The following is a 288,358-nucleotide window of genomic DNA, read 5'->3' as shown; positions in this document are numbered from 1 at the left end:
CAAGGTCAGATCCATTTTCGAATTAAACAATTGAATCGTTAAATATTATGTAATAAGCAGTTTTTGAGCAGACCTTCAAATACCAATATTACATCGAAATGTTTTTTTTTCAAAAGGTGTCTAATGGGGATATGGGCATTGATATGGTATCATCGGAGAACCCGTTTTCACAGAATGCCCTGGAGTCAAGTGATTGCTTTATCTTGGACAATGGCCCCAATGGCAGGATCTTTGTCTGGAAAGGTATTGGTTTCTTCTCAGCAGCTGGTCTCTATGACTTCTTTTGACTGTAAAACCCCAAGCTTTAATGTTCCCTTAGATTAGACACTACTTTTGAATACTGTTGTGCCTGGAAGTCACTTAGTTCTTCTGCCTTTGCAGTTTAATCATGAGTTTATTTGGAATAAAAACAGGTAAGGACGCTAACAAAGAGGAGAGAAGTGCAGTGATGAGTGCTGCCGAACAGTTTATCACAAAGATGGGCTACCCGAAACACACCCAGATCCAGATCCTACCTGAGAATGGGGAGACCCCTCTGTTCAAGCAGTTCTTCAAAATCTGGTGTGACGCGGACCATACAGTGGGGTTGGGAACCGCCTACGTGTCCAACAAAATCGCCAAGATCAAGAAGGTGCCCTTCGATGCTTCCACTCTCCATCACTCGGATGCCATGGCGGCTCAGCATGGGATGGTGGACGAGGGGAATGGAGAGAAGCAGGTTAGGAAAACATTTTTTCCCGGGGACACTGGGGTTTCCTGAGTAAACACCATATAGTACGATGGTAGTTAACCTTAAATATTGTGTTTCAAGGTTTAGGATAGTCGTGTCCTCAGAAAAGGGATACTTACAGCCCCTAAGGGTTACCACTGTGGGCCTGCACACCCACCAAAAAGGTGTCACAATCTCACAAACAAGCCTTGAGGAAAAGAACTGCAAGGGGTGTTACCTTTTTTCCATTCATGGACGACTACTAGTAAGAGCTGTGTTTACTTGTTAACCTCCATAGATCTGGCGTATTGAGGGAGCTGACAAGGTGCCTGTGGAGCCCTCCACTTACGGACGATTCTATGGGGGAGACAGCTACATCATCCTCTACAACTACCAGCATGGAGGCCGTAACGGACAGGTCATCTACATATGGTAAAGACAATGGAGATTATCCTTCTGGAAGCTTTATGTGTTATTACATAGTCTTACAGCAAAAACTGCTATTGTCCTTCTATCGTTACTGTATCTTCATCATTTATGTGGACCAGGGCTTTTGTTACATACTGCATCAAACACATCTAAACCAACTATATACTGTATGATATAACCTAAGCATAAATGTATGTGAATAGCACTTGAAAAGTACTCCTTTTTCACAGGCAAGGAGTGGATTCTAGCCAGGATGAAATTGGTGCCTCGGCCATCTTGGCTGCTCAGCTGGATGACGAGTTGGGAGGAGGGGCAGTACAGGTGACTGGATCGTTTGATTTGTCGCTGTCTGGCCCCGATAATACAGTCCAGATAATTTTTTATCAAGATGCACTAGATTACAGAATTGAACAATATTAGTCAGTTGTTTTGTCTGCAGACGCTGAATATATATGAATACGTTTCCATGGTCATGGATTGTTATAATATTTTTTCACCTTGTCACGGTTTTCATGTGGTGAAGGAGAGTCGGACCAAACTGCAGCGTGTATATTGCGATCCATGTTTAATCACACAACGTAAACACAAACACTACAAAACAATAAACGAAACGAAAACCGAAAACAGCCTATACTTGTGTCAACCAACACAGCACAAGGACATCAAGACACTCAGGACAATCACCCACAATACAACCAAAGAATATGGCTGCCTAAATATGGTTCCCAATCAGAGACAACGATAACCACCTGCCTCTGATTGAGAACCACTTCAGACAGCCATAGACTAACCTAGAACACCCCACTAAGCTACAATCCCACTATCTACACACCACATACAAAAACCCATGTCACACCCTGGCCTGACCCAATACATGAAGAAAAACACAAAATACTACGACCAGGGCATGACACACCTTTTATTTAACCAGGTAGGCCAGTTGAGAACAAGTTCTCATTTACAACTGCGACCTGGCCAAGATAAAGCAAAGCAGTGCGACAAAAACAAGAACACAGAGTTACACATGAGATTAACAAACTTACAGTCAAAAACACAAAAGAAAAATCTATGTATAGTGTGTGCAAATGTAGTAAGGCAATAAATAGGCCAATGTGGCAAAAATAATTACAATTAAGCATTAACACTGAAGCGATAGATGTGCAGTTGATGATGTGCAAGTAGAGATACTGGGGTGCAAAAGAGCAAAAATATATAAATAACAAAATGGGGATGAGGTAGTTGGGTGTGCTATTTACAGATGTGTACAGGTACAGTATACCTGTGTACAGGTACAGTGATCGGTAAGCTGCTCTGACAGCTGATGCTTAAATTTAGTGAGGGAGATATAAGTCTCCAGCTTCAGAGATTTTTGCAATTCGTTCCAGTCATTGGCAGCAGAGAACTGGAAGGAAAGGCGGCCAAAGGAGGTGTTGGCTTTGGGGATGACCAGTGAAATATACCTGCTGGAGCACGTGTGACGGGTGGGTATTGCTATGGTGCCCAGTGAGCTGAGATAAGGCGGGGCTTTACGTGGCAAAGACTTAGATGACCTGGAGCCAGTGGGTTTGGCGACGAATATGTAGCGAAGGCCAGCCAACGATAGCATACAGGTCGCAGTGGTGGGTAGTATATGGGGCTTTGGTGACAAAATGGATGGCACTGTGATAGACTACATCCAATTTGCTGAGTAGAGTGTTGGAGGCTATTTTGTAAATTACATCGCTGAAGTCAAGGATCGGTAGGATAGTCCGTTTTACGAGGATATGTTTGGCAGCATGAGTGAAGGAGACCTTGTTGTGAAATAGGAAGCTGACTCTAAATGTAATTTTGGATTGGAGATGCTTAATGTAGGTCTGGAAGGAGAGATTAGTCTAACCAGACACCTAGGTATTTGTAATTGTCCACATATTCTAAGTCAGAACCGTCCAGAGTAGTGATGCTAGGCGAGCGGGCAGGTGCGGGCAGCAATCAGTTGAAGAGCATGCATTTAGTTTTACTAGCATTATACTAGCTTATTGGGCCTCCCGGGTGGCGCAGTGGTTAAGGGCTGTGCCACCAGAGACTCTGGGTTCGCGCCCAGGCTCTGTCGTAACCGGCCCGTGGGGTGACGCACAAATGGCATAGTGTCGTCCGGGTTAGGGATGGTTTGGCCGGTAGGGATATCCTTGTCTCATCGCGCACCAGGAACTCCTGTGGCGGGCCGGGCACAGTGCGCGCTAACCAAGGTTTCAAGGGGCACGTGTTTCCTCCGACACATTGGTGCGGCTGGCTTCCGGGTTGGATGCGCGCTGTGTTAGGAAGCAGTGCGGCTTGGTTGGGTTGTGTATCGGAGGACGCATGACTTTCAAACTTCATCTCTCCTGAGCCCGTACGGGAGTTGTAGCGATGAGACAAGATAGTAGCTACTAACAATTGGATACCACAAAATTGGGGAGAAAGGGTCAAATAAAATAAAAAAATGCTTACTGAAATTCTCGATTATCGTAGATTTATCGGTGGTGACTGTATATCTTCAGCCTCAGACAGCTGGGGAAATCCCTTTTAAAGAACAACCAGGCTTCCTCTACTGACAGGTTGAGGTCAATATCCTTCCAGGATACCCGGGCCAGGTCGATTAGAAAGGCCTGCTCGCTGAAGTGTTTTAGGGAGCGTTTGACAGTGATGAGGGGTGGTCGTTTGAGTGCGGGCCCATTACGGACACATGCAATGAGGCAGTGATCACTGAGATCCTGGTTGAAGACAGCAGAGGTGTATTTTGAGGGCAAGTTGGTCAGGATGATATCTATGAGGGTGCCCATGTTTACGGATTTAGGGTTGTACCTGGTAGGCTCATTGATAATTTTTGTGAGATTGAGGGCATCTAGCTTAGATTGTAGGACGGACGGGGTGCTAAATATATCCCAGTTTAGGTCACCTAACAGTACAAACTCTGAAGATAGATGGGTGCCAATCAATTCAATAATGGTGTCCAATGCACAGCTGGGGGCTGAGGGGGGTCTATAACAAACGGCAACAGTGAGAGAATTATTTCAGGAAAGGTGGAATTTTAAAAGTAGAAGGTCGAACTGTTTGGGCACAGACCTTGACAGTATGACAGAACTCTGTAGGCTATCTTTGCAGTAGATTGCATTTCTGCCCCTTTTGCGGTTCTATCTTGACGGAGAATGTCGTAGCTGGGGTGGCCTGCCTAAGCCAGGATTCAGACACGGATATCAACAGGGTCAGAGCATTGGTCCGTAAAATGAAATGAAATGAGGGAAGGTTAGGTTTAAAGCTAGGTTTCTGACTCACTCTATGATTTTCTATCGGTTTCTACCGTGATGAAGGTGCGGGTGATCCAGGGTAAGGAGCCTGCCCACCTCATGAGTCTTTTCGGGGGGCAGCCGATGGTAGTGCACCAGGGTGGTACCTCCAGAGAGGGTGGCCAGGCCCAGGCTGCAGACACACAGCTGTTCCAGGTGCGGTCCAACCCTGCTGGCTGCACACGTGCCATAGAGGTGAGTAACAGGAGATGGAAGGTGAGGTGGGAAGAGCTCAACAAAGGATGTTTTGTAGGTTCACCTATTTGGTTACTCTTGGGGTGTATTCACTAGGATCCAAACGGAAGCAAACAAGCCGAAACTACACTAATACACCCCAGTAGGTAGTTGAGTAGCCAGCTAATGTGATGTATGGTTGGTTTCTTGGTGAAGATGACTACAGTCCCTTTGCCATGGCAGAACTGTAGTTAGTACCTCCAGTGTACAGTATTTTCACTGCCTCCTCTCTTCCTCTCTCCACTCAAGGTTGATGCTGCTGCCTCAAATCTGAACTCCAACGATGTCTTTGTGCTGGTGACCCCGGCATCCTCCTTCATATGGGTGGGAAAGGGGACAAGTGACAGTGAGAAACATGGAGCTCAAAAGCTAAGTGACCGTCTAGGGGTCTCAGCCTCAGAGCTGGCCGAGGGTGAAGAAGCAGGTACGTTCCCTGTCAGCAGTCGAATTCACAGGGAAATGGTGTTTAGCAAATAGTCACAGAATGTTACTGATTATGAGGATACAAGACTAAGCTTATCCATCAGCTCCATCTTCTTCCAGATCCACAATTGTATGTATGTGTTTGTGTGTCAAGAGGACTTTTGGGATGCTCTGGGAGGCAAAGCAGACTACCGTACCTCAGCCAGACTGAAAAACAAAATGGACGTTCATCCACCACGCCTGTTTGCCTGCTCCAACAAAACTGGCCAGTTCGTTGTGAGTCTGCCCTGTTATAACTGTAGTATAGCACTTTTCTTCATTCCTGTTTTCATGTTTGACATGAATTGAATATCCATTTGGACAAATTCAGTTTCCTCTGCTAATGAAATAGCCTTTGATCCACATTTTATACATAAGTGTGGGAAACCATTTCCATGTCCTCCTGAATGTGCAGTGACCTGGCCTGTTGTCAAAATGCCACAATACTATTTCCACAGATTGAAGAGGTGCCTGGGGAGATGACACAAGAAGACCTGGCCCCAGATGATGTCATGCTCTTGGACACCTGGGAACAGGTGACTAGTAGAGGGATTGTCAAGGTGCAGCCAGAGCCACGTTCAGTAGCCGAACATTGTAGAAATGCCATGAAAAGAACCAAAGTGATTTCTTATTCCACGTGAGGGGCTTGTTTGTTCTACATAGCATATTTAGATCTGAACGTTCAGAAACGTTGCATCCTGCTGAACGTGTCTAACTCTGTTTTTGCTAATAATGCACCCCTGTTGATGCGCTATTTTCCATGTACCCATCAGATCTTTGTTTGGATCGGAGGTGAAGCTCATGAGGAGGAGAAGACAGAGGGTATTGCCTCAGGTAAGCAATGGTGGGTTTAAAATAAGATCGCATAATTACCTGATAAAAGTGCTGACGGGAACTTAAATGTGCCGATTCATTAAATGTACTGTTCTCTTTCCTCACTGCTCCTGCCATGTGGTCAGCTGTTCGTTACATAGAGACAGACCCTACCAAGCGGGACAGCAGTACACCCATAGTGAAGTTAAAGCAAGGTCATGAGCCTCCTACGTTCACTGGCTGGTTCTTGGGCTGGGACCATGGGTACTGGAGCAGTGATCCCCTTGAAAGGGCCATGGCTGGTCTGCATGTCTGAACCACTCCAGGGTGAGGTTTCCCCTAGTGGCAACTTCACCCAAAGCCTTTACTTGACTCATTTGTGCAACTAGCTAGGTATCCCCATTCCTTTCAACTGTTAGACTGCCGATGGATAATGTCTTCACACTATTGCGGTTTCTTGAAGAGGGAATCATAATGTAATTTCCTTACACACTCAATACTGTTAGCCCATGTTTCTTTAGCAGTACATTACATGTGTAATAAATGAGACATGGGTTTCTTTGCTTCTGTTCCATGCCCTGTTGAGCAGAGTTCAGATACTCCTGTTTGAGAATCTTGTGCAGACTGGGTTTCCATTACGACCCCAAGGGTATGTCATGTCTATCAAACATGCTGACAGTGGACAGAAACAGAAAAGCTTCAACAAAGCACAACTGGAAGCAGTCAAATACATTTTATTGTTATGTGAATGTATGATGCTCAACACCAGTTGTCAGCTCTTAATTAATTGTAGTCAATCGCTAAGAGGCTTTGGTTTAGTGATTTTCATAAACATGGGTGAAGACCGGCCAATCAAGACAGAGCAACTAGAAGCCATTTATTCTCAAAAGAAAAGGGACTATAAAAATGTCCCCTCAGTCAGATTTTTCAAACACACAATACAAAACAATTACACAGCTGGTCACCGGATTATTCACCATATCACCCCCCTCAAAATGCATTACATCAAAGTAATCGTTATGGGGTGATGACATTGTAATGTCTTACAGAAAACCAAACTAACATTTAATTACAACTAAGTTGATCGTCATTAACCACAATGAAAGAGCGGGCACACAGCTACCCCCACAGGGAACACGTGCTTTGTTTTTAACTGTTCTGAACCTCGCTGTAGTAGTCGCTGTCCTCATTATCAAAGATCTCAGAGAGGAGAAAGAGCTCTTGAGGATCGTTTCTGGACACCATCTCTCCTGAGTTTATCAGAACTCGGAGGCGCTCTTCAAAACCGGGGAGAACTCTACTGTTGAGGAAGTCGATGATCTCTGAAAAGAAAATACACAAATTAAATATGTAAATGGTTCCAGCAAACCATGTGCGTGCCAAACGGCACTCTAGTCCCTATATAGTGTGCCATTTTTGACCATGGTCAAAATGAGTGCACTTTATAGGGAATAAGTGTAACTTGGGACTATATCAAAGCTCTCTTCCCCAAAGTATTATTATATTGAAATAGTACAGTCAAGGGGGACATAGCAACATTTCCTCTCCCTTTATTTCTGGAGTGGCAGGTAGCCTAGTGGTTAGAGCAAGGTAAAAATCTGTCGTTCTGCCCCTGAACAAGGCAGTTAACCCACTGTTCCTAGGCCACCATTGAAAATAATAATTTGTTAACTGACTTGCCTAGTTAAATAAAGGTAAAACACTAGACAATGTCGTCACTGATCATAGTGATTCACACTTATCAATACTAACAAAATGCTAAAAACCCAGAGATAGAGTGGTCTAAGCCGCTGCCTCGGGCTCCCAGGTACTGTGTACTACTGCTGTGAGCCTGGGTTCGAACCTGACCCGCTCTTTCTGTCCTCTCCACTGCCCTTCCCTGTAAAATAAGAGGATAGTGTTTATGACAGTAGCGTACACCTACCACAGAAGGACATGCTCTGCCACATCGGAACGCTGGCTACCTTTAACCTGTAGTAGTGTGTCTGAATGTAGCGCGGCGTGACATCCCTTAAATGAAATACATACAAATGTTAGCACATAGCACTGCATTACAACACACGTACATCACACTGACATGCACTGTTGAATTCCACACTCCTAGAAGATGGAAAACATTTGTAAAGGGTTTGTCATGCATTGATCTCAGTGTTGTATTCAGAGACTTAGACAATCCTAAAAGTGAATGCCAACCCAATACAAATCTCCCCCGGTGAAAATGTCACCTTTTATAAACACAACAAGGTCATCCATGACACATTGTCTAAAACAACAATCTGTGTTTAATAACAACCTCTTACCCAATTGTGTAAGCAATTTCTTCCCAGTCGATATCTGCAGCATCTTCTATCTGCATTGCATTCAACCTTGAAGGTCAAAAATGACATGGATAAAAATTCACCATGCAACAGTTTCACATGCAGATATCAGGACCAAATGTCTACCCTTTGTCCTGTGTATCAGAACACTTCAGAAAGGTCCAAGTCAACGACACTAGACTGGGCTAATAAATCCTAAAACAAAGTAGCAAAAAAACAGATTCACCATCGCATAGATTGAATGGAAATGAACAGACTTACGCTTTGATCAAATCCACTTTGCCCTGTAAGGATTGTGTGCCGCCACTGAATACCGGTTGTCCACATGCCATTTTGTTCTTCAAAACAGTCAACCTGGAAAAACAAAACCAAAGACAGTCTAAAAAGTCAGACACAAGTTCTGAATCTAAATGTTTGTGTAAACAATTCAATGGGAATTGTTTATTTTGTAACACGACTCCTCAAACCCCCTGCCCACCATTTTAATCGACACTGAGACCAGTGGCGCGTTTCAACCGCCTGGCACACATCTGCCCAGGGGATGTTGTTGTACAGATGGTCTTTCCTGACGGTGGCTGGTCCACTGCCAGGCTCTGCCTGTCCCACCAGGTGCTTCCGCACAGCTTCCATTAGTCTTTTCAGTTCTTCCTCAGTCCACGCACCTCTGTTTGCAGCTGAGGAATACACACCAAACAAAGCGGGAGCATTGCCCCACGTCAAACAACACGAACAACCATTTCCCCAAAAGATAAGTGGAGCAGGATGTCCGGCAAGGATGTCAGAGTCAATATATTAAAGCTGTAATCTGTACTTGGTGGAACTGACACATTTGTTTGGGATATTACAACAACAACAACAAAGAAGTTACTTGAAACACACCACAATTTATCTCCTTGGGCCATCACTGCACGTGTGATACCATCACTGCATGTGTGATACCATCATTGCATGTGTGATACCATCATTGCATGTGTGATAACATCATTGCATGTGTGATACCATCATTGCATGTGTGATACCATCATTGCATGTGTGATACCATCACTGCATGTGTGATACCATCACTGCATGTGTGATACCATCACTGCACGTGTGATACCATCATTGCATGTGTGATACCATCATTGCACGTGTGATACCATCATTGCATGTGTGATACCATCATTGCACGTGTGATACCATCATTGCACGTGTGATAGAACTGCAGGGATATGTACTGTGATACAGAAAATGTGCCACGATACTGGATATTCCTCTCTTCCACTTCATCAACAAAAACTAAGGTGGTGGGGTGAACAATTCCCAACGACTTACATATTTGAGCGAAACGTTTCTCCAGGGACGATTCGCTTCGGCCAGTCAACTGCGAGATCTTCGCCCACTTGTTGCCGTGCAACGTCTGCAGTTTTTTCAATGAGTGAAGCTCTTCTTTGGTGAACCTTCGGTAAGGAAATAATCATTCAAAGTGCCTCAATGTGTCTGCAAATATTAGCAAACCATGAAGTGGTTCATATTAGAACAAGAGCACAGTGGTGAACACTAAAGAAAATGTAAATTCAATATTACAATACTTTCGTACACTGTATTTAGAGGCAACATAACGTAAACCGGGATAGCTGTTTATGACCGTGAGGGTCATTTCCTTATAGTAACTAGCCCCGTCTTACCTGCCCTTGTAGTTGCTGCCATCAAACATTTTCCTCCCACGAATATAGACTTGATGCCAAGGCCTGGGTATTCCTTCACCTGGAACAACAGGTTAGGACGAGGTGAGTTCAATTTTCTGGGAAATTCCTAAGCATATTTCTTTGACCACTGTAGACAATGCTGAAGAACAGGGATGTGATGTGGATAAAAACCGGCTGTGTCAGAAGGCTCTCTAATCGAATTAACCTGGCTACAAGACAACACACCTATTCTTTCATGGAATCTGTGCTGCCTCTTCAATTTCTTGATATTTTCTTCTTCCTCTTTGAAGCGCTGTGGATGGAAGAGCTCGGAGCCACTCTGAATCCCAGTGAGAGACAGGAAGTCGTAGACATTACTCCTGAGTCGTTTGTTCTCCTGCGCATTGAATCTTCCACTTCGCAGGGAAAGGCCTGGGAACAACAGAAGACTCCACATGGGCTTAACTGGTCTAAAATGATAAAACATATGATAATACTTTCAGTCTCATCTCTAAACACAGTAACATCTTACATATCATTGCTACAATGTTACATAACGGCGTGATAAACACTCAAAAATATTGAACCATGAGTGACTGAAGAATAAGCTTACCTTGTCTTCGGAATTCCTTGAATCGATCAAGATCATACTTTATCATCTTATGGATCTCGTCAACCGACTTTGACTCAACGTTGGGAATGAACTCTTTGAGATCCTTCAGAGCCTGCCAGTCGTCCACACTGTAGCATAGTGAGGGGAGAAAATTCCTAATTATATTCTGGTACACTGCATTCACAAAATGTCTGGTTTTCACCAGCAAATGCCTCTGGGCGACTCCACAGTAACAAAGTGATATGGGGACTAATTTGACTTTGACATTTTTAAACAAAAACCAATGATTGCAAAGTTAAAGTTCTGCAGAAAATTGTACAAAAGCACATTTAGTTGAACAACAGTGCAGATTCAAAGTTTGGTAACAGAATGAGGGTTCGTGCAGCTGGTGCACTCATTCTGTAACCAATCTTTGCCTCTGCACTGTTCAACAAGTAGCTTAAATGAGTGTTTCGTAAAATGTTCAGTGGAAATGGTTAAACGTCATCATTGTGCCAAGATTTGTATGGTTCGTTTAACTTCGCAAACATTGTTTTTTTGTTGGGCATACATTAAAATGAAAAATCAGAGTCTCAGCATCACTCTTATTGTGGAATTGCCCTACTGTCAATGGTTGTGTTCACTTAGCAAATCACTCTTTCAAAATACGCTAGATTCACACTTCAATACAAGTGAACCAGGTTTCCATCTACTCACCTTAGAGTTTCTTCCTTTAGGCAGGGGTTGTTGTGTTGGGTCCCTGTCTCAACAATGACTGAATGGGCGCCCTCCTCTGTCTCACCGTTTGTTCCAGCATCATGAGCCCTGTTGTCATTTTGAACAGCTAAATCCAAAACATCTGCTGCAGAGTGGACACTGTCCATTCCCTTGTCTGACTCTCTGCGTTGTTTTTTCTTTCTCCCGCTGCCCTCCACAGCTGTAGACCCTCCATCTGTTTTCGACCTCTTTGACTTTAATTTTCTTTCAGTTTCTTCTTTTATACCTGGAAGGTCTGCTTTATCTGGACAATCATTCAGTTCACTCTCTCTGTGTTTTTTCTTATTTTGTTTCCTCTTCTCTTTTACGTTCTCCGCTGCCTCAGTTACCATACGTTCACCACTCTTGACCGTTTCAGTGTGCAGTTCTATGATTTCTGGATCCTCTGCTGTTCTTGAAACTGTCAGACAGCTTTCCCCTCCCTCCTCAAGTTCTGTTTGTCTGTTCTTGTGCTTCTTCTTACTCTTTCTGGCCGCATCTGGTGCAGTTACAGCTGAAACGTCTACCTCAGCCTTTGAGAGGACACTGTCTATCACCCGTTCTGGCTCAATGTCATTATGTTTTCTCTTCTTCTTCCGGCTATTCATATTCTTCTCATCAGCAGTCACTCCCTCCGCTCCCACCTGTTGTGTTTGAAGATTCTTTGACTTTTTCTTTGTTTTCCCACCAGTTTGTTCCTCGGGATCTGGTACCTCCATTTCACTGTGAACAACATTTAGCTGCTTCTCTCGCTTTCCATTTTTGAGTTTCTTCCTCTCCTTCTCCACCACGGTCACTGTTTGCTCTTTATGTTTAGGTTCTTCACCCCTTTTCTCTACTGTCAAATGGTGACCATCCTTTTGATTATGCTCAATTGGCAGTTCTTCTGATCCCTGTTCAGATAGTGCTTTAGTCTTTTTCTTCTTCTTTTTGTTTTTTTTGCATCCCTCGACTGTATCAGGTGCCACTGATGAGATTAATTCAGGAGTGTCTTCAAATAGAAGAGGGGATATTCGAGACATCTCAAACAACATGGAATTCTCAAGTGCCCCTTTTTTGGTGGATGTTGGAGTCCCTAGCATGGTGGCTGTAGCATATCCTATTTTCTCAATCTGTAAGAGAAAGACCACATTAATGTTTTCCCTCCTTTCCTAAATGTGACAGCATGGATAGTCATGACCGCTAGCAGCTACGTAACGTTAACTAGTTACCATAATTCGAATAGCAAAATACGTGCATAAAAACACAAGTTGACTTTTTCGTACATAAGCCCACAAGTGTGATCAATGTCGGAATAAATAGATAGCTACTATAGTTAGCTGGCTAGCGGCTACATAACATGTGATATATCATCCAAATAGTCGAGCTAGCTAGTAGGCTACGTAAATCAAATATGATAAAACTCGCAAAGAAAAACAAATGCACCTGGTTGGACACGTGTGGAAAGTGGAACCTTGGCGACCAAAGCGACATAGCCGGAAATGTACATATCTTCTTCGGCATTGTCAAGTTAACAATTTGTGTGTGTGTGACTGTGACAAAAGCTAGCTACTGCCACTCTGTGGTGGTGGATGTACTATTGAAATATAACATTTTGAACGAATTTGGAACCTCTAACCCTGGCAATTTGACTGGTAAACTCCACTCGCAGTGCCTGCCTGCCTGCCTGCCTGCCTGCCTGCCTGCCTGCCTGCCTGCCTGCCTGCCTGCCTGCCTGCCTGCCTGCCTTGCCTGCCTGCCTGCCTGGTATTCTGATCAGGAGCCCCCATCTGCATTCCCAACCATTATGATTTGTAGGTCGAGATTAGTATTCCCGCTATGCAGTGGTGGAAAAAGTACCCAATTGTCACACTTGAGTAAAAGTATAGATACCTTAATACTAAGTCACTCAAGTAAAAGTGAAAGTAAAAGTCTGAAATTATTTGGTTTTAAATACACTTAAGTATCAACAGTAAATGTCATTTATAAAATATACTTAAGTATCAAAAGTAAAAGTAAAATTATAAATAATTTAAAATTCCTTATGCAAAGCAGATGGCACAATTTCCTTTTTTTAAATTTACGATTAGCCAGGGGCACACTCCAACATTCAGATATTATTTACAAAATATATATTTGTGTTAGCGTGTCATTCAGACCAGAGGTAGTAGGGATGAGCACGTGTTCTCTTGTTAAACTTCAGCATTTGACAATTTTCCTGTCCTGTGAAGCATTAAACATGTACAGAGTACTTTTGGTTGTCAGGGAAAGTGTATGGAGTAAAATATTTCCTTTAGGAATGTAGTGAAGTAAAAGTTGTCAAAAATAAAAATATTAAAGTAAAGTACAGATATCAACAAAAAAAAAACGACTTACTTAGTACAGCGATGAGTGTTGTGTGTTAAATTAAAGAGTGATTTTAAACAGATTTTGGTATGCTATTTCTATATGCCTAAATCAGGTCTAACTCATTATAATAGCCTATATTTTTGTTCTAAAGTAAATGTAGGTATGCTTTACAGTATTAGTCTACACAGCCTGAGATTGGTTTTGAATGATTTGATAATAATAATCCATACCACAGCGCAAGGTGCTCGGTCTGATGTCAGATCTGAATACTAGAGAACATGTAGCCTACCGTCTGGAGAGTTACTTAAAGATTCCCAAGTGAAGAGAGAAGTTGTCCTGATATTTCTTATACCTATCCACCATGATTTACACAGTCAAAACATTGGCAGCCTTTCAACATTAGGATACAATATTTTCTCTAGCCGAGATAGGCTATCAATCTACCTCTCGCACACACAACATGGGCGGTTTAAATTGGTCAACAATTGTATTTATTAAAGATGATCACAAAGAATGTGTCGGTAACTCTGCATTATAGTACAACATATTTATTTTGGACTAAAGCCACAAAACCAGTGTATGAGTGAGTCACTCAGCTTTATGCGGACAAATATCAGACTTGACTCAAGTCATTAATAGCTCAGGTCTTGAAAATAGGAGCCAAGAGCAGCACCGACCCTTTGCCCTTCAGTATCCAATGTATATAAATGACCATGTGAGCATCGCCCGACGTCTAATTTTTGGGGTCATTTCACTCACAGGGGAGACTCATATAGACGATTTCCCTGTCGGTCTTTCCTCCCTGTACTTTCTTTCATTCAGTTTATTCTTCATAAAGGCAAAGAACGACCTCATGTTTCAGAAACTCATGTTACAAAGCCTACTATCCCTCCTTTCTGCTGCATCCTCCTCCTATCCCAAAACAAGTGAGAAGGGTGAATTGCAGCCCGCATTTCGGGTGATTGCTGCATGGGGGCATTCCTGCACCTGCAGGAAACCCTCTTTATACTTCTATGGTCAAATTTTAAGTTAGGACTGGCGGGACGTGTGGGTGCTCCAGTACAGAAGGTGCTGTTAACTTAGGGCTAGGCCCCTTTTTTCTCAATTTCCGCCTGAATTATTTGCCCAAAGTAAACTGACTGTTGCTCAGGCCCTGAAGCCAGGATATGCATATAATTGGTACTATTGGAAAGAAAATGCTTTGATGTTTGTAGAAATGTTTAAATAATGTAGGAGAATATAACACAATAGATATAGTAGGAGAAAATCCAAAGAAAAACCAACCAGAACTTTGTTTTTGAGAGACCATATTCTTAGAATGGCAAGTATAAGGTCATACTGAAAATTGGCTCCCTGGATGCAATTCCTATGGCTTCCACAGGGTGTCAACAGTCTATGTTCAAGGTTGCAAGCTTGTAACTTCAAAAACAAATAAGAAACATCAGTTTTAGTACAGGGACACAGTCTTGGAAATTTGTGTTTGCATGCGCCATGAAGACAGGACACACTTGCTAAAATCGGTTTCCTATTGAACATACTTCTTTCCATAAGAAATATTATAGTTTGATTACATTTCAGGGTACTGAGGAGTAAATATTTTGACTTGTTGAAGTACATTTTAGGGGTAGACTTTCAGATTCCTTTCTCTGCATGTTGAACGAGTGAATTACTCAAATCAATGGCGCCAACTAAACTGACCTTTTGGGATATAAAGAAGGATTTTATCTAACAAAATGACACTACATGTTATAGCTGGGACCATTTGGATGACAAATCAGAGGAAGATTTTCAAAAAGTAATTGAATATTTGATCGCTATTTATGAATTTATGAAACCTGTGCTGCTGAAAAAAATTTTTTTATGTGGGACACCGTCCTCAAACAATGGCATGGCATGTTTTCACTGTAATAGCTACTCTAAATCGGAAAGTGCAGTTAGATTAACAAGAATTTAAGCTTTCAACCGATGTCAGACACATATGTACCTAAATGTTTAATATCCATAATTTTTATGATTATTTATTTGAATTGCACGCCCTCCAGTTTCACAGGAAGTTGTCCTGCTGGTGGGACACCTAGCCCTAAAATGAACGCACAATAATGTTGGATGCCAACGGCCTATAAACCCCACAGAAGAATTGGCAGGGGCAACAATGATAGCTAGCTAGCTGTACACGTGAGACAGTGTCCTTCGCGCTGTTTTCCCGCAGTTCTGTTAACAACTGTGAAAAACAGGTGTTCGGCAGGGGGGTAGTGAAGGACACTGTGTGGTAATTTTGCGCTTACAAAAAAGATTGCAGTCATAGTGCAGTATAACTGCAGTACACTGCAGTATAACTGCAGTATGCTGCAAATACTGCGTCCAAAATAATACCTTTTTTTTACTGCAGTAATTATGCAGTAATTATACTGCATCCAAAGTTAGTACAGTTACTGCACTTTTATTGCTGTTTCAAAACGGCAATATGTTATTGTAAGGGAGCCAGCTAGTCCTAAAGAGGACTCAGTTACACAGCAAATGGGAGGCGAAACTGGGTGATAGCTAACTTTCAAGCAAGCACACGGTGTCGCTAACTATCAAGCTAGCTAGTGCACGCTGACGCCCCAGCCTCCCACCTGCTGTGCTAGCGGGAGGCGGGGACGACTGGTAGATGGGCGAAAAAAACATTTTATTTCCCCTTTGACCCACATTTAAAAGTGTTGCACAATCATTCATACAGCATTCAAACTCTTCAAATATAATTTTGAAACTGGTCCGTATTTCATATTTTCACACAGACCCAAGGTCCATGGCCACCGAGTAGGATCCGACCTGGGATCCAAGGGTCAACTAAGAATTTCAGACCAACCGATCAGGATCCGAGGGTCAACTAAGAAAACTTGTCTTGCAAAACATTTTGGTACTGTATCAACAGTGGACTAATGACAAAAATGCAAAACTATTGTATTTGAGTGTATTTTTCCTTTAAGTTAAAATATGACAACAGTTTCCAACGACCCCATACTTACATGTAATTACAACTTCAATGTGGACGAGCCTATGTGTTTTAAAATATTGGAAACTTCTATGCGGCCGACACTGTACGTCTAAATTGACCCCACACACATATTACAGTCAATCATCTTTCTGTCCTGCAGGAATCTGAGGCAACTATGATCTAGTCTCATAAGTTACCTGACTAGTAAAGAGGAATGCTTTTTTAAAACGTTCTTCGAACAGAAGTGAACATTTCGTCAGATCTGGGAACTTAATTTTTAGGTTGCAGGGAGGTTCTTAGAATGTTTTACTGTGGTTCCGGGATTGTTTTCCTGGTGAGGTTATATTAATGTTCAGAGAATGTAAATTGTAGGTTATTTGAAGATAATGAATGAACGTTCTGAGAACATGTTTCAATAAGACTGAATAACAATGCCAGCTTAGGTTAACGGGGTCAGCACCAATCTGCAATGGGACCGACCAATCAGCTCCTTGGGGGAATACAGGAAGCCATTTCCTGAAGTACATACACATACATACAAACCCACAACAACACAGAAACCGAGGAACGTAACATCCACACATTACTGTCACGCCTTGGTCATTGGATTTTGTGTTTTTGTTATATGTTTGGGTAGGCCAGGGTGTGACATGGGTTTATATGTTGTTTTCGTATTGGGGTTTGTATTATTTGGGATCGCGGCTGATTAGGGGTGTTGTTAGGCTTGGCTGCCTGAGGCGATTCTCAATCAGAGTCAGGTGCTTATCGTTGTCTCTGATTGGGAACCGTATTTAGGGAGCCATAGTTTCGCTTTGTATTTCGTGGGTGATTGTTCCTTTCTTTGTGTAGTATTCACCAGATAGGCTGTAATTAGTTTCACGTTCCGTTTGTTGTTTTTGTATTTAGTTATTTCACGTATCGTTTAGTTTTCTTCATTAAAGATCATGAGTAAGAAACACGCTGCATTTCGGTCCGACTCTCTTCTTTCAACAGACGAACTCCGTTACAATTACAGTCAATCATCTTTCTATCCCGCAGGAATCTGAGGAAACTATGATCTAGTCTAGTAACTTACCTCCCTGCTACCCAGGGGATGTTACAGTAGTTATTGAACATGGCCCAGAGGGTGTTACAGTAGTTAGTGAACATGGCCCAGAGGATGGTACAGTAGATAGTGAACATGGCCCAGAGGGTGTTACAGTAGTTAGTGAACATGGCCCAGAGGGTGTTACAGTAGTTAGTGAACATGGCCCAGAGGGTGTTACAGTAGTTAGTGAACATGGCCCAGAGGGTGTTACAGTAGTTAGTGAACATGGCCCAGAGGATGGTACAGTAGTTAGTGAACATGGCCCAGAGGGTGTTACAGTAGTTAGTGAACATGGCCCAGAGGATGGTACAGTAGATAGTTAACATGGCCCAGAGGGTGTTACAGTAGTTAGTGAACATGGCCCAGAAGATGGTACAGTAGTTAGTGAACATGGCCCAGAGGGTGTTACAGTAGTTAGTGAACATGGCCCAGAGGGTGTTACAGTAGTTAGTGAACATGGCCCAGAGGGTGTTACAGTAGTTAGTGAACATGGCCCAGAGGATGGTACAGTAGATAGTGAACATGGCCCAGAGGGTGTTACAGTAGTTAGTGAACATGGCCCAGAGGGTGTTACAGTAGTTAGTGAACATGGCCCAGAGGATGGTACAGTAGTTAGTGAACATGGCCCAGAGGATGGTACAGTAGTTAGTGAACATGGCCCAGAGGGTGTTACAGTAGTTAGTGAACATGGCCCAGAGGGTGTTACAGTAGTTAGTGAACATGGCCCAGAGGGTGTTACAGTAGTTAGTGAACATGGCCCAGAGGGTGTTACAGTAGTTAGTGAACATGGCCCAGAGGGTGTTACAGTAGTTAGTGAACATGGCCCAGAGGGTGTTACAGTAGTTAGTGAACATGGCCCAGAGGATGGTACAGTAGATGGTGAACATGGCCCAGAGGATGGTACAGTAGATAGTGAACATGGCCCAGAGGGTGTTACAGTAGTTAGTGAACATGGCCCAGAGGATGGTACAGTAGTTAGTGAACATGGCCCAGAGGATGGTACAGTAGTTAGTGAACATGGCCCAGAGGATGGTACAGTAGATGGTGAACATGGCCCAGAGGGTATTACACTAGTTAGTGAACATGGCCCAGAGGGTGTTACAGTAGTTAGTGAACATGGCCCAGAGGGTGTTACAGTAGTTAGTGAACATGGCCCAGAGGGTGTTACAGTAGTTAGTGAACATGGCCCAGAGGGTGTTACAGTAGTTAGTGAACATGGCCCAGAGGATGGTACAGTAGATAGTGAACATGGCCCAGAGGGTGTTACAGTAGTTAGTGAAAATGGCCCAGAGGATGGTACAATAGATAGTGAACATGGCCCAGAGGGTGTTACAGTAGTTAGTGAACATGGCCCAGAGGATGGTACAGTAGATAGTGAACATGGCCCAGAGGGAGTTACAGTAGTTAGTGAACATGGCCCAGAGGGTGTTACAGTAGTTAGTGAACATGGCCCAGGGGATGTTACAGTAGTTAGTGAACATGGCCCAGAGGATGGTACAGTAGATAGTGAACATGGCCCAGAGGGAGTTACAGTAGTTAGTGAACATGGCCCAGAGGGTGTTACAGTAGTTAGTGAACATGGCCCAGAGGGTGTTACAGTAGTTAGTGAACATGGCCCAGAGGGTGTTACAGTAGTTAGTGAACATGGCCCAGAGGGTGTTACAGTAGTTAGTGAACATGGCCCAGAGGATGTTACAGTAGTTAGTGAACATGGCCCAGGGGGTGTTACAGTAGTTAGTGAACATGGCCCAGAGGATGGTACAGTAGATAGTGAACATGGCCCAGAGGGTGTTACAGTAGTTAGTGAACATGGCCCAGAGGGTGTTACACTAGTTAGTGAACATGGCCCAGAGGGTGTTACAGTAGTTAGTGAACATGGCCCAGAGGGTGTTACAGTAGTTAGTGAACATGGCCCAGGGGGTGTTACAGTAGTTAGTGAACATGGCCCAGAGGATGGTACAGTAGATAGTGAACATGGCCCAGAGGGTGTTACAGTAGTTAGTGAACATGGCCCAGAGGGTGTTACACTAGTTAGTGAACATGGCCCAGAGGGTGTTACAGTAGTTAGTGAACATGGCCCAGAGGGTGTTACAGTAGTTAGTGAACATGGCCCAGAGGGTGTTACAGTAGTTAGTGAACATGGCCCAGAGGGTGTTACAGTAGTTAGTGAACATGGCCCAGAGGATGGTACAGTAGATAGTGAACATGGCCCAGAGGGTGTTACAGTAGTTAGTGAACATGGCCCAGAGGATGGTACAGTAGATAGTGAACATGGCCCAGAGGGTGTTACAGTAGTTAGTGAACATGGCCCAGAGGATGTTACAGTAGTTAGTGAACATGGCCCAGAGGGTGTTACAGTAGTTAGTGAACATGGCCCAGGGGATGTTACAGTAGTTAGTGAACATGGCCCAGAGGGTGTTACAGTAATTAGTGAACATGGCCCAGAGGGTGTTACAGTAGTTAGTGAACATGGCCCAGAGGATGTTACAGTAGTTAGTGAACATGGCCCAGGGGATGTTACAGTAGTTAGTGAACATGGCCCAAAGGGTGTTACAGTAGTTAGTGAACATGGCCCAGAGGGTGTTACAGTACTTACCCAGCAAGCACTAGTTCTGTCAAACTGGTGGTTGATCATTGCTAGACAACCATTTTCCGTTCTTGCCATAGAAATTCAAGTACATTTAAGTCAAAACTGTAACTCGACGACTTAGGAACATTCACTGTCCTCTTGGTAAGCAACTCCAGTGTAGATATGGCCTTGTGTTTTCGGTTATTGTCCTGCTGAAAGGTTAATTAATCTCCCAGTGTCTGGTGGAAAGCAGACTTAACCAGGTTTTCTTCTAGGATTTTGCTTGTGCTTAACTCCATCCCGTTTCTTTTTTATTCTGAAAAACACCCCAGGCCTTAACGATTACAAGTATACCCATAACATGATGCGGCCATCACTATGCTTGAAAATATGAAGTGGTACTCAGTAATATGTTGTATTGGATTTGCCCCAAACATAAAACTTTGTATACAGGACAAAAAATGAATTGCTTTGCCACATTTTTTGCAGTATTACTTCAGTGTCTTGTTGCAAACAGTATGCATGTTTTGGAATATTTTTTATTCTGTACAGGCTTCCTTCTTTTCACTCTGTCAATTAGGTTAGCATCAATACAATGTTGAAACTGTTTCAAAGTAACCATTGGTCTCATGGTGAAATCCCTGAGAGGTTTCCTTCCTCTCCGGCAACTGAGTTAGGAAAGACACCTGTATTGTGTAGTTACTGGGTGTATTGCCACACCATCCAATGTGTAATTAATAACTTCATCATGCTCAATGGGATAACAAAGGGGTTGAATACTTGTTGACTCAAGACATTCAATGTCTGCTTTTTTTCTTCCCATCTACCAATAGGTTCCCTTCTTTGCGAGGCATTGGTAAACCCTCCTGGTCTTTGTGGTTGAATGTGTGTTAGAAATTCACTGCTCGACTGAGGGACCGTACAGATAATTGCATCTGTGGGGTACAGAGATGAGTTTTTACTCATTAACTTATTTAGATTTGCCATAACAAAGGGGTTGAATACTTATTGACTGAAGACATTTCAGCTTTTCATTTTTTATGAATTTGTCAAAAATTTGAAAAATAGAATTCCACTTTGACATTATGGGGTATTGTGTGTAGGAAGGTGGGAAGGTTGTATGCAAAATAACCATAGGACAACCATACTCTCACCAAGCTGTAAAAAGCAAATGGTTCTCAGAACATTATGTGCTAGCTGGGTAGTGAACATGGCCAGACACACGAGGTATGTGGCATCATGGAACTGTAGCTTTCATATATTCAGAGAGAGATGCAAGTGTGTTTCCCGATCACATGAGACCTAATATCAAAGGCTTTGAGCCCCTAGGTCTCCCACATTTGTTTCCTCACAACAGTCCAGGGATTTAAGTGTGATTACATGAGTTAAATGATGTTTTACTAAAGTCTTAAAGCAGGCCATATCCATCTCCCACCCATGATTGCTTGTTATAGTAGTCATAGCCTGCTTCCCGTCAGTAAGATGTGAAAACCATGTGAATTACATATGCTATTCCTCAACCTAGACGATCTTAAATGAACATGGTGACTTCTGTGTTCGACGTAGCCTGCAAGACCCGCATGGTGCTGCACCTCCAGGTTGCCTTGAAGACCAGGAGGCACTGGTATGGTAAAGATCACCATCTAGTGGTGGAGATGGAGGAATGCCTGGCAGACGTCTGGGCTGACACAGCAGGGTGAGATGGATGTCCTGTCCTCCGACCTCTCCACTGCTTCTGGTTCTGGTTCTTCTAACTCCTTCTTTACCATAACCCAACTAATAGGAATCCATTCAAATTGAGGATGTAATTTTGTCCTGTTATTTACAGTCTATGCATTGTCTTCGTCCCTCCATCTCTCCTCAATAGGTCCCAGTATATACAGCACAGGTGGCTGGTGGTACCTTACTTAGGGAGGACAGGCTCATAGTAATGGCTGGAACAGAAGAAATTTGAATTGTAGCGAACAGAGCAAACACATGGTTTTCATGTGTTTGATACCATTCCATTCACTCCATTCCAGCCATTATTATGAGCCGTCCTCCCCTCAGCAACCTCCTGTGATATACAGGTAACTTCCAAAATAACGGCCTCCTGAGTGGCGCAGTGGTCTAAGGCTCTGCAGTGCTTGAGGCATCACTACAGATGTCCTCGTCCCCTCATGCTCTAGCGACTCCTGTGGCGGGCTGGGCGCATGCACGCTGACACGGTTGCCAGGTGTACGCTGTTACTTAAGACACATTGGTGCGGCTGGCTTTCGGGTTAAGCGAGTAGTGTGTCAAGTAGCAGTGCGGCTTGGCAGGGTCGTGTTTCAGAGGACGCATGGCTCTCAACCTTCGCCTCTCCCGAGTCCATACGGGAGTTGCAGCGATGGGACAAGACTGTAACTACGAATTGGGAGTGCTACCACCCCCTTTCACACTTTACTACCACCCCCTTTCACACTTTAATTCTAAATTGTATTTGTCCCTCAGCATTAATCCACAGGATAAAATCAGTACTAGGTTGTTTGTCCATCTGTGTCTTTCTTTGCTGTGTGTTTTTGGATCCATGTGATTGTGTGTTTTTTGCTCTGTGTTGTGGACTTGCGATTGTGTCTATTTAAATATCCCAATGGAGGCAGGCTTCTGTGTCAGGACCCCAGTAATACAAAGAGTAGAGAGGCTGTTGAACTGCTGCAGAGAGCTCTGGACCTGTAAATATGCTTCCTGGGGTCTGATCACACACTGACCAGAGACTTACAACAGGAAGACCCAGTGCAGGATTGAAAGTTCAGCCACACCTCAAACAGCAACTACGTTGGAAAGGGAATATCTGACCGATGCAATCACTTGCAAAATGATCAATACTGCATATTGAACATAAACTATAGCAAACTGCAAAACATTGGGTCTAGACTGGAGTTGCTTGTTGTGTCCCAGGACCTCAAGAAAATAATCTCAAACTAATAGTTGAACTTTGTCCTTTTAGGGTTTTAAACACAGAATCCAGGTGACCTTTGATCCCTTGTGTCCTCAGGTCCCGACCCCTCTCCCACTTCTCCACTAGGAGACTTAGCAGTGAGACCAGACCCAACACAGCCACACCCCCCACTCTTACCTGGCCTGGTACAGGGGCACCACACACACCCCTGGACCCCTCCGTAAACAGATCCCTGTCAGCCCCATCCAACCAGACCCTCCACACACAGCCAGAACCAGATTCAGATCAGGAACCAGCCAAGAACCAGAACGAAAACCACTGACAGGACCACCTGTCTTCTACAAGGCACTGGCCTGTCTTCCAGACCACAGTGTTCGGGCCACAGACTGACATCAGAGACTTGATCTTAGAACTCAAACCTAGACCTGCTTCAGCACCGGGCTTTCGTTCCATAGACAGGACCTAAGTGCTGCATAGCGCAGGCGGGTGCCACCGACCAGGCAGGTACGTTCTAGAGGAACGGACAGTCATAACATTGAAAAGAGAGATTGGATTCCCTCTGCACACACAGAGAAGCACACCACTGGTTAGACAGACAGGCCAGGGACAGGGAGGAGAGACAGTCTTATTCCGCCAGTTGGCGCTAGAGACCATACTCTCTCCGTGACCACTGTTTTTCATGTAGTCTTTGAACTGCTATTGTTTAACCCCTTTGGATAACAACCCTATTTTTGTTTGAGATCTATTAAAATATTTATGTTTTGCAATACGTTCTTCTGATAAATGTCCCTATACGGACAATTGATTAATTCAAGATATCGAATCAAACCTTAATTTTCTGTATAGTTGGATCAAAACGTTGGTATAATGTACAGTACCAGTCAAAAGTTTAGACACACCTACTCATTCCAGGGATCTTCTTTATTTTGTACTATTTTCTACATTGTAGAATAATAGTGAAGACATCAAAACTAGAGTTGCCTCTGCTGCAGAGGATTTGTTCATTAAAGATACCAGCCTCAGAAATTGCAGCACAAATAAATGCTTCATAGAGTTCAAGAAACAGGCACATCTCAACATCAACTGTTCAGAGGAGACTGCGTGAATCAGGCCTTCGTGGTCGAATTGCTGCAAAGAAACCACTACTAAAGGAAACCAGTAAGATGAAGAGACTCGCTTGGGCCAAGAAACACGAGCAATGGACATTAGACCTGTGGACATTTTTCCTTTGGTCTGATGAGTTCAAATTTGACATTTTTGGTTCCAAACGCTGTCTTTGTGAGACGCAGAGCAGGTGAACGGATGATCTCCACATGTGTGGTTCCCACCGTGAAGCATGGAGGAGGAGGTATGGGGGTGCTTTGCTAGTGACACTGTCAGTGATATATTTAGAATTCAAGGCAACCTTAACCAGCTTGGCTACCACAGCATTCTGCAGCGAAGACGCCATCCCGTCTGGTGTGTGCTTAGTGGGACTATCATTTGTTTTTCAACAGGACAATGACCCAACACACCTTCAAGTTATGTATTTGACCAAGAAGGAGAGTGATGGAGTGTTGCATCAGATGACCTGGCCTCTACAATCACCCGACCTCAACCCAATTGAGATGGTTTGGGGTGAGTTGGACCTCAGAGTGAAGGAAAAGTAGCCAACAAGTGCTCAGCATACAGTGGGGCAAAAAAGTATTTAGTCAGCCACCAATTGTGCAAGTTCTCCCACTTAAAAAGATGACAGAGGCCTGTAATGTTCTTCATAGGTACACTTCAACTATGACAAACAAAATTAGAGAACAAAATCCAGAAAATCACATTGTAGGATTTTAAATGAATTTATTTGCAAATTGTGGTGAAAAATAAGTATTTGGTCACCTACAAACAAGCAAGATTTCTGTCTCTCACAGACCTGTAACTTATTCTTTAAGAGGCCCCTCTGTCCTCCACTCGTTACCTGTATTAATGACACCTGTTTGAACTTGTTATCAGTATAAAAGACACCTGTCCACAACCTCAAACAGTCACACTCCAAACTCCACTATGGCCAAGACCAAAGAGCTGTCAAAGGACACCAGAAACAAAATTGTAGACCTGCACCAGGCTGGGAAGACTGAATCTGCAATAGGTACGCAGCTTGGTTTGAATAAATCAACTGTGGGAGCAATTATTAGGAAATGGAAGACATACAAGACCACTGATAATCTCCCTCGATCTGGGGCTCCACGCAAGATCTCACCCCATGGGGTCAAAATGATCACAAGAACGGTGAGCAAAAATCCCAGAACCACACGGGGGGACCTAGTGAATGACCTCCAGAGAGCTGGGACCAAAGTAACAAAGCCTACCATCAGTAACACTCTACGCCGCCAGGGACTCAAATCCTGCAGTGCCAGACGTGTTCCCCTGCTTAAGCCAGTACATGTCCAGGCCCGTCTGAAGTTTGCTAGAGAGCATTTGGATGATCCAGAAGAAGATTGGGAGAATGTCATAAGGTCAGATGAAACCAAAATATAACTTTTTGGTAAAAACTCAACTCGTCGTGTTTGGAGGACAAAGAATGCTGAGTTGCATCCAAAGAACACCATACCTACTGTGAAGCATGGGGGTGGAAACATAATGCTTTGGGGCTGTTTTTCTGCAAAGCGACCAGGACGACTGATACGTGTAAAGGAAAGAATTAATGGGGCCATGTATCGTGAGATTTTGAGGGAAAACCTCCTTCCATCAGCAAGGGCATTGAAGATGAAGATGAAACGTTCTCATTTTGTCTGTCATAGTTGAAGTGTACCTATGATGAAAATTACCGGCCTCGCTCATCTTTTTAAATGGGAGAACTTGCACAATTGGTGGCTGACTAAATACTTTTTTGCCCCACTGTATGTTGGAACTCCTTCAAGACTGTTGGAAAAGCATTCAGGGTGAAGCTGGTTGAGAGACTGCCAAGAGTGTGCAAAGTAACTAAATATATTTTGATTTGTTTAACACTTTCTTGGTTACTACATCAAATCAAATCAAATGTATTTATATAGCCCTTCTTACATCAGCTGATATCTCAAAGTGCTGTACAGAAACCCAGCCTAAAACCCCAAACAGCAAGCAATGCAGGTGTAGAAGCACAGTGGCTAGGAAAAAATTCCAGAGAAAGGCCAAAACCTAGGAAGAAACCTAGAGAGGAACCAGGCTATGAGGGGTGGTTAGTCCTCTTCTGGCTGTGCCAGGTGGAGATTATAACAGAACATGGCCAAGATGTTCAAACATTCATAAATGACCAGCATGGTCAAATAATAATCATCACAGTAGTTGTCGAGGGGGCAGCAAGTCAGCACCTCAGGAGTAAATGTCAGTTGGCTTTTCATAGCCGATCATTAAGAGTATCTCTACCGCTCCTGCTGTCTCTAGAGAGTTGAAAACAGCAGGTCTGGGACAGATAGGACGTCCAGTGAACAGGTCAGGGTTCCATAGCCGCAGAACAGTTGAAACTGGAGCAGCAGCACGGCCAGAAATATAAACTACTGCAGCATAAATACCGGAGGCTGAGACAGGAGGGGTCAGGAGACACTGTGGCCCCATCCGATGATACCCCCAGGCAGGGCCAAACAGGAAGGATATAACCCCACCCACTTTGCCAAAGCACAGCCCCCACACCACTAGAGGGATATCGTCAACCACCAACTTACCATCCTGAGACAAGTATAGCCCACAAAGATCTCCACCACGGCACAACACAAGAGGGGGCGCCAACCCAGCAGGAAGATCATGTCAGTGACTCAACCCACTCAAGTGACGCACCCCTCCTAGGGACAGCATGAAAGAGCACCAGTAAGCCAGTGACTCAGCCCCTGTAATAGGGTTAGAGGCAGAGAATCGCAGTGGAGAGAGGGGAACCGGCCAGGCAGAGACAGCAAGGGCGGTTCGTTGCTCCAGAGCCTTTCCAGTTCACCTTCACACTCCTGGGCCAGACTACACTCAATCACATGACCCACTGAAGAGATGAGTCTTCAGTAAAGACTTAAAGGTTGAGACCGAGTCTGCGTCTCTCACATGGGTAGGCAGACCATTCCATAAAACTGGAGCTCTATAGGAGAAAGCCCTGCCTCCAGCTGTTTGCTTAGAAATTATAGGGACAATTAGGAGGCCTGCGTCTTGTGACCATAGCGTACGTGTAGGTATGTACGGCAGGACCAAATCAGAAAGATAGGTAGGATCAAGCCCATGTAATGCTTTGTATGTTAGCAGTAAAACCTTGACATCAGCCCTTGCCTTAACAGGAAGCCAGTGTAGGGAGGCTAGCACTGGAGTAATATGATCACATTTTTTGGTTCTAGTCAAGATTCTAGCAGCCGTATTTAACACTAACTGAAGTTTATTTCTTGCTTTATCCGGGTAACTGGAAAGTAGAGCATTGCAGTAGTCTAACCTAGAAGTAACAAAAGCATGGATTCATTTTTCTGCATCATTTTTGGACAGAAAGTTTCTGATTTTTGCAATGTTACGTAGATGGAAAAAAGCTGTCCTTGAAACGTTCTTGATTTGTTCGTCAAAAGAGAGATTAGGGTCCAGAGTAACGCAGAGGTCCTTCACAGTTTTATTTGAGACGACTGTACAACCATCAAGATGAATTGTCAGATTCAACAGACGATCTCTTTGTTTCTTGAGACCTAAAACAAGGATCTCTGTTTAAAAGTAGAAAGTTTGCAGCCATTCCCTTCCTTATGTCTGAAATACAGGCTTCTAGCGAGGGCAATTTTGGGGCTTCACCATGTTTCATTGAAATGTACAGTTGTGTGTCATCCGCATAGCAGTGAAAGTTAACATTGTGTTTTCGAATGACATCCCCAAGAGGTAAAATATATAGTGAAAACAATAGTGGTCCTAAAACGGAACCTTGAGGAACACCGAAATGTACAGTTGATTTGTCAGAGGACAAACCATTCACAGAGACAAACTGATATCCTTCTGACAGATAAGCTCTAAACCAGGCCAGAACTTGTCCGTGTAGAGCAATTTGGGTTTCCAATCTCTCCAAAAGAATGTGGTGATCGATGGTATCAAAAGCAGCACTAAGGTCTAGGAGCACGAGGACAGATGCAGAGCCTCGGTCTGACGCCATTAAAAGGTAATTTACCACCTTCACAAGTGCAGTCTCAGTGCTATGATGGGGTCTAAAACAAGACTGAAGCATTTCGTATACATTGTTTTGTCTTCAGGAAGGCAGTGAGTTGCTGTGCAACAGCTTTTTCATTTTTCTTGAGAGGAATGGAAGATTCAATATAGGCCGATAGTTTTTAAAATATTTTATGGGTCAAGGTTTGGCTTTTTCAAGAGAGGCTTTATGACGGCCACTTTTAGTGAGTTTGGTACACATCCGGGGGATAGAGAGTCATTTATTATGTTCAACATAGGAGGGCCAAGCAGAGGAAGCAGGTCTTTCAGTAGTTTAGTTGGAATAGGGTCCAGTATGCAGCTTGAAGGTTTAGAGGCTATGATTATTTTCATCATTGTGTCAAGAGCTATAGAACTAAAACACTTGAGTGTCTCTCTTGATCTTAGGTCCTGGCAGAGTTGTGCAGACTCAGGACAACTGAGCTTTGGAGGAATACGCAGATTTAAAGAGGAGTCCGTAATTTGCTTTCTAATTATCATGATTTTTCCCTCAAAGAAGTTCATGAATTTATTACTGCTGAAGTGAAAGCCATCCTCTCTTGGGGAATGCTGCTTTTTTAGTTAGCTTTGCGACAGTATCAAAAATAAATTTTGGATTGTTCTTATTTTCCTCAATTAAGTTGGAAAAATAGGATGATCGAGCAGCAGTAAGGGCTCTTTGATACTGCACGGTACTGTCTTTCCAAGCTAGTCGGAAGACTTCCAGTTTGGTGTGGCGCCATTTCCGTTCCAATTTTCTGGAAGCTTGCTTCAGAGCTCGGGTATTTTCTGTATACCAGGGAACTAGTTTCTTATGACAAATGTTTTTAGTTTTTTGGGGTGCAACTGCATCTAGGGTATTGCACAAGGTTAAATTGAGTTCCTCAGTTAGGTGGGTAACTGATTTTTGTCCTCTGACGTCCTTGGGTAGGCAGAGGGAGTCTGGAAGGTCATCAAGGAATCTTTGTGTTGTCTGAGAATTTATAGCACGACTTTTGATGCTCCTTGGTTGGGGTCTGAGCAGATTATTTGTTGTGATTGCAAACATAATAAAATGGTGGTCCGATAGTCCAGGATTATGAGGAAAAACATTAAGATCCACAACATTTATTCCATGGGACAAAACAAGGTCCAGAGTATGACTGTGACAGTGAGTAGGTCCAGAGACATGTTGGACAAAACCCACTGAGTCGATGATGGCTCCGAAAGCCCTTTGGAGTGGGTCTGTGGACTTTTCCATGTGAATATTAAAATCACCAAAAATGTGAATATTATCTGCTATGACTCCAAGGTCCGATAGGAATTTAGGGAACTCCGTTAGGAACGCTGTATATGGCCCAGGAGGCCTGTAAACAGTAGCTATAAAAAGTGATTGAGTAGGCTGCATAGATTTCATGACTAGAAGCTCAAAAGACGAAAACGTCATTTTTTTGTAGTAAATTGAAATTAAACTATAATTCCATATGTGTTATTTCATAGTTTTATTCTACAATGTAGAAAATAGTACAAATAATGAAAAACCCTTGAATGTGTAGGTGTGTCCAAACGTTTAAATGGTACGGTATGTTGTGAAAGATGTTGATGGGATCCTGCCTAGAAGACAATACTTGTAGTACTTTTAGTAACCATAAGAGGGTAATGTTATCAACCATTGTAAGCACTAGTAAATGGATATCTGTCAATTCTCCACACACAACAATGTGAGGGAAGGCATTCATTGAGCAACATGTTACAGATGCTGTGAAGTAGGACCTTCCCCCCTAAGTAAGCTGGTTTGGACTTTACCATGTGGTGTAATGTAGAGTTTGTGTAATGAGATCTGAGGTCTATATGTACTTCTCTTTACTATATATATTTTTGACAACTCTTTTATCTTACTTTTATCTATTAACCAAAAAAAGTATTCAACAAATCAAATTGTATTTTATAATTGAGGTTCTTCAAAGTAGCCAACATTTTCCTTGATGACAGCTTTACACACTCTTGGCATTCTCTCAATAGGTAGTCACCTGGAATGCATTTAAATTAAAATATGTGCATAGTTGAAAGTGCCAGGATAACGCTACCTGCCCCAAAGCATCGTGCCAACTGTAAAGATTGGTGGAGGAGGAATAATGTTCTAGGGCTGTTTTTCATGGTTCAAGTTCAGCCCCTTAATTCCAGTGAAGGGAAATCTTAATGCTACAGCATACAATGACATTCTAGATGATTCTGTGCTTCCAACTTTGTGGCAACAGTTTGGGAAGGCACTTTCCTGTTTCAGCATGACAATTTATATAGAAATGGTTTGTTGAGCTTGGTATGGAAGAACTTGACTGGCCTGCACAGAGTCATGACCTCAACCCCATCGAACATCTTTGGGATGAATTGGAACACCTAATTGGCCAATATCAGTGCTCTTGTGGCTGAATGGAAGCAAGCCCCTGCAGCAATGTTCCAACATCTAGTGGAAATCCTTCCTAGAAGAGTAGAGGATGTTATAGCAGCAAAGGGGGGACCATCTCCATATTAATGCCCATGATTTTGGAATGAGATGTTGGACGAGCAGGTGTTTAGCAGTTGCATCGGTGGGACCTGGTGGCAATAAATTAATAAAACCAAAAGCTTACCTTGACTTGGAAGAGTCCCAGTGTTGGATAGCCATAGTCAGCTAGCTAACATAGCATCTATCTCTGTTTGAGCAGGGTGTTTGAGTAGGCTAAACTAGCAAGCTGCATTCTCTAGCTAAAGTTAAGTGAAAGTGAAAGTTTTAAAAAATACAACCAAATATAACTGTCTCTTGCACTCTCTCTCTCTCCCTCGCTCTCTTGCTTATCCTTCATTTTGGAAGAAATGTATTAGTTAAAAACTGTTCAACCAATGTCTTTCTTTCTCTTTGAGTCAACTACTCACCACATTTAATGCACTGCAATGCTAGCTAGCTGTAGCTTGTGCTTTCAGTGCTAGATTAATTATCTGATATTTTGACTGGGTGGACAAGAGCTCTGATAGATCCGGAAGTTGCCATAATTAATGTGTAAGTCTGTGGAAGTGGGTGAGAACCATTATCCTCCTATGTTTTGAATTGATGTCACTGTACCAAGAGGAGGACAGAAGCTAGCTGTCCTCCGGGTACACCATGGTGTTAACCTGCAGAGTGCTGCTGAGGCTACTGTAGACCTTCATTGCAAAACAGTGTGTTTTAAGAAATGATTTGCTGACGTATATTTAGTATAGTTTCATCTAAAAATAATAACTTTTTAACGGTTTCACTATTTTTATTTTTATGAAATTCACAGAGGAGAGGATGGTCCTCCTCTTACTCCTCTGAGGAGCCTCCACTGCTTTGAACATGTCAATGGTGCTTGTCCTTGGGTAAGTCATTTGTAGTTGGATTGTTGAACTGTTACATCAATTTGGTATATTGCCAACGACAACATGACAACATGTTTCCTGACATCATTTGAGCAATATAATGTTGAAGCACGTACATTCCAAGTATTTGAAGTGTTTAAACAGAAAAGGAAATAAATAATTTCTCATCAGTCGTGCCAGAGGTTCATGTGACATTAAATCAAATCTGGATAGATATTTATCATATCCTCTATTTACAATGTCAAACCCAGCTAATCCAAATACACATTGCATAATGATTATAATTGATCTGTGTTCAAATATAATCTTGTGTGGCAGGGTAGTAATAGCATTGCCTATAATTATTCAGGTCATCTTTTCCATTTTCAGTGGGTGAAGAGGTTGCTTGAGGAGAGATACTATGTGTGAGACGACACGTATGCTACTACACCCAGGTTTGGAGATCACCGGTTCAGGGGAGGGTTTAGGAACTGACTGTGTGTCTAGCCAGTGTGGTTTTAGAATAGAGAATGCTGTGTCACTTTGAGGTAAGGTCTGAAGCACAGACAGAGTGAGAGAGTGTGTGTGTCTGCACGTGCAAGTTTGTGTGTGTGTTAGAGCAAGAGTGAGAGAGAACTGAGAATGTGAGGCATGGTGCGGAGTCACGCTCCTCTGTCGCTGCTGATGCCTGTGGAGTGAATGAACTCACAGACCAGCTGAGCCCTTCTCCATACTTCTCTATTTCATCTCTATGACTGAGGTTAAAATTACCCCACTTATTAATGCCTAACAGCTGCTTTTTAACACACACACACACACACACAAACACACTACTGTTTATCCATTAATAATGAAATGGCAATTATTTGAATTTCACTCCTAGTCTATCTTTAAAAGTGTTAAGTGTATTGGTTACAGTACATGTCAGGAATATTATTCCCCAGGGCTGCTAGCATGAACCTTCTCACCCATTTTCTCCCAACCTGGCCTATTGTGTGTAATGTAATAGACCTAAATTGGCAACACTTACGTTCAATTATGACACCAGATTCGAATGACAACATACTTCCAGGTAATGCAAACTTCAATGTGGCCGATTCCATGGGTTTTACATGTAATGAAGTGGCCGAGACAGGACATCTAAATTGACACCACCCACACATTACAGTCAATCATCTTTCTGTCCTGCAGGAATCTGAGGCAACTAGGATCTAGTGAGTTACCTCCATGGCTGGTGTGTGTGTAAGAGGGTGTGGTACTGCATGGTATCCAGAGGGTGTTACAGTAGTTAGTGAACATGGCCAGACACATGAGATATGTGGCATCATGGAATTGTAGCTTTCAGACATTCAGAAATGCAAGGGCGTTTCCCAATCACATGAGACCTAATGATGTCACAGCACTATTGATTCTGTACATGAATACATTAAACCATACTTTAGTTTTCCCACAAGTGAGAAAAGCGCAGCAGCTGATTTTCCAGGGCCTTTGAGCCTCTGGGTCTCACATTTGTTTCCACACTAGAGTCCAGATATTTATGTGTGATTACAGCAGTTAAATGATGTTTTACTTAAGGCTTAAAGCAGGCCATACATCCATCTCCCACCCATGAGTGTTTATTATGATAGTTATAGCCTGCTTCCTGTCAGTAAGATTCAGGCAAATGAGATCTGACACCATGAGTCTTGGTGTGTGTGTGTGTGTGTGTGTGTGTGTGTGTGTGTGTGTGTGTGTGTGTGTGTGTGTGTGTGTGTGTGTGTGTGTGTGTGTGTGTGTGTGTGTGTGTGTGTGTGTGTGTGTGTGTGTGTGTGTGTGTGTGTGTGTGTGTGTGTGTGTGTGTGTGTGTGTGTGTGTGTGTGTGTGTGTGTGTGTGTGTGTGTGTGTGTGTGTGTGCATGCGCTATACTTGTTACACTTTCTTCAACTATCCACTGTAACAAAGTTGTTGAAAGCATATCAGTGGAACTTCAAATCAAAACTTGTAGTAATCTTCAAGCCGGATAGAGTGAGTTACACTGAGCTACTGTATGTGTGTGTATGTAACCATTTAATCTCAGTTGACCAGAGTTACCATCTCACTCAACCTCTCCCTCTCTGTCTCTCTCTCTCTTTAACAGAGTCTGAACCTCCCTGCCCTCTCAGACGATGGCCTGTCTCTCATCATCGTGAAAGAATGCTTGACCACAGAGATCTACGTGATCCTTGCAAGGTAACGAGACTGCCCAGAAAATAACCCATGACAACTCCTCTGTGAGTGAATCACAAGGTTTAAACACTGACATTACAAAGTTGCATTGGGTTGGCAATTAAGCAGTACTTTCAACCTTGAGACCAATCTCTGTTCCTTGGTTATCTGTAGTGCTGAGTTCAAATAGAGCTTGAGACCAAGGTTAGAAACAAAACTCTACTGCCAGCGGACCGATTAGAATTGACAACGTCTACTGTATATCAATGAAGACAGTGTGAGAAGAAGTGTGTGTGTGCTCACACGCACAGACACACAAACATAAACATAGACACAAGCTGTAATAAACCATAGCAGTACTGTGATCGTGTGGGACTGTAATCGGAGGACTTTTACTTTGATACCAGATGCTGGGGCTCTGGGGTGTAAAGAGCAGGGGTTAGCTCGAGTTAAGAGTTTGATGCCTTTGCAGGTTCCAGCTCTTTGTTCATAGGATTTAATCATTTATTTGTCCCCTGAAGTTGTGTGGTTGCTCTAATTGAACCTTGAGTCTATATCTAAAGTTCCAGTGTCCGTGGATAATCATTCTTTACCCCGGCTTTTACCCTGGCCCCCCAAAAACAAGCAGCTTTGTCTTTTACAAGATAACAAGCAAAACAGCAAACTGAGACTACTAAAGGAGTTTAGGCTGTCGTTTTATCTCAGTTGACCAGAGTTACCATCTCACTCAACCTCTCCCTCTCCGTCTCTCTCTCTTTTTAACAGAGTCTGAACCTCCATGCCATACAGTGTCTTCTGTATTCATAGCCCATGACTTTCTCCACATTTTGTTGTGTTACAGCCTGAATTCAAAATTGATTAAAACTGTTTTTTTTTCTCCCATCTACACACAATACCCCATAATGACAAAGTGAAAACATGTTTTTAGTCAATACTTTCAATACTAAGTCAATACTTTGTAGAAGTACCTTTGGCAGTGATTACAGCTGTGAGTCTTTTGGGGTAAGTGTCTAAGCGCTTTGCACACCTGGATTGTACAATATTTGCCCATTATTCCTTTTAAAATTCTTCAAGCTCTGTCAACTTGATTGTTGTCCATTGCTAGACAGCCATTTTCAAGTTCTGCCATAGATTTTCATGCCGCTTTAAGTCCAAACTGTAACTAGACCACTCAGGAACATTCAATGTCATCTTGGTAAGCAACTCCAATGTAGATTTGGCCAGTCTAAGGTTATTGTCCTGCTGAGGGTGAATTCGTCTCCCAGTGTCTGTTGGAAAGCACACTGAACCAGGTTTTCCTCTAGGATTTTGCCTGTGTGTATATACTAAACACAAATATAAACACAACATGTTATGCAGGTGAATGAGGACCCAAAAGCGACTTAGCGAAAACAGAGTCTTTATTCCAGTATATGGCAAAAGTAATAATCCTGGAAAAATCAAGAAGAAAACAAAACAGGAAAAAACTTAAATCCACTCGTAGTAACGAGGACAGACTGGAGACTCGACCATTGACTGCAGGTTGCTTCGGGAAGACACCGACCGTAGCAGACTAAGACACCTGCTCACATGCAGCATCTGAAGGAGACAAGACACGACAGGGCGAGACAAGGACACAGCACAGCGAACATCATACAAGGATCCGACAAGGACAGAAGCGGAAAACAAGGGGAGAAATAGGGACTCTAATCAGAGGGCAAAATAGGGGACAGGTGTGAAAAGAGTAAATGAGTGAGTTAGGAGAATGAGGAACAGCTGGGAGCAGGAACAGAACGATAGAGAGAAGAGAGAGAGGGAGGGGGAGAGAGAGGGATAGAAAAAGGGAACGAACCTAATAAGACCAGCAGGGGGAAACGAACAGAAGGGAAAGCACAAGGACAAGACAATATATGACAAAACATGACAGTACCCCCCCACTCACCGAGCGCCTCCTGGCGCACTCGAGGAGGAATCCTGGCGGCAACGGAGGAAATCATCAATCAGCGAACGGTCCAGCACGTCCCGAGATGGAACCCAACTCCTCTCCTCAGGACCGTAACCCTCCCAATCCACTAAGTACTGGTGACCACGTCCCCGAGAACGCATGTCCATGATCCTACGTACTTTGTAAATAGGTGCGCCCTCGACAAGGACGGGGGGGGGGGGGGGGGAGACGAACGGGGGCGCGAAGAAAGGGCTTGACACAGGAGACATGGAAGACAGGATGGACGCGATGAAGATGTCGCGGAAGAAGCAGTCGCACAGCGACAGGATTGACGACCTGGGAGACACGGAACGGACCAATGAACCGCGGAGTCAACTTACGAGAAGCTGTCGTAAGGGGAAGGTTACGAGTGGAAAGCCACACTCTCTGGCCGCGACAATACCTAGGACTCTTAATCCTACGTTTATTGGCGGCTCTCACAGTCTGCGCCCTGTAACGGCAAAGTGCAGACCTCACCCTCCTCCAGGTGCGCTCACAACGTTGGACAAACGCCTGAGCGGAGGGAACGCTGGACTCGGCGAGCTGGGACGAGAACAGAGGAGGCTGGTAACCCAGACTACTCTGAAACGGAGATAGCCCGGTAGCAGACGAAGGAAGCGAGTTGTGAGCGTATTCTGCCCAGGGGAGCTGTTCTGCCCAAGACGCAGGGTTTCTAAAAGAAAGGCTGCGTAATATGCGACCAATGCGTCTGATTGGCCCTTTCTGCTTGACCGTTAGACTGGGGATGAAAACCGGAAGAGAGACTGACGGAAGCACCAATCAAACGACAGAACTCCCTCCAAAACTGTGACGTGAATTGCGGACCTCTGTCTGAAACGGCGTCTAACGGGAGGCCATGAATTCTGAGCACATTCTCAATGATGATTTGTGCCGTCTCCTTAGCGGAAGGAAGCTTAGCGAGGGGAATGAAATGTGCCGCCTTAGAGAACCTATCGACAACCGTAAGAATCACAGTCTTCCCCGCAGACAAAGGCAGACCGGTAATGAAGTCTAAGGCGATGTGAGACCATGGTCGAGAAGGAATGGGAAGCGGTCTGAGACGACCGGCAGGAGGAGAGTTACCTGACTTAGTCTGCGCGCAGTCCGAACAAGCAGCCACGAAACGGCGCGTGTCACGCTCCTGAGTAGGCCACCAAAACCGCTGGCGAATAGAAGCAAGTGTACCTCGAACGCCGGGATGGCCAGCTAACTTGGCAGAGTGAGCCCACTGAAGAACAGCCAGACGAGTAGAAACAGGAACGAAAAGAAGGTTACTAGGACAAGCGCGCGGCGACGCAGTGTGAGTGAGTGCTTGCTTAACCTGTCTCTCAATTCCCCAGACAGTCAACCCGACAACACGCCCATAAGGAAGAATCCCTCGGGATCGGTAGAAGCCACAGAAGAACTAAAGAGACGGAATAAGGCATCAGGCTTGGTGTTCTTATTACCCGGGCGATAAGAAATCACAAACTCGAAACGAGCGAAAAACAACGCCCAACGAGCTTGACGTGCATTAAGTCGTTTGGCAGAACGGATGTACTCAAGGTTCTTATGGTCAGTCCAAACGACAAAAGGAACGGTTGCCCACTCCAACCACTGTCGCCATTCGCCTAGGGCTAAGCGGATGGCGAGCAGTTCGCGGTTACCCACATCATAGTTGCGTTCCGATGGCGACAGGCGATGAGAAAAATAAGCGCAAGGATGGACCTTATCGTCAGACTGGAAGCGCTGGGATAGAATGGCTCCCACGCCCACCTCTGAAGCATCAACCTCGACAATGAATTGTTTAGTGACGTCAGGAGTAACGAGGATAGGAGCGGACGTAAAACGCTTCTTGAGGAGATCAAAAGCTCCCTGGGCGGAACCGGACCACTTAAAGCACGTCTTGACAGAAGTAAGAGCTGTGAGAGGGGCAGCAACTTGACCGAAATTACGAATGAAACGCCGATAGAAATTAGCGAAACCTAGAAAGCGCTGCAACTCGACACGTGACCTTGGAACGGGCCAATCACTGACAGCCTGGACCTTAGCGGGATCCATCTGAATGCCTTCAGCGGAAATAACAGAACCGAGAAATGTGACAGAGGAGACATGAAAGGCGCACTTCTCAGCCTTCACGTAGAGACAATTCTCTAAAAGGCGTTGGAGTACACGTCGAACGTGCTGAACATGAATCTCGAGTGACGGTGAAAAAATCAGGATATCGTCAAGGTAGACAAAAACAAAGATGTTCAGCATGTCTCTCAGTACATCATTAACTAATGCCTGAAAAACAGCTGGAGCATTAGCGAGACCAAACGGCAGAACCCGGTACTCAAAATGCCCTAACGGAGTGTTAAACGCCGTTTTCCACTCGTCCCCCTCTCTGATGCGCACGAGATGGTAAGCATTACGAAGGTCCAACTTAGTAAAGAACCTGGCTCCCTGCAGAATCTCGAAGGCTGATGACATAAGGGGAAGCGGATAACGATTCTTAACCGTTATGTCATTCAGCCCTCGATAATCCACGCAGGGGCGCAGAGTACCGTCCTTCTTCTTAACAAAAAAACCCCCGCTCCGGCAGGAGAGGAAGAAGGCACTACGGTGCCGGCGTCAAGAGAAACAGACAAATAATCCTCGAGAGCCTTATATTCGGGAGCCGACAGAGAGTATAGTCTACCCCGAGGGGGAGTGGTCCCCGGAAGGAGATCAATACTACAATCATACGACCGGTGAGGAGGAAGGGAGTTGGCTCTGGACCGACTGAAGACCGTGCGCAGATCATGATATTCCTCCGGCACTCCTGTCAAATCACCAGGTTCCTCCTGAGAAGAGGGGACAGAAGAAACAGGAGGGATAGCAGACATTAAACACTTCACATGACAAGAAACGTTCCAGGATAGGATAGAATTACTAGACCAATTAATAGAAGGATTATGACATACTAGCCAGGGATGACCCAAAACAACAGGTGTAAAAGGTGAACGAAAAATCAAAAAGGAAATGGTCTCACTGTGGTTACCAGATACTGTGAGGGTTAAAGGTAGTGTCTCATATCTGATACTGGGGAGAAGACTACCATTACATTTACATTTACATTTAAGTCATTTAGCAGACGCTCTTATCCAGAGAGACTTACAAATTGGTGCATTCACCTTATGACATCCAGTGGAACAGCCACTTTACAATAGTGCATCTAAATATTTTAAGGGGGGGGGGGGTGAGAAGGATTACTTTATCCTATCCTAGGTATTCCTTAGAGGTGGGGTTTCAGGTGTCTCCGGAAGGTGGTGATTGACTCCGCTGTCCTGGCGTCGTGAGGGAGTTTGTTCCACCATTGGGGAGCCAGAGCAGCGAACAGTTTTGACTGGGCTGAGCGGGAACTGTACTTCCTCAGTGGTAGGGAGGCGAGCATACCATCTAAGGCGAACATGGGCGTGGGCTTCCCTAACTGTCTGAGAGGAATGTCATGTTTCCGAGCCCATGCTTCGTCCATAAAACAACCCTCAGCCCCAGAGTCTATCAAGGCACTGCATGAAGCAGCCGAACCGGTCCAGCGTAGATGGACCGACATGGTAGTACAGGATCTTGATGGAGAGACCTGAGTAGTAGCGCTCACCAGTAGCCCTCCGCTTACTGATGAGCTCTGGCTTTTACTGGACATGAATTGACAAAATGTCCAGCAGAACCGCAATAGAGGCAAAGGCGGTTGGTGATCCTCCGTTCCCTCTCCTTAGTCGAGATGCGAATACCTCCCAGCTGCATGGGCTCAGTCTCTGAGCCGGAGGGAGGAGATGGTTGCGATGCGGAGAGGGGGAACACCGTTAACGCGAGCTCTCTTCCACGAGCTCGGTGACGAAGATCTACCCGTCGTTCTATGCGGATGGCGAGTGCAATCAAAGAGTCCACACTGGAAGGAACCTCCCGGGAGAGAATCTCATCCTTAACCTCAGCGTGGAGTCCCTCCAGAAAACGAGCGAGCAGCGCCGGCTCGTTCCAGTCACTAGAGGCAGCAAGAGTGCGAAACTCTATAGAGTAATCCGTTATGGATCGATCACCTTGACATAGGGAAGCCAAGGCCCTAGAAGCCTCCCTACCAAAAACTGAACGATCAAAAACCCGTATCATCTCCTCTTTAAAGTTCAGATAATTGTTAGAACACTCAGCCCTTGCCTCCCAGATAGCTGTGCCCCACTCTCGAGCCCGACCAGTAAGGAGTGAAATGACGTAAGCAATCCGAGCTCTCTCTCTAGAGTATGTGTTGGGTTGGAGAGAGAACACAATATCACACTGGGTGAGAAAGGAACGGCACTCAGTGGGCTGCCCAGAATAACATGGTGGGTTATTAACCCTAGGTTCCGGAGACTCGGAAGACCAGGAAGTAGCTGGTGGCACGAGACGAAGACTCTGAAACTGTCCTGAGAGGTCGGAAACCTGAGCGGCCAGGGTCTCAACGGCATGACGAGCAGCAGACAATTCCTGCTCGTGTCTGCCGAGCATAACTCCCTGGATCTCGACGGCAGTGTTACGAGAATCCGTAGTCGCTGGGTCCATTCTTGGTCGGATCCTTCTGTTATGCAGGTGAATGAGGACCCAAAAGCGACTTAGCGAAAACAGAGTCTTTATTCCAGTATATGGCAAAAGTAATAATCCTGGAAAAATCAAGAAGAAAACAAAACAGGAAAAAACTTAAATCCACTCGTAGTAACGAGGACAGACTGGAGACTCGACCATTGACTGCAGGTTGCTTCGGGAAGGCACCGACCGTAGCAGACTAAGACACCTGCTCACACGCAGCATCTGAAGGAGACAAGACACGACAGGGCGAGACAAGGACACAGCACAGCGAACATCATACAAGGATCCGACAAGGACAGAAGCGGAAAACAAGGGGAGAAATAGGGACTCTAATCAGAGGGCAAAATAGGGGACAGGTGTGAAAAGAGTAAATGAGTGAGTTAGGAGAATGAGGAACAGCTGGGAGCAGGAACGGAACGATAGAGAGAAGAGAGAGAGGGAGGGGGAGAGAGAGGGATAGAAAAAGGGAACGAACCTAATAAGACCAGCAGGGGGAAACGAACAGAAGGGAAAGCACAAGGACAAGACAATATATGACAAAACATGACACAACATGTAAAGTTATGGTCCCATGTTTTATGAGTTGAAATGAAATGAAAGATCCCAGACATTTTCCACACACACAAAAAGCTTATTTCTCCCAAATTATGCACAAATTTGTTTACATCACTGTTAGTGAGCATTTCTCCTTTGCCAAGAAAATCCACCTGAAAGGCGTGGCATATCAAAAAGCTGAGGAGTATTTCTGTCTGTAATAAAGCTCTTTTGTGAGGAAAAACTCATTTTGATTGACTGGACCTGGCTCCCCAGTGAGTAGGCCTGGCTCCCAAGTTGGTGGGCCTATGCCATCCCATGCCCACCCATGGCCGCGCCCCTGCCCAGTGATGTGAAATCCGTAGATTAGGATCTAATGAATTTCTTTCAATTGACTGATTTCTTTCTATGAACTGTACCTCAATAATATCTTTAAACATGTTGCATGTTGCATTTATATTTTTGTTCAGGATAGCTTTATTCTGTTTCTTTTTATCTTAAAAAACTCCCAAGTCATTGCCGATGACAAGTTTACCCATAACATGATGCAGACACCACCATGCTGGAAAATATGAAGAGTGGTGCTTGTTGAATTTACCCCAAATATAACGCTTTGTATTCAGGACAAGAAGTACATTTCTTTGCCACATTTTTTGCAGTATTAGTTAAGTGCTTTGTTGCAGACAGAATGTATGCTTTGGAATATTTTTATTCTGTACATGCTTCCGTCTTTTCACTCTGTCAATTAGGTTAGTATTGTGAAATAACTACAATGTTTTTGATCCATCCTCGTTTTTCCCATATCACACCATTGGTGAAATCCCTGAGGAGTTTTCTTCCTCTCTGGAAACTGAGTTAGGAAGGACGCCTGTGTCTTCGTAGTGACTTTATTGATACACCATCCAAAGCCTAATTCATAATTCACCATGCTCAAAGGGATATTCATCATCTACTTTTTTTCTTTTTTTCTTTACACATCTAGCAACCAGTGCCCTTCTTTGCGAGGCATTGAAAAATCTGCATGGTCTTTGTGGTTAAATATGTGCTTGAAATTAACTACTTGATTGAGGGACCTTACAGATAATTGTATGTGTGGGGTACAGAGATGGGTTAGTCATTCAAAAATCATGTTAACCATTATTATAGAAAACGTAATGAGTCTATGCAACTTATTATGCGATTTGTTAAATTACGAATGAACTTATTTAGGCTTGCCATACCAAAGGGGTTGAATACTTACTGACTCAAGACATTTTAGCTTTACATTTGTTATTCATTTCTAAAATGTTCTACAAACAAAACTCCACTTTGACATTATGAGGTATTGTGTGTAGATCAGTGAAACAAAATCTCAATTTAACACATTTTAAATTGCAAATACTTTCTGAAGGCACTGTATCTGCGTTGCATGATTCTACAGGTTTTAGGATTTACTTACAATTTCTTATTTTGCTCAACAAGTGTTTTAAAGACAAAACACACAAAAACATGAAGATGGGGAAACCACAATGAAAGTGGCTGACAGAGTCCTGTAAACCCATACACTTTCACATTACTTTTCAGCCTGATAGTGTGCGCGTGTGTGTGTTGCAGCGCAACTCCTATGTGATGGAATGTAAATGTTATGACAGGGGAAGAGAGTGAACCCTGACACGTGGGGTTCTAGTCAGGTGTTTGTGGAAAGAAGAGTTCTGTATTCTGTCAGTTTATCACCTGACCAGCAGCATTTGACATACTATAGATCTCTCCGATATGTATTTTTATTTCTCTCTATCTCTCTCACTCAATCCTTACCTTCCTCCCCATTTCTAGATTTACATTTTTATTACTTCTAAACAAAAAACATTTTGGGGTTCTCATATGCTTACAATGATGTTTTAGTTATTGCTTGAACAGTCGCTAAGATGACATTTGGTTGGGATCTTTGCTAAAATAACAGTTGCTAGCTAGAATGCTGACGCTCATTGACATACGCTGTAGCAAACGCTAGCCAAAGAGCCATTTTACTGGTTGAAGTGTTTTTTTAAGTATAATGCAGTTGATTTGCAATTAAGCAGGACTTTCATACAAGCCTTAAAATCCAATTATGAAATAGTGTGAAATACACTCATGTAAATTGCTACTTTTTTTGCTGGCATTGAGCACTTGCACGCATCGCCCCCATGTGGCAATGTTTGCAAACACAGAAAGGGGTCTATACTCTCCATACGTGCATCTTTCTACATCCTCCTATATCTTCCCAGCTCCCTCTCTTATCCCCCCTTTCTCAGATCTTCCAAACCATCCCCTTCTCTCCATCTCTCTTGTTCCACCTCTCTCTCGTGTTAGTGGTTGACACCGGCCCATAGCTGATTTACACCAAGTATATATGCTGTATTTGTGAGATGCATACCATGGTAGTGAAAGGAAGATGAATTCTATGGACTAAGTACAGTTTTACATCTCTCCCGCTGACCTGTCCTGCGGCGTGTAAATGTTAATGTGTTATACTGTATAGACTGACAACAAAAACCAGATCAACACACTGACACTGTCAGATGCCATCGCAGATTCCACTACACTGTTAAAATGAAGTGCTTTGTAACACCAAAACTAGAGACAATTGAGCTGCCACCAACTTGAAGGAGACAACCTTATCTTTGGTACCAATTCCAAAGAAATGTACCATCTAACTGACCCTCCTGTTTCCAATCTGTATAAATAAAGCACTGCAAAAATGAAGGTGGAAAACCACAAAAAAAAATGTAACTTATCACAATCTATATTTAGGCTATAAACAGTTTGCATTTATAAGCCATTCTATCACACCCTGATCTGTTTCATCTGTCTTTGTGATTGTCTCCACCCCCCTCCAGGTGTCTCCCATCTTCCACATTATTCCCTGTGTATTTATACCTGTGTTCTCTTTTTGTCTGTTGAATTTTGCTCAGTTTACTGGGACGAATAATGATTAACGAGCTGTTAGGAGTAGTAGAGTGAAGGACATTGGATCAATGCTGATGCATCATGGTCAAGAGAACTTTCACCCATCTATTTTTCCACTATGATGTCACCTTTGCCCAGGTTTACCATATTCCAGGAAGGGGTGTTTTTTTTATGTTCCTTTAAGGAAATATTGAGTAATATGTATGTTCTTGGTACCTCTAGTTCTATTTATTTTAAGATGTAGTAATATCGAAGAGCGCTGGCAACTGTCGTGTTCTCTAATGTTTGTATAATTCTGTGGAGAGTAGACTTAATTCTGATTATAACTTCATTATTTTTAGTTTTGACAATGGCATCGATGTTGTTAACAATAACTGTTGTGAAGAGTTGCTCATACTGTACTCACACACACGTGAAGTTAAACATGGAGACACGCACGCGCACACAAACACACACGCACACACACACTTTCACAAATTAGAGGCACACACTAGACTTTCTCACTACAGTAGTTCTTTATTTTTTACAGAGAATGAAATACATTGTCTGACATGAACATGTAGCTACATTTAGGATTTATTTTTCTTTCCTAACAAAAGGTCACCTTTTAGAAGCGTGGGAAATGCGAGATAAATAGTGTCTTTGGTGACATACATATATAAACACACAAAGATAACTTAAATATATTACTTTTCTTACATAGTACCACTAATAATATATAATATGCACAAGTGCGCATGATATCATCTTCACTCCACTCCACTGACAACTCTTCAAAGACATTAATACAGATCTTTATCAAATGCAACATATACAATAACTCTCATCTGTCATTAAAAATAGAATTGCAATGTTTGAAATTCAAGTTGTGAGGAACTAACAACATTAAAGTGCTTTGCTCAGTTTGCTGTGACCCTATAAGAGGCTTCTGACCTTAAGTATAATTAAATATTGAACGAGGAAAAACAGACTGGGATTGTGATGTGTCAGATCCCTGGCTAGGACGACTATACTATAAGTACCTACACATACACACTCACATACAGTCACATACACACTCACATACACACTCACATACAGTCACATACACACTCACATACAGTCACATGCACACTCACATACAGTCACATACACACTCACATACAGTCACATACACACTCACACACAGACGTGAACACACAACACAATCTCCTGCATCTCTTTACAACATAGGTTAAGTTAACAATGGCAGGCGATGGCAGCGTTAGTTTTGATGTAAGACTGATGGAGAGTGTTTCTCTTAACACACAAGGGGAGGTATTAGTGGTCAAAGGTCGTAAATAATCTGGTGGTACGCAGTTTACCCAGACAAAACACTCAGCTATGCTGCTAGGAATGGCTACGGACCCGCCAGTGACACAACACTGATGTGTAATTACTGTCATATGAGATTCACATCACAAAGAAAAGCTACAGCAAAAACAAAATGACCCCAACAAAAATCCAACAAGCACAAGGTTGGTTCCTGATTCTATAAGTGGCCGGTCAGACACAAACACACACTTGTGACAGTGGTGGTTAAGAAGTCGAGAGATTCACCAAGGTTCTTAGCGTTTGAAAAGCCTTTTAATGGTCTGTCACGAGACATTGATTAGCTCAATTACAGCAGAGACAATGGCATGTGTTTCACAACGCCTTTGAACAGATTAGACTTAAAGAACCAATGGACCACTGATTATGACCTGCGACCTGGCGTCGCTGTCATCACTGAGATAGAAGGAGAGAGAGAGTGGTAGAGGGAGAGATGGTGAGATAGAGAGAGTGGTAGAGGGAGAGATGGTGAGATAGAGAGAGTGGTAGAGGGAGAGATGGTGAGATAGAGAGAGTGGTAGAGGGAGAGATGGTGAGATAGAGAGAGTGGTAGAGGGAGAGATGGTGAGATAGAGAGAGTGGTAGAGGGAGAGATGGTGAGATAGAGAGAGTGGTAGAGGGAGAGATGGTGAGATAGAGAGAGTGGTAGAGGGAGAGATGGTGAGATAGAGAGAGTGGTAGAGGGAGAGATGGTGAGATAGAGAGAGTGGTAGAGGGAGAGATGGTGAGATAGAGAGAGTGGTAGAGGGAGAGATGGTGAGATAGAGAGAGTGGTAGAGGGAGAGATGGTGAGATAGAGAGAGTGGTAGAGGGAGAGATGGTGAGATAGAGAGAGTGGTAGAGGGAGAGATGGTGAGATAGAGAGAGTGGTAGAGGGAGAGATGGTGAGATAGAGAGAGTGGTAGAGGGAGAGATGGTGAGATAGAGAGAGTGAGACAGAGAATCACTCCACGATTAAATGAGCTAAATCTAAAATAAAATAAAAACCCCGTTTTAATTATGGTGATCCGGTCCAAAAAGACAAAAATATGTCAAACAAAATGAAAGGGGGATATGGATAGATACCACACTAAAGTATGATCACTAAAGTAGATCACAAAAAAACTAAATGACTGTCAAGTATTGTCAGATATTTGGTGAATTTAAACCACTTGCCCAACTAACTTAATTAGTTATAGAATGATTTCATTTAGGCAACGCTGTGGTCAAAACAAAACAGTAAAAACCTGGACCCTAAAAGACTCTAAGCTCATTTTGGGTACTCCTGTGACTGTTTAATTACGACACAGTAACCTAATAGTTACATAGTCATAGTCATAAATACATGAATGTATGACTTATTGCTGACCTGGTTTCTAACAGCAATAATAGCAACATCAGCAAGTTCGGATCAAAGTTATTGGAAAACTAATAGTCTGAACGTTGAGGATGATTTAAACTATTCTAATCCTCTGACATTGAGACAATGAAACATTTGAATGTGTTTCAAAGAGGCAGGCCGCATGATTATTATGGGTATTAAAGATGTCATGGAGATGTTGTGGCTTGTTTTTTTCAGATCGACAGGCTCTGCACCTTTTGAAGGTTGGGCTAGTTTTTTCATGGCTTGCTGAGTTGAGGTTGTTTTTGGTTATTTTTACTGAGGGCATCCGCCCACCATTTCAGAGACAGTTATAACAAGGGAATCTAGGGGCATATATATTTTTTTACCGTATTTCGTATCCAGATTTAAAATGTGGCACTCTGGCTCCCTTACTTTTGGTATCCGTGGTCTGTCATTACAAAGCCACAATGTAACAGCAGAGAACTTTGCTGTTGACTCTGTGCTAATTTGGACTCATTTGACACACTACAAGCATACAACGTAAAGTATTGTTGTGTACACACTAAACTACTAGCAGTATTAGGATCATAACTGACCGGATTATTATTGATAATGACAAAGTAAGCCTCTCAATATTCCTAGGCAGTACTGCAAGTGGCAGATTTTGGGTTTGGGTTGGCAACTTGTGATGCTTTAGCTAGTAGTTATACGGTCCAATGGGCAAGGCAAGGCACAGTCAAAGTTGATTTTGTTTATAAATACAGCGGACGATGTGTACCACCTCGCCACCATTGCGGCACTACTAAAGAGATTAGGTCTGATTGGTTAAATTGCCGTAAACATAAAGTCGAGACTTAGTGGGAGAACTTAAGAATCACATGAAGGGGATAATATCCCCACTCAGACCCTGAGATAAGGGCAGCGGGAGTGTTCACTGTGTTCACGAGCCAACCAATAGATCTCACCGCTGAAATAGGTCCGCAATGATTCATAATAAAAACATTGAAAACCTCCATCTTGTGTAGGAACTGAGTCATTGAAATGTGTACTCTCTTCTTTCTCTTTCTATAAACAGTCTCTACTAGACGAGTCCAGAAGCGGAACTCCATCCAGCCACTGCTGAACTTGACTATGGTGGCTGAATGCGGCTGTCAAGGCTGTGGTCTGTTGAAACATATACTTCACAGAACCACAGACCGCTTCTGTCGGGAACATCATTGGCTGCAGAAGAGAGAGGACAGTAGGTTCTTGTCTGTAAGGTCAGTGTCTGTGTCTGTAAGGTCAGTGTCTGTGTCTATAAGGTCAGTGTCTGCCCACAAATGGTTGCTGGTGGTCTGTAAATCAGAGGATTAACCCAGATATGTCAAACATGGTCCCTCAAATTGTCCTGGCAGATCTAAGGGGGCAGGGTTTAGCGTGGGGTAAAAGGGTTCATTGGGTCGTTTTGACGGGTCTTCAGGAATATATTCCCTCTGACAGGGATCTGATCCTAGCCCTGGTAGAAATCCACATGAGAGGCTTAAGTGTTTGATCAATGGGGCCAGAGCTAACTGCTGCTGTGGAGGTCATCAGGCCTTATACAGACACGTCCAGTTGCGTTGGCTTGTGTTAAGTAGAAAGACCGGTGGACGGGAGCATTTATTCTTACATTAACAGGATTAGGAAGTCAAACGGAGCCCCTTGCAGCTCTTTGACTAGTCAGGAGGCCGGGAAAAACACAGAGACTTTGACGAGACCCAAATGTTCAGAGTATTTCTGGGTGACAGGTATTCGTTCCCAGGGGTGGTTGGTGGTGGGGAGCGTCAACTAAGAGGCTTTCATTCATGTCAGATTCCTTTTCTTAAACAGCATGTTGCGTTTTTGAGGTGTACAGAGGAGTAAGGCAAATGTCATTCAAAAAGTACAGAAATTGTCATTTCAGGATCTAAAAATGGTGTGGACTACATCTAATACTAATGCAAAGGCTATCTGTGATACATAAAATAGAGATACATGTCTATAGATAGAAGTTTGCTGGGGTGTTGATGTTTTCAGAGAAGAGAGGGAGAAGTATCTGTCAGTCGCTCATCCGTAACTATGCGGACTCCGGGGGTTAATGGGGGAGGAGTCTTCCCGTCCACTCTGGCCAATCAGCTGATAGAGCCGGTGGCTGAGGTTCTGAACCTGGCAGGTTCCCAGGGCGCACCCCACTCTCATCAGCTGGGGGTGGTGGTGACCCCCCCGGGACCCTGATTGGGCCTGGCGACGACCTCTTGACCCTGTCCGTTGGGGCTCCAAGCCCTCCTCAAGCCTCACACGTACCAGAGGTTCAAGATGGGCTGTGTTCATGACAGTGGGTGGTGTGTCTCTGCGGAGGTAGCCAGGCAGCCATTTTGGAGATCTGATGGAGGGCTGGAGGTCTGATGAAGGGCTGGAGTCTGTTGGGCTGGCGAGTTCGGTGCCAGTTTCTGGAGTGAAGATCTCCTCCTCTCTCAGCGCATGAAGCTTCTTAAGCAGCTCCAACCTGGGAACACAGGAAAAGGTTCAGAGTTCAGATCTTGTGTCGTTAAGATTGATGTCTGTATCTTTCCACTCTGGGTCAATGCTGACCATTGAATCAGAGAAGTAATTTTAGAACTGGCCTAGTTATTCTCAGACTGATGTGAAGCACACTTCCAACAGCATTTTATGTCAACACACACTGACAGTAAATGTTACAAATGGAATGGGCATAGTGAGGGTTGATGTGTCACCATCCTGTCTTAATGCATTTTAGAAGACTAATGGCCTTTCAGCACAGGAACAAAACAGCATGGGGACCTGGCTGCTGTTAATTTATTATGGTAATATCAACATACTGGATGTCAAAACTATTGAGACTCCATGTCCGCCTCAGCTAAAGCAAACAGACAGAGTGGCTCTGGAGATTTACTGACTACTCACTCAAGAGAGGGAAGGCTAATGAACAGAGCAAACTGTGGCAAGTGTCCACAGGAAAGAGACATCCCCAAGTTTCAGGAGGAGCCTGTTTAGCAAACACATCTCAGATTGACTCTGGCTTTAGTGCTGAGGAGGAGGAGGCCCTGCCATCTGTTCTCATCTTGATGATGCCACTGGCTGCTCAACTCAAACTTGGCACTGGGGATTCTTTTCTCTGAACTGTTGTGGGTGTGTTTGCTCAGAGGGCTCGAATTTGTGTCTCTGTGTCTTCGTTTGTTACAGATGCTATAAATAGGTAGAGGATTTTACCTGGCGGAAGTCATATTGACGAAGCACCGGCCACAGTGAGTCGGGAATTCAATTCTCAAAATGGCGCCAGTGGGTATATCAAGCCTCAATTCTTTTTAGTAGTAAGTATGACTTTTGTGTGTTAAATGTCCTCCCATGATAAAGTTAGAACAAGAAAGAAAAAACCTCCCTTTTGTATCCTTTTTCCATTTTAAAGAGACACAGAAACATTTCCACAGCTTTTCAGGTTCTGACCGGCTTCCAACTGCTCTTTAGAAGAAGCAGTAATGATAGTTGGCATACAGCGTAATTATAAAAAGAGCACCGTTCTCCTCGTGAAACGCTGACTGGATTGTGAGAAATAACAGGGTAGGCCTACTGTAGAACGCCAATATGCAAGTGGTAACCAACCAATCTCTGTACAGACACAGCGAGAAGTGGCTATATTAATGAACAGGGTTCCAAACCCTTCTGTGCCTCCTCAAGGCGGTCTCTTAGTTAATGTGTTCAGTGCCTTGGCCAAACATGTTGTTAATGGTCAAAATTCTACAGACTACCAACCTGACTTTGAGCATTTATGGGTTTGTTCAACCAATTTAACATAAAACTGAGTTTTCTGGTGTGTTGTGGGCTTGAAGCCCAATGTAACTAGCCAATCTAGCTACTTTACACGCAAAAATATAGTGCTATTCCAGCAACAGCACCATGAGTGGTCAGTCAGTGAAAGTTTCAAGGTAGCTATATTTGACATGTACACAGAGTTCCAACACAAAGAAAACACTGAATGAGCTTTGCCACCACCTGTGTCTGTATCCCTGCCATCCAGCCTGTTTGCCCGTACAGGGCAGGGCCCTGGTGCCTGGTGATGGTGGGTGTCACTGGTAACCACTGTGGTAGTGCAGAGGGAGCACTATTTCCAGGAGCACCTAGTCATTCAGCTCTGTTCTTCTGTGGCCAGGCCATGGCCAAGTCACACCCACCTTCTGTGCCAGACAGGCACAAATTGTATTTGATTGCATGGAAAAGCTACGTTTATATACCGCATAAATACTGCAATGTGGTTGCTATAGAGATTTGGATCGTCTATATACATTACAGTACATTTTTATTTAGTTGACCTTTCTGTACACAAAAAGGCTGAAATACAATCTTCTGTTCAGGCTCATTCTTCTTTTGTGTTTGGAATCCATGGTGGAAAATGTGTTTCTCACACAGGAGGAAGGAGGAAACTTAATCCGTTTGGAAAGAAGAGATGGTGAATAAACAAAACAGAGGTAAAACAGCTCCAGAACAGCTTCCTTTGGGAGTCCCTGGACAAAAACAGGACTGATGGGGTGTGTAGACTGACAGTACCAAACAATGCCCACTGAGCACACACTGGTTGAATAAACGTTGTTTGAAATGACGTGTAACTAACATGGAATAGATGTTGAATTGACGTCTGTGATTAGTGGGTGTGCTATACCCAGCTACATAGTCACGGGGCGGCAGGGTAGCCTAGCGGTTAGAGCATTGGACTAGTAATCAAAAGGTTGCAAGTTCGAATCCCCAAGGTACAAATCTGTTGTTCTGTGCCTGAACAAGGCAGTTAACTCACTGTTCCTAGGCTGTCATTGAAAATAAGAACTTGTTCTTAACTGACCTGCCTAGGTAAAAGAAATGTTGTGTTTTATTGTACACCAGATAGGAGCAGTCAAGTGTGTTGTTTTACAGGGTCAGCCATAGTAGTACGGTTCCCCTGGAGCAAATTAGGATTAAGTGCCTTGCGCAAGAGCACATCAACAGTTTTTCCACCTTGTCAACTCAGGCATTTAAACCAGCGACCTTTCGGTTAGTGGCCCAACACTCTAACCGCTAGTCTACCTGCTGCCTAAGACAACGTGTCAGTCCCAATCCCCCCCATCGACCAAGTCGTTTGTGTGTGTGCTTGTGTGTGTTTATAATACCCATTTAACCCCCTGTTGGGTGGCAAATGCCCTCATCCACCCCTAGTGGAGCAGTAGTGGACTTTGTGGCACACTCAGCGCTGGAACTCCCATAACACACCATGCCGCCCCGAGCCCGACCCAACGCAGTAGACGATGGCTGCTTCGCTAGTCAGGCTATTCTGGGCTGGCAGACAGCCATAAAGACCCTGTGATGTAGTTAAAAAAACAATTCTCTTGGAGAATTTGTAACTGGAGGGGGGCGGAGCGGGAGAAAAAAGAAAGAAAGAGCAAATCTGCTGTTTAAAGGAGGTTAAATGTGTTTGGGTTTCTGTGGGGTTCACCTCCCACCTAGGGAGTTCGTGGCATGTCCTTTTGTCCTCCTCTCTTCTCTGTTACACCATCTGACCTGACCGATTTACCTTCACCTGACCCTGATGCCCTTAGCTTTTATATAATGGCTTCACAAGCAAGTGTTAACTTGTCTGTCTTGTCCCTTGGGCCAGCCAGAACTCATTTGTATGTGTCTGTGCCAGAGGGATCGGATGGATCTGAGGGGAGTGTTTTGGCCAAAGACTTTGGACCGGAGGTGTAACTGTGTGCCCAGTGCACATGCTCCTCTCCAGTTTCCAGTTCTTCTGATCCCACAATAATCCTTTTGGCCACCGTGTTCTAGCCCACAGCCAGGAGAAGGCAGCAGCACCATGTACTGTAGCCCGGCCCAACGTGAGAACTCTCTCACTGGATCACATCTGATCTGACAGCCCTGTCTAATTTGGCTATTGAGAAAGTAATCCTGCAAATGGACAGTAATGGAGGTCTTTGTGATTGGCAGAGGATCAAAGATATCAAAGCTTCACATTTTTAGAAACATTCACTCACTCAACACTCATTTTCAGCACCATCTGATCTGTGGAAGATTATTTAAAAAAATATATTGGTAACAAATCCACCTACTTGTTCTGTAAAATTCCCATTTTCATCGGAGGGCATTAAGCTAAAAGTCACTTAGCTTGGGGAACGGGTGGAGGAAGGGGGGATTTGAGGGTTCGATAAAAGGGTAAGCTGATCCCAACTCCTTTGTGCTACAGTGTGGTCTTATTCTTTAATATTAATCCCACAGTTTAGACTGAGTGTCAGGCTATGGGTAACTGGTGCATGGAATCAGGCACAAGAGAGCAGAGATGAGTGTACAAGGTAGTTTAATCCACGAACTGCACCAGTATAAAACAAATACAAAAGGTGTGTGAAAATACTAGTCACTCGTAAATACCAGCCATACTGTATAGAATCAACATGAACATAATAAACAAACACGCACACCAAACATGGGGGAAACAGAGGGTTAAATAATGAACATGTAATTGGGGAATAGAAACCAGGTTTGTAGAAAACAAAGACAAAACAAATGGAAATGTAAAAGTGGATTGCGATGGCTAGAAAGCCGGTGACGTCGACCACCGAACTCCGCCCGTACAAGGAGAGGGACCGACTTCGGCGCAAGTTGTGCCACTGAGGTCTGGAATCACAACTGAGACCCACCAGTGGAACCACCACAACAAGGGTGATTCCACGCCAGCAGGAGCGGGAAATATATTTGGTATTTACATTTGAGTCATTTAGTCATATCCAGAGCAACTTACAGGAGCAATTAGGTGTCTCAAACTGTTCTGACAATTCTCACATAGAAACATGATTGGGTGGAAGGGTGTTTAACATGTAGTTTTTTTTTCTTCATTTCTATCACAAGCCATTTTTGGGGGGAAAATCATGATGAAACTAACCATTTTATACTCTTTTTAGTATACATACCTCCTATAAGACTCTCTGGTCTGTGAACGGTACATAATACAGACAACATCTGTCATTATACTCCTTATAGTGTTCTCTCTGAAATACCCATTTTCACAATACTTTATTCAACATAAAAAATATTAATATTAATCTCAAAACTATCCTTTTTAGAGTCTGTCTTCAAACACGTAACATTTCCAGAGTGGGCTCTCTGGTACTTTTAATGATATGACCCATTTTATACATATAAATTGACATGATAGGTCATTAACCAATCACATTCAGCAAATCACCAGCAGAGTGAGTTCCCTTTGAATCCATTTTCCCATTCACTGTGTTGGTGGTGCTCATAAAATTGTATTATTCGCCTACCTCCTCATGCCTTTTGCACACATTGTATATAGACTGCCCATTTTTTTTTTCTACTGTGTTATTGACTTGTTAATTGTTTACTCCATGTGTAACTCTGTGTTGTCTGTTCACACTGCTATGCTTTATTTTGTCCAGGTCGCAGTTGCAAATGAGAACTTGTTCTCAACTAGCCTACCTGGTTAAATAAAGGTGAAATAAAAAAAATAAAAAATAAAATGATCACACCTTCAGAATTAGCAGAGCCCACCCTGGAAATGTAATGTACTTATATATATTGTTCAAAAAATGGCTTAAAATAAACCAAACCAAAAAGGGTAGTTTGGAGATATTAATATTTGAATGTTGAATAAATGAATGTGATTATTTTTATTTCAGAATCTAGACCTACTCCATATTTTAAAACACACTATAAGAATATAATGACACCAAGATGTTGTCTGTATCACGTACAGTTCACGGATCATAGGGTCTTATAGGAGGCATGTACAGTATAGGTCTAAAAAGGGCCTAAAGTGGATACTTTTATCATGATTTTCTCAAACATTGTTTGTGATACAAATTTAAATCGCTGATGTTCCACCAGCCCCAGCCTGATGCCCTCTTCTGCCCCAGTAAGGCCCCCTCAGAGAGGGGTAAGCCTTGGCCAGTACCAGACCCTTCATACATGCTTATACCCAGGGGGCTGGAGCCTACCATGGGCTGCCTTAATCAGCAGTAAATGTGGCACATTCATACATAATCCTCGCCAGGCGCCATGCAGCTAACAGAGGACAGATTGTGTTCTCAGTAAGGAGACAGAAATAAGCAAAAGGCGATTTATTTGTGAATGAACCATTGCTGCCGCTTGTTCTCCATGCGTTGGTGGTTTTATAACCTCTTGTATTGATGATAAGTACGTGCTGAGGGTTGATTTAGCACTTTCCTCATCATGTACTGCGTTGGGTGAAAGTGTACTCAGTTGCTAAAGTCCACGGCTTGAAAGAACGACTGCCACATATCCACTGTTCTCTCTTGTTCCCCTCAGCAGACTTAAGTGTGGAGTGGTTTGGGAATTGGGAGACGGACTTCAGACTATACAGTGGTTGCAGTTCCACGTTCCAATTGTACTGAGGCGGCCACTCACAGCTGCAGTGCTGACTCCTGATTGAGGCCTGATCTCCATCGGTATTGTAGGCATCCATCCACACTACAAATGACTGTACTTAGCTAGAATAACACCTACATTTTCCTCAACCACCAATAGAACATGAAACGAGTTTAGTCCTCTCCTCAGACCTCAATCTGTGTTCATTCTTCAGCCTTTATCCTGTGTTCTTTCTTTAACACTAACAGACAGACAGACAGACAGACATCGTGTTTTATTTTTTGCTGTGGAAAATCTGGTATCATAGTATCTCGATACTGGTATTGTGACATCTCCAATGCCTGCGCACGCACGCACGCACGCACGCACGCACGCACGCGCACACGCGCACACACGCACACACGCACACACGCACACACGCACACACGCACACAAGCACACACGCACACAAGCACACAAGCACACAAGCACACACGCACACAAGCACACAAGCACACAAGCCTTTTGCCATGGTCAGGCTTTCAGTGCAGAGTGGAAGCATTTTCTTTATGGATGTGGACGGTGGAATTTAGGTCTTAGCCACTAATCCACTGTGGAATTCTGAGCTGCCTGGTGGGAGACTGGTTCCCCCTCTTATTTAGGCCTAGTCATAATGACTCCCATGGAGAGAGAAGGAGAAAGAGAGAGAGTGGGTGAGAGGGAGGGAGGGTCATGGCAGTGTTTATATGGTAGATACATTACATCTCCATACATTGCCAGTCCAGACCTGTGTTTACAGTGTGGGCCACATCAGAGCAGCCAAACGTACTCAGAGCAGAGGTCTAACCTCAGAGCCATACATACTGCCTCTCACAGAGCAATCTACAGGGCCAGCCAGGGTTATATCAGACTGTGAGGCACGCAAAGTGTATTTAAGTACATAAAAGAGATAACTGGAGTAAAGTTGAAGTGTTTATGAGCCATATTAGTCAAGGTAATGTTCATGTTACGTCTTTGATATTGTATAAGCTTGTCTATAAATCTAAATAAAGTTATTGTATATAGAGTTATACAATCTATCACCATCTAATGGATGCAACAGTAGGTCCTCTGGGAGGTGGATGATGATGCAATGTGCCTGTTTCTGGGGTAAATATTGTGTTTGGACAATGGATGGGTGTTGACGTCTGAATTGCATGCAGGGGTCCTGGCCATGACACTTTCCCCATATGGGGTGGCAGAGGGAGTTCATGATTTAGGAGGAGGATGGACAGACGGGAAAAATATTGTTTTCCTGAGCAAATTCACGACCACAATACACACAGACTCAAATATACACAGACTCAAATACACACAGCCAGAGCAGTAGTCTACACTTACACAGTCCCTCTTTCTAAAGAGAATATACTTTACCCTCCCACACGCGCTCAATACACAAACTGTGTTCATCCTGTCTGGGATGTCTGACATGTCATATCATTGACCTCTGTCCCAGACTGTGTGGAAGTAGTGGGTCATCATGACAACAAGCACATTACAGCACATCAGCTCCAGTAACATGCCTCTGTCTGGGGCGCCCTGCACCCCACAGCTGGAATCCACAACCTAAAACTGCTTCGTCTCTAAAGCCATATTTACAGTACCTTGTGGTTTGCCTCTATTTTCTCTCAAGCTGTTACTGTATGTAAAATGAAGGGTATAGTATGTATTGTGAATGGCCGAGAGCAAGGGTGTCAAAACACAAAGCCCCGCGGGCCGTCCATGATCAGGACATCGAGCACTTTATCGGTACAGCAAACGCACCCATCACACCTCAGTCTGAAAAGGGGAATGAGAGGAGCGATGAGGCCTGTGATGGGATCATCATGTGTGATGGGAAGAACAGCGCGTTTGGTATGGAAGGAAGAAAAAGTTGGACATTTACTGAGTAAATAAATAGATAAAAGAAGGGAAAAAGGCAGAGAGAGAAACCAGAATTAGAGAGAAAGTGAGAAAAAAAGAGAGAGGACATTATGAATCGCCCTTCCATCACCAAGGGAACATCCCGAGGGGATTTCTAGGAATGATAACCCCTCACACAGCCACAGCTTGGACAAGACAAACAGACTCACTCTTATTGAACTGTTTGTTTTATGAAAAGCTGCCGTGTTCACTCAAATACACTGATAGAGAGCACTGCTGCAACCACAATCATATCCACCATTACCCATGAATTCTGCCCCTGCTGTTTTAAATGGGAAGTTAGTTCTGAGAGATTAAAATCATAAAAACCACTGGGAAGCAGAAATAGCCCATCCCTGCTGGGAGCTCTGTCTGAAATAAACAGAGGCGTTTGAGTCATGCTTCCCCTTACTTCGATTTGATTTCAGCGGCAGGTGTTTGCCTATGAGCAGACACACAGGCACACACGCATGCACACACACACACACACATACACACACCTGTAGACAGAGGTTGTTGAGCTAAGTCCGAACCTCCAGCGTAGGGGCCCTCCTGTCAGAATAGGGTTACCTTATATGGAGACTGTTGTTCCATCTCAGCCCTGCCAATCTATCAGCCCTGCCAATCTAGGCCATGCAGGGTAAAAACAACCCTCTTTTTCCACATACTCAGAAGTCAATAACCTCAAATATAGGTCATAATGACTTGCCAGTCCATTCATGGATGCATGTCAGCAGAACTTTTTTGGCCTGAATGCCAAGCATCACGCCTGGTGGAAACCTGGCACCATCCCTACGGTGAAGCATGGTGGTGGCAGCATCATGCTGTGGGGATGTTTTTCAGCGGCAGGGACTGGGAGACACGTCAGGATCAAGGAAAAGATGAACGGAGCAAAGTACAGATCCTTGATGAAAGCCTGCTCCAGAGCGCTAAGGATCTCAGACTGGGGCGAAGGTTCACCTTCCAACAGGACAACAACCCTAAGGAGACAGCCAAGACAATGCAGGAGTTGCTTCAGGACAAGTCTCTGAATGTTATTGATTGGCCTAGCCAGAGCCCGGGCTTGAACCTATTCTAACATCTCTGGAGAGACGTGAAAATACAGTTTAAGTCAGAAGTTTACATACACCTTAGCCAAATACATTTAAACTCAGTTTTTCACAATTGCTGACATTTAATCAGACTACAAATTCCCTGACTTAGGTCAGTTAGGATCAGCACTTTATTTTAAGAATGTGAAATGTCAGAATAATAGTAGAGAGAATGATTTATTTCAGCTTTCATCACATTCCCAGTGGGTCAGAAATGTACATACACTCAATTAGAATTTGGTAGCATTGCCTTTAAATTGTTTAACTTGGGTCAAACGGTTTGGGTAGCCTTCCACAAGCTTCCCACAATAAGTTGGGTGAATTTTGGCCCATTCTTCCTGACAGAGCTGGTTTAACTGAGTCAGGTTTGTAGGCCTCCTTGCTCGCACAAGCTTTTTCAGTTCTGCCCACACAATTTTTATAGGATTTAGGTCAGGGCTTTGTGATGACCACTCCAATACTTTGACAATGTTGTCCTTAAGACATTTTGCCACAACTTTGGAAGTGTGCTTGAGGTCATTGTCCATTTGGAAGACCCATTTGCAATCAAGCTTTAACTTCCTGACTGATGTCTTGAAATGTTGCTTCAATATATCCACATCGTTTTCCTACCTCATGATGCCATCTCTTTTGTGAAGTGCACCAGTCCCTCCTGCAGCAAAGCACCCCCATAACATGATGCTGCCACCCCTGTGCTTCACGGTTGGGATGTTGTTCTTCGGCTTGCAGGCCTCCCCCTTTTTCCTCCAAACATAACGTTGGTCATGATGGCCAAGCAGTTCTATTTCTGTTTCATCAGACCAGAGGACATTTCTCCAAAATGTACGATCTTTGTCCCCATGTGCAGTTGCAAACCGCAGTCTGGCTTTTTTATGGTGGTTTTTGAGCAGTGGCTTCTTCCTTGCTGAGCCGCCATTCAGGTTATGTCGATATAGGACTCGTTGTTTTACTGTGGATATAGATACTTTTGTACCTGTTTCCTCCAGCATCTTCTCATGGTCCATTACTGTTGTTCTGATTTGCACTTTTCGCACTAAAGTACGTTCATCTCTAGGAGACAGAATGCATCTCCTTCCTGAGTGGTATCATGGCTGCGTGGTCCCATGGTGTTTATACTTGCGTACTATTGTTTGTTTAGATGAACGTGGTACCTTCAGGCATTTGGAAATTGCTCCAGAGGATGAACCAGACTTGTGGAGGTCTACAATTGTTTTTTTCTGAGGTCTTGGCTGATTTCTTTTGATTTTCCCATGATGTCAAGCACAGGTACACCTCCAAATGACTCAAATTATGTCAATTAGCCTATCAGAAACCTCTAAAGCCATGACATAATTTTCTGCAGTTTTCCAAGCTGTTTAAAGGCACAGTCAATTTAGTGTATGTAAACTTCTGACCCACTGGAATTGTGATACAGTGAATTATAAGTTAAATAATCTGTCTGTAAACAATTGTTGGAAAAATTACTTATGTCATGCACAACGTAGATGTCCTAACCGACTTGCCAAAACTATAGTTTGTTAACAAGACATTTGTGGAGTGGTTGAAAAATGAGTTTTAATGACCCCAACCTAAGTGGATGTAAACTTCCGACTTCAACTGTAGCTGTGCAGCAATGCTTCTCATCCAACCTGACAGAGCTTGAGAGGGTCTGCATAGAAGAATGGGAGAAAGTCCCCAAATACAGGCATGCCAAGCTAGTAGTTTCATACTCAAGAAGACTCAAGGCTGTAACCGCTGCCAAAGGTGCTTCAACGAAGTACTCAGTAAAGGGTAGGAATACTTATGTAAATGTAATATGTCTGTTTTTTATACATTTGCAAAAATGTCTAAAAACCTGTTTTTGCTTTGTCATTATGGGGTATTGTGTGTAGATTGATGAGGGAAAAATATTTAATACATTTTAGAATAAGGCTGTAACCTAACAAAATGTGGAAAAAGTCAAGGGGTCTGAATACTTTCCAAAGGCACTGTATAAAGCAAGATAACAGTGGTGTCACTGACCTAGTAATAATATGAATAAGTCTCCAACAAAAATGATCATCTTCAGATCCCTTGGTTGATCATGTCTGAGTTACCAGACCAACAACACAACTCATGGACATTTTTGGGGACGTGTCAGTGTGTCCTACAGCGCTAACCCACATTAGAAGAACAACTAGATACAACCAAGTGCCTTACTTAATTTGCCCCCCAAAAATGACTAACAGCTTTGAACATCCCAGATTTCCATGTAAAGGCATGGCTCTTGGTGAAGGTAATCATCTGTTTTAATTGGTTTCTCTCATTGACAGGGTCCTGGTTCCTGTCAGTCTCCCACCAGAAGAGGGCATGCAGACACTGACTCTACCCTCCGCTCTAGTTCTCACTGCACTAAAACACACCAGAGACTGGAGTCTTCACTAGTGCACTTCTCCTTCACTTTGAACAGGCACGTCTGCCCACCCAATGAAATAGGAGGGCAGTGTGTGTGTGTGTGTGTGTGTGTGTGTGTGTGTGTGTGTGTGTGTGTGTGTGTGTGTGTGTGTGTGTGTGTGTGTGTGTGTGTGTGTGTGTGTGTGTGTGTGTGTGTGTGTGTGTGTGTGTGTGTGTGTGTGCGTGTGTGCGTGCGCGCGTGTACGTGTGTGTGGGTATTGTTGACCAATTCCCTGTAATCTTGGGATTTTACTACCATGTCATACATAGAAGAATAGCAGAGTGGGAAAATACCACTCATTACAGTATTACAGTGCCTGAAATTTGGGGGGAATTCAGCAAATGCCAACATGAGGAGGACTGTTTTTTCCACCTCTGCTATCATATGTCCCACATGAGGTCATATATACTGCTGTGTTAGGAATATGACCTAATGTGGGACATATGATAGCAGAGGTGGAAAAAACAGTTAACTTAAGGACCATACATTTGTCTGAACAAATTACTAAAACCAAACTTAATTGGTAAGACAAACACACAACCATATATCTGTTGCATTCCAACATATAGTCACATGTGTATAAGATAAAGTAGATGGTTTGGCGCAATAAATCTTGACTTTGAACACTGACGCAAGTAGCTAGCACTTTCGTTTAGGGACCTATAACGAACTGTACGGAAGTATTTCATGAATACGGACAGATTGGATGTAACATTTATCTACATCGGTAATATATAAATCAAATACTGAACGGTCTTTAATAACGCGCCTAACCTGAGCATATGTGTTTATAGCGCAGTGTGAAAAAATATGATGCAATGACGGTCGTATTGTCCTCTGTCCCATTAGTTGCATTTGGAGTTTTTGGACTAAATTCAGTTGCATCATATAAGAACACAAATTCTGATGAGTACGCTTTATTATGCAGATGGAATACATTTGTAATATCATCATGGTTCCCATTTTTCAACGTAGTGATGATGGATAACATAGCGCTCGTTAGCCTACACTATCATGAACTTTGAGCCAACACAAGTGTTTAAATCCCATAACAGACCGAGCCAATGGAGAGAGCAGTGCAAACGAGAGACTGCGCAATGAGCGCATGGATGGACTCTCAATCCATTCTAAAAACACGAATTCCCCTCAAACTTTTCCACATGGTCATATTATAACTACAGAGACCCCAGGTTATCCGAGCAGGAACGCACGTTCACTGTATCACGTCTGCCTCGCTCTGACCTTGAGGGCCAATCTCCCCGACACAACACCCGGCCTGACTGAACAAAAACTTCAGCGTACTTTATGCCATAAACCTCGACATGATTCAATAAGTGGTTCAACCGGTTTGGGGTTTGACAGTGTGATTTAATTTTAAAAAAACAGTAGGCTAATAAAAGTCGCGCGTCAATTCACCAAACACCGGCAAAATCATTGGACATTCGAGAATAACCAAATTCATAATAATGCATCTCATTCATCACTGTATTTTCCGAATCCTGGAATAAAATACGACTACATGTAGCCTATATTTGAATTAGACCTCCAGATTTCCTATTGAAATAGCATCAGCTTTTATATATCCAATAAGCTCTCCAGAAGAACATTTCTGTTCAATAATCATCACTTCCAGAAAGGATCACTCTTAGAAAGGGAAAGAGAAGGAACTGGAACGCACGTTCAATATAGGAAGGTAATTTAATGTCTTTCTTCTTACCTGTTTCTCTCCAGACGGTCTGCGGCCGGGAGAGCCAGGAGCTGCTGGAGGGAGAGTAGGCTGATGCAATACACAGTAACCGGCAGAAGTGAACGCATCTCGGGACGAGTTCTCACACACACCCCTTGGGAAGGAGGGTGTTCCCAAACCACCTGGACGATGTTCAACTCCCGGGGAAGAAAAATTCCCAAAGGTTTTGGTATTTAGGCTAGTACTGATATCCAGGCAACAATGCGCGAGACAGTCAAATAATCCTGTGATAAACAGACAAATTAAAAAAGTAAAGAAAAGTAAATAAATGGTCTAATTTGATCAATAGTACCTGTGGGACACCTGTAAGTGAATTATTCACTCACTATTCAGTAGCCTAATCATGCATACAAAGTGTACGAACCACTCTATGTGTTTCCAATTGAAAGCTATGCAAAAAGAAACCTCAAGCACTAAAGCAAATATATAAAAAAATATATCCAGCTACACGCATTTTTTCATATTTTACACAAAGATGATATTGAATTTCAAATTATAACTATAATAACTCATATAAAATAGTACATTTTATGAATATTAGTAATATCTTACGTATATGAGGATTTTCGGAAAATAAATATTCAGAAGTGTTTTCCCACGGATCTAACAAGTGTTGGTCAAGATGAAGTTCTCAAATTCAACTTCTGAAGTTGAGCGCGAGATGACATTGTGCGTATAAATATTGAGTGGGCGGGACTCATTCTACACCGGTGCACCCGATAGGCTCCGTGAATTGGTCGGATAATGTATTATTCATTTACTATGTGACGTGTATGTGTGCATGTTGAGGTGTGCCGTTTAGTTTGTGGGTTTTGGTGGCAAATGCCAACTGATATGCCAAAATGATGATGGTGCTTGACTGGTCAAAGACCTTCCAAGAACTTCCAAGAAAACGAGTTCAATGTTTGCTCTGTTAGTTATAGATATTCATATTTAAGATATATTTTATGACAGATCCATGCTAATGCCAACCATTGATCAAAATGTTGTTTTATTAACAATTTCCCATACTATATGCCATACAAACAAATGGTGGCATATTCTCAAAATACTTTTCTTAGACTTCTAGCCCGCGTTTTGCACCCCCTCCCTTTCCCTTCCCTCTTATCTTTGCCTTCAACACCAAGTAAGCCTGAGGGATAAGTATAGATACCTTTGGCCACACACCGGTGTCTACGCGTTCTAAGTACTGCCAAATGTGCTATTGATACATAGCTATTTGACAGATTGCTTCATGATTATGCCACAAACATTTATTTATCCTACATTTTCCAGAAATATAAGGAAATATGACCTCACAAAGAGTACCATGTGACCTATGATAATGAGTGGTTACAGCTATCATATAGCTTGATGCCACCAGGGCTACAAAGATCACGTGCAGCTAATTTGTTTTGGACATATTCCTCCTGTATACAATGAGTATGTTGTCATTTGTGTTTAGTAACCTTACTACGGCGTTGTAGATGTGTCAGTCACATGTTTAGACTCGTATATCCTAAAACTGACTCACATGAGTCATAATTTCAATCCGTGTCCGTTGGGAAAGTGGGTGAGTCTGTATTGTCTCCCGAGCTTAGCAAGCATGAACACCTGTGCTCTATCCTGATTGTGACATGTTTTATTAATTAGGCTGCATAGTCATAATGTACATACCTGATCCACACAAAACACAGAGGAGAGTTACAGTTGAAGTCAGAAGTTAACATACACCTTAGCCAAATACATTAAAGTCAGTGTTTCACAATTCCTGACATTTAATCCTAGTAAAACTTCCCTGTCTTAGGTCAGGTAGGATCACCACTTTATTTTAATAATGTGAAATGTCAGAATAATAGTAGAGAGAATTATTTATTTAAGCTTTTATTTACATACACTCAATTAGTATTTGGTAGCATTGCCTTTAAATTGTTTAACTTGGGTCAAGCATTACGGCTAGCCTTCCACAAGATTCCCACAATAGGTTGGGTGAATTTTGTCCAATTCCTCCTGACAGAGCTGGTGTAACTGAGTCAGGTTTGTAAGCCTCCTTGCTCGCACATGCTTTTTCAGTTCTGTCCACAAATGTTCTATTGGATTTAGGTCAGGGCTTTGTGATGGCCACTCCAATAGCTTGACTTTGTTGTCCTTAAGCCATTTCACCACAACTTTGGAAGTATGCTTGGGGTCATTGTCCATTTGGAAGACCCATTTGCAACCAAGCTTTAACTTCCTGACTGATGTCTGGAGATGTTGCTTCAAAATATTCACGTAATTTTCCTACCTCGTGATGATATCTATTTTGTGAAGTGCATCAGTCCCTCTTGCAGTAAAGCACCCCCACGTCATGATGCTGCCACCCCCGTGCTTCACGGTTGGGATGGTGTTCTTCGGCTTGCAAGCCTCCCCCTTTTCCCTCCAAACATAACAATGGTCATGATGGCCAAACAGTTAAATTTTATTTTGATCAGACCGGAGGACATTTCTCCAAAAAGTACGATCTTTGTCCCCATGTACAGTTGCAAACCGCAGTCTGGATTTTTCATGGTGATTTTTGAGCAGTGGCTTCTTCCTTGCTGAGCGGCCTTTCAAGTTATGTCGATATAGGACTTGTTTAACTGTGGATATAGATACTTTTGCACCTGTTTCCTCCAGCATCTTCACAAGGTCCTTTGCTGTTGTTCTGGGATTGATTTGCACTTTTCACACTAAAGTATGTTCATCTCTAGGAGACAGAACACATCTCCTTCCTGAGCGGTATGAGGGCTGCATGATCGGATGGTGTTAATACTTGGGTACTATTGTTTGTAAAGATGAACGTGGTACTTTCAGGTGTTTGGAAATTGCTCCCAAGGATGAACCAGACTTGTGGAGGTCTCCAATCTTTGTCTCTGAGGTCTTGGCTGATTCATTTTGATTTTCCCATGATGTCAAGCAAAGAGGCATGAGTTTTAAGGTAGGTGTAATGGTGTTCGTCTGTTGAATGAAGAGAGTCGGACCGAAATGCAGTGTGTAGGTTACTCATGACTTTAATGAAGGAAGACGCGGTACATGAAAATAACTGAATACTAAATACAAAACAACAGAACGGAACGAGAAACTAAATTACAGCCTATCTGGTGACTACAACACAGAGACAGGTACAAACACCCACGAAATACAAAGCGAACTCAGGCTACCTAAATACGGTTCCCAATCAGAGACAACGACAAGCACCTGACTCTAATTGAGAATCGCCTCAGGCAACCAAGCCTATACAACACCCCTAATTAGCCGCGATCCCAAATACTACAAACCCCAATATGAAAACAACATATAAACCCATGTCACACCCTGGCCTACCCAAACATATAACAAAAACACAAAATACAATGACCAAGGCGTTGAAATACATCAACAGGTACACCTCCAATTGACTCAAATTATGTCAATTAGCCTATCAGAAGCTTCTCAAGCCGTGGCATAATTTTCTGGAATTTTCCAAGCTGTTTAAAGGCACAGTCAATTTAGTGTATGTAAACTTCTGACCCACTGGAATTGTGATACAGTGAATTTTAAGTGAAATAATCTGTCTGTAAAGAATTGTTGAAAAAATTACTTGTGTCATGCATAAAGTAGATGTCCTAACCGACTTGCCAAAACTATAGTTTGTTAACAAGACATTTGTGGAGTGCTTGAAAAATGAGTTTTAATGACTCCAACCTAAGTGTATGTAAACTTCCGACTTCAACTGTACATAGTTATGCAACCGTTATTTCAGAGAAAACAGACCAAATGTGTTGCCAAAGGTTGAGTGTCTCTCGCAGTTTAGGAGAGCCCCCTTGAGCTTCAGCTTGGGTTAATAAACTATAGATCTGGGGAAAGTAAATATAGATAATATAGGTCTGAAACAGAGCACCACTGAAGAATTACATACATTTTGTTTGTTAAATCAGTCGGACAGTTTTCCACATTTTGAAATTCTATCTCCCTCCACTCTGTTATGAATTGTGTTTATAAGCAATGTCCATTACTCGCCAAATAGTCTGACTTCTGTCAACTTCCCAATTTCTCCCCCTCCACTGTTGTCACTGTGTTTATTCCAGCAGTGTTGAAGGTTTTGAAGTCCTAAATTAGTCTCTCATAATCATTATAATAACATTAGTATCAGTGCCCACACAGGTAATAGCCACTAGCAGCCTAATCCAGCCTGGGCTGAAATTAAAGGATCCACTCCCTATAATCTATAATAATCTCTGGTGTGGTGTTATTTTCCCAGGGGGGGGGTTCATAACAATGACACAGTAAACCAATCAGGAAGTCAACTCACCTTCTTCTTGGCCTCAATAGGCATCAGTCAGGTCTAGCCTATTACAGTGTTTGGTAAAAATGTACATTATATCATAAAGCATACATTACCAATCTATAAGCATGTTATAAACATGACATGATAGCTACATAGAGCATTGTGATGTTCTGACCCTAATAAATGAGACATCTCCTACTCTGGAGATGGCAATTCAAATTTGACCAAAGGTGAGTTCCCAATCAAGATTTCTTTTAAGAGACAAAAAAAAAAGTCCAAAAGTATATAATTTCACCCATGCAAAACCAAGAGATGAATATCAACCGCAAGGATTCCGCAATGTGTTACATGTATCTGAATTGGTAACTGATTGATTCAAACTGAGGTTAGGATGTATTGGATATCAAAGCTGGACAGCTCTACCAGGATTTTGACCCATTTATGTAACAACGAGCAGGCATCATGTGACATCAGGCCTGTGAAGCAGTGCCCTCAGTATACTGATGAACGGAGGGGTTACCGCCTGGTTTGATCTCTCAATCATACACTGGCGTTACTGGTTGTGTAATAATGTGGCAATTAGTGCCCGTGAGTAAGTGCTCTATGCAGCACACACTGTGTTTGAAAAGATCCTCCAACTTTTACTCTCTCCGGCTTTGAAATGAACCGACAGAGCGCTATGATGTCCTGTCGAAACAATGTTGTGTTCAAGCGATCAAAGGACATGGACCTTTGATTGTGCGACACTGCTTTATATATATATATACAGTGCCTTGCGAAAGTATTTGGCCCCCTTGAACTTTGCGACCTTTTGCCACATTTCAGGCTTCAAACATAAAGATATAAAACTGTATTTTTTTGTGAAGAATCAACAACAAGTGGGACACAATCATGAAGTGGAACAACATTTATTGGATATTTCAAACTTTTTTAACAAATCAAAAACTGAAAAATTGGGCGTGCAAAATTATTCAGCCCCCTTAAGTTAATACTTTGTAGCGCCACCTTTTGCTGCGATTACAGCTGTAAGTTGCTTGGGGTATGTCTCTATCAGTTTTGCACATCGAGAGACTGAAATTCTTTCCCATTCCTCCTTGCAAAACAGCTTGAGCTCAGTGAAGTTGGATGGAGAGCATTTTTGAACAGCAGTTTTCAGTTCTTTCCACAGATTCTCGATTGGATTCAGGTCTGGACTTTGACTTGGCCATTCTAACACCTGGATATGTTTATTTTTGAACCATTCCATTGTATATTTTGCTTTATGTTTTGGATCATTGTCTTGTTGGAAGACAAATCTCCGTCCCAGTCTCAGGTCTTTTGCAGACTCCATTCGGTTTTCTTCCAGAATGGTCCTGTATTTGGCTCCATCCATCTTCCCATCAATTTTAACCATCTTCCCTGTCCCTGCTGAAGAAGAGCAGGCCCAAACCATGATGCTGCCACCACCATGTTTGACAGTGGGGATGGTGGGTTCAGGGTGATGAGCTGTGTTGCGTTTACGCCAAACATAAGGTTTTGCATTGTTGCCAAAAAGTTCAATTTTGGTTTCATCTGACCAGAGCACCTTCTTCCACATGTTTGGTGTGTCTCCCAGGTGGCTTCTGGCAAACTTTAAACGACACTTTTTATGGATATCTTTAAGAAATGGCTTTCTTCTTGCCACTCTTCCATAAAGGCCAGATTTGTGCAATATATGACTGATTGTTGTCCCACCTCAGCTGTAGATCTCTTCTCCTTGTATGAGCTGAAAGTTTAGAGGGACGGCCAGGTCTTGGTAGATTTGCAGTGGTCTGATACTCCTTCCATTTCAATATTATCGCATTCACAGTGCTCTTTGGGATGTTTAAAGCTTGGAAAATCATTTTGTATCCAAATTCAGCTTTAAACTTCTTCACAACAGTATCTCGGACCTGCCTGGTGTGTTCCTTGTTCTTCATGATGCTCTCTGCACTTTTAACGGACCTCTGAGATTATCACAGTGCAGGTGCATTTATATGGAGACTTGATTACACACAGGTGGATTGTATTTATCATCATTAGTCATTTAGGTCAACATTGGATCATTCAGAGATCCTCACTGAACTTCTGGAGAGAGTTTGCTGCACTGAAAGTAAAGGGGCTGAATAATTTTGCACGCCCAATTTTTCAGTTTTTGATTTGTTAAATTTTTTTGAAATATCCAATAAATGTCGTTCCACTTCATGATTGTGTCCCACTTGTTGTTGATTCTTCACAAAAAAATACAGTTTTATATCTTTATGTTTGAAGCCTGAAATGTGGCAAAAGGTCGCAAAGTTCAAGGGGGCCGAATACTTTCGCAAGGCACTGTATATAATTTAAAACAACAAGGATAAACAGACTTATTTCCATTGTGGTCCTCATTTTCATGAATGCATGTGGCAAGTTTGGCAACAAAATAAAACAGAGGTGAAAATTTAAAGCAAATTAGTTATTTAGTCATAAAAACACAACATACAGTATACATACTATAGACAAAGGAACGCTATTTAGTCACAGTCACGTTCTCACAGAGGCACACTATCAAATAACCAGGATTTCACCTTCCTTTAAAAGCTACACAGAGTGGAAGTTGTTTTAACAGAGGCCGACTATTCCACTCAGCGGCTCTTTAGTATAAAAAAGTACCTTTCCCTGTCAGGCTTCTGAATCCACACACACACACACACACACACACACACACACACACACACACACACACACACACACACACACACACACACACACACACACACACACACACACACACACACACACACACACACACACACACACACACACACACACACACACACACACACACACACACACACACACACTATCCTAGCTTTAGTGTTATGATTGTGTGAATCTCTAACATGGGAAAAGAAGTCAGACAAACAAATACCCTGGTGCTGCCCTATGGATGATCCTATGTAAGCCTAGTCTGTGTGACCTTTGACTCAACAGGCAGCCAGTTGAGCTCCTGAAACTGGCTCCTACCAATATGAGTACGTGGGCTCAGATTCAACACCAGCTTAACAACTTGTTCTGGGCTATCTGAAGGTTGCTTTTTAGTAGATTAGTTAAGCCTTCGAACCATGAAGTGCTATTGTAACGTGAGGAAAATACACCAAAATATTTCATTTCTGTAGTCGTACTACGCCCCCTTTTAATATGCGAGGTAGGTCCTTGGGACTAAACTAAACATAACAGGTTCTTTGCATCAAAAAGTGGAGCATGGAATCAGACAACAACAATTTATTTTCATCGTCACAAGAAAGGCACAATCTCTTGGCCTACGTAATATCCATATACCATGTTCAGCTTCAGGAGCGCCGTACAACTGTCCTACAAGACAGACTTCAATATCACACAAATAATACTATACATTCCATTCACATACTCAAACAGGCAATAATAATGTGTTGCCACAGTCACGGAGGGCGTGCCCAGGGAAGAGAGAAAAGCCTAGGTGGAATATGGACGCCAGTGCCTAAACACACTACATGTACAATAAGTCCTGTTTCTCATACTTTGTTAAAAACCACCATCACCACTCCCGCCCTCCCAAGGCAAGCCGACCAGCACATGGTAAAGGGGATCCACTGAATGACACAAACAGGAAGGCTTTATACAAAAGGTGACACCCTTAAATAACAATCCCACACACCTGGTACAGGCAGACCAACAAGAGTGCATTCAAAACAGGTAGACGGTTCTAACCCGTTATACTAGCATAGTCAAAATGAGTGCATTAGCTAGCCCTTTCTTACCTAGTACCTTAGTGGCCATACCTCCCCTCCCATGTTGCCATCTAGTGTACATTATAAGTAATTGCCTGCTGTTTTGGATGTGAGTACCTCTCCTGCTAGCTGTACCCTGATGCCTGAGGACTTGCTTAGTTTCAATTTAGACCCCAACAGAATTGCTTCTGTTTTGCCGAGGTTCAGAGATAGCTTGTTGTCTATGAGCTATGCATTGATGTTAGTGAGCTCTGCACTCAGTATACTCTCCAGTGTGGTTTAGTTTTGTGAGACACAAGGAGTGCAAAGTCCTCTTCATACAGAAACAGGTGACATGAGCAAGCATCCTTTATATCATTAATGCACAGTAGGAATAACAGAGGCCCTAGCACGCTCCCCTGTGGCATGCCACGGCTTATGTGTAGCCTCGGAGGGTAAACCATTTACCTCAAACACTTGTTCCCTCCCCAATAAGTAGGACTCAACCCATTCAAGAGTGGTACTGCCCAACCTTCTCTCTTCTTGTCTCAGCGGATGTAATATTTTTGTGGTCACAGACTGTCTGATTGGTTGTGTAAACGTTCTGAAATTGCTAAATGTTTTACTGTGATTTCACGGGAGCCCTTATAAACAGAGGCTCCCCAGGGCGAAACAGAACATATTACACACCATAATCTGTGTAGAAATAATTTGTGCTGTTGTAACATTTGTCGTCGGAAGGAGACCAAGGTGCAGCGTGGTAGGCGTACATTATTTTATTTAAATGTTCCACCAAGAAAAACAATAAACAATACAACGAACGAAAAGCTTTGTCGTGCAAACTACATGCACTCAAACAAAGACAAGATCCCACACTGAAGGAGGGAAAAAGGGCTGCCTAAGTATGATCCCCAATCAGAGACAATGAAAGACAGTTGATTGGGAACCACACTCGGCAAAACACAAAGAAATAGAGAACATAGAATGCCCACCCAAATCACACCCTGACCTAACCAAACATAGAGAATAACAAGGATCTCTAAGGACGTGACAGCTATCTAATGTTGTGCACACAGGGGGGTCAGGGGATATGTCCCCTTATGGTTTCTGAACAGGAAGCACCACATAAACAAATTACAGAGCTGAAGTGTTCTGATTTTTCTGAGATTAGGTGGCTTCGTTGCAAAACAGCCTAATCATACAAACAAACAACACCTGTGGGCTGGAGGAAGATTTATGGAATCCCCCAGAGTCCAAAAGTTTTCCTCTGTTTCTGAGAACTTTTTTAGGGATCTTTTAAGAGGTTTTCTACGGATATAGCACTTAATTTTCCATGTATACTGTAAACATACAGTATAACCCACTGGGCGCAGACATCAATTCAACGTCTATTCCACGTTGGGTCAACGTAATTTCATTGAAATGACACTGAAACATTGTTGATTCAATCAGTGTTTTCCCAGTGGGTACCCAATACCTACTTTTCTTCCTTACACAGCAACTTGATCATAACTCAAGAATGATTTCTCAAATATTAATTTCTACTTTAATCCATCTTCCAACAATTCCATGTGCATCTATTCATTCACCCATCAATTCACTCATATGTTCATTTACTTCCTGCTTTTTTTGTCGTTTCACTTAGTTACAGTGCAGTTCACTGTTTGTGAGTGTCTGCACAGTACCAGAAACCTCACTGTATCTGGTTATCTTACAATTGCTGCCCCCTAGTGAACCTCCTATCAGTCGAATGTTCTACAGTGGAGGACAGTTACTGAGGCCAGCTGCAGAGGCACACATAGCTGAGCCCAGTGGAGCTTTGCCAAACACAAAGGCTTTGACCTCCAATGGGGCTGGGGACAGACCAGATTATGTCCCAGTTAGAAGATAAACATAATTTGTCAGCATTTTTTAAAACACAAGAAAACAAACATGATCAAATTAGGACTTTTTTGTAATGTCAAGCAGACCCTTGAACCCTAAGTACGAGTCACCATTAAATCCTCCATGAGAAATCATTTTGGAGACATGGTCTTTCCCACTGGGGTGAGCATTCCTGTCTTCCTGTGTGCTCACAGGCACCGTGGCTCCCCACATCAAATGTGTTTACATGGCTAGTTTGTAGGGGATTGGGGCACAACCAAGAGTGTTTGCGTGGATAGTCATCTCTCTCTCTGTTTGCATGGCTCTTGTTACCAGCGAGGGGCCGAAGGTGACGGGGGTTGGAGGAGATGGCCTGAGTGAGTCAAGGTTTGGCCCAGTGTGCCCATTTCATGGGCAAAATGAGGGATCACTCCTCTGTGTGGTGAAAGATGGTAGCACAGACGGGGTGCTTGTTGCTCGGTGGGACAGTGGAGGCAGACAATAGTGGTGCTTCCAGAACTGACAGCGCCTGACTGGGCCCTTTAAAACTGGCGGCAGGAGAGCAGGAGATCACAGTATCAAATAGCCAAACAAATAAAAGATTGATGATAGTATCATGGCTATGTACAGCGAGTTTACAAAACATTAAGAACACCTGCTCTTTCAATGATATAGCCTGACCAGGTGAATCCAGGTGAAACCTATAATCCCTTATTGGTGTCACTTGTTAAATCCACTTCAATCAGTGTAGATGAAGGAGAGGAGACAGGTTAAAGAAGGATATTTAAGCCTTGAGACAATTGAGACATGGATTGTGTGCGTGTGCCATTCAGCGGGTCAATGGGCAAGACAAAACAATTAAGTGCTTTTGAATGGGTACGAGAGTAGGCGCTAGGCACACCAATTTGTGTCAAGAACTGCAACGCTGCTGGGTTTTTCACATTCAACAGTTTCCCGTGTGTATCAAGAATGGTCCACCACCCATAGGACATTCAGCCAATTTGACACAACTGTGAGAAGCGTTAAGAGTCAACATGGGCCAGCATCCCTGTGGAACGCTTTCGACATCTTGTAGAATCCATGCCCGGATAAATTGAGGCTGTTCTGGGGATAAAAGGGCAACTCAATATCAGGAAAGTGTTCCTAATGGTTGGTATACTCAGTGTAGAATAAAATAAGGTTAAACCTACTGCAGTTAATCTACTTCATGCATTCTCTCAGAGGCATGCTTGGTTCATTAATACATTTACTTACAGACCTGGCAATGACCATAGGCAGGGGTTAAGTCTGTCACCTCCTTGAATGGACAGGGATTTTCAAAATACAACGTGCTTATAGTATTTTTTAGATACAGTAAATTCATGTGACCTTTAATTCACTTTAAATAAATGAACGGAAGAGTTCTTGCACCAGAGAGCTCAGGAGAGACATCTCTGACATCTCTACCTGCCCTGAAGCTTCTTCTCTGTATGTTATGAGTGAAAACACTAATAGTTACAGAGCAGGAATATAAAGTTTACTGTACACAAAGCTCTTTGCTACATTTCCTATTGCCTGCGGGTGTGTGCGTGCTCCGGGCGCCTAGGTACCGTGGGGGCTCGCTCTGTGGATCTCTGACCCCAGGGAAGTAGTGAGGAGGCTGGGCCTTGCAGCCTGGATCAGGGCCTCTTCTAACAATCACAGACTGGTCCAATGACCTCTTCATTAAGGCCTCAGTCTGTCCAATACTTTCATTTGGTTTGTTTTCTCAGAGTGTCACGCCCTGATCTGTTCCACCTGTCCTTGTGATTGTCTCCACCCCCTCCAGGTGTTGCCCATCTTCCCCATTAACCCCTGTGTATTTATACCTGTGTTTGTCTGTTGCCAGTTCATCTTGTTTGTCAAGTCAACCAGCGGGTTGGGTCAGCGCCTGCTTTTCCCCCCAGTTGCTCTTTTCGCACCCTCCTGGTTTTGACCATTGCCTGTCCTGACTCTGAGCCCGCCTGCTTGACCACTGCCTGAGCCTGCCTTCAGTCCTGTACTTTGCCCCACCACTCTGGATTATCGACCCCTGCCTGCCTGCCTGCCTGCCCACGGCAGATAAACATCATAGGCTCAATTACTATTGTGTTTATGTATACTTAGATGGTATCTGCCTCCTTGAGAGGAAACATTCTGTATTATTGCAGCTCTATAGATGTCAGTTGGATTGACATCCTGAACTACCCCTCTTCCTTCCACAGTGGGAGCACTGCAGTATATAGAGACCAGATTTGTACCTTTACCAGACTACCAGTACATCATAAAACAGTTCCCCTTTTCACTTCTATCGTCAGATACAATACAGTCTAAGACACTTGGGGAAGTAAAACCTTTTGATCGCAATTTTTGTCCTCATTAAGGACATTTTCACGCTTGCTTTATCTCAGAGGATGAGCAATTGAACGCTGGATTCCCCACGAGAGCTATGATTTGCAAGAGGCCTTCAACCCACTTCCTGTCTGTTGGTTTGTTGGAAGTCAGGTGACTCATCGTATCCGGCCTGACAGGTCTTCTCTTTGTGTTCTGAGTGGGCTGTGTGTCATGAGTTACAGAGAATCAGTGACAGGAGGAGCTGACCCTCTCTGTCTCTGTCTGTGTGACAATAGTAATCGATGTAGGAACTGAGATCAGGAACAAATACTATAGCCAATTCTCTCTGCTTAAAAGTCAGTTTTCCCACGGTAATGGCGTTTTCAAGTGTAACTCAATATTAACTTATTCATTTTGCTTTGTAATATTATCAACACACTACATAATAACAGTGTATGCACTCATGCCAGTCTGAGATCTTGCTATCTGTGCTATGTCTACCCAGGGCATGGATGCGCCTAACAGGGGAGACACCCGAGCGGTGAGAAGGACCAGGAATGTCAGCAGCGCTGGGCTGGGTCGTCTTCAGAGGGGAACTGGAGCTGGACATGGAGATGAAACAGCTGAAAGGGACGACTTCATTAGTTTGAACTACAGGAAAAGGAGGTCCGAGCACGCCCCCATTCTCATCGATGGTGCTGTAGTGGAGCAGGTTGAGAGCTTCAAGTTCCTTGATGTCCACATCAACAACAAACTATGATGGTCCAAACACACCAGAAAGACCTGAGAGAACGACCTAGAGCCTTCTGGCCTTAGTTACAATGATCAAATTCCCCCACAATGCCTTGAGAAAGACACATCAAATCAAATCAAACCTTATAGTGAAATGCTTACACACAAGCCCTTAACCAACAATGCATTTTAAGAAAAATAAGTGTTAAGTTAAAAATAGATAAGTAAACATTTAAAATGAAAGTAACAAATAATTAAAGAGCAGCAGTAAAATAACAATAGACTATATACGGGGGTACCAGTACAGAGTCAATGTGCGGGGGCACCGGTTACTTGAGGTAATTGAGGTAATAGGTACATGTAGGTAGAGTTAAAGTGACTATGCATAGATAATAAACAGAGACTCCAGTCACCCTAGTCATAGACTGTTCTCTCTGCTACCGCATGGCAAGCGGTACCGGAGCGCCAAGTCTAGGTCCAAAAGAATTCCTAACAACTTCTACCCCCAAGCCATTAGACTCCTTAACAGCTAATCAAATGGCTACCCAGACTATGTGCATTGCCCCTCCCCATACACTTGTACGCTGCTGCTACTCTCTGTTTATTATCTATGCATAGTCACTTTAACTCTACCTACATGTACATATTACCTCAATTACCTCAAGTAACTGGTGCCCCCGCACATTGACTCTGTACTGGTACCCCCGTATATAGTCTATCTATTGTTATTGTACTGCTGCTCTTTAATTATTTGTTACTTTAATTTTAAATGTTTACTTATCTATTTTTAACTTAACACTTATTTTTCTTAAAATTCATTGTTGGTTAAGGGCTTGTATGTAAGCATTTCACTATAAGGTTTGATTTGATTTGATTGGTCTTTCTCAAGGCATTGTGGGGGAACTTGATCAGTGTATCCATTGTAACTAAGGCCAGAAGGCTCTAGGTCGTTCTCTTAGGTCTTTCTGTATCTAGAACACCTTTATTTACTGCAGTTAACAAGGCAGTGAATATTGCTACCTTATAGCCTAATGCTCAACCAGGAGAGCCAAGGAGATGGATCTTTTGTGTTTCCCTCCCTCCTGACTACTGGCAGTTCGTCAAGTGAAGTTCAAGGCCATGTGTCTCATCAGCTGTAAGAAGCATAACCATCCCCCTTGACCTGACTCACTACAGGCATAGGGAAATAGCATCACTCTATTGTCAACAATGATTTATCTACAGTATATGCTATCGGGTTGACACTGTGCTCACTGAAGGGGGAAGGTATAGGGGGTGTTTCTTGACATACATTTTCTTGCCAACCACCCACAGCGACAGCCTATCATTCTAAGTCAAGTGGGGATACCAATCCTCTGGGAGAAGGAGAGAAGGCTATACAGAACAAAAACAAAAGACAAAAATGCTTAAGAGCCATGCCTGGTTTTTAATCCCGAGGTGATAGGTACTTTGGGTCAAAGGTCACAGTGCAGGAAGTGCTGGAATTTTCTCAGTGGCGTTACGATGTCAGCAGCCAAGGACAGCAGGCCGCACGGAACTGGGCCTCTGTTTCAGAGGATGGATAAATGTCATCTGCGCTCAACCTCCCTATTACCTAACGGTATTGCAAAATCACTGCAACGTTGTGACAATGTTGCTCTTTGTTCATTATGAGGCAAGAGTTTTTCTGTGTTGGGACTGCTGTATTTTAAAGGTGATATTGTTGAATGTAATAATACTAAGTGCTCTGCAGTTTTACGCTGGAATTTGACAAGGGCATGAATGTATTATGTTACAGGTACTTTAGTTTTGTTTTGGCGATCATGAAGAGACAATGCGAGTGACACTTTTGGTTAGGATCACACTGGCTATTCAACTGCACACAGAGGTGATGTTCTATTTAATCTCTCTCTCTCATACAAGCATACTGTGTAAAACTGAAAATGTATAAATCCTATTTAATTCCGATTCTTTTCTGTATAGGTCTACGTTACATTTCAACTATATGGGCTACCATCTGTTTTGACCACACACACTGCGAAAGCAGGCATTCCTGTGGGCTGTCCTCTGATCAGTTCTGGCAGACGCTCTGATTCCAGAGTATTTCAGCAATGACATGCGGGCTGGGGAACACTTGTGACAGATATGGGGAAAATATGGTCTCTATTTTAGATAACCAATATATTGATGTTGAGTGCACAGAAAGGTTATGATACAGTTTTGTCATTTTCACTGTAAAACGTCAATTTGAGCTGTCAGACTTGTTTCAACGTGTTTATTTGATATGTTGATGTGCATTGATAGACTACATACGGTTTCCCAAGGGTACCATGCCCTGTAGCCAAGATGTCATTGATGCATGCTAAATACACTAATTGTTCATAATCATTCTACCGCATATAGTGCATGTTTTCAGCAAGATAATTGTCAGCATCTAGCTAACAACGTGCTGCATTTCTAGGCAACAGTGGTTTAGTTTTTTACAAGGGATCAACACCCAACTACATTAATGGGACGTTGTGGAACATTCTTGCCATGCGCCGCTCCCTGTAACCCAGTGCGCAGAATCATCACACTCCGCTGTCAGCGCAAGACATACTGACGGTATGGCGGCAGGATACAGCAGGAAGGATGCTAGTGTCGCCCGTGATGTGTCTTTCGCCAATAGAATGTGAATGGAATATCGACGGTAAAGGGAAAGGATACCGCAATAAAGGCCTGTCTCCGTGAACTCCGACATGGCCAGGCTCGCCGACTACTTCGTGGTGGTCGGTTACGACCTCGATAAGAGAGGTGAGTTTTGGGCTAGCTATTTTCTTAAGTGCTAGCTAGCTAATACTGGCGTATTAGCCGCGGTTCAGCCCTGGTAAACATGGGGAGGCGGAGGAAAGGGAGGCGGGGACGGGCCGGGACAAAACGGCGTCCCACAGTTGTGGGGTGTCTTATCCGGCAGGGCACTGAACTACAAATCGCGGATGTCAAAGGCCTCTCGAGATTAGCCCGCCGTCTGGTGTCATTTCAAACCACGAGGAAACAGTATATTTGATTTTATGTCCTGCATAATTTTCATAGCCATATCTAGCTAACTAATAACTTAAGTGAACCTGCAAGCTAATTAGCTTGGTAGAGGATACTTGTTAGCTTGTTAGCTAACGACATGTTTGGCGGCGTTGGTTAGAGTAGATTTCTAGCTAATATGGGTTTATTAAACCAACTTGTTATTGAACTAAAGCGAAACCATTTTCTGTCACCTCTCGCCAAATTAACAGGAATTACCTAGTAAAGCAAACGTCACACAATCGTGTCGAGATTTTACATGATGAGGTCGAGATTATAAGGACTAACTGGTCATTCTGAGAACTAAAGCAAATATTTGCTTGATAAAAGCGTACTATTCTTGTGAACAACTAACGCATGTTTTAGAAATGGAAGTATTGTTGTTTTCTTTGTCTGTTTTTGTTTGTGGACTAACCTAGATGGCTTTTGCCCCTCCCCAAGCCACTTGAACCAGAGCGGCCCGAACCGAGCCCCGTAGATGCTCAGTTTTCTTCCTGTTGTGTTTCGGACGCTGAGCGTTTGGGGCCGTTATCTGACGCTCCCCCCGGTTTGTGCGGTGTCCTAGATCTGTGCGGTATAATGGCCTGTTCACCATGAAATATTAACGCCGCCTTATCCGATGAATATATTCAGCTAGTTGGAAACTTGTAACGTCTTTTATTTATAAAATGGATTCTGTTTATGACTTATTTAGATGGAGCATGCAGAAACATCGTAGCATGACACGTTCTCAGCGTCTAAAATCAAGCAAGAACTGGCTTGTGTACTTATTTCTTGGTTGGAAAGTTGAGGTTGGACAATGAACATTTTGATTTTCTTTGCATACATTTTAATGCATGTCTGTTTTGAAGGGGGACAATCCCTGCAAGGTTCAGCGGCAGGATGTTATAATGTGGACGTTGCACACTGCAGAATGTCTCTCCTTCCTGTATCTACCCTGCTGTTCTTGCTGCTGAATGCAGACTAGGCCTGTAAAGCATCTGGGAAGCAGACATTAAAAACCCCAAGCGCTGAGGCGATCAAGGAGAAATGAGGCCTCCTTACCCAATAAAAAAAACTAGACTCGGGATGATTTGTCTGTAGTTGAAACCCTTTTACAGCAGCCAAATGCATAATAAATACATGCATAGTAAATCACTTGCTGCAACATATGCATCTGACATTTTATTCTTTAAAGTATGCATTTTACTTTTCAACAACACAAGCTTATTTTAGTCTTACCCCCTGTTCCTGAACACTGACTCCATACTTATTACCTAAAGTGGCTACCCACTCTTCTGTAATCAGATCGATACTACAATTTGATACTCTTTATTCTGTTAGGCTGATGCATTCTCCCAGGGGTAATGACATTGTCTTCTGACATCATTCTCACATGCCAGAGAGAGCTCGGTGCTCCCTGACATTTTGACAGAGCTGCAGCCTGCCTGTCTTGCGATGTCCTGGTGCACAGGTGTGGAGGTGTTGCTTCATCTGTGTTTTGACTGGCGCACACACACACACATTTCTAGAGAAGATGCTTCCTGGGTGATTACATCATCAACATAACATTCAGTGATGGAGAAAAGCGTTTACCTGCAAACACCCATCCTTTAATTGTATGTGACCACGCTTAGAATTAGAGTCGACAGTGTACAATGTAAAGCATTCATCAGTTGAATTATTTGAAGAGGATATCCAGAGGAACAAAACCTCTCTGCACCCTGTGGGGCAGGTTTTGCTACTGTATTGTTTGCAGTCAATGTTGTGGTTGTAGGGCACGTCCCTGCCTTGATGACCACTGCCTACAGCTCCCATTCACACCCTCCATTAGTCACTAAGGTGTCAGGTTGCCTGATAATTGTGCTCAACCCAAACTCTCATCAATCAGATAGACTTCACATGGGGAGCCAAGATGGCCGGTCTGTGGCCAGGGTGTGGTCAGCCTGACTGGGGTTTCTTGTGTAGCTCTGTTTTGACTGCTGTCCCCTTTTGTGCTGAGAACACTGTGGCGAATCAAATGCTCCGTTCGCGGTGCTCCCGGCCCAAACAGGAAATAGGAGAGCGGACCCTTGGGAGACGTGTTTAGAGCGAGAATCCAGATTGTCCCTCTGTGTGTGTGTGTGTGTGTTCTCATGTGGGTGGGGAGTTGTCGTTAATTTTGTAGAAGCCAAGGGCCTCATTTCATGATCAGCCGCAACACACACTGCTCTCCGTTCTGACCCCTTCTTTTCTACCTCCCTCCCAGGCAGCTGGAGGAGTGTTACTGTTTGTGTATGCAGAAGTGGGGGACTAGACAGAATGCACAGCAGTTGTTTTTCACCCAGGAGTGACAGCTCTGGCACTGTGAGAGAGCATGGACCAGAGCTCAGCACTGTGCCTCTGCTCCCTTTACAAGAGCTAGAGGTAAACAGATCTATATAGAGAAGCATGACGAATGCCACCTACTGTAATGTTGTGTCCAATTCATTATAATACAAAATACCTATCAGCGATAGGTGAGCAGCATTCTTGTCATTGACAGCCAGGAGATTCACCCACTGGTTCTTTAGGTCAGGTGCATAGATATTAGAGGTCGACCGATTAATCGGAATGGCCGATTAATTAGGGCCGTTTTCATAATTGGAAATCGTTATTTTTGGGCACCGATTTGCCATTTTAATTAAAAAAAATGGATACCTTGATTTAACTAGGCAAGTTAAGAACACATTCTTATTTTCAATGACGGCCTAGGAATGGTGGGTTAACTGCCTCGTTCAGGGGCAGAACAACAGATTTTCACATTGTCAGCTCGGGGGATCCAAACTTGCAACCTTACAGTTAACTAGTCCAACACAATAACTACCTGTCTCTCTCTCGTTGCACTCCACAAGGAGACTGCCTGTTATGCGAATGCAGTAAGCCAAGTTAAGTTGCTAGCTAGCATTAAACTTATCTTAGAAAAAACAATCAATCATAATCGCTAGTTAACTACACATGGTTGATGATATTACTAGATATTATCTAGCGTGTCCTGCGTTGCATATAATCTGACTGAGCATACAAGTATCTAAGTATCTGACTGAGCTGTGGTAGGCAGAAGCAGGCGTGTAAACATGAATTCAAACAGCACTTTTGTGCGTTTTGCCAGCAGGTCTTCGTTGTGCGTCAAGCATTGCGCTGTTTATGACTTCAAGCCTATCAACTCCCGAGATGAGGTTGGTGTAACCGAAGTGAAATGGCCAGCTAGTTAGCGCGCGCTAATAGCGTTTCAAACGTCACTCACTCTGAGCCTTCTAGTAGTTGTTCCCTTTGCTCTGCATGGGTAAAGCTGCTTCGATGGTGGCTGTTGTCGTTGTGTTGCTGGTTCGAGCCCAGGGAGGAGCGAGGAGAGGGACGGAAGCTATACTGTTACACTGGCAATACTAAAGTGCCTATAAGAACATCCAATAGTCAAAAGGTTAATGAAATACAAATGGTATAGAGGGAAATAGTCCTATAATTCCTATAACTACAACCTAAAAATTCTTACCTGATAATATTGAAGACTCATGTTAAAAGGAACCACCAGCTTTCATATGTTCTCATGTTCTGAGCAAGGAACTGAAACATTAGCTTTCTTACATAGCACATATTGCACTTTTACTTTCTTCTCCAACACTTTGTTTTTGCATTATTTAAACCAAATTGAACATGTTTCATTATTTACTTGAGGCTAAATTGATTTTATTGATGTATTATATTAAGTTAAAATAAGTGTTCATTCAGTATTGTTGTAATTGTCATTATTACAAATAAATAAATAAGGATCAGCCGATTTGAATCAGTATCGGCCTTTTTGGTCCTCCAATAATCGGTATCGGTATCAGCGTTGAAAAATCATAATCGGTCAACCTCCAATAGATATGCCTACGTTTTGCTGGACAATTTGAATCAGCTTTACATTTGGAGAGTACCGGAGTGAGACTGAAACACCACAACAACCAATGCAGTGGAAAAGGACACGAGCGAGGGAGAAGGCGAGAGCTTGCCAGCACTCCTCTCTTCTCGATCTGTGGGCTACCACTTCTTCCCTGGTTCCAGAGCAGCCCAGGCTGCAGCCACTCAGGACCTCCAGAAATAGACCTCACAATCTGTCTTTCATAGGGGACGGGGGTGCTGCTGGAAGGGGGACAGAGCTGTGAGTGTGGTGTGTGTGTGTGTCGGAATGTTTCTACCATGGGACTCGTCATGCCATGGTAACGTTACCGTCTCCCTGTCTGTTAGGCTGTAAACAGACACTGCTTGTCTCCGTGTGGAGCTACACTGAATACTGGCTGGTCTGGTCTCTCTCAGGGCTTGCGCCGGATACTTCTCTCCCTGCAGACATGATGTGACTCTGTACCCTGCTCTGACCTGGATGTAAGCCTACTGCTCTTATAGTGAGGGACTTTTGTTTATGTCCCTGCCCCAGCCCAGGGCTGTGTGTGCGTGTGGCTGTTTCATTGCCGTCTGTCTGCTGTAATGAATGCTCCTTATTCAGGAGGCAGACGAGTGCCCCAGGGCCCTGCAGCCTGCCCTCAGTGACCCACTTCCAGAAGCTAGTGATGGGGATAAAAATTGATACAATTACATGTCGGGATATTATTTGACGATGCATCTTATTGTTTTGCAAATATCATTTTTGTGGTAGTAGCCTCCAATACTTAAGTATTTTTTCCTTCATGGCTTGTACTCAATCTTCATTTTAATTAGGGAGCCAATCATGGGAATCGCAATACATATTGTATTGGCACCTAAATATCGTGATAATATTCTATCGTGAGGTCCCTGGCAATTCCCAGCCCTGCTTTGCTTTGATGGTCTTCCATGGAATTTCGAGAATTTATCCCCCTCACCCTTTTCCTCCTGCTGTTACCCCTCAGGGCAGGACTGGGGCAATCCTGTTCCCAGTCAGCCTGGGATTAGAGGAGTAATTGTTCCAATCCCCCCCAGGGTATATCAGCGGTGGGACTAGATTATCTATGATCAAGACCACCACCCCTTCATCATCGCCATCAAAGAAAGGAATTATAATCTGGTGTCCCACTGTGTTTCGCCTAATTCCGCACACATCATCTGATTGGTTGAAAGGGACAGGAAGCAATACTTATTGGTCCTGGGCCGGAAAAAGTTGATCCTGATTGGATGGTTATTTATCTCTGGTGAATGGAAGTTTTAAAAATGCATATACACTGCCTTGTGAAAGTATTCGGCCCCCTTGAACTTTGCGACATTTCAGGCTTCAAACATAAAGATATAAAACTGTATTTTTTTGTGAAGAATCAACAACAAGTGGGACACAATCATGAAGTGGAACGACATTTATTGGATATTTCAAACTTTTTTAACAAATCAAAAACTGAAAAATTGGGCGTGCAAAATTATTCGGCCCCTTTATTTTCAGTGCAGCAAACTCTCTCCAGAAATTCAGTGAGGATCTCTGAATGATCCAATGTTGACCTAAATGACTAATGATGATCAATACAATCCACCTGTGTGTAATCAAATCTCCGTATAAATGCACCTGCACTGTGATAGTCTCAGAGGTCCGTTAAAAGCGCAGAGAGCATCATGAAGAACAAGGAACACACCAGGCAGGTCCGATATACTGTTGTGAATAAGTTTAAAGCCGGATTTGGATACAAAAAGATTTCCCAAGCTTTAAACATCCCAAGGAGCACTGTGCAAGCGATAATATTGAAATGAAATGGAATGAGTATCGGACCACTGCAAATCTACCAAGACCTGGCCGTCCCTCTAAACTTTCAGCTCATACAAGGAGAAGACTGATCAGAGATGCAGCCAAGAGGCCCATGATCACTCTGGATGAACTGCAGAGATCTACAGCTGAGGTGTGAGACTCTGTCCATAGGACAACAATCAGTTGTATATTGCACAAATCTGGTCTTTATGGAAGAGTGGCAAGAAGAAAGCCATTTCTTAAAGAGATCCATAAAAAGTGTCGTTTAAAGTTTGCCACAAGCCACCTGGGAGACACACCAAACATGTGGAAGAAGGTGCTCTGGTCAGATGAAACCAAAATTGAACGTTTTGGCAACAATGCAAAACGTTATGTTTGGCGTAAAAGCAACACAGCTCATCACCCTGAACACACCATCCCCACTGTCAAACATGGTGGTGGCAGCATCATGGTTTGGGCCTGCTTTTCTTCAGCAGGGACAGGGAAGATGGTTAAAATTGATGGGAAGATGGATGGAGCCAAATACAGGACCATTCTGGGAAACCTGATGGAGTCTGCAAAAGACCTGAGACTGGGACGGAGATTTATCTTCCAACAAGACAATGATCCAAAACCTAAAGCAAAATCTACAATGGAATGGTTCAAAATTAAACATATCCGGGTGTTAGAATGGCCAAGTCAAAGTCCAGACCTGAATCCAATCGAGAATCTGTGGAAAGAACTGAAAACTGCTGTTCACAAAGACTCTCCATCCAACCTCACTGAGCTCGAGCTGTTTTGCAAGGAGGAATGGGAAAAATTTCAGTCTCTCGATGTGCAAAACTGATAGAGACATACCCCAAGCGACTTACAGCTGTAATCACAGCAAAAGGTGGCGCTACAAAGTATTAACTTAAGGGGGCTGAATAATTTTGCACGCCCAATTTTTCAGTTTTTGATTTGTTAAAAAAGTTTGAAATATCCAATAAATGTTGTTCCACTTCATGATTGTGTCCCACTTGTTGTTGATTCTTCACAAAAAATACAGTTTTATATCTTTATGTTTGAAGCCTGAAATGTGGCAAAAGGTCGCAAAGTTCAAGGGGGCCGAATACTTTTGCAAGGCACTGTATATGTGTGTGTGTGTGTGTGTGTGTGTGTGTGTGTATGTGTATATATATGTGTGTATATATATATATATATATATATATTTAACCCCACTCCCTCTCCAGGGAAAGCTGTTTGATTTCTGTGTTCCAGATTATTACTGTGTGTTGTTCACCCCACCCACCTGGTTGTTTTTTGTATGCACCTGTCCTTGTCGGTCACTCCAGATAAGATTGTTTGTTAATATGCAAATGTCTGTGTTCCTCAAAGTGTGGCTCTTTTTCTCTGTCTCTCTGTACCTGTCTGTCTACTAGGCAGCGTTTTCTATTAGCACCGGCCGGCGGCTAATCAGCCGGTTACAGACTCATTTTCAGCCACCTACTTTTTCCACTTCATTGTCAGTGTCCCCAGAATTGATTGAAAAACACATTGCTACTCTTCTGGCACCTAATGACCGATCTGCACCAAACTTGATATGTGGCATATATGGACAAAGGTCTCTCGAGAGACCTTTGTCTCTAAGGTGTCTTTCCTTAGAGATTCATTATTTACCAAATTACAATGATTGCCCCAAAGTGGGCCGCTGCATCATTCGTGGGGGACGACCTGTTCACTGTTGCCTTTGTATTAATTAGTAGGCTACTTTTCATTTAAGTTTCAATTGGCTAGTCCATCAAGCCATCTGCTAGAATGAAAGATAATCATCTTCTAGTGATCTCTTGATAGGATAGGTGCCTGTCAGTCACAAAGCGGGCTATGACAGGGAAATGCAGTCTGTTTTCTCTCTCGCCTCCCGGTACAATTTGTGTGCATTGTTTGGTTGTAGTCACATTTTTTTCACACAGGGGAGGGAGAGTGCATGATGCTCGTGAATTTGCACATCCCCATGTAATGTAAGTGGTAACGATGAGTCAAAACCCAATTAGCCAAATGATTGTTTTCTGGCACATTAATTATCGGTCACGTTTCACATAGCCAGCTATGCGGATTCTGAATCTAATTTTATTTGTCACATGCGCCGAATACAATAGTTATCAGCTTACTGTTTACTTAAGAGCCCTTTCCCAACAATGCAGAGTTAAAAAGAACAATTAGCTAAATAAAAAAAAGGAAATTGTAACACAATGTAATCACAATAACGAGGCTATGTGCAAGGGTACCAGGTAGCTGATGTAATATGTACATGTAGGTAGGGGTAAAAGGGACTAGGCAATCAGGCCACATAATAAACTGAGTAGCAGTGTGTGTGTGTGTGTGTGTGTGTGTGTGTGTGTGTGTGTGTGTGTATAGTCCAGTGAGTGTGCTTAGAGCCAGTGCAAGAGGGTCGGTGCAGAAAAAAGGGGGTCAATGCAAATAGTCTAGGTAGCCATTTGATGAACTGTTCAGCAGTCTTATGGCTTGGGGGTAGAAGCAGTTCAGGAGCCTTTTGGTCCTAGACAGTCTGACTTGGGTGGCTGGAGTCTGACAATTTTTAGGGCCTTCCTCTGATACTGCCTGTAATAGAATTCCGGTGTTAAATCGGAATTTAACCATATGTATTGAACAATTTATTTTACCCAAGTTTATGCCCAACTTTATCATAAGACAAGAACAGAATTCATCAGTGATTTGTATTTCCTGCAACCTTTTGAAGGGGCAAGGAGAATGCAACTGTCTGTGTATGGGTGTGTACCACTTTCTGTAGCTGTTGTCTTCTGGCAGATGGAAAGGCTTTCCCAAAAAACATTCTCAATTAAATGTTAACTAAAAAGTAGGCTATGGCTTAACTGTCAAAATATCATGATTATTTTCATCAATTCAGTGGGTATTTGGTTTGCAAACTCTACCGTCCAATGTGTGTTACAAAAACGTAGCTGAACAGCCTCTTGCTAGGTGCACACTTGAATTAAAGTGTAATTACACCTAAAAATCTACATTTCTCAGATTTTTCACAGACCTCAAGTCTCCTGTTGGACTTGCATCACATTCTGTGGTTTTTCTATTAGTGTGATTTTGATAGGCATCCTACAGCAATTTAAAAAAACGACAACTAAAAAAGCCAACTATTTTACTGTTGAAAAGCGATACCCCAATTCTAAATATAGTAATGTACACACAGTGAAGGGTAAAATAATGTTTTGAGCAAAAGTTCATGGAGTAGGGCATTCAAGGAGTTGGTCTGATGGAAGTTGTGATGTCATCAGCCTCCTGCCTTGATTGTGGAACAGTATAGGAACAAAAGAGGAAAGGCCCACCCCCACCACTTGTGCTATGTCATAACTTACCTGGACCACCTATTGAGATGTGCCTTTTTAAGTGAATCTGGTGTTTAAATGAGGTGAAATTGAGACTGAAGTGACATTGGCTTGAATCTAATCAAATCAAACTTTATTTGTCACGTGCCGAATACAACAAGTGTAGACTACCGTGAAATGCTTACTTACAAGCCCTTAACCCACAGTGCAGTTCAAGAAGAGTTAAGAAAATATTTACCAAGTAGACTAAAATAAAAAGTAACACGATAAGAACAACAATAACGATGCTATATACAGGGGGGTACCGGTACAGGTTAGTTGAGGTAATTTGTACATGTAGGTGGGGGTGAAGTGAATACGCATAGATAACAAACAGCGAGTAGCAGCAGTGTACAGAAGGGAGGGTGTGTCAATGTAAATTGTCTGGTGTCAATTTTACTAATTGTTCAGCAGTCTAGTGGCTTGAGTGTAGACTTGGCGCTCCGGTACAACTTGTCGTGCGGTAGCAGAGAAAAGTCTGACTTGCGTGACTGGAGTCTCTGACAATTTTATGGACTTTCCTCTGACACCGCCTATTATATATGTCCTGGATGGCAGGAAGCTTGGCCCCAGTGATGTACTGGGCCGTTTGCACTACCCTCTGTAGTGCCTTACAGTCAGATGCAGAGCAGTTGCCATACCAGGCGGTGATGCAACCAGTCATATGTTCTCGATGGTGCAGTTGTTGAACCTTTAGAGGATCTTGGGACCCATGCCAAATCTTTTCATCTAGATTGTGCCTTTTAGATTTCGAGACAATTGACTACTAAACAAATAGTCTTTCACTTCTCTCATTGACTTCCCAAATCCCGGCCGGTCTGCTTGGTCTGTTTCGCGTTGTTGCGCCTCTGGGTTTAGAAACTCGATGGCTATATCATCCACTGCCTTTTTCCTGTGTTGGCCAGCTGAAGAGCAAATGTAACAGCGTGACGTTTTGACACCTTGGAGATAGACTCCTAAGTTTTGGGTGTGATGGATGGTGTGGGGTTAGGATGATACATTTAGATGGGATAGCTACTAGGATGGCCATGGGAGGTAGACACTAGTACCTGGGGAGCTGGTTAAGGGGAAGACGGGCATAGGGGAAGCAATAGTGATGGAGGAAAAAATCGATAGTTTCATATCTCAATATTGTTATGGATGCCATATTGTGCCCTTGGTCACCACAAACGACTTCATCGTAGATCTTAATACAATAGAATTGTGAGAATTGCAATCCATATCGTATTGGCACCTATTTAGTGATATCGTATCGTGAAGTCCCTGGCAATTCCCAGCCCTAGTGAGTGAATCTACTATCCCTCAGTTTACTTGCTCTAAGTGAAGTGTAGGGAGAGGGTTTTGATAAGTTTGATTGCTGTAAATCTATTGTTTTAATTTCCTGAGCTACCCACCCCTGTCCCACTCAGAGGAGATCATTGGGAGACTACTGCATGGTCAGTAAGCCATAGGCCTTCTGTCTGTTGTGGTCCATCTCCATGGTCAACGCCCTGTGTAACAGCTCTCCTCATAGTCTCTCTGTTAAACAAGACCGCACCAACAAATATTCAAATGTATTAAACTTCAAAGAGATTGAACAACCCTCTCGTCACTTTTTCAAAATACCTCGGCATAGGGTTTCTATGTACGGTATACCGCCCTAGCCTAGTTGATGATCCCTGCTCTAGAAGTCATTGACCACTACAGGCCTCAAAACTGTAGGCTATTCTATTAGCATAGCATTGCGCTGACACTCTGAAGAGTGCCACTGATTAAAGTTGGAGATATTTGGATCCTTTCCCCCTAGTCTGTCTGAATACAGCTGTGATGTGAATGTGATAGGTGACAAACTACTAAACTAGAGTTGCCAACATAAGACTGTGTGCTACCCAGCCAAGAGTGTGAGTAGTGCAATGTGTGTGTGTGTCATGCTCCACAAGGAATGTGACACTTATGAACTGTTGTAAGATCAGTTCTCCTTGACCCCTTAACCTGACCCCGTCCAAGATAAGTTAAAGCCAAAACACTCTTTCTAGACCAGCGCTCTAAGGGCTTTGAGACAGGGCGGGTAGATACTGTAGGCTGCTGTATATGCATTCCGGTAATGTAGAAAAGACAGGGGCTCAAATGGAGAAGTCTGATACAGAACAGGCACTTAGCTGTCAGACTTTTTCTAATATCAAACTAATTTCACAGTGCTAAGATTCACTGGAAAGTTCACCCGTGTGTGTGTGTGGTCATGGCCAGAATGTAGTAGAGTAGGAGGAGAAGACCTCTGAGACGAGGGCAAAGGAAGTGAGTTATGTTTATCAGTCGACCATATTTGGAAGCGAATAGTGACCTTGACTGTTTTGCTGCAAAACAAAAAGGGAAATGTTAAAGCGAAGACTTGTTGGTCACTTATCTCTTGTCTGAATGGTACCATATTCTCTATGTAGTGCACTGCTTTTTGACCAAGACGTGCATTTCGGGTAGCCTACATAGGGTGCCATTTGGGACACAGGCTCTCTCTCAGAATTTAGTATTTCCTCTACTTGAAAGCCTGCATTTTTTGGTTGGGGGGGGTGTAAGTTTAGCAGGAAGGATGTGAGTTACAGTTGTTGTTTTTTTGCACAAAGAAAATGACCCTCGCGGTCACCATGGCGACGGTCACCATGGCAATGGCGGTTTCCCCCTTCTGGTCTGTCTGCAAGCCAGTGTTGGTTGCTATTGGAGATCACTTTAAATGGATTGGGTTTATCTTTGCATGGTGAAGTTTTCCCCTGGTGTCTTCTATTTCCAAATTCAGAAAATGACAAAATTTAGAGATATTTGGATCCTATTGATTTATTTATTGCCATACTCTCCAGTGACCAGTCACATTGTGCATCCCACCCAATGTCTGAACCAAGTAGAGGCCTGTGACTGGGCCTGCACTGCTGCTTTTAATCAGAAAGAGTGACTCACCCGCACTCTCATTCATATTACACCGCTGGCTCACACGTTAAAGAGAGAGGACTGTGTCAGAGTGGGTGTGGCGATGGGCCTGAAAATGATATAATTTTGTGTTATGCGTGTTGAGTAGGTTTATGGCCTGTATACTGTGTGCGAGGGAGAAAGAGTGCTTTGTGCATCGGGCCTGTAATGGATCCACCTTTCCGGCCATGTGTGGTTTGGCCTCAGGAGCCTGAAAAATGCAGAGCTGCACAGTGCAGTAACCATGGCACGCTAACCTGGTTGGTGTCCTGACGTCTTTTTTTAATCAGGTAGAAACATACTTGATCATGTAGGAACTATGAAGATTAGATCAAGATAATGATCTATGTGCTAAGGATAAGTGATGTAATGTGATGGCAGGTCCCAGAGCAGCTCCCCTCGTCACCATGCAGACACACACACCGTCTGGTAATTTATCCTGTGAGTTGCAGTAACCATGGTAACCAGCTGTCAAGTCATGGTGGTTTAGAGACGAAAGCGAGAAGCTGTGGTTGTGGTCTGTTCTGATGCCAAGAACACAACACACACACAGGGCTGTTATCAGCCTGCCTTCAAATCTAATTGGTCACACACATTTTGTAGATGTTATTGTGGGTGTAGCGAAATGGTTATGTTCCTAGCTCCTATGGTGCAGTAATACCCTTGACTGTCCATCCAAGACCATATGATAATTTTCAGTCTACAGCCAGTCACTATTCCAACTGCCTATCCTCCAAGATGGGCTTCCGAGTGGCGCAGCAGTCTAAGGCACTGCATCTCAGGTTTGACTCCAGGCTGTATCACAACCGGCCGTGATTCGGAGTACTATAGGGTGGCCCACAATTGGCTGGGTTTGGCCTAGAGGTCGACTGATTATGATTTTTCAACGCCGATACCGATTATTGGGGGACAAAAAAGCCGATACTGATTAATTGGTCGATTTTTATTTTATTTTTATAATGTGTATATATACACACATTTTTAAAAGAATGACAATTGCAACAATACTGAATGAACAATGAACACTTATTTTAACTTAATATAATACATATGGGCTTTTGGATGGGTGTTTTTAAGGTGATTCCACAGGTTGGTGGTATTTTTTGATTTAGCTGTTGCTGACCCCATGCTTACATCTTTATCACAAATAAGACACCTTGCTTTCCCTGGTGCCAATTCCATGTAATAGTCCCACACTGCTTTTCTCTGCCATCTGTAAAACACACAAACAGCTCTTAAGTGACAATGATACTGAAGAGTCTGCTTAGGAGACAAATACTCTCAACTTTGAATAAAAATAGAGTTTAAGTTACCTGTGATGAATATATGCAGGAAATCCTATTTTAATAATGGACATGGTAAGAATTGACTACCAAAGTGTGAGTCATAATTCCCATGACACTTTCTAGCAAAATCTGAACAGCGGTTCCTTCATTCATTTATTGCATGTATTATAGAATATTTTTTAGATTCACTTAAAATAAGGTCTGTGTTTCGTGTAGGCTTGCCTTTTTTATAACTGTGTAGATATCCATAGGACAACGTAACTCTGATCAATATTGGCTAAATATAAGCGAAGATAATTTTTTTGTAGAGTGGATTTATGAAAATTACGTTACCTTATTCTAGTGAGATTTACATGGGTATCAAAATGCCGAGGTGGTTTAAGCACGAAACACAGACCTTATTTGAAGTAGATCAAGACATTCTCTATGGAAGACATGAACGGTAAAATAACGAAGGAACCCCTTTCAAGTTCAGCAGCAAGTTATTAAAGGAATTATAACGCGTCGACTATTTCTCTAAACCATATACCTTTAACTATTACTAGCCTGCTACTGCCTACCACCCCTCAGTCAGACTGCTCTATCAAATATCAAATCATAGACTTAACTATAATAAACACAAAGAAATACGAGCCTTAGCTCAAATCTGGAAACTATCACCTCGAAAACAAAACATTTATTCCGTTCCGTATTTTATCTAACAGGTGGCATCCATGAGTGTAAATATTCCTGTTACATTGCACAACCTTCAGTGTTATGACATAATTACGTAAAGTTCGGGCAAATAAGTTCGCAAAGAGCCAGGAAGCAGGACCGAGTTTGGGGAAACTCTGATCTAAGGCCCCCCATCTCAGCAAGTTGTCAGCATAGGGGGCGGCAGGGTAGCCTAGTGGTTAGAGTGTTGGACTAGTAACCGGAAGGCTACAAGTTCAAATCCCCGAGCTGACAAGGTACAAATCTGTCGTTCTGCCCCTGAACAGGCAGTTAACCTAGGCCGTCATTGAAAATAAGAATTTGTTCTTAACTGACTTGCCTAGTTAAATAAAGGTAAAAATATATATATAGGACCCCTCCCCAACTTCAACTCTGACCCTGCGTCTCCGGTTTCTTACCTCTCACCTTTCTCCACCTACAGTGGGGAGAACAAGTATTTGATACACTGCTGATTTTGCAGGTTTTCCTACTTACAAAGCATGTAGAGGTCATTAATTTTTATCATAGGTACACTTCAACTGTGAGAGACCGACTCTAAAACAAAAATCCAGAAAATCACATTGTATGATTTAAGTAATTTGCACCCGGTCAACACCTAACATCCGCTAACTTTCTCACCTTGTGACAATTGACCAAAATAAGCATCACCTGCTCATAGTTTCACTTCACCTCCACCGTGTCACACTTAGTGTGTCACTGGGCCTCTCGCAGGGGGCACCTACTGATCAATGGCCTGCAAACCTCACTCATGCAAATACCTGTGTTAAAAGTTAACCAGGTATAGGCCTAACTTTAATTTTGACATGCCGCTGTTAACTGCCTCTCCAGAACCTGAAGAATCTAGAGAAGGTCTGTATGGAGGAGTGGGCCAAAATCCCTGCTGCAGTGTGTGCAAACCTGGTCAAGAACTACAGGAAACGTATGATCTCTAATTGCAAACACAGGTTTCTGTACCAATTAATTACTTAAAAATCATACAATGTGATTTTCTGGATTTTTGTTTTAGATTCCGTCTCTCACTTGAAGTGTACCTATGATAAAAAATTACAGACCTCTACATGCTTTGTAAGTAGGAAAAGCTGCAAAATCGGCAGTGTATCAAATACTTGTTCTCCCCACTATCTACCCCACTCCCTTGCTCGCTTTCTCCACCTCCAGTAGTTTTTACCCAACAGCATGTCCTGCTGATAGTAGTGTGTCTGACATTCCCTCACGCTGCCCGGCTCAGTTCACATTCCAGTCACGCTCCAGTCTGAATGCTCTGCAAGGAAACCCTTCTCTTACATCAGACTCTGTTACTTCGTCACCCAGGAGACAACTATAGTGTAGTCTACCTAACTGTCCAGGTTGGCCCAGACTCACTCTGCTGAGGTTTCACTGTTGATAAGCTCCCATAGTTGTGCCTGAGCCAAGACAATCAGGGTCTCTCACCGTATCTAATTTAGGCCCAAGAGCCCAGTTTTGAGAGTTCCCGCCTGTAACTGACCTGATTAAATGAATCAACTGGGCTTTTATGATTAGTGGAATCAGGTGTGTCAGTGCAATGCTGGAACAAAATCCTGCACAGTCCCTGTGGGTCTCCTGGAGTTAGGACCATGATTGAGAACTCTGGTTACTATGGTCTCTATAAGGGTGAGGTCTAAAGAACTTAGAACTATGGTCAGGGCTGCTACCAACACGTCAGTTGTCTAGTGGCTACTTCTACCTGATGCTAGGGGAAGCACTAGAATACTGTCTAGTGGCTACTTCTACCTTGTGATGCTAGGGGAAGAACTACAGTACTGTCTAGTGGCTACTTCTACCTTGTGATGCTAGGGGAAGCACTAGAATACTGTCTAGTGGCTACTTCTACCTGATGCTAGGGGAAGCACTAGAATACTGTCTAGTGGCTACTTCTACATTGTGATGCTAGGGGAAGAACTACAGTACTGTCTAGTGGCTACTTCTACCTTGTGACGCTAGGGGAAGCACTACAGTACTGTCTAGTGGCTACTTCTACCTTGTGATGCTAGGGGGAAGCACTACAATACTGTGTGAGAGATTTCCTCTTCTCTGGAAGAGCAGAACCACCCGGTCAACACCTAACATCCGCTAACTTTCTCACCTTGTGACAATTGACCAAAATAAGCATCACCTGCTCATAGTTTCACTTCACCTCCACCGTGTCACACTTAGTGTGTCACTGGGCCTCTCGCAGGGGGGGGACCTACTGATCAATGGCCTGCAAACCTCACTCATGCAAATACCTGTGTGTTAAAAGTTCACCAGGTATAGGCCTAACTTTAATTTTGACATGCCACTGCTAACTGCCTCTCTAGAACTGTATCTATGATTCATTTTTCATATCATATCATAATATTTTTGTTTTTGTTTGCAGGTAACACCCTCTACTGTAAATGTTGATAGTACCTCCAGGGCCTGAGGCCTAGGGCCTGTTCTTTTCCCATCAAACATACTCTAAACGGCTCAACTTTCACCTACAGGGAGAATTAACTAAGGATTATGCAAGGGCTCCTGCTTGTGCCACCGCTCACCAAAAATGTAGGTTTTGAGAATAACAGTTGCAAAATCATAGGTGAATGCCAAAACCAATAGCAACAGCCACTGTAAAGGGGGTAATCAGCAGTTGCTGCATCCATTTTTTGATTAATAAATGAATGATATATTATGTCCCATTGATTCTTGAAGAATTTAACTTATAAAAGCCTCATAAGCTAAGTTAAACTGTTCCCGATCAGAACCCCAAATATAAGCTTGTTTTATGCCAATGTTTGTAAACCAAGTGAAACACTATATAGCATCAACATGGTTGTAACTATACTTTTGATATCACAGATGGTCAGTCCTTGCATCCGTTTCTGTGTCTATGAATTTGAGAGCGGTTGCAGTCCTTCAGCCCCATGCCGCAACTTTTTACCAGAACATTTTGTTTCTGATGTTCTGCTGATTGTCACTAAGGCAAACAGTAATGTTTAATCATTTATCTGACCATGTCATTGAGTCTGTTTGACCTGTATAGTGACTGGATGACAACCCAGTGCCCATTCGGTCTTGCCCGTCCTGATGCCAGCTGGTCATACGGTTGCTGGGTGTATTCCCCATAGCCATGGGGTGTGCCAGCCAGAGCGGACCGGTGGGTCATGAGTTGCTCTAGTACCCGGTGTCACCCTGTGCTGGCCAAGCCTGGTACACCTCTGTAGCACAGACCTTTCTAAGGACCAGGTCCCTTTGAATGTTTTAAACTTGCAGACAGTTGCCTGCCTATTCTGTTTCCTGGTTATGTACGTTGCACCGAATTATGGTGTGCTGTTTGTCTGCCATTTGTTCGCTTGCTGACTACACTGTGTTTCAGGGACCACCCATCTGGGCATCTGACTGCCGCCATTTTTGTTAATATCTACACTCCTCTTTCTATTCTGGTTGGAGCCAGTTTACACTGTTTTGTGAAGGGAATAATACACAGCGTTGTACGAGATCTTCAGTTTCTTGGCAATTTCTCATGGGAATATCCTTCATTTCTCAGAACAAGAATAGACTGACGAGTTTCAGAGGAAACATTCTTTGTTTCTGGCCATTTTGAGCCTGTAATCGAACCCACAAATGCTGATGCTCCAGATACACAATTAGTCTAAAGAAGGCCAGTTGTATTGCTTCTTTAATCAGAACAACAGTGTTCAGCTGTGCTAACATAATTGCCAAAGGGGTTTCTAATGATCAATTAGCGTTTTTAAAATGATAAACTTTAATTAGCAAACACAATGTGTCACTGGAACACAGGAGTGGTGGTTGCTGATAATGTGTCTCTGTACGCATATGTAGATATTCCATTAAAAATCAGCCGTTTTCAGCTACAATAGTCATTTACAACATTAACAATGTCCACACTGTATTTCTGATCAATTTGATGTTATTTTATTATTTATTTTAATAGACAAAAAATGTGCTTTTCTTTCAAGGACATTTTTAAGTGACCCCAAACTTTTGAATGTTCGTTTATATTGTCATGATAATCTTCATTACATTGCAGGCTTCTAGGCTCTGTTGTCCAGTACACAGAGACTATTATGACAACCATGTTTATTTGAGCAGTGGTTTGTTTTTGTTGTTCTAGTATTCTAGTGCTTCCCCTTCTTTTCCAGTGGGTGTGTGCATACATGCTCTTCCATGATTCTCTATGTAATACTAAAGTGAAAAGGCCTGTTTTTTAAATATTTTATTTATTATTATTATTTTTTTGTGTAGAAGTGAAGGAGCCAGTGACTTGACTGTTGTAAAGTGTTTAAAAGCGGTGATATCCAACAGACAGAACCAGCAGCAGAGAGGAGATCCATTAGCAATACCTCTGAAACACTATAAGCATCCCTAAACGCCCTTGTGTGTGTTGTCCTCCATGCCATGTATTAAAGGAAATCCTAGGAGCCTGTTCTGTTTTGCTGACTCTGCAACCTAAATATCTTGGAAATCAAGAATCCTGGAGTGGATCCTGGGAATGTTGGAACCGGAAAGAGACTTGAGTATTCCCCAATCAATACTCAGGGAGTCAAGGAAAGTCTGCTTGAGTATCCCTTCCAGATGACTGACTGAGCACACAGCCGCTGACAATTCATCGCATTGGTCTGAGCTCTCCTCTGTTTGGAGTCTCTGATAGTCTGAGGGAGAGTGGGGGAGGGAAAGCAGAAGATGGAGGGTATGATGGAAAGGAGGAGGAGAGACACTGGGAGGGATGGGTAGGATGACTCAGGTGTATGAATGTGTGCTACTGACTAACAGTGCATTTTCCACCAGACACTGTGTTGGCAGGAGAAGTTTGGGGAGCCCCAGTCATTTTAAATTGTGAACATATAGTCAGCTTAACAATATGCAAACAATGTGTGAGTTCAGCTATTCTCTGCTTCAGATGTACAATGACAAGGGCGCATTGCACCCATAATGCCCATAATGCCATCATACTGTGGGCCTATGGCTGACAGACTATTAAGTTGCTATCACAGGAGGTTGGTGGCACCTTATTGGAGAGGACGGTCTCGTGGTAATGCCTGGACCAGAATAGGTGGAATGTTATCAATTACATCAAACGCATAGTTTGCAGGTGTTAGCCATTCCATTTGCTCCATTCTCCCCTCAGCAGCATGTTGTAACTCCCCCTCTAGGGGAAATGACTGTCCTCCCCTAAAATGACCAGCCCTATCTAACTAGCTAGTAGACTACTCTCTCCCTTTCTGACAGCTGGAGAGGCAAATCTGTTCACCCTCCTCCATGCCTGTTATCTACACATGCATTTGGAGCATGTGTTTTTAATTTACTATGATAAATACATCAAGATAACAAGCTAAAATGAAGTTAGCTAGCCGATGATATTTATCTTAGCCATACAGCATGTCAGGTTGGCTAGCTAGCTAGCACCTCAGGAGCCCAAACACAGGGGCCTGCTGTAGCCAGTTAGCTACTAAGTGACATTCTGCTAGCAGCCTGAAAAGCGCTTAAAAAAACACATTGCACAGAATTATGGTGTGCTGTTTGCTTGCTGACTACACTGTGTTTTAGGGACCACCCATCTGGGCTTCTGACTGCCGCCGTTTTTGTCCGTTTTGCAAATTACAGCCTCAACTTTGTTCAGAGGTGCTAAGTACTCTCAGCCGGCAAACCCTAGCGGTGTGTCCGTGCCTTAATTAAGGCAGACTCCTTCCCTCAGCTCTGCTTGGTGATATCACCTTTACCAGATGCAGGTTGTCCTGCAGCCTGGCTTTGTACTCAGTGCCATAAACCAGCACTCTTATCTCCACTATATAGCCAATTAGCATTAGCCATTAACCTTACTCATTGTGTATTTATTCAGTGTTTAATTTTTTAATGGGGGTGTAGATCAGCTTTAATATTGCAGATTGTGGCTTTATTCCTTCGGTTACTATTTTTCTACTATTTCTCTTGTTTCTCTGCATTGTTGGGAAGGGCCCCTAAGTAATCATTTCACTGTTAGTCTACACCTGTTGTTTACGAAGCATGTGACAAATACAATTTTGATTTAACATTTTACTATATCCACACCAATCACTGCCCAAGGCTGATAACATAGCTCAACCTAGTGGCAGAGGAATCACTCTGCCAGGGTGTGTACCTGACTGGATCTGTTATGGTAACTGTCGTCTTTTGTGAAACATTATTAAAGGCAATTTTAGGTTACTGTATGTTTTTTGTGGTGTTATCATTGAATTTATTTCTAACAGTTAAGGGGGTTTGTATGGAGGGTAAATGTTACTACTGGGCCCAGTGCCTCTAGTTCCACTGAAGATTTACCCTGGTGTTTTACTAAAAATCCTCAGACTTGTTTCCACCTCCAGATTACCGTGGTGTTTTACCAAAAACAGCCCTGCTCCTGGGACTCACTGGGCCAAAAACAGCCCTGCTCCTGGGACTCACTGGGCCAAAACCAGCCCTGCTCCTGGGACTCACTGGGCCAAAAACAGCCCTGCTCCTGGGACTCACTGGAGATTATAACAGAACATGGCCAAGATGTTCAAATGTTCATAAATGACCAGCATGGTCGTATAATAATAATAATAATAATAATAATAAGGCAGAACAGTTAACTGGAGTAGCAGCACGGTCAGGTGGACTGGGGACAGCAAGGAGTCATCATGTCAGGTAGTCCTGGGGCACGGTCCTAGGGCTCAGGTCCTCCGAGAGAGAGAGAGAGAAAGAAAGAGAGAATTAGAGAGAGCATATGTGGGGTGGCCAGTCCTCTTCTGGCTGTGCTGGGTGAAGATTATAACAGAACATGGCCAAGATGTTAAAATGTTCATAAATGACCAGCATGGTCGAATAATAATAAGGCAGAACAGTTGAAACTGGAGCAGCAGAGTCTATTTTACAATAGTTGTTTTTAGTCCTTCCTCTATTTCTGATGTCCATCCAGTTTGATTTCTATTTGTAACTGTGCTATTTCACAAAAGTTCTGAACCGATATACATTTTACAGACCCCGTATGATTTACATGTTTTATCTTGCTATTAGTCCAACCCTTCAGCTCCATTCAACCTCTCCCATCTATCTCTCAACATCATCCATTTTGGATTTCTATTTGCCATATATTTTTCAACTGTGCTATGATGCTTCACAAACGAATTGAAGCTTTCTATTCTCATAGCTTCTACAGATTGTACATTAAAAATACACATTTTTACTTAAATAATTATTATATTATTGATTGATTGACTATGGCTTTTCAAATCACCCAGTACTGCAGCGTTAGTTCTAAGCAAATGTTGCAATTCTTCAGCCATTCCTGGACCTGTGACCAAAAACGAGCTACATATGAACAATACCAAAATAAATGATCTAATGACTGCCTCCTTACAGCAGAATCTGCAGAGCTGGGAAGATTGTATCCCCCATATACATAACATTCTATTAGTTGCAATAATTTTGTATAGTAATTTAAATAAAAAAATGTGAAGTTTTGCATCCGGCGTTGTTTTGCGTATCAATTCATAAACCATGTGCCATGGAATGGGTACATCGCAAATCTCTTCCCAACTATTTTGCAATTTATATGGCACAGCTGTCAGTTTTTTGGTCCTTAATTGAAATTGGTAAATGTTTTTATTTATCACACTTTTCTTGAACCATTTATGCTCTTTAATACAGGGTCAACATACAAGTTCTTACTTTTCCCCCCTTCTACTTTCCTCTTCCATTTTTTTTGGGTACAGCAGACATTTCCAAATGTCTGTTAGCTGCATGTGTGACAACTCCACCAGTCCTATTTATATAATTCACAAAAATTATACCTTTCTTAAATATTTCCTCAATTTTTTTTATTTTTGATCAATTAGTATATTTGAATTTAACCACACTATTGTTGTATTATTTGTTCTGTCTTTTCAGGTGGATTAAACTGAAATTGCAACCAACTTTCTAAGGCGTGTTTAAAAAATAAATATATTTTGGAGATTTCCTTTTCAAACAACCTAAAGTGATTAGGTGTAATCTGAATAAAGGGAAAAGGCCCTTTTTGAACATAGGATGAGACATTCGTAACAATTTACTAGAGAACCAGTTTGGATTTAAGTATACATTTTGTATGACTGATGCCTTTAGTGAGAGGTCTAATGCTTTAATATTTAATCATTTCTGCCCTCCGAATTCATATTCGTTATATAAATATGCCCTTTTAATTTTATCTGGCTTGCCGTTCCAAATAAAATAGAATATTTTATGTTCATATAATTTAAAAAGCAGGTCACTAGGTGTAGGCAAAACCGTAAGTAAATAGGTAAACGGCGATATGACTAAAGAGTTAAATCAGGGTGATTTTTTTTCACATAGACAGGTATAGTCCTTTCCATGGTAGCAAGATCTAATACATTTTTTGTTAACTTTCTATAAAAATGTATTGAAGTGAGTTCATTTATTTTGGGATTTGTATACTGAGTATGTCCACATCTCCATCAGACCATTTAATTGGTAAACTACATGTTAATGTAAAATGTGCGTTTGTTTTGGTTTTAACCTCTTGGTCCTACCTGGCACGCAGGCGTCCCATCTAGACATCTGGAAATGCAAATGCACTATGCTAAATGCTAATAGTACTAGTTAAAACTCAAACGTTCATTAAAATACACATGCAGGGTATTGAATTAAAGTTACATTCGTTGTGAATTCAGGCAACGAGTCAGATTTTTAAAATGCTTTTTGGCGAAAGCATGAGAAGCTATTATCTGATAGCATGTAACACCCCAAAAGACCCGCAGGGGACGTAAACAAAATAATTAGCATAGTCGTCGCTACACAAACCGCACAAATAAAATATAAAACATTCATTACCTTTGACCATCTTCTTTGTTGGCACTCCTAGATGTCCCATAATCACTATTGGGTCTTTTTTCCGATTAAATCGGTCCATATATAGCCTAGATATCGATCTATGAAAACTGTGTGATAAACAGAAAAAATAGCGTCTTATAACGTAACGTCATTTATTAAAAAAGTCGACGATAAACTTTCACAAAACACTTTGAAATACTTTTGTAATGCAACTTTAGGTATTAGTAAACATTAATAAGCGATCAAATTGATCACGAGGCAAAGTATATTCTTTAGCTGTCCGTCTGGAAATAATGTCCGGGTAAATCTCAACCAAAATATCCGGTCGGAGACCGGAAGAAATGCGCTGCCTCGCGTCTGTTTGACCAAGAAACAAATAGTAGGCAAATGACAAGACTCTAGACAACATGTGGAAGCTGTAGGTATTGCAACCTCAGCCCCATTAAATGTGGTTCACCTTTATCAATGGGTTCAAGTCGCGCATGGATATTTCCATTTTCAGTGATCAGATTTTCCTGCGCTTTTCGATGATTTAACCAGTTTTATAAACGTCTGAGTTTTCTATCCACACGTACTAATCATATGCATATACTATATTCCTGGCATGAGTAGCAGGGCGCTGAAATGTTGCGCGATTTTTAACAGAATGTTCGAAAAAGTAGGGGGTAGGATTAACAGGTTAATCCAGAGAGAATAGCAAAAGTATCTAGATCCTCTGAGGCCGTGGAGAGAATTGTGGTTTTAAAAGAGAACCTGAATCATCAGCGTACAATGGCACCTTTAGTTTTTAAGCCATGGATTTCTAATCCCTTGTTTGATCTAATCTTAACCTGTTCAACCTATGGGGGCGCTATATCATTATTGGATAAAAAGACGTGCCCGTTTTAAGCGCACCATTTTGTCACGAAAAGATGCTCGACTATGCATGGAATTGACAGCCTTGGAAAGACAAAACTCTGACGTTTCCAAAACTGCAAAAATATTATCTGTGAGTGCCCCAGAACTAATGCTACAGGGGAAAACAAGATGAAGTGTCATACTGGAAATGCCCCAGATTCTGAAGGCGCTGTGTTCCAATGTCTCCTTATATGGCTGTGAATGCGCCAGGAATGAGCCTGTGCTTTCTGTCTATTCCCTGAGGTGTCTGCAGCAGTGTTTGTAGGCATATCATTGGAAGATTGACCATAAGAGACTACATTTACCTGGTGTCCCGCCCGGTGTCCTGTGTGCGTAATCTGTAGGTCCATGCGCGTTCCATTTCTTCAGAAGAGAAAGTAAACTGCCACGATGGATTTTATCATCGATAGATATGTGAAAAACACCTTGAGGATTGATTCTAAACATCGGTTTGCCATGTTTCTGTCGATATTATGGAGTTAATTTGGAAAAAAGTTAGCGTTTTAATGACTTGATATATATATATATTTTTTTCTCCCCAAACGGAGCGATTAGTCGACACAAATAATATTTTTTTGTAAAAACGGAACATTTGCTATCTAACAGTCTCCTCATTGAAAACATCTGAAGTTATTCAAAGGTAAATTATTTTATTTGAATCCTTTTCTGGTTTTTGTGAAAATGTTGCATGCTGAAAGACAGGCATAATCCTATGCTAGGCTATCAATACTGTTACACAAATGCTTGTTTAGCTATGGTTCAAAAGCATATTTTGAAAATCTGAGATGACAGTGTTGTTAACAAAAGGCTAAGCTTGAGAGCAAATAGATTAATTGCATTTCATTTGCGATTTTCATGAATAGTTAACGTTGTGTTATGCTAATGAGCTTGCGGATAGATTTACACAATCCTGGATACAGGTTTTTTTTCGTAGCTAAATGTGACGCAGAAAACGGAGCGATTTGTCCCAAACAAATAATCTTTCAGGAAAAACTGAACATTTGCTATCTGAGAGTCTCCTCATTGAAAACATCCGAAGTTCTTCAAAGGTAAATGATTTTATTTGAATGCTTTTCTGTTTTTTTGTGAAAATGTTGCCTGCTGAATGCTAACGCTAAATGCTACGTTAGCCATCAATACTGTTACACAAATGCTTGTTTTGCAATGGTTGAGAAGCATATTTTGAAAATCTGAGATGAGTGTTGTTAACAAGGCTAAGCTTGAGAGCAAATAGATTAATTTAATTTCATTTGCGATTTTCATGAATAGTTAACGTTGTATTATGGTAATGAGCTTGAGGCTGTATTCACGATACCGGATCCGGGATGGCTCGACGCAAGAAGTTAAAGGCTAACATTTAGATGGCAATAATAAATGGATATGCCGATAGTGGACAACCTTGTTTTACTCCTCTAGAGAGTTTAAAACCTTCTGAGATGTAGCCATTATTTACTATTTTACACCTAGGGTTACTAACCATAACTTTAACCCATTTTATAAGAGATTCCCCAAATTTATATATAAACTCCGGTTGTACTTTATCAAAAGCCTTTTCAAAATCAACTGAAAACCAGGCCTGATTTCCCCGATATTTCATAGTATTCTATTGTTTCCAGTACTTGTCTTATTATCTCCAATGTATCATTCCATGTAAAAAAAAACTGTCTGATTAGGATGAATAATATCTGACAATACTTTTTAAATTCTATGCGCCAAGCATTTTGCTAGGATTTTTGCATCACAACACTGAAGTGTAAGAGGTCTCCAATTTTTTTAAATGGGCTGGATCTTTATATATACCACTTGGGTCCTGTTTCAGTAATAATGATATCAGACCTTGTTGCGTGTCTGATAATCTACCATTTATATAGGAGTGGTTAAAACATGCCAATAATGGTCCTTTGAGTATATCAAAAAAGGTTTTGTATACTTCCACTGGTTTTTAATTTAATTTTTTAAATTTCACCTTTATTTAATAACCAGGTAGGCTAGTTGAGAACAAGTTCTCATTTGCAACTGCGACCTGGCCAAGATAAAGCATAGCAGTGTGAACAGACAACACAGAGTTACACATGGACTAAACAATTAACAAGTCAATAACACAGTGGAAAAAAAGGGGAGTCTATATACAATGTGTGCAAAAGGCATGAGGAGGTAGGCGAATAATTACAATTTAGCAGATTAACACTGGAGTGATAAATGATCAGATGATCATGTACAGGTAGAGATATTGGTGTGCAAAAGAGCAGAAAAGTAAATAAATAAAAACTGTGGGGATGAGGTAGGTGAAAATGGGTGGGCTATTTACCAATAGATTATGTACAACTGCAGCGATCGGTTAGCTGATGTTTGAAGTTGGTGAAGGAGATAAAAGTCTCCAACTTCAGCAATTTTTGCAATTCGTTCCAGTCACAGGCAGCAGAGTACTGGAACGAAAGGCGGCCAAATGAGGTGTTTGCTTTAGGGATGATCAGTGAGATACACCTGCTGGAGCGCGTGCTACGGATGGGTGTTGCCATCGTGACCAGTGAACTGAGATAAGGCGGGGCTTTACCTAGCATGGCCTTGTAGATGACCTGGAGCCAGTGGGTCTGGCGACGAATATGTAGCGAGGGCCAGCCGACTAGAGCATACAGGTCGCAGTGGTGGGTGGTATAAGGTGCTTTAGTGACAAAACGGATGGCACTGTGATAAACTGCATCCAGTTTGCTGAGAAGAGTGTTGGAAGCAATTTTGTAGATGACATCGCCGAAGTCGAGGATCGGTAGGATAGTCAGTTTTACTAGGGTAAGCTTGGCAGCGTGAGTGAAGGAGGCTTTGTTGTGGAATAGAAAGCAGACTCTTGATTTGATTTTCGATTGGAGATGTTTGATATGGGTCTGGAAGGAGAGTTGTGGCTCCTTCCAGATGCCATCCAGTATGCCATCCAGCCCTGGAGTTTTCCCATCCTTAAATGCCCCAATTGCATCAAGCAGTTCCTCCTCTGTAATTTGGCCTCCACATGAGTCTTTCTGTACAGATGTTAATTTTACACTATTATTAGGGAAAAAATCCATACAATTTAGTTTGTTAGTGGAGATGGAGGACCCTGAAATGAAAACATATTCTTAAAAACATATTCTTAAAGTACTTTACTTCCTCTTTTTTGCGTGACTCCATTTGTAACAAGTTTTAATACATTTTTTGGGGGGTAGCATTTCTATATTGAAGATTGAAAAATAATTTGGTGCATTTTCCCCCATATCCAGTTCGCTTTATTTTTGTAATCTATTACACTGGATCTTTCTTGAATAAGTTCCTCCATTTATTTTTGTTTTTCCTCTAACTTATTCTGTGCCTCTTTGGTACCGTTTTTATTGCTATCTAATAAAGGTCGACCGATTTTATGATTTTTCAACGCCGATACCGATTATTGGAGGACCAAAAAAGGTTTTAGGTTGTAGTTATTATAGGAATTATAGGACTATTTCTCTGTATACCATTTGCATTTCATATACCTTTGACTATTGGATGTTCTTATAGGCACTTTAGTATTGCCAGTGTAAGAGTATAGCTTCCGTCCCTCTCCTCGCCCCTACCTGGGCTCAAACCAGGAACACAACGACAACAGCCACCCTCGAAGCAGGGGGAATAACTTCTCCAAGTTTCAGAGCGAGTGACGTTTGAAACGCTATTAGTGCGCACCCCGCTAACTAGCTAGCCTTTTCACATCGGTTACACCAGCCATTATGCTGATAGGCTTAAAGTAATAAACAGCGCTGTGCTTGCGAAGAGCTGCTGGCCAAATGCACGAAAGTGCTGTTTGAATGAATGCTTACGAGCCTGCTGCTGCCTATCATCGCTCAGTCAGACTGCTCTATCAAATCATTGACTTAATTATAACATAACACACAGAAATACGAGCCTTTTGTCTTTTTTTTTTTAAACCTTTATTTAACCAGGCAAGTCAGTTAAGAACATATTCTTATTTTCAATGACGGCCTGGGAACAGTGGGTTAACTGCCTGTTCAGGGGCAGAACGACAGATTTGTACCTTGTCAGCTTGGGGGCTTGAACTCGCAACCTTCCGGTTACTAGTCCAACGCTCTAACCACTAGGCTACGCTGCCGCCCCATTAATATGGTCGAATCCGGAAACTATCATTTCGAAAACAAAACGTTTATTATTTCAGTGAAATACGGAACTAAGTCTAAATATTCTTGTTACATTGTACAACCTTCAATGTTAGGTCATAATTATGTACAATTCTGGCAAATTAGTTAGCAATGAGCCAGGCTGTCTAAACTGTTGCATATACCCTGAATCTGCATGCAATGAACGCAAGAGAAGTGACACGATTTCTTTTAGCTAAATATTAAGGTTTAAAAATATATACTTCTGTGTATTGATTTTAAGAAAGGCATTGGTGTTTATGGTTAGATACAGTCGTCCAACGAGTGTGCTTTTTTTTCGCAAATGTGCTTTTGTTAAATCATCCCCCAGCGTTGCATCGATTATATGCAACGCAGGATAAACTAGTAATATCATCAACCATGTGTAGTTATAACTAGTGATTATGATTTATTTATTTTTATTACAAGATAGGATTAATGCTAGCTAGCAACTTACCTTGGTTTCTACTGCATTCGCGTAACAGGCAGTGGAGTGCAACGAGAGAGCGGCAGGTGGTTATAGCGTTGGACTAGTTAACTGTAAGGTTGCAAGATTGGATCCCCCGAGCTGACAAGGTGAAAATCTGTCGGATAAAAAAACTATTATAAAACTATTATATAAGGAATTGGCAAATCGTTCTCATTCTGAGAAATAAGGTAGGCCACTTTATTTCAACGTCTGAACAAAGTGGACAGGCTAGTATGCTATTCAAACAGTTGGAGACGGCCGGACGGGTGTGTTCATAACAAATCAACTGTTTTACCTTTGTTAGCTAGCAAATGGATCCAAGTTGGCAAGACTTTAAATATAAAGATAAGTTGGCTACTCACTGACACTTGGGCTTGTGTTGAGAGATTATTTGAGACCAAATTTTCTATAATGCCTACTACAAAATGTTGGTCATTATTAGTTGATGTGCATTATGCATGGTTTTGGTTAAATTAGTAACGAGCATTTTCATAGACTTGAATGACAGATCAGAGATTATTGCAAAAAAATGTCTCAAACAATTTTGATAAAATGATTACATTATTTGCAAGTTATTTGTTGTTGCGGAAGGCCAGCTGGCGACCAGAGTCAGCTTGCAGGCACCCGGCCCGCCACAAGGAGTTGCTACAGTGCGATTGAAGAAGGAAATCCTGGCCGGCCAAACCTTCCCCTAACCCAGACGACGCAGGGCCAATTGTGAGCCGCCTCATGGGTCTCCAGGTCATGGCTGGCTCTGAGACAGCCTGGGATCAAACCCGGGTCTGTAGTGATGCCATAGACTGTGGGAGGCCTCTATATATACAGAGTTTACAAAACCTTATGAACACCAGGTGAAATCTATGATCCCTTATTGATGTCACTTGTTAAATCCACTTTGATCAGTGTAGATGAAGGGGAGGAAAGGTGTTATCAATGTTTTGTACACTTGGTGTATATTGTGAATCACCCATGTTTGAAAAAAAATAAAGATATGATTTTTAGGCCATATTGCCCAGCCCTAGACTAATTGCATTGCAAACACAATGTGTGAACACTGGCCAGGCCACGTGCATGTAGCAACAGACAGTTACTGTCAAATATTCTACCTTTGACCGATTTGTTGGTCACGCAAGCTCTTATTGCACATATTAACCTATTCAACATATACTACGTGCACTTACTCACACTTACACACAAAATGCATGAGGGCTATGTTCTGTGAAGTAAAGACATACACACCTACCTACCTGTGCTACGTGCTGAAGCTCACAGAGCCAAACCTTAAGGAAGTCTTTATGAACAGTCAGTTTACAGTCTACCACTGAGGAGGTCATCTGAGTACATGTAGAAAACACTCTTCACCACCACCTGGCTGCCACTGAAACAATACGTTCCAATATCCACGCTAGCATACTACATAAAATAAAGGAATGTATTGGATATGCATTGTAAGTGGTATTGCAGTATGGATAATTTAGGTACTATTGATAATCTACTACTAGCCATCCCCCCTCCCTTCTATGTTGCCTGCACATCACTTAATGTAGCACGAAGTAGGTCTAAATTAATAAACAGCAGTGCGATAAGAAAGTTGAAAATGTAAATTCCTTCCCTGTCCCTGACCTCTGTTTAGACAGAACTGGAGTGGTGTTTTAAACGAATGACAGAGTACATGTAATATGAAAGGCTGGCTGCCTGCATTCCTGCAGCTCTGTGTTTGACTGGTCATCATGGGATTTTGATACCAGAATGTTTTTTGTAAAGTGGTCAGGAATGAAGGACAGCTGGTCTACTGAATGCAACCCACTGTCTCATGACTCCCATCTTCTCACGAGAGCGAGAGAAGGGGAGAGCGAGACTGGGATGGTAGCACAGGTGAGATGGGGGAAGGAGAGAGTGCAGAAGAGAGGATGAGTAGGGTATTTCTTTCCCATTTGTGTTTGGTTTTGGGAGTTGCCTGCCTGCCCTAGTTGGTTGTATTGTGACTTGGCTTACCGGGCTCCTGGTTTTGTTCCCTGTGATAAAGTGCCTGAGGCTTTTATTATTTTCTCAGACAGATGCAGCATTCAACCACAATCTCTCTTCCTCCTTTACTTTGGGAATAATGTCTCTTTCAGTGACTTGTCCCATGCTGTGACGCAACAAAGTGAATTCTGTGTGAAGGCGACTGTCTGGACAGAGAAGCTCAAACGATGGTTAACAGAGTGATTTGTAGCGGTTACATAAGGTTTTTGTCATTCTGCTAAGATGAGCAGCACTAATGTCTTAGCTGAATTCTGAAGAGAAATCGTACTGTGTTTGGGAAGAATCGCAAGAGCGTTGTGCCAAGAAAGTGTTTGCTTATTAGTGAGGCAGCCTGGAACAAGGCCAGTCCCTTCTGGGTCATGATCCCTCAAGGCCAGGTTTAAGGCTCGCGCACGTTACACGAATGTGGATCCAGCATCCGTCTGCTGATCGAGCTTTTGTTATAGGGACCACCTGTTTTAGATTTCTGTCTGCCAACATTTTTCATGCGACTCTACAGTACATGTCAAATTTGTGCACACTCAATTTGCAAATTACATTCAGAGGTGAAGTACTCTCAGCCAGCAAACGCTATTGGCGTGTCTGAGCCCTTAGTCTGGAGGTACCACTGTGTCAACAATAACTATGTCATGATGTAACAGTTTGGCATTGAGCTTTTTCTTTATGACAGACTGCCAGTAAGATTGGGGGGGAATTGATACAGTTACATATTACTTTTAGGTTTAATTTATTTGCACCCAAAACGATAAGTGATTTTTAAAAAACTAGACAGATAAAAACTAATATAAGCTGTGTAGGTGTGGTTGGAAGCCCAAGGGCCTTATATACTGTAAAAACCACACCACAAACTATATACAATTCAAGTACAAAAATAAGAAAGGTTTGTTAAAACGGATAACAAAACCCACTAATCATAAATGTACAAATGAACCGATCAGCAATCACAAAACGTGTGTGTGAGTGAGATGGGCTATATGGAGATTACTGAGTAGTTTGGTTCATCAAGCTGACCCCCATTCTTTGCTTCAGGAGGTTTTTGCAATGTGAAAATAAGAATTCCAGAGTGTATGGTACCTCTGTATCTGATAGCCAATTCTCTATGCAAGGTGTGGCAGTTGGGAGGGTGAAGGTTATCGCAGTGTGTCTTGCTATATAGATGGATTTCAGAATTAACCTGGATGAAACCATTGAAGGGTGTCGGTAAATTGTCTGAGAGAGGTATGAGTTTTTGGTGATGAAAGTGTATAATTGGCGTACATCGATGTCACATAAATGACAAGATATTGAGTTTCTTAAACAAAGGTGCAGATGGAGCCAGGTAATTAGAGGAAGTGGCTAGTCTTGGAGTTTTAGTTTGTATGATGAGTAATTTGTGTAGATAGGAGGTATATGTACAGACCTATGTGGCTCAGTTGGTAGAGCATGGCGCTTGCAACGTCAGGGTTGTGGGTTCGATTCCCATGTGGGGGTACCAGTACAGAAAGAAATCCCAAAATATATGGGTAGGAGCATCTGCTAAGTGTAAATACTTGGGATGCACTGATTTTATTACATTTTTGCCGATACTGATATCCAATATTTTCCTTGCCAAAAAAAATGATGTCGATAACCGATATTTAACATTTTTTAGCTGCCTTTTAAGCATTCTAGTACAGTTAAATAGTTAGACCACTGCGTGTGTGTTTTAAGGCACTGCATATCAGTGCAAGAGGCATCACTACAGTCCCTGGTTTGAACCCAGGCTGGAACACATCTGGCCATGATTGGGAGGCCCATAGGGCGGTGCACAATTGGCCCAGCGTCGTCCTGGGTGGGCCGTCATTGTAAATAAGAATTTGTTCTTAACTGACTTACCTATTTAAATAAAGGTTACACACACTACACCGCAAATCAAAATCAAATCAAATGTATTTATATAGCCCTTCGTACATCAGCTGATATCTCAAAGTGCTGTACAGAAACCCAGCCTAAAACCCCAAACAGCAAGCAATGCAGGTGTAGAAGCACGGTGGCTAGGAAAAACTAGCCTGACCACACTGACCAAAAGTTATTTTGTTGGCATTTTAGTATGTTCCCATTACCAGTAAAACATAATCAAAATGTTTCTTTAACTTACTTGCTGTTTCGTTTTCATTTGTTCAGACTTTTCATTATTTTTTAAAAACATGTATTTTTTATGTTTTACCCCCTTTTTCTCCCCAATTTCGTGGTATCCAATTGTTAATCGTTACTGTCTTGTCTCATCGCTACAACTCCCGCACGGACTCGGGAGAGGCGAAGGTTGAGAGCCATGCGTTCTCCGAAACCCAACCAAGCCGCACTGCTTCTTAACACCGTGCGCATCCAACCCGGAAGCCAGCCGCACCAATGTGTCGGCAGAAACACCGTACACGTAGCGACCTGGTCAGCGTGCACTGTGCTCGGCCCGCCACAGGTGTCCAACCAAGCCGCACTGCTTCTTGACACAATGCCCACCTAACCCGGAATCCAGCCGCACCAATGTGTCAGAGGAAACACCGTACACCTGGTGACCATGTCAGCATGCACTGCGCCCGGCCCGCCACAGGATTCGCTAGTGCACGACTCCTGTGGCTTGTCCCTGCCAGCCAGCCAAACCCTCCCCTAAACCGGACGACGTTGGGCCAATTGTGCGCCGCCCCATAGGGTCTCCCTGTGGCAGCCGGCTGCAACAGAACCTGGACTCCAACCCAGAATCTCTAGTGGCACAGCTAGCGCTGCGATGCAATGCCTTAGACCCCTGCCCCACTTGGGAGGCCTCTCTTCCTCTGTGGCCTCTCTTCCTCTGTGGCCTCTCTTCCTCTGTGCCCGCTGTCACTGTGTCCGTTTCCATCTTGTCCAGCTGTGTATGTAGCATTTCACGTAAACCCTGTTTCTTGTCTGCATCGAAGTAGCGGTCCTTGTACCTAGCATCAAGCATGGTGGCGACACAGTAAAGAGGCTCAGAGAGAATGCCACCAGATCACTTGTTCACAGCCTCGAGTACTTTTGTAAGTTTTAACCCCATGGTCTGTGTCGGCAGTTTTATTGAGCAGGTGCTTCAATACCATGACCGAGGGTATCACGTCTGCTGCAGACGCAGTTGAGCTGATTTCTTGAGTCAGTTGTTCGAATGGAGCTAGGAGTGTTCATGTTTCAAACATGTTCTCAAATACCATTGAAATGGCAGCAGCGGTATGAGAACCAGCACATTCTTGAGCATGCAATACGGCTTTCCTCAGTACAAAATCACATTTTATTGGTCACATGTATACAGATGGTTGGAAGTTTACATACACCTTAGCCAAATACATTTAAACTCAGTTTTTCACAATTCCTGACATTTTAATCCAAGTAAAAATTCCCTGTTTTAGGTCAGTTAGGCTAATTCTCTCATGCTCTCTCGTGTCCGTGTAGCAATATAGTGAGATATGTTTGGAACATAAAATCATAGTATTAAATTGCAATACATATATAATCGGCACCTAAGTATTGTAATAATATCGTATGGTGAGGTCCCTGGCAATCCCCAGCCCTACAGTAGTGGACTAGGCCCTGACCGATAACTCAGCTCTCTGATCAAGCGTTCTGACCTGACCTTTGTCACCCTCTCTCTTTCTCCAGGGGGCAGTGAGGGCCAAGGTCACATTCTCCAGCGCTTTCCTGAGAAAGACTGGGAGGACAATCCCTTTCCACAAGGCATCGAACTGGTATGTAACAAACATAGCTCACACACAAATGAACGCACAATAGCCTACATATTTACCCCAGTTACATACAATTGAAGTCAGAAGTTTACATTTACCTTAGCCAAATAAATTTAAACTCATTTTTCCCACAATTCCAGACATTTAATCCTAGTAACAATTCCCTGTCTTTAAGTCAGTTAGGATCACCACTTTATTTTAAGAATGTGAAATGTCAGAACAATAGTAGTGAGAATGCTTTTATTTATTTCATCACATTTCCAGTGTGTCAGAAGTGTACATACACTCAATTAGTATTTGGTAGCATTGCCTTTAAATTGTTTAACTTGGGTCAACCGTTTTGGTTAGCCTTCCACAAGCTTCCCACAATAAGTTCTCACAATAATTTTGGCCCATTCCTCATGACAGAGCTGGTGTAACTGAGTCAGGTTTGTAAGCCTCCTTACTCGCACACGCTTTTTCAGTTCTGCCCACATATTTTCTATGGGATTAAGGTCAGTGCTTTGTGATGGCCACTTCAATACCTTGACTATGTTGTCCTTAAGCCATTTTGCCACAACTTTGGAAATATGCTTGGGGTCATTGTCCATTTGCCAGACCCATTTGCGACCAAGCTTTAACTTCTTGAGATTTTGCTTCAATATATCCACATCATTTTCCTCCCTCATGATGCCATCTAATTTTGTGAAGTGCACCTGTCTGTCCTGCAGCAAAGCACCCCCATAACATGATGCTGCCACCCCCGTGCTTCACAGCTGGGACGGTGTCCTTCGGCTTGCAAGCCTCCCCCTTTTCCTCCAAACATAATGATGGTCATTATGGAAATTGCTCCCAAGGATGAACCAGACTTGTGTAGGTCAACAGCAAAAAAAGTCTGAGGTCTTGGCTGATTTCTTTGGATTTTTCCCATGATGTCAAGCAAAGAGACACTGAGTTTGAAGGTAGGCCTTGAAATACATCCACAGGTACACCTCCAATTGACTCAAATTATGTCCAATTAGCCCATCAGAAGCTTCTAAAGCCATGACATCATTTTCTGGAGCTTTCCAAGCTGTTTAAAGACACAGTCACCTTAGTGTATGTAATCTTCTGACCCGCTGGAATTGTGATACAGTGAATTAGAAGTGAAATAATCAGTCTGTAAACAATTGTTGGAAAAATTACTTTTCATGCACAAAGTAGACGTCCTAACCAACTTGCCAAAACTATAGTGTGTTAACAAGAAATTTGTGGAATGGTTGAAAAACAAGTTTTAATGACTCCAACCTAAGTGTATGTAAACTTCCGACTTCAACTGTACATCATCCGTGCCTGAAGAAAGGCTGCATCATGAAGGGATCAACATAACCCAGAATAATTTACTGTTGATGTGTATTTAATGTCTCCCAAATAACCCTTATTCCAGTATTGTTTACCTCATTTTCTATTGTGTTTTGCCAGAGTCAATATTGAAGAATTCCTAAGTGTTCATTATATATGTACAACGGGGTTCAATGGCATGTCTGTTTTGTATTTTTGCACTATTTGTATTTTTGCACTATTTGTATTTTTGCACTATTTTTGCACTATTGTTAAGTGACTGTCCCACTGGATGTCATAAGGTGAATGCACCAATTTGTAAGTCGCTCTGGATAAGAGCGTCTGCTAAATGACTTAAATGTAAATGTAAATGTATTTCATTCATTATATATTACAAGATGAATGCCTACAGAACAATGGTTATTCCTTGGTTTGCTTCTAGCCTATTTCTCAACCATCCAAAATAAGGGTGTAAGGTTAATCATTTCTGACACGTGGAAAGTTTTCTTAACTTGATATAGCCTAGCGGTGGAAAATAACCAAATGATAGGCTAGAGATCAGAGGTGAGTCACAGAGAGATGCAGAGTAGGGACATGTGACATACCACACTGGGATTCGGCCCACTAATACTGTATATTCCTCTCCTATAATCAATCTCTCCCTCCTATCCTTTTCACCTCATTCCCGTTTCCCTCCTTCTTCCCTTGTTTTTCGACCCCTGCACCCTTTGACCCATTTTCTGTCACTCACCCTCTCCCCCCCTCCTCTTTCTCCCTCTCTTAGTTCTGTCAGCCCAACGGATGGCAGTTAGTTCCAGAGAGGGAACGTCCGTCGTTCTTCGTGTCGGTTCTGACCGACATCAACTCAGAGCGTCACTACTGTGCCTGTTTCACGTTCTGGGAGGGCCTGGACAACCCTCAGGTGAGAGACTGGAGGAGAAAGAGAAGAGGCCCCCCTCGCCACACTTCTCCTCACACACTGAGCCAATGTCATTATGAACCAGTAACTGTATCGTTACAGCTGTACTGTGTAGCAACAATGTGCCACCATTTTATGCTGGCAACAAAGTTGTGGAAATGAGACGATCTGATCATATTAGAAACAGGTAACGGTTTATAAAAGTTCCAAGCTGTATGTGACATCTGTGATATGACGTTACATCTTTAATGGTACGTCTATAGAACATTTGCACAAAGTAGGCTACGTTCTGTACACTGTATGATATTTTGTCTCATTCTGTGTGTGTAGCTACCGAAAGCTGAGGCCAGTGAGGTGGATGAGGACGAAGTCCCAGGGCTGGTCCAGCCGGCCCAGGTCTTTGCCCCCAAGAGCCTGGTGCTGGTGTCCCGTCTGGACCACACAGAGGTCTTCAGGGTACAACGCACCTCAAAACAATACTGCACGTCCCTGTCCGATACTCCCATTGCACTTCTCATCTATGTTTCTTGTTACAACAATGAGTGATTGAGACAACTCTAGGCTTGATTTGGCTGTATTTTGCTTTAGGTAGTGTTCTTCACCCACAAACCCCATTTGTTATTTCACTACAAGTCAAGGAAAGTGTGTGCTTGTCTTTTGACTGGGTGCCTCCCCTGTCCAGAACTGTTTGGGACTCATCTACGCCGTGCACGTGGATAGCCTCAGCGTTCCCTTGGAAACGGTCATCGGAAACCTCCTCACCTGCGTCATCCCCGTCGCTGGTGGTTCTCAGGTAAACACACCTCCTTTCAGCATGCATAACGACTTTTACGTATTCTCCTGGGCTGTGCAACCCTCCCAACCATCTAGCCTATTAGCTTGTTAGCCCTATCCAACCTGCTAGCATATTAGCTTAGCATGTTGGCCAATGCAGACTGCTAGCACATTACTTTAACCAACCTGTTTGCATTGTAGCTTAGCATTAGTGGGTGTGCTATGCTAACCCTCATTGCCGAGTCAATGCCGGGTCCTCAGCAAAGAGGAGATGGCCAGCATAGTAACCTACACACCATAGGAGGTTGGTGGCACCTTAATCCTTAATGGACCTTAATGGCACCTTGATGCCATTCCAAACGCTCTGTTCCAGGCATCATGAGCCTCCTCCCCTTAGCAGCCTCCACTGCTACACACAATGTATAGGAATATTTTCTTAGCTCTTGTATTCACCCTATGTGCACAATTTAAATGTACTGTTTGTCTCAAACTAATTCAATGACGCTACAGCATGAAGTAGTGTAACATACAGTAAACTAGTATACTAAATCGTGCACTACTAGTATATTGGGCCTATACGTACATTTCTGTACATTTTGTTCCCTTGTGTAACATGCCATTGAACCCCGCTGTACATTGGTTCCTCCTGTGTGTTACAGATAAATGAGTCCCCAGTATGTAGTTTAAATCTTTCGGTTCCTCAGGCCTTAGCCTGTGACTGGCTACTGGGCTGCTTTCAGGACCAGGTAACATCACCTCCCGGCAGCTTCTTACAAATCCGCTTGCCTCATTGTGATTTTATCTATTTAGATAAACATGATGATTCTAAAAAGTCTGTTTTGTATTTCCTGTAATCATCTCAAACCATGCTGATTTAATATTCACTCAGTGGTTTGCAGTTTGCTCTAGTCTGCTTTTGTGGAATTTGTGGCCTAACGATGCTGCGTATTCCATGCTACATTAACCTGTCAATAATTTCAATCATTTTTGAGACCTTTTTAAAGTCAAAGAATTGTTTTGATTCTGTGTGCCGTTGTTTGCCGTGGATCGATCTGATGTGTTTGCCATTATTGATCTGTTGTAGAAGTGCATAGACTATTCACTTGGTGAGGAACACACACCGTACACAAACACTGGTTCTCTGAGGGTGACCATATGGGACACCAGATGGCCTCATAGCAGGCAGTGCAGTGGTCTGAATGAGAGATGGGACTAATCAGCATTAACACACACACACACACACACACACACACACACACACACACACACACACACACACACACACACACACACACACACACACACACACACACACACACACACACACACACACACACACACACACACACACACACACACACACACTTGTAGCTACTTGTAGCTACGATAGGGCTGGGCGATATGGCAAATAAATGACCATGATATCAATATTTTTTTCATTCGAAAACTATAATTATCACGTTATTAATCAAATAACGTTTAAAAGGTGCATATCTGCTTCAAACTCAAGAATGCCTGAACACACCGTGGTTAGAGCGTTGGGCCAGTAACTGAAAGGTTGCTAGATCGAATCCCCAAGCTGACAAGGTAAAAATCTGTCATTCTATCCCTGAACAAGGCAGTTAACCCACTGTTCCCCGATAGGCCGTCATTGTAAATAAGAAGTTGTTCTTAACTGACTTGCCTATTTTTTATTTATTTATTGTGAGCTACACATGGAAAATCGTTCCATGTTTGCTGCGAGGGAGCATGTACCTGGTGTCAATTAAATTGACAAGCTTCTTGAAACCTTCCTTTTCCACTGTGCTAATTGGTAGCATGTCCTTAGCAATGCAATGCATAATAGCATTTGTGATGTTTGCATGTATGGCATAAATGCTGTCGGTGTTGACTGCTTCGGGCAAACATCCCTAGATCTGGCTGGTGCTTGAGGGGCGTTTATCAATACCGTGGCGCAAACTCAAACTTCCTGCATGTTCCAAAGAGTGATTTTGCTTAAGATGTGAAAAAGGTTTGTCGTATTACCAGATTTCGTAGCCACCTGTCTACGGCACAATTTGCACCGAACATTGCTCTGCTGTTTGTCGGACTTCAAAAAGCCAAACCACTTCCAAATTACTGGTCCCTCTCCATGGCTATCACTGCCACTGTTTTCGCCTATGTCACAAATTTTTTGTGGTTAATAGTGGCTACGCCATCACCCGAGGTGCGAAGTGTTTTTTTGTGGGCGTATACCTCTCCACGTGCACATTGTCACTTCTCCGCACGTTCCTGCTGCGACACAGGTGAAATAGACTGCTGTACCTAATTATTCTATTTATCGACATCAACAAAAATGAATGTAAACGTTTTATATGGTTATTGAGAGAAGTAATTACCTCTTGATATTGATTTATCGCCCAGCCCTAAGCTACAATGTCAGATATTAAATGTGGCTGAACTGAGCTGTGGCTGCTTCCATTTTATTTCCCCAAAGTTGACAGCTGGTTTGACTCTGTGCCTTATGTTGCTATACTCATGTCATAATGCCACGCTGTTAACATCTGTGTATATTTGTAATGTCATGTTAATGTTTTGTCATGTTTTTGTTTGGACCCTGTTGTCTTTAATCCATGTGTTCTCCTATGGTGTATTTCTTTCTCTCTCTTTCTCTCTCTCTCTCTCTCTCTCTCTCTCTCTCTCTCTCTCTCTGTCTCTCTGTCTCTCTGTCTCTCTGTCTCTCTGTCTCTCTGTCTCTCTGTCTCTCTGTCTCTCTGTCTCTCTGTCTCTCTGTCTCTCTGTCTCTCTGTCTCTCTGTCTGTCTCTCTGTCTCTCTCTCTCTCTCTGTGTGTTTTTGGGGTGCTTGGCTTGTGTAGCCGTGCCGGGAGGAGAGAGAAGAGCGCTTGGTACGCCGCCTGACTACTTTATTCTCCTTTCAACCAATCAGCTCCTAGCTTTCCCTAATTCTGTCGGGATCCTCCTCTGTCTATGGATCTCACCTACCTCTCTCTCTCAAGGGAAAACCAATCAAATCTCTTTGATAAGGCCCAGTCTGTTACCCAATGGCTGATCTTTTTACGATCTGTTATTGGTAGCCTGGAAAAATTCAAGGATATCTAATTGGTTGTTGATCAGACGAGTGACTGTGAAATGGTGTTCAACAGTTGGATCATTGCGTTCCCATTGCTGCTGTAGAGAGCATGAGCTAACGCCAACCTTTTCGTTCCCAGATATATACTTGGGCCTTGTATTTTAAGTACTTTTAAATGAAGATTTGGCTACAGTAGATTCCTGCTTCTGGAGTTTATTTGAAAATGTCTGTTTTTAAATCTATTCCCTATTTTATAGTAAAAATGAAAATGTATTTTTGAAGAATTTCAGTACTTAAAATAATTTGCATTCCTACTTGTCAACTGTGGTATACAGCCTCTGTAGGTTGTTCCAGTTGTTTCTGTGTATTCTGTTGTATTACTATGTGATGTCTGTCCTAGAGGCTGATGTGATTGTGTTTCTATGTGATGTATTGGATGCCTTCTTTGACCCTTGTGCTACCTGTCCTGTATGCAACTCTTTGTAATCGGTCTTCATTTGCAGCCAAGACCCACGGTACCTATCATGCTGTGCAAATTGTGCCTTAACTCATGTCGGCTAACATGCTTTTTCAGTCTTGCAAATACTTAAAATCCAAAACAGTCATTGACATTGCATGCAACATAAATATCACACTTACAAATGATGGCAACTTATATTTTACAACAACTAGTACAACTCTCTTAAGCTATAAATGTAATGTATGTGCTACAATGTGAAGTTTACATGACTAAGATGTTTCATGAATGTTACAATCAAAACAAAACAATCTAAATCATTCTGTCACTTCCCTCCCCTCTGTGTCACATGGCCGTAAGAACTATCCAGTAACACAAAACCAATAAGACATTTCAAATGTTAAGACCCCCCCCCACGAAATCATTCAGATGTTTGAACTCTGCCCTTTCCAAAATGCAATGGAAATGTCCCTCTATGGACAATCTGGAATGTCATTGGTATTTGACTCTCATAAAGGCCCATTTAATATGGTGGGCTGATTTGAATCTGTGGTAAGGCCCATTGCTCTGGGTTTCTCAGTTCAGCATAGGTCAGTTCTCTCCTGTTCAGCTCTGAATGGCTGGTTACTGTGGAGTTCTAATGTACCTGCTAAACCCCTGTGATTCATATCTGTGATTTCTCCTCAATACACTCCAAATCTCTGTGATTGTGCTGTAGTTGCTAATCCCCATTTTTCAGAGAGAGCATTCACACTATCTGTTCTCTTTTTCCATGTGACCCTCTCTTTCTCTCTCTAGAGGACTATAACATTGGGTGCGGGCGATCGACAGGTCATCCAGACTCCCATCAACGACTCCCTCCCTGTCAGCGGCAGCAGCGTAGCCCATCTCTTTAGACAGCTTGGTACGGCAAATCACAATGCAGTTTATTCAGCCCAGGACCGATGGGGCACCTTATGTGATGTCAGTGATATGGACCAATCAGAGTCCAATGTTCCTTTGATTTCAAAGACCTTCACCAATTGTTCAATTGCTTAATGAACGCAAATCACAGGCCTATATTTGATGAGTTGCGGGGAAAGGTGTGTGTGTGTGTGTGTGTGTGTGTGTGTGTGTGTGTGTGTGTGTGTGTGTGTGTGTGTGTGTGTATAAACTCAGCAAAAAAATAAATGTCCTCACTGTCAACTGCATTTATTTTCAGCAAACTTAACGTGTATTTATTTGTATGAACATAAGATTCAACAACTGAGACATCAACTGAACAAGTTTCACAGACATGTGACTAACAGAAATGGAATAATGTGTCCCTGAACAAAGGGGGGGGGGGGTAAAAGTCTAAAGTAACAATGCAGCTGGTGGCCACACCAGCTACTGACTAAGTACTGCTGTGCATCTCCTCATGGACTGCACCAGATTTGCCAGTTCTTGCTGTAAGATGTTACCCCACTCTTCCGGCAAGGCACCTGCAAGTTCCCGGACATTTCTGGGAGGATTGGCCCTCACCCTCCGATCCAACAGGTCCCAGATGTGCTCAATGGGATTGAGATCCAGGCTCTTCGCTGGCCATGGCAGAACACTGACATTCCTGTCTTGCAGGAAATCACGCACAGAACAAGCAGTATGGCTGGTGGTATTGTCATGCTGGAGGGTCATGTCAGATGAGTTTGCAGGAAGAGTACCGCATGAAGTAGGAGGATGTCTTCCCTGTAACGCACAGAGTTGAGATTGCCTGCAATGACAACAAGCTCAGTCCGATGATGCTGTGACACCCAGACCATGACGGACCCTCCACCTCCAAATTGATCCCGCTCCAGAGTACAGGCCTCTGTGTAACGCTCATTCCTTCAACGATAAACGTGAATCCGACCATCACCCCTGGTGAGACAAACTGCGACTCGTCAGTGAAGAGCACTTTTTCCAGTCCTGTTTGGTCAAGCGACGGTGGGTTTGTGCCCATAGGTGACGTTGTTGCCGGTGATGTCTGTGGACCTGCCTTTTAATAAGCCTACAAGCCCTCAGTCCAGCCTCTCTCAGCCTATTGTGGACAGTCTGAGCACTGATGGAGGGATTGTGCGTTCCTGGTGTAACTCGGCAGTTGTTGCAATCCTGTACCTGTCCCGGTGGGATGTTTGGATGTACCGATTCTGGGCAGGTGTTGTTACACGTGGTCTGCCATTGCGAGGACTATCAGCTGTCAATCCTGTCTCCCTGTAGCGCTGTCTTCGGTGTCTCACAGTACGGACATTGCAATTTATTGCCCTGGCCACATCTGCAGTCCTCATGCCTCCTTGCAGAATGCCTAAGGCATGTTCATGCAGATGAGCAGGGACCCTGGGCATCTATCTTTTGGTGTTTTTCAGAGTCCGTAGAAAGGCCTTTTTAGTGTCCTAAGTTTTCATAACTGACCTTAATTGCCTACCGTCTGTAAGCTGTTAGTGTCTTAACGACCATTCCACAGGTGCATGTTCATTAATTGTTTATGGTTCATTGAACAAGCATGGGAAACAGTGTTTAAACCCTTTACAATGAAGATCTGTGAAGTTATTTGGATTTTTACGAATGATCTTCGAAAGACCGGGTTCTGAAAAGGGACGTTTCTTTTTTTGCTGAGTTTACTCAACCGTTCAAAGGTTTGGGGTCACTTAGAAATGTCCTTGTTTTTTTTTAAAGACAATCCTTTTTTTGTTCATTTTTAAAGTAACATCATTGATCAGAAATACAATGTAGACATTGTTGTAAATTATTATTGTAGCTGGAAACGGCAGATAAGAAAAAAAGAAAGGAATATCTACATAGGCGTACAGAAGCCCATTATCAGCAACCATCACTCCTGTGTTCCAATGGTATGTTGTTAGCTAATCCAAGTTTATCATATTAAAAGGCTAATTGATCATTAGAAAACCCTTTTGCAATTATGTTAGCACAGCTGAAAACGGTTCTGATTAAAGAAGCAATAAAACTGGCCTTCTTTAGACTAGTTGAGTATCTGGAGCATCGGCATGTGTGGGTTCAATTACAGGCTTATAATAGCCAGAAACAAAGAATGTTTCTTCTGAAACCCGTCAGAAACTGAAGATCTCGTACAACGCTGTGTACTACTCCCTTCTATTCTAGCTCTAACCAGAATAGAAAGAGGAGTGGGAGGCCCCGGTGCACAACTGAGCAAAAGGACAAGCACATTGCAGTGCCTAGTTTGGGAAACAAACGCCTCACAAGTCCTCAACTGGCAGCTTCATTAAATAGTACCCGCAAAACACCAGTCTCAACGTCAACAGTGAAGAGGCAACTCCGGGATGCTGGCCATCTAGACAGAGTTCCTCTGTCCAGTGTCTGTGTTCTTTTGCCCATGTTAGTCTTTTATTATTGGCCAGTTTGAGAAATGGCCTTTTCTTTGTAACTCTGCCTAGATGGCCAGCATCCCGGAGTCACCACTTCACTTTTGACGTTAAGACTGTGTTTTGCAGATACTATTTAATCTAGCTGCCAGTTGAGGACTTGTGAGGCATCTGTTTCACACACTAGACACTCTTAGAAAACAAGGGTATTTCTAAGTCACCCCAAACTTTTTAACAGTTGTCTGTGTGTACACTGCATTCGGATAGTATTCAGAACCCTTGACTTTTTCCACATTTTGTTACATTACAGCCTTATTCAAAACTGTATTAAATTGTGTGTCCCCCCCATCATTCTACACACAATACCCCACAATACCCCCATAATGACAAAGCAATAAAAGGTTTTGAAATATTACATTTACGCAAGTATTCAGACCCATTACTCAGTACTTTTTTGAAGCAACTTTGGCAGCGATTACAGCCTCAAGTCGTCTTGGGTATGACGCTACAAGCTTGGCACACCTGTATTTGGGGAGTTTCTTCCGTTCTTCTCTGCAGATCCTATCAAGCTCTGTCAGGTTGGATGGGGAGCATTACATTTTCAGGTCTCTCCCGAGATGTTCGTTCGGGTTCAAGTCCGGCGCTGGCTGGGCCACTCCTGTGTTGTCTTGGCCGTGTGCTTAGGGTCGTTGACCTGTCTTTGCCCCCCCCCCCAGTCTGGGAACCTGTTTCAGAGCACTCGGGACTTCATCTGTACTTTGCTCTGTTCATCTTTCCCGCAATCCTGACTAGTCTCTCAGTCCCTGTCACTGAAAAACATCCCCACAGCATGATGCTGCCACCATGCTTCACCGTAGGGATGGTGCCAGGTGTGACACTTGGCATTCAGGCCAAAGAGTTCAATCATGGTTTCATAAGACGAGAGAATCTTGTTTTTCATGGTCTGAGCGTCCTTTAGGTGCCTTTTGGCAAACTCCAAGTGGGCTGTCATGTGCCGTTTCCTGAAGTCTGATTGGTGGAGTGCTACAGAGATGGTTGTCCTTCTGGACGATTCTCCCATCTCCACAGAGGAACTCTAGAGCTCGGGCAGTGACCAAGGCCCTTCTCCTCCGATTGCTCAGTTTGGCCAGGCTCTAGGAAGAGTCTGTGGTTCCAAACTTCTTCCATTTAAGAATGATGGCGGCCACTGTTTTTGGGGACCTTCTTCAATGCTGCAGACCTTTTTTCGTACCCTTCCCCAGATATTTTTTTGTATTTTTTTATTTTATTTTACCTGTATTTAACCAGGCAAGTCAGTTAAGAACAAATTCTTATTTTCAATGACTGCCTAGGAACAGTGGGTTAACTGCTTGTTCAGGGGCAGAATGACAGATTTGTACCTTGTCAGCTCGGGGGTTTGAACTCGCTACCTTCCGGTTACTAGTCACATGCTCTAACCACTAGGCTACCCTGCCGCCCCATATGTGTCTCAACACAATCCTGTCTCGGAGCTCTACGAATAATTCCTTCAACCTCATGCCTCGTTTTTTTTGCTCTGACATGCACTGTCAACTGTGGAACATTATAGGCAGGTGTGTGCCTTTCCAAATCATGTCCAATCAATTGAATTTACCACAGGTGGACTCTAAGTTGTTGAAACATCTCAAGGATGATCAATGGAAACTGTATGCACCTGAGCTCAATTTTGAGTCTCATAGCAAAGGGTCTGAATACTTATGTAAATAAGGTATTTCGTTTTTGTTATAAATTTGCAAAAGAATTCTAAGAACCTGTGTATGCTTTGTCATTTTGGGGTATTGGTTGTAGATATCTGTCTTAATGCCTGCATGTTTGATCATTTTGTTTGAAGATACATTTGATCTTTACAATCCACGCAGTTGGTCTTTCCCTGCAAGTAAAGTGAATACTGTACCTCTGCTATGTTGTTGCTCTCAGGTATAGTGAACGTCCTGTATCTGTTCTGTGCTGCTCTGACGGAACACAAAATCCTGTTCCTGTCCAGCAGCTACCAGAGACTAACAGACGCCTGCAGAGCACTACTGGCCATCATGTTCCCCCTCAAATACAGGTGTGTGTGTGTTTTTCGTTGTAAAATAGGTTCATAGATGTCTTTTTAATGTTGTGAATTTACAGGGATTTGATTAACAAGATTAACAAGATATTGGTATGTTAGTTTGGGTGATTTCCTCACTTATCATATCATCTCCTAATCTGATTCCTGATAAATCTGATTTCCTCTTGTTTTCCCTCCCGACAGTTTTACTTACGTCCCCATCCTGCCGGGCAAACTCCTGGAGGTGCTGAGCACGCCCACGCCTTTCATCATCGGGGTCAATTCTTTCTTCCGTTCCGAGACCCAGGAACTGGTGGGTAGCATGACCGTATGTTCCAATCTACAATACTTCTTTTTGATTTATTTTCTAGATCATGTTTATATATTCTGTCAGTGGTATGCATTTGTAAAGCCTATCTGATGCCAGTAAAGACTGTCTTAATTCTGTGTTGCCCCCCCCATACTTTGACAGCTTGTGGTACGATCTTGATTATTGGATATTGTCAGTTCTCTGGCCTTCTTTCCTTATCTATAATTCATCTCACTCAACAACCCAGACCTGCTGTGTTTTAGCCATCTGAAACCTATTTTAGCTTAAACACCTCTCAGTACTAACACAACGGTCTTTGTAAACCATGCCAAGGTACATTAGCAATATACATTACATGTAACTTAAATATCTTCATTCTATATCCAGTGGAATGTTGGATAACTTTGAAAGTTTCCTTTTGTTATTAAAGACAAACTGATGGTTAAGATGAATAATACAAATACATTTATTTTGTATATCGCTTTTCATTAGTTATCTCAAAGCTCTGAGGAAAGAATAATACAAAAGGATATTCAATAAAAACAAGGTACATTTTAGAGTGAAGGCAGGTAAAATAGCAGTAGTGGGCTAGGCACTAAATACATTTCAGATTGGGATTTGGGACTATGAAAAGACAGTCATTATAGTGTCATGTTTCAGAGGTCTTGGTTAGGGTGCGTTAAACTACATGTGGTCCCTCGCCATGCTTTGTTATGTAATGACTTTTAACAACGGACTGCCTGTCTGTTTAATATAGTATACTATACAGTCACATGGCTCTCATAGATAGATTGATGATGGAGTGTAAGGGGGTGAGAGGTTATCGCCTTGACAACCCAACGGCCTGTTAAAAGGTCAATTTCACTGCTGCAGTAGGTAAAGTTCTGTAATGAACAGCTGTTGACAGAAGCGTTTGTGTGTGTGTGTCTGTGGCTCTGTCAGTCACTACTGTTCTCAATCAGCACACTTAGCATCATGTACAGTATGCAGTACAGTGATCTCTTACAAGATCAATCAAAGATATCGCACTGACTGAGCCGTCTGTGTGTGTTCTACAGTTGGATGTGATCATCGCTGACCTGGACGGAGGCACGGTGACCATCCCGGAGTGTGTCCACATCTCTCTGCTCCCCGACCCCCTCTTGCAGCAGACCCAGACTGCCCTCTCCATGGTAACCACCGTGATGACAACACTCACACCTCACCGCAACACCCTTCAGACTTCTACACCCTTCTACACCCTTCAGACTTCTACACCTTCACGTCATACAGCTACATCCGTCACCAATACCAGTACAGCACATTAACCCAACACGGGGACTCCCACTATGTATTACCCTGAGCCATGTACAGCTATAGTGGTTTAAGCACAGCATCACATTGCGATGTTGATTTACTACTTCTGAACCAACTCCTTTTCTAAATAAGATCAAGTTCCTTATTGTAATCGAGCTTATCACTGCCAGCACAATCTGGAAATTCCTGTTGTTCAGATAAGATCCATGTTATGTAAAACTAATCTGATTGTGCCTGCCTATCATTGGTGTCTATGGCTGGTTTTATGCTTTTGTTTCTATGTGGAGGAGAGCCATGCCATTGCTTTCCCATCATTAGCTACAACAAACACATGGTGGCAGATTTTATTTATTGAATGATTCTGGTTGATATTGTAAGCAATTGGGTTTGTGATCACAAAGTAATTTACCACAATCTTAAATTCTAATTGTAAGGTATCAGAACTACCATTACACACCCCTATAAAACAATATCATATTTTACAACATTAAAATTACCCATGAGACACAACTAAAAATGTGCAGATCTTACTGTAATACACAGTAGTCCAATAAATAATTATGAAAGAATGGATATACCCATCTTCAATGAATGAAATTATACTACAATTTGGAGCCAAAAGAGGGTTTATTTGTTTGCCTGTATGACATTGGCATTGATTCCCACAGCCCAAACTGTTTGTGTTATCAGAGTTGGACCAGAGGGAGAAGATGAATTATAGAATCTGACATGCTGTCCCACATGAGAAATATTTGGGAACATATTATTCCCTTGATAAAAATGTCTTCCTCCCCTCATTTCTTTATCAGGATAAGAGTCAAGTTGTATGTTTTAATATGAAGGAACATCTGATATGGACTTGCGTAGATTGCTCAGAATATTGCCAGACCGGCATTGCTCGGAACTGCTCAAAAATGCGTACTTCATTAGCTTTTTGGCACTTTTCTTAACTGTTATAGAAAAACATTTTTGGTTGTTTTTTGACACAGGTCCGTGATAAATTATATTTTAGTACATGTGACAGTATACAGTGTTCATGCTTTTAACTCTCCAAGGCTGTCTGTCTGAGGCCAATGGGCTTTATCTCAGGCTGGTCTCTATGATCTCTATTGGCTGGAGGGCATGAAACATGAGCCATACTCAATCTGCGCGGTTACTAGCCAATCTGTTACGGCTAGACTGAACAGGAGAGGAGGAGGGAGGGACAAATGAGGTGGGAAAGGGGGGAGAGAGGGAAAGCAAGAAAAGGCAAAAGAGAATGAGACTGGGTTAGGCTGTTACTGTGTCCTCTCGGTCAGAGGTACATTGAAAAGGAGCTGCTCCTCAACCAGTATACTTCCCCCTTGTCCTTCATTACCATGTTTAAACATTCCTAGATGTTTGAAAAACAACACAGTGGAAAGAGCTATGTACCAGCCAATACCTGCTCTGGTAAGTAATAGAGACTGTAAAATTGTTCCATCTCAGAACAACCAGTCCTGTGATGGGACCTGACCATTCTACAATACAATATACAGGCCTCTCCCTCTTCCCTCTGTTCTGTCCTCCTTTCTTTTCTTCCCCCTGTCTCCCTCTGTCCTAACCTGTGTGGGCCATAGAGACTTGTAGTGCTGGCCCGGTGACCCTGCATGGCTGGAATGAGACCAGAGCCCTGTAATGCAGGGACAATTTCACTGGAAGTGCTAGTCCTCTGTGTCCTGAGTCAATAAAACACTATGTGCATGTGATGTGTATGCACACATGCTTCCTTCCATAACCAGTGAAGCACATTGTGTGTGTGATCATGGGGTCCATTCCGCCCTGCATTTGTCTGCCTGCACTGTCAGTCTCTGTGCAGCGCTGTCCAAGCCTCAGCCCCCCAGCCGGCTCACATAATAGGCCTAAGTGACCTTCACCCAGACCAGCACAGATATGATAATTGCAGTGCGTGAAAAGCGATAGCTTTTGCAACTGGAGGTATAGTTAATTTGTTTAATCATCTGGAAAAGTTATGTGGGGGTTGGTGGAGTGCGGTGGGTGAAGGTTGTTACAGTGATGCTTCTAGAGATAGTTGGGCAGCAACCGTTGGGTGTGGGCTTATCTAGGTACTCTGCTGCTGTCTTCACGATTAGCTGAATTAATTCACCTCGCCATCCCCAAACCCAAATAGGACTGTGAATAGGAGATTCTGCAGCTAATTTAGTTAATGGGTGTTTGCTGCTTAGTCTGAAGCCACATCGGTCTCATTTATGAGCGAGGCTTCCAAGAATTCTCATCTTCCTAAAAGCTTCTGACAGCGTATTGTAATTTATGATACCCGATGAAGCAGTGTCCGAATGCCAAAATGTAGCAGCAGCTGCTGTAGGATTTATGTACTGAATAATATTGATGAAATGAACAGATCTAATGAGAAGACTATTAGATGATATTTCTGTCCATGTTGTTGTAATATGACTCCTGCCATCTTGTTTGTAGGTGTTGGACCCAGAGCTGGAGATGGCTGACCATGCCTTCCCCCCTTCCTCCACACAACCCTCCACACTCAAGATCCAGGTAATGTTGAGCCCTTCTATCCTCGGTGGAAGGTGTGTGTGTGTGTGGAAAAAGGAATATAATTGCACTCACTACTGTAAGTTGCTCTGGATAAGAGCATCTGCTAAATGGCTCAAATGTAAATTGAGAAAGTCCCTGTCCCTTTGTTTGGGGCAATGCTGCAGCAAGGTCTCTGGATTTCTGAGCTTTCTCAGGCTTACTGTCCAGCTGTTCCATACTTACCCCTCAGTATGTTATAATTCCCTGTCTGTGTGTTGCAGGATAAGGAGATCCGGGCGGTGTTTCTGTGGCTGTTCGGCCAGCTGTTCCATGGCTATCGCTGGTGTTTGCACATCATCCGGATCCACCCTGAACCAGTCATCCGCTTCCATAAGGTAGGTACACATCACCTTCTATCTCTCTGAACTTTATTCCTAAGGTGATATATTGTGTTCATACAAGCCTGGAACTAACTACGGTCTTTATGAACACAATGGAATACATCACTTGAATGTGTGCCTGGAGGACAAAAACATTTTCCTCTAAACAGACCTGCAAACTGTTTTGAGTCTAACACTTAGAAAGGAAGAGTGGATCCCAAGAATCTCCGGCCTGACGAGTGTGTGTGTGTTCCTCCAGGCTGCATTCCTGGGCCAGAGGGCTCTGACTGAGGATGACTTCCTGATGAAGGTTCTGGATGGTATGGCATTCGCTGGGTTCATATCGGAGAGAGGGCCGCCTTACAGACCCACAGACCTGTTCGATGATGTGAGTACCCCCCCACACACACCTCCCCAATCAGTGGTAAAGATGTGAAGGAAAAATCATTCTAACTTCCTGTTTGTCTTTTCCTGTGTCTACAGCTGATAGCCAATCAGGTGGAGCGTATTCGCCAGGAGGAGTGCAGCCCGCACAAAGTCATGAACCATATCAAGGAGCTGGCTGAGCAGCTCTTCAAAAACGTATGTTGTGCATAAAAAAATGAAAAACATGTTTATTGATTTTATTTATTGATGTAGGGTCTTAATTTGATCACCCTTTTGTTGCTTAGAATTTTTGCTGATGAGCTTTGATTTGTGTAAAATTCCCTGAAAACTCACACTAACGTGGTTATTTTAACAGTATTGGCCGATTTTTAACGGCAGCATGGCCCGAGAATATTTTTGGTATCACAGATAGTTCAAAAAAAGAAAATCATGATGAAAGTATCCATTTTAGGCTCTTTTTAGACCTATACTGTACATGCCTCCAATAAGACCCTATGATCCGTGAACTGTACGTGATACAGACAACATCTTGGTGTCATGTTATTCTTATAGTTTGTTTTAAAATATGGGGTATGTCTTGATTCAAATTTCTTTTTTTTTAAGTACATTAATTTATTCAACATTAAAACTACTATTCATATCTCAAAAGTACCCTTTTTGATTTTGTTTGTTTTAAGACGTTGTTTGGAACTATACTCTTAAAACACAAAGTTTCCAGTGTGCGGTCTCTGCTACTGTTGAAGAAATGATCCATTTTATACATAGCAATTGACATAATGGGTCATTAATCAATCACAGCCTCATGTCGGATTGCACATTCAGCAAATCACCAGCAGAGGGAATTCCCTTTGAATTCATTTTCCCATTCATTGTGTTGGTGGTGCTCATAAAATGTATCATAACTTTAAAAGTAGCAGAAATGTGATGTACTTGTAGGCAATGTTCCCTCTATGCTCTGCGTGTGCACAGCTCCCCCGGGACTGCCACACAGAAGAGATATCAGCTCGCACAGAGAAGCACGAGATTGAACTTCACTCAACTTTCTAGTTTTCCCCTTTAGTTAACACTATCAACAAGTCAGTCCCATACTTTACACAGACTGGTGCGCCATAACCAATCAGAGCTGCAGTATCCCTGTATGCAAATAGATCATTGCCATATATGGATCTGTGCCATTCCCTTTTAACTGGACTGTGTTTACAGCATGAGTGGTAGGGAGTAGATGCACTTGTTTTGCATGTGTCCAGGTGTGTACATTTGTTTGTATTCTTGGCTATTAAGTGAGTTATTAGCCCAGTTATAGCACATTTCTAGTCAGCAATGGTGGAGTGGTTGCTTCCTGCAAGAGCACAACATGTGTGCAGTTGTAGACATCTTTGAAAGCAAGTCAAAGAGCTTTTTTTCTGTCTTAAATGGGCAGTGTAGTGTTTTAAGACGGACTTGAATAATAATACATTTTATATCAAACACAACATTTTCAGTCACCTTGATGTCTGAAGGACAAGTGCATAAACAGGTTACATTTAACATTTACATTTAAGTCATTTAGCAGACGCTCTTATCCAGAGCGACTTACAAATTGGTGCATTCACCTTATGACATCCAGTGGAACAGTCACTTTACAATAGTGCATCTAAATCTTAAGGGGGGTGAGAGGGATTACTTATCCTATCCTAGGTATTCCTTAAAGAGGTGGGGTTTCAGGTGTCTCCGGAAGGTGGTGATTGACTCCGCTGTCCTGGCGTCGTGAGGGAGTTTGTTCCACCATTGGGGGGCCAGAGCAGCGAACAGTTTTGACTGGGCTGAGCGGGAGCTGTACTTCCTCAGTGGTAGGGAGGCGAGCAGGCCAGAGGTGGATGAACGCAGTGCCCTTGTTTGGGTGTAGGGCCTGATCAGAGCCTGGAGGTACTGAGGTGCCGTTCCCCTCACAGCTCCGTAGGCAAGCACCATGGTCTTGTAGCGGATGCGAGCTTCAACTGGAAGCCAGTGGAGAGAACGGAGGAGCGGGGTGACGTGAGAGAACTTGGGAAGGTTGAACACCAGACGGGCTGCGGAGTTCTGGATGAGTTGAAGGGGTTTAATGGCACAGGCAGGGAGCCCAGCCAACAGCGAGTTGCAGTAATCCAGACAGGAGATGACAAGTGCCTGGACTAGGACCTGCGCCGCTTCCTGTGTGAGGCAGGGTCGTACTCTGCGGATGTTGTAGAGCATGAACCTACAGGAACGGGCCACCGCCTTGATGTTGGTTGAGAACAACAGGGTGTTGTCCAGGATCACGCCAAGGTTCTTAGCGCTCTGGGAGGAGGACACAATGGAGTTGTCAACCGTGATGGCGAGATCATGGAACGGGCAGTCCTTCCCTGGGAGGAAGAGCAGCTCCGTCTTGCCGAGGTTCAGCTTGAGGTGGTGATCCATCATCCACACTGATATGTCTGCCAGACATGCAGAGATGCGATTCGCCACCTGGTCATCAGAAGGGGGAAAGGAGAAGATTAATTGTGTGTCGTCTGCATAGCAATGATAGGAGAGACCATGTGAGGTTATGACAGAGCCAAGTGACTTGGTGTATAGCGAGAATAGGAGAGGGCCTTGAACAGAGCCCCGGGGGACACCAGTGGTGAGAGCGCGTGGTGAGGAGACAGATTCTCGCCACGCCACCTGGTAGGAGCGACCTGTCAGGTAGGACGCAATCCAAGCGTGGGCCGCGCCGGAGATGCCCAACTCGGAGAGGGTGGAGAGGAGGATCTGATGGTTCACAGTATCGAAGGCAGCCGATAGATCTAGAAGGATGAGAGCAGAGGAGAGAGAGTTAGCTTTAGCAGTGCGGAGCGCCTCCGTGATACAGAGGAGAGCAGTCTCAGTTGAATGACTAGTCTTGAAACCTGACTGATTTGGATCAAGAAGGTCATTCAGTGAGAGATAGCGGGAGAGCTGGCCAAGGACGGCACGTTCAAGAGTTTTGGAGAGAAAAGAAAGAAGGGATACTGGTCTGTAATTGTTGACATCGGAGGGATCGAGTGTAGGTTTTTTCAGAAGGGGTGCAACTCTCGCCCTCTTGAAGACGGAAGGGACGTAGCCAGCGGTCAGGGATGAGTTGATGAGCGAGGTGAGGTAAGGGAGAAGGTCTCCGGAAATGGTCTGGAGAAGAGAGGAGGGGATAGGGTCAAGCGGGCAGGTTGTTGGGCGGCCGGCCGTCACAAGACGCGAGATTTCATCTGGAGAGAGAGGGGAGAAAGAGGTCAGAGCACGGGGTAGGGCAGTGTGAGCAGAACCAGCGGTGTCGTTTGACTTAGCAAACGAGGATCGGATGTCGTCGACCTTTTCAAAATGGTTGACGAAGTCATCTGCAGAGAGGGAGGAGGGGGGAGGATTCAGGAGGGAGGAGAAGGTGGCAAAGAGCTTCCTAGGGTTAGAGGCAGATGGTTGGAATTTAGAGTGGTAGAAAGTGGCTTTAGCAGCAGAGACAGAGGAGGAAAATGTAGAGAGGAGGGAGTGAAAGGATGCCAGGTCCGAAGGGAGGCGAGTTTTCCTCCATTTCCGCTCGGCTGCCCGGAGCCCTGTTCTGTGAGCTCGCAATGAGTCATCGAGCCACGGAGCGGGAGGGGAGGACCGAGCCGGCCTGGAGGATAGGGGACATAGAGAGTCAAAGGATGCAGAGAGGGAGGAGAGGAGGGTTGAGGAGGCAGAGTCAGGAGATAGGTTGGAGAAGGTTTGAGCAGAGGGAAGAGATGATAGGATGGAAGAGGAGAGAGTAGCGGGGGGGAGAGAGCGAAGGTTGGGACGGCGCGATACCATCTGAGTAGGGGCAGTGTGGGAGGTGTTGGATGAGAGGGAAAAGGATACAAGGTAGTGGTCGGAGACTTGGAGGGGAGTTGCAGTGAGGTTAGTGGAAGAACAGCATCTAGTAAAGATGAGGTCGAGCATATTGCCTGCCTTGTGAGTAGGGGGGGGGAAGGTGAGAGGGTGAGGTCAAAAGAGGAGAGGAGTGGAAAGAAGGAGGCAGAGGAATGAGTCAAAGGTAGACGTGGGGAGGTTAAAGTCGCCCAGAACTGTGAGAGGTGAGCCGTCCTCAGGAAAGGAGCTTATCAAGGCATCAAGCTCATTGATGAACTCTCCGAGGGAACCTGGAGGGTGATAAATGATAAGGATGTTAAGCTTGAAAGGGCTGGTAACTGTGACAGCATGGAATTCAAAGGAGGCGATAGACAGATAGGTAAGGGGAGAAAGAGAGAATGACCACTTGGGAGAGATGAGGATCCCGGTGCCACCACCCCGCTGACCAGAAGCTCTCGGGGTGTGCGAGAACACGTGGGCGGACGAAGAGAGAGCAGTAGGAGTAGCAGTGTTGTCTGTGGTGATCCATGTTTCCGTCAGTGCCAAGAAGTCGAGGGACTGGAGGGAGGCATAGGCTGAGATGAACTCTGCCTTGTTGGCCGCAGATCGGCAGTTCCAGAGGCTACCGGAGACCTGGAACTCCACGTGGGTCATGCGCGCTGGGACCACCAGATTAGGGTGGCCGCGGCCACGCGGTGTGGAGCGTTTGTATGGTCTGTGCAGAGAGGAGAGAACAGGGATAGACAGACACATAGTTGACAGGCTACAGAAGAGGCTACGCTAATGCAAAGGAGATTGGAATGACAAGTGGACTACACGTCTCGAATGTTCAGAAAGTTAAGCTTACGTAGCAAGAATCTTATTGACTAAAATGATTAAAATGATACAGTACTGCTGAAGTAGGCTAGCTGGCAGTGGGTGCGTTGTTGACACTACACTAATCAAGTCGTTCCGTTGAGTGTAATAGTTTCTGCAGTGCTGCTATTCGGGGGCTAGCTGGCTAGCTAGCAGTGTTGTTTACGTTACGTTGCGTTAAAAGAATGACAATAGCTGGCTAGCTAACCTAGAAAATCGCTCTAGACTACACAATTATCTTTGATACAAAGACGGCTATGTAGCTAGCTATGTAGCTAGCTACGTTCAAACAAATCAAACCGTTGTACTGTAATGAAATGAAATTAAAATGTGATACTACCTGTGAATGCGACCGGGTTGTGAGTCTATTTGGTAGACGTCGGCTAGCTGTCGGCTAGCTGTCGGCTAGCTGTTGGCTAGCTAGCAGAGTCTCCTACGTTAAGGACGACAAATAGCTGGATAGCTAACCTCGGTAAATTAAGATAATCACTCTAAGAATACACACTAAACTACACAATTATCTTGGATACGAAGACAGCAAAGACAGCTATGTAGCTAGCTAACACTACACTAATCAAGTCGTTCAGTTGAGTGTAATAGTTTCTCCAGTGCAGCTAATCAGTGGACGTTAGCTAGCTGGCTAGTGAAGACTACGTTAGGACGGCGAAATACGATAATTACACAATTATCTTTGATACAAAGACGGCTATGTAGCTAGCTAAGAAGAAATCGCTAAGATTAGACAAATCAAACCGTTGTGCTATAATGAAATGTAATGAAATGTAATGAAAAAGTTATACTACCTGCGGGAGCGAAGTGCCGATGCGACCACTCGCTCCAACTGTATGTGCTGTATTAATGGCAATCCCTACATATTTGTTTAGTCTCATGGAATGTATGTATATGTTGAATACCACACATTAGCTGCTATGTTGGCTGAATGATAGAACAGCTATTTCCATGTTAAATTGTTATGGGATGCATTTCCACCATTGTTTTTGATGGTAGGCCACTCTGGTAGACCTATATTATGATCAAATAGCCTCCGTAGCCTTCATGGCCACTGTTAACTGTATTTTAAACCAAGTACAGCCTCGGTGTTCACAGTAAACTTGCACTAGAAGTTGCACAATTTTCACAGCGTTCAAGTTTGCGCTCAGCAGACCTGACATTTGTTAAGTGCCCACATTTTTGGGAGGTAACATTGCTTGTAGAGTATATTGTTTAAAACGATGTCTAAAAATGTTGAATAAATTAATGTGTAAAATTGTATTTCAGAAGGTATCATTACTCCATATTTTAAAGAACACTATAAGGAAGTTTAATGACACTAAGAGGTATGTCTGTATCATGTACGGATCATTGGGTCTTACAGGGGAGGCATGTACAGGTCTAAAAAGGGCCTTGAAATGTTCACTTTCAGGATTTTCTCAAAATGGTTTGTGTTACAATGTACGAAGAGTATCAACCACCCATCCTCCCAATAAAGTTTCTATGAACAATCTGAGATACCTAAAATATTTTCTGGCCATGTTGACATGCAATTGTCCTATTGCACTTCATGTAGCCTACTTTTGGCCAGCTAATAGCCTAACCACCGATCAAGTAACATTATGGACTAAGTGTTCAAATCCTATTGCTGTGACAATATAGGTCCAATTAAGATCCTCCATCTATGTAATGCACTAACTAAAATAACAGGAGACCACTTAGCTCTTTCCTTTGCCCTTTCTCCCCCTATAACTTTATGGTCGCTCCTGTTTTATTCTCCCCCCATCAGGAGAACCCGTACCCTGCCGTGGCCATGCATAAGGTGCAGCGGCCAGCTGAGAGCCCTGGTCACAATGACCCCAAGAACTTGGCTATGTTCCCTCTGCTGGACGACGTTACGGTCCAGCTCTTCATCGACCACGCCGCCGCCAAGCTCCAGACCGCCCCGCCCGTGGTCAAGGCCGAGCTCAAAGGCATGGTGCCCTCCGGACCACCACTGGGTGAGTGTGCCAAGCTGGTGGGAAAGACTGAGTGGAGGGGGTTGCTGGGGATATTGTGGGCTGGGGGGTGGAGCAGCATGAGATGGTAGGATTAAGTAGTGCAGTGAATGAATGGTTGAAAGACTGATGCAGACATTCCTATTGGGTTGTGGGTCAGAATTTAGCAGAGATGCCAACATGAGATTGTGTCTGACTTGGCTTGATGTCTGATGTAAAGAGGCTGATCCAGACACAGACAGGCCTCTAGACAGGCCTCTAGACAGGCCACTGTGTTAGTTAGGACAACCTCTGTGTGACCCATCTCTCAGCATGGGTTTAACTGAGCTGGATTCAGTGTAGCTTCAGTGTAGACTCATGAGTGTCCACCAGAAAGGCCACTGTGTTCGGACCACCGCTGTGTGACACATCTATCTCTGTGTTGGTTTAATTGAGCTGGATTCAGTGTAGACTGATGAGTGTGATGTAATAACCGCTGAGTCGTGGTGTTCCTCCAGGAGACATTGTGGACAGGCATGGTCATGTCCTGGCTAACAGCGCTCGCAGGCTGGAGGTGGTCAGGAACTGCATTACCTATATATTTGACAACAAGATGCTGGAGGCCAAGAAGGTGAGAGACAAGGACACAATAGCATCTCAGTGCTCGGCCATTTTGGAATGATAAAGGTGTTAACAATTTATAGCTAGTTTAGAAGTTTGACCTACATGATAGTCTAGTGATTTAATAGATATATATTTTTTAAAATATTTTTTTCTTGCATCTCCTAATTTTGTCCTGTGTCTGCTGCCCCCCCCAGCTGATGCCAGCGGTACTGCGGGCGCTGAAGGGCCGGGCGGCCAGGGTGTGTCTGACCCAGGAGCTCAACCAGCACGTCCTGCAGAACCGAGCTGTGCTGGACGACCAGCAGTTTGACTACATCGTCCGCATGATGAACTGCACCTTACAGGTACATGCCGAAGCCACAAAAAAATTCTCTCTCCTCTTCTACACAAAGTTCTATTGTAGACCGCAGCACACAGTCGGGTTCAGTACATAGAACGGCTGTATTGAAGGAGTTCCTAAAGAAACTCTTTGGGACTTTTTCAAAACAGTACCATGCTACCTGCAATGGAGGCCTTTATATTTTCATAAGATCACACACTGAATAATGGAGCCTAATCGGTGGTGTGTTTGCATGGCTGACATTGAGAGAGTATGGTGATGTTGACCTCTATTCTCCTACTCAGGACTGCTCCCACATGGATGAACACGGTATTGCAGCCATCCTCCTTCCCCTGGTCACGGCCTTCTGCAGGGTAAGTCACAAAAAACAATCCCTATTCAACACAAAAGAAACAAATCATTGTCCGTTATCATAGCTTTAAAGTGGTCTGTTTCTAAAGCTTCTGTGTGGCCTTGTTTGTTTGTGTCTGGCAGAAACTAGGCGCGGGCATCACCCAGTTTGCCTACAGCTGTGTGCAGGAGCACATGGTGTGGACTAACATGCAGTTCTGGGAGGCCATGTTCTACAGTGATGTCCAGAACCACATCAGAGCCCTCTATCTGGAGGCAGACGGGGGGGAGCAGTCCATCGCTGTAAGAACGGACCCTACAATTACACAACAAGCAGAACCTTTTTAAGCTAACGCTCCTGTATATTAGTATTAAACACAGCAGTAAAAACACAACAGAGGCGTTTTCCTTGATAATGGTACTTAGTCCTTGGAGTACATCCATACATTGACCCCATCTGACCTATCCCCTTCCACCTCCCAGTCTCGCGGTCAGCAGGAGTCTGGTCCAGCAGCGGGAGGTCAGGAGCTGCTGGGCGCTCTGGAGCTGGCGTCAGAGCAGAGCAGGCTGTGGCCCACGCTCAGCAAGGAGCAGCAGAGTGAGCGCGTGCAGAAAGAGGAGAGCACGGTGTTCAGCCAGGCCATCCACTACGCCAACCGCATGTCCTACCTGCTGCTGCCCCTGGACACCAGCAAGAACCGCCTGCTCAACAGGTCCGGGATAGGGGATGTGGAGAGTGTTAGCAACAGCTACGTCACCAACAGGTACACCAACAGGTGGGGGACGCACGTACACACACACAACAACGAGGTACACACAGACAGAAAAACATACCCATCAGCTTTTTCACTAACAGACATGTTAAAAACCAGCTTATCATACAGTGGGCAGCTTTGTAACATCTTACAGTGGAACCAGCAACAAATGTATGCCTAGGGAAAAGACTTTAACATTGAAGTTCAAGCTCATATTGGTCGTTCCTAAGATGCCTTTGTTGTTTTTGTTTAGCATTGCTGGCAGCATGGCGGAGAGCTACGACACAGAGAGCGGCTTTGAGGACGCTGAGAGCTCTGACGTGGCCAACTCTGTGGTGCGATTTATCAACCGCTTCGTAGACAAAGTGTGTAACGAGAGTGGGGTTACCAACGAGCACCTCAAGGCACTACACACCATGATACCAGGTAGGAATCTCCATTTTGTGTTTTTGGTGCTCATGTTGTGAACTTTCCTTGACAGATCAGGGTTGTATTCATTAGGCACTTAATGGAAGAAAAAGGACTGCCGGGGAGGGATTCCCTGAACTTGTCCAATAAGAAATACTTGTTTTAGTTTTGCTACTGTGTTCCGTAATGAATATGACCCAGGTTTTCTCAAGAGTTCAAAATGTGTATTAGGAGAGAGTTTTAATCAGTTTCTCTCACCCTCTCCTGTTGTTCCACAGACATCGTTCAGATGCACATCGAGACGCTGGATGCAGTCCACAGGGAGAGTAAGCGACTGCCACCGATCCAAAAGGTAACCAATTCCTTATTTTACATTACGCTGGACAAAAGCCACGCAGAGCGCAGGCCAGCCCCGCCCAGGCCAGCCCCGCCCAACCCCCTCTCCACCAATCCTTGCAGCTCAGTGTCACAGTGCCACGCCCACGGCAGGTACGTCTGTCCCAGCGACAGCACCATGTGTGACTCACACTAATACGTCTGAGCAGTGCATGCTGGGTTGATGTAGTTCCCCTCCTCCTCTCAGTAGCCGGGGTCTCTTTCAGTTGGATCTAAATGGTAGAAAATGTTTTGAAACGGAGGAGGTACTACCTGACTTTGTCCAATACGAACAAGAATGTGGATTTTCTGTTTCATTACATTTTCTCCAGTTGGTGCCTATTGAACATGAACCCGGTAGATGACAACAGCCTGAGCAGTGCATGCTGGAGGTTGTAGTTCTCAGTGACCTGGTTGACTACAGCCTGTGTCACTGACTTGTGCCTTCAGACAGAAGGGTGCAGTTTGCTCTGTTTGTTCGGTGGAGTTTTCTGTCAGCAGTTGGAGAGGGATGGTAGCTTGGCACGGCATCATTGGCATGTCTGTTGTGTTAATGGCAACTAAGCAGGGTCCTAGCATATGCATCAACCAAGAGCTCAGGGATGCCCTGTATCAGATATCAGTCCAATTGGATCTCATCTTTTGTGAGTTTTCTGTGTTTATCCATTCTTATAATAACTCAGAGAGCGCATCACATTTGACCTGATCCCACCTCCCAGAATGCTCTAGATTTTTTTCCCTGAGTGAGCGTTCATAACATATGAGTTCCAGTTAAATCCTCTCCCAATGAGCTGGACCCAGGGTATTAGCTGTTGCACAACAGATTATGAAATGGGTTACAAAACGAGTTCCTAAATTAATTTATGAGTTGAGCTGCTCTGTTTGGTGTCGTTGCCCCCAGCGTAGGCCTCTCCAGGGTCGCTGGGGAAAGGAAATAATGTCAATGCCCTGAGCCAAATGGTCTATAGGTCTTTAACAGAAACTAGACCTGCCACTCTTCATACTTTGAATACCTCTCTATACATCCAAGAATGCTGTTAGATGGTTTTGTGAGAACAATTTGAGAAAATATACAAATGATTATAAACACGTTACCTCTTTCTAAGGGAAATTGCCATTATATGATACTAGTCTTAAGAGATTTGAATGGTTTCATATCCAACTTTATAAAAATAACCACATAAACGTCGCTGTATTTTCCCTTCTGCTTGTTTTACTTGTTGAGCATCAGGGTTGTCTTTGCCAAGATCCCACCATCCAATTGAGATTTGGGCAAACCGTTTATGTTATGTAACATTAACAAATTGAGGACGGCACAGTGGTTAAGGGCGCTGTACTGCAGCGCCAGCTGTGCCACCAGAGATCCTGGGTTCGCGCCCAGGCTCTGTCATAACCGGCCGCGACCGGGAGGTCCGTGGGGCAACGCACAATTGGCCTAACGTCGTCCAGGTTAGGGAGAGCTTGGCCGGTAGGGATATCCTTGTCTCATCGCGCACCAGCGACTCTAGTGACGGGCCGCTAACCAAGGCTTCCAGGTTGGTTGCGCGCTGTGTTAAGAAGAAGTGCGGCTTGGTTGGGTTGTGTATCGGAGGACGCATGACTTTCAACCTTTGTCTCTCCCGAGCCCATACAGGAGTTGTAGCGATGAGACAAGATAGTAGCTACTAAAAACAATTCGATACCACGAAATTGGGGAGAAAAAGGGGTAAAATTCAAAAAAATAAAATAAAAAATTGCAATCATTTTTTGATGTCTCTGTTTTCAACTGTCTGTCGTGTGATACATTTGTGCTTCAACATGCATCTGGATTGACGTGTGCCATTTGTTGTGAATTTGCTCTAATTTGGTTTGAAGTATAGAACCACCAATGTGGCTTATACATTTGAATTCTGTTGGACATAGAGCACTAATAGCTCTTCTACTGTCTCTCTCTTTCCCCCTCATTCTTACCTACCATGTCCCGCTACTCAATCTGCTTACTTTTCTCCCATCAATTATCAACTCTTCTCCATTCTTTACCCCACATCTACCTCTTCCTTCTCTTCCTCTGACCGCCCTCTCCTTGTCCCCGATCTCTTCCCCCTTTCCTCTTCTTTCCTTCACTCCTCCCTCTCTCCGTGCTGCAGCCCAAGCTTCTGAGGCCCATTCTTCTGGCGGGGGAGGAGCTGGTGATGGACGGCATGCGGGTGCACCTGATCTCAGACGGCCGGGAGGAGGCCACGGGGGCCTTGGGGGGTCCACCCCTCCTCCCTGCCGAGGGGGCCATCTTCCTCACCACCTATCGCCTCATCTTCAAGGGCACGCCTAACGACCCGCTGGGTAGGAGGGTCACAAACATGCACACACATGTTAGCAGTAATACACACCCACACTTTCTCTAACCCTGAGTGTTGTTGCTGTGCAGTGGGTGAGCAGGTGGTGACTCGGTCGTTCCCCATCGCCTCCCTGACTAAGGAGAAGAGGATCTCTGTCAGTCTGTCCATGGACCAGTTCATACAGGAGGGTCTGCAGCTACGCTCCTGCACTTTCCAGGTACACATCTACCCTCCGTCCTGTCACCCTCGTATCCATCACCCTACTACTGCCTAAACACTAGGCTCCTAGGCCTTCTCAACCCTGCTACCCCCCCCCCTCCCCACTCTTATTCTGCACCGAAACGCTCTCCATTTAAAATTTGACAGAACACTCATTCATTTGTGTTTTTCTGACACTCCTCCTAATATCGCCCTCCTCCTCCTGTAGCTGCTGAAGATAGCGTTTGATGAGGAGGTGGCGTCGGACCTGGCCGAGGTGTTCCGGAAGCACATGCACAAGCTCCGCTACCCACAGCACGTCCAGGGAACCTTCGCCTTCACCGTGGGCCAGAGTGGCAAGACGTTGGTCGAACACAAGACCAAGGACAAGAACCAGTCAATAAAGTAAGACGAGACCAATAGAACACCCACACACACACGTCAACCACAAGAACCCAAAACAACACTAAAAGGAAACAGGAAGAGCATACACATGCCAAACACATTTCAACACACATCAGTGTTGTATAAAACGTCAGTACCGTTCCAGTTTTATCGTCAGTCAGCAGATTATTAGTAATGAAAGAGTGTAAATCTGTAAGACGTTTCACACCTCTCACATCCTCCAGGTCAAGTACAGAACATCCAATTAAAAAGCGCTTATTCACTAAAGGATGTGGGTCACAAATGACACCCCTGCACTGTAATGTGAGCCGAATATCAGGCCTGCCCCAAGCAGCAGCCTCTGGAGATATAGTAGCCCACATTATTGCCCTACATTTCATAGCCGTCCTGACAGATTAGAATATATCCAAAACGTGGGCGTTTTTATCTGATTGTCTCTGATTTAAAGTCAGTGTTTGGTGTGATGTATTAATTAAACCGGATTCATAGACCTTCTGCTTGCGAGTGTAAGTGCTTCAGTGAGTGTGAACCCTTGTGTAACCACAAATGGTCCATATAGCATGCAGACTGTTTAGTTATGCTGGCTGCACACAGGCTTATTCCAGGCAGGGTCAGTACAGAGGAATGCAGCTTCACATCCTACACTCTATTCTGTCCACTGTTACTGCCAGTAGACCCCCAGAGTTCCCTTTTGCTTTATTCTCTCTCGCGCTCTCGCTCGCTCTCTCTCATATTTTTCATCTGGGGTATGAAAAGAGCACAACCTCTCACAGAGAGCTGGCTTCTATCTGTTGAGTAAAGCAGCAGTGGAAACATTGACGGCTTCTCCGTGTTTGTCCCTGGTATTTCCATCTCCTGCCTGAGTCGTCACGCCACTAAAAGACTCCCTTCATTCACTGATATTAACCTCACGACAATGCGGGCCCAACCCCCCTGCAGCAGTGAGCAGGCTCAACTAGCACTCTTTTAATGCATTCATTAGCTTTAATTCTGCATACAGACTACCGTCGAGTCTGCATTAGGGATGTGCCTTGGATTTAATGGACTGGTTAATTAAACTTCTAATTAGCTAGTCAGTGCATTTGTAAGTTTTACATTTCTAACCAGGGTTGTATTCACTTGAAATGAAATGGAAGCAAACAGGCCAAAACAGGGAGGTGCGATCTAAACTTGTTCAATAAGAAACTCTTTTCATTTTCTGTTGCAAAGTGTTTTGCTATGGTGTGCCTAAATGAATGTGACCCAGAAAGTAGAAATCATAAAGTTTAGCTTTAACTGAAGTTAACTGTTTTGAACTCTTATACATCTCTCTCTTCCCTCTCTACTCATCCTCTTCCCTTTTCTCCCTCCACCCTTCCAAAGAACACTTTCCAAAAACTTGGTGAAGAGCGCCAAGAGGACGATCGGTCGACAGTATGTGACCCGGAAGAAGTACTCGCCTCCCACCTGGGAGAACAGGAGCAGCCTGCAGTCAGAGCTGGATGAGGATGAGCTCTCCGGTAGGACATGGTGTTGTAGCAACGTCAAGGTTTAGGGTGGTATTTTGACCTAAGATCCACACACTCCCATTGCCATAAATACATGTCTTATGTAAAAGTCTTGAGTTGCTGTTTAACTTTCAGCAATTAAAATGTTGAATGTTCTTTACAGTGTTTGACCTGATGTAGTAGACCAGTGTACACTGTCTCTGACTGTCTGTGTGTCTGCTACAGTCTCAGAGGAGTTGGACCAGGGCTCCCTCACCCTGTCTTCCACCATCCGCTCCTCGGACAGACAGACCATGAGCAACGTGGTGGAGCGCGCCTGTTGCCGTGACTACCAGCGGCTAGGACTTGGCACGCTCAGTAACAGCCTGACGCGCTCCAAGAACGAGCCCTTCCGCATCTCCACCGTCAACCGCATGTACACCGTCTGCAGGAGGTACGTTCACGGTCCAACCGCAGATAGAATATGTTTTTACGACGGGTTCACCGTCAAATCTCGTGTGTGACTCCCAAAATACACGTCCCTTCGATACTCTTCGTTTATAGGGAATCTCAATTGCATGTGGTAGGTTTATGGTCAAACCGTATATGGACCATGTTTCAAGTAACTTCCTGAGTTTAGTCTCCAAGTTTTGGATTCTGGTTGAATGTACACGTTTGATCTTGACATTTATATAGATCAACATTGTCATTTTACTTTGATGCAACTTGATATGCAGAGTGGGCCTATGAACAAACTATATTTAAACACATGACATTATCTTGTGGTCATGACATTCTGAGGTGACATGAACAGAATGTCATCTCGATCCTGACTCCCTCTGCTCTCTCTTATCTGTGTGTGTGTTACCAGTTACCCCGGCCTGTTGATCGTGCCACAGAGCATCCCAGACTCCACCATCCAGCGCATCTCCCGCTGTTACAGACAGAACCGTTTCCCTGTGGTGTGCTGGAGGAACTCTCGTACCAAGGCTGTGCTGCTGCGCTCTGCAGGCCTCCATGCTAAGGGTGTGGTGGGCTTCTTCAAGTCCCCCAATGCCAACAGCGCCGGTACGACACACTCTAAAAATTAGTTAGATGGTGTCTTTAAGGGAATGACTGGGGATGTTGGGCTTTGTTTAGGAATAATAAAACATGCCAAACCACTCCAAAGCCAGCTACAGTTGAAGTTGGAAGTTTACATACATTTAGGTTGGAGTTAATTAAACTTGTTTTTCAACCACTCCAAAAATTTCTTGTTAACAAACTATAGTTTTGGCAAGTCTGTTAGGAAATTTACTTTATACATGACACGTTTAAAAAATATATATATATTTTTTATTATACAATTGTTTATAGATATTTAACTTATAATTCACTGTATCACAATTCCAGTGGGTCAGAAGTTTACATACACCAAGTTGACTGTGCCTTTTTAACAGCTTGGAAAATTCCAGAACATGATTTCATGGCTTTTGAAGCTTCTGATAGGCTAATTTACATCATTTGAGTCAATTGGAGGTGTACCTGTGGATGTATTTCAAGGCCTACCTTCAAACTCAGTGCCTCTTTGCTTGACGACATGGGAAAATCAAAAGAAATCAGCCAAGACCTCAGAAAATTAATTGTAGACCTCCACAAGTCTGGTTCATCCTTGGGAGCAATTTCCAAATGCCTGAAGGTACCACATTCATCTGTACAAACAATAGTATGCAAGTATAAACACCATGGGACCACACAGCCGTCATACCGCTCAGGAAGGAGATGAGTTCTGTCTCCTAGAGATGAACGTACTTTGGTGCGAAAAGTGCAAATCAATCCCTGAACAGCAGCAATGGACCTTGTGAAGATGCTGGAGGAAACCGGTATATATCCACAGTAATACGCTATATTGACGTAACCTGAAAGGCCTCTTGGCAAGGAAGAAGCCACTGCTCCAAAACCACCATAAAAAAATCAGATTACGGTATGTAACTGCACATGGGGACAAAGATTGTACTTTTTGGAGAAATGTCTTTGGTCTGATGAAACAAAAATAGAACTGTTTGGCCATAATGATCATCGTTATGTTTTGGAGGAAAAAGGGGGAGGCTTTCAAACCGAAGAACCTCATCCCAACCGTGAAGCACAGGGTTGGCAGTTGTTGGGGTGCTTTGTTGCAGGAGGGACTGGTGCACTTCACAAAATAGATGGCATCATGATGGAGGAAAATTATGTGGATATATTGAAGCAACATCTCAAGACATCAGGAAGTTAAAGCTTGGTCGCAAATGGATCTTCCAAATGGACAATGACCAAAAGCATACTTCCAAAGTTGTGGCAAAATGGCTTAAGGACCTTGAAGTCAAGGTATTGGAGTGGCCATCACAAAGCCCTGACCTCAATCCGATAGACAATTTGTGGGCAGAACTGAAAAAGCGTGTGCGAGCAAGGAGGCGTACAAACCTTACAAGCTGAAATAAATCATTCTCTCTACTATTATTCTGACATTTCCCATTCTTAAAATAAAGTGGTGATCCTAACTGACCTAAGACAGGGAATTTTTACATGGATTAAATGTCAGGAATTGTGAAACTGAGTTTAAATGTATTTGGCTAAGGTGTATGTAAACTTCTGACTAGCTATTTAATGTGGTAGTATAAGTCTCAACTCATCAGAAACAATGAGCAAATAGACAAACACTTTAGATGCATTGAAATGCACAGCTCATGTCCCTTATAGCTTGAGCAGCATTTTTTAGTCTTCAGTATTTTATACCAAGCATGCAAAGCTGCATAAACCAGTGGTGACTCTTCCCCAGGCCCCTCCCAGGCCGACTCAACCAGCCTGGAGCAGGAGAAGTACATGCAGGCGATCATCAGCTCCATGCCCTCCTACTGTGAGCCCAGTGGCAGGAACACGCTCGGCGGCTTCACCTCCACTCACATGAGCACCTCAGGTAGGACACGCATACACATCAAGGTTCCCGTTAGCCAGTAATAGCCGGCTTTTGTCCCCAAAAAATGTATGAGAAGACGATAAATTGGCACCAGACATAATCCCATTTCAAAATAATGCTACTTAGCCTAATCGTTGCTGGAAATACCAGTTTATGGAAATGCATTTGACCGGTCGTGCTTATCGGTCTATAGGTTAATTTGCATAATTTCATGGAATTAAACGAGCATGTGTTTATTTTCTTTAGTCGTTATGTTTATTTATCACATGCACATACAGATACAGAGCTTCTTCTTTTTTTGGAATGTGTTAAACAGCGCCAGAGCTTTTATAAGCCCAATCATCGCACACAATTTTAAATGCAATTACGTGTTAACTGTTTTGATAGCCAGCATTAAAGTGCTACTATTTTTATTTCAAGTGCTTAGGCAACTGAAGTCATTATTCAGAAGGTCACACACCACTTGAGAATGTGAGCTGGAGATGGTATTCTGAAAACATACACTTAATTGAGTGAAACTTTAATGTTTAACTTCATATTATGAGGCATGTCTTACCTTGCTTCAATGTAGCTGAGCCAAAATCTGTTCCTGTAAACTTGGAGGCATTTCTTTTGTAAAGACTTCCCAATGCCAATGAAACAAGTAGCCTAATTTTCTATTGGTTTTCAAATCGACTTTCTTTCATTGTCCAGTAACCAAAAACACAATCCTAATCATATTAGCAATCCATGCTTGTCGTTGCATCTTCAAATCAAATCAAATCAAATTTTATTTATATAGCCCTTCGTACATCAGCTGATATCTCAAAGTGCTGTACAGAAACCCAGCCTAAAACCCCAAACAGCAAACAATGCAGGTGTAAAAGCACGGTGGCTAGGAAAAACTCCCTAGAAAGGCCAAAACCTAGGAAGAAACCTAGAGAGGAACCGGGCTATGTGGGGTGGCCAGTCCTCTTCTGGCTGTGCCGGGTAGAGATTATAACAGAACATGACCAAGATGTTCAAATGTTCATAAATGACCAGCATGGTCAAATAATAATAAGGCAGAACAGTTGAAATTGGAGCAGCAGCACAGTCAGGTGGACTGGGGACAGCAAGGAGCCATCATGTCAGGTAGTCCTGGGGCACGGTCCTAGGGCTCAGGTCCTCCGAGAGAGAGAAAGAAAGAGAGAATTAGAGAGAGCATATGTGGGGTGGCCAGTCCTCTTCTGGCTGTGCCGGGTGGAGATTATAACTGAACGTGGCCAAGATGTTCAAATGTTCATAAATGACCAGCATGGTTGAATAATAGTAAGGCAGAACAGTTGAAACTGGAGCAGGAGCATGGCCAGGTGGACTGGGGACAGCAAGGAGTCCTCATGTCAGGTAGTCCTGGGACATGGTCCTAGGGCCCAGGCCAGTTGAAACTGGAGCAGCAGCATGGCCAGGTGGACTGGGGACAGCAAGGAGTCATCATGTCAGGTAGTCCTGGGGCATGGTCCTAGGGCTCAGGTCCTCCGAGAGAGAGAAAGAAAGAGAGAAGGAGAGAATTAGAGAACGCACACTTAGATTCACACAGGACAACTGAATAGGACAGGAGAAGTACTCCAGATAAACAAACTGACCCTAGCCCCCGACACAAAACTACTGCAGCATAAATACTGGAGACTGAGACAGGAGGGGTCAGGAGACACTGTGGCCCCATCCGAGGACACCCCGGACAGGGCCAAACAGGAAGGATATAACCCCACCCACTTTGCCAAAGCACAGCCCCCACACCACTAGAGGGAAATCTTCAACCACCAACTTACCATCCTGAGACAAGGCCGAGTATAGCCCACAAAGATCACCGACACGGTACAACCCAAGGGGGAACCCAGACAGGCCGACCACAACAGTGAATCAACCCACCCAGGTGACGCACCCCCCAGGGACGGCACGAGAGAGCCCCAGCAAGCCAGTGACTCAGCCCCGTAACAGGGTTAGAGGCAGAGAATCCCAGTGGAAAGAGGGGAACCAGCCAGGCAGAGACAGCAAGGGCGGTTCGTTGCTCCAGAGCCTTTCCGTTCACCTTCCCACTCCTGGGCCAGACTACACTCAATCATATGACCCACTGAAGAGATGAGTCTTCAGTAAAGACTTAAAGGTTGAGACCGAGTTTGCGTCTCTGACATGGGTAGGCAGACCGTTCCATAAAAATGGAGCTCTATAGGAGAAAGCCCTGCCTCCAGCTGTTTGCTTAGAAATTCTAGGGACAATTAGGAGGCCTGCGTCTTGTGACCGTAGCGTACGTGTAGGTATGTACGGCAGGACCAAATCAGAGAGGTAGGTAGGAGCAAGCCCATGTAATGCTTTGTAGGTTAGCAGTAAAACCTTGAAATCAGCCCTTGCTTTGACAGGAAGCCAGTGTAGAGAGGCTAGCACTGGAGTAATATGATCAAATTTTTTGGTTCTAGTCAGGATTCTAGCAGCCGTATTTAGCACTAACTGAAGTTTATTTAGTGCTTTATCCGGGTAGCCGGAAAATAGAGCATTGCAGTAGTCTAACCTAGAAGTGACAAAAGCATGGATTAATTTTTCTGCATCATTTTTGGACAGAAAGTTTCTGATTTTTGCAATGTTACGTAGATGGAAAAAAGCTGTCCTCGAAATGGTCTTGATATGTTCTTCAAAAGAGAGATCAGGGTCCAGAGTAACGCCGAGGTCCTTCACAGTTTTATTTGAGACGACTGTACAACCATTAAGATTAATTGTCAGATTCAACAGAAGATCTCTTTGTTTCTTGGGACCTAGAACAATCATCTCTGTTTTGTCCGAGTTTAATAGTAGAAAGTTTGCAGCCATCCACTTCCTTATGTCTGAAACACATGCTTCTAGCGAGGGCAATTTTGGGGCTTCACCATGTTTCATTGAAATGTACAGCTGTGTGTCATCCGCATAGCAGTGAAAGTTTACATTATGTTTTCGAATAACGTCCCCAAGAGGTAAAATATATAGTGAAAACAATAGTGGTCCTAAAACAGAACCTTGAGGAACACCGAAATGTACAGTTGATTTGTCAGAGGACAAACCATTCACAGAGACAAACTGATATCTTTCCGACAGATAAGACCTAAACCAGGCCAGAACATGTCCGTGTAGGCCAATTTGGGTTTCCAATCTCTCCAAAAGAATGTGGTGATCGATGGTATCAAAAGCAGCACTAAGGTCTAGGAGCACGAGGACAGATGCAGAGCCTCGGTCCGATGCCATCAAAATGTCATTTACCACCTTCACAAGTGCCGTCTCAGTGCTATGATGGGGTCTAAAACCAGACTGAAGCATTTCGTATACATTGTTTGTCTTCAGGAAGGCAGTGAGTTGCTGCGCAACAGCCTTCTCTAAAATCTTTGAGAGGAATGGAAGATTCGATATAGGCCGATTAGTTTTTATATTTTCTGGGTCAAGGTTTGGCTTTTTCAAGAGAGGCTTTATTACTGCCACTTTTAGTGAGTTTGGTACACATCCAGTGGATAGAGAGCCGTTTATTATGTTCAACATAGGAGGGCCAAGCACAGGAAGCAGCTCTTTCAGTAGTTTAGTTGGAATAGGGTCCAGTATACAGCTTGAAGGTTTAGAGGCCATGATTATTTTCATCATTGTGTCAAGAGATATAGTACTAAAACACTTGAGCGTCTCTCTTGATCCTAGGTCCTGGCAGAGTTGTGCAGACTCAGGACAACTGAGGTTTGGAGGAATACGCAGGTTTAAAGAGGAGTCCGTAATTTGCTTTCTAATAATCATAATCTTTTCCTCAAAGAAGTTCATGAATTTATCACTGCTAAAGTGCAAGTCATCCTCTCTTGGGGAATGCTGCTTTTTAGTTAGCTTTGCCACAGTATCAAAAAGGAATTTCGGATTGTTCTTATTTTCCTCAATTAAGTTTAAAAAATAGGACTATCGAGCAGCAGTAAGGGCTCTTCGGTACTGCACGGTACCGTCCTTCCAAGCTAGTCGGAAGACTTCCAGTTTGGTGTGGCGCCATTTCCGTTCCAATTTTCTGGAAGCTTGCTTCAGAGCTCGGGTATTTTCTGTGTACCAGGGAGCTAGTTTTTTATGAGACATTTTTTTAGTTTTTAGGGGTGCAACTGCATCTAGGGTATTGCGCAAGGTTAAATTGAGATCCTCAGTTAGGTGGTTAACGGATTTTTGTCCTCTGGCGTCCTTGGGTAGGCAGAGGGAGTCTGGAAGGGCATCAAGGAATCTTTGTGTTGTCTGTGAATTTATAGCACGACTTTTGATGTTCCTTGGTTGGGGTCTGAGCAGATTATTTGTTGCAATTGCAAACGTAATAAAATGGTGGTCCGATAGTCCAGGATTATGAGGAAAAACATTAAGATCCACAACATTTATTCCATGGGACAAAACTAGGTCCAGCGTATGACTGTGAGAGTGAGTGGGTCCAGAGACATGTTGGACAAAACCCACTGAGTCGATGATGGCTCCAAAAGCCTTTTGGAGTGGGTCTGTGGACTTTTCCATGTGAATATTAAAGTCACCAAAGATTAGAATATTATCTGCAATGACTACAAGGTCTGATAGGAATTCAGGGAACTCAGTGAGAAACGCTGTATATGGCCCAGGAGGCCTGTAAACAGTAGCTATAAAAAGTGATTGAGTAGGCTGCATATATTTCATGACTAGAAGCTCAAAAGACGAAAACGTCTTTTTTTTTTTTGTAAATTGAAATTTGCTATCGTAAATGTTAGCAACACCTCCGCCTTTGCGGGATGCACGGGGATATGGTCACTAGTGTAGCCAGGAGGTGAGGCCTCATTTAACACAGTAAATTCATCAGGCTTAAGCCATGTTTCAGTCAGGCCAATCACATCAAGATTATGATCAGTGATTAGTTCATTGACTATAATTGCCTTTGAAGTAAGGGATCTAACATTAAGTAGCCCTATTTTGAGATGTGAGGTATCATGATCTCTTTCAGTAATGACAGGAATGGAGGTGGTCATTATCCTAGTGAGATTGCTAAGGCGAACACCGCCATGTTTAGTTTTGCCCAACCTAGGTCGAGGCACAGACACGGTCTCAATGGTGATAGCTGAGCTGACTACACTAACTATGCTAGTGGCAGACTCCACTATGCTGGCAGGCTGGCTAATAGCCTGCTGCCTGGCCTGCACCCTATTTCATTGTGGAGCTAGAGGAGTTAGAGCCCTGTCTATGTTGGCAGATAAGATGAGAGCACCCCTCCAGCTAGGATGGAGTCCGTCACTCCTCAGCAGGTCAGGCTTTGTCCTGTTTGTGGGTGAGTCCCAGAAAGAGGGCCAATTATCTACAAATTCTATCTTTTGGGAGGGGCAGAAAACAGTTTTCAACCAGCGATTGAGTTGTGAGACTCTGCTGTAGAGCTCATCACTCCCCCTAACTGGGAGGGGGCCAGAGACAATTACTCGATGCCGACACATCTTTCTAGCTGATATGCACGCAGAAGCTATGTTGTGCTTGGTGATCTCTGACTGTTTCATCCTAACATCGTTGGTGCCGACGTGGATAACAATATCTCTATACTCTCTACACTCGCCAGTTTTAGCTTTAGCCAGCACCATCTTCAGATTAGCCTTAACGTCGGTAGCCCTGCCCCCGGGTAAACAGTGTATGATCGCTGGATGATTCGCTTTAAGTCTAATACTGCGGGTAATGGAGTCGCCAATGACTAGAGTTTTCAATTTGTCAGAGCTAATGGTGGGAAGCTTCGGCGTCTCAGACCCCGTAACGGGAGGAGTAGAGACCAGAGAAGACTCGGCCTCTGACACCGACCCGCTGCTTAAAGGGGAAAACCGGTTGAAAGTTTCTGTCTGCTGAATGAGCGACACCGGTTGAGCGTTCCTACAGCATTTCGTTCCAGAAACCGTGAGAAAGTTGTCCGGCTGCGGGGACTGTGCCAGGGGATTTATACTACTATCTGTACTTACTGGTGGCACAGACGCTGTTTCATCCTTTCCTACACTGAAATTACCCTTGCCTAACGATTGCGTCTGAAGCTGGGCTTGCAGTACAGCTATCCTCGCCGTAAGGCGAGCACAGCGGCTGCAATTAGAAGGCATCATGTTAATGTTACTACTTAGCTTCGGCTGTTGGAGGTCCTGACGAATCGTGTCCAGATAAAGCGTCCGGAGTGAAAAAGTCGAGGAAAAAATAAATATATGAACGGTAATTAAAAAGTGAAACCCGTAAAGTTGTCAGGTAGCAAAATAGGTTGGCAACAAAACGCACAGCAATTCGAAAACAATCTTTAGATCTCCCATCTTTCTACGTTTCTAATGGATATTTTTATGTGTTTTCCCGCTAATTGCATTATGGAACTAACATTAGCGTGTAGCCTATAACTGCTGTGTGCGCATTGCTGCGCTTATAATGTGAATAATCGTTTATCAACATTAAGCTAAACATTCTGATCTGTGCATGAGCCTCACTGCTGTTAATTTTGATGTACTGGTTGGATGAATTTGGGATCTATCATCCCACAATTGTCCCAGTCTGTTTGGAATAGGCCATTTCTTTCTCGCACAGAACAACAAGCTGACAAATAGAATAGGTCAAATGTTCTACAATGGCGAACAGTAGATTGACATAGGCTAGTGATTTTCTTGTTCCTTATTCGTCTTGTTAGCTCAGGAAAAGTGAATGTGGACTGTTATTCTAACATCAAGTGCACTTCGGGTTTTCGGAAGGACACGAGCCGTTGCATCCTTGAGTTGCATGTTCTGTTTAAGTGCCTTATCATAATCAAAATTATATAGGTCTGGTACATTTCTCAAATGTTCGTTGAATTATGCTGTCGATCAAATGTCCAGCGCCACATTTTCCTAACGGAAACCCTGAAACGCATACACTCTCTCATAAGCCAGAGTTTGACTCTTAGCTTGTGTCTATCTCCAGACTCGTCAGATAAGCTGAGGCAGCCTAAGATCGGAGCTCTGATGAAACAGGTGATGGGAGGCAAGGAGGATGTACCTGGAACCTTCAGCCGAGGAGGTGAGATTGAGTTTTTTTACAGTGTTTGTATGTGGTTGTGTTACTTGCGTCAATTAGTTAATTGAAACCTCCTTTGCAAGGAATGTCTTATTTTTAGGTTTGGTTTGGGATTGTATTGTGGCTTGCCCTACAATTACATGCCAAGGAACAGTCACTGGAACAAATTGACATGCGAGTGTGTTTTAACCCAAAGAGGAATGGTGGTTATGTTACCTGAATAATAACTCCTCTCCATAGCTTATCCATATTTGGGCATGTGTGTATGTATAGCTGTGTGAAACCATCTCTCCCTATGGTCTATGGTGTTGGTTAACGGGCATCATCTCTGTGTCATTTGACCTCAGCTCTGGGTCAAAGGGCGAGGGTCATCTCCCTCTCTCAGCCCAGAGTTTCAGGCAAGGCCAGAAACCCCCCTGGAGGTACAGTATGCACCGACCCCTAGCTCCCCAATCTAACCAATCAGGCCTCTTAACAGTGACGTCAGTCAGTCTGTCTGCGTTGGCTGGTGCCCCCGCCTGTCGGTCCCTCTTTCCCTGTGATGTCCTTGTGTGTGTCTCTCGCTCTCTCAGGACTAACCTTTTGTTGTCCAATCTCTTTGTTGGCGAGATTCTCTTCTTCTTTCTAGGCATCTGTTTGCATGCTTTTCCAGTGGGCCGTCGACTCTACACACACTGCTGCAGATCGTCCTGTTTGTCCATGTTTCTGTTCTGTGTTTGATTACTACTGTGTGCTGTGAGTGGTCTGATGACTCGTGTTTTTCCAGTGTTGTTAGGTTTGGAGCATCATTTTCACACAGCCTATTTAGCTAAATAGATCAATCTATCTATAGTAGTTCAAATATTTATATTTTATCAGCATGGCTTTCAGTTAGTCTAGTGGTATAAAGTACAATGACTGTATGTGTAACTGCATAAATGGCTTGTGTGTGTTGATAATGTCAAACTTGGAGGGAGGATTGGAGAATGCACACTGTATGCATGTGATAACCCCCTCTAAAACCTCTACCTGTATGTGTGTGATAACCCCCTTTAAAACCTCTACCTGTATGTGTGTGATAACCCCCTCTAAAACATCTACCTGTATGTGTGTGATAACCCCCTTTAAAACCTCTACCTGTATGTGTGTGATAACCCCCTCTAAAACCTCTACCTGTATGTGTGTGATAACCCCTTTAAAACCTCTACCTGTATTTGTGTGATAACCCCTCTAAAACCTCTACCTGTATGTGTGTGATAACCCCCCTCTAAAAACCTCTAAAACCTGTATGTGTGTGATAAAACCCTACCTTTAAAACCTCTACCTGTATGTGTGTGATAACCCCTCCTCTAAAACCTCTACCTGTATGTGTGTGATAACCCCCTTTAAAACCTCTACCTGTATGTGTGTGATAACCCCTCTAAAACCTCTACCTGTATGTGTGTGATAACCCCCTTTAAAACCTCTACCTGTATGTGTGTGATAACCCCCTCTAAAACCTCTACCTGTATGTGTGTGATAACCCCCTCTAAAACCTCTACCTGTATGTGTGTGATAACCCCCTCTAAAACCTCTATCTGTATGTGTGTGGGATGACCCCATCTAAAACCTCTACCTGTATGTGTGTGATAACCCCCTCTAAAACCTCTACCTGTATGTGTGTGATAACCCCCTCTAAAACCTCTACCTGTATGTGTGTGGGATGACCCCATCTAAAACCTCTACCTGTATGTGTGGGATGACCCCTGCTAAAACCTGTGTGTGTGTGTGTGTGTGTGTGTGTGTGTGTGTGTGTGTGTGTGTGTGTGTGTGTGTGTGTGTGTGTGTGTGTGTGTGTGTGATGACCCCCTCTAAAACCTCTACCTGTATGTGTGTGCTCCAGGGAAGTGGGGCACTATTCGGGGTAGTGGGCGTCTGAGTGCCTACAACCCGGAAGTTGGGAACAGGCTGTCCAGTAAGGAGTCTCCCCAGCCCAACGGGGGCCCCAGCGAGGCCCTGTTCCTCAGACAGCAGAGGGCCTACCTCTACATCATCGGAGACAAGACACAGCTCAAGGTAACTGCCAATACACAATACTACACTGGACTGTCTACTGATTTGAATATTGATAAAGACTCAATATCTCACAAGTCTTTGGAGGTGTTGGTGTCATTGAACCTTGACCCCTGTTTGTCCCATATCATCAGGGTGGTAAGCAGGACTTGTTCCAGCAGTGGGAGGTGGTGCCCATCGAGGTGTGTGATGTGCGTCAGGTGAAGAACAGCTTTAAGAAGCTGATTAAGGCCTGTGTTCCCAGCTCAGCCACCTCTGAACCCAGCATGACCTTCCACCGCTGCCTGCAGGAGTCCGAATGGATGTGCCTGGTAATGCTCTCATTCATACTGTGTGTGTTAGCATGTGCAACTGTAAAAGTGTATGTATTGTGCAAGAGGGAGACCTACAAATGCATTTTGTTTTTGTATGTTTATCCTGACTGCATAAGTTCATGTGTGTATGATTTAAGTGGTTTTGTCATGACGTGTGTGTGTGTCCAGCTCCACAGAGTTCTGCAGGTGTCTGTCCTGGTGGTAGAGTTGTTAGACACGGGCTCGTCAGTCATGGTCAGCCTGGAGGATGGCTGGGACGTCACTACTCAGGTACAACACACGTACTCCCTAAACGTACTGCTTACACACACCTCTCACAGCTAATGTAGGTCTCAACCCTGTCTCTGCCTGTGCTAATGGTCTGTCTCTTCACTCCACTGTTTAGGTAACCTATAAATTACAGTCATCCTGTCTGACTATCGCACCGATTCTGTCTCTAGGTGGTGTCTCTGGTCCAGCTTCTGTCAGACCCATACTACCGGACCTTCGATGGCTTCCGCCTGCTGGTGGAGAAGGAGTGGCTGTCATTTGGCCACAGGTTCAGTCATCGCGGTGCCCAGACCCTGGCCAGCCAGAGCAGCGGCTTCACTCCTGTATTCCTGCAGTTTCTCGACTGTGTGCACCAGGTATGTACGTGTGAGGGTGGGTTTTATGAGTGCAGGTGTGACAGTAAAGTGTGTGTGTGTCTAACCGTGTCACTGGGTGTTTACATGTCAAATCAAATCCAATTTTATTTGTCACATACACATGGTTAGCAGATGTTAATGCGAGTGTAGCGAAATGCTTGTGCTTCTAGTTCTGACAATGCAGTAATAACCAACAAGTAATCTAACTAACAATTCCAAAACTACTACCTTATAGACACAAGTGTAAGGGGATAAGAATATGTACATAAAGATATATGAATGAGGGATGGTACAGAGCAGCATAGGCAAGATACAGTAGATGGTATCGAGTACAGTATATACATATGAGATGAGTATGTAAACAAAGTGGCATAGTTAAAGTGGCTAGTGATACATGTATTACATAAGGATGCAGTAGATGATATAGAGTACAGTATATACGCATGCATATGAGATGAATAATGTAGGGTATGTAACATTATATTAGGTAGCATTGTTTAAAGTGGCTAGTGATATATTTTACATCATTTCCCATCAATTCCCATTATTAAAGTGGCTGGAGTTGAGTCAGTGTGTGTGTTGGCAGCAGCCACTCAATGTTAGTGGTGGATGTTTAACAGTCTGATGGCCTTGAGATAGAAGCTGTTTTTCAGTCTCTCGGTCCCAGGTTTGATGCACCTGTACTGACCAGTGGCACTGTATTGTCCTCAAAGCGGGCAAAAAAGTTATTTAGTCTGCCTGGGAGCAAGACATCCTGGTCCGTGACTGGGCTGGTTTTCTTCTTGTAGTCCGTGATTGACTGTAGACCCTGCCACATGCCTCTTGTGTCTGAGCCGTTGAATTGAGATTCTACTTTGTCTCTATACTGACGCTGAGCTTGTTTGATAGCCTTGCGGAGGGAATAGCTGCACTGTTTGTATTCGGTCATGTTACCAGTCACCTTGCCCTGATTAAAAGCAGTGGTTCGCGCTTTCAGTTTCACGCGAATGCTGCCATCAATCCACAGTTTCTGGTTAGGGAATGTTTTAATCGTTGCTATGGGAACGACATCTTCAACGCAGCTACTTTACCCACATTATCTGGATTCTGATATTTATCTGTATAGGCATGTCTGAGTAAACGTGCGTGTGTTTACCTGAGTGTGACAGTGCATTTCTTTCTTTTTTTCCCCGGCCAGTGACGTGGACTCGCATGTATGATGCGTTTCTGGCAGAGGGTTTCAATAGTCCTGTCTGTATTTATGATCCCAGCTTCACACTGGCGTGCTCTATTTAACCCCCTGTTTACTGTCAGTAGTGTTATTATTACACATACAGGGACATACATTGTGTACAAACATTAGGAACACCTTCCTAATATTGAGTTGCTCGCCCTTTTGCCCTCAGAACAGCCTCAATTTAACAGGTGACACCAATAAGGGATCGTAGCTTTCACCTGGTCATTCATGGACAGAGCAGGTGTTCTTAATATTTTGGACACTCAGTGTATCTGGGTCGTTCCCATAATGAGTGCTTTTTGCTTCCCTTTGATGTTTTATGTAGAAATTGTACACAAATATTGAATTTTAAAATCATATTATATCAATTGAAGTGCCCTTGAATATAGACCGAATGGGGAAAAATGAATCCATTTTGTGTCCTCTGACTTGTAGGAAGATTTAACCCACTCAATCCCAACAACAACATTGTAAAAACACTAGTTATTTTGTTGCTTTGATAGTCATTTCTGAAGAGTATTAATTATTTAATGTGATGAATTTTAAGGGGAAAGAAGGGTGAAAAAGACCCGTTCCTCATTTTAAGGTCAACCCGGTCACGTGAACTCTCGTTTTAATATGGGGAAACTATTCATGTATCTTTTTTTTCATTCAAAAGAACCATCTAATAATCAAATCGTAGAGTAAAGCTGGTGGGCTGGTTCTACTCTATTTGTACATTGTCTGGTGTTTGGTGGTAACTGAGTGGGTTGAGCATAACACCATACAAAGACGGGCTAGAAATGTTTAAACAACTTATTGGTGAAGCATAGTTGCCCTTCCCTGTTTCATACAACAATCTTCCATTTCCCCTGGATGAATTCACTATAGTAATTTTAGTTAACCTCTTGATGGGGATTTAAATTTTTATTTTAAGTTGAAAATGTTCTCTTTATAACAATGTTAAAATTAGGTGAAATAAAATGTTAATTTTTTTATTCGTTTTTTAAGCGCCTCAAAAGGCACCTAACTGGTGAAATGTACCTTTATTTAACTAGACAAGTCAGTTAAGAACAAATTCTTATTTTCAATGACGGCCTAGGAACAGTGGGTTAACTGCCTGTTCAAGGGCTGAACAACAGATTTGTACCTTGTCAGCTCGGGGGTTTGAACTTGCAACCTTCCGGTTACTAGTCCACTAGGCTACCCTGCCGCCCCAAATGACCCGTATCTCACTAGGATCCTTTGTCTCTCTCTGCCTAGACAGTCTTTAAATAACTATGTTACAAAGCTCAGCCAAGAACTATTAACCTGGATCAAATATTTCCTGAATGTAATCAGATGAGTACGCTATGTCCGACCATCCTGTTATATGGATGTGCTAGAACAGATTATTTAAAGGTTTTAACATGTCTTCCTCCTTTCCCATTCATCCAAACATTTGTTTGAGAGAGTGCAGTCTGCTGACTCTGTGGCCGTTTCTCATTTGGGTGAAAGTCTGTCCTAAGTGGTCCAGGAGCGTGTCAATTTTGAAGGGTAGGCCAATGGAAGAATTTCCTCCCCTCCTCGAAAGCCACCTTTCATCGAGGATAGTCATCCAGTGCTTTCGCATTTTGTTACGTTAGACTAAAATTGTCCCAAAATTATTTAATTTAATGACTGAGGAGCAGGCTGTTTGATATGGGCACCTTTTCATCCAAGCTACTCAATACTGCCCCTGCAGCCATAAAAAGTTAAGGAGCACGGTTAGCCGGGTTTCAGAGGACGCATGACTCCACCTTTGCCTCTCCTGAGCCTATTGGGGAGTTGCAGTGATGAGACGAGATCAAATTTTGGGAGAAAGAGGGGGGCAAAAAATATTACTTAATTTGAGTTCACCTGTGGTAAATTCAATTGCTTGGACATGATTTGGAAAGGCATACACCTGTCTATATAAGGTCCCACAGTTAACAGTGCATGTCAGAGCAAAAACCAAGCCATGAGTTCGAAAGAATTGTCCGTGGAGTTCTGAGACAGGATTGTGTCGAGGCACAGATTTGAGGTACCAAAAAATGTCTGCAGCATTGAAGGACCCCAAGAACACAGTGGCCTCCGTCATTCTTAAATGGAAGAAGTTTGAGCTTGCCGCCCGGAGAGCTTGGAGCTTAGAGTTTGCCGCCCGGCCAAACTGAGCAATCGGGGGAGAAGGGCCTTGGTCAGGGAGGTGACCAAGAACCCAATAGTCACTCTGAGAGAGCTCCAGAATTCCTCAGATGGGAGAATCTTCCAGAAGGACAACCATTTCTGCAGCACTCCACCAAGCAGACCTTTATGGTAGAGTGGCCAGATGGAAGCCACTCCTCAGTAAAAGGCACATGACAGCCATCTTGGAGTTTGCCAAAAGGCACCTAAAGACTCTCAGACCATGAGAAACAAGATTCTTTGGTCTGATGAAACCAAGATGGAACTCTTTTTGGAGGAAACCTGGCACCATCCCTACGGTGAAGCATGGTGGTGGCAGATGGTTTTTAGTGGCAGGGACTGTGAGACTAGTCAGGATAGAGGGAAATATGAACAGAGCATAGTACAGAGATCCTTGATGAAAACCTGCTCTAGAGCGCTCAGGACCTCAGACTGGGGTGAAGGTTCACCTTCCAACAGGACAACAACCCAAAGCTCAGCCAAGACACGCAGGAGTGGCTTTGGGACAAGTTTCTGAATGTCCTTGAGTCGCTCAGGCAGAGCCCAGACTTGAACCCGATCGAACATCTCTGGAGAGACCTGAAAATAGATGTGCAGCATCGCTCCCCATCCAACCTGACAGAGCTTGAGAGGATCAGCAATGAAGAATGGGAGAAACTTCCCAAATACAGGTGTGCCAAGCTTGTAGCATCATACCCAAGAAGAATCTAGGCTGTAATCGCTGCCAAGGTGCTTCAATGAAGTAAAGGGTCTCAATACTTGTTTAATGTGGTATTTCAGTTTAAAATGTGTAATACTTTTGCAAAAATGTCTAAAACAGTTTTTACTTCATCATTATGGGGTATAGTGGGTAGATTGAGAAAAAACTATTTAATAAATTTTAGAATAAGGCTGTAACGTAACAACATCTGGAAAAAGTTCAGGGGTATGAATACTTTCCAAATGTACTGTATGTATCCTATCGGAGTTCTTCGTGGAAGAGTTTTGAAATCTGCCACACCCCATTTGAATCAGCCTTTGTTTTTTTCGTAGGAGAAAAGCATATACACTTTTAAAAACAATATGCTACTTTTATCTATAAAATGTCTTGCACAACTAGCTACATTTTGTTTTATCACATTCGCCTGTTGACGCGGGAGAGGAGAGTCTAAGCTCGTTTTCCTTTTCCTCGCCGCCTCTCCTCGATTACCTTTGAACTTTTTCTAAAGGAGGTGAAAGAGGACACAGGAGTTGAGCAAATCCAGTTGAGAAAAGGCCCGTGAATGTTTGACGATCAGGAAGCAGTAAACAGAGGAAGGGCAACTGACGTGTTACCTTAAATCCTGTCCCCCCCTGCAGATCCACCTGCAGTTCCCCATGGAGTTTGAGTTCAGTCAGTACTACCTGAAGTTCCTGGCCTACCACTACGTGTCCAACCGCTTCAGAACCTTCCTGCTCGACTCGGACTACGAACGCATTGAGCTCGGTGAGCCTTTTCTCCGTTCTACAGATAAGGGCTCGAGTTTTCCCCTTATCAGATGGCCTTTCTCTACATTTAGGTTACATGGTTAGAAGAAACTCCAGACCCCATAGATACTATCTGAATTCTTATAAGTAGGTTATTTCGGTACACTTTTGGGTGTTTAAGTGTAACTTGTATGCCAGTTGAGTGTGATCAGTGAGTTGATGAACCTTCCGTTTGTGTTAAGGGGTTCTGTACGAGGAGAAGGGGGAGAGGAAGAACCCGCAGGTGTGTAAGTCAGTGTGGGATTACATCGACCGGCTCAACAAGAAAACACCTATCTTCTTCAACTACATGTTCTCACCAGAGGATGAGGAGGTGAGTGAGCCTGGAACTCTACTTGGTTGCGTTAGATTGCCCCCTGGTGGGGAAGGTTACTGAAAATTCAAGTGGATTTGATCCATTTTCTAATCAAGTGGAGGTTTAGTTTTACGATCTTAGACTTAAGATGTACTAGACGATCTTGTAGTTATTACATGCACGTTTTGTGGTAACAAAAATAAATCCACGTGGTCATTTACTAGCTAAATCCCTCTGTTTTTTTACTATTTTCTTTTCCCCAGGTGTTGCGGCCGTACAGCTTCATCTCCAACCTGAAGGTGTGGGACTTCTACACAGAGGAGACGCTGTCTGAGGGCCCGTCTTACGACTGGGAGCTGGTGCAGAGGGGCCGGCAGGAGAGGCTGGCTGAGGAGGTACCTGACAAACCAGACACCACCACCCCCAAATCCCAGCGACACATTGTCTGGCCCTGCTACGACAGCCGCAGCAGAGTGGTACCCGACGCCATCACCAAACTGCTGCAGGTTAATGGAGATTACTTACACATTACGTACCATCAGTATACTGCAGTAGTCCCTGTATAACCCTAACTTGTTATATAAATTCTTACACGAATCTGACTGTCCTAGGACCTGCAGAGTCTGGAGGCAGAGTTGGGGCTGCCACCAGAGAAATGGAAGGACACCTGGGACAAGATCAAGGCCAACCAACGGGCCGAGGCCAAGCTGGAGAACAGGGTGAGAAACGCTGGACAACCAGAAGCTAACCTAGGGTTACACTGGCTATTAGGATGCCATCCTTCTAACAAATTTACACTTTACACAGATTATTTGAAAATAACTTCTTGTAGATTTATAGCAATGTGTTCTACTGACCTCTTGTGGCAACTGTGTTTTATTGAATATATTATAGCCTCCTGTGTTTTCTTGCTCATCCTCCGTTTTCTCGCTCTTTCAGCCGTCTTTCAACAGCTCCTTGCTGATGTCGTCCAATCTGAGTCACCAGCGGCGGTCTCAGGGGGTGTACCTTCCGGAGAGTGGAGTGGGCTCCTCCATTAACCTGGCCATGGACCGTGAGACCAGCACCACCTCCACCCCTGTGGCTGGGCGCCCTAGCACCAGCACCCTATACAGCCAGTTCCAGAGCACGGAGAGTGAGAACAGGTCTGTACCCCCACCCTTATCACTGCCCCAGCAACACATTACCCCTCGGTGTGTTACGAAAGTGGCTGACTGGGTTTCCTCTACCTTTGACTCACAGGAGTTTTGAGGGCATCCTGTTTAAGAAAGGTGCGTTGCTGAAGCCATGGAAACCCCGCTGGTTTGTGCTGGACAAGACCAAACATCAGGTAAGAGGAAGGAGGTGGACTGATGATGGACTGATGGTGATGATGGTGATAATGATTTCTCTCTGTCTAGCTGAGATACTATGAGACCAGGCAGGACAAGGAGTGTAAGGGGGTGATTGAGCTGGCGGAGGTGGAGTCCGTCATTCCAGGCACGCCCACCATGGGAGCGCCCAAAAACATAGAGGAGAAAGCCTTCTTCGATGTGAGTTACCAGAGCCCTCAGTGTGATGTTTTTTATGTGTGTATTGTGACATGTTATGATCAGCGAATGTGTTTGCTAAATGACTCAAATGTAAAAAGGAAATCTACACGGTAACATAAGAACGGTCAAACAGTCTTAACCTCTCTCGTTCTCTTTCTACGGCAGCTCAAGACGACCAAACGAGTGTATAACTTCTGTGCGCAGGACAGCCCCAACGCACAGCTGTGGATGGACAGTATTCAGAGCTGCCTCTCTGATGCCTAGGCTCCACCATAACAGGAACTATCCAACCAGGAACCAATGAGCAATGCTGAGGCAACAGATGGACATCTCTGCTGGCCAATCACAGGAGTTCCTCTCCAGAAGGAGGCGGGATTGAGTTGAGCGCCATTGAACTGATGTCACGTTTCAGTGTTTTTGTTCTAAAAAATTTAAGAAAACCGAAATGAAAGTAAGAAGTCCCTGAAAGACCACTCGCTTTTGTCTCACCGTGTTGCTGGCTGCAGCCTGTCACCTTGGTAGTACAACCACTCTTTGCGCTGGATGTCTATGCAAAATGAAACAAGCATGATGTAGTTTGTTGTGTGAGCTTGAAGATGGACAGTTTCTCAGTAATCTGAGGCCTCCAGCATGTTCCAGCATGCAGATGTAGCCAGAATCTCCCATCGCCTAGAGACTACAACTCCCATTCCTCCACACACCAGGGAGGAAGTAATGATGAACTACATTATCCAGCCCAGCCATGTCCTGTTGACCATGAAAACAGGAAGTGAATTATTTAACAGAACACAGAATTGGCCCCAACTGATGCGGGACAGTTGTCATGGTCACCTGCTAGCTGACGTTGAAGCCTCCCATTTCCCCGTCACTGTCTGATGTAGCAGAGTCTTACCCGTGAGGAGTTGGACACTCACAGATCCCCTCTAAGATGTCTCTTATTCCCCAGACACACCACCAAGGGAGCCCTCTCAACGGTTTATGAAGAATTTATATTTTTTACAGCTGATCTGTTACATTTTTGGGTCAGTGAGAGATCAGTCCTCCTAGTTATCACACCCAGAGCAGTTGATATGCTGTTATTAGCCCTCGTGATCAAACCAGGAGAATGGCAGTCGGAGATTTGAAATCCACCGGACAGGGAGTCTGTCTGCAGAACAATATTAGTGTTTACACAACAAGCTATGGGCTGTACTTCTCCCTCTATATTTCTTATCAAAAACAAATAAAAACCACTATTACAGTTGAATGTTAAGGGAGCTGAAGGAACAGGAGGGATATATTTTTGTGAAGATTAATTTATGCACAAAATGATAAAACAAAAGGTGGATGGGGCCTGTGGGCAGAGCAGAGGGGATTATGGGATGGATGACTAGTCTGTTTACTACATGGCACAGTGCTGAGACTGGATCTGACTAACATGACAGACTTCCTGGATACGACCCCCCCCTCTGTTTCTATGGTCAGGTTTAATGTTTGACAAATGGTATTTCAGTTATACAAGTGCCAGTGGATTTTAACATGTGACAAGTATTAGACAGTTGGATTGGAATGTGCTCAAAACAACCTAATTTTGTTTTCCGGTAATATAGTTCTTAACCAGAGAGGAGCGTTAGGTGTTCAAGGCACTTAGAATAATTCAAATCCCCAACTATAATTACGCAGCCAATTAATAGCATTGAAAGTCTCAAAAAGCATGTGTCCGAGGATAAGATATCACTCTCTGCACCTACTCAGCCTTTGTTTGGTGATCAGTGAGTCACAGCTTAGCTTCTGAACAACTGCATCTACGTGAACAGTAATACTTCAGCGAGTTCCAACTTTCTCGCCGCTGCTCTTCTGTCTAAACCAGTGTTTTTAGCTAGAGGCTGTTACATTCTATTCTTAAGCCTGTACATAGGAGTCAATGTCTGTTAGAGCCTTGTAGAGAAAATATGTTTAGCTGGAATTTGTGAGATTGCAATTAAGTCAATTGTTAGGTTTTTTTTATGCTACAGAGCAGTATCGGTTAGCCCTCATTTTGAGCCCCCAAGTTATGAAAACAGACGCACACACATTGCCGTGTAAAATATGGTTATACTGCTGTCATGTTGAACATAAAATTTGAATTGTAGATTTGTGTCTAACTCCTTTTGTATATACTACTCAGATTTGTATGTAACGTTTATGGTAGTAATTTATTTAACTTTGTCTCCTCTGTAAGAAAAGCACCACTTATTTTTAAAATTAGGAATCCAATGTGCCATTTGTTTATTTCTGTGTTTACGTGACTAATGCTACTACTTTTTGGAAAATGTTGTATAAGTAAACCCTCAATGTCTTTTTATTTTTTAATATATATTTTTTAAACATTGTCCTTCCCTAAGCAGAGTGGAAATGGTGTGTTTGTATGAGCAAGAACTAGCCTCCCTAGTTAATAAGGTGGGTTTTCTGGAATGGAGTTATGGAATCTCATTAAGTTGCTTACCTGCACAGGTGGGGTGTTTAACATGTCACCCACCCACCTCAACACACACTTAAAGGCCAGCTCATCCCATTTTCTGCAGTCTACTAATCTCTCCTGATTTGGTTAGATTATATCCACAACATTAATCAGATCAGTACAATATAACCTTTTTATTTATTTGTTTTATTTTTTTTTCTCTAATTTGAAGTTTCCTTCTGAGCTTGGTCTGTCAATCATGTAATATATTTTTTAGAAATAAAACAAAAACAATGTGGGTTTAGAATTCACTGGTTTGTCCTTTTTTTTCTGTCGCAAGTTCTTATTTAGTCCAAGATTGTAACAACTGTTAATGTCTCTGATCAGTTATGATTTATAAAGCTCTCGATTTTAGAGCTATAGAGTTCAGACACAGCACCAGCCAGGTAAAACCAACCTCATTCCCTGGTTATGTTAGACACAGCACCAGTCAGTTAAAACCAACCTCATTCCCTGGTTATGTTAGACACAGCACCAGTCAGTTAAAACCAACCTCATTCCCTGGTTATGTTAGACACAGCACCAGTATGAAGGTGGATCTAATTATGTATCCATGCAGGTGATGGTTGTCCAGAGCTGCCTCCCCCTGGAGTGGTTAATGGTCAGTGCTATGGGCAGGGATCACCATTCTGAACTCTTTATATAGCCTTCCTGAAGCCACTGTTAGACTTGGCAGGAGACAGACAGACAAATCAGACTGGCCAAGTAAGAACATGCACTTTTTTGAAGAAAATGTTGTCAGGTCAGAATCTACTGTTCAACCCTAAACTTAACCATGGCAGGATAACATGCTATTAAAGATGTTCACAAAATGTAAAGTGATGGAGATGACAGGGTGTAAGGAAAGCTGATGCTTTCACAAGCCAAGACATTAACTTGGTAACACAAAGCATCTGTTCTACGCTCACACTTTTATATATTTAGATTGAAACAACTTGGCATCAAGACACACCTCCATTCTGGTCACAGTCCCAAAATGAGGGAAACGCCAATGCATCCTCCCCTTCCTCTCTGCCTGAAGGTGATCAGACATGATTGGATGGGTGAAAGCACTATGGTTGTCATCCATCCAATTGTTGGATCAGTGAAATCTCCCTTTAAGTACTTTGCTATTCATGTGGTCAACCACACAACTTGCTAGGTGTCAAATGACTAAATACACTGGTTGATGTACCACTTAATGAATTTTGCTCTGCCCGGAGTACCCCTGCACTAGAGAGATGAAGTATTTAGCAGAACCCAACGCTGACCTTCACCCCTATCTGGTGCAAAGTCAGTTCCTGCCCTGTAAGCGTTTGGGGAAAAATGGAACATTAACACACGGTAATCTCAAGATTGCTTGTAAAATTACTTTAAAATGTAGATATTTGAATATAGGTAGATCATGTTTGGTTGATTTTAAGGGGGATAGCAAATAAAAAGTCTAATACAATCAGGTCTCAGCTCACGAGCTAGGTCAACGGAGAACCGGTTATACATGCAATAACACAAGACAAATCAAAACCTAGAGTTTTTAGGTTATATCCAAATTAGTTGGCCCATAACTATACCGAATGAGTCTTCCTTTCGACAACACTAAAAGTTGATTTAAATAAAATGGCTAATTGTCATTATTGCACATGAGCAGAAGATTATAGAACTGTGTTCCTTTTCCTTGGGACACTTTAAAACATTCAGAGAACTAGTGAGGTACAAGAATAAAGATGTTTTTCCATGACAAAAAAAGAGCAGGTTTGGTAAAAAACCTTGATCTGAGAGACAGACAAGATGGCCAACGGAGCTGAGGGTAGAACATAACATTGTCCTATAATGTACAGTAAAAATGGCTGCATAAGTGCCTTTTTAAGCTCTCAAGGAGAAAAATATTTCAGAAAGGTATTTATTGTTGAGGCATCATTTTGTTAAGTTAACCTGTGCTATCCGCTCCTTACCACTCAGGTCCAACCGTTTGTGAAAAGAGTGAGAACAAATCCTTCAGAAAAAAACTTTATACTCCTTTCGGATTTCGGTTGTTTAAAAGATCACTGCTACATTAAAACCACAAGTACTTATGAGCAACATCAGAAAAGGCTTTGAAGACAATTTCCTCTACACTGTTCTGCCTATTGGTTGCTTTTACACGTCCCGCCTCATTATTGGTGCTGATTGGCAGTGTCCAGGTCCAATAACATGGCAGTGTGATTCATTAAAACACTGTAGGTTGCAGTGAGGTTATTTGGGAGAGGGTGGTCTCCCTGGAAATGGCACAGTCTGTCACACCAGTCTGGGGTTTAGGACTGTCTTCCCCTCAGACAGGCCCGTTGACTGCTGGCATCTCTGGGCACTGGGGTGGATCCTCTCTGGAGGGCGGGGGGGGGGGGGAGAAGAGGGTATAGAGATAAGCGATTTAAGAAAGTGAGGAAGATGAAGACAAAGTGAGAGGGTGATAACATAATCCAACATTGCAGACCACCTCTCCTTTGCTGGCAGGCTAGAGTTCACAGTAAATACTTCTACAGGCTCACAACGCTGGCAACTAGCAATGCTATTGTTCAACGTCCAGATGTGTGGCTTGGCTCTGGCTGTTAGGAAAAGGAAACCGGGTTGCTAGAATATATTTAGCCCTGATCTGCCTGAGATTTCTACGTGCAAGCATGCATTATTTGTACACACACAAGCTGGCACCTACTTGTCTGTCTGATGGGTGGGGGTCGAGGCTGGCGGTGTGTCTGCTGCAAGCTGTGCCTTTGGGGGGGACTTGGGGGCATCTGTGAGGGACAGTTTTTCCAGAGGGATGGGGTTCTCACTGTAGCACAGAGAAAAAGTTAGGTTTTTTTTGCTTGTTAGTCAGTGATCAACAGAAGTGTGTGTGTGTAGAAAATAAACATGTGAAGAGTGTTTTGAGTTGAACCATATTTTGGTAGTTTAACCACTTGAACTCATATTTAAAATGCTAGTGATTCTTCCTCTTCAGTAAAGCACATTCATAGCTCATGGGAAGCTCCCTGGATTTCCAAACTCTGAATCCAGTCATTTCAGTTCAAGTCCAGTGTATAATTACTTCAATGTGGTAGTTATGTTTCAAATATAGATGTTTATTTACATGGGTACTAAGGCTTGAATGGACTTCTACAGAAAATGATTTAGCATTGACTGTGTGAGTATGACGAGTCTGTACCTCATGTTAAACCAACCTTTTGACTTCTGCTTTCTTGTTGGCGCCCGAGCTGGTGGTTTCCGTTGCGGCGGCGGCGGCAGTCTTGTCGTCCTCCTCGCTGTCGGAGCCCCCGGAGGAGCTGCTATCTGAGGCTACGAGGGGAGCCTTCCTACCTTCACCCACCGGCCACTCACCACCGGGAGAGGGGCTTGCACCTGGACACACAATCACTTTGGCTTGTGTGTTAAGTAATGAAAGCCTTGTAAAACGTTTTATTGTTCTCAAATGCAATAATGACCGTCTCCACAAGGGGGAGCTAAGCCAAATGTCAGGTGGCTGAAACCTCCCTTCATCCCACACTCACCACTCTTGTCCGGACCCGGTTTGACTTGTTTGTCTGCGTCACTGCTGCCTACGGGAGAGCTGCATCTAGGGCCAACCTCTGGGCTGCAGGGAGAGGAGGTAAGCTTCAGGTACAGAGAACACACCACTTGGTATGTAACACAATGAAGTAAACAACAAGGTCTTATGTTGGTGATTTAAAAAAGGTCTTACTAAAAACAGTTTGATAAATTGACAAGTTACAATATCCCAGACACTAACATCAAATGTATATAAAATTGTATGGAGTGTTTGGTTCCCACCTGCTGAAAGGTTGGAACTCCGTGAAGTTGGCCCAACCTGCCTCTTGTTTGTCTCCTCCACTCCCCCCTGGGGAATCCCAGCCTGCAGGACCCGGAGAGGACGAGTTACCCCCAGCTTCCCCGAAACTCGCTGTCCAGCTTGGACCTTCACATGATAACATGGTAAGAGGAAAAAGTGTACAATGGTTTTCGCAAAGTGGAAACCATTCATGATGACTGTCTAATTGATTGAGTAAATATGGGTAATAAGCATAGTTTACAAATAGCTGATTGACTGCCAGGCGTACTGGGAGTGTTGTCCTTGCTCTCCTTCAGGCTGCCTGGATCTGAGGCGCTCTGTCTGGAGTCCTCGTCCTCGTCTGAGCCCGACCCGCGGTCCCGCTCCCGACCCCCGTTCTCCAGACTGCTTCTGGAGCTGCTCTCTGAGGTGTGGGACACCCCAAACCTGACACACACACACGGAGAGAAAGAAGAGCGGTTTGATGAGAAAAAGAGAAATCGAGGGCGAGAGCTGCACATTGGCATAACATCCCCTACTTGGTTTTTGGATCTTGAATTTTTACCAACCGTGTTCTGGATTTGACTTGTGTTGCATAGTTAATCTCCTTCTCCTCCCAAATGTCCTCCTCCTCTTCAGCATCGTCAAACTGACGTATCCTCTCTTTACAGCAGGCCTCAAAGGCAGTAGCGTTGGCCTGCATTCAACACAGGGAGAGGGAAACGCATGTAAACAATTAACTTTCACTACACACACAATGAAGCTGATAGACATTACAGAACAATACAACAACTTACACTATTATCATCAGCATCTAGATTGAAGTTTATTTCTGCAATCCGGTCAAATGTGGCACTTAGGAAAGGAAGGAAACAAAATAGCGTTTAATGCAAACAGCAGCTGTTAGCCACCCCAGAGGTCTTTGTCATAGCAAACTGCTGTACAGTCTCTTTCAAAGCTGATTTCTGGTTATTGGAGAAGGAATAGTGGAACGGATGACTAAACTCACTTGATGTTTTCATCATGCTCACTGAACTCCTCATCGTTGAACCCAAACTGATCCACAAAGTTGGCAGTCATCTGCTGGATCTGATAGTCTGAGAAAGCCTGGGGGGGGGGACATGAAATAATGATCTGTCCTCATGGGCAGACAAATGTGTTGTCATGGTGCTGTGGCTTTCTACCTGTTGGAGTGACAGATCGTTGGGGAAGGGACTCTCCATATCATCATCTTCACTGGAGGAGTGCAGGTTATGGGTGCTCACCTGGGACACACAGGACAGACAGAGAATTAGAGTGAGGAAATGACAGACAGAATGTGTAGAAGGGAATGCTTGTGTGATTGAGCAAGAAAAAAAAGGGTGTCTGTGTGTTGGAGAGAGACAGAGATGGTGACTGAATGGTTGATACCAGTTCCACTGTGTTTCTCCTGTTGGTCTCTCTCAGGGTCTCATCCACAAAGCTCTCCCAGCGTCCTTTGCAGTCCTCTGGCAACTCTGCAATATCACAGTCCAGTTCTAACTGAGGACTCACCCAGGCACAGTAACCGGCAGTGGAACATTCTTTGCTATTCTTTTATGAATACAGGAGTGGTAATCTGGCAGTTCATCAAAACACACATACCTTTGATGAGGTCACTGATCTGGGACTGGACTGGTCCTTTCTCTAGGTTCTGTACCACCATGTTGGCCATCCTGGTCAGGTGACCCATGTTACCTCTCCTAGCGCCGCCCTCCGCCCTGAGAGACAAAACCACACACCGGTTAATGACCTCTAACAGACATTACTATCATGCTAGATACCACCATTGCAGTGAAACAATACTGGACAATACTAAAAGCAGTTCCCCGGATTTGAGTGTCTGACATGTCTTACTGTATTTGATCGTTCTCCTCCCAGGCGTCCAGGATCCTCTGTACCAACCGACACTTCTGGAAGAGCTGGGGAGGAAATAGAAGAAAAATAAATAAATTCAGAGACAACATAAAAACAGAATAATAATGTATAACGCTCTCGGACCAAACAGGCTCCGAGACGGCTTCAACCCCCAAGCCATAAGACTGCAAAATTGTAAATTAATGGTACCCAAACTATCTGCACTGACTACGCACACTCACTAGACCTTTCAAACTCAACTCTGGACCAGTTCCACTGTGCTTTTTCATTGTTTCCCTCTAAGTGGGAACTGATTGGGTGCAATTAATAATCAGGTAGAACAGAAAACCAGCAGGCTTTGGACCTCGTATGGTGGGAGTTGAACACCCCTGCTCTAGACTATATATACACACTTCAATGACATTCACGCACTTTCACACATTATATGCTGCTGCTACTCTGTTCTTTTTTGGACTCATCTATCTTGATACCTAGTCACTTTATCCTGCCTTCATGTACATAGACTACCTCTGCACGTTGATTGATTTTACATTGTAGGGAAGGGCTCATAAGAAAATTAAATGTTATGTTTTACACTAGACTATTACTGCACATAGACAGATAAATGCAGAGCTACCAAGCCACCTACATGTGCCACCAGGGAGTTGTGAAGGGTGGTCTCCTCCACCGGGTCGCTGGCCTTGGCTGGCTCCCCAGCCTCACCTACTGCCTCCCCCTGGTTCTCTGGGCCTGCTGGGGGCTTCTCTTCCTCGTGGTTCTGGAGGCCAGGGATGGGCCGCTCCTCTGGGACAGAGTGGTTCAGGATGGACGCCACACACAGCTCCACTTGGAAGTGCAAGAAGTTATTCCATGAGTACTTGAAGAACAGGTCCTGTGGAGAGCAAAGAACGAGAGAACCATGGTGACCGATGGTGGGAGACAGAACAAGAGAGAGCAAGAATGTGAGTGTGAACAACAGAAAGGAGAGGAAGTGAATAAAAGAAAAGAAAGTGCCAGAGTGTGAACAAATGAATGAATGCGAAAGAGTAAGAGAATGACAAGTTGATGAAACCCGGCGGTGCAGACACACCAGTAGCTGGTCCATTGTGGTGAGCTTGCAGAGCTCTTGACAGACACTGGGGGCGCTGGTCTGCAGCAGGGCGGCCACTAGCCGGGCCACGTGAAGGCGGGCGTTCCCCAGCGGCTCCTCCAGAAGGCCAACGGTCGTCAGTATTGCACTTTTCTACACACACACCATGTTCAATTCAATTACTCAACAGTCCAATGTATACAGGAAGAACTGTGTTGAACAAGTTGATTCAATTGTGTGTTAATGGTTGGAGCTGAGGTAAACACCCTGAACAGCTTATTTATAAAAGTATGGTTTGAATTCTACTGCAGTCTGTTAGCCTCCAACATAATCAAATAAGAACATTTTAACCAAGTATTATTTGTATGTTTCATGTTTCTTTCTTTCTTAGTACTCACAGACCACTGTAAATTGATCAGCCATACGGCCTTACTGTATATCCTTACCTTGGGGGGGTTCAGGAGAAGCTGCTGGAAGTCCTTTAGATGGGGCTCAATGGCATGTAGAATACTGCTGTTGACAGTGTAAGACCTTTCATATCCCTGAGAATAGAGATCCATCAGCCCCTCCAACCTGGGACAGAAAGAGATAAAAAGGGAGGGATTAGGAAAAATATGTTCACATGCTAAAATAGCTGGAGAGATGGTCCCTGTCCAGAAACAACCTCGAGCCCCTACCCCTGCCTTAAGCATTTGGGAGATCTGAGAGGATTAGTCAGGTGTAAGCAAAGTGGTGAGGAATCCAGACAGCCTATCAGAAGGCAAGGTGGATGTATTACCATATTGCTTAAATCTATCATATCCTTTTGAGATCTCCACAAGTGGCTAGAGGTTGTTTCTGGACAAGGCAATGGAGAGAGAGGAGAGAGAACAGTTGTTCCACTCACCCGGACCTCCTGGTCTCCAGTAAGGTAAGTAGCACTTGAGTTCCGTTAACAATGGAGGCCTCACTCCTCTCCCCCTCAAACATGGTCTTCAGGAGCCCAGCTACGCTCTCCTGTGACTCTAGAACAGCCAATAAGGGGTCGGCCTCGACATTCTCCTGCATCTGATTGGCCTGGTCTCGACTAAGGCGGATGATGTCACAAAGCGTCTGGGACGCATTTGATTGTCTCTGGAAAAAATAAATAAAAAAGGATTCATACTTCTGACCAGATAATTCATATCAACTGCCGTGCCTTGTCCAGGAGAATTCTGAAATATCAGTTTAAGGTCTATGACTCACTTCCTCATCTTTGCCTGTGTGGATGAGCTCTGTCAGTCTCTGAATTAGCTTCTCTTCGCTCAGCCACTGAGATAAGGAAAGAAAAATAATGACAGGGAATGAATGAGAGAAATACAAGACGTCCAGGTCAATAAGAAATTATATTTATAATTGAACAAGATTTATGAGAACAGGAACGGCTAGCAGACAGTGGCAGCTTACATTGAGGACCTCCTGTCTCAAGGGGGCAGGCTCCACACAGCTGATGAGGCGAAGCAGCAGGTCCATCATGGCGGAGGCGTCGATGTGTTTCAGCACCAGGCCGATGAAGCCATCCTTTTTCCTCAGGAAGGAAATTACCTGGCACAAGAGAGACATTTGGTGAGCTCCAGGTAGGTCCTTACACTTTCTATATCCACCTTTATAACTGCTTGGGCATTGTGGTTACCTGTTCTGTTTTCCTAGCGATGAGGTTGCCGATGGTCTTGCTGAAGAAGCTGGCTAGTAGTGGGTTGAGGGGCAGTTCCTGCTCCAGGAAGTGGTAGAGAGTCTCCAGGAGTGACTCGTCCCCGCCCAACTTGTCATTGATGAGGGACACATCTGATGTCAAGAGCTCACAGGCGATATTAGGGAACCTGTAGCGAGGGGACAACAGGATGAGGGGGAGAAACAGTCTAAGGAAAGGCTGTGTGGGAGGGAGGTGTACAGTCTGTATTAATTCTTGAAATATAACTTTTACGATGTTTGGAAATATTCTGACAATGCTCATCTCATCAATTCTGAATTCATGTTTATTGGACTGAGTATACTGAAGACCACATTGTGTATGCTCTGCTAACAGACCCATTCATGACCAGGACCCAGTTTCCCAAAAGTATCTTAAGGCTAAGTTCTTCGTTAGAACCATAGCATCCTATCCTAACTCTGGCATTAAGATGCTTTTGGGAAACAGGGCCTATTTGGTGTTCTTTGTGTCTTGTCAGCTACTTTCGAGGGCAAGATGTTGTCCACAAGAGGGCATGCATACAATTAGGAATTAGAATAGTAATGTAATAGGATCTCTGGGCATGTTTCAAACCCAACGCCACCTGTTGTACTCTTCTGTTACATTAGAAGGATCAACCTAAAAACATGAACTAATTTAGAGGCATCTACCATGGCACTGGTAGTTCTGTTCCCAGTTCATGACATTGTGAGTTCAAAACGGTGTTTCTACTGTAAATTATCAATCTTCAACCTTAAAAGCCTTCATAAACATATCTTGGCTCCCACTAAATTCAGGATTCAATCAAATTACGAGTTATAGGCATTGTGGCTTTTAAAGGCAATGTTCCCGTTTTTGCAGAGATCCCATTCACAGTATAAAAAATATACACTGCTCAAAACAATAAAAGGGAACACTTATACAACACAACGTAACTCCAAGTCAATCACACTTCTGTGAAATGTCCACTTAGGAAGCAACACTGATTGACAATAAATTTCACATGCTGTTGTGCAAATGGAATAGACAACAGGTGGAAATTATAGGCAATTAGTAAGACACCCCTAATAAAGGAGTGGTTCTGCAGGTGGTGACCACAGACCACTTCTCAGTTCCAATGCTTCCTGGCTGATGTTTTGGTCACTTTTGAATGCTGGCGGTGCTTTCACTCTAGTGGTAGCATGAGACGGAGTCTACAACCCACACAAGTGGCTCAGGTAGTGCAGCTCATCCAGGATGGCACATAAATGCGAGCTGTGGCAAGAAGGTTTGCTGTGTCTGTCAGCGTAGTGTCCAAAGCATGGAGGCGCTATTGTCTATAATTTCCACCTGTTGTCTATTCCATTTGCACAACAGCATGTGCAATTTGTCAATCAGTGTTGCTTCCTAAGTGGACAGTTTGATTTCACAGAAGTGTGATTGACTTGGATTGTTTGTGTTGTTTAAGTGTTCCCTTAAAAAATTTGAGCAGTGCATTTAGCCTTTATTTAACTGGGCAAGTCAGTTGAGAACAAATTCTTATTTACAATGACGGCCTACCCCAACCAAACCTGGATGACGATGGGCCAATTGTGAGCCGCCCTATGGGACTCCCAATCATAGCCGGATGCAGCCTGGATTCGAACAAGAGACTGTAGTGACGCCTCTTGCACTGAGATGCAATAATTGAATATGTCTGCTCAATCGATATTGCCTCTAAAAGCCACAATGCCTATTATATAACCCACAATGTTATTTAATCCCAACTTATATATTTGCCATATAGGAGACAGTGGGTGAGAGGTAACAACCTGGCCTCACATATAAACTTGTGGGTTCAAATGTGTTTTTTTAAAACAATTCTCAACATCAAATATTTGAAGAGAACTGTGTATTTTTGGGAGTATGAGGTAAGACCATTGCCTCAAGCATTGGGCCAAAGGTTTGAATCTAGCTTGCTGTGCTTGTTTGTTCTACTCAACCTCTACAACTGTGTGAAGAGAGCATATATAGTGAAGTACTCAGTGGCTCTGAGTAAGAACCTTGCCTTAAACTGATGGTTGTGGGTTGCAAGCTAACTGGTTGTGTTTGTTTGTGCTTCCACAATTCTCAATATCTATCATATGCAGAGGCATGTATGAACTGTGAAGGTGTTGTGGCTCTGGGGTAAGAACCTTTCCTCCCACACTGATGGTTATGGGTTCAAATTTAACTTTGCTGGTTTTATTCATGTTATTGGGGAGGTGCTGACCCAAATGGTTGGAGGACAGTGGTGTTGGAAGGGAGTGATGAGCAGATGGGATAAACCCGCCCCTACCCCCACATTCATAGCAGTGATTATTTCCCCAAAAAGTGGGCAATGCAGACCTTAATGCTGGAATCAGTTTTGGAATACTGACTGTTCAAACGTTAGAAGTGACCAAATCGGTTGTGTGTGCTCAGACAGCAGTAATTAGCTCACTAGTTAATAACGACGGGTGTGTGCACAGTGGTGTTGTAATGGTAACAACGGGTGTGTGCACAGTGGTGTAGATTGATTGGTGATGGTGCTCGTGCGTCCTATTATTCAAAGTTATGTAGCAAGCTAAGGTGATCACAACATCGGCCATGGACGTGTCCCAGATGCTTTGAATGTTGGAAATCTTAAAATAACAATGTTGAAGCATCAAAGATAACATGATACAACTTCCAAAATGAGTCTTTTGTAGCAAGCCACAGCACTCAACTAGCTAGCTTTCTAGCACATTCACTCATTTCTAAACAATTAACAAGCTAGTTATATTTTTGACAAGAACAGGTGGTAGCGGAGTAGCTAGCAAGCACCAAGATATGCCAAATAACAGTAAACAAAGTAAATAAATCAGATTTGACTGTTCAGACAAGTTGCATGGCCATGAGTCGGATTTGTAGCCGTGGTTTGAAATGTGGCTTGAAATATCTGATTCCATGTGCTTTATGGAAATTCACACTGCAAGAGAAAAAGAACAGATTCGAGTCACTTCAAACTGCCAACGTGAACAAGGCTTTTGTTTTTCTAGGCAAAAGCTGTATTTCAATATCAAGTGGCCATGGTGCTCCAGCCCCTTTTACCTCTAATCATCACAGCTGCCATTCAACCAACTCCAGACATAACTGGATTTGAACTCCCAACCTCTCGGTGACAAGGCAAAGACCCCACAGCCACAAGCTCTTCCACTCTAGACAGGGATCTCAGTTTGTTAGACATTGAGAATCACAGGAAAACAAAGAATGTAATAGAGTGTATGCATGCTGGTCTTAGGTTGAAACTTGGCAGTTGGTACTTATCCACTGAGCATAGAACCCACGCCATGTCAGAGCATGTTACGGACAAGCCCCTTTCATTTTGCACAACTGGTCTTTAGAGGAAAGGTCAGTCCGTGATGGCTTAAGCATAGGGTGTATTTGAATATTTATTTCATTAAAAGTATATTTTGTGAAGCACAAATTTTCTTACAATAATTACATAGTATACACGTGTGTTGAGCAGCCACATTCAGCCCATCCCTCTTCCCCCTCGGGTGACCCTTTCTCACTTAAAGCGGCTCTTCTCCTCTAGGTCAGCAGGGGGCTCTGTGGTGATGAGGTTGACCAGCTCTGTCATGCAGTGATCCTGGGAGAGGAAGAGCAGCAGCCGGCGGTTCTGGGCCTTGCACTCCTGCAGGACATCATCCTCCTCCATGAGCTCCCGCAACGTCACGTCCTCCCGGTCCAGCAGCTGGTCGATGTGGGACGTGGTGTGCAGGTCAAACTTCCAGAACATGGTGGCTGCTTGGACAGGGGACACAGCCCTAGAAGGAAGGAGAGAGTCAGAGAGAGAGGGATGCAATGATGGCATGTCGCCCTAGTAGCATCCTAAGCAGAGAGCTCCTTTAAATAAGGGTTTTCATTTTATTATAATCATCAGCCGTTTAGTTTTTTTAACATCGAGTTTTGCTATATATTTCTGGTGGTTATGTAGCCCTCTACAAGATCACCAGACACTTCATCTCCCTGACTACCTTCTGAGCAAGCAATGAACTGTCCCTCTCCATTTTTAAAGAATGCATACACTCAAAAACTTGGCCTCTATTGGTTGACCTAGCCAACTAAAGCTAGGCTACTCATGATGATGTATTGGTTGACCTAGCCAACTAAAGCTAGGCTACTCATGATGATGTATTGGTTGACCTAGCCAACTAAAGCTAGGCTACTCATGATGATGTATTGGTTGACCTAGCCAACTAAAGCTAGGCTACTCATGATGATGTATTGCTAGGCAACTCATGATGATGTATTGGTTGACCTAGCCAACTAAAGCTAGGCAACTCATGATGATGTATTGGTTGACCTAGCCAACTAAAGCTAGGCTACTCATGAAGATGTATTGGTTGACCTAGTCAACTATAGCTAGGCTACTCATGATGATGTATTAGTTGACCTCACCAACTATTGCTAAGCTACTCATGATGATGTATTAGTTGACCTCGCCAACTATAGCTAGGCTACTCAGTGATGTATTGGTTGACCTAGCCAACTATAGCTTGGCTACCCATGGTGATGTATTAGTTGACCGAGCCAACTATTGCTAGGCTACTCATGATGATGTATGTATTGGTTGATCTAGCTACTCATGGTGATGTATTGGTTGACCTAGCCAACTATTGCTAGGCTACTCATGATGATGTATTAGTTGACCTATTTTTATTTTAGAGGAAGAAAAGGGAGATTAAAAGAGCTGAAGTTCATGCGGTGGGGAGGGTAACCGGAGAAATACACAAAGAAACGGATGAAAACAATGAGGCAGGAACATCTAAAAACATCAACATGGTCACTGGCTCTGTCCACACATGAACAACAAACTCATTACAGATATCATTTGAGATGTGCTTACCAGTAGAAGAAATGTGGGTATCTTTAATCAGATCTCCCTCAGACAGGCAGGCATTTGTGTTTGTGCAGACGGCAGAGAGCGTGGCGAGACCTGGCATTTATCAGCATGGGTCTCCTCTTAGAACACAGGCATCCTTAGTACACAACACACTGAAAGGCTCACCATAACCTGAGAGAAGGGGGTTACAATAAATTATAATTCAATTCATATAGGACCTTGCATCAGATCTCAAAGGCATCTATTATTAGTCAACAGCAGTATTTGCATAGTCATCTTTAAGCAAGATGCATGTGTTGCATCAGATTTACTCAGACTACTCGACATCACAAGAATTCTAAACAGAGCTTTTCAAGAAAGACGTTTGTCTGGCTGCCATTAGTTATAAGATCATGTCCTAGCCTTCTAGTTAGTAGATTGCTAGTGAGAAAGCTGTAGCGGGGTTTGACTTTAGAAATCTTAGCTTTGGGCAGCCGAAACCTAAGCCAACGTGCTTCTATAGAATTCTTAGCTTTCAGTTATGAATGAGTCAATGAACTGATGTGCCAACGGCCTGCACCGACTTGCCTTGTGGCTTATAAAAAAAAGAAGAGAACTAGGCCTAGTCTAACGTTATATATCAATACAACTTAGCCTAACAACGGTGAAATGTGCAACGCTTATTGTTGTGTCGTCAAGAACACTAACAATAAAAGAACTTCAGCTAACTTAATTACTTGAAGACAGTAGTGAATGGCATTTAGGCCAACAATGGAGAGGCTCACACAGAAATACAGGCACACCAACTAAGAGATGCTGGCTGGAAAATCTTAAAATCCCAGATGCATGCTTTGGGTCTTGTTAGGACTATACAAATGCTTTATGAAATGAGATAAGCATTTTGAAATGGATTATAGGCTTGCAAAGGCTACCAATTAAAGTCAAATTAATGAGTACTTTGTCTGAAGTCTAATGTATGAACACCGGGCTGACTAGCAGGGTAAGCTGCCTAGCTACTACAATTAACATTATTATCTGTATGCTTTAAAAGATATGCAAAAGTAAATGCATCTAGTGCACACTACCCTTTCCTGGACCCTCACTCATACATCACTAATGTGAAAAGGTTGTGGTTAGCTCTAGCTACTTCACTGTTCTTGACATCAGCATTTCACACTGAACAACCTAGCTATAGGTCTAGGCAACCACAACTATAGACAGGAAATTAGAATAGTTTGAAAAATCTGTTGCCCATTGTTGCTATGATAAACACACTAACTAGCCTATCAAGACCATTATTCAGATATGTTGGAAGGGACCAAATCAAACCAACTTGCTTAGTCAACAAAAGACAAATGTGCTGGCCAGTGCAATATTACACCGACTGGCCGCCCACACAACAATGGGTCTGAAAAAGAAAATCAAAGTGTTTCCTACTCTTTCCTCTTATTTGGACAATCCTGCACATGCAGGAGAGTCCATCTGGCATACATTTACAAAGAGCACACTAGTGCAACAATAACCCCTAGAGTGCTCCCCTGTGGATGCTACACAGGAAAAAGCTCAAACTTGACTTCTCATCTAAAATAGAACTCACCAGGGGCATCCTCAGCAAAACCGTCCACTGGCTAATAGAGTAAATGATGAAAAGAGGAGCAATGGTTGAAGAGCAATCAACTGGATGCTATGACCCAACAGTAGCCTGTCATTAAGCAAAGCAAGTGGCTTATGGGGCAGCATAGTAATGCAGCGTTCGTTCACACGCTCTTCAGACATTCCTATTTCCTAGTTGTGATGTCGGATATACGACCATTTCATTCATGTGCTTTTTGATCGGAACAATTCGTCAACCAACAAGATTTTAGTTAGCTTGATAAGCTAGCTAACATTGGTAATAATACAAGTTTTCTAGCTTCCTTAACATTGACAATATGGTCAATCTAGCTTCTTTATAAGGTTGTAGTTGTCAATAACGTCAACAATTTTCTCAGAGTTTCCACACTTGTAATTCAGAATTGGAGGGTCGTTTAAGTGAAACATCCCAGTCGGAACTAGGAATTTCTGATAACTCTGATAGCACATGAACGCAGCATAGACAGAGCAAACAGAGGGCAGGCTGTCACAAATCTTAGATGGCTTCCTTTCCTTGTTTCCTCACCTTCGTGACCACTGATTAGATATGTAAAAGAAAAATGGTGGAAACGTATAAAGTCTACTACAATCGGTGGATATGAAGGAGAGTTGTTAGGGACAGGAGGCTATCGAAGATAATTGGGACATAGCCAGGCTCTACCATTTCCTAATTAGGTGCTTATCAGTCTCAGTTGGCTGCACTGCTAAGCACCTGCAGGTGTGCTTCTCCATGAGTTGCTAACAAAAGTAGCAACAGGGAGCCTCATTTAAGATGCTCTTTCTTGTTGCCACCATATACCTAGGATTCAAGATGTGGTTGGTTTTGAGTAATTGCTTTATTACAAACTTGACCATTTTGTTTTGTCTGTAGGCCTATCAAGGACCTCAGCCACAGCCTTCTCTCCCGTTTCCATTACTTAGATGCAGGCAGTATACTTATCCTGCCCCCACTCTCCAATGGACATGTATCATTGCTACAGTTGTCAAAGTGTATATTATTTGTAGTATTTTCTCATGTAAACATTTTTACATTCTTTAATTCACCTCAACACTCCACCAATTCTACTTTTCCGTGTCGATAATGTCTTTGAAAAAACAGTTGCAAGATGAATAACCCTTTAGGGTCTACTATCACTCCTTGTCTGTTCTGTAGAACTGTAAAATGATATGTTGGTGGCCTTGGCAAGAAATGCACATCAACTGCTGAGTGTTGGAAGCTCACATTTCTGTTTACTTCACAAGTCACTACAGTAATACTTGCTGGCTACTTCTATTCACTACTTTGAGATTTGACATTGATTATTTATAAGCTAAAGCTGCCAGTGCCAAACCCGTGCCCTGCAGTTGGAAACGGGGTTGAGTTTGTTTGTTCAATGGATAGAAATTCCAAGACCGTCGATTTGTTTCTAGACAACTATAATTTTACAACGGTGTGGAATTTTCCGCAACAAGTATATCTTCACGAATGCAAGAAGGAACATGTTAGATAGTTAGCATTTCTTGCAACCAAGACATGATCTTGAACGAACTTCACTTCTCTTTTTGGTCTTGTTAACGTCGAATGTCTGAACAGCAGCAGCTAACGTCAGCTAGTATTAACGTTAGTTAGGACACATTAGCAAGCAACCTAATTCAGTTAGCTAAGTAGATTGGCTAAGCCAGATGGATTCGACAGTCAAAGGCGGAGAGAATCCCGAGCCCCTAGCTATCCAGGTAGTTAGCTAATTTAACGTTAGCATTAAATTTAGCTAGCTTTAGCACAAGGACTTGGGCAAATTATCCTCAACTTTGTCGCCAGATGGTTAAAGGGCTGGGTGTCGGCGTTAGTGTCTCTCCGAGTCCGATAACTATCAGCTAACGTTAACATTAGCATAACTTTAGCTTGCTAAATTGGCAAAAGCTAGCTAACCCTCTTCAGCTAACTAGGTACTGATAGCTTAACCATGTATTTTATATCGCCAAGCACAAATAACTCACCAGCTTTAGCTAGCCAACTTTGGTCGAGAAACTTACCGTGTTGTTCAAAGTTTGCAATCCACTCGTCTGTATGGCTAACGTTAGTTAGCGAGCTAGCCAAATGTGATTTGTTTTGATGGTTCAGGCTGACGAGCAGTATGAGCAAAGTATCTGTCAACCTGGTGACACGGATATTAATCTCTTGCGACGTGGCAACGGACAGGCCTCACATGTGTACCTTGTATATTCAATATTAGTACGCGTAATATCTATGTATGTCCTCTACAGTACATACATTCAAAAGCTAGCCTGTTACAAGCTAAAGCAGGAAAAACTCGGTCATATTTTCGAAACAAAATGGCGAATATTCTCGCGGAGGCGCGCAGGGGCGTGCACATTGACTTCTTCTATGGCCTGGGTGTCAAAATCATTTTGCCCCGGGGCCTCACTGAAAATTGGTTATGTTACTGTACCTCACCATCTACATTTGCAAAATATAGTCCTCTATCCACCGTTTTTCTAATTTTCGATACACCCTGTTTATCTTTAATTTCCGTGATTATTAGGGAGCAGGACACATTAAATAAACTGTATAAAATAGGCCCATTATCATTTCGACACAGTTTCGATTTGGTTTTAGTCATTTTAAAGTATACTGATCAAATATAAACACAAAATGCAACAATTTCAAAGATGTTACTGAGTTACAATTCATATAAGCAAATCAATCTATTTGAATTAATTAATTGGATTTCACATGACTGGGAATAGAGATATGCATCTGTTGGTCACAGATAACTTTTTTAAAAGGTAGGGGCATGGATTAGAAAACCAGTCAGTATCTGGTGTGACCACCATTTGCCTCATGCAGCGCAGCACATTTCCTTCTCATAAAGTTGATCAGGCTGTTGATTATGGCTCGTGGAATGTGGTCCCATAATTTTCTTCAATGGCTGTGCGAAGTTGTGGATATTGGCGGGAACTGGAACACGCTATGCCTGTGGTACACAGTCAGTCCAGAGCATCCCAAACGTGCTCAATGGGTGACATGTCTGGTGAGTATGCAGGCCATGGAAGAACTGGGACATTTTCAGCTTATGTACAGATCCTTGCTACATGGGGCCGTGCATTATCATGCTTATGCCTGCCCATAGCATAACCCCACCGCCACCACTCTGTTCACAATGTTGACATCAGCAAACCGCTCGCCCACACGACGCAATACAGGTGGTCTGTAGTTATGAAGCCAGTTGGACATACTACCAAATTCTCTAAAACCAGTTTGAGGCAGCTTATGGTAGATACATTACATTATCTGACAACAGCTCTGGTGGACATTCCTGCAGTCAGCATACCAATTGCATGCTCACTCAAAACTTGAGACATCTGTGGCATTGTGTTGTGTGACAAAACATAACATTTCAGAATGGCATTTTATTGTCCCCAGCACAAGGTGCACCTGTGTAATTAATGCTGTTTAATCAGCTTCTTAATATGCCACACCTGTCAGGTGGATGGATTGTCTTGGCAAAGGAGAGATGCTCACTAACAGGAATGTAAACACATTGTGCATAAAATTTGACAACCCTGTGCATATGGAACATTTCTGGGATCTTTTATTTCAGCTCATGAAACATGGGTCCAACAAATTAAATGTTGCGTTTATATTTTTGTTCAGTGTATATTGAGTAATTTTAGTATATACTTTAGTGTATACTCCCTGACAGTCTAGCTTGAATTTCTGTGAGTATTAGCGAGCTCGACACAGTCAAGAAACTGTATAAAAAGGTCTGTCATCATGATCTTCTTTTTTTACTCAAACCACCCGCTTCCAAAACACAAACTTTAAGGTGGATGCTGCCACCTACTGTGCTGGAGTGTGTGGTCAATCACAGTTTACATTAGCTCTGCATGTATAAAGGAAGCAAACCGATAAACATAAATCCACCTACCTAACTGTACTATTAAGAACATTTAAAAGAGCCCTACTAACTTCTAACAGACCCTTCCCCATTCCTTCCAAATCCACCCAAACCTGTCCAACCTCAATGACTCTACACTTCAATCTTTCCCGCTCTTCAACATAATTACAACAATATAACAACACACTGTAACGGTTTTGACTTGAGGTTATTATTTATAGGGGTGCCAGGTAGGTTGTGCCTACCAGAGAAAACATTGGTTTCTCCTTTTAGTTTGGGTGGGAATGAGTCCCATCTGGTCCGTCAAGTCTACACCAATACAAAGGACTTATGTAAAAGTCAGCCCAGTTTTGACTGGGCTGAGCGGGAACTGTACTTCCTCAGTGGTAGGGAGGCGAGCAGGCCAGAGGTGGATGAACGCAGCGCCCTTGTTTGGGTGTAGGGCCTGATCAGAGCCTGGAGGTACTGAGGTGCCGTTCCCCTCACAGCTCCGTAGGCAAGCACCATGGTCTTGTAGCGGATGCGAGCTTCAACTGGAAGCCAGCGGAGAGAGCGGAGGAGCGGGGTGACGTGAGAGAACTTGGGAAGGTTGAACACCAGACGGGCTGCGGCGTTCTGGATGAGTTGTAGGGGTTTAATGGCACAGGCAGGGAGCCCAGCCAACAGCGAGTTGCAGTAATCCAGACGGGAGATGACAAGTGCCTGGATTAGGACCTGCGCCGCTTCCAGTGTGAGGCAGGGTCGTACTCTGCGGATGTTGTAGAGCATGAACCTACAGGAACGGGCCACCGCCTTGATGTTAGTTGAGAACGACAGGGTGTTGTCCAGGATCACGCCAAGGTTCTTAGCGCTCTGGGAGGAGGACACAATGGAGTTGTCAACCGTGATGGCGAGATCATGGAACGGGCAGTCCTTCCCGGGAGGAAGAGCAGCTCCGTCTTGCCGAGGTTCAGCTTGAGGTGGTGATCCGTCATCCACACTGATATGTCTGCCAGACATGCAGAGATGCGATTCGCCACCTGGTCATCAGAAGGGGGAAAGGAGAAGATTAATTGTGTGTCGTCTGCATAGCAATGATAGGAGAGACCATGTGAGGTTATGACAGAGCCAAGTGACTTGGTGTATAGCGAGAATAGGAGAGGGCCTAGAACAGAGCCCTGGGGGACACCAGTGGTGAGAGCGCGTGGTGAGGAGACAGATTCTCGCCACGCCACCTGGTAGGAGCGACCTGTCAGGTAGGACGCAATCCAAGCGTGGGCCGCGCCGGAGATGCCCAACTCGGAGAGGGTGGAGAGGAGGATCTGATGGTTCACAGTATCGAAGGCAGCCGATAGGTCTAGAAGGATGAGAGCAGAGGAGAGAGAGTTAGCTTTAGCAGTGCGGAGCGCCTCCGTGATACAGAGAAGAGCAGTCTCAGTTGAATGTCACAACACGCTCCACCTTTTCATCGACCATACACTCCAGACACAAACCATGCATTACATCCTTGCCAACCAGATGTAATGACGAGTGCAATGTACACTGTCCTAGACAAAACTGAGCAAACACCACCTCTTCCTTCCTAATCTGACCTTTGAATCTTGGTCCGTCGACCTTTCTTTGCGCAAAGACTTCAGAGAGAGACGAGAAATAAACTATAAATCTTTGCTGTTCTCCGTTGAGACTGTCGATTTATCAAACAATATAATTTCCATTATTACATTATGATTGGGATAAAGAGTTGATTTTTATTTTTTTTATTCACCAGCTCCTGGATGCATACATGGGGAATTTGATGTCTGTCTGCTACAGTTTTCAATACATTGGGACCAGGTTGGGGCTTAAGTGGATTGTTGACAATGAGCTGCATATTAATGTAAATAAATCACAAGTATATATGACCTCTCCTGTCTGCGACATTACTGTTTAGGATAGTGGACCTAATGGTCTTGGCCTGCTCCTCTGATAAGGCATTTTCCCACTAGATTGGACTAGAGGTCTTTGTTAATTCCATCAAAAGATAATCAATTTATTTACATTTATTTATGACCATGCATCATCTGCACTGTCCATGGATTTTTAATTTTTCATGTATTGCTGCGTTCAACCACAACAGTTGTTAAACCTAGAGGTACAACATCGCGAGACTTTCGTGAACGCTTGCTATAAGTAGACAAAGCAGACCAGACTGTGGTTTGTTGGTTTGAGAAGTCAATGAGAGAAGTGAAAAATTATTCCTTAGTTGTTAATTTTCTCAAAATCTAAAGGCATAACCCACATTTGAGTCAATGTCTTTAGGAGCAGAAGATGCTATGACTACAACCTAGACAAAGGCAAAAACAGACACGTTTTATTTTTTTGGTCAAAAACGACTTAATATTGAAGGAGTGCCTTTGATTTGGCAACATGCACAATTTGACGCGTGACGGCCGTTATTTCTGCACATGAGTTTGGCCTCATTCCAAACACGTAAAAGACACACCCTCCCCCCTCAGCCCTCAAATTAAGCGGACACTTCTGATGACGTTTTATGACGTCGGACGAGTTTACACTTGCAGTGCAAGTATTTGTATTTGTATTTAAATGATTATTTTGTATCTTATTTCTCAGAATAGTTCCTGATTACACTACGGGTGGTTTTTAGTCTATCTTACTACAGAGAACCCTTGGTTTGGTCTTGAACATAATTTTCTGATAAGTTGAATTTCAAAATCGGATAACATCTAGCTCAGAGTTATGGAATAAGCTATTTTCACTTTAAATGTACTTAAATGGTTGCAGATCTCGGTTCCTTGTCGCTTACGTTCACTGCTCATACGTTTTTGACTCATCCTACAGTTTATACTGTTCTATAATCTTTGTTGTTTTGTCTTTGTCTATAGTTTCTCTTAATGCTAGGGGGTTACGAAACAATGTGAAGCACAAGGCCTTATTTTTTAGTTTCTAAACAATTTCGAACAGATTTGTGCTTTTTTCAAGAATCTCACTAAATTTCGGGCTGATGCCAACTTCTGGAGGTCACAGTGGGGTAAAGATATTTGTCTTTCCCATGGATCTGGTCACTACAATGAAAAATACCTTTGGTGGTATTATTCTACACTCGGAATGTGATGGTTTGCAATTATAATAGTGATAAAGTTGTACTGAATCTGTTTTCATCAGCAGGTTTTCTTGTCATGGTCCTTAATTTATAAGTATAATTTTTCTCCACACAGATATTATATATGGAATAATCGCGACATATTGTATAAAAATGCTTCTTTGTTTTTAGAATATTGGTTCCAAAATAATATCATATGGGTGAGCCAACTGGTAAATGCAGAGGGTGTTTTTTCTTAGTTATAAGGAATTCTTATCACTTTACAAGGTCACTGTAACACCTAAAGATTTTGCAATTGTTTTAGATGCCATTCCCTCAGGTGTTTCTTTATTATTCAGGAACGCGTCAAGACCTGACCCTCAGAGCCTACCTTCCATTGACCCTGTTGACTCATCAGTAGGAAAGACCTGACCCTCAGAGCCTACCTTCCATTGACCCTGTTGACTCATCAGTATGAAAGATTTTTTTAAATTTTAAATCCATTCAACAACAGAGCAATACGAACCTTGTTTCAGCAGGATGTTGTATCTATACATTATGTCATGCCTTATTGGAACAGATTTATTGATAATATTTGTAGGAAAAAAGTTTTGATGTTGCCACACACATTCCTACTTGTAACAAAATTAAGGAAGTTTCCTTTAAAATTATTCATAAATATTATCCTGCCAACTACTATATGAAGAAGTTTAAGGAAAACATCAACTCAAATTGTACCTTTTGTAATGACCACCCAGAAACGGTGTTGCATCTTTTTTTGGCAATGTATTCATGTAAGGAATCTGTGGCAAGACATCAGTAGATTTATAATTGAACACATTTATGAAGATTTCACACTATTGTGGATAGATGTACTGCTTGGATTCTTTCCCTATGATAGAAATAAGATGGAACAATTTTATGTAATTCATTTCATTATTCTTTTGGCCAAATTTCATAGTCACAAATGTAAGTTTACAAACAAAACACCACATTTCTTACCTTACAAAAATAAATTGAACTGTATTTTAAGACAATTAATTACTATACTAAACAAAAACCTGTTGGAATTATAAGTGTATGTATGTCCCTTAAGGTCCTTGTGCAATGTGATATTGTTCCCCTTAGCCCAATTGTCCTTTGTATATTATTTAAATATACTTGTGTTTCCACATGTACTTCCTGTATTGATTTGTTGTTAATAAAAATTTAATTAATTAAAAAAAATACAAAAATATGCTTTTTGGTCTTCATTTGAGGTTAGGCATAATGTTAGCAGTGTGGTTAGGGTTGAGGTTAGGGTTAGGTTTAAGATTTTAAAAAGGTCAATTGTAGATATGGGCGGGGTTTGTGACTTTGACTGTGGTGCTGGTGACATCCCCTCAGTGGTTGAACTCAACTCCTCCCCTTTTATTATACTTTCCCATACTGCATTGCGGTGAATTATGGACCAAATTGGTAAGCGACAAATGACTCCAGGTTCAGCTGTATTTTAGTTTTATTTGTGTATCAGTAGATTTAACTTGATACACAGCGAAATAGATTTCAATTTCAAACGTATTCATATTCAATTATACTTTACAAGTATTATGAGTGGAGTGTTTAAAGTACAAAAATTGCGGCCTTGTAGCAACCTCTCGTTGCCAGCCCACTGCTAGCTAAAGAGCTAATATATTGCTAGCGTTAGCGTCCACAGATCTGTGTTGTTACAGTAGTAGCTAGCTATACTTTTAGAATAAAGTGGCGGTTGGAGTTGATCTGCCAGTGCTAAGCTAATAACTTAAATTGTCAGGACAATACTCTAACCTTGACAACATATTCAGAATAAATAATGTTATGTTTGTAGCTTAGACTATGTGCTAGCTAAGGTTTGCATTCTCCCATCAACTTCTGAAACTCCAGACAATGTTAGCGTTGGCAAAAAGGAAACACTAGCGCTTCGCTAAACTATTTATCGTGGTTATAGTGTCAATGCTAGTAGAAAGTATCATGTAACTGTTCGCTTGGTAGCAGATGACTGACTCTGGTCACTGACATTTTGAATGACCCATCGTTCCCCCACAGACAATGACCTGCAAGGCACGGACGGCTCGGGGAGTCTTGGGGGCCCTGATGTCCGCAGACGCATCCCCATCAAACTAATCTCCAAACCAACCATCAGGAGCAAACCTGCTCCCCGGACACAAAGACCCATGGGCAGGCAGCCCTCCAAACCCCAGGCCGGGGATGAAGGTTAGCCAGCCACAAGTGCTTTCTCATCTCGTTGTTTTAATTTCCAGGGGCTAGGATTGGGATACGGAAACCTGTTGCTAGGTCATAGAAGCAAGCTTTCATATGGGACTACTGTAAGGCAACATATCTGTGTTTCTAGAGAGTTTTAGCTTCAAGCAAGAGGAGAGGTTCGACTGTGGTACCAAGGCTGGGGATGTGTTTGCAAGTCAACGGAAGTTCCCCCAGCAAATGTTTTGGGACTTTAAGGTAGTGTTTAAATTTCTATTGTGGGGGGGGGGGGTGCAGGAATGCATTCCACCTACATCATTACTGTGTCATAAACCTCTTGGTCTTTTCCCCACAGTTGAATTTGATAGGTGAAAAGGATGACATTCCAGCACACTTTTGTGACAAGTGTGGTCTGCCCATAAGGATCTATGGACGTATGGTATGTCTCTTCGAGCACGTTTTACATAGTGTGTTGCGTCTCTTAATTACTTTTTTTTATAGTAAGAGGCTATGAGTGCAGCAGCTTATAATGTTATTATCTGTATTAACTCACCAGATTCCATGCAAACATGTATTCTGTTATGAGTGTGCTTTGCTCCACGAGAAGAAGGGAGACAAGATGTGCCCAGGGTAAGCTCTTGACATTATTATTATTTTTTTTAACATATCCTAGTGCAGGGGTTCTCAACTGGTTTTGCCTCTGGACCCAAATTAAACCAGCTTGTCTCAGTCAATATTTGCATTGTGAAACAAAAAATATCCCTAATGCAGTCTGTAAAAATATTTTGAATGCTATATTGATAGTAAAGGGAGCAATTATATGACAAGAGAAAAACATTCCCACCTTTTCATTGTCAAAATTTGTTTTTAAAATCTCATATGCTTGATGAAGAATGTTAATAAGCTCACTTGTTTGAGACCACAACATCAACCAGATCTGCTAAATAGCTCTGCTAATAGCTATATAAAAAATACTTTGATTGAACAAAAATGGTAAAGAGATTAAATTATATATATTTTTTAAAAGTATGTTTACTCTGCCCTTTAGTTGCATTCCCATGCACAACTAGACAGATAGCTAACAACTAAGTCCTCAATAAAACTCCCAAGTTGTGACTTTTCTTGAATTAATATATTGAAAACATTTATGTTGTGAAACTGCAAAATACAGAAAAGAATATACTTTATTATTCAATTCACACCGATATACTGTAGCTGTACATTATACATTTGAAGTTGCATAAATACAAAGCACGTCCTAAGGTACCATGCATCTGGCATGATGCCAAACCATATAGCTAATTGTTACTCATATGGTAATTGGCTAACTCCTTTCATTACTCTAATAATGTACAACCATCTATGTAGAATAACAAAGCATATTACACTAGAAACAGTAACAAAACTACAGTATTGTATATTTTACAATTGGGGCGGCAGCGTAGCCTAGTGGTTAGAGCGTTGGACTAGTAACCGGAAGGTTGTGAGTTCAAACCCCCCGAGCTGACAAGGTACAAATCTGTCGTTCTGCCCCTGAACAGGCAGTTAACCCACTGTTCCCAGGCCGTCATTGAAAATAAGAATATGTTCTTAACTGACTTGCCTGGTTAAAGAAAGGTTTAAAAAAAAAAATTATATATATATTTTACAATTAGTTTGCATGACGCACGAGCAAAGTAATACAGCTAACGGCATACATGAAAGGCACTGCTATTTGTGTGAGTAAATGCAACCAACATGTAAGCAACTCTATCAATAACAAGATTATCATCACTAGCTAAATGCTTGAATCGAACTTACAAACAAATATTTTCTAAGGCTGAAGCGTGACAAGAAATATCTACACTGAAAGACCTGCACCGTAGCATTGTTTTTAGCTGCTTCTATGCGTGCAGAACGAATTCTCTACTTCCTGTTTGCGTAGTCTTTCTAAGTACCAGAAAGCTCCACTAGGGGGCGAATAACACCATGGAACACAATGAAAATGCATCTTAACCATTGTAATAAAATAATCTGTTACCTTCTAACAGGATGGCAGTACAATGTTCATTATAATTTCTACACATGTTCTTACTGGTTGTAGTTGTTTAAGTAAAAAATATATATATACTCAGACAGCCATGTCTAGTGACGTTACGTTTGATACCGGAGCCCCGGGGCATGCATCAAAATCGCTAAGCAGTTTGCTTCGAAACAGTGTGCCGAGGCTTGTATCACATTATCAGAAGCACATGATCAATGACGTCCGGTGCTTCGTTTTGTCGAACAACCACCTGATTGGTTTCGGGAGAAGATAAAGTGTGAAGGCATGTGTGATGTCATCTATACCAATTTGGCTGTTGTAAATTATTTTGACCATTAGGCGCCACTAGTGTACACTGTTGAACAAAGCTTCTTAATGAACCTACTTTCTACACAATTGGCTGGAAATATTTCCCCATTACTACTCGCGACCCATTGAAAACGTCCCAGCAGTTGAGAATCGTTGCACTAGTGTATTCAACTGTCCATATACAGGGCTCCCGAGTGGGGCAGCGTTGTAAGGTACTGCATCTCAGTGCTGGAGGCGTCACTACAGACCCTGGTTCGAGTCCAGGCTGCCGTCATTATAAAAAATAAAATAAAAATGTCATATAACTGATTTGCCTAGTGGTTGCTGACTGCACTTACTAACTCAACCTTTTGTGTTGTTTAGTATGCAGCTCTTCAGCTGCACAGACCCGGTCCAGCGCATCGAACAGTGTCTGCGGGGCTCCCTCTACATGTGCAGCATTGTGAAGGGCTGCAAGCGCACCTACCTTTCCCAGCGTGACCTGCAAGCCCACATCAACCACCGCCACATGAGGGCAGCCAAGGCTTTGGCAAGCCGCCAGGATGCCCTGCACCTTCCCCCATCCACAGAAGTTCCTGACCGCTTCCGCGTGCCCCCGCCTCACCTGCCCAAGACCCAAGGGCACCTCCCGCCCCCTCTCCAACACGGGGGTCATGACCCCTACGGTCAGCCACCACCGGCTTCCCATGATGCACCTCCTCTTTCCCAGGAGACCTTCCGTATTGCCACAGTAACTACACGCGCACGCAGCAACCTCATCACCGTGCCAATCCAGGATGACTCTGCTTCTTCCTCCACCTCTTCCTCCCGTGACCCTCTCCCTCCTGGCCCGGGCCCTGCTCCACCCCCACACCACCATCCTGGGGACTACCCTGGTCAGCCTGTAGTGTCCCATCCCCACCACATGATGGCACCACCGCAACAGCACTATGGCCCTCCACCTCCTCCCCCTCCACCCATCAACCACCCCATGCAGCACCCGCCCCAGGGCTCTGGGACACCCCACATGGTGTACAACCAGGCCGGCCCTCCCCGCCTATGTCCAACGCACCCCCTCCCATTACCCCCCGCCAGGACACATCATGGGTCAGATGCCCCCTACATGAACCACCCTCCTCCAGGCCCCCCACCTCAACACGGTGGTCCTCCAGTCAACGCCCCCCTCCCCACCACTACAACCCTAACTCCATGCAGCAATTCCCCGAGGACCAGGGCACACTCAGTCCCCCTTTTAACCAGCAAGGGGGTCTGAGCCCTGGGATGTGGCCTACCCCTAGAGGGCCTCCTCCTCCAAGGATGCAGGGCCCCCCACCTCAGGGCCAGATGCCTGGACCCCATCACCCCGATCAGTCCCGCTACCGCCCTTATTATCAGTAAACTCTCAACTCCCCACAAAGTCAGGGGCATTGTTTGACTTGTCCCTTTTCCTCTCCACTGGTTTGAATAATGTGAACATGAGTCTCTGGGTTCTGTAGGACTGTAATTTCTATGGAAACATTTTAAAGAGACTAGTCTATGGTGAATGTATGTATGTAGCTGTTCACTTTTATTGATATGAACCTTTTGGACTGTCAAATGAGCAACAATACATTTGAATCGCTCCTGTATTTGTCTCCAATGGACATTGTTGTATCTTGAAAAATTTTGGATTGATGACGTCTCAATAAATATTTTCTAACAAAGCGTTAAATCTCATTATTTTTCAATATTATTAGTTGTGGAAACTGTTTCATCCAGTTCAGTAGGGGGCAGTGTATGATCTAACATTTGACATTGTGGAGGGAGCTCTGTGTGTTGGTTAATCGCATGACCTGGATTTTAACCTTTTAAAGCTTTTTCATCAAACTGTCCCCCTTTTTATGTCAGATGGTACAACACCGTCCTTCAGACAATTGCTTAATTGCTTTTTTCTCATTTCTGGAAAGAGCTTAAAATAAAAGTAGAAATCCAGGTCATGTCACATGATTGAACAAAACGTGATAAAAGAGAAGACGGCTGCTGGGAGAAAATAAATACATTTTGAGAGGGGTGGCACTGTAATTATGTCAAGGACAAAACCCCAAGATTACTTTATTAAAAAGTATTTTACTAACATTTGTGACTTATCAACTGTGTTATCCTGACTGGGTTTTGCAGTGTGCTATTTGTCACCCTCCCTAGCAAATGCGTCAGGGGAGGATTCTGCTACAAAAATGATATCTAGCTAGTAGTGTTTGGCTGTGGAGTATTTGCTTTGTTGATACTAAGGATTGTTGAGGCTATTTGAAAATAAGCAACTTTATTGTATGTCCATAAAAAATGGCTTTGCTACACAGAAGTATACACTGAGTGTACAAAACATCAGGAACACCTTCCTGATATTGAGTTCCACCCCCTTTGCCTTCAGAACAGCCTCAATTTGTCAGGGCATGGACTCTACAAGGTGTCAAGTGTTCCACAGGAATGCTCTCCCATGTTAACTCCAATACTTCCCACTAATTGGTCTTCACATTATTAATAAACATCTGGAATCAGCCTATAACAGTGTGGCTCTGTTGGTAGAACATGGTGCTTGCAACACCAGAGTTGTGTGTTCGATTCCCATGGGGGACTAATATGAAAATGTATGCTCACTACTGTAAATTGCTCTGGATTAGAGTGTCTGCTAAATGAAAAAAAGTAACAGGTTTTGGGTTTCAAGTCGACCATTATAGCATACTTGTTTACATCACTTTGACCTTGGACAATATTTCATTTCGGAACCTTATTTTTGCTAAAATAATGAGCTCTGTCAGATCTTCCCTCACAAAATTCCATGACTCAGTTCGCAGGAGAATAGACCCTGTTATCAAGCTCATCCCCAGAATGAGGATAGAACTTCCAATTAATGTTGGACACCTGCTGATGACTTCATTCAGAGACAGACTCTTGTTCATTCAAAGTTAATAATTAGGGGGTGCTTATATAGTCCTGTTTCACTGTATGTACAAGTGGGTAACCTGCACAGGTGTGAAATAGATTTTTTGCATATTCTTCTCCCACTGAAAGTGGGGCCACAGCCAGGGGTTAAGCCATTATTGACAGCGACCCTGGAGCAATTAGGGATTTTACCTTGTCAGCTCGGGGATTCATCCTACAACCTTTTAGTCACTGGTCACCTTTTAGTCACAGTCACTGCTCCTTACCACCAGGCTACCTGAAGTGCATTGTATTGATTTGTACCTTTCCACTGAGAACTTCATCAAAGTTATAACTGAGTAAACATGTTGATTATACAGGATTGGATTTATCAAGAGTAGTAAAACTACATGTGTGTCTGGTATTTATACTGAACAAAAATATAGACGCAACATGTAATGTGTTGGTCGCGTGTTTAATGAGTTGAAATAAAAGCTTATTTCTCAAAAATGTTGTTAGAGAGCATTTCTCCTTTAGGAAGATAATCCATCCACCTGACAGGTGTGGCATATCAAGAAGCTGATGAAACAGCTCGATCATTACATAGGTGTACCTTGTCCTGGGGACAGTAAAAGACCACTCCAAAATGTGCAGTTTTGTTACACATCACAATGACACATATGTCTCCAGTTTTATTTAACCAGGTAGGCCAGTTGAGAACAAGTTCTCATTTACAACTTTGACCTGGCCAAGATAAAGCAAAGAAGTGCGACAAAAACAACAACACAGAGTTACACATAAACAAATGTACAGTCAATAACACAAAATAAAATAAAAATAGAAAGATCTATGTACAGTGTGTGCAAATGTAGAAGAGTAAGGAAATAAGCAATAAATAGGCCATAGAGGCAAACATAATTACAATTTAGCATTAATACTGGAGCGATGTTTAAGTAGAGATACTGGGGTGCAAAAGAGCAAGAGGGTAAGTAATAATATGGGGATGAGGTAGTCAGGTGTGCTATTTACAGATTGGCTGTGTACAGGTACAGTGATCGGTAAGCTGCTCTGACAGCTGATGCTTAAAGTTATAGAGGGAGATACAAGACTCCAGCTTCATAGATTTTTGCAATTCGTTCCAGTCATTGGCAGCAGAGAACTGGAAGGAAAGGTGGCCAAAGTAAGTGTTGGCTTTGGGGATGACCAGTGCAATATACCTGCTGGAGCGCATGCTACGGGTGGGTGTTGTTATGGTGACCAGTGAGCTGAGATAAGGTGGGGCTTTACCTAGCAAAGACTTATTTGATCATCTGGAGCCAGTGGGTTTGGCGACAGATATGTATTGAGGGCCAGCCAACAAGAGCATACAGGTCACATTGGTGGGTAGTATATGGGCTTTGGTGATAAAACGGATGGCACTGTGATAGACTACATCCAGTTTACTGAGTAGAGTGTTGGGGGCGATTTTGTAAATGACATTGCCAAAGTCAAGGATCGGTAGGATAGTCAGTTTTACAAGGGTATGTTTGGCGTCATTGATATATACATTGAAAAGAGTCAGCCCAAGAATTGAACCCTGTGGTACCCCTATAGAGCCTGCCAAAGGTCCAGACAACAGGCCCTCCGATTTGACACACTGCACTCTATCTTATAAGTAGTTGGTGAACCAGACGAGGCAGTCATTTGAGAAGCCAAGACTTGAGTCTGCCGATAAGAATGTGGTGATTGACAAGAGTCGAAAGCCTTGGCCTGGTCGATGAAGACGGCTGCACAGTACTGTCTTTTATCAATGGTGGTTATGATATCGTTTAGGACCTTGAGCGTGGCTGAGGTGCACCCATGACCAGCTCGGAAACCAGATTGCATAGTGGAGAAGGTACGATGGGATTCGATATGGTCACTGTTTATTAACTTGGCTTTTGAAGATTTTAGAAAGGCAGGACAGGATGGATATACAGTGGGGCAAAAAAGTATTTAGTCAGCCACCAATTGTGCAAGTTCTCCCACTTAAAAAGATGAGAGGCCTGTAATTTTCATCATAGGTACACTTCAACTATGACAGACAAAATTAGAAAAGAAATCCAGAAAATCACATTGTAGGATTTTTAATGACATTTTCCACCAAATTATGGTGGAAAATAAGTATTTGGTCACCTACAAACATGCAAGAATTCTGGCTCTCACAGACCTGTAACTTCTTCTTTAAGAGGCTCCTCTGTCCTCCACTCGTTACCTGTATTAATGGCACCTGTTTGAACTTGTTATCAGTATAAAAGACACCTGTCCACAACCTCAAATCAGTCACAATCCAAACTCCACTATGGCCAAGACCAAAGTGCTGTCCAAGGACACCAGAAACAAAATTGTAGACCTGCACCAGGCTGGGCAGACTGAATCTGCAATAGGTAAGCAGCTTGGTTTGAAGAAATCAACTGTGGGAGCAATTATTAGTAAATGGAAGACATACAAGACCACTGATAATCTCCCTCGATCTGGGGCTCCACGCAAGATATCACCCCGTGGGGTCAAAATAATCACAAGAGCGGTGGGCAAAAATCCTAGAACCACACGGGGGGACCTAGTGAATGACCTGCAGAGAGCTGGGACCAAAGTAACAAAGCCTACCATCAGTAACACACTACGCCGCCAGGGACTCAAATCCTGCAGTGCCAGACGTGTCCCCCTGCTTAAGCCAGTACATGTCCAGGCCCTTCTGAAGTTTGCTAGAGAGCATTTGGATGATCCAGAAGAAGATTGGGAGAATGTCATATGATCAGATGAAACCAAAATATAACTTTTTGGTAAAAACTCAACTCGTCGTGTTTGGAGGACAAAGAATGCTGAGTTGCATCCAAAGAACACCATACCTACTGTGAAACATGGGGGTGGAAATATTATGCTTTGGAGCTGTTTTTCTGCAAAGGGACCAGGACGACTGATCTGTGTAAAGGAAAGAATGGGGCCATGTATCGTGAGATTTTGAGTGAAAACCTCCTTCCATCAGCAAGGGCATTGAAGATGAAACGTGGCTGGGTCTTTCAGCATGACAATGATCCCAAACACACCACCCGGGAAACGAAGGAGTGACTTCGTAAGAATCATTTCAAGGTCCTGGAGTGGCCTAGCCAATCTCCAGATCTCAACCCCATAGAAAATCTTTGGAGGGAGTTGAAAGTCCGTGATGCCCAGCAACAGCCCCAAAACATCACTGCTCTAGAGGAGATTTGCATGGAGGAATGGGCCAAAATACCAGCAACAGTGTGTGAAAACCTTGTGAAGACTTACAGAAAACGTTTGACCTCTGTCATTGCCAACAAAGGGTATATAACAAAGTATTGAGATAAACTTTTGTTATTGACCAAATACGTATGTTCCACCATAATTTGCAAATAAATTCATTAAAAATCCTACAAATGTGATTTTGTCTGTCATATTTGAAGTGTACATATGATGAAAATTACAGGCCTCTCTTATCTTTTTAAGTGGGATAACTTGCACAATTTGTGGCTGACTAAATACTTTTTTGCCCCACTGTAGGTCTATAACAGTTTGGGTCGAGAGTGTGACCGCGGCAGCGAGCTGGTCGTATCTCAGACGATACGAAAGAGAGGTTGAATACGCTAGTAATAGGGGTTGCAACAATTTCGGGCAGATAATTTTAGAAAGAGAGGGTCCAGATTGTCTAGCCCAGCTGATTTGTAGGGATCCAGACTTTGCAGCTCTTTCAAAACATCAACTGTGGGGGTGCTGAGATATTGGCATGTTGACTGCACGAATGTCCACCAGAGCTGTGGCTAGAGAATTGAATGTTAATTTCTCTACCATAAGCCGCCATCAACATCCTTTTGTTTAATTTGGCAGTACATCCAACCGGCTTCACAACCGCAATCCACAGAGGAGTAATTCTGTCCATAATAAAGCCCTTTCGTTGGGAAAAACTCATTCTGATTGTCAGATTGGATGGGCCTGGCTCCCCAGTGGGTTTGCCTGGCTCCTAAGTGGGTGGACCTATGGCCTCCCAATCAATCATCATGTCGTGCATATTTAGCCTATCCTTTATGAGATCTTGGGTTACAAGCCAGTCCAATCATTACTCACTACGTGAGCACATTAGTCTTTGATTATTACTTGTCATTATTAACCATTAAGATCTATCTATATGCCTCTAATTACATTCAATTGCTTCGGGGGCAACAAACTATGAGCTCTGACCTTTCCAGCCCCTTCAGTCTGTCACCTGAATGGCAAAGAATGGAGTTTGAACACAGTGTGACCGAAAGACCTTTGTGTACACACAATTCCCTAATGTGTCATTAACACTACATATTGTGAAGTAATACGTTATGCTTGAGGTTCCTGCCTTAACGTATGCATGTCCTATGAATGATCTGTCTGTTTCTCCAGTAGCATGGTGTAATGAAGTGCGGAAGAACATGGACATCTTCATCTCATCATCAAAGTACATGCAGCTGATAAAAAACATTACTTTTGATAACATTTTTTTTAAAGTATAATATTTTAAAATTATATAATAAATAGGACTGATGGAGTTATTTCATTCGTGCAGCTAACAAAAATGGAAATGTCTGCTCTACCCAAAATTACAACCAATTGTAGCATTACCGCACAAATGGAAGAGGCAAGTGAAAATGGGAAGAGATAAGGAACTTGTCTGTCGACACTGCATTCAAGACCATAATTGGATAAATAAAATTGTGATAAATAAAAATATATAACAGTTTCATTTAAGGACCGAAAAATGGACAGCTGTGGCATATAGATTGCACAAATTGTTGGGAAGAGATTTTCGACGTATCGATTCCATGGCACATGAACTGATACACAAAACGATGCGGGATTCAAAATTTAAATCTTTTACAATTTTAATTATTAGCAAAATTCTTGCAACCAATAGAATGTTATATAAACTCAGCAAAAAAAGAAAGTCCCTTTTTCAGGACCTTGTCTTTCAAAGATAATTAGTAAAAATCCAAATAACTTTAAACACTGTTTCCCATGCTTGTTCAATGAACCATAAACAATGAATGAACATGCACCTGTGGAACGGTCATTAAGACACTAACAGCTTACAGACGTACGGTCACAGTTATGCTTACAGGCAATTAAGGTCACAGTTATGAAAACTTAGGACACTAAAGAGGCCTTTCTACTGACTGAAAAACACCAAAAGAAAGATGCCCAGGGTCCCTGCTCATCTAAGGGAACGTGCCTCAGGCATGCTTCAAGGAGGCATGAGGACTGCAGATGTGACCAGAGCAATAAATTGCAATGTCCGTACTGTGAGACGCTTAAGACAGCGCTACAGGGTGACATGACAGACAGCTGATCGTCCTCGCAGTGGCAGACCACATGTAACAACACCTGCACAGGATTGGTACATCCGAGCATCCCACCTGCGGGACAGGTACAGGATTGCAGCAACTGCCCGAGTTACACCAGGAATGCACAATCGCTCCATCAGTGCTCAGACTGTCCGCAATAGGTTGAGAGAGGCTGGACTGAGAGCTTGTTGGCTTGTTGTAAGGCAGATCCTCACCAGACATCACCGGCAACAATGTCGCCTATGGGCACAAACCCACCGTCGCTTGACCAGACAGGACATGCAAAAAGTGCTCCACTGACGAGTCACGGTTTTGTCTCACCGGTGTGATGGTCAGATTCGCGTTTATCGTCGAAGGAATGAGTGCTCCACCTAGGCCTGTACTCAGGAGTGGGATCGATTTGGAGGTGGAGGGTCCGTCATGGTCTGGGGCGTTGTGCCACAGAATCATCGGATTGAGCTTGTTGTCATTGCAGGCAATCTCAACGCTGTGCGTTACAGGGAAGACATCCTCCTCCCTCATGTGGTACCCTTCCTGCAGGCTGATCCTGACATGACCCTCCAGCATGACAATGCCACCAGCCATACTGCTCATTCTGTGCGTGATTTCCTGCAAGACAGGAATGTCAGTGTTCTGCCATGGCCACCGAAGAGCCCGGATCTCAATCCCATTGAGCACATCTGGGACCTGTTGGATCGGAGGGTGAGGGCTAGGACCATTCCCCCCAGAAATGTCCGGGAACTTGCAGGTGCCTTAGTGAAAGCGTGGGGTAACATCTCACAGCAAGAACTGGCAAATCTGGTGCAGTCCATGAGGAGATGCACTGCAGCACTTAATGCAGCTGGTGGCCACACCAGATACTGACTGTTACTTTTTGATCCCCCCTTTGTTCAGGGACACATTATTCCATTTCTGTTAGTCACATGTCTGTGGAACTTGTTCAGTTTATGTCTCATTTGTTGAATCTTGTTATGACCATACAAATATTTACACATGTTAAGTTTGCTAAAAAATAAACACAGTTGACAGTTTCTTTTTTTGCTGAGTTTATATACACTGCTCAAAAAAAGGAAAAAAAAAGAAGAAAAAAAAGGGAACACTTAAACAACACAATGTAACTCCAAGTCAATCACACTTCTGTGAAATCAAACTATCCACTCAGGAAGCAACACTGATTGACAATAAATTTCACATGCTGTTGTGCAAATGGAATAGACAACAGGTTGAAATGATAGGCAATTAGCAAGACACCCCCAATAAAGGAGTGGTTTTGCAGGTGGTGACCACAGACCACTTCTCAGTTCCTATGCTTCCTGACTGATATTTTGGTCACTTTTGAATGCTGGCGGTGCTTTCACTCTAGTGGTAGCATGAGACGGAGTCTACAACCCACACAAGTGGCTCAGGTAGTGCAGCTCATCCAGGATGGCACATCAATGCGAGCTGTGGCAAGAAGGTTTGCTGTGTCTGTGTCATGTTTTGTCTTATATTGTCTTGTCATTTTGCTTTTCCTTCTGTTCGTTTTCCCCCTGCTGGTCTTTTTAGGTTCGTTCCCTTTTTTCTCTCTCCCTCCCTCTCTCTCTTCTCTCTATCGTTCCGTTCCTGCTCCCAGCTGTTCCTATTCCCCTAATCAATCATTTAGTCTTCCACACCTGTTCCCTATCTTTTCCCCTGATTAGAGTCCCTATTTCTCCCCTTGTTTTCCGATTCTGTCCTGTCGGATCCTTGTATATTGTTCACCGTGCTGTGTCTTTGTATCGCCCTGTCGTGTCGTGTTTCCCTCAGATGCTGCGTGGTGAGCAGGTGTCTGAGTCTGCTACGGTCAAGTGCCTTCCCGAGGCAACCTACAGTTTATGATCGAGTCTCCAGTCTGTTCTCGTCATTACGAGTGGAATTGTTTGTTATGCTTTATTTACCGCTCCGATTTGTCTAGGAGTATTGCATATTTCCTTTACTGGATTAAAGACTCTGTTTTCGCCAAGTCGCTTTTGGGTCCTCATTCACCTGCATAACAGAAGGATCCGACCAAAGAATGGACCCAGCGACTACAGACGCTCGTAACACTGCCGTCGAGATCCAAGGAGCCATGCTCGGCAGACACGAGCAGGAATTGTCTGCTGCTCGTCATGCCGTGGAGAACCTGGCCGCTCAGGTTTCTGACCTCTCTGGACAGTTCCAGAGTCTTCGTCTCGTGCCACCTGTTACTTCCTGGTCTGCCGAGCCTCCGGAACCTAGGGTTAATAACCCACCTTGTTACTCCGGGCAGCCCACGGAGTGCCGCTCCTTTCTCACCCAGTGTGATATTGTGTTCTCTCTCCAACCCAACACATACTCTAGAGAGAGAGCTCGGGTTGCTTACGTCATATCACTCCTTACTGGCCGGGCTCGAGAGTGGGGCACAGCTATCTGGGAGGCAAGGGCTGATTGTTCTAACAATTACCAGAACTTTAAAGAGGAGATGATTCGGGTTTTTGACCGTTCAGTTTTTGGTAGGGAGGCTTCTAGGGCCCTGGCTTCCCTATGCCAAGGTGATCGATCCATAACGGATTACTCTATAGAGTTTCGCACTCTTGCTGCCTCTAGTGACTGGAACGAGCCGGCGCTGCTCGCTCGTTTTCTGGAGGGACTCCACGCAGTGGTTAAAGATGAGATTCTCTCCCGGGAGGTTCCTTCCAGTGTGGACTCTTTGATTGCTCTCGCCATCCGCATAGAACGACGGGTAGATCTTCGTCACCAAGCTCGTGGAAGAGAGCTCGCGTCAACGGTGTTTCGCTGCTCCGCATCGCAACCATCTCCCTCCTCTGGCTCAGAGACTGAGCCCATGCAGCTGGGAGGTATTCGCATCTCGACTAAGGAGAGGGAACGGAGGATCACCAACCGCCTGTGTCTCTATTGCGGACTTGCTGGACATTTTGTCAATTCATGTCCAGTAAAAGCCAGAGCTCATCAGTAAGCGGAGGGCTACTAGTGAGCGCTACTACTCAGGTCTCTCCATCTAGATCCTGTACTACTATGTCGGTCCATCTACGCTGGACCGGTTCGGGTGCTACATGCAGTGCCTTGATAGACTCTGGGGCTGAGGGTTGTTTCATGGACGAAGCATGGGCTCGGAAACATGACATTCCTTTCAGACAGTTAGACAAGCCTACGCCCATGTTCGCCTTAGATGGTAGTCATCTTCCCAGTATCAGATTTGAGACACTACCTTTAACCCTCACAGTATCTGGTAACCACAGTGAGACTATTTCTTTTTGATTTTTCGTTCACCTTTTACACCTGTTGTTTTGGGTCATCCCTGGCTAGTATGTCATAATCCTTCTATTAATTGGTCTAGTAATTCTATCCTATCCTGGAACGTTTCTTGTCATGTGAAGTGTTTAATGTCTGCCATCCCTCCCGTTTCTTCTGTCCCCACTTCTCAGGAGGAACCTGGCGATTTGACAGGAGTGCTGGAGGAATATCATGATCTGCGCACGGTCTTCAGTCGGTCCCGAGCCAACTCCCTTCCTCCTCACCGGTCGTATGATTGTAGTATTGATCTCCTTCCAGGGACCACTCCTCCTCGGGGTAGACTATACTCTCTGTCGGCTCCCGAACGTAAGGCTCTCGAGGATTATTTGTCTGTGTCTCTTGACGCCGGTACCATAGTGCCTTCTTCCTCTCCGGCCGGGGCGGGGTTTTTTTTTGTTAAGAAAAAGGACGGTACTCTGCGCCCCTGCGTGGATTATCGAGGGCTGAATGACATAACGGTTAAGAATCGTTATCCGCTTCCCCTTATGTCATCAGCCTTCGAGATTCTGCAGGGAGCCAGGTGCTTTACTAAGTTGGACCTTCGTAACGCTTACCATCTCGTGCGCATCAGAGAGGGGGACGAGTGGAAAACGGCGTTTAACACTCCGTTAGGGCATTTTGAGTACCGGGTTCTGCCGTTTGGTCTCGCCAATGCGCCAGCTGTTTTTCAGGCATTAGTTAATGATGTTCTGAGAGACATGCTGAACATCTTTGTTTTTGTCTACCTTGACGATATCCTGATTTTTTCACCGTCACTCGAGATTCATGTTCAGCACGTTCGACGTGTTCTCCAGCGCCTTTTAGAGAATTGTCTCTACGTGAAGGCTGAGAAGTGCTCTTTTCATGTCTCCTCCGTTACTTTTCTCGGTTCCGTTATTTCCGCTGAAGGCATTCAGATGGATTCCGCTAAGGTCCAAGCTGTCAGTGATTGGCCCGTTCCAAGGTCACGTGTCGAGTTGCAGCGCTTTCTAGGTTTCGCTAATTTCTATCGGCGTTTCATTCGTAATTTCGGTCAAGTTGCTGCCCCTCTCACAGCTCTTACTTCTGTCAAGACGTGTTTTAAGTGGTCCGGTTCCGCCCAGGGAGCTTTTGATCTTCTAAAAGAACGTTTTACGTCCGCTCCTATCCTCGTTACTCCTGACGTCACTAGACAATTCATTGTCGAGGTTGACGCTTCAGAGGTAGGCGTGGGAGCCATTCTATCCCAGCGCTTCCAGTCTGACGATAAGGTTCATCCTTGCGCTTATTTTTCTCATCGCCTGTCGCCATCTGAACGCAACTATGATGTGGGTAACCGCGAACTGCTCGCCATCCGCTTAGCCCTAGGCGAATGGCGACAGTGGTTGGAGGGGGCGACCGTTCCTTTTGTCGTTTGGACAGACCATAAGAACCTTGAGTACATCCGTTCTGCCAAACGACTTAATGCTCGACAAGCTCGTTGGGCGTTGTTTTTCACTCGTTTCGAGTTTGTGATTTCTTACCGTCCGGGTAGCAAGAACACCAAGCCTGATGCCTTATCCCGTCTTTTTAGTTCTTCTGTGGCTTCTACTGATCCCGAGGGGATTCTTCCTTATGGGCGTGTTGTCGGGTTGACAGTCTGGGGAATTGAAAGACAGGTTAAGCAAGCACTCACGCACACTGCGTTGCCACGCGCTTGTCCTAGTAACCTTCTTTTCGTTCCTGTTTCTACTCGTCTGGCTGTTCTTCAGTGGGCTCACTCTGCCAAGTTAGCTGGTCATCCCGGCGTTCGAGGCACTCTTGCTTCTATTCGCCAGCGCTTTTGGTGGCCGACTCAGGAGCGTGACACGCGCCGTTTCGTGGCTGCTTGTTCGGACTGCGCGCAGACTAAGTCGGGTAACTCTCCTCCTGCCGGTCGTCTCAGACCGCTTCCCATTCCTTCTCGACCATGGTCTCACATCGCCCTAGACTTCATTACCGGTCTGCCTTTGTCTGCGGGGAAGACTGTGATTCTTACGGTTGTCGATAGGTTCTCTAAGGCGGCACATTTCATTCCCCTCGCTAAACTTCCTTCCGCTAAGGAGACGGCACAAATCATCATCGAGAATGTGTTCAGAATTCATGGCCTCCCGTCAGACGCCGTAGACAGAGGCCCGCAATTCACGTCACAGTTTTGGAGGGAGTTCTGTCGTTTGATTGGTGCGTCCGTCAGTCTCTCTTCCGGGTTTCATCCCCAGTCTAACGGTCAAGCAGAGAGGGCCAATCAGACGATTGGTCGCATACTACGCAGCCTTTCTTTCAGAAACCCTGCGTCTTGGGCAGAACAGCTCCCCTGGGCAGAATACGCTCACAACTCGCTTCCTTCGTCTGCTACCGGGTTATCTCCATTTCAGAGTAGTCTGGGTTACCAGCCTCCTCTGTTCTCATCCCAGCTTGCCGAGTCCAGCGTTCCCTCCGCTCAAGCGTTTGTCCAACGTTGTGAGCGCACCTGGAGGAGGGTGAGGTCTGCACTTTGCCGTTACAGGGCACAGACTGTGAGAGCCGCCAATAAACGTAGGATTAAGAGTCCAAGGTATTGTTGCGGCCAGAGAGTGTGGCTTTCCACTCGCAACCTTCCTCTTACGACAGCTTCTCGTAAGTTGACTCCGCGGTTCATTGGTCCGTTCCGTGTCTCCCAGGTCGTCAATCCTGTCGCTGTGCGACTGCTTCTTCCGTGACATCTTCGTCGCGTCCATCCTGTCTTCCATGTCTCCTGTGTCAAGCCCTTTCTTCGCACCCCGTTCGTCTTCCCTCCCCCCTCCCGTCCTTGTCGAGAGCGCACCTATTTACAAGGTACGTAGGATCATGGACATGCGTTCTCGGGGACGGGGTCACCAATACTTAGTGGATTGGGAGGGTTACGGTCCTGAGGAGAGGAGTTGGGTCCCGTCTCGGGACGTGCTGGACCGTTCACTGATTGATGATTTCCTCCGTTGCCGCCAGGATTCCTCCTCGAGTGCGCCAGGAGGCGCTCGGTGAGTGGGGGGGTACTGTCATGTTTTGTCTTATATTGTCTTGTCATTTTGCTTTTCCTTCTGTTCGTTTTCCCCCTGCTGGTCTTTTTAGGTTCGTTCCCTTTTTTCTCTCTCCCTCCCTCTCTCTCTTCTCTCTATCGTTCCGTTCCTGCTCCCAGCTGTTCCTATTCCCCTAATCAATCATTTAGTCTTCCACACCTGTTCCCTATCTTTTCCCCTGATTAGAGTCCCTATTTCTCCCCTTGTTTTCCGTTTCTGTCCTGTCGGATCCTTGTATATTGTTCACCGTGCTGTGTCTTTGTATCGCCCTGTCGTGTCGTGTTTCCCTCAGATGCTGCGTGGTGAGCAGGTGTCTGAGTCTGCTACGGTCAAGTGCCTTCCCGAGGCAACCTACAGTTTATGATCGAGTCTCCAGTCTGTTCTCGTCATTACGAGTGGAATTGTTTGTTATGCTTTATTTACCGCTCCGATTTGTCTAGGAGTATTGCATATTTCCTTTACTGGATTAAAGACTCTGTTTTCGCCAAGTCGCTTTTGGGTCCTCATTCACCTGCATAACAGTCTGTCAACGTAGAGTCCAGAGCATGGAGGCGCTACCAGGAGACATGCCAGTACATCAGGAGACGTGGAGGAGGCCGCAGGAGGGCAACAACCCAGCAGCAGGACCGCAACCTCCTCCTTTGTGCAAGGAGGAGCACTGCCAGAGCCCTGCAAAATGACCTCCAGCAGGCCACAAATGTACATGTGTCTGCTCAAACGGTCAGAAACAGACTCCATGAGGGTGGTATGAGGGCCCAACGTCCACAGGTGGGGGTTGTGCTTACAGCTCAACACCGTACAGGACGTTTGGCATTTGCCAGAGAACACAAAGATTGGCAAATTCGCCACTGGCACCCTGTGCTCTTCACAGATGAAAGCAGGTACACACTGAGCACGTGACAGACGTGACAGAGTCTGGAGACACCGTGGAGAACGTTCTGCTGCCTGCAACATCCTCCAGCATGACCGGTTCGGCGGTGGGTCAGTCATGGTGTGGGGTGGCATTTCTTTGGGGGGCCGCACAGCCCTGCATGTGCTCGCCAGAGGTAGCCTGACTGCCATTAGGTACCGAGATGAGATCCTCAGACCCCTTGTGAGACCATATGCTGTTGCGGTTGGCCCTGGGTTCCTCCTAATGCAAGACAATGCTAGACCTCATGTGGCTGGAGTGTGTCAGCAGTTCCTGCAAGAGGAAGGCATTGATGCTATGGACTGGCCTGCCCGTTCCCCAGACCTGAATCCAATTGAGCACATCTGGGACATCAGGTCTCGCTCCATCCACCAACGCCACATTACACCACAGACTGTCCAGGAGTTGGCGGATGTTTTAGTCCAGGTCTGGGAGGAGCTCCCTCAGGAGACCATCCGCCACCTCATCAGGAGCATGTCCAGGCGTTGTAGGGAGGTCATACAGGCACATGGAGGCCACACACACTACTGAGCCTCATTTTGACTTGTTATAAGGACATTACATCAAAGTTGGATCAGCCTGTAGTGTGGTTTTCCACTTTAATTTTGAGTGACTCCAAACCCAGACCTCCATGGGTTAATACATTTGATTTCCATTGATAATTTTTGTGTGATTTTGTTGTCAGCACATTTAACTATGTAAAGAAAAGAGTATTTAATAAGAATATTTCATTCATTCAGATCTAGGATGTGTTATTTTAGTGTTCCCTTTATTTATTTGAGCAGTGTATATATGGGGATACAAACTTCCCAGCTCTGCAGATTGGGGCGCTGTAATCTGTACGTCATTTCATTGAGTCTCCTCAGGACTTTGAATGGCTCAGCTTCCGTCAGGGCAGGTCCTTCATGGAAAACCAGACACTGTCACCGAGGTGAAAGACTGGGGCCACACTTAGGTGACGATCGGCCTGCGCTTTCTGCCGGAGGACGACGGACTGGAGATGGGTGTGCGCTGTGTTCCATACCTCCTCAAGGCGTGGGAACCAATCGTCCATTGCAGGAGCCTCGATCTGACTCTGGTGCCTGGGTGACAGGGCCGGCTGATACCCTAGAACACACTGAAATGGTGTGAGGTTAGTGAAGGAGTGACGGAGGGAGTAAGGCAGAAACGCAGCCCACTCCCCCGGCCAGTTGTGACAGTAAATGTGAAGGTACAGTGGCTTGTGAATGTATTCACCCCTTGGCATTTTTCCCTTTTTTCCCCCCTTGCAACCTGGAATTAAAATACATTTTTGATGGGTTTGTTTCATTTGATTTACACAAAATGCCTACCAATTTGAAGATGCAACACATTTTTTATTGTGAAACAAACAAAAAAATAAGACTAAAAAACGGAAAAATTGAGCATGCATAACAGTTTACCCCCCCAAAGTCAATACTTTGTAGAGCCACCTATTTCAGCAATTACAGTTGCAAGTCTCTTGGGGTATGTCTCTATAAGCTTGGCACATCTAGCAAAACTGCTCCAGCTCCTTCAATTTGGATGAGTTCCGCTGGTGTACAGCGATCTTTAAGTCATACCACAGATTCTCAATTGGATTGAGGTCTGGGCTTTGACTAGGCCTTTCCAAGACATTGAAATGTTTCCCCTTAAACCACTCAAGTATTGCTTTAGCAATATGTTTAGGGCCATTGTCCTGCTGGAAGGTGAACCTCCGTCCCAGTCTCAAATCTTTGGAAGACTGAAACAGGTTTCCCTCTAGAATTTCCCTGTATTTAGTGCCTTCCATCATTCCTTCAATTCTGACCAGTTTCCCAGTCCCTGCCGATGAAAAACAAATGGTGTTCTCAGGGTGATGAGAGGTGTTGGGTTTGCGCCAGACATAGCGTTTTCCTTGATGGACAAAAAGCTCACCTTTTGTCTCATCTGACCAGAGTACCTTCCCCATATTTTTGGGGAGTCTTCCACATGCCCTTTGGAGAACACCAAACGTGTTTGCTTATTTTTTTCTTCAAGCAATGACTTTTTGCTTGGCTCTCTTCCGTAAAGCCCAGATCTGTGGAGTGTACGGCTTATTAAAGTGGGAACATGGACAGATACTCCAGTCTCCGCTGTGGAGCTTTGCAGCTCCTTCAGGGTTATCTTTGGTCTCTGTTGCCTCTCTGATTAATGCCCTCCTTGCCTGGTCTGTGAGTTTCGGTGGATGGCCCTCTCTTGTCAGGTTTGTTGTGGTGCCATATTCTTTCCATTTTTTAATAATAGAATTAATGGTGGTCTGTGGGATGTTCAAAGCCAACCCCAATCTGTACTTCTCCACAACTTTGTCCAAGTACTGTCTGGAGAGCTCCTTGGTCTTCATGGTGCAACTTGCTTGGTGGTGCCCCTAGCTTAGGGGTGTTGCAGACTCTGTGGCCTTTCAGAAAAGCTGTTTATATACTGAGATCATGTGATAGATAATATGACACTTAGATTGCATTGTATTTCAAGGCCTACCTTCCAACTCACTGCCTCTTTGCTTGACATCATGGGAAAATCAAAAGAAATCAGCCAAGACCTCAGACAAAAACAATTGTAGACCTCCACAAGTCTGGTTCATCCTTGGGAGCAATTTCCAAACACCTGAAGGTACCACGTTCATCTGTACAAACAATAGTACGCAAGTATGAACACAATGGGACCACACAGCCGTCGTACCGCTCAGGAAGGAGACTCCTAGAGATGAATTTACTTTGGTGCGAAAAGTGCAAATCAATCCCAGAACAACAGCAATGGACCTTGTGAAGATGCTGGAGGAAACAGATACAAAAGTATCTATATCCATAGTAAAACAAGTCCTATATCGACATAGCCTGAAAGGCCGCTCTGCAAGGAAGAAGCCACTGCTCCAAAACCGCCATAAAAAAGCCAGACTACGGTTTGCAACTGCACATGGGGACAAAGATCGTACTTTTTGGAGAAATGTCCTCTGGTCTCATGAAACAAAATTAGAACTGTTTGGCCATAATGACCATCGTTATGTTAGGAGGAAAAAGGGGGAGGCTTGCAAGCCGAAGAACACCATCCCAACCGTGAAGCACGGGGTGGCAGCATCATCTTGTGGGGGTGCTTTGCTGCAGGAGGGACTGGTGCACTTCACAAAATAGATAGCATCATGAGGTATGAAAATTATGTTGATATATTGAAGCAACATCTCAAGACATCAGTCAGGAAGTTAAAGTTTGGTCGTAAATGGATCTTCCAAATGGACAATGACCCCAAGCATATTTTCAAAGTTGTGGCAAAATGGCTTAAGAACAACGAAGTCAAGGTATTTGAGTGGCCATCACAAAGCCCTGACCTCAATCCTATAGAAAATTTGTGGGCAGAACTGAAAAAGTGTGTGCGAGCAAGGAGGCCTTACAATCCTGACTCAGTTACACCAGCTCTGTCAGGAGGAATGGGCCAAAATTCACCCAACTTATTGTGGGAAGCTTGTGGAAGGCGAAATGTTTGACAATTTAAAGGCAATGCTACCAAATACATTGAGTGTATGTAAACTTCTGACACATTGGGAATGTGATGAAAGAAATGAAAGCTGAAATAAATCATTCTCTCTACTATTGTTGCATTTATGCACTGAAGGTAGGTGAGGAGTCAAACGCAGGAGAGCAGAGATGTCAGTGAAGCGTATAGTTTAATCAGGGCATGTCCAAAAACATGGTACAGTACAATACCCCAAAACAACTCCCATGGCAAAGGGAACTAACTGTACTCCCGTAAGGCGCAAAACCACAACGCACCTTACTATAATAACACACGAGAAATACACTGAGGAAAGCCTCCACAAGCAACAAGAAAAATAATCCCGCACAAACCTAAGCGGGGAAACAGGGGTAAATATACACACAGAATTGAAAGCAAATGATCACCAGGTGTGAATGAACCAAAGACAAAACAAACGGAAAAGGAAACATGGATCGGTGATGGGTAGTAGGCCGGCGAACCGAAGTCGTGACAGCTATTATTCTGACATTTCACATTCTCAAAATAAAGTGGTGATCCTAACTGACCTAAGACAGGGAATTGTTTACGAGGATTAAATGTCAGGAATTGTGAAAAACTGAGTTTAAATGTATTTGGCTAAGGTGAATGTAAACTTCCGACTTCAACTGAGGAGTGAAGGGCGTTTACCAGCAGCAGGTTCGGCAGCTGTGGTGATACAGGCCTTCTAGCTGACAACTGACAACTGAGATTGTCAGTTGGATATGCTCTCCTCAAGGTTTTGTATATCTTACCTATCATATGAACATCCTTTTCTGACTCAAATATGATACCCTCAAGGTTGCTCTGATGTCCAAAAGATTTCAAATGGAAATGTTGTGATAGGTCACTTTTAAGTTGCTTGTATTTGAAAAAATCTACATTGGTCAGTCCAAAATGGATTTTTAATTATGGTTTTTAATCATTATTGTATTGTATTGTTATTATTAATGTAGCCTATTTATGAATCTAAACCAGTTCTTTAAATATGCTAAATGTGTTTTGTTTCATTCTATTGAGACATTTTTGTTGGCTGAATTAAGTTTGGTCTGTCTTTTTAATTGTGTGCTCCATATTTAGTTTAAGATAGGGCTATTCCCGCAGTCTCAGTTAAGGGTTGATGATAGAGGAATTCTAAATTCCTTTATGTTTTATTGCCAAAACCAATTTTGCACTCGTTTCTAATTCATTAATGAGGTGTAAGTTCATTAATTATGCATGAAGTAGATCGAGACCAGTCTTAAAAGCCAGGTAAGAGCGTTTAATTCCAGAGAGTACTAAATGCTTACACACATTTCCACAGGTTATAAACTGAAAATGACATCATCAGTTTCCCACCCTCTCTCCGATTCTCACAAGAGCCCATTGTTTATTAGGTCTGGAACATCTCCCAGACATTTCTTATCTGTCTGAAAAGCCATAGCATCGCTTCCACTTTAACTTCCCAAGAGGCACAGACAATTAATTCGTTCTGCTTACATTTTCAGTAACAGCTTAACCAATAACTTTTACTTTTCATACCATAACATAATAGTATTAGAATAAATGGTTCTAATCAATAATGTATACATAATTAATAATTTCAACCATAATTTCCTCTAACAGTTGATTATTCTGTCAACTTGATATAATGGGATCGGGAGACAGGTGCAGGAATGCATAACAGGGTTTTTTAAAAACCCAAATTACAGTGTGCCATCTAAAGGCACGGGGACGACGACCAAACAAACACGCATACAAAACACAGGGTTGAAACCTAAACAGAAGAGCGAGGAGTACCTCAAAAAAATACACGGGGCGCACAATGATACCACACGGAACGAAACCTGTAATCATCTGCACATTATAAGTGGCATGAAAGCCAAAACAACACAGCACAGGTACTCACACGACCAACGGACATTGGAACAATAATCGACAGGACAATGGTGAACAAAGAGCACACTTATACAATTACTAATCAATGGGAATAGAGACCAGGTGTGCGTAATGACACAGTTCCGGAGGGATCCGTTACAATAGGTTATAAGTAGGCTTTTAGTAAAATAAATATCATTAGCCCATTGCTAATATCATTAGTCATTTGTTGGGTACGGTGCTGCAGCACCCCCAGCACCCCTACTTCCCATGGCTATGGACGATGTACTACAGTACTGTGTGATAGAATATACAAACAGCTTCCACTTTGTTGCAAATGTTGCTGTACGTTATTGATAAACACTGGAATGATATTCCAATGACTTTAGGAACACACACTTCAAATCATCCATTTCCTGTAGGATTGGATGTAAACTACCTATAGTAGCCACTTTTCTCTTTTAGGTTTATCAGATCCTTATATTCCATTTACTTTAGGAATAAAAAAAATATTAGACTACAATTGATCCAGTTTCACTTCTTCAATTCCATTTCTTTGGAATCACAACTCCTACTGCCAGTTACATGAAATGTCCCCAACAAACTGTCCTTAAACTCCAAGGTTGTTTTACTGAGGGGAATATCCATATGACTAATGTGCTCAATAAAAATGTCCAGCAGTCTTCATCTCCAAATTAATGACCTAATAACACATAATATGGACTGAATTTATGTCCGAAGACAGTCTGAGATCTACTGTCACTGTCTCCATCACTTCCTCTTATAGGATGTGATATACACTGCTCAAAAAAATAAAGGGAACACTAAAATAACACATCCTAGATCTGAATGAATGAAATATTCTTATTAAATACTTTTTTCTTTATATAGTTGAATGTGCTGACAACAAAATCACACAAAAATAATCAATGGAAATCAAATTTATCAACCCAAGGAGGTCTGGATTTGGAGTCACACTCAAAATTAAAGTGGAAAACCACACTACAGGCTGATCCAACTTTGATGTAATGTCCTTAAAACAAGTCAAAATGAGGCTCAGTAGTGTGTGTGGCCTCCACGTGCCTGTTTGACCTCCCTACAATGCCTGGGCATGCTCCTGATGAGGTGGCGGATGGTCTCCTGAGGGATCTCCTCCCAGACCTGGACTAAAGCATCCACCAACTCCTGGACAGTCTGTGGTGCAACGTGGCACTAGTGGATGGAGCGAGACATGATGTCCCAGATGTGCTCAATTGGATTCAGGTCTGTGGAACGGGCGGGCCAGTCCATAGCATCAATGCCTTCCTCTTGCAGGAACTGCTGACACACTCCAGCCACATGAGGTCTAGCATTGTCTTGCATTAGGAGGAACCCAGGGCCAACCGCACCAGCATATGGTCTCACAAGGGGTCTGAGGATCTCATCTCGGTACCTAATGGCAGTCAGGCTACCTCTGGCGAGCACATGGAGGGCTGTGCGGCCCCCCAAAGAAATGCCACACCACACCATGACTGACCCACCGCCAAACCGGTCATGCTGGAGGATGTTGCAGGCAGCAGAACGTTCTCCACAGCGTCTCCAGACTCTGTCACGTTTGTCACGTGCTCAGTGTGAACCTGCTTTCATCTGTGAAGAGCACAGGAGCCCTTCTGCTGGGTTGTTGCCCTCCTACGGCCTCCTCCACGTCTCCTGATGTACTGGCCTGTCTCCTGGTAGAGCCTCCATGCTCTGGACACTACGTTGACAGACACAGCAAACCTTCTCGCCACAGCTCACATTGATGTGCCATCCTGGATGAGCTGCACTACCTGAGCCACTTGTGTGGGTTGTAGACTCCGTCTCATGCTACCACTAGAGTGAAAGCACCGCCAGCATTCAAAAGTGACCAAAACATCAGCCAGGAAGCATAGGAACTGAGAAGTGGTCTGTGGTTATCACCTGCAGAACCACTCCTTTATTGGGGGTGTCTTGCTAATTGCCTATAATTTCCACCTGTTGTCTATCCCATTTGCACAACAGCATGTGAAATTGATTGTCAATCTGTGTTGCTTCCTAAGTGGACAATTTGATTTCACAGAAGTGTGATTGACTTGGAGTTACATTGTGTTGTTTAAGTGTTCCCTTTATTTTTTTGAGCAGTGTACTTTATTATCCCAGAGGGAAAAAATTTCTTGGAGAATTAGTCAAACACTGAGTGTACAAAACATTAGGAACACTGTTTGCCCTCAGAACAGCCTCAATTCTTTGGGGCATGTTTGGCTAGGCATCCTCCTTCCCCTTTCTACAAGGTGTTGAACAAATTCCACAGGGATGTTCCAATGTTTCCCACAGTTGTGTGAAGTTGACTGGATGTCCTTTGGGTGGTGGACCATTCTTGATTCACACAGTAAATGGTTGTGTACATTTTTTTTGCAGTTCTTGGCACACAAGCCGGTACGCCTGGCACCTACTACCATACCCCATTCAAAGGCACTTAAATATTTTGTCTTGCCCATTCACCCTCTGAATGGCACACATACAGTACACAATCCATGTCTCAATTGTCTCAAGGCTTAAAAATCCTTATTCAAGCTGTCTCCTCCCCATTCATCGACACTGATTGAAGTGGATTTAACAGGTGACATCAATAAGGTATCATAGTTTTCACCTAGATTCACCTGGTCATTCTATGTCATGGAACACTCAGTGTATCTAATCATTAAGTCATCATGAAGTGCTTTGAGAGACCTTACTGGCCACCCTAGACCCACTTCAGTTTGCATACCGCCCCAACAGGTCCACAGACGACGCAATCACCATCACACTGCATACTGCCCTATCCCATCTGGACAAAAGGAATACGTATGTAAGAATGCTGTTCATTGACTACAGCTCAGCATTCAACACCATAGTACCCTCCAAGCTCATCATCAAGCTGGAGGCTTTAGGTCTCAACCTCGCCCTGTGCATTTGGGTCCTGGACTTTCTGACGGGCCACCCCCAGGTGGTGAATGTAGGAACCACTACCAACAATGACGAGACCGCCTACAGGTAGGAAGTGAGGGCAGTCGGAGTGTGGTGTCAAGAAAACAACCAATCACTCAACGTCAACAAAACAAAGGAGATGATTGTGGACTTCAGGAGACAGCAGAGGGAGCACCCCCCTATCCACATTGAAGGGACGGCAGTGGAGAAGGTGGAAAGTTTTAAGTTCCTTGGCATACACATCACAAACAAACTGAAATGGTGCACCCACACAGACAGCGTGGTGAAGAAGGTGCAGAAGCCTTTGGAGGCTGAAGAAATTTGGCTTGTCACCAAAAACCCTGACAAACCTTTACAGATGCACAATCTACAGCATCCTGTCAGGCTGTGTCACAGCCTGGTACGGCAACTGCACCGGCCTCAACCGTGATGCTCTACAGAGGGTGGTGCAGTCTGCAAAACGCGTCACCGGGGGCAAACTACCTGCCCTCCATGACATCTACAGCACCCGATGTCACAGGAAGGCCAAAAAGATCATCAAGGTCATCAACCACCCAGCCACTGCCTGTTCACACCGCTACCATCCCGAAGGTGAGGTCAGTACAGGTGCATCAAAGCTGGGACTGAGAGATTGAAAAACAGCTTCTATCTCAAGGCCATCAGACTGCTAAACAGCAATCAATAACCCCAGAGAAGCTGCTGCCTAGATTGAGACCCAATCACTGGCCACTTTAATAAATGGCTCACTAGTCACTTTATAAAATGCATTCTAAATAATGCCACTTTAATAATGTGTACATATCTTACATTACTCATATCACATGTATATACTGTATTTTATACCATCTATTGCACCTTGCCTATGCCGCTCGGCCATCGCTCATCCATGTACGTACATGTACATATTCTCATTCACCCCTTTAGATTTGTGTGTATTAGGTAGTTGTTGGGGAATTGTTCGATTTCTTGTTAGACATTACTGCACTGTCGCATTTCGTTACACTCGCATTAACATCTGCTAACCATGTGTATGTGTCAAATAACATTTGATTTGACTTGATTTAACAGAGATCAGGATGATGATTCCTTCATGGTCTGTGCTAAGTTTACGCTGTACCTCTTTAGTACTTCTTCTTACTAACAGTGGCTTTTACGCCACAAGACACACAATGGGAAAGTTGAATTCATTGATTCATTTCTTTAGCAAAAGATTGAGGCATCATCTCACAATGTGAAATGTTAAACCCCATGTGACCTACTTGTTGCGTGTCTGTACTGTACTGACATGTATGTACTGACATGCACATACACAGACTACATGTTCATGTTTTTAAATGTATGAAAATGGTCATGTATTTTGTCTGTAATGTATTTTTAATGGGGATCCTGATAAATCAAAATCAAATCAAACATACTCTGCTTATCTGCAACACTGTTTGAGAGTTATTCACCCCATCTGAAAATGTTCCTAGTTGTCCTGTACCTTTATGACGTATATACCTACTGTGTAGGATTCACAATGGCATTTCTAGAGCAATATGTGTGATCCAAACCAGGCAAATGGATCACTGGCTTTACGGTATGTAAACGTTGAGACACTCATCAATCCTCAACTCTAATCACTATTATAAAACACAATAAAAGTGCACTTTTTGATCAATTGAGGTGTTGCCACACATGGGTATACTGGAAATACCCCATAACCTCCACCAACTTTATCAATCATGGTTACTGTTGTATCACCCAGAACAGTTTGTCAAAGATCTCTACTTAATCATTCATCTCTTATCAGGGCTTTATCTGTGACCAATATATCAAAACCACGTTAGTCATCCTATAATTCTTATCAATATCTCAGTTACAGGACGTTCAGATTTCCAAATACTGTACTGCTCATATTGCTTCATTTCTTGCTGGCGGAAATACTTTGTGCTAAGAAGTACATTTATTTTACATATAAAATACAACAAAGTAAACATTTCTATAAAATCCCTATGTACACATATAAAACGCAACATTGTCAAGCTATTTAAAAAAACGATAATACTTCTGATTCAATTTTAGAAAATAAATACATGATATGAATGACATTTTCTGATATTTCTTTCAAAATCTTCAAAATTGCCATCGAGTATCTGTTTAACAGTACAAAATAAATCAAATATATTTTATGTACAATTATTAGCTCAATAAGTGGTATCCTGTATACATATGGTTACTGTATGGTGTCCGTTTTAGGACAGTATCATGGGTCCTTACGTCTATTATCACCAGAAAGCACAGCGATCACAGGAAATGCATGTCATCCCAGGAAATGAAAGTACCGTACACACCACTACACTCTTAGAAAAATGGTTCCAAAAGGGTTCCTCAGTTGTCCCAATAGGAGAACCCTTTTTGGTTCCAAATATAACCCTTTTTGGTTCCAAATATAACCCTTTTTGGTTCCAGGTAGAACTCTTTTGGGTTCCATGTAGAACCATCTGTGGAAAGGGACAGTCGAAGAACCCTTAAAATACTGACATCTAAGAGTGTAGTTCTGGAACTAGAACTTGGTTTCTGGCTCTGAACCCTGGGGAGAGCAAAGAGATACTACTTTTAGTTTAGATTTGATTTTGTCAGCTCATCTTACTGTACTTTGTACCTAGAGTTTAATGAATTATCTGTACCTACACATGAGTTGCAACATTACAAGAGTTATTTTTATTAATTATAATTTTAATTGCTGATGACTATTCATTACAAATGTAGAAAAGACAATGACAAATTGATTTGATGGGTCTCAGTTACTTACATGCACAAATTTGTCCCTGCTACGCAAACTTGACACACCATTGCATTGGTTGCCATGGATAGTGGCTGTTGTTATGATAGTGGCTGTTGTTATAACCTGTAAGACAACATGATACACAAGAATCAGACAAGTTCCTGTGAATGAAACGATGTGGGCCAAGATAAGGTTTGGCACCTCTTATCTAGTCTGTAAGGGTGGAAACATCAATAGATATGGCATTTTGTCTATAGATAAATGTTATACCTTTTCGCAGATTTTTGTGTTTTCAGAGTTTACTGGATGTTTCTCCAGGATATGCAGCATGGCATCATGGAGGGTCAGGAAAAACATGGACGACTTCACCTCGTCATCAAAGAACTTACAGCTGTGCAGTTTCTCCAGGATGTACTCTTTGGACACAAGGGACAGATATCGTTAGATCAATCACCTTACGTCTATTTGTTTCAGAGTGATTGAATTCAGTGTTAAAGAGAAAATGGGAGAAGGAATGGATGGGACAGATGGCTCGTCTTAAATCAGGCTTACCGTCACATGCCACAATGTAGACCTCAACTTCAACCCGAATGAGCTCTTTGAGTGCCTATAGAACACAGCAAAATATCAGTACCCGGCAAGTAGAAATAAAATAAAATAAATAAAATATACAATCATCCCCACATTCCCCAGGGTTGTAACGGAAGAGTTTTGTTTTACCGCTTTGAGTCCCTTGAGGGCAGAGATGTCGAGGAAGGAGACGGCTGAGAAGTCCAGGATCAGGCTGTGGATGTCTACTCTGGGGACATGGATGTTGGCAGGAAGCTCAGAGTTCCAGTTCACCTGGACAGGAAGGTCCTTGAAGTCAGTGGGCTGGTCCAGATCCTCCATGTTGCTCTCATCCTCAGACTCCTCAATGGGACCAGAGCTGGTGAGCAGTAGGCCTTTCTGCACCGGGAGAACCACAACATTACTACAACCTCTTATTGTGAAAACCTGACTACATGTAGAAGGTGATCTTTGGAGGTCCACCCACCATTATGGGATGATGATTCATTTGTTTTTCATATACATGCAACCACAAGACCATTCTGATAAGGCATGTACGGGGACGACTGCCTATAGGTCCTGCAGCATGTGCTTGATGTCTGTTGATTTTAGATTGCTAGAAGTATGTTGTTGCCAGGTTTGAAACTAATGTTTTGGGCTAGATGGATTTATGACATGCTATGGCCATTTAAATGAAACTTTATGACACAGGGGACTCTTGTAAAGTGTTAACGGGGTAACTTTGTGAGTGGAAGTTATCTTTTTATGGGTTTCTAAGGGCGACAGGTAAGTGCACCACTACTCACAGATGTCATCTGCAGCTCTCCTTTCTTTAGAAGTTTCCTGATCGTCCTTAGGGCTTTGTTTCTCTTTCTCAACACCCTCAATGGGTTAAAGCCCACCTGAAAACATATCAAAGTCAAGTTGAACCCTAATTGGCAATTGCACACATGAAAGTGGGAGTAACTGTTACACATGGGCTTTATTGTGAATGGGGCATATTGTTTACCAGTGCCTTGGCCATCATACAGATCAAGGCTAAACTTTGTCTTATCTGCATGCATTTAGTGTTTAGTAAGGTGCAAGTTAAACTATAGTAACACCGATTTGTATTGGAACTATTGCTATGCAACCTGGTATACTATATTACCTCATACACTGAGGTGGTATTGACCTTCATGAGTTTATTTGATCATTCTTTATGACCTTTTTCCATTGGAACAAATCCAATGAGAAAATAAGATGTCTTAATAAGTACACCCATTAATAATTACCTTGTTGGCCCATGTCATGGAATTGTAAGGCCTATGTGTAAATGTGTTTGGTAGAATTCTTCATTTTACACATCTAATTGTGTATAATTGCTTACTTACAGCTTCCACCAGCTTGCCTCTGAAAAAATCTATATTGGCAAAGAAGATGGGTGACGGTATCCTGAAGATCTTCACACCCTCTGGCTCATAGATCTGGAAAGAGATATATAAACAATAGAACAAGGACCATGTGTAGACACACCCTCTGGCTCATAGATCTGGAAATAGATATATAGACAATAGAACAAGGGCCATGTGTAGACACACCGTCTTCACAGTCTTGTAAGACAAAAAGATATTGGTGAGTGTCTTTAGTTCACATTACAGCTTACTCACACTCATGTAATCCTTGCGGTCTTTGTAGATATCTGTTCCTGTGATATTGGCCAGGACACTGCAACGTGGGCTGGGGAAAAAATGTAGGCAGAAATGTCACTATGACATTGTGTTCCAGGGTTGGGGTTAATTCTGAATGGAGTTGTGAATTGGTCTTTAATTCCAAATCAATTATTGAATTTGAACTGAATGTAAACTGGCTCCAACCCACAGGAAGCAGAATTTTAATAGAATTTGAATTAAAGGAAGTAGAATTGAATTCCTTACATCATTACGCACATGTTTATTTTGACATCATGTATGGTTACTATGTTTAACAATTTCTTGAAACATTTCATTTTTAAAACGCATCCTCCTAAAAAGAGTGTTAAATAATTAACAGTGGTCTGGAAATATTCTAAGATCATTTTGTTCATAATTACATGTTACATGTTATTAAATATTTGGAAAAATTAATTTCCCACAATGCATTAAATATGAATACTAACATCTGAGTTATAATCCCATTTTTAATGATGGTATCTGTATTCTTTAGTAAGAGGTGGCAGATGTTTTGGGCAAAATATTTATCAAAGGAATGAGACTCATCTGTTTCTTGTCTCAGTTGAATTTATTTTAATTGCTTTGAATTCAATTATACTTCCTTTCATTACAATTAAATTCCAATTATGCTTCCTGTGGGGTGTGACCAATTTACATTTGAATCTCAATTCTTGGATTGAATTGGATCAAATTCTGAAATGTCAAACCCTGGTTTGTCCACCTCCCAATAACATTGAAAACTGACAAAGAATAAACAAAGACACAAGTTCAACCTTTTTGTTAGGAATTTGGAGATTTGTGCCCATACTCACAACTGAGCCCTGAAGACAACGGTGAGTAGCTCGATCCCTAGGCCTACAGCCAGCCCCAGATCCAGCCCCAACAGGATGGAAGCCAGGCAGGTCACCACCCACACCACCTGGATAAAGACATGGAGGGAAGGCAAGACAGGGGGATGCAGGATGGAAAGGATTGGAGGAAATATGAGTTCATTATCACAGTTGGTAAAGACATAATTGCTTGTTTCCATTTTAAGTGCAGTTCAGTGAGAGTGTCTCAGAAGACTCACACAGTCGGGCCGGTCTCTCCTCCACAGGTAAGGGACTTCTCTGATCTGCATCAACATCCCCTTCAGGTTGACTATGACCACCGCCCCCAGCACCGACTGTCAACACAGAGGGAAAAGGTCAGGCAATGACATCTTTGATGATCAGTCACAAGAGTTGCACAAGACTTCCATCTAAATTCCACTGCTCTTTTCACCTTCATGCAGAGTGATTCATTCTGTAATGTCCTAATCTTAGATGTTAAGTCCCCTATATGGGGGGACTTTGAGAGGTTCTGGACTGGTTCTTTGTATGTCTATTTAGGCGGAAATCAAAATGTTTCCCTATCATTCAACTCCTAAAGTCATTTATATTGTAAATACTGAGTGAGTTTTACCTTTGGGAGCGGCTCCAATAAGAACCCGATAGCCAAGGTGACGACCATCACGATGAGCGCTGACAGTAGCCCAGCAATCTGAAATGAAGTAACACTTTATTTTACTCACATTTGGCTATTCACAAAACAACCACAGATAAGCACTTTTTAAACAGTGTTTCCCTTTGATATATTTCATAAATTATAATTATTTATTAACTTGGTACATTGTAACTCTGAGTCAATTCTTTCATTCCTCGCTATGTACTGTAGGTCACGAGTCACGACAAACTACATCACATTCTCTCTCCCATTTGTGCAACTCTATCTGGTTTGGACTATGATAAGTTATCAGTCATTATTACACCAAAGATAGAGAGACCCAAACAGGTCAATATTTCATAACTTTTACAGCTACATCTCTTGGATAAAGAACTTGTACAGGAAGGAACTCTAAGTATGGTTGAGTGTCTGTATTCTCAGATAGCCTCTTGGTTTAGTAGTTTACCTGGGTTTTACCACCTGTACTCTCCTGTACCGCACTCCTGGAGAGAGCTGTGCTTGCTGCAAATGACTTAAAGGCTGCTCCAATGATGTTACTGGCCCCAAAAGCTATCAGCTCCTAGAGAGCAAAACAAGGACAAATATATGTTTTGGAACCGTTGATATGAGTTCAAGTCTTATGTTGATAGTTTGTATTTGGCTGACACCCCTCATTCGCAAGCAACAATAAACACATTTTTCCGTACTGCCTCGGCTTCCAACCCCTCCTTCTAATGTTCTGGTTTTGGGACTCACCTGATTTCCGTCTATGATGTAATCGTGTTTGACTGAGTAGACCTTGGCGACAGAGAAGGCTACAGCAAAGCCCACTATGGCCATAGGGAACGCCTCAACAGCAGTCTGCCCGAAGATCTGCATGTTCGGGGCCATAGGTGACTCATACCTAACAGATTGAGAGGGAGAGGTATTGTTAGATTCTTTTCCCATCTATTCTCAGCCATTTTAACATGCAGCAAACATCTTTTTACATGTGCTTACCCCACTGGAATACGGCCGACAACATCAACTTTATAAATCACCCGGAAGTTGAATGCATAGGAAACGCCACAAGCGATGACAGTCTGCCAAAGTCATTACCAAAATCAATGTATCAGTTATTAGCAGGACACATGCAATCTGGTGATAAAACAGTATATTTCAAGAGAATCTGGTTACCTTGCCAACTTTTACACAAAGCTATGACACACTGCAGGCTTTTAGTACATCAAAATAAGTTCATGTATATTCCTACAATTCACCTGATTGTCCTCATCTGCCGTACTGTGAGTCAGTGTGAGAATAAAACATCAATACTGTACGTTTCACAAAAGCTGGCTTGCTACAATGGCATTGTACTTTGGATCAATACACTCTTAGAAAAAGGGTTCCAAAAGGGTTCTTTGGCTGTCCCCATAGGAGAACCCTTTTTGGTTCTGGGTAGAACTCTTTTTGGTTCCAGGTAGAACTCTTTTGGGTTTCATATAGAACCATCTATGTAAAAGGTTATACATGGAAACCTGTAACCAAAAAGGGTTCTTCAAAGGGTTATCCTATAGGGACAGCCAAAGGACCCTTTTAGGCTCTAGATAGCACATTGTTTTCCACCAAGAGTGTACTAAGATAGGAACAAGGGAGTGACTGTTCAGGATAAGAATAACAATGCTTTCCGATGCTTATCTGTGATGATATGATCTGTACTTTGTGCAAGTACATACTCATATTCAAAATTATATTAAATAGTGAGAGACACATCTACATTTTTTTTTTTTTAACCTTTATTTAACAAGGCAAGTCAGTTAAGAACATATTCTTATTTTCAATGACGGCCTGGGAACAGTGGGTTAACTGCCTGTTCAGAGGCAGAACGACAGATTTGCACCTTGTCAGCTCGGGGGTTTGAACTCGCAACCTTCCGGTTACTAGTCCAACGCTCTAACCACTAGGCTACGCTGCCACCCCAAAAACAGTGCCCTGTTTGAACCTAAAATGGTTCTTCGACTGTCACCGTAGGATAACCCTTTGTAGAACCCTTTTAGGTTCCAGGTAGAACCCTTTTCTTTTCAGATAAAACCCATTGGGTTCTTTTTTCTAAGAGTTTAAATTCAGTGGTTCCCCGTATGAGGCTGGTTCTCGCCACAATGTTTCCCAATTCTTATCTGTGTATTATCTGTGTATATATAGAGCTGAAGCCCAGGTTGTGATGACATAGTGCACACAGTGACACTCACCATGATAACCTCTATGGGGATGGGAACAGGCAGCTTGGCTTTGTATCTATCGTTGATCTCCTTCACTATGAACACCACCACCATGATCAGTATGGACGTCACCAGGTCACACACGTTGGTCTTCTCGATCTGGACAAAGATCTTCTCCAGGGTCTGAGGAAGACGTCAGTTAATATTGATGACAGTAATGAAGAACCAGTTACAGGGTGTGAGAGTTCAGTCAGAGGTCTCTACACCAAGCCATGACTCATAAATTATAGCTTTTTCTGAAATCTTGGGGGCACTTGAGGAATACATGTGCTTAACTGTGTAAGATAAGATGAGACAATGAGACACTTGTTTATCTTATCAACACAGTGTTATTCCTCAGAGCTGTAGAAATAGATCAGATATGAGGGATAAGATATGAGTGAGTTAATGAATATATCTCTGTCGTAGCTAAGTCATTGCATATTTGGATATCAGTAGATAAAAATCAACTTTGCATTGAAAGACATGTGACCTCATCCTGTCTCTCTTCCTGGACTCACATAAACGATGGACAGGGGTCCACTGAGTCCCGGCACCACCAGGCCCAACACAAACTTCAGCTGGGACACCAGGATGTGGACGGCAGCCGCGGTGGTGAACCCAGACACCAGCGTGTCTGACAGGTACATGACGATGAAGCCTACCTGCAGCAGACCCATGGCCAGCTGGGAGAGAAGCAGAGGACTCATGTTAGAATATGGGAGATCACGTCCATAGATAGAGAGAGGGAGTCATTGTTCATTTTAGATTCAGATTACAGAGAGATATGAGTAATGTACAGTACATGAGTGATAATGCTGCGGTAATGATGGTGTTTTACCTGCATTATCCCCATGAGGAAGGTGACAGAGGCGGCCACCATTACTCTCTGCTCGTCGCTGGTCAGCCCCTCAAACCCAGTGATGTTGACTGGGGGGCCTTCGTCAGGCACAAGCCTCGTCACCACTGCACCCACCATGAGGCTCAGAACAGGGAACGCTCCTGGAGTGAGTGGGGTGAGGAGAAAGAGAGAGGGAGCGCAGATGATGATGCAAGGGATGGAAAGTGGAGAGGTGGGCAGAGAGAGGGCGGTAAAGTAGAGTAAAAAGGTGTGATGGCTTGTAATGGTCAGAGCAAAACACTGTACACGCACACACACACACACACACACACACACACACACACACACACACACACACACACACACACACACACACACACACACACACACACACACACACACACACACACACACACACACACACACACACACACACACACACACACACACACACACACACACACACACACACACACACACACACACACACACACATGCACAGTACTTACCTACTGAGATATGTCTGGAAGTGCCAAGGAAGAAGTAGACGATCACTGGGAAGAAGGCAGTGAAGAGTCCGTACCATGGAGGGAGGGAGGCCAGCAGGGAGTATGCCAGACCTGTCAATCAAACAAAAACAATGAACAACAGTTTAGAGTGCATGTTAAATAACTCCACCATAAGTCACAGGAGACTAAGACAGCATTCAAGAGTCATCGTGATTCAGGTGTTTTAAGTATCTATTGACTTTTCTGTGTGTCAATGCTATTACTGTGACAACAATGACTGCTAATATAGGTTACCATCTCTTCTTTCATTAAACAACTATTAATAGGTGTCTAGGACCAGATAATATATTTCAGGTGATACCACTATTGGACCTGATTACCATTCCGTAAAACCATAGTTCATCAATATTGTTACTTTATTTTCTTTCAATGATCAATGTTGATGTTTTTTGGACGTTAATGAGGTCTACAGTTCTTTATCAAATGATTTCTCAAAAAGTGCTCTAGGAACTGCTTTGATAGATCTGAAGATGCACACTGGTTGATTGAGGTGGGTTAGAGTGGGTATTAGCTTCACCTTGTAGAACAGCTACCAGTCCAGTGCTGACCCCAGATACAATATCACTCAGCAACCATTCTTTCAGCTGGTAGATTCTCATCCAACCAATGAAAGGCAGCAGAGAGAGCGCTGCGTTCTTAGCGCGCATGAGGTCACAACTACAGTTAACACACACACCATTTTTAGTTAGTCTCCACAGACATGATTTACTAATAGTGTATAACATCTAAGCATCTTTATGCACAACGTTTAGACATACAGTATATAGGATGAAAGGCTGATCTTTAAACTAGATGCATGCTTTTGAAGGAAAAGTTACCATATCTTTAAGCAAACTAAAGACAATCAGGGCATCTCAGGTAAAATGTCATGTGGGGCCACTAGTCCACACCAAAGAAAGACTAAACTATTAAAGTGAATTGAGTGGTAATAACTAGATGAAGGGCTAGATTCAATCCGTTCTGTCTTAACCGGAAATAACCTAAGACTGCATAACAGTTTCATTGTTTCTATTTCAGCATGTCTGAGGTGTAACTGCTTTAGTGCTGTCAAATCAGCAAACGACTTCCGTCAGTTTACCTCTCGCAGACATTGCCATTGGATGTGCTGTGTCGCATTAATTATAATCCCAAGCAGCCTTGTTACTGGAATGGGTGTTGTAATAATCTACACCTCCAATAGGCTGATCTAAATCAGAAGGATTTCTTTGAATGATATAATTTCTTTTAGCCTATACTTTACAGTTCTAAACTAAACGCGAGTGGGACGGGTGTGGCTTCGTGACAATGACCACAGGAGCAGCCCCTCACCTATTTGACAGCTCTTAATGCGGTTACACGTCCGACACCGCCAACATACCAGCTATGCGGAGTCTCTGCTATTGCCAGTTGATTGAATCTACACAGAAGTTTTGCATCCATGCACTGCAGCCTATCATACGGCTACCTTCGGTGTTACACAAAACAACACAAGCAAAACAACAGAAGAAACTTGATGGATTCTTACGTGAAGTACTGCTTGACGTGGTGCCGCAGGGTCTTATGGTGCCTGTGGATCTTCTCATGTTCGTCTGCGAAGGCGTCCTCCGAGTAGAGTGGCCTGGCGACCACATACTGCTTCATCTTTACCCTCTACTTCTCGTTGAGTGGTGGCGGCACCTGTTCCTCACAGGGTCTCTGAGACCCATCAATCACATTTTAGTACAGGTTCCTGTCATATCTTTCCCTCCTGCCTTTGAAAGTACCTTGACACAGACAATTACTGTGGAGCTGCTGCACAACAAAGGTGCAACTACAGTCACACACTAACTAACTACATCATCCTGTGTCATTAGTGTCACAGCTCTGTGATGTCCAGTGGACCAGCTGCGACTGGCATGGCTGGGCAGGGCCTGTGCTGCCTGTCAGCGTAGACCTGGTTAGAGTGGTCTGGGTTAAAAAAAGGGTTGTGATACCATTATAACACACGGGATAACTAGGAAAGGTTGTCCTATTTTACAAAGAGTTTTAACTAAGTAATACGAACAAAAAAAAATACTCTGAAGAAAGTGTTAGGTCACCAACTGCCACAGACGACTGCCACAATCGATTTATCTTTAATAGTAATAAATGAAAAGCAAGGTACTAAAATAATGCATAACACTAACACTTACCTTACTTGTTTATCTGTGTACGCAGCTTCAGTGTATCCAAACTTTGCCTGTCTTTCTCTCTCTTTCTCCCCCGGCACAGAGGAACACCCCGAGATTATCTAGGACCCTTGGGAATGTTGCCATCCATAAATCCTCTCTCCCGGGTTGCTTATCGTTCTTAACTGTAATTATTAACAGCAATTATGATGCAGTCATCACACGCCAGCCCTGCCTTATCCTTGACCATTGTTCTTATTAATAAATGCCCTGGCACATTGCCTCAACTTTCAATGATGAATGAGTGTGTCTGAGAACCCCACTCATGGGCAGGGTGGGGAGGACTGGACAGTGGTCGTGGCTGTACACTGGAGATCAGTGGACGTTTCATGGTAAAGGTTCAGGTTAGGGTTGAAGTTGAGGTTAAACATGGATGAGTATGAAGAGGGGTAACAGTACTACTATACAATAATATCCCGCTCTTAACTTTCAAGCTGGCTGTAACGGCCGTTGGTGGAAGAAGGTGAGGACCAAGGTGCAGCGTGGTACGTGTTCATCTTTTATTATGAATTGAACACTGAATGGAAAAACAACAAAAGAGAATGAACAAAACTGAAACACTTCTGTCTGGTACAGAATACAAAAACAGAAAACAACTACCCACAATCACAGGTGGGAACAGGCTACCTAAGTATGGTTGACAGCTGCCTCTGATACCAGGCCAAAACACATAGAAATACAACACACAGAACAAAACATAGAATGAAAAACATAGAATGCCCACCCCAACTCATGCCCTGACCAAACCAAAATAGAGACATGAAAAAGGAACTAAGGTCAGGACGTGACAGTACAAAACCTGAACCTATAGGGGAGGGTCTGGGTGGGCATTTCACCGCGGTGGCGGCTCTGGTGCGGGATGTAGACCCACTCCACCTTAGTCTTGGCCCACTTAGGTGGCGCCTCTGGAGTGGCGACCCTCGCTGCCGACCCCGAACTGGGGACCCTTACAGCGGGCCCCGAATAGGCGGGAGACTCTGGCGGCGCCGGACAGGTGGGAGACTCTGGTGGCGCCGGACAGGTGGGAGACTCTGGCGGTGCCGGACAGGCGGGCGGCTCTGGCGGCTCCGGACTGACGGGTGGCTCTGGCGGCTCCGGACGGACAGGTGGCTCTGGAGGCTCCAGACAGAAGGGGAGACATACAGGCGGCCTCCTCCTTGGTCGAGGCACCGGATACACTGGGCCGTGGAGGCGCAATGGAGGTCTCGAGCAACGAGCCTGCACAACCTGTCCTGGCTGGATACCCCCTGTAACCCGGCAAGTGCGGAGAGTTGGAACTGGCCGCACTGGGCTGTGCTGGCGAACCGGGGACACCGTGCGTAGGGCTGGTGCCGTATAACCCGGGCCGAGGAGACGCACTGGAGACCAGATGCACTGGGCATCATCCTTCCTGGCTCGATGCCCACTCTAGCCCGGCGGATTCGAGGAGCTGCGATGTAGCGCACCGGGCTATGCGTGCGCACTGGGGACACCGTGCGCTTCACTGCATAACACGGTGCCTGCCCGTTCACTCTCTCGCCACGGTAAGCACGGGGAGTTGGCTCAGGTCTCCTACCTGACGCCGCCTATCTCCCCGTGTGCCCTCCCCCCAAAATATTCTGGGGCTGCCTCTCGTGCACGTTACCTTGAGCCAATTCCTCGTAGTGTCGCCGCTCCGCTCTAACTGCCTCCAGCTCCTCTTTCGGATGGCGATACTCTCCCGGCTGTGCCCAGGGTCCCTTGCCGTCCAATATTTCCTCCCATGTCCAGGAGTCCATTACACGCTGCTTGGTCCTTTGGTGGTGGGTAGTTCTGTAACGGCCGTTGGTGGAAGAAGGTGAGGACCAAGGTGCAGCGTGATACGTGTTCTTCTTTTATTATGAATTGAACACTGAATGGAAAAACAACAAAAGAATACAGAATACAAAAACAGAAAACAACTACCCACAAACACAGGTGGGAACAGGCTACCTAAATATGGTTCTCAATCAGAGACAATGATTGACAGCTGCCTCTGATTGGGAACCATACCAGGCCAAACACATAGAAATACAACACACAGAAGAACACATAGAATGAAAAACATAGAATTCCCACCCCAACTCACACCCTGACCAAACCAAAATAGAGACATAAAAAAGGGAACTAAGGTCAGGACGTGACACTGGCTAATGTTGTGAGATTCATTGCAGCGACACAGAAGGGATATTACTGTTCATCTGGGGTTGGGGTGTCAGTGCAGGGGATGTATTGTTGTACTTAACAGTAGGTCTTACATGAAGCCTATCTAAAGCACCCATCTGAAGAAATTCAAGAATAACAATGTAAAATTATAATAGTAATTGTTTTGTCCAGACTGTTATGACCCAATTTCATCATATCTACAGTACATGCTGACCACTTGTGTCAAACAAAGGCCTACAGCATACCTATTTACAGCCTATCTATATACACCATACATCAGGGGTCCTTAATTACATCAGACACAGGACAATTTATTCTTGAGTGAATGGTCGAGAGGCTGGAACATAGTCATAAATCATTTGTACACTGCAAATTTACCCAAAGAAGCCCAAACAGATTTAGTGTTTGACAAAAACAGAATCATTTCAAACCTTGATTACATTGGGATACTATCACATATGCCTCTCTAGTTATGCTTGGGAATACTTGGGAACAGATTTCCTAACCACAGGCGGCTCTATGAAAACATATTACATTGACCCAGATCTTGTTGCGTGACCAGTTGATAAGCTACAGGTATCTCTGCTTTATGTTATCATCACAGTTTTATCACAGCAAAATAGTACATGTTTTTGTTGGCTTTCAATGCTGCATTCCAGTCAAGTGAAAATAGCATGTCTGTGGGAATGACCTCATAGTTGTGTGTGTGTACAGTATGTGCACGTGTGTGTAGGAGGAGGTTACTTAATTCTCTGTTTTTACTGTATATTTATTACTTACAGTACCCGAAGAAACATATTTGGGGTGTATGTTTCACAGGTTGATGTTTCTTGTCATGAATATTGCCCTGGAGGCAGAACTGAGAGATTTCCTCTAGATGGGCCAGCTGCAAAATTGTCTTTATTGTAAAAATCCATAAAAACAAAAATGATGGTTAGGATTCAAATCTGATTGTATGACTTTGTGACTGTGCCAGCTAGTGACCACTAGTGCCTCCAGAACAAAAAACGCGTCTGTTTTGACCTGCTCATGTTTTTGTTTACATTTAATCAATATAGAGTCTACTAAATCAAAAGAAGCACATCCTCATATTAACATGATGTTCTTGCCTTGTTATGCTGTTTGTTATAGATCGGGCCTTTGTCCTTCAAGGCTTTGACATGTGTGTTGTCAGATTTCTAATGGCTGATGAAGGCTGGATCGCTCCGTTAACGACTACAAGGACAAACAGTTTCCACTGACTCCCTATTACTGCCCTTTCCACTCTTAAAGGCAGATTAAAGAAAAGAACGGTCTCTCACAGAGCAAGGTGAGCTGAGTGACTTGGTTGTGACCCATTTTGACAGTGATGTGATTGAGGTATGTGAAGAATTACTAATATAACTGTTTAAAAACTATTTGTGATGGTCTGTCTGCATTTTAGTTTTTTTGTGTAGGGTTTTGCAAGTAAGTAATTTAAAAGTACAATTATATTTGAGTCGTCATATGTGAGTACAATTGGCTTGTACAATAGTACAATAAAGTACATTAAATAAAGCACAATAAATAAACATGTCTCATATATGAATGAATATACTTTCCCATGTATCATTTAGTGAGTTTTCAAATAGTCCGTAAATCATTGAATCAATAATCACTCCTGATAGGAGCTTGGCATGGCCTACACAACATAATAATAACTATAGAACAACCAATAAACAGTGCGGTAGTATTCAGCAGAGAAAACTGAGAACCTTTTACATTGTGATGATAAACAACAAAGAAACGATGCATGTCAGGTTGTCCCCAGGAACAGGTTCCATATGGGAGAATCCTAGCAACTATAACAATCCACAACCACCGGTAGAGATCAGAACACAATAAACCCACTCTTCAAAGACAGAATTATTTAACAATCTCACACCCACAACATGGTTTATAAAGCTAACAGTTGCTGTCAAATATGAATTACTGATCAAATAATCATATATTTTTTTTAAATCATGATGCCATGAAAGTAGATCAGGTGATGGATGCTCTAAGCCCCATTGATACCTGGTGCTGACATGAGTCCTTTGTTCGGATCTTGTCTACATTCTGATTGTGCCCATATTTCCAGAAATGTGTTGACACATGGCATTAAAATATGTCTGTTACCTGTCCCCTGTGTCTGCATTGTGACCAAATGTTCTGGTCACTTCCTTTATGTAAATGATTTCACAACTATTTTTTCAAAATGCTATTAATTTATTTATTGTTGGACACATATTGATGTAATCAGTCAACGGTGCCACCTGTCAATCATTTTATAGGGTGGGAAAAATGATGATTTAAATGGTTTCTCTGTCCAGATCTGTCTACACTTGTAAGATACCCAGACTGTCATGTTTGTCATTTATTGTCATGTCTTGTCCCTGTGCTCCCCATGCTATTCGTTTCCCTCTGCTGGTCTTGTTTGGTTCTATCCTTCTCTCTCCCCCTCCCTCTCTCACTCTCTCGCTCTCTCTTCTCTCTGTCGTTCCGTTCCTGCTCCCAGCTGTTCCTATTCCCCTAATCATCATTTAGTCTTCCCACACCTGTTCCCGATCCTTTCCCCCTGATTAGACTCCCTATTTATTCCTTTGTGATCCGTTCCTGTGCCGTCGGTTCCTTGTATTGTATTCACCATGCTGTGATTGCGTTTCGCCCTGTCCTGTCGTGTTTTTTGCCGTGATTGTGTATCACCCTGTCCTGTCGTGTTTTGTGCCTTCATCAGACGCTGCGTGTGAGCAGGTGTCTCAGTCGACTACGGCCTGCGCCTACCCGAAGCGACCTGCAGTCTGTGGCCGCTTCTCCAGTTGTTTTCCCCTCTACAAATCTAGAGGATGTCAGTTATTCCGTTTTGAACATTATTAAACTCTGTTTCTGTTAAGTCGCTTTTGGGTCCTCTTTTACCTGCATGACAGAAGGAACCGACCAAGGAATGGACCCAGCGACTTCAGACGCTCGTTACACTGCCGTCGAGTTCCAAGGAGCCATGCTCGGCAGACACGAGCAGGAATTGTCTGCTGCTCGCCATGCCGTGGAGAACCTGGCCGCTCAGGTTTCCGACCTCTCTGGACAGTTCCAGAGTCTACGTCTCGTGCCACCTGTTACTCCCTGGCCTGCCGAGCCTCCAGAACCCAGGGTTAATAACCCACCTTGCTACTCCGGGCAGCCCACTGAGTGCCGCTCCTTTCTCACGCAGTGTGAGATTGTGTTCTCTCTCCAACCCCACACATACTCTAGAGAGAGAGCTCGGGTTGCTTACGTCATTTCACTCCTTACTGGCCGGGCTCGAGAATGGGGCACAGCTATCTGGGAGGCAAGGGCTGATTGCTCTAACAGATTCCAGAACTTTAAAGAGGAGATGATTCGGGTTTTTGACCGTTCAGTTTTTGGTGAGGAGGCTTCTAGGGCCCTGGCTTCCTTATGCCAAGGTGAACGGTCCATAACGGATTATTCCATTGAGTTTCGCACTCTTGCTGCCTCTAGTGAGTGGAACGAGCCGGCGCTGCTCGCTCGTTTTCTGGAGGGACTCCACGCAGCGGTTAAGGATGAGATTCTCTCCCGGGAGGTTCCTTCAGATGTGGACTCTTTGATTGCTCTCGCCATCCGCATAGAACGACGGGTAGATCTTCGTCACCGGGCTCGTGGAAGAGAGCTCGCATCAACGGTGTTTCCCTGCTCCGCATCGCAACCATCTCCCTCCTCTGGCTTTGAGACTGAGCCCATGCAGCTGGGAGGGATTCGCATCTCGAATAAGGAGAGGGAACAGAGGATCACCAACCGCCTGTGCCTCTATTGCGGAGTTGCTGGACATTTTGTTATTTCATGTCCAGTAAGAGGCCAGAGCCCATCAGTAAGCGGAGGGCTACTGGTGAGCGCTACTACTCAGGTCCCTTCATCTAGATCTTGTACTACTATGTCGGTCCATCTACGCTGGACCGGTTCGGGTGCTACATGCAGTGCTTTGATTGACTCTGGGGCTGAGGGTTGTTTCATGGACGAAGCATGGGCTCGGAAACATAACATTCCTTTCAGACCGTTAGACAGGCCTACGCCCATGTTTGCCTTAGATGGTAGTCATCTTCCCAGTATCAAATTTGAGACACTACCTTTAACTCTCACAGTATCTGGTAACCACAGTGAGACTATGTCTTTTTTGATTTTCCGTTCACCGTTTACACCTGTTGTTTTGGGTCACCCCTGGCTTGTATGTCATAATCCTTCTATTAATTGGTCTAGTAATTCTATCCTATCCTGGAACGTTTCTTGTCATGTGAAGTGTTTAATGTCTGCCATCCCTCCCATTTCTTCTGTCCCTACTTCTCAGGAGGAACCTGGCGATTTGACAGGAGTGCCGGAGGAATATCATGATCTGCGCACGGTCTTCAGTCGGTCCCGAGCCAACTCCCTTCCTCCTCACCGGTCGTATGATTGTAGTATTGATCTCCTTCCGGGGACCACTCCTCCTCGAGGTAGACTATACTCTCTGTCGGCTCCCGAACGTAAGGCTCTCGAGGATTATTTGTCTGTGTCTCTTGACGCCGGTACCATAGTGCCTTCTTCCTCTCCGGCCGGGGCGGGGTTCTTTTTGTTAAGAAGAAGGACGGTACTCTGCGCCCCTGCGTGGATTATCGAGGCTGAATGACATAACGGTTAAGAATCGTTATCCGCTTCCCCTTATGTCATCAGCCTTCGAGATTCTGCAGGGAGCCAGGTGCTTTACTAAGTTGGACCTTCGTAACGCTTACCATCTCGTGCGCATCAGAGAGGGGGACGAGTGGAAAACGGCGTTTAATACTCCGTTAGGGCATTTTGAGTACCGGGTTCTGCCGTTCGGTCTCGCCAATGCGCCAGCTGTTTTTCAGGCATTAGTTAATGATGTTCTGAGAGACATGCTGAACATTTTTGTTTTTGTCTATCTTGACGATATCCTGATTTTTCTCCGTCACTCGAGATTCATGTTCAGCACGTTCGACGTGTTCTACAGCGCCTTTTAGAGAATTGTCTCTACGTAAAGGCTGAGAAGTGCTCTTTTCATGTCTCCTCCGTTACTTTTCTCGGTTCCGTTATTTCCGCTGAAGGCATTCAGATGGATTCCGCTAAGGTCCAAGCTGTCAGTGATTGGCCCGTTCCAAGGTCACGTGTCGAGTTGCAGCGCTTTTTAGGTTTCGCTAATTTCTATCGGCGTTTCATTCGTAATTTCGGTCAAGTTGCTGCCCCTCTCACAGCTCTTACTTCTGTCAAGACGTGTTTTAAGTGGTCCGGTTCCGCCCAGGGAGCTTTTGATCTTCTAAAAGAACGTTTTACGTCCGCTCCTATCCTCGTTACTCCTGACGTCACTAGACAATTCATTGTCGAGGTTGGCGCTTCAGAGGTAGGCGTGGGAGCCATTCTATCCCAGCGCTTCCAGTCTGACGATAAGGTTCATCCTTGCGCTTATTTTTCTCATCGCCTGTCGCCATCTGAGCGCAACTATGATGTGGGTAACCGTGAACTGCTCGCCATCCGCTTAGCCCTAGGCGAATGGCGACAGTGGTTGGAGGGGGCGACCGTTCCTTTTGTCGTTTGGACAGACCATAAGAACCTTGAGTACATCCGTTCTGCCAAACGACTTAATGCCCGTCAAGCTCGTTGGGCGTTGTTTTTCGCTCGTTTCGAGTTTGTGATTTCTTACCGTCCGGGTAGCAAGAACACCAAGCCTGATGCCTTATCCCGTCTGTTTAGTTCTTCTGTGGCTTCTACTGATCCCGAGGGGATTCTTCCTTATGGGCGTGTTGTCGGGTTAACAGTCTGGGGAATTGAAAGACAGGTTAAGCAAGCACTCACGCACACTGCGTCGCCGCGCGCTTGTCCTAGTAACCTCCTTTTCGTTCCTGTTTCCACTCGTCTGGCTGTTCTTCAGTGGGCTCACTCTGCCAAGTTAGCGGGTCATCCCGGTGTTCGAGGCACTCTTGCGTCTATTCGCCAGCGCTTTTGGTGGCCGACTCAGGAGCGTGACACGCGCCGTTTCGTGGCTGCCTGTTCGGACTGCGCGCAGACTAAGTCGGGTAACTCTCCTCCTGCCGGTCGTCTCAGACCGCTCCCCATTCCTTCTCGACCATGGTCTCACATTGCCTTAGACTTCATTACCGGTCTGCCTTTGTCTGCGGGGAAGACTGTGATTCTGACGGTTGTCGATAGGTTCTCTAAGGCGGCACATTTCATTCCCCTCGCTAAACTTCCTTCCGCTAAGGAGACGGCACAAATCATTATTGAGAATGTATTCAGAATTCATGGCCTCCCGTTAGACGCCGTTTCAGACAGAGGTCCGCAATTCACGTCACAGTTTTGGAGGGAGTTCTGTCGTTTGATTGGTGCGTCCGTCAGTCTCTCTTCCGGGTTTCATCCCCAGTCTAACGGTCAAGCAGAGAGGGCCAATCAGACGATTGGTCGCATACTACGCAGCCTTTCTTTCAGAAACCCTGCGTCTTGGGCAGAACAGCTCCCTGGGCAGAATACGCTCACAATTCGCTTCCTTCGTCTGCTACCGGGTTATCTCCGTTTCAGAGTAGTCTGGGTTACCAGCCTCCTCTGTTCTCATCCCAGCTTGCCGAGTCCAGCGTTCCCTCCGCTCAAGCGTTTGTCCAACGTTGTGAGCGCACCTGGAGGAGGGTGAGGTCTGCACTTTGCCGTTACAGGGCACAGACGGTGAGAGCCGCCAATAAACGCAGGATTAAGAGTCCAAGGTATTGTTGCGGCCAGAGAGTGTGGCTTTCCACTCGCAACCTTCCTCTTACGACAGCTTCTCGTAAGTTGACTCCGCGGTTCATTGGTCCGTTCCGTGTCTCCCAGGTCGTCAATCCTGTCGCTGTGCGACTGCTTCTTCCGCGACATCTTCGTCGCGTCCATCCTGTCTTCCATGTCTCCTGTGTTAAGCCCTTTCTTCGCACCCCCGTTCGTCTTCCCTCCCCCCTCCCGTCCTTGTCGAGCGCACCTATTTACAAGGTACATAAAATTATGGACATGCGTTCTCGGGGACGGGGTCACCAATACCTAGTGGATTGGGAGGGTTACGGTCCTGAGGAGAGGAGTTGGGTTCCGTCTCGGGACGTGCTGGACCGTTCGCTCATCGATGATTTCCTCCGTTGCCGCCAGGATTCCTCCTCGAGTGCGCCAGGAGGCGCTCGGTGAGTGGGGGGGTACTGTCATGTTTGTCATTTATTGTCATGTCTTGTCCCTGTGCTCCCCATGCTATTCGTTTCCCTCTGCTGGTCTTGTTTGGTTCTATCCTTCTCTCTCCCCCTCCCTCTCTCACTCTCTCGCTCTCTCTTCTCTCTGTCGTTCCGTTCCTGCTCCCAGCTGTTCCTATTCCCCTAATCATCATTTAGTCTTCCCACACCTGTTCCCGATCCTTTCCCCTGATTAGACTCCCTATTTATTCCTTTGTGATCCGTTCCTGTGCCGTCGGTTCCTTGTATTGTATTCACCATGCTGTGATTGCGTTTCGCCCTGTCCTGTCGTGTTTTTGCCGTGATTGTGTATCACCCTGTCCTGTCGTGTTTTGTGCCTTCATCAGACGCTGCGTGTGAGCAGGTGTCTCAGTCGACTACGGCCTGCGCCTACCCGAAGCGACCTGCAGTCTGTGGCCGCTTCTCCAGTTGTTTTCCCCTCTACAAATCTAGAGGATGTCAGTTATTCCGTTTTGAACATTATTAAACTCTGTTTCTGTTAAGTCGCTTTTGGGTCCTCTTTTACCTGCATGACACAGACACAATGTGTGTCTGACTACCAGAGATGGACAGGATGACATGATCACAATCAGATCACAATGTGTCTTTTGATTTTCTACCCCTGTCTAAAAGAATGTGGGCACAAACAGAACGTGGACAAAATCAGGACAAAGCTAGAACCAGGTATAAATGCAGCTATCGTTTCACAATCATTAAGAATGGAGCAACCTGTACATACTGAAACAGTAACCAGCTTATAGAAAGAACACCTTGATCTGAATAGATGCTGCAGTCAAATAGTGAGGTAGTTGCTCACTGAAATAGACTGAATCTGATAAAAAGGTGTGTGTAAGTCTTACAGTAGTGACTATGTTAGAGACTGAACGGAAAGCAATGCGTATTTTTAAAGCTGGCTTTACACTATTCAACCCACAGTACAAGTTCTTGCCTCTCCCATCTAGTAAGACTGTACTCCTCCAAGTGATAAAATGAAACATAACTCTTAAAAACAAGTGTTGAATATACCTTATTTGAGAACCATGTTCAGACTCAGTCAGCCACTGTAGTCCAATGTGGTGAAGAATGAATGCCATTTGTGTGTGTGTGTGTGTGTGTGTGTGTGTGTGTGTGTGTGTGTGTGTGTGTGTGTGTGTGTGTGTGTGTGTGTGTGTGTGTGTGTGTGTGTGTGTGTGTGTGTGTGTGTGTGTGTGTGTGTGTGTGTGTGTGTGTGTGTGTGTGTGTGTGTGTGTGTGTGTGTGTGTGTGTGTAAAGAGGATGTGTACCTACGGTGATAAATGCCTTTACACAGTGCTCCAGTAGGCGCCAGATTTGAAAACAAAGTAAACATCATCCCACAATTAGTAACACAGCACTATCAAGCTTACTTCACAGTAACCCACACAGGAACATCAAGGGAACGCTAGGGCCGGAATCTGCACAGACAACTCATACCTCACACATGGCCAGAGGCAGATAAGGATATTTTGATTGACTGGGAAAGGAAATATGACATTAAATGTAATATTCCACAAAGCTTTAAATGCTTGCAGTCCATATTTAGACATGATTAAAAGAAAAACAACTTTACAGTTCTGCTCTTGGTATTGCTGGTACACATTTTTTACAACAGTCTAGTCTGCCTTTTATTGTGATGAGTTGATGGCTGAGAACGCAACGTTGCATCATTCATCTCTTAATGGCCTTAATAAAAAACAAGCAACCAAACCCTTTAATCCAAAGAGGAAGAAGCGAAGAAAAAATATGTCCCCGAAAATAAACCAATGAAGTGAGGAATTTTGTATCGAATTTGATTAACAAAGAATAGAATTGATCATTTGCTACGTGACGCTTATTTGATTGAATAGAAGTTTCATAATGGTTAGAATGCAAGCTACGCAAAAACAACTTTATATCGGAGTTGTGCCTGTTGTCAGAGATAGACTCATCATGGATATTAGTATGGACATTGTCAGAGATAGACTCATCATGGATATTAGTATGGACATTGTCAGAGATAGACTCATCATGGATATTAGTATGGACATTGTCAGAGATAGACTCATCATGGATATTAGTATGGACATTGTCAGAGATAGACTCATCATGGATATTAGTATGGACATTGTCAGAGATAGACTCATCATGGATATTAATATGGACATTGTCAGAGATAGACTCATCATGGATATTAGTATGGACATTGTCAGAGATAGACTCATCATGGATATTAGTATGGACATTGCCATTGAGGGCTTTCACCATTTTACAGTAATCAACTGGGGTGGAGATTCCTATGAGTTGGGTTGCCTCAAACTCCTTGCTCCAGCTGAAAGCTTACTCCATGCGGATGTTATTTTCTTCTCAAAAAATAAATGACTACTTTAAAATGTAGATTGCTTCAATGGCGCTGCCCATGCTGGTACAGACGCTATGATTGCACAAATACAAAGATGACTCTTCTATCTATCTCTATGGCCTGTTGTTCACACACTTATCTACTCTCTAATTGGCTAGAATGGTCTCACCTGATCTCGCCGCGTTCTGCCTACCTTCCATCTTTGAGGACATGTATTTCCATTGTTAGAGTAGTCACTTGAATATCTTGTCAATATAATAGACAATCTTTGTTTAAACACACTTAAACTTTGACTGTATGACATCACTTCCTGTGCAGGGAATGGGTCGAGGAGAAGAAGTCTGTGAAGGGATCTGGGATGTAGTACCACTCTTGTTTCTGGACTCCATTTAACTAAGTAGGTCACAAATAAAACAGAAGTGTCTGTTCTTCCCTCTTCCGGGTTCACGGGAGTGCCCATCTCAGGAGGGAGGAAACTGAGTGCTTATAACACAGATCAACTGCGACTGCACGGATGAGCAGGACTTCTGTATTTATGCATTTGTTCTTCTGAAAGCCCTCGACACAAACACAAACAATGGTCCTGTTGTTGAAATGCGTACAAGGAAAAGGACATGCATAACTCCTATTGTAGTTTTTCCCTATTTATATGATTACACTTGTAAAGGAGAAGGGCCTTGACATAGCAGAGAGGTTACAATAATATAAATCAGTTTATTATTCATTGATCTAATTAAGACACTTTACTGTTGTTAAAGAGAGATATCAATGACCGGCTGCCTCAAATCACCCTCTTAGTCCACTCCAAAGTCCAAAGTTATACTCAGTTGGCGAAGAGCAGCTTCCCCTGAGTTTGAGCTGTAGTCTGGGGAAAATCCATCGTCAGTGTCCCCTGATTTGGTCCCTTATGGAAAATAACTTATACTGGTTGATCCTCTGTTCATAGAGAACATAGATACAGGGTCAGCTCTTCTGCGTTTCTGTGTTAGTTGGATAGTCCATGGATTGCCTATGGATGAGCAGAGAGTCTCGGATGAATAACGGACAACATAATGGCTGTCAAACATTCTGATGCGATTGACAATAAAAGAGAACGGAGTGATGAAAATAGTTCTCACTCTATGCTGGTTGTCATAGGTCTCAATTAGGTCCTCTTCCTCAGTGAAAGGCGGTGGCTCCTTGCAATCCTGCATTAGAGAAAGCTGGGCACAGACAAAGACAAGATGGCAAGGTTAATACAGTCTTTAGTCAGTTGTTTGAGCATCAATTCAAATCAGAGTATAAACCACTGATTTCTGGGTCCCTCACCCCCTCAACCATGGCATCCTGCATGCTCCCATTGGCTGTCTCCAGTTTGATGAAGAGGATGGCATCATGGACAGAGAGAAAGAGGAGATCTCGTGTCACCTCCTCATCGAAGAAGGACAAGGCTTCCATTTTCCATACAATTTCATCTGGAGTGTTAGATGCCAGTTAGAGAGACCAATAACAACAGCAAAGAACCCAATACAGAAGGCAGAGCTGTCCAGTGCTGAAACAGACTGGCACAGACACCACCAGTTATCACCATGTGAACCTCCAAGCAGGCCAACAAAACACAACCATTATTATGGTTGTTATTATTATCATTTTGGGGCAGCAGGTAGCCTAGTGGTTAGAGCATTGGGCCAGTAACCAAAAGGTTGCTGGATCGAAACCCCGAGCTGACAAGGTAAAAATCTGTCATTCTTCCCCCGAACAAGGCAGTTAACCCACTGTTCCCCAGTAGGTCGTCATTGTAAATAAGAATTTGTTCCTAACTGACTTGCCTAGTTAAATGTAAAAAATATGACATGGACATTTTGATAGTACAATCTGCTTTTAGTTTATTCTAATCCACTTGGCAGCATTGAACAAACATTACACAGCAGAATTCTTTGTAAGAAAGTGATAGCACTGTCCCGATAACACTGCTTACTATGCTCAAGACTTTAAATAGTGACATATACTGTATTTTTTTAAATCCCAAACCGTACCGTCACAGCCTGCAATGTAGACATGGACTCCGATGCGTAGGAACTCTTTAATGACCTGTAGAGGACAGAGGGGGATAGATTAGTGTGACACCAAGCCATTTATCTCACAGGGTTAAGCTTTGTAATCACTAAACACACAAACCCTCTGATGAAACGCATTCCTGCACCCTGAGATTGCTACAGTAAACAGAGCAGACACAGGGAAATATTTAAAGTAGTATTCTCACGTTGTTGAACCGGGGAGGACCAACCTCCTCAGTGAATTTCATAAAAATAAAAATTGTGAAACATGAAAAAAAGTTATCCTTTTTACATAAACCTATACTAAATATATTCTCGTCACCAAATAATTGATTAATACACACTGTTTTGCAATGAAGGTCTACAGTCGTGGCCAAAAGTTTTGAGAATGACACAAATATGAATTTTCACAAAGTCTGCTGCCTCAGTGTCTTTAGATATTTTTGTCAGATGTTACTACGGAACACTGAAGTATAATTACAAGCATTTCATAAGTGTCAAAGGCTTTTATTGACAATTACATGAAGTAATGCAAAGAGTCAATATTTGCAGTGTTGATCCTTCTTTTTCAAGACCTCTGCAATCTGCCCTGGCATGCCATCAATTAACTACTGGGCCACATCCTGACTGATGGCGGCCCATTCTTGCATAATCAATGCTTAGAGTTTGTCAGAATTTGTAGGTTTTTGTTTGTCCACCTGCCTCTTGAGGATTGACCAGAAGTTCTCAAGGGATTAAGGTCTGGCGAGTTTCCTGGCCATGGACCCAAAATATTGATGTTTTTATTCCCCTAGCCACTTAGTTATCCCTTTTGACTTATGGCAAGGTGCTCCATGATGCTGGAAAAGGCATTGTTCGTTGCCAAACTGTTCCTGGATGGTTGGGAGAAGTTGCTCTCAGAGGATGTGTTGGTACCATTCTTTATTCATGGCTGTGTTCTTAGGCAAAATTGTGAGTGAGCCCACTCCCTTGGCTGAGAACCAACCCCACACATGAATGGTCTCAGGATGCTTTACTGTTGGCAATACACAGGACTGATGGTAACGCTCACCTTGTCTTCTTCGGACAAGCTTTTTTTCCGGATGCCCAAAACAATCGGAAAGGGGATTCATCAGAGAAAATGACTTTACCCCAGTCCTCAGCAGTCCAATCCCTGTACCTTTTTCAGAATATCAGTCTGTCCCTGATGTTTTTCCTGGAGAGAAGTGGCTTCTTTGTTGCCCTTTTTGACACCAGGCCATCCTCCAAAAGTCTTCGGCTCACTGTGCGTGCAGATGCACTCACACCTACCTGCTGCCATTCCTGAGCAATCTCTGTACTGGTGGTGCCCCGATCCCGCAGCTGAATCAACTTTAGGAGACAGTCCTGGCGCTTGCTGGACTTTCTTGGGTGCCCTGAAGCCTTCTTCACAACAATTTAACCGCTCTCCTTGAAGTTTCACTAAGGTAGTTAATGCAGCTAGCTAGTTTAGCCTACTCAAACACTTAGCTCAAACAGAGAGGGATGCTATGTTAGCTAGCTGGCTATATTTATCAAACATGGGAACTCTCCAAGTCAAGGTAATCTTTTGGTTTTATAAATGTATTGCCACCGGGGCCCACCGGTGTAACTGCTAAACTGCTTGCTGACTGTACACTGTACTTCATGATTGTAGTTATTAGTAGCTTTGTTGACTATTACTATGACGTTAGCTAATATGGTGACAATGATGTAGACTGTGTGTAACTGTTAGCGGTTATGATATGAAGGTTTGGCTTGGAAAGTTTTTTTTGCCTGGTCACAGATAGCTGATGTGTTGTGCACTGAAGTCGACAAGTGATGGGAAAAGGTGAGAGGAGGAGAGAGCATAGATGCGAAAATGAATTATACAACGGGCAAAATTGTCATGCATTTGTATTCGACTACTATTCATTCCAAAGATTCTGTTGAAAAACATTTCTTAAACGGAAGCAAATGTAACAAAACAGGGATAAACATACCTGAATTGGTCCAAAAGAAACTAATTAGCAACTGTTGGACTAATGAATACACCCTAAATCAGCTAGATGCATTCAAGAGCGTGCGATACAGTATTGAATGTGTCATTGTCACCTTGATTACTCTCATTTCTCTCTCGACCAGTGCACCTGCATTGTAAACTGTCATTCACAGGCTAGGTTGTAGCAACCTCATGATGGGGGTAGGGGAAATGTTAGTATCATGTAGCCTAAACTTATCGATATTACATTGAGCTGGGTGAATGGAATACGAATGGCAATCATCCAGTATGCTGTAATAGTAATAAGGCCATGCTATTAAAAAAAAAAATGGCCTCCCTCATCTTAAACGTCACTGACTGTCACTGAACCATACAGAGGGTATTTATTCCTTTAGTTTTGTCATTTGTGCATTGTCATTGTCATGAGCCTGGGCACTGTGTATAAGCAGTGACATGATGCCTCGTCATATTTTCAATGATGGCCTAGAAACAGTGGGTTAACTGCCTGTTCAGGGGCAGAACGACAGATTTGTACCTTGTCAGCTCAGGGATTTGAACTTGCAACCTTTCGGTTACTAGTCCAACACTCTAACCACTGGGGTGGCTACCTGCCCCAGTAAGATGACTCACTATAACACTGTAGTAAGGGATATTTAGTCTTTGAATGAACTTTGGCCTGTAAAATCTATTCTGTAGAATATCATATGGATGGTATCAGTAGTAGAGTCCGACCTACCAGTCTGAGGGACTTGACTGCCCCCACGTCTAGGAAGGACACGGCTGAGAAGTCCAGTACCAGGCTGTGGATCTGGACCTTAGGTACCGATACCCTGACTGGTAGCTCCAAGGCCCAATCCACACGGACCTCCACCTCTGGCACAGGCCAATCCCCGTCCTCCACCTGTCCGGACTCCCGACCACTGTCCTGCTCGCTCTCGAAGCCCTTGTTGTCGACACCCAGGGAGACCTCGGATACCACCTCCCGGTCTGGGTGAACAGAGGTTCAACCAATCAATCAATCAATAAGTCAAATGTATTTCCACAACCTATCTTAAAATCCTAACTGGTTACCAGGTACTGTGCTCACTTTACAGAGCAAAACTAAATGAGTGCAAAGGGTTGAAAGGAGACTGAAAGATGGAATTTCCCTGTTTCAAAAGATTCTGAGCTGAACAGACAAATGTTATCAATAATCAGATTGTATCGTACCTCTGTCGCCCTCAGTTTCCCTTTCTTTATGAGTTTGTGAATCTTCTTGAGGGCCTTATTCCTCTTCTTGAACACTCTGACAGAGTCAAACCCCACCTGCATGTCAAAGGTCAAATGCACAACAAACTTTCATCTTGCCTGCTTGTAGAATGATAAGGCCTATCCACAATCTATACAATGTCAAGGGGAAATATAATGAGCTCTCTCACCGTGACTCTCAATCGCTCTTTGAAGTAGTCAATGTTGGCAAAGTAGATGGGAGCATTGCACTTAAAAATCTTAATTCCCGGAACTTCTGCAATCTGACAGAGGAAGTCCTCATTATTGCATTTATTTCTGGCATCCATTTCTGGTATATATTAATTAGAGTTCAAACATATCAGATGTCTTACATTCTTGTAGTCTTTCATGTTCCTGTATATGTTTGTGCCGGGTATGTTTCCAAGTGTAGAGCATGCAGGACTATGGATGAGGAGGAAAATATATATTTTTAGAAATGAAATATATTTGTCTTAGTGCCATCCTAATCATTTATATTTTGTAGACAGAAAATATAAATACTGACACTTTAAACTAGGACACATCAAGCATATGAATCCTAGAATCTCTTAGCAGTTATTTTGTTAATGCTTATTTGTTTTACATTATACATCAGTGGGTTTGGGAAGGTTGATATTTCTAATGACACGAGCTGAAGACTTCAAAGCCATCCTAATAGCCTTTGATTACAGAAGAGGCCTGCTCAGTGTTACCCATAGTTTCGTTGACTGACGTCTGTAGACTCTTATCTACACAGCGGTGAAGGGCACGTGGTCAAATACGCGAGCCAGGGATATCTTTTCATCTTCTGATTTAGGATTTATAATACAGAGTAAATACTGTAGTGTACACAACAATATCAACATCAAAATAGGACATCTAATCTAGGCCTTCACAGAATGCATCTAGTAATGTATGTGATTGGTTCCATTGCATTGTGTTACGTGCTGTAGGTGTTATGTGTCACTCACAACTGTGTCCGGACCACGACAGTTCCCATCTCAAACACCAGGCCAGCCAGCAGTCCCACGTCTAGTCCCAACACCACAGAAGCCAGGCAGGTCGCCAGCCAGATGAACTTGGAAAATAACAAGTTTCAGTTTTAACATATGATGAGATCCAGCAGAGAAAGTCCTAGTACAATTGTTACATTGAAGTGAAATACAGTGGATTGGGTGACATCAACACACTGCGGTATCTTTACTGCCAGTGATTACATGTATAGTTATTCCATGAATCCATGCATGTATTCCAAGTTGATCATGCTTTCATGTCATCTACTTCAGGTGATTGAAAGTGGATGGTGCTCTACACCGTTGCTGAGTGTCAGTGTTACTCACACAGTCTGCTCTGTTCTGTCTCCACAGTGTGGGCACCTCTGTCACCTGCATGAACATTCCCTTCAGGTTGGCGATGACGATGGCTGCCAGCACTGACTGTGGGAACCATACAGAGCTGGATTAGTGTGTTAGTCTACAGTAGGTATTCCCAAACTGGTATGCGCAATGCCGTCGGGTACGTCAAATAACCATTTTCAAACAGTACATTTATATTTTCCAACAGGGCTATACATTTGGGTGAGTTTTTTTTCTCGTCTGAGTAGCCTCGTTTCACTGACAAAAATAAAATGAAACCATTTAGTGTTCAGCGAAATAACAACACAACGTCAAATACAGGTAGCCTAGTCAAATAATTAACATCCAATCACATTAACCGAAAGGTTGCTAGATCGAATCCCGGAGCAGACAAGGTAAAAAAAAAAATGTTGTTCGGCCCCTGAACAAGGCAGTTAACCCACTGTTCCTAGGCTGTCAAGTGTAAATACGATTTTGTTCTTAACTAATTTGCCTAGTTAAATAAAGGTTAAAAAAATAATAATTATAATAATAATAAACCGTTACTCTGTCGCAGGAAACCTTCACTGTTGTGACATTTAGAAACGAAACATGACAATTTGAAAAATAAACCACAGAGGTTTTTTGAGCGAGAATAAAGACTACTTTCAAGTATTAAGACATGTATAAAAGATACCATTAATAAGAAGGGGCTAGAAGCGTCTTATATGGTGAGCTACTGAGTGGATAGGACAGGCAAGCCCCATACTATTGTGGAGGACTTCATTCTTCCTGCTGCTGCGGATATGGATGGGACAATGCTGGGGAAAAGGCCAACAAAAAAACTATACAGACAAATGCCTTCATCAAACATCAGATCAGTGACATGGCAGGAGATGTTTTTAAACAAAACATACACGCCAGTGAATTACACGCCAGTGAATTATATGCGTTATACCTGGATGAGTCAACAGACATGTCGGGCCTGGTACCCTGGTATATGTCCGTTATATTTATGGGGGGTCAATTAAGGAAGACATCCTCTTCTGCAAACCACTGGAAACCATGACATGAGAAGATAATTTGTAAAGTACTGGGCAGCTTTGTGACATCAAATGGACTTCAAGCTGTGTTGATATCTGTACTGATTGTGCAAAAGTCATGACAGGGAGACATAGTGGAGTGGCAACGCGCGTGCCATCAGTTGTTCCTGATGCCACTTGGGTACATTGCAGCATCCACCGTTAGGCTCTTGCTGCCAAGGGAATGCCTGACAGCTTGAAAGACGTTTTGGACACTACAGTGAAAATGGTTAACTTTGTTAAAGCAAGGCCCCTGAACTCTTGCGTATTTTCTGCATTAAGCGACCATTGTAACACTTTTACAACATACAGAAGTGCGCTGGTTATCAAGGGGCAAAGTATTGACACGTTTTTTTGAATTGAGAGACGAGCTTAATTAAAGTTGTCTTTTCTGACCCTAATTGTCACTTGTCTGACAGCTTGCATGATGATGAGTTTCTCACACTACTGTCCTATTTGGGTGATGTTTTTTCTCGCCTGGATGATCTGAATCTAGGACTACAGGGCCTCTCCGCAACTATGTTCAATGTGTCCGGAACAAAATTGAGGCTATGATTAAGAAGTTGTCGTTCTTTTCTGTCTGCATTAACAAGGACAACACACAGATCTTTCCATAATTTGTTTTTGGTGTGCAAATGAACTCAAGCTTACGGACAATGTCAAATGTGATATAGCGAAGCACCTGAGTGAGTTGGGTGCGCAATTATGCAGGTACTTTCCCTAAACGAACGACACAAAGAATTGGATTCGTTATCCCTTTCATGCCCTGCCTCCAGTCCACTTACCGATATCTGAACAAGAGAGCCTCATCGAAAATGCAACAAGCAGTTCTGTGAAAAATGAATTTAATCAGAAGCCACTGCCAGATTTCTGGATTGGGCTGCGCTCAGAGTTTCTTGCCTTGGCAAATCACGCTGTTAAGACACTGATGCCCCTTGCAACCATGTACCTATGTGAGAGTGGATTCTCGGCCCTCGCTAGCATGAAAACTAAATACAGGCACAGACTGTGTGTGGAAAATTATTTAAGACTGAGACTGTCTAATACAGCCCAACATTGCAGAGTTATGTGCATCCTTTCAAGCACACCCTTCTCATGAACCTGTGGTGAGTTATTCACAATTTTTGATGAATTAATAAGGTTTTATATGTAAGATAGTTTGATTATTATTATATTATTATTTGTGCCCTGGTCCTATAAGAGCTCTTTGTCACTTCCCACGAGCCGGGTTGTGACAAAAACTCATACTCATTCTCACGTTTAATAAATGTATCCTATAGTGTGTGCGTGGCAGGCTTACAATGATGGCAAAAAAACAAACATTTGAGAGTGCGCTGACCCTGGTGCTCGAGGGGGTACGCAGCTGGAGGTTGAATGTTTGAAGGGGTACGGGACTTTAAAAAAGTTTGGGAACCACTGTTCTACAGCAATCCCATTTCACACTCTGCATTATCATTGGATGTGGTTGATGAGTTGACCCATTATGCAGCTTGGATCTCTTCCTCACCTTCTGCAGGGGTTCCAAGAGGTTCCCGAGAGCCAGGATCACAATCATTACCATCACAGCTGAGATTATACCAGCCACCTGTAAGAATAGTACACATGTTTGTAACGGCACCCTGTTAGTGTGTGTGTGTGTGTGTTTTTCTTGCCTATAAGTACTGTATAGTGTACCTGACTCTTGCCGCCGGTGCTCTCCTGTACAGCGGTGCGGGACAGTGCAGTGCTTGCCACAAAGCCGGAGAAGCAGCCACAGAACACATTGCTGAACCCGAACGCTATCAGCTCCTAGGACACACAGGGAGAGAGCCTGGTCAATCTACTGCAAATGACACATGGAGCATCGCACATGTTACAGCTGAGAAACCAGTGTCAATCTGCAAATGTTGTTCTTCAACATACTGTACCGGTGCTCTAGTGTGATGTCATAGAGACTAGGGCCTTGATTTAGAAAACATTTGCATTGGTGCTAATTTGCAATATACAAATCCTGTTTTGGTAGGGAGTGTTGATTTACTGTAAACCCATTGAACGAAGCATTTAAGTGATACTTACTATAATAACCAACACAGTGTTTTAGTGGTGTCCTGACTATGTGTGTGTTTGCGTGGAGTGACTCCAAAAAACAGATATTGGCCACAATGCTCACATTGCTTCAGAGAGACATTAGGAAGGTCATATTAAACTCTTGGTTATAGACACTCTCACATCACAGGTCGACTCCCACAGTGTGAGAGAAAGTCTGCTTGGGGAAAGAACTTGATTGGCAGGAAGTTTGGAACGTACCACACACACACACAAGCATACACACCTGATTGCCATCGATGGTGTAGTCGTGTTTTGCAGCGTAGACCTTGGCCACAGAGACAGCTACTGCATAGCCCACTACTGCTGTAGAGAAACTGGAGCCCAGAATGTTCCACAGCAGCTCTGTGTTGGGAGGCTGAGCTGGAGCAAACCTGTGGGACAAACACCTCACAAGTTACATTGGAAAAGAATAATAATAATAATATAATAATATAATATATGCCATTTAGCAGACGCTTTTATCCAAAGCGACTTACAGTCATGTGTGCATACATTCTACATATGGGTGGTCCCGGGGATCAAACCCACTACCCTGGCGTTACAAGCGCCATGCTCTACCAACTGAGCTACAGAAGGACCATCATATACTTTACAGTTTTGATATTGTGTTTAATTTAGGAAATGTACAGTAGCCAATTTAACTGTATTGAACTCATATTGTTGTTTAAATAGTCTTTCAGTTATGTTTCGTATTGTTAGGAGTGTTTCTCCATGCCATTTGTTAATATTATTATTGGAACCATTTGTTAATACTCTGATGGTAACACTACAAGCCAAGTTGGTCTGGTTAGGACAGCGCCTGCTGAATGACTTAACGAGGATGACCATAGGATTCTAAGTCTGTCCATAAAAAACTCCAGAACATCCTCTGCTTTGGGGACAGGAAACAGGAAGTGCCACAGGAAGGGCTCTCACCCCCTGGGGATGCTGTGCACAATGCTGGCACCGTAGCGCGACTCCAGCTCGGTGGCGTAGGAGATCCCAGCGGCAACCACAGTCTGGGAGAGAGGGGGGTCGATTGGGGTGGAGATAGAGACAGTTGGACACAGGAGAGGCGAGACATGATGGTTTACTGTACACTTAAAACATGTATCACACATGTAACACACACATATGGGACACAGGAGATACGCACATATACAGTCATTTCATCTTTAGGTTATAGTTATTTTATCACTTAGGATGATGTAACTTGGTGGAGAAGTTCTAAAAACACCTCATTAATAGTAGCCCATAATGTCCTCAGAATTCTCCGTAGACCCTATTACATGTTTGGATATTCTGCATTTTATAGAATCTCAAACACGGATCGTTATCATTTCACAACAGTAAAATATTGACTGTGAGCCATTCCACTTCCTACCACAATCACTTCAATGGGGATGGGGACAGGAATCTTGTGCCGGAATTTGGAGTTGACCTCTTTTACGGCCATGACGATGACAATGGTGAGCAGCCCGGCCACCAGGTCAGCTCTGTTGGTCTGTCTGATGTTGGTAAACACGTCGATGAGCGTCTAAACAGAGGAATCGGTCATATGTGGTGATCTTTATGTCTGACTCTATCCCTGAGATGTGCCTTTTGTTCAATGCAAAGTAGGCCTTCGAATGAACCTAGTTGGATAGAATGACCACTAAATAGAAAGCTCTTTCGTTGTTATTTTGCCAATAACCACATGTTGTTTAATGGATAGAAAACTCTAGGATGTTTTTTTCTGAATTAATTCTCCGACACTAACAGCCAATCAAAAGGAATCTAGACAGATGTTCTTCTACAGTGTGTATTCGATTATTGGGCCCTCACGTAGAGGATGGAGAAGCAGCCGCTGTGGTTGTTAGTGGGGACGGAGAGGACTATCTTCAGCTGGGAGATGAGGACGTGGAAGGCAGCGGCCGTGGTGAAGCCGCCCACCAGGGGGTCTGACAGGTAACGGACCAAGAAGCCCACCTGGAGCAGCCCCATTACCACCTGTATGGGGAGGATCACCTGGTCACCATGGAGATACAGTAGACCATATGACTTGACCAGCAAAAACTCTTATATTAATATGAACAAGATGGTGTCAGATCATTGTGGGACATCAATGTCTTCCTCTTTGCACGGAATCTTTAACTCAATAGTTACCTGGAACAGCCCGACCAGCACAGTCATGGAGGACGCCACCATGATCCTCTGGGCCTCCATGGCCTCCACGTCCACCACAATCCCATCAGCCTCTGTTCCATTCACACCGGTGCCATTCCCAGGAAGCAGGAAGTGGTCATCGGGGGCGAGGGTCAACACGATGGAGCCCACCATGAGACAGGTCACAGGGAACGGACCTGAGGGGTGGAGAACAGGCAAGGGAGACACCTGATAAGTGCACGCGCAATTGATGCCACCTTTGTAAATGCATTGTTACATATTTGACTTGATACGTCTCTGCTTCATTCATTAAATGTCCAATCACAGGAGATGGATGAGTTCATTAGTGATTGGTCAATGGTCAGTCCAGGTGTCAGTCAGGTGGAGGGGTGGGCCCTACCTACAGAGATGTGTCTGGAGGTGCCCAGCAGGAAGTAGGTGAGGATGGGGAAGAAGGCAGAGTAGAGTCCATAGACTGGAGCCACGGACACAAGCAGGGCATAGGCCAGGCCTGAGACACAAAGAAATAAACCACAGAAAATGAGCAGTGTTTGTCTTCTCACATGAGAATTGACGAGGGGCAACTGCAGTCTGACATGTTTACTCTTTCAAGATTGATGACTTTCAGTTTCAACAACCTGTTATTTCAAAGAGCACTAAACAAAACTGTCTAAGCATGAAATGGTTCAAAGCAGCTTGCCATGGGTGATTACAACAGTGAGGAAAGAATGCCATATGGTCACACTGGAAAATCAAAAAGTTGCTATTTGTGGAATCTACACATCGACTACAGTTGGTTTAGAGAAAACTGGGACGCACACCTTGTAAGCTGCACACCAGACCAGTGCTAACACCAGAGATTGCATCGCTGGGAAGCCACTCTCTTATTGGGTATCTGGAGAGCCAGTCAATGACAGGAAAGACTCCTTTCACAACCTTCAGGGCCTGCCTACCTGAGCAGCTGCATTGGAAAAAACAGATATTTAATGTCAAACATTATTACAGTCAGCATAGATACAGACAGACAGATTCACTTCTCACAGACCAAACATACAAAATGTTGCCTGTTTTCCTTTCAGTAAGACTATTAAAATCTTGTCCAAACTGACCCACAGGTGCGGCTGAGTCTCTCCCTCAGGGTCCTCTCCTCCCGGGCCTGCCTCTCGTTGTCCTCCTCAAACGTGGGGTTGGAGTAGATGGGTCTGGACACGGTGTATGGGTACAGGTTCTCTGGAGAGTGGGCATCCATACCGCTCCACCTGCTGAGGAGACAGACATGATGGCGATGTTTACATGGAACACAACCAGTGAGCACCAGTGCCTTCCCTTATGAAGTGTAAACATCTTGAGTTAGAAAGAGTTTCTGAAGATTTGCTTGACAGAGAGATATACAAATGGGATAGAGCTGGTCTTTTTTTTTAAATTTTACAATCTTTATTAAGAGCTGTCATTTTATTGTGAGGAACTGCAGTTTTATCCGATTTTTGTCCTCTGTTATGTGAGTGATCTTACAGACCTATTCAATCAAACCTGGCACTTCCAGGGTAGTGAGAAAAGCCTGTTTGAATGTATATGCTCTTCTCGCTTTTATTTCTCTCTGCTTGTCACCATATAGTTTGGGGAATGGCACACATAGCCAGCCAGTGAAACCTTTGCTTTATCTTATCAAGTGTGAATTATAATGACACAACGATTTTGTGACAATAAAAAAAATTAGGGACCTGATATAGTGACTGCAGAAAAAACAGGTGTCAGATTTAACTGGGGAGCTTCCTCCATGTTTTTATCTAAGAGGCAATTTGATTTGTATCTTTCCAAAACAGTCAATAAAATATAATTCATTACATGATGTCTGAGTTTATCACCAAGATTACTCTGAGGTCAAAGGTCAAAAACACAAAACAGGACAGTACTATAATTTAGGCACAGTCATGTTAGGCTAAAGTATCCATGATTTCTATAGTAGATTCGTCTAATAATGTTTTTCTTCACACGTTGTGATGTTTTTCAGGTTCTGTTAGAGGGAAACCCCCTCATACATGGTGTCATTGATTGCTACAGAGTGTTACAATGGGACAGTTAGACAAAGTTTTGGTCATAAGATCTCCCTCTGTGTTTTTGACCTCAGTAGTACTGCTTGTTGGGTTTCAGCATCGCACCATAGCCAAGAGCATCCTTAGCTTGATCTCACCCCAAAGCTGTCACTAAGGAACAGGGTTACCAACGACATAGCGGTGCCAGGCTAAGAATACATCCAAAACTCAGCATAGCCTAGCCTAGCCTAGCCTAGCCTAGCCTAGCCTAGCCTAGCCTAGCCTAGCCTAGCCTAGCCTAGCCTAGGGTAAAATCTGGGGAAAGCTAACCACAGTTAGGAAATGTAATTTTTAAAGCACATTAGTCTGCGAGTTAATAAGACACACTTTTGTGACATAGGAAAACACTGGATGGCCGGATAGGGGTGGGTCTGATATTCTACACCTACACCTAATATGACACCAGAGGCTTGAGTGAAAGATGGAGTTTGTGTTCAACACGGAACAAACTCTCTCTTTCATTAACTGTATATTCACGAGTCAGTGGATCAGAGCCAGAGTTGGGGGCTTGTCCCCCAATCAAAACCATTGTAAGTCGCTTTGAATAAAAGCATCAGCTAAATGGCATATATTATTGTAATTGTTATATAAAGGCCACCACCACAAGGTTTTGAAAAGGTGCACTACAGACCAACATAGATATCCTTATTTGATAACCTCTAATCATTTTAATTCAGTGTTCTATTTTAGGATATTGCTTTAATTATTTTCTGATTATGTCTGAAGAACTGTGTTCACAATTTGATGATGTTTGTCCATTTTGTTTGGCTGGATGACCACACAGTTGCATAAATATTTACAAATCCATGAGTCACAAATTAAAACATAAAAAAAAAAATTCTACTTCTACAAAAGTATTGTGTCATAATCACTTACCTGATCTCCTTGGGTAGTTGTTCTATATTCCAGAATGTTGCTCCTTTTCAGAAGTGAATAACAAAAGTACATCCCACGAATTGACCACAAACATTACACATCCTCTTTCAAACAGTCTAGGGCTAATTCTTCAATGTCATACTCTCCTTCTCACTCTCTCTCTCTTTGTTTCTTAGAGCCCCATCCCTGTGTGTGTTTGTGTTTAAGGCTTATATGAGGGTGGGGGCCGGGGGGAGTTGGGGAGCAGAGGGGTAAGGGGTATGTCTGTCTGAGTGTTGCCGGTGGAGGAAGCACAAGGGAGCTATAGAATCTACAGAGCCCAACAGAAAATTCTGCCAAGGGTGGCTGTGTGTGTGTGTGTGTGTGTGTGTGTGTGTGTGTGTGTGTGTGTGTGTGTGTGTGTGTGTGTGTGTGTGTGTGTGTGTGTGTGTGTGTGTGTGTGTGTGTGTGTGTGTGTGTGTGTGTGTGGGGGGTGCGCATCTATAGTTCATGTTGACCTGTGGAGGTGTAACTGATTACTGAAAGTGGGACTGAATGCACTGAACGTTATTTGACCCTGTCCTTAGCACAGAATGTTCAGTAAGGTCCCTCACCACTACAATACTAGAACATGAAACAGTGAGTAGACTATTTTACACATATTGATACAAGTATCATCACAGTGAACTTGATGCTCATGTCTGGATTGTTTTCATGATACGCCTTGAGCCAGTAAAGAAGCACTGTCCAGTCTGTCATAGAAGTTACTTGCCAAACGCTATGTTTTGATAAGATCAAATGGGTTTGTTTTGTGCCAAACCCTGCTGTGTGTGTGTAAGTGTGTGTGTGCTATTTTCTGATTATGTCTGAAGAACTGTGTGCACAATTTGACCATAAAGTTTTTCCATTTCGTTTTGTTATTAGATGACCACACAGTTGCACTTTTTTTTCTCACAAATAAAAACATTTAAAAAATGATTCTACTTCTACAAAAGTATTGTGTCATAATCGTTTACCTGATCTCCTTGGGTAGTTGTTCTACATTCCAGAATGTTGCTCCTTTTCAGAAGTGAGGTTTGACCACAAACACGGAAAATGAAGTATCCTCTCACAAATAGAGTCTCTCTCTCTCTCTCTCTCTCTCTCTCTCTCTCTCTCTCTCTCTCTCTCTCTCTCTCTCTCTCTCTCTCTGGCACATTTCCACTGAGGATTTGCCCCAGTGTTTTACCCAAATGGCTCAGACCTTTCTGTTTCCCTCTATGCGGGCTGGCACCCATGTCTCACTGGGCCATGGCTCCGGTGGACCTGCTCTGACTTGGAGCCAAAGCAATGCCCTGGGTACCTTTCAGCTGTCATTTACATAACAAGGGCTAACTGAACTTTAACACCTTCTCACAAAGCAAAAGTCTTGAATGATACGTATGTTGTTGATTCTGCTCGCCACAAGTTTCTAGTGTCAAACTCCTGATGGAAACACTGGTGATACCCTGCTGTGGGGTAAGTCTAGATGGAAAAACCATCTGTGTCTCTATAATTCCTGTTGACCAGTGGAGGTGTGACTGATTACTGAAAGTGGGACTGAATACACTGAGTGTTACTTGACCCTGTCCTTGGACAGACTGAACAGTGCTTCTTTACTGGCTCAAGGCCTATCATGAAAACAATGTCATTCCTTTTCCAGTATAGCCGTTGTGATGGACCTTGCTGGACATTCTGTGCTATGGCAAACGCTATGATTTGATAAGATGAAATGGTTTTGTTTTGTGCCAAGCCCTGCCATGTTACTACAGTCAGCTAGCTACACATCTGAGACCTGACAATGTGTGTGTGTGTGTGTGTGTGTGTGTGTGTGTGTGTATGTGTGTGTGTGCTCGTACTTGTGTGTCCGTGTGCCTGTGTGTGACAAATGTGTGTGTAGAGGGTAGGTTTAAAGATAAATTTGATTATATTTGGCTGGTTGGGTTTACCAGGCAGGTTAAGAGGATTCAATATTGAACATCATAACGTTATGACAGAGGTGTAGCGGTCTGGAAAGCCCGGGTCTTTTTCATTAACAGCAGCTTATCACTCTTCATTCTCCACAAGGAAGCTGTTGTGTGAGAGACTCGCTAAATCATTTCCAACCCACCAAGCATTTAGGTCTCTGATCTGGGTATAACTCCTCCTTGCAGACCCCCAAGCACTGAAAGGTCTATGACACTCATATTTAAACAGCATGTTTCTAGCCAAATGGCATACACAGGGGTTAGTCGTAATTATACTGCAGTATGCCATGCAGTATGCTCTTTTGTACAGATACTACTGCTGTCAAATTTGTCAGTCTTGATCAACTGACCTCTGATCTTGAACTCCCTCTAGTGGATACTCAAAATACTAGTAAAAAATGTTCAGATTGAAAATAACCACACTGATTTCATGAAATTAAAATAAAAACCTTTATTGAACTAGGCAAGTCAGTGAAGAACAATTTCTTATTCACAATGATAGCCTAGGAACAGTGGGTTAAAACCTCTTATGGCTGAGATCGGCTAAGATCCCGTTAACGGATCGATTTGACAATAGCCAGTGAAAGTGCAGGGCGCCAAATTCAAACAACAGAAATCTCATAATTAAAATTCCTCAAACATACAAATATTTCACACCATTTTAAAGATAAACTTGTTGTTAATCCCACCACAGTGTCCGATTTCAAAAAGGCTTTACGACTTAAGCACACCAAGCAATTATGTTAGGTCAGTAGCTAGTCATAGAAAAACACAGCCATTTTTCCAGCCAAAGAGAGGAGTCACAAAAAACAGAAATAGAGATAAAATTAATCACTAACCTTTGATGATTTTCATCATATGATACTCATAGGACTTCATGTTACACAATACATGTATGTTTTGATCAATAAAGTTCATATCCAAAAATCTCAGTTTACATTGGCGTGTTACGTTCAGTAGTTCCAAAACATCCGGTGATTTTACAAAGAGCCACATCAATTTACAGAAATACTCATAATAAACATTGATAAAAGATACAACTGTTATGCATGGAATTTTAGATCCCCTTCTCCTTAATGAAACCGCTGTGTCAGATTTAAAAAAAACCTTATGGAAAAAGAACACCATGCAATAATCTGAGTACAGCGCTCAGACAACAAAACAAGCCATACAGATATCCACCATGTTGTGGAGTCAACAAAGTCATAAATAGCATTATAAATATTCACTTACCTTTGATTATCTTCATCAGAATGCACTCCCAGGAATCTCAGTTCCACAATAAATGTTTCATTTGTTCAATAAAGTCAATCCTTTATGTCCAAATACCTCCTTTTTGTTTGCGTGTTTATTACACAATCCAAACTCACGACGCGCGGGCCAGGCGAAAGTCCAGGCGAAAGTTCAGATGAAAAGTCATGTTACAGTTCGTAGAAAAATGTAAAACGAAGTATAGAATCAATCTTTAGGATGTTTTTATCACAAATCTTCAATAATGTTTCAACCGGAGAATTCCTTTGTCTGTAGAAATGCAATGGAACAGAGCTAACTCTCATGTGAACGCGCGTGATCAGCTCATGCCACTCTGGCAGACCTCTGACTCATTCAGCTCTCATTCACCCCTTCTTCACAGCAGAAGTATCAAACAAGATTCTAAAGACTGTTGATATTTAGTGGAAGCCTTAGGAAATGCGATATGACCCCATAGACCCTGTATATTGGATAGGCATACCTACACATGTCAGATTTCCCACTTCCTGGTTGGATTTTCTCTCAGGTTTTTGCATGCCATATGAGTTCTGTTATACTCACAGACATCATTCAAACAGTTTTAGAAACTTCAGAGTGTTTTCTATCCAAATCTACTAACAATATGCATATATTGCCTGAGTAGCAGGCAGTTTACTCTGGGCACCTTATTCATCCAAACTACTCAATACTGCCCCAAGCCATAGGAAGTTTTAACTGCCTTGTTCATGGGAGGTCAACAGATTTTTACCTTGTCAGCTCTGGGATTCAATCCACCAACCATTCGGTTACTGGTCCAACACTCTAAACACTAGGCTACCTGTGGCCCAGGATTAGTCTGGCCGGGGCTGCCATGCTTCACCTCATCTGGATGCTCTGAACACATTAATCATATCACGTGAGTTATGATTGTAATGTAATGTGGTTTTCTTCAATATTGTTCAATATGTGCATCCATGGCCTTAGGAGGCAAATGAGAATGGTTATGCATGCTTGCTAAGTTATTCAACAGTCACCAAAGGAAACAGAGCCAAGAGGGCCCATAAATAGTAGACCTTTTCCAGAAAGACAGATTTAGGGTTAAGTATGCTATTGTATACTTTTTAGCCAGTAGTTCTGAAAGCAGTGCTCATGAGCCTAAAATGGTCCCCGAAAATTGCGTACTACGTCAAATATATGCATGTACAGTGCCTTCGGAAAGTATTCAAACCCCTTGAATTTTCCACATTTTGTTAGGTTACAGCCTTATTCTAAAATGTATTAAATCAATCTACACACAACACCCAATAATGACAAAGCAAAAACTGTTTTTTTAGACATTTTTGCTAATTAATAAAAAATAAAAATCACATTTACATTAGTATTCAGACCCTGTACTCAGTACTTTGTTGATGCGCTTTTGGTAGCGATTACAGCCTCGAGTTTCTCCCATTCTTCTCTGCAGATCCTCTCAAGCTCTGTCAGGTTGGATAGGGAGTGTTGCTGCACAGCTATTTTCAGGACACTTCAGTGATGTTCGATCGGGTTCAAGTCAGGGCTCTGGCTGGGCCACTCAGGGACATTCAGAGACTTATCCTGAAGCCACTGCTGTGTTTTCTTGGCTGTGTACTTAGGGTCATTGTCCTGTTGGAAGGTGAACCTTCACCCCAGTCTGAAGTCCTGAGCGCTCTGGAGCATGTTTTCATCAAGGATCTCACTGTACTTTGCTCCGTTCATCTTTTCCTCGATCCTGACTAGTCTCCCCGCCACTGAAAAACATCCCCACAGCATGATGCTGCCACTATCATGCTTCACCGTAGGGATGGTGCCAGGTTTATTCCAGATGTGATGCTTGGCATTTGGGCCAAAGAGTTCAATCTTAGTTTCATCAGACCAGAGAATCTTTTTTCTCATGGTCTGAGAGTCTTTAGGTGCCTTTTGGCAAACTCCAAGCAGGCTCTCATGTGCCTTTTACTGAGGAGTGACTTCCGTCTGAATACTCTGCCATGAAGGCTTAATTGGTGGAGTGCTGCAGATGGTTGTCCTGGAAGGTCCCATTTGCACAGAGGTACTCTAGAGCTCTGTCAGAATGACCATCAGGTTCTTTTTTATTTTTATTTGTTTATTTATTTAACTTTTTAGGGGTTGGATCAGCTTTAATATTGCGGATAGATTGTTGCCTCCATCAATGTAATTGTCTGCCTAATTTCCAATCCCTCATGTACTTTCTGGGGTAAATATATATATATCATACATACACATACCCATATACATACATACATACTTTTTAGAATATGCCTTTATTATTCCCCGCAAACCCTACCACCAGTCCCCCAATTGGAGTAAACTAATAAACAATAACACTTAGGCATCTACCTTCAGTTTATACATATTAAAACACACTTTACAGACACAATCTATTTTACAATAGTTATATAATATTTCGTTTGTTTTTAGTCCTTCCTTTTAGACCATCAGGTTCTTCATCAATGGAAACAGGATGCACCGGAACTCCATGTTGAGTATCATAGCAAAGGGTCTCAATATTTATGTAAATAAGTTCTGTATTTTGGTTTTAATAAATGTGCTAAAATGTCTAAAAAACTTTTTCCCCTTTGTCATTATGGGGTATTGTGTGTAGATTGCTGAGGATAAAAATAAAAATAAAATACATTTAAGAATAAGAATGTAACGTACATTTGTTTCCGGGAAAAAGTTGAGGTGCCTGAATATTTTCCGAAGGTACTGAATGTGCGTTATTGCTCACTCTACTGTATGTACATCTTTCTAGCTGTCGCTCAAATGGCAAAGGGCAAAAGCTCATTGGCTGGAACTCTAATTGTTAGGGGCTGACCCCGCATGGGGGTAATGTAGGGGAAGTTGCTCTGCACAGCTTCCAGCAAAAAGTCCATTTCAAGCTAGGAATTTTGTGGATAATTGAGTTAAGACAGTAGTTCTGCTCGTAGAACTACACATTGACACATCCAGCTCAAAGCGAGAGGTTTATAACATACTTATTAGTTGGCAAAGTTCCAGAGAGTGTCAACTGAGATTTACCCATCATTTCCCTGAGCGCAAAGCCTTGATTTACCAATCAAATGAGGACTAGCACATATCCGGTTGTGCTACTCAACATGGTGATATTGACTCTGGTCTTGGTCATATGCCAAATGAAGAATATTGACTTGTAATTTGATGATGCCAACCAGAAGTTAAACTGTACTTTTACTAATGGGATACCACAAGCACTTTCTTACTGTATAACAAATTGTGTACTTCATGACCAATATTTTGGTGTCAAAAAGCATTAATTTAAATAAATGTACACAGTACATTTCTAATCATGTCACCTTTATTTTTGACAACCTTTTAGGAATATTTATTTCACATCAATGTCTGTCTTTCAGGACAATTTCAGGACATTTTGTATTTTCTGTCCTTAAACAAACTTTTTTTTTAAACTATTACTCCAAAGTAATGTAAAAACTTTACTAGAAGGGGGTTATTAATTCAGAACAACGTGGTACAGTACATAATACATTTCAGATCATGTCACATTTATGAGTTACAGTATCCTTTGACAACTGTCTATGTACATTATATGACATCAATGTCATATAATGCCTTTCAGGACATTTTTAGGACAATTGTGTATCTTGTCCTTAGGCACACAATCAAACAATTCCTCAGAGCTTAAATATTACATGGGTCAAGGTTCATTGGCGTGGGAGGGGGCACAGACGGCTTGCCGAGCCAATGGAGATGACTTAGCGAGCATCCTCACCCAAGAGGATTACACAGCATTCCAAAGCATAACAGAGACACAGCAGTATGATATGTGGATCGGACTCTACTGGAAGACTTCTACCAGAATGTGGGAGTGGTCCAATGGGGACCCCTTCCCATACTGTGTGTCTGAGCCTCAACTGGGTGCTAGTAACTGCTGCTCCCTGACCCGTCAGGGCCATGGACCGACTGAACACGCCTCCCTGGACAAGATAAACTGCTCTCTGAAGAGTTTCTTTCCACTGGAAGTAAGACTGACATATTTTATTGAACAGACAGAGAGAGGAAAAGATAGGCAGATGTTGCATCAGAGGGCACTAGGCTGGATTCAAACCTTTTCTGACATTATAGACATCTGTTCCAGAGGCTGTGGCATTACCACTAGACCAGCCGGGCAACAAGACTGCCATCTTATTGGGGTTGTTGGGGGATATAATACAGGGACAGGGACAGCATTTTAGCCCCAACAGGGTCCCACTACAGCAAACACTGTCACATGTCAGACACAGAGATGCTCCATGCAGCCTACTCCAGCCACCTCTCTCCCCACTCTCACTCGGAACAAATGCAAATGTGTGTTCATTTTACATCTGCCCCTGCATTGCCCTCTACTTCTCATCCTGTGTGTCCCTAACCTGCCGCAACTCCTCCAGTGCTCTTTCCCTCTCTCTCTCTGTGTGGGTGTATCGGATTGTGTGAGTGGAGTTCCATAATCAAGACCTCTACAAATACTCAGCCCTGCCACTTCCACGCTGCCAGATCGTAGCCTCTGCTCATTCCGTCTGCTCTAACTCTGGTCCCTGTCACCAGTCCCTCGTCTCACCAGTCCTGCGTCCCTGCCCTGGACCCCGCCCTACTGCTTCCTTGGATCCGCTCTGGATCTGCTTCACCTGCCCTTACTACCCTTGCCCCAGCCACAGTTCCTGGTCCCTGCTACCTGCCCGAGCTCCCCCTGGCCTGCACCCCATCCCCCCTGCTTTTCAATAAATACCTTGGTTACCTTATCCCTGTCTCCCTGTCTGAGCCAGCACTTGGGTTCAGCTGCTCCACCCCGCGTAACCGTTCATGTGGTTCCTATTATGAGATAATCATTCCATACTTGTAGACATAGAATACAGAGGCTTGAACTACACAGTTAAAGAAATGTACAGTCTTTAAAAGGACAGTGGAAGAAATGCTACCTATTTATGGTAAATAAGCTGAATCCCATGAGTGTGTGTTACCATTCCTATGTGTCACAAACGCCAGGAGTGGTGGGTGCAGAGTCAAATTCAGATAGTCTGTTTCCCCAGTATCTTCTGCTTTATTAGGATTCCCAAAACGAACGCTCAAAACAACGGGCGAAAATCAACAGAAAATAGTCCAACCCTACACAGGGCACAAAACGAACAGGAACACAAACACACACAACCTGATGAACAGAACATTCCAGCAGTCTTTGTACTGTTGTGTTTGGTTTCTTAGGTCACTGTGGGTCTGGATGAAGAGGACCAACCATGATGATGCAACAGGAGAGGGATGGAAGGTCCAAGAACTAAAATAGTCAAGCTCTCTGTAAATAATCCTAGTACCTCATAATATTACCGTATATAAATAACATTTTAGTTCATCAGACAAAGCATTTTCTTTAACTATAGATAGCTTTTTGCTCATGAATGAAAAATATGAAATACTGTAAATGTATATTAGGATAGATTTAGACATTAATGTTGTACTGTTCTAACAAACTGTAATCCAAGATTTGTTGTTGTATGAATGTAATGTAATTGATGTTTGTTGTACATAAGGGCATTTTGATCAATGAAGAGAAGAGGAATAAAAAGGACATTAGTGTTTTCTCAAGACTGTAGTTAATTAAAACATGTACTGTATGGTGACAGTGACGGATTTTCATAGTGTAAAATTCTTCATATTGATGTTACACACTCACTTATGGATGTAACTGTTGACATTCTTAAATAAAATGTTTGATTTGTGACAACAGCATTACCATTATTTTCACCCTCCAGCAGCTATTAGTCAGAAACACAGTCTCATGGATAGCAGGTGTGGGGTTCTTGCCCTTATTCATGTGGTTGGTTATTAATGGCTGCTAAAACTTCTCTGGGATATATGGGACGCTAGCGTCACACCTGGCCAAAAGCCAGTGAAAATGCAGAGCGCCAAATTCAAATAAATTACTATAAAAAAATCAAACTTTCATTAAATCACACATTGTAAGATACCAAATTAAAGCTACACTTGTTATGAATCCAGCCAACATGTCAGATTTCAAAAAGGCTTTTTGGCAAAAGCAAACAATGCTATTATTTGAGGGTAGCACCTCCGTAAACAAAGAGAGAAAGCATATTTCAACCCTGCAGGCGCGACACAAAACGCATAAATAAAAATATAAATCATGCCTTACCTTTGACGAGCTTCTTTTGTTGGCACTCCAATATGTCCAATAAACATCACAAATGGTCCTTTTGTTTGATTTATTCCATCTAAAATGTCCATTTATTTGAAGCGTTCGATCCAGAAAAACCCCGGTTCCAACTTGCGCAACGTGACTACAAAACATCTCAAAAGTTACCTGTAAACTTTGCCAAAACATTTCAAACTACTTTTGTAATACAACTTTAGGTATTTTTTAATGTCAATAATCAATAAAATTGAAGACGGGATGGTAAGTTCAACTACATCCTAACTACTTGTAACTAAGTTCCAACTAAATAAGTCAAACAGGACCTATGGACTTTTGACCATCCAGAATTACATTGCAATTTGTTAACACAATTGGGGATTAAGCTGCCATAGCTCTACAGGTACCACATAAAATATATATATATATTTTATGTCCTGTTTTCTAACAATCACTGGAAGCTCTATGATACTCATAATCAAACAGCAGGTTTCTAGCCAAAAGGCATAGACAGGGGTAGTTGTAATTATAATGCTGCATGCTATGCAGTATGCTCTTATTGTATGATGCACAGTACAGGATACTGCTGTCTATCTTGAACTGGTCAATATTTTTCAGACTGAAAATAACTACTCTAATTGATTGGTCTGGCTGGGGGCCCCATGCTTCACCTCACCTGGTTGCTCTGAACACTGAGGTGAGAGTTATGATTGTAATGAAATATGTGGTTATCATATTGTTCAATAGGTTTGTCCTTGGCCTTAAAAAGGCAAATGACAATGGCAACGCATGCTTGATAAGTTATTCAGCAGTCACCAAAGGAAACCTAGCCAAGAGGGCCCACAAATAGTACCTCTCCCAGAAAGACATCTTTCAAATAAAAATTAAATCAAATTTGATTTGTTACATACACATGGTTAGCAGATGTTAATGCGAGTGTAGCGAAATGCTTGTGCTTCTAGTTCCGACAATGCAGTTGTAACCAACGAGTAATCTAACCTAACAATTCAACAACTACCTTATACACACACACACGTGTAAAGGGATGAAGAATATGTACATAAAAATATATGAATGAGTGATGGTACAGAACGGCATAGGCAAGATGCAGTAGATGGTATAGAGTACAGTATATACATATGAGATGAGTAATGTAAACACAAAAGTGGCATAGTTTAAAGTGGCTAGTGATACATGTATTACATAAAGATGGCAAGATACAGAGGATGGTATAGGGTACAGCATATACATATGAGATGTGTAATGTAGGGTATGTACACATTATATTAAGTGGCATTGTTTAAAGTGGCTAGTGATACATTTTTACATACATTTTTCCATTATTAAAGTGGCTGGAGTTGAGGCAGTATGTTGGCAGCAACCACTCAATGTTAGTGGTGGCTGTTTAACAATCTGATGGCCTTGAGATATAAGCTGTTTTTCAGTCTCTCAGTCCCTGCTTTGATGCACCTGTACTGACCTCGCATTCTGGATGATAGCGGGGTGAACAGGCAGTGGCTCGGGTGGTTGCTGTCCTTGATCTTTATGGCCTTCCTGTGACATCGGGTGGTGTAGGTGTCCTGGAGGGTGGGTAGTTTGTCCCCGGTGATGCGTTGTGCAGACCTCACTACAGTTGCCGTACCAGGCGGTGATACAGCCCGACAGGATGCTCTCGATTGTGCATCTGTAGAAGTTTGTGAGTGCTTTTGGTGACAAGCCAAATTTCTTCAGCCTCCTGAGGTTGAAGAGGAGCTGCTGCGCCTTCTTCACCACTCTGTCTGTGTGGGTGGACCAATTCAGTTTGTCCGTGAAGTGTACGCCGAGGAACTTAAAACTTACTGCCCTCTCCACTACTGTCCCGTCGATGTGGATAGGGGAGGTGCCCTCTCTGCTGTTTTCTCAAGTCCACGATCATCTCCTTTGTTTTGTTGACGTTGAGTGTGAGGTTATTTTCCTGTCACCACACTCCGAGGGCCCTCACCTCCTCCCTGTGGGCCGTCTCGTCGTTGTTGGTAATCAAGCATACCACTGTAGTCGTCTGCAAACTTGATGATTGAGTTGGAGGTGTGCATGGCCACGCAGTCGTGGGTGAACAGTGAGTACAGAAGAGGGCTCAGAACACACCCTTGTGGGGCCCCCGTGTTGAGGATCAGCGGGGTAGAGATGTTACCTACCCTCACCACCTGGGGGTGGCCCGTCAGGAAGTCCAGTACCCAGTTGCACAGGGCGGGGTCGAGACCCAGGGTCTCGAGCTTGATGATGAGTTTGGAGGGTACTATGGTGTTAAATACTGAGCTGTAGTTGATGAACAGCATTCTCACATAGGTATTCCTCTTGTCCAGATGGGTTAGGGCAGTGTGCAGTGTGGTTGCAAATGTGTTGTCTGTGGGCCTATTGGGGCGGTAAGCAAATTGGAGTGGGTCTAGGGTGTCAGTTAGGGTGGAGGTGATATGGTCCTTTAGACTCTCAAAGCACTTCATGATGACGGAAGTGAATGCTGCGGGGCGGTAGTCACTTAGCTCAGTTACCTTAGCTTTTTTGGGAAGAGGAACAATGGTGGCCCTCTTGAAGCATGTGGGAACAGCAGACTGGGATAAGGATTGATTTAATATGTCCATAAACACACCAGCCAGCTGGTCTGCGCATGCTCTGCGGACGTGGCTGGGGATGCAGTCTGGGCCTGCAGCCTTGCAAGGGTTAACAAGTTTAAATGTTTTACTCACGTCGGCTGCAGTGAAGGAGAGTCCATAGGTTTTGTTAGCGGGCCGTGTCAGTGGCACTGTATTGTCCTCAAAGCAAGCAAAGAAGTTGTTTAGTTTGTCTGGGAGCAAGACATCCTGGTATCACGTTCGTCATAACAATGAGACCAAGGCGCAGCGTGAGATGAATACATTCTTTTTTATTAAAACGAAGAACACTAAACCAACTAACAAAATGACCATGCCTCCAATTACAACAAGTGCTGACATGCAACTACACATAGACAATAACCCACAAAACCAAAATGGAAAATGGCAACCTAAATAGGATTCCCAATCAGAGACAACGATAGACAGCTGCCTCTGATTGGGAACCAATTCAGGCCACCGTAGACCTACATTTACCTAGACAAACCAAAACCCCATAGATATACAAAAAACCCTAGGCAAGATAAAAACACACATACCACCCTCGCCCCACCCTGACCTAACCAAAATAATAAAGAAAACTAAGATAACTAAGGTCAGGGCGTGACACCTGGTCCGTGATGGGACTGTTTTCTTTTTGTAATCCGTGATTGACTGTAGACCCTGCCACATACCTCTTGTGTCTGAGCCGTTGACTTGCGACAGCACTTGCTGACTCTTAGCTTGTTTGATTGCCTTATGGAGGGAATAGCTACACTGTTTGTATTTGGTCATGTTTCCGGTCACCCTGCCCTGGTCAAAAGCCGTGGTTCGTGCTTTCAGTTTCACACGAATGCAGCCATCAATCCATTGCTGATGCACTTGCTAATAAACTCGCTCACCGAATCAGCGTATTCGTCAATGTTGTTATCCCAATGAACATATCCCAATCCACGTGATCGAAGCAATCTTGAAGCGTGTAATCAGATTGGTCGGACCAGCGTTGAACAGACCTGAGCGCGGGAGCTCCTGTTTTAGTCTCTGTCTATAGGCTGGGAGCAACAAAATAGAGTCATGGTCAGCTTTTCCAAAAGGAGGGCGGGGGAGGGCCTTATATGCGTCACGGAAGTTAGAATAACAATGGTCCAGGGTTTTACCAGCCCTGGTAGCACAATCAATATGCTGATAGAATTTAGGGAATCTTGTTTTCAGATTAGCTTTGTTAAAATCCCCAGCTACAATGAATGCAGCCTCAGGATATGTGGTTTCCAGTTTACATAGAGTCAAATAAAGTTTGTTCAGGACCGTCGATGTGTCTGCTTGGGGGGGAATATATGCGGCTGTGATTATAATCGAAGATAATTCTGTTGGTAGATAATGCAGTCGACATTTGATTTTGAGGAATTCTAAGTCAGGTGAACAGAAGGACTTGAGTTCCTGTATGTTGTTATGATCACACCACGTCTCGTTAATCATAAGGCATACCCCCTCACCCCTTTTCTTACCAGAAAGATGATTTTTCTGTCGGCGCGATGCGTGAAGAAACCAGCTGGCTGTACCGACACCGACAGTGTGTCTCGAGTGAGCCATGTTTCCGTGAAGCAAAGAACGTTACAGTCTCTTATGTCTCTCTGGACTGCTACCCTTGTTCGGATTTCATCAACCTTGTTGTCAAGAGACTGGACATTGGCGAGTAGAATGCTCTGGAGCGGTGCGCGATGTGCCCGTCTCCGGAGCCTGACCAGAAGACTGCTTCCTCTGCCCCTTTTATGGAGAGGTTGTTTTGGTTCGCCTGCTGGAATCCGATCCATTGTCCTGGTTGGGGGGCAAAATTTACAGGATCCGCTTAGGGAAAGTTGTATTCCTGGTCGTAATGATGGTGAGTTGACCTTGCTCTTATATCCAGTAGTTCCTCCAGACTGTATGTAATAAAACCTAAGATTACCTGGGGTACCAATGTAAGAAATAACACGTAAAGAAACAAAATATTGCATAGTTTCCTAGGATTGTGAAGCAAGGCGGCCATCTCTGTCGGCGCCGGAAGTTTAGGGTTAATACCACTACAGGGGGAAGACTGGCATGAAAATTATTAACTGAGATTTACTCATCATTTCCCGAAGCACAAAGCCTTCACTTACCAATCAAATGATGAGCAGGACTTATCAGGTTGTCTAATATTCAGTTGCAGAACAGCCTCAATTCGTCGGGACATGGAATCTACAAAGTGTCGAAAGCAGGAGATGGCTGGCCGATGTTGACTCCAATGCTTCCCACAGTTGTGTCAATTTGGCTGGATGTCCTTTGGGTGTTTAAAGGCACTTACATGTTTTGCATTGCCCGTTCACCCTCTGAATGGCACACATACACCATCCATCTCAATTGTCTCAAGGCTTAAAAGACCTTCTGTAACATGTGTTCTCTCCATATATACAGATTGAAGTGTATCTGATAAGTGAGATCAATAAGGAATTATAACTTTCATCTGGATTCACCTCGTCAGTCTATGTCATAGAAAGAGCAGGTGTTCCTAATGTTTTGTACACTCAGTGTATAACTTCACGGTGATTTGAACTCTCGTCTTGGTCATATATGCAAACCAAAGAATAGTAAGTTGTAATTTGATGATGCCAACCATACATTGTAGTGTTTATGTAAAGTATTTAGTAAATGTTGATCCTCCATAATCTTAACAATTATTTTATACAATGGGCCTCAGGATCTCGTCATGGTATCTCTGTGCATTGAAATTGTCAATTGATAAATGCAATTGTGTTCGGTGTCCATAGCTTATTCCTGCCCATATCATAATCCCACCACCACCATGGGGCACTCTGCTCACAATATTGACATCAGCAAACCGCTCACTCACACAACGCCACACACGCGGTCTGCCATCTTCCCGGAACAGTTGAAGCCGAGATTAATCCGTGAAGAGCACACTTGTCCAGTGTGCCAGTGGCCATCGAAGGTGAGCATTTGCCAACTGAGGTCGGGTATGACACCGAACTGCAGTCAGGTCAAGATCCTGGTAATGGATGACGAGCCCGCAGATGAGCTTCCCTGAGACGGTTTCTGACAGTTTGTGAAGAAATTCTTAGTTTCATAAACTGTCCGGGTGGCTGGTCTCAGATGATCCCGCAGGTAAAGAAGCCGGATGTGGTCTGATTACATGTGGTCTGTGAGGCCGGATTGCGTTGGAGGCAGCTTATGGTAGAGAAATTAACATTCAATTATCTGGCAACAGCTCTGGTGGATATTCCTGCAGTCAGTATGCCATCTGCACGATCCCTCAAAGCTTTAGGGGTCTGTGGTATTGTGTTGTCTGACAAAACTGCACATTTTAGAGTGGCCGTTTATTGTCCCCAGAACAAGGTGCACCTGAGTAATGATCGTGCTGTTTAATCAGCTTCTTGATATGCCACACCTGTCAGGTGGATGGATTATCTTGGCAAAGGAGAACTACTCTTTAACAAGGATGTAAACAAATTTGTGCACAAAATTTGAGATAAATACGATTTTTGTGCTTATGGAGCATTTCTGGGATCTTTATTTCAGCTCAAAATACATGGGACCAACACTTTACATGTTGCGTTTATGTTTTTGTTCAGTATAATATGACCCTACTGTAGAAAGGGGATACTTTCATGGACACGGTGGTGTTATCTGTTTTGCTCTATGACCCTCACATGTGTCTAAATGATCCATGGTATGACCTTCTAAAAAGAATTCCATATATCAGTTTAGAACCCCCCTTCCCCAACAGGTTAGACATTTAAGAATTTTAAATGATACTAACAATATATCAAATTATTATGACATATTTTGCTACAACATATTTATAACAGATAATTTACTCAATGCACATAAGTGGACTCTCCCTTTCATGCTGTTTGATTTACCATATAGGGACATAAACACAGTCTTGGTGGTTCCATGTCCAATAAAGCAGCCCCCCACACCATTCTGATTCAGAGGGGTTGGGATAATTGTGGAAGACACATTTCAGCTGAAGGCATTCAGTTGTACAACTGACTAGGTATCCCCCTTGCCCTTTCCATTTCACTCTTTCTAGAAGGATAATATATATGATAATAATAATAATAATAATAATAATATATAATAATATAATATATCCCATTTAGCAGAGGCTTTTGTCCAAAGCGACTTACAAGTCGGCTAGGGCCACTACTTTTACATATGGGTGGCCCCAGCAGGAATCAAACCCACGACGCTTGGCGTCGCAAGCGCCATGCTCTACCGACTGAGCCACACAGGATCTTTCAGCAAGACAACAGGGAGGAGGCTTGATGATGTTGACTGACACAAGGGTGTGTTCAAAGGAGGAGGAGAGCAGATCCTCTTCATAAACACTCCAGCTACAGTACTTCTCCACCTGTCTGCTCATCAAAACCAAACAAGCCTTGGAGAGAGAGAGAGAGGAGGAGCCAAAAAGGTACGCTTCATTTTACTTTTACTAATGGGATATTACAAGCACTTCATCACGGTATAACATCTTATATCATGACTGACATGTTGGTGTCAAAAAGCATTATTTTAAAGTTAGTTCATCTGGATTCACCTGATTAGTCTATGTCATGGAAAGAGCGGGTGTTCCTAATGTTTTGTGCAGTGTAAATTTCCATGGTGATTTGAACTCTCATCTTGGTCATATGCAAACCAAAGAATAGTAAGTTGTAATTTGATGATGCCAACCATACATTGTAGTGTTTATGTAAAGTATTTAGTAAATGTTGATCTTAGGTCATGTTGATCTTACACGATCTTAACAATTATTTTATAAGATATTATACCCCTATTGTCTATTGATGCACCAGTGATTCGATTCAGGCAACATAATCAAAAACTCCCCATCAAAATCTGTCAGTTTAAGCTAGAGATATCTGTTTATTTGCATGGCCTGCGTCTCAATCCTCCTTCTCCGCCTATATCACACTTCCATATCTGTGGCAGAGCTAAACCCCTGTTTGTCAGTCCAGGAGACATCCTGAAAATCGGTCTTCTCATGAAAAATGTCTGTAGCATCTGAACGGTTAGGCCTACAACCAATTGGACCACTCTATAGAAAGGGGAGACTCTCATGAACACAATGTTCTTTTGCTCTATGACCCCCATATTGATTGTGGCTTGTAGAATGTTGTCCCTACTCCTCTTCAATGGCTGTGCGTAGTTGCTGGATATTGTCGGGAATTGGAACACACTGTCATCGTACACATCGATCCAGAGCATCCCAAACATCTCAATGGGTGACATGTCCGGTGAGTATGCAGGCGATGGAAGAACTGGGATATTTTCAGCTTCCAGGAATTGTGTACAGATGGTGGCTGATGCGACATAATATATGCCATTTAGCAGACGCTTTTATCCAAAGCAACTTACAGTCATGTGTGCATACATTCTACGTATGGGTGGTCCCGGGGATCGAACCCACTACCCTGGCGTTACAAGCGCCATGCTCTACCAACTGAGCTACAGAAGGACCATGGGGCCGTGCATAAAGTGATGGAAAATAAGGCGATGGCGGCATATGAATGGCACAACAATGGGCCTCAGGATCTCGTCAAATTGCCATATATAAAAAGCATTATTTTAAAGTTATGTAGTAAATATGTTTAGTTTGGATCACAGTGGCTCTCATAATGGGATATTTATCAAGCACAAAACAAGTCAGAAAATGTGTTTCGTTGCTGCATATGTAAACTGAAACAGCATACTAGCAACCATTTTATCAAATCACTAATCACTTGATCAATGACATAGAGAACTGTTTGTTTCTATTCTATACGGGTCAAGTAAAAAAAAAAAGGAAATCTGCCTGCAAAATATATTGTTTTACTTAAATATTCAACGGAGCATTAATTTCTGAACCTGAGCCAGATTGGGTGGAGTTGATCTCAGGGATCAGGGATCAGTCCTTAGTCCGAAATAACTTTAGGTTCACACGGTCTGCAGCTAAACTCACTACAATGACACACAATATTATGTATCACTGACATTAATATCTTTATGCGTTTGAGTTTAAGTTTATTTGATTTTTTACAGGGACAGGGCACATTAATCAATGTTTCAGTAAAAGTGCCGGTTTTAGCCAGTCGGCTAATTTTCAACCGCAGTCTCTGGGCAGGTTATTTACAACAATTACAATAATAGACAATATCAACATAGGACAAGCAATACATAGCATACAGACATAGCAACATAGAACAAAAAGCAGCAAGACAAAATTCATAAAAGCAACAAAGTGTTTCCACACCTCACAAGCTACAGACAACATGGAAAGCGGCAACACACAGCTAGGGACCATGTTCACAAATCTGATTGACCTTTAGCCATGTCTTCAAGCATTTTGTGAAAGTGTGATATGTGGTGCAGTTATGTGTGTCTGATGGCAGTGTATTCCAGACATGGGAAGCTCTCACAGAGAAAGCGGATTTACTAAAGGTGCTTTTCCTTAAGGGAACTATGCAGTCACCTCTCATTGCAGACCTTGTGGATCTGCTGCCATATGTTTGGGTTTTCTGTTTAACAAAAGTACTGAGTGGAGGGGGAGCCAGGCTATTTAGGATCTTGAATACAAGACATTCGTCGGTGTATTGCACAAGATTTTCCCAACTCAGGAGCTCATGCTTTCTGAGGATGTAACAGTGATGATGGCTATTGGGCTTCCTATCAAGCACTTTGAGAGCCTGTTTGTAGACAGACTGAATCGGTCTTAATGTTGTACAGCAAGCTTGGGCCCAACTAGTCAAGCAGTATGTTAAGTGGGGGAGTATCATAGATTTGAAATACAGTTTTGCTACCTCTGTAGTCAAACAATTTTGCATAAATCTGAAATTAGCTAGGTTGAATTTGGTTATTTGAATGACCTTTTTCACATGCTTTTTAAAAGAGACGTTGGAATCAAGTATGATGCCAAGGCACTTAAAATCAGATACCAGCTGGAGCTTCTCCCCTGACACATAGACATCTGGCTCAGTAGCATCTGTTGCCCTCTTTGTGAAGAACATGCAAACAGTTTTTTTCACATTGAGATGCAAACACGAGTCACTGAGCCACTTTGTAACCTGGACCATTACAGTAGTGAGTTCTTGTGCAGCTTGTTGTTTGCTCTTTGCATGCGCATATATCACTGTATCATCTGCATACATTTGAACTTCAGACCCAGTACAGACAGAAGGCAGATCATTCATGTACAGGCTGAACAGGAGGGGCCCCAGTATTGACCCTTGGGGCACGCCCACATCATAGCTAAGAGTGGGCGACAGCTCATTGCTCACTCTGACACACTGAGTTCTGCCTTCAAGGTATGATTTCATCCATCTCAAGGTGTCGGGGGAAAAGTTGAACTTGGTCAATTTTGTGATGAGAATCTCATGGTTAACAGTATCAAAAGCCTCCCTTACGTCCAGAAACACAGCCCCAACAACGCCCCCTTTGTCCATCTTGGACTTCACATTTTCCAGAAGAAAGCAGTTGGCCGTTTCTGTGGAGTGTTTCGCTCTGAAGCCAAACGGCATGGAGTGTAATGTGAAGGGGCTGTTGTTGAGGTGGGCAATCAGTTGTTCTACTACACACTTTTCAACAACCTTTGACACCACAGTTAGTATACTAATGGGCCTGTAGTCACTCACGTCAGCAGAGTCGCCTGATTTAAAGATGGCCGTTATTATGGCCGACATCCATACCCTTGGAAACACCCCGAGACCAATAGATGTGTTGGTGACCTTAGTAATGGGGCAAATGAGTGACTCTTTGTAGTTTTTAAGAAAGGTAGAGTCCAGCCCAAACCCATCTTTGGCTTTAGAGTTCTTTAGTGAGCTAATCACCTTGTTCACTTTTGACTCAGAAACTCCCTTATGATGAAGACAGGTTGAGCATCATTTACTAGTACTGAGCCCAAGAAACCAGTGGAGGGGTTCTGTGTCAGTGCCCTGACAGAGACAATAAAGTAGGAATTGAAGGTTATTGCTATTTCGACTGAATCCTATTTAAGATTGTTATTCACCATGATTTCTAGTCTTTTTGCAGTGTTACTATGGTCTTTCCCTGTTAACTTTTTTAGATTCTCCCAAATCAGTTTAGCATTTCCCTTTGCTTTACCAATTATGTTAATAAAAACATTTGCCTTGGCCTGTCTGATTTCTTTCATCACCTTATTTCTCAACATGGTAAACGTACGTCGGTCATGCTCTAATTTGGATCTTAGGGCTAATTTTAGAGCATAATCTCATTCTTTCAGTGACTTGCGTATGTTTGAAGAGTCCAAATCTATCCTGGAGCCGGGTGAGTTGAGAGAAACCATGGGACCATAGCACTCACCCACTTACACAGCTGCGACAATCAGTGGAGGAGGCCATCCACCGCTTTCCACTCCGGTGCTATCGCTGGCTCGGGGATGTTGGGCCCAGGATTGAGTTGCACATCCCCGGAGGGTAGTGAACAGCTAGTTTAATAGTTTCCCATAAATGTTGGACTTGTGTTTGTTACGCCTAAGCGGTTCATTGGAATAGGGAGCGAGATAGACTTGGCCATTATTCAGAACATTATGGTACGCTGTGTACTGTCCGCTCCCGTGGAAAGGTGAACCAATGTGTTTGGTGTTGATATTCTCCGGTAGTAGATTTGTGTCATGCCAGCAAGGACACACTGAGATTATCAGTAGAGCAGCTACATAACTGACAATCATGGCAGAGTACTGGAGATAAAACACATAATTGCGCTTTAACTCTTTGCATGAGTTACTTAGCTGGGGTCGGCGTACACCTGATGGTTTAGATAAAATTACAGCATTCGAATGAGAAGCGGCACCTGCCGCACCACCCTGTCTTCCGTCCGCCATCTTTAATGATGCCTCATTAGAAATATTTGATCCAGAGGATGCCGAGGAAGAATTTCAGCAAAAATGTTTTCCTGTTAAAGGTGACAGGCACTTGTCAAGTTAGTGCTGAAATCACTAAAAGCATTCAAAACAACATATGAATATTTAAAAGCATCACAACACAACAAACTGTTAAAAGACATTTGGAGGACAAAAGGGGGAGGAGCAAGGTTGAATCAAGTCACTTTGGTCACTCGTTCATTGTCAAATGAGCCAGAGTATCATACTCTATTTGCCTAGTTAAATCCACTGGCTATATCCATGGCACCCAGAACCAAATTAGCTACTCAATGTTAAGGCTGTCACGAGATAATTATTTTTTCCAATTGGTAGATATAGTCTTGTCTCATCGCTGCAACTCCCGTACAGACTCAGGAGAGATCCGAAACACGACCCCGCCAAGCCACGCTGCTTTTTGACACACTGCTCGCTTAACCTGGAAGCCAGCCGCACCAATGTGTCATAGAAAACCCCGTTCACGGGAGCACGTGATGCCGTGGAGCTGAGCAGACGTTGACAAACCGAGCTCTTCAAAGTTATTCTATTTTTACCTAAATAACAACGTTGAAACAATATTCTAATATCGGCTGATAAATTGTCAAGTACTTACCTTCCCAAAGAGCCATGGACCTCCGACCGAGAGGCAAGAAGGACGACCAAAACGTTGTTGATTCCCAAGATAATGATAACGCTACAGCTAGCAAGATTAGCATTAGCCCTCATAACTCAGACGACAGTTCCAGACTCTTGTGAGCCTGCCAACATACTGGCTACTCTCCTCCGGGAAATTCAGGATGGTAACAGAGGTCTTTCTCTGAAAATTGATAAGAAATCGGCTGAACTCCATTCTTCCATTGACGACCTGAAATCCTCCATGAATGATCTCCTTTTGAGAACGACTGAGGCAGAGTTGCGCATTAGCACAGTTGAAGATACCATCGCTAGACATGACCAGGTCTTGATACAACTGCAAAAGGACAATGCCTACCTCAAAAACAAGGTAGATGAGATGGAGAACCAGAGTAGACGTAGTAATATCCGTGTGGTGGGATTGAAAGAGGACAGTGAGGGCCGTGACCCGGTCCGTTTCTTCACTCAATGGATCCCGGAGGTCCTAGGCATAATCAACTTCACCAAGCCACTGGAAATCGAACGCGCCCACAGAACATCAGCGCCGAAACCCCGGCCAGATGAGCCCCCACGAGCCGTCCTGATCAGGTTCCTCCGTTTCCAAGACAGAGAGAAGATACTGCAACTCGCAAGAGCCAAAGGGGACATCACCATCGATGGAAAGGGTCAGCCTTTTCCCGGATATGAGCGCGGATCTTGCTAGACGTCGCAAGCAGTTCAGACCTGCCGCCAAAGCACTGAAGGAGAAGAACATCACCGGCTACCTCATCCACCCTGCTCGGATGAAAGTTCAGTACAAAGGCCAAAGCCATCTCTTCAACACACCGGGAGAAGAGCACACTTTTCTCAAAGAACAGAGCAACGTCTGAGCCAGGACGGTCTCTCTGGGGGATAAAATGCAGTTTGTTTGTTTTCTCTTATCCGGATTGAACTGCTGGTATCTCCCGGTCACTATAATTTATTTGTACGGGTAAGCGCCGTTTTCCACTTCCCCCTTCGCTGCGAGATGGTCCAAACGACAAAAAGTAAAGCCCTGGCTCCCCACTGCAGAATCTCGCCGGGCTAAGCGGATGGCGAAGTTATGTCACACGCCCCACATCAGGGGCGCAGAGTAGTCGAACCCGCCTCAGATGGCACAGGCGACAGAGACAAATTTCAACTAACCGTATCTTTCCGGGGTGAGTTCTATTACATTTACAGGAGAGTATATTTTGGTTTAGTCCATATCCCCTGGGCGAAGCAATAAGTGGGCTGAGGCCCACTGCTTTCCCCCTAATTTATGTTAATCTTTCGAAAAGAGACTCAAGCAGCCCTTACCGTGGGCAGTAAATATTCAGCCATAAATATCTATTCACAACGTTTGTTTTCAATTTAGAGAGCTCCCAGGTTTTAGTTTACGCCAAGGTTTAGCTAGTAAGAGCAAGATGGAAAGCGAACAGCAACATATCTCTACAAGTGTATGATTGTTGGGATTGTTGTTTTAGTCTGACAATCGGGGTGGGTGGGATTTCTATTATTTTTTTCTTCCTTTTTTCTATGTTTATTGTTTCCTTCCTAAAGAGACACACAGGTCACTTTTGTGCTCAAACCAAAGTTGAAACATTTCCTAATTATCTGCATATGATATATTTCTATTTAGTTACATGGGGGCCAGAGGAGGGAGATATTCTCATCCTTAACCGCTGCAGGCAGCGGAAACAGGATGGACGGAAACGGAATAACTCTGGAAAGGAAGCTGTCAGAACGGTCAAAACCCTAATCATCTCCTTTAAAGTTCTGTCGGAAATCCTTGCCTCCCCACTGTGCCAGGTGAAAAGGTGGCTATTAACCCTGGGTTCTGGATGGATCTGGCACGACGGAAGCGTTCTGAACCGACGGGTCAGCATGGCTCCTTGGAGACGAGGTTCCTGAAGTCTGTCGTAAGGCAAGAGGACCCAAACGGTTAACAGAAACAGAGTTTATTAATGTTCAAAGGAATAACAGAAATCCTCTAGATTGTAGAGGGGAAAACAACTAGAAGGAGACCCAACCTATGCTTAATCCACTAAAGTATGTCACATTCAATGTAAAAGGTCTTAACAGCCCGATTAAAAGGAAAATAGTCTATACATGCCTTAAGAAATTAAAGGCTGACATTGTGTTTTTACAAGAAACACATCTTACAGCCAGTGAAAACACAAGAAATTGAAGAGGGAATGGGTAGGACAAGTTTTTGCATCCTCTTTTAACTCCAAAGCAAGAGGAACTGCAATTTTGATAAGTAGACACATCCCCTTCTGTGTCAACAACACATCTCTGATCCCTCTTGCAGGTTTGTTTTGGTGCAGGGGCATATGTTTTCAGAGTCTTGGACCCTATTGAATATTTATGCTCCTAACTTCGATGACCATATGTTTATTCAGAATGTCTTCCTTCAGGTTGCTCAAGCACCACCAGGATGGCTACTGCTTGGAGGAGATTTTAATTTTTGCTGAGATACAGTTCTTGATAGGTCTTCTGATAAACCCTCACTTCTTACCAAAGCCGGCAAGCTCACCATGTAATTCATGAAAGATCTCAATTTACTAGACATCTGGAGACAGTTGCATCCACAGGATAGGGACTACTCTTTTTATTCACACCCACACAAGACACACACACGCATAGATAACTTTTTACTTTCGACACAACTGTTTCATGGAGTGTTAGATGTCGAGTGTCTCCCCAGATTGCTTAGTGACCATTCTCCTCTGGTATTATCAATCTCCATTCCTACCAACGTAAATGGAGCATATAGATGGAGACTAAATTCTACACTCCTAAAGCAACCTGAATTTTGTGCATTCATCAAAGAGCAGATCAGTATTTTTACTTTGACAAACAAACCCTCTGCTCCTGACAGCTTCATTCTTTGGGACACATTGAAGGCCTATCTGAGGGGACAGATTATTTCCTATACTAAAGGGTTGAAGAGAAAACACGGTGCGGAACTGAGTGCCCTTGAATCTGAAAACTCAGAGCTTGAGAAAACCTACCAAAGAGGCCCGACTAAAGATCTATACAGGCTTTTGGTAAATAAAAAACTTAAATATAATATTCTGAACACATATCAAGCTGAGAGGGCCATCACTAAATCAAAACAGCGTTATTACGAGCTTGGAGAGAAAGCTCACAAAGTATTGGCATGGCAACTGAAAGCAGAGGAAACTAAGAGGACAATTAATGCCATAGAAACTCTTACTAATGAGATATCTTTCGACCCTACTGATATGAATACTTTTAAGAAATACTATGAAGACCGCTATACTTCCCAATCAAGCGATGATCTATCAGAGATCGACTCCTTTCTCTCCTCTCTCAACCTCCCATGCCTGTCAGGGGAAGACAGCGAGCGCCTGAGTGAACACTTCTCAGTTCCTGAATTGTTGGAGGCCATTAAATACTTACCTTCTAATAAATCTCCTGGGGAGGATGGCTTCTCCAGAGTTCTATAAAGAATTTAGGGAGCTGTTGGTCTCCTACCTTATGGAGGTACTTAAAAAATCCAGAGAAGACAACTGCTTTCCAGAGTCCTTCTCTCAAGCAGTGATTACTGTAATCCACAAGAAAGGGAAAAACCCGCTAAAGTGCGCCTCCTATAGACCAATCTCTCTCCTTAACACAGATTGTAAACTGGTCACCAAGATGCTATCTAAGAGACTGGAGTCATGTCTTCCCCTGTTGGTCAACCCAGATCAGACTGGCTTCATAATTAATAGATTGTCCTCCAATAATCTCAGAAGGTTCTTTGATATAATTCACCTTGCTAAAAAAAACAAAATACCTAGTGTTGCAGTCTCCCTCGACGCTGAAAAGGCCTTTGATAGGGTTGAATGGCCATACCTCTTTCACGTCTTGGAAAAGTTTGGTTTAGGTACCGTGTTTGTAAATTTGATGAAATCACTCTACAAATCTCCTAAAGCTAGGATTGCTACCAATGGGATTACTTCCTCCTCTTTCCCTCTTTATAGGAGGAACAGACAAGGTTGCCCAATTAGCCCCCACCTCTTTGCCCTCGCCATCGAACCGTTGGCTGAGGCTATTAGAATGTGCCCTGACATACATGGCTTTGAGGTGGGCCCCCATACCCATAAATTATCACTCTTTGCGGACAACCTTATCTTATTTCTAACAAACCCAGAACACTCCCTCTCTCACTTGCAGATCCTACTACAGTGTTATAGTTCTTTCTCTGGATATAAGGTCAATTTTGATAAAAGCGAAATCTTACCGTTGTCTGTCTTTGACCATCATACCATCAAGCACAAGTTTCCTTTTAGATGGTCGCCTATGGGCTTCACATATTTGGGCATAATGGTGGATGGTAATCTGAACAACCTCTATGAACTCAATCTGGCCAATTGATAGAGGAATTCTAAATTCCTTTATGTTTTATTGCCAAAACCAATTCAATTCGCACTCATTTCTAATTCATGATAAGTTGTAAGTTTATCATTTGCATGAATTAGCAAGAGACCAGTCTTAAAAACAAGTTCAGCATTTATTCTTGATGAGTACTGACCCATAATACAAAGAACATTACATTTTAAGGAGAGAACATAAAATGACGTCATCAGTTTCACCCCCTCTCTCCGATTCTCACAAGAGCCCATTGTTTTTAGGTCTGAAACTCTTCTCCTACTCCCCCCATAAAACTACATTCCAAACTGTCTAAAATATATACTTTTTCTCCCCTAATGGAACATAACCCAAACATCCTTATCTTGTCTGAAAAGCTATATCATCCCTCCCCCTTAAACTCCCGAAGAGGCACAGACAATTAATTTGTTCTGCTTACATTTTCAGTAAGAGTTCATACCATAACATAATAGTATTAGAATAAATGGTTCTAATCAATAATGTATACATAATTAATCATTTCAACCATAATTTCCTCTATCACCAGTTTGTTGCAAAAGGTGGAGGTTGACCTTTGTAAATGGATGGACTTACCTCTCACTCTACTGGGTAGAATCAACGTAATTAAAATGAATGTCCTGCCCAGATTTCTATATCTGTTTCAATCTCTCCCTATCGGTTTATCTGGCAAGGCAAAACCCCTAGGGTTGGCCTGGATAAACTGACCCTTGATTACAGTCAAGGGGGCTTAAACCTCCCCAATTTTAGAATGTACTACTGGGCTCCACAGTCTAGGTTTCTGGCTCAGAGGTTTGACATTGGTCCCTCTCCTTCATGGTTGAACATTGAAAAGCTTGAGGTAAATGATGACACTGGGGCAGAATTGTTTTACAAATGGGACAGAATCTATAAAAACAGAATCAAAATCTATGAAAAACCATCACAGACAACCCTTTAATCATACATTCTGTCCTGGCATGGTGCAAACTGCATGAGCTGTTCGGACGAGGGGGATTCCTTTCCCCTAAAACCCCTTTATGGAACAATAGATTGATCCCTATGTTTTTCCAGAATAGTAACTTTAGACCATGGTCTGATAAGGGGATCACTCTTCTGGAACATTGTTACGAGGAGGGAGTTCTTATGTCTTTTGATCAGCTGAAACAGAAATACCACTTGCCTAACAGGGACTACTTTAGCTACCTACAACTACAACACTTTATTAGGGTGACTCTCAAGGGACAATGGAACCTACCTAAGATGTCACCTATTGAACAACTCTGCCACGCAGACCAACCACTGTTCAAGACCATTTCCCGTGTATACGATGCTCTTATGTCAGGACTAACACTGCCTGGGCTAGATAAACCCCGACTTAGATGGGGAAAAGATCTGGGTATTGATCTTGATGAGGATCTATGGAGTGACCTGTGCAGGGATGGTGTTACATCCACATTGAACTCCAGATACAGACTGATCCAGTTTAATTTCCTCCATCAGCTCTATATCACCCTATCTAGACTGCACAAGTTCAACCCAGATATCTCCTCCCTATGTTTTAGATGTGGCTCTGATGAAGGAACATTCCTCCATTCCATTTGGCAGTGTTCAAAACTACACGGTTTCTGGCAGGGGGTATGCGATACCATATCCTCAATTCACGGGGTTGCATTCCCTTTAGACCCGGAGGTCTGTCGACTGGGTAACTTTACTAACACCAATCTTAGGCAAAGCCATACTATAAAGCTAACAGAAATATTGCTAGCGATTGCCAAGAAATGTGTTGCCTTGAAATGGAAATTAACTTCCGATAGCCACATTGCAACTGGCAGGGAGGAATCCAATTTCCATTTCAAGGCAACACAAAATGTCAATCTAAAATTGTAATATTTAGCATGGACAAGAACATTTCTGTCACGTTTGTGGTAGTTTATCTTAATAATTGACTTGTAATCTAATTGAAAACCACATTTGCCCCTATCCAACAGCTTACTGCTCACAGGGAATCAAGGTTGACAAAGACTTTAGTGGGAAAGACCTTCTGATGGTGTATGAACGGGACCACCATCATTGCCAGCTTGCCTGCACTCAGAACCCTCAGTGTTCCTGCTTCAGCTACGTGGTTAAAGAGTATAATCTATTTGCGTGTTTGGGTTGCCTGTTTGAGTGGTGGTCGCACCACTTGTTTTGGTCAATAGTTGAAGGATGGGGCTAGAGAAATATCACTGCTCTCAAATGCAGAGCAGTGGATTCAAGGACTGACAATGAATGAGATCAAAATTATGACCAGTATTTGTTTACAATGACATTGATTACATTTATTTTAATGTTAAAACAGAAATGACATAAGAAGTGCATCCGTATTGTCTTTTACTTTCAAAACAGATTCTACTGCTTTCAAAAGTATTCTTTTGGTCAACCAACTATGAAAATCTATCCAGGAGTCACATCTGGTTAATAATAATAATATAATAATAATATATGCCATTTAGCAGACGCTTTTATCCAAAGCGACTTACAGTCATGTGTGCATACATTCTACGTATGGGTGGTCCCGGGGATCGAACCCACTACCCTGGCGTTACAAGCGCCATGCTCTACCAACTGAGCTACAGAAGGACCACTAGGAAGGAATGCAGTGAAGGTATGGACCAATATAACAAACTGTACACATATTACTTACAATTCTTAAACATGTTTTCAGTGTTCACAGTGTCAAGGAGTTGTAAATGAGCTCTAAATTGAGATGGAGTGATCTAGCTCAACAACGTTACTATGAAATTAGGTTTATTGAGCTTCAAATAACTTCAGTTCCCTTATAAATCCAAAGTAGTTTTATATTAACCATTGATCTTAGGTCGTGGGTGGATCCAAAACGAAACCCTTTTTACATAAAAAAAATCATCCATAGAGGGGTCCTTTGGAGGAAGGATTGTTGAAATAAACTGCATTTGGCATTTGTACCTTAAAGCATAATTGAGAAATATCTTACTGAAGTTTGAACATTTATGACATTTTGGCCTTACACTGGCTTCCTTTAAGACTCCAAGTGGAATTATGTTTATCGACATTTTTTCAATTTAATATAAAATGAAACGCTGTAATCTCTTGAGTCAATAAGTATTCAAACACTTTGTTATGACAAGCCTAAATAAATTCATGTGCAAAAATGTCCTTAACAAGTCACATAATAAGCTACATGGACTCACTCTTTGTGCAATAATATAGTTTAACATGCTTTTTGAATCCCATAACGCTAAAAGTAGCAGAGATCCCAGTCTGGAACTTTGATATGGACGTAGAGTATATTATGAGTTGCACCCCATTTTGCCCTCAGAACAGCCTCAATTCGTCGGTACAATTCGTTGGGGAATCTACAAGGTGTCAAAAGCGTTCCACAGGGATGCTGGCCCATGTTAACTCCAATGCTTCCCGCAGTTGTTTCAGGTTGGCTGGATGTCCTTTGGGTGATCACTCCTGTGCTTTGTCTGTCCACACAGGCCCAGCAGTAGAGATACCAGTGTTTACTCTGGTTAGTGAGGGGAGGAGCATGGCCGAAGCCCAGCAGTTCTGCAGGAATTACTACGAGGAACTGGCCACCATCTTCAATGCTGAGGACCAGGTAGCAGCTCTGAGAGCAGTGTCAGCACAGAGTCTCCCTGACGCTGTCTGGGTCCACTCCCAATACCGTGCCTTTTGGCCCAAACTGGACTATTTGAATACACCAAATGCAAAGTGTGTTATTCATGGACAAAGTGCAAAAGTATGGGTTTTGAGAGATTTCACAAGTTCATGGCACTTTGTGTGCCAGAAAAGTAAGTTGATTTTGCATCCATTTTCTCCCTTGTCTGATATTTGTAAACTATTACTCCAAAGTAATGTAAACACTTTACTAGAAGGGGGTTATTCATTCTTAACACCTTGGTACAGTACATAGTACATTTCAAATAATGTCACCTTTATGAGTTACAGTATCCTTTGACAACTGTCTATGTACATTTATTTAACATCAATGTCCATGTCTTTCAGGACATTTTACATTTACATTTAAGTCATTTAGCAGACGCTCTTATCCAGAGCGACTTACAAATTGGACCATTGTGTATTTTCTGTCCTTAGGCACACAATCAAACAATTCCTCAGAGCTTAAATATTACATGGGTCAAGGTTCATTGACGTGGGAGAGGGCACAGACGGCTTGCCGAGACAATGGAGATGACTTAGCGAGCATCCTCACCCAAGAGGATTACACAGCATTCCAAAGCATAACAGAAACACAGCAGTTTGATATGTGGATCGGACTCTACTGGAAGACTTCTACCAGAATGTGGGAGTGGTCCAATGGGGACCCCTTCCCATACTGTGTGTCTGAGCCTCAACTGGGTGCTAGTAACTGCTGCTCCCTGACCCGTCAGGGCCATGGACAGACTGAACACGCCTCCCTGGACAAGATAAACTGCTCTCTGAAGAGGCCATTCCTTTGCACTGGAAGTAAGACTGACTTCTTTTATTGAACAGATAGAGAGAGGAAATACAGGCAGAGGTTGAGTCAAAGGGCACTAGACTGGATTCAAACCTATTCTGACACCATAAACATGTGTTTCAGAGGCTGTGGCATTAACACTAGACCAGACAGGCCACAAGACTGGGGTTATTGGGGGATGTAATACAGGGACAGGGATGGCATTTTAGCCCCAACAGGGTCCCACTACAGCAAACACTGTCACATGTCGGACACAGAGAGGCTACATGTAGCCTACTCCGACCACATTTCTCTCCCCACCTTTCAGATATATACGTGGTCATGTGGTTTCTATTTTGAGATAATAGTTCCATTCTGGTCAATATAGAACACCGAGGCTTGATAATAAACAGTTCCAAAGAAATGTAGAACCTTTAAAACCTCTTAGGGCTAGTGTCTTGTTTCCTGAATTTCCGTCTGACTGATGTGCCCAAAGTAAACTGCCTGTTACTGTCACGCCCTGACCTTAGTATTCTTTGTTGTCTTTATTATTTTGGTTAGGTCAGGATGTGACATGGGTGATATGTGTGTTTTTGTCTTATTCTAGGATGTTTGTACTGTCTAGGGGTTTTTGTAGATTTATCGGGTTGTTTTCATCTAGGTGTTTATGTTTGTCCATAGTTGCCTAGATTGGTTCTCAATTAGAGGCAGGTGTTTATCGTTGTCTCTGATTGGGAACCATATTTAGGCAGCCATCTTCTTTGGGTATTTCGTGGGTTATTGTCTATGTTATACGTTAGCACATTGTTTATATAGTGGTCACGGTCGTCTTACTCGTTTTGTTGTTTTTGTTTAAGGGTTCTTCTCGTTCTTCATTAAATAAAGAAGAATGTATTCTAACCACGCATTCTACGTATTCTAACCACGAATGTATTCTAACCTTTGGTCTACTCCATACGACGATCGTGACAGTTACTCAGGCCCAGAAGCCAGGATATGCATATAATTGGTAGCATTGGATATAAAACTGTTAAAGTGTCTTAGATTATAACAGAAATTATATGTCAGGCGAAAATCCGAAGCAAATCCGACCAGAATAAAAACATTTGTTTTAGCTCCCATGCTCTTGTTATGCAAACCTATTGTTTCTATGTAACTCTGTCACCCAGATTGCAATTCCTATGGTTTCCACTAGACGTCAGTATTTATTCAAGGTTTCAGGCTTTTTTTTTTGAAAAACAAACAAGCATTTTGAGTTTTCGTTAGGGGATCACTGAAGCAAATTAGTCTTTCGGCGTGTGAGGGTGAGGGTCGATTTTCCTTTCCTGCGGGAAGAAAAGTAATATTTATTGTAAATAAGATGAATCTCATTTGAGTGGCTGTCTGATCTTATCATTCCTATGTCCCTCTAGAAAAGAGAATGAAGCAGACCATTGTAAGGATGTCTCTGAAATCTAACTCAGGAGCTGACCTCAATGACCCGGTGGTAAAGGAACAGATGTTGGAGCAGGTACAGTAGTCCTACATCTCCCACATCAGAAATCAACATCATCCTCACTCATTTCACTCTTCTCATGACATCTCATAGTATTACATTTAGGATGCTCAAATGTTTCATCTAGTTTGATTACATCTCATAGATCAGAAAGGAGTTGACTAAGAACGGGAACTTCATCCAAGGCTTAAGCTGGAGAGAACTGCCCAATGGGGATGTTTTTCGCAAAACAGTTGAACTTGGAAGCCCTGAAGAATGTAAGCACTTATGTGTTACAATTATAAAAGTCCCTCCTTATGTTGTCTGTTCAGAGTTTCTTGTACAGTGTGTTAGGTTTTGCATCCGATTGACAATGTCGAAATTAAGCAAGGTGTTCATGAACTAATTCCAGTGAGAGTCTTTGTACTGTTGTGTTTGTTTTCTAAGGTCACTGTGGGTCTGGATGAAGAGGACCAGCCATGATGATGCAACAGGAGAGGGATAGAAGGTCCAAGAAAACCACATGATTATATACCTTATAACACATCATACAATTTTATTTTAGTCATTGCTTTTCAAGTTATGAAATATATGAGGATTAGGATAGATTGACTTTACAATATTTTACTAATGTAACATCGAATTATAATCTAAGATTTTTGTTGGTGTATGAATGTATAATTCTTCATGAGGAAAATAATGTTACACACTCACTTATGGATGTAACTGTTGACATTCTTAAATAAAATATGTTTGATTAGTGACAACAGCATTACCATTATTTTCAGCATCCAGCAAGAATGGTGAGATGGGGGCAGTAATCACATCAATGTAGAATTGTGCCCAAATGCAAGTGGCAACCTTTAGGGAACTGTAAATAGAGACAGACACACAGACAGACTCGAGAATGTGACAGTATGACAGTATCCATGTCATGAACCTAATCAAGTTTTGTATATCATTAGAGTTTCCCCTGGTGTCATGGTTTGTTGACTGTGTCAACTATTACGGTCATAAACACAGACTCATGGATAGCAGGGGAGAGGTGTGGGGTTCTTGCCCTTATTCATGTAGTTGATGGCTGTTATACACAAATCACCTTGATAAACCAAGTCAACCTGTAGGCCTAGTTATTTAGCAAAGGCTTTTATCCAAATCGACAGTGTCACGTTCGTTATATGGAGGAGACCAAGGCACAGCGTGATGTGAATACATACTTATTTAATGAAGAAAACACTAAACAAACTTACAAAAACAACGTGACGCTATAATATAATAGTGCAGACATAGGCAACTAACCATAGACCATAACCCACAGAGAACCTAAGGAATATGCCTTCCTAAATATGGTTCCCAATCAGAGACAACGATAAACAGCTGCCTCTAATTGAGAACCAATCTAGGCAACCATTGGCATACAGTACATAACCCCCAGACTAGTAAACACCCCCATAAACATACAAAACACCTAGACAAGACAAAAACACATAAATCACCCTTGTCACATCCTGACCTAACCAAAATAATAAAGAAAACAAAGAATACTAAGGTCAGGGCGTGACACATAGAGACCAGGAAGTAAAACCACATCCTAACGACTTGTACCGTAGCACTAAACTCCAACCAAATAAGCTATCAGTATGGACTACAACGTGTCCGTACCAGGAACTATGGGCTCTTGTACATCCAGAATTACATTGTACTTTGTTAACACCATTTGGGATTAGGCTGCCATAGCTCTGCAGGTACCACATATACTTTGTTTAATTTGTATCGGGCTGTATGAAGGTGACCTGATTTGCCTGGCACTGGGAGAACTCACTGACACAGGTTACAATGATATATTTGGTGTTTTCTATGTTTCTTTAACCACATATCTTCACGTCTCGTCAATCAGAGGTCAGTGGATATATTACTGAACCAGCCTCTTTAGTGAAGCCCATGTCCAGTGGAAATAATAATGAATTGATTCCTATTTACCAAATGTACTGCAAATTATTGTCACAAATGTGAACTTGATACACTAACAGAAATGTACATGTGATCAAGTAACATAGATGTACTGTATGTCTAACACTGTTTAAAGTTCAATGTAATAACAGAGAAAATACATTGGGTCTTTTGGTCGGTGTTGTTGATGTGGAGGGAGGGGTTGGAGCTGAAGATTCAGCATCTCCTGGGTGTGTTCACCTGGTCAGCAGAGAGGGAGGAGAGAAACTCTAGAAACTCATCTCTCTTTCCCCTGTCTCGGAATCTCACAACCAAACTATGGGGAGGGAAGAGGACAGCTAACTGGGTAGGTGTGCCATCATTTTAAGCTGCACTATAAAAAAATAATTCTGATATATTGAAACAATTTGATTTTCTTTGAAGAAATGTTTAGCACCTTTTGTAAGTTTCTGTTTGAAATTATTTGAATGGTGGCATTTGCTTAGTACTCATGAAGTTTTATGAAGTTGAGACGGACTACACTCTTAAAGTGGCGGACAAGCCATCTGGCCATCATTTGCCTGGAATGCTTTGGGCTGGTCCACTTTTAGCCAAGTGGGCCTGTCTAACTAGTTATTTTATTTGTGGAAAATGATCATTATCTGGCTAATAATGGGGGCCTCAAGGTTAAAAAAAATGTGCCAGTGTTTTAGAAATGCCCATGGACGAATACTGGTCCCAGTCCGCCCCTGCACTCTTAGAAAAA

The 288,358-nt window shown here is 43.3% G+C and overlaps 7 protein-coding genes, 3 long non-coding RNA genes and 1 pseudogene across 34 annotated transcripts in view; 6 read left to right on the top strand and 5 right to left on the bottom strand.

Annotated features, from left to right (window-relative positions):
• LOC123994529 (gelsolin-like) overlaps positions 1-6,566 on the top strand; it is a 9,888-nt gene extending 3,322 nt beyond the window's left edge. Inside the window, exons 6-16 of one of the 4 annotated variants that reach the window (XM_046297230.1) lie at positions 1-4; positions 117-243; positions 414-718; positions 1,008-1,141; positions 1,369-1,459; positions 4,465-4,635; positions 4,924-5,098; positions 5,252-5,373; positions 5,595-5,672; positions 5,910-5,970; positions 6,096-6,566. The exon at positions 1-4 is cut by the window's left edge and continues 86 nt beyond it. In XM_046297230.1, the coding sequence (XP_046153186.1) occupies positions 1-4; positions 117-243; positions 414-718; positions 1,008-1,141; positions 1,369-1,459; positions 4,465-4,635; positions 4,924-5,098; positions 5,252-5,373; positions 5,595-5,672; positions 5,910-5,970; positions 6,096-6,265 (1,438 nt within the window). In that variant the 3' untranslated portion in view covers positions 6,266-6,566. Of the gene's footprint in view, positions 5-116; positions 244-413; positions 719-1,007; positions 1,142-1,368; positions 1,460-4,464; positions 4,636-4,923; positions 5,099-5,251; positions 5,374-5,594; positions 5,774-5,909; positions 5,981-6,095 lie in introns of all 4 variants that reach the window. The other 3 variants (XM_046297232.1, XM_046297228.1, XM_046297231.1) reach the window with 3 other exon arrangements.
• Positions 6,567-6,667: 101 nt separating this feature from the next.
• Positions 6,668-12,868, bottom strand: LOC123994528 (transcription termination factor 1-like). 2 transcript variants are annotated; one of them, XM_046297226.1, is made up of 11 exons: positions 12,708-12,868; positions 11,244-12,394; positions 10,548-10,675; positions 10,181-10,366; positions 9,935-10,013; positions 9,582-9,706; positions 8,746-8,941; positions 8,529-8,621; positions 8,250-8,315; positions 7,874-7,959; positions 6,668-7,271 (listed from the first exon to the last, which is right to left on the bottom strand). In XM_046297226.1, exons 1-11 carry the CDS (start codon positions 12,783-12,785, stop codon positions 7,099-7,101), a joined length of 2,361 nt encoding a protein of 786 aa, XP_046153182.1. In that variant the 5' UTR covers positions 12,786-12,868; the 3' UTR covers positions 6,668-7,098. The 2 variants fall into 2 exon arrangements, with proteins under 2 accessions (XP_046153182.1, XP_046153183.1); XM_046297227.1 differs by lacking the exon at positions 12,708-12,868 and adding an exon at positions 12,494-12,699.
• A 33,093-nt stretch (positions 12,869-45,961) lies between these two features.
• LOC123994525 (protein ADM2-like) lies at positions 45,962-62,681 on the bottom strand. 2 transcript variants are annotated; one of them, XM_046297224.1, is made up of 3 exons: positions 62,575-62,681; positions 61,993-62,246; positions 45,962-48,972 (listed from the first exon to the last, which is right to left on the bottom strand). In XM_046297224.1, the coding sequence occupies exons 2-3, from the start codon at positions 62,088-62,090 to the stop codon at positions 48,534-48,536; spliced, it is 537 nt and encodes a 178-aa protein (XP_046153180.1). In that variant the 5' UTR covers positions 62,091-62,246; positions 62,575-62,681; the 3' UTR covers positions 45,962-48,533. The 2 variants fall into 2 exon arrangements, with proteins under 2 accessions (XP_046153180.1, XP_046153181.1); XM_046297225.1 differs by lacking the exon at positions 62,575-62,681 and having other exon boundaries at positions 61,993-62,556.
• Positions 62,682-76,414: 13,733 nt separating this feature from the next.
• Positions 76,415-77,200, top strand: LOC123995595. Its single transcript, XR_006831864.1, has 3 exons — positions 76,415-76,534; positions 76,712-76,801; positions 76,897-77,200. It is a non-coding gene; the product is annotated as an uncharacterized LOC123995595 (long non-coding RNA).
• Positions 77,201-77,468: 268 nt separating this feature from the next.
• On the top strand, positions 77,469-165,021 carry LOC123994522 (myotubularin-related protein 5-like). 9 transcript variants are annotated; one of them, XM_046297209.1, is made up of 44 exons: positions 77,469-77,706; positions 111,930-112,015; positions 114,096-114,233; positions 114,561-114,686; positions 114,913-115,023; positions 115,664-115,750; positions 117,860-117,889; positions 119,330-119,435; positions 123,802-123,934; positions 124,124-124,232; positions 125,288-125,401; positions 127,980-128,057; positions 128,318-128,431; positions 128,676-128,804; positions 128,900-128,998; positions 135,273-135,483; positions 135,978-136,090; positions 136,278-136,427; positions 136,708-136,776; positions 136,898-137,056; positions 137,237-137,529; positions 137,762-137,934; positions 138,195-138,268; positions 140,418-140,610; positions 140,696-140,823; positions 141,034-141,209; positions 142,572-142,708; positions 142,922-143,129; positions 143,547-143,743; positions 145,473-145,610; positions 152,523-152,618; positions 152,963-153,037; positions 154,477-154,649; positions 154,781-154,957; positions 155,129-155,230; positions 155,401-155,586; positions 160,301-160,427; positions 160,651-160,781; positions 161,027-161,269; positions 161,375-161,482; positions 161,703-161,908; positions 162,006-162,093; positions 162,164-162,295; positions 162,461-165,021. In XM_046297209.1, the coding sequence occupies exons 1-44, from the start codon at positions 77,652-77,654 to the stop codon at positions 162,557-162,559; spliced, it is 5,877 nt and encodes a 1,958-aa protein (XP_046153165.1). In that variant the 5' UTR covers positions 77,469-77,651; the 3' UTR covers positions 162,560-165,021. The 9 variants fall into 9 exon arrangements, with proteins under 9 accessions (XP_046153165.1, XP_046153164.1, XP_046153163.1 ...); XM_046297208.1 differs by having other exon boundaries at positions 124,124-124,247; positions 137,237-137,517; XM_046297207.1 differs by having other exon boundaries at positions 124,124-124,247.
• A 1,088-nt stretch (positions 165,022-166,109) lies between these two features.
• LOC123994524 (serine/threonine-protein phosphatase 6 regulatory subunit 2-like) lies at positions 166,110-182,012 on the bottom strand. Of its 7 annotated transcripts, none has more exons than XM_046297217.1 (23): positions 181,696-182,012; positions 178,075-178,242; positions 176,738-176,992; positions 173,169-173,355; positions 172,943-173,080; positions 172,742-172,807; positions 172,404-172,630; positions 171,964-172,090; positions 171,518-171,670; positions 171,077-171,319; positions 170,428-170,492; positions 170,176-170,291; positions 169,963-170,048; positions 169,737-169,817; positions 169,562-169,659; positions 169,350-169,407; positions 169,122-169,249; positions 168,815-168,999; positions 168,555-168,699; positions 168,275-168,357; positions 167,948-168,146; positions 167,443-167,559; positions 166,110-167,116 (listed from the first exon to the last, which is right to left on the bottom strand). In XM_046297217.1, the coding sequence occupies exons 3-23, from the start codon at positions 176,962-176,964 to the stop codon at positions 167,062-167,064; spliced, it is 2,784 nt and encodes a 927-aa protein (XP_046153173.1). In that variant the 5' UTR covers positions 176,965-176,992; positions 178,075-178,242; positions 181,696-182,012; the 3' UTR covers positions 166,110-167,061. The 7 variants fall into 7 exon arrangements, with proteins under 7 accessions (XP_046153173.1, XP_046153174.1, XP_046153175.1 ...); XM_046297218.1 differs by having other exon boundaries at positions 166,110-167,113; XM_046297219.1 differs by having other exon boundaries at positions 167,948-168,140.
• A 5,986-nt stretch (positions 182,013-187,998) lies between these two features.
• LOC123995609 lies at positions 187,999-192,853 on the top strand (annotated as a pseudogene).
• Positions 192,854-216,843: 23,990 nt separating this feature from the next.
• LOC123994519 (chloride anion exchanger-like) lies at positions 216,844-237,739 on the bottom strand. 3 transcript variants are annotated; one of them, XM_046297205.1, is made up of 21 exons: positions 237,649-237,739; positions 226,564-226,733; positions 225,577-225,716; positions 225,000-225,110; positions 224,491-224,651; positions 224,171-224,335; positions 223,641-223,793; positions 222,412-222,494; positions 222,169-222,316; positions 221,879-221,992; positions 221,392-221,469; positions 221,018-221,113; positions 220,761-220,867; positions 219,907-219,976; positions 219,631-219,723; positions 219,064-219,159; positions 218,429-218,656; positions 218,261-218,315; positions 217,979-218,124; positions 217,736-217,831; positions 216,844-217,513 (listed from the first exon to the last, which is right to left on the bottom strand). In XM_046297205.1, the coding sequence occupies exons 2-21, from the start codon at positions 226,677-226,679 to the stop codon at positions 217,487-217,489; spliced, it is 2,283 nt and encodes a 760-aa protein (XP_046153161.1). In that variant the 5' UTR covers positions 226,680-226,733; positions 237,649-237,739; the 3' UTR covers positions 216,844-217,486. The 3 variants fall into 3 exon arrangements, with proteins under 3 accessions (XP_046153161.1, XP_046153159.1, XP_046153160.1); XM_046297203.1 differs by lacking the exon at positions 237,649-237,739 and adding an exon at positions 227,210-227,912; XM_046297204.1 differs by lacking the exon at positions 237,649-237,739 and adding an exon at positions 227,215-227,912.
• On the top strand, positions 230,391-254,038 carry LOC123994521. Its single transcript, XR_006831662.1, has 3 exons — positions 230,391-230,717; positions 245,608-245,718; positions 251,984-254,038. It is a non-coding gene; the product is annotated as an uncharacterized LOC123994521 (long non-coding RNA).
• LOC123994520 (pendrin-like) lies at positions 239,669-254,964 on the bottom strand. Of its 4 annotated transcripts, XM_046297206.1 has the most exons (21): positions 253,838-254,056; positions 251,978-252,130; positions 251,690-251,829; positions 251,269-251,379; positions 250,869-251,065; positions 250,548-250,712; positions 250,108-250,260; positions 249,660-249,742; positions 248,968-249,115; positions 248,331-248,444; positions 248,164-248,241; positions 245,581-245,676; positions 245,212-245,318; positions 244,594-244,663; positions 244,411-244,503; positions 244,202-244,297; positions 243,729-243,959; positions 240,994-241,048; positions 240,287-240,432; positions 240,097-240,180; positions 239,669-239,987 (listed from the first exon to the last, which is right to left on the bottom strand). In XM_046297206.1, exons 2-21 carry the CDS (start codon positions 252,115-252,117, stop codon positions 239,964-239,966), a joined length of 2,331 nt encoding a protein of 776 aa, XP_046153162.1. In that variant the 5' UTR covers positions 252,118-252,130; positions 253,838-254,056; the 3' UTR covers positions 239,669-239,963. The 4 variants fall into 4 exon arrangements, 1 of the variants encoding a protein (XP_046153162.1); XR_006831661.1 differs by lacking the exon at positions 240,287-240,432 and having other exon boundaries at positions 243,729-243,979; XR_006831660.1 differs by lacking the exons at positions 239,669-239,987; positions 240,097-240,180; positions 253,838-254,056 and adding an exon at positions 254,833-254,964 and having other exon boundaries at positions 240,352-240,432; positions 243,729-243,979.
• A 30,643-nt stretch (positions 254,965-285,607) lies between these two features.
• LOC123995610 lies at positions 285,608-286,311 on the top strand. Its single transcript, XR_006831867.1, has 3 exons — positions 285,608-285,699; positions 285,830-285,941; positions 286,111-286,311. It is a non-coding gene; the product is annotated as an uncharacterized LOC123995610 (long non-coding RNA).
• Positions 286,312-288,358: the final 2,047 nt, after the last annotated feature.

This window comes from Oncorhynchus gorbuscha, linkage group LG14 (genome assembly GCF_021184085.1).
Source record: "Oncorhynchus gorbuscha isolate QuinsamMale2020 ecotype Even-year linkage group LG14, OgorEven_v1.0, whole genome shotgun sequence".
Classification (NCBI taxonomy): domain Eukaryota; kingdom Metazoa; phylum Chordata; class Actinopteri; order Salmoniformes; family Salmonidae; genus Oncorhynchus; species Oncorhynchus gorbuscha.
This window is presented reverse-complemented; position numbering and strand designations above follow the sequence as displayed.

Bases quoted from the DNA above. Each gene is read 5' to 3' on its own strand.
- LOC123994525 (XM_046297224.1), bottom strand. From the start codon at position 62,090: ATGCGTTCACTTCTGCCGGTTACTGTGTATTGCATCAGCCTACTCTCC. The intron at 48,973-61,992 runs GTAAGAAGAAAG...CTGTGTTCCCAG, and splicing joins GACCGTCTGGAGAGAAACAG to GTTGGAGCTGCTTAAGAAGC.
- LOC123994524 (XM_046297217.1), bottom strand. From the start codon at position 176,964: ATGTTCTGGAAGTTTGACCTGCACACCACGTCCCACATCGACCAGCTG. The intron at 172,808-172,942 runs GTAAGCTGCCAC...TCCTTATCTCAG, and splicing joins TGAGACAGGAGGTCCTCAAT to TGGCTGAGCGAAGAGAAGCT. The intron at 169,408-169,561 runs GTGAGTTTAGTC...TCCTTTCCTAAG, and splicing joins GAGCATGATGAAAACATCAA to TGCCACATTTGACCGGATTG.
- LOC123994519 (XM_046297205.1), bottom strand. From the start codon at position 226,679: ATGAAGCAGTATGTGGTCGCCAGGCCACTCTACTCGGAGGACGCCTTC. The intron at 218,657-219,063 runs GTGAGTAGTGGT...CTCCCGGTGCAG, and splicing joins GAGAGCTGCAGATGACATCT to AAAGGCCTACTGCTCACCAG. The intron at 217,514-217,735 runs GTAAGTAACTGA...TGCTCTCCCCAG, and splicing joins GCAGGGACAAATTTGTGCAT to GGTTCAGAGCCAGAAACCAA.
- LOC123994522 (XM_046297207.1), top strand. From the start codon at position 77,652: ATGGCCAGGCTCGCCGACTACTTCGTGGTGGTCGGTTACGACCTCGAT. The intron at 77,707-111,929 runs GTGAGTTTTGGG...CTCTTTCTCCAG, and splicing joins TTACGACCTCGATAAGAGAG to GGGGCAGTGAGGGCCAAGGT. The intron at 152,619-152,962 runs GTGAGATTGAGT...ATTTGACCTCAG, and splicing joins TGGAACCTTCAGCCGAGGAG to CTCTGGGTCAAAGGGCGAGG.
- LOC123994528 (XM_046297226.1), bottom strand. From the start codon at position 12,785: ATGCCGAAGAAGATATGTACATTTCCGGCTATGTCGCTTTGGTCGCCA. The intron at 8,942-9,581 runs GTAAGTCGTTGG...TGTATTCCTCAG, and splicing joins GAAACGTTTCGCTCAAATAT to CTGCAAACAGAGGTGCGTGG. The intron at 8,316-8,528 runs GTAAGTCTGTTC...TTGACCTTCAAG, and splicing joins AAAGTGGATTTGATCAAAGC to GTTGAATGCAATGCAGATAG.
- LOC123994520 (XM_046297206.1), bottom strand. From the start codon at position 252,117: ATGGATGCCCACTCTCCAGAGAACCTGTACCCATACACCGTGTCCAGA. The intron at 248,242-248,330 runs GTACACTATACA...CTATTCTTACAG, and splicing joins GCACCGGCGGCAAGAGTCAG to GTGGCTGGTATAATCTCAGC. The intron at 244,664-245,211 runs GTGAGTGACACA...CCTCATCCATAG, and splicing joins GTCGTGGTCCGGACACAGTT to TCCTGCATGCTCTACACTTG.